Here is a 288,358-nt window from a genome sequence, read left to right on the forward strand (position 1 = left end):
ATTGAAAACAAAATTTAGTCCAAAGCATATACATACATAATTAAGAATTAAAAAAAAAATGTTTTGGAATTTTTTCGCGTTTACACGTACAGAGCCGTCAGCTATTTTAAATTTTTAGCCCCAAACACCTGGTATTAAAAGTTAAAGATATAGTTTTTAAATCCAAAACTATGTTTGAAAAAATTAAATTTCAATAAAATTTTTAATACAAAATTTTTTATTAAAGAAATTATTAAATCGCTCTACTAAACGGCATTATTTGTTTCAGTCGAAACTGTTTAACAGTCGCATACTTTTCAAGTTCGCTGCATTGAAATATTCAAATTCTGTACAGATTGCTTCAGTTGTTCATATCATCACTCGCTCCATTACACCGGTCAACACGATATTTGGGTCCGAATCTGCTTGCTTTCAGTTTCTCCTATACCAAAAATAAGGGACATTTTTTTTCTTTTTTAGTTTGCATTTTTTTAATAAAGTTTGTATTTGTAGAGTTTTTTCGTATTTCTTGTTTGTTCATATGGACTCTCTCATATCAAATGCCGAATTTAAAAGCACACTTTAAGAGCTAAAAATAAAATTGTGAGTATTTTTCAATGTTTAGATTCATAATTTGAGCATGAAACCAGTAACCCAAATAAAAAAAAAAAAAATTTTTTGTTGACTAGTGTAATCATTCATAATACGTAGGAATGTTTGGGTTTAGTGGTACACATTTTCCATAATTTTGCTGAAATTTCTGCGTCCTTTGCGCAAATTGCTGGTCGGCGGCGCGTTCTCAAAGGTGCTGTGTCTCAAATATAAATAAAACGCAAATAAATTGAAATAATAATTTTATTTTTAAATAAGAAAAAGTTGTCACAATAAAAAAAACCTACATATGTAGACTTACAACCGATTCGTGTGCTCATAAACTTAAGTAAAATAAAAATAAATTTTCGAAAAAAATAAACTTTCGAAAAATATAAATTTTTGAAACAAAAATTCTTGAAAAAATTTGAAATAAGTATTTAAACAAAATAAGAAGAACCAGAAAAAATTGCATGAATTCTTTGAAATTTTCGTAAAAAAGTCGAAAACGAATTTGTATATTGCTCGTGTACATATGTAGTATGCAGCTTTTTGATTTTTTGTATTTTTCAACTTAAACAATACTTAAATGATACTAACATTATTAAGTTTTCTTTTTCTTTTACTTTAATAAAAAAAGTGTAAATTGCACATATGGGCAGTGGCCACAGGACTTGGTCCCTTTTATAGTTTGGAAGATTATTTATTTTAGGTTGTGGTTTTGTTTTGCTTTTTTTTTTTTCAAAAATTACAATTACTGCTATTTTTGCATGCGGCAGTGACATTTGACGGTAAATAAAAAACTCGAGTGCAACAAAAAGGCAAATACATTCATTTCTTTTACGAACAGTTAAGAAAAAAATTCGAAGTATATTTCACAAATAAAAGAGTGACATACATATAACAACAACAACAACAGCACGAAAAAAGTTGTAAATTTCAGTAATACAAAATCTGCTTATTCTCATCCATTTTTGCTCTCGTCTACATAAATATCTGTGTCATTTTCTGCGTTGCTTTCTTAGCTATACTACTCTTCGCACAAAGCGTCCCCAAATCTCTGCTATTCTCCATCCATATCTTTAATATTTATTTCAAATTTCAGCTATCCTCCATCCATATCTTTAATATTTAGTTTAAAAATTCCAATATCACGATTTATCACATTTATCTTGCCAAAATTTTTTTTCAGTTATTGACCACATTTTCGACAAACTTTTTATTTCCTTATTGCTCGTTTCATCTATTTACCGTTAGGTCACTAATTTCCCCCTATAACACGTTTAACATATTTGTTTGACTCAACTTCAACTTCAAGTCAGCTTCAACTCAACTTCAACTTCAACTCAACTTCAAGTCAACTTCAACTCAACTCAACTGCAAGTTCAATTTCAACTTGTTTATACACAACTTGTTTTTCTTAAAAGTTATGCACACATCTGTCCAATAACTAATTTAATTTGTACTACTGCCATTTGAAACGATTCTTTGAAAAGCAGAAATGAAGTTATGCGCTCTATCTCGGTTTATGTGATAAGAATATATTTAGATCCGCAACTGATTGCAAATTTGTTTTTTTTTTGTACTCCAATTGGATATGTCTGTACTCTAATATCCAATATTTTTCGAGTAATTCGACAATCATCTCTAATCCATACTAAATTGTACTACTTAAGTGGTTACAAGGGTTTCATGGCTGCAAAAAAATCGTTTTTATTGTCTTATTGAGTGCTATAACATCTCTACAATTTTGTCCTAAGTGCTCAAGTTGATCCGAGTAATCGTTTTGGAGATACTGCCTTGAAAAGTTGCGCGCTGGAAGTCAGCTATCTAATCACTTAAAACTCTCTCTCGAAACTGTGCTGTCTTTAGTCATTGAAAACTCTCTCTCGAAACTGTGTTGTCTTTAGTCATTGAAAACGCTCTCTCGAAACTGTGTTGGTTTTCAAAGATGGTTGTCAAGAATTCTCGCAAACTATTCAACCGATTTTTATAAAATTTTAAAGGTTTTCGTAATGTAACCTTGTAGTCTCGAACGAAGAATTTTTTAATTACAACCTAAAAAAAATCGCGAAACTTTTACCAAAATTTGCATTTTTTTTGTAAAAATTTCTGTCAAAAATACAAATTTCACTTTTTTGGTTTTCCCACGTCCCATACCCGGCTAGTTTATGGTCTTAAGTAAAATAAATATTTTTTTTTTTACTTTTGATGTTTCTGTAAGAAGTTCAGCAGTCAACGCGGCCACTTTTCCGTGTGCGTCATAATGCCTGAGTTTTGCATATTTTCCTTTCAAATTTTCACAAAATCTTTCTAAAATATGCAACTTTGGAATAACAAAAATTTTGTATAAAATATTTAGTTTTTTAAATGAAAAAAAATATATAAAAATAGTTCGTTTCTGCGCGAGGAAACCCATGTAACGCCTTATCAGTGCAACCAAATGTGTTGATTTGAGAAAAATTCTCAACCCGCAGTTAAGCAGCAGGCATAATGAGAGTAATATGTATTTGTGATTGTTGTTGTTGTTGCTGTTATTGTTATTGTGCTCTATGTAGAAAATTTAGTAAACTCAAAAAAAACCAGTAAAAATCAAGAAAACATTTGTAGGCATAGTATTTGACGGACAGTAAAACTAGTGTTAATAATTTTCAACATTCATGACTTATGTATGTATATTACATAATAATATTACAGTATATTTATGTGTGTTGTCCATAATCATTACGAGTTTACTATAAAATAAGCAACAAAAACAAATTAATAGTATTCATATGCTTTAGCTAGACATACATGTACATACAATTTATATATATAATATTTATATAGATTTATACTTAAAATTGATCCTTGGATCATTTTCATCATTCTCCGCATCATTCTTTAATTTCACTAATCATTAATAACAATTTGAAAATATTACAACATTTTTGTAATCAACATATCTGTTCTTAAACATAAATATATATATATATATAATAATTATTCATAATTTTTGCATCATCATTGTGTATCTAAAATATACAGTTAATTTTAGCGAGCCTTACACACAATTACAATATAATTCACCATAACTACTATTAACATAAAAAAAGATCTAATAAATACAAATTCTTTACAGTATGCATCCTTGCTTTCCTTAAAAACTGCTCTACGCCGCGTATATTATTTAGATTGTGTGTGTGTGTGTGTGTGTAAGCAGAATTGCATTTCCGAAATTTGGCTGCGATTTCGAGCAGGTTTCTACTGTTTGTACATTCCTTGAAATCCATTTGAAAGTGATGTGATGCGTTCTGAAAATACCGAAAAAGGCGCTGAGTATATTGAGTCCAAAAAATTAAAAAAAATCGAAATAATTTCGAAACATATCTTGCTTTTGCGCAAAAATTCAAAAATTCTTATAACGCAGGTTCGTATATACATTAGGGTGTGTCAAAAACACGAAAATTTTTTTTTCGATAAATGGGTCTTAGACACCTCTACGAAAATCTCTCGAATCTAGAATGAGTTCTTCCCCTTAACATTTGAATAAAATTTTTTTATTCCCAAAAATGGAATTAAAACTAAATAAAATGTAAAACCATATATAGGATACAAACAAAACCAATTAAAAAAATCAAAAAAAAAATAAATAAAAGAACTAAATGAACTAAAAGCAATGAATTTCAAGCCGAAATACTGGAAAAAATTTATTTCAAATACGTGATTAAAATAAATTTAAATAAATTAAAAAATATAAGAAAATTAAAAAATTAAAATTTAAAAACAAATAGGGGATACAACAAAAAAAAATTAAAAAAGACAAAAAAAAAAAAAATAAATGAACTAAAAACAATAAATTTTAACCGAAATCCTGGAAAAAAATTTATTTCAAATAAGTGATTAAAAAAAATTAACTAAATTAAAAAATAAAATAAAATTAAAGAATTAAAATTTAAAACCAAATACGGGATAAAACAAAAAAAAAAAACAATTAAAAAATACAAAAAAAAATTTAAAAGAATTAAAAAAAAAAAAATTTAATACCAAATACTGAGAAAAAAGTTTATTTCAAATACGTGATCAATAAAAAAAATCAAATAATAAATTTTTAATCCCCAAAAATGGAATTAAAACTAAAAAAAATAAACCCAAATGCGGGATACAAAAAACAAAATAATAAAAAATCAAACAAAAAAATTATAATTTTTAATTCGTAATTTCAAATTAAAAAAAAAAATTAACAAAAATTAAAAAAAAAACAAAAACATAATAATCAAAAACTAAAAAAAAATTAAAGGCAGATACTGGAAAAAAATTCATTTCAAATACAAAAAAAAAAAACAAAAATAATTTTTAGTCCCAAATTCCCGATAAAAAAATTTAACAAGAAAAGAAAATAAATGAATAAAATAAAAAAAAAAACAAATACAAAAAAGTAATAAAAAAATAAATAAAAAATAACAAAAAATAATATTAGTGCCAAATATTGGAAAAAATTTAATTTAATCCCAATCGGAGAGCCTTCACATTGCAATTAAGAGCTCAAACTAGCAGAGATTTACGTAGAGTTGTCTAAGAACCCATTTTTCAGCATACCAAGCATAACAAAAAATATTCCTAGTTTTTGACCCACCCTAATACATACAAATTTAAGTGCGAATATGGCAACACTCACCTTTATGGAATGCACAGCGCTTAAAATGTTTTTCTACATGTTTTATGTTTATGCGTGCACATCCAATACTTTTACACTCCATTGCAATCGATTTCCACAATATCCTTTGGCACGTCCACGAATTGATACACCAGCCGCTGGCCATCTACTTTCGCCAGAATGCCGCGCTGGTAATAGTACCGTAATGCACGTCCCATTGTCTCGTAATTCATATCCGGTTTGTTTTTATGCATGCCCCATAGTCGCGATACCGCTTTTGAATCCACCAGCTTAAATACACCCTTCTCACGGTTGGTCCATTTAATAAAGCGTGGACAGTATTCGCGGTCCTGCAGTAGTTTGAGCAGGAATTCCCACAGATATGTTGTGGAACCTTCGCGGCTGCGTCGCTTTACACCCATTTCGATTTTGGGCTTTCGTGGTTTTTTCACTTTGCGCTGTGGAAAACCACCAAGCTCCAGCATGTACGAGAGATCATAGTTGACATTGGACGTTGTTGGCTGAATCACACTCGATTGATGCAGCACACCGCCAGTCGCGTTCGCTGGGCTATTCGCGAGCGTGGAATGCTGATGATGGTGTAGGTGTTGTTGGTGTGCGTGCAGGGAATGATGTGGCGTTAGACCGGGATTAGCGCGTGGCGGGGAGGGAGTTGTAAAGTAGGGTGACGTGGAGTATGCTGCTGAGTTTGCACTATTCAGGGCGCCGACTGCGCCGCTATTCGGGCCACTGCTGCTACTCACCGACGCATTATTGGATGGACTAGTGCTGCTCCCTAGTGGCATGTAATAACCATCGGGCACTAAAAAAAAAGAAAGACAATTTTTTTTATATAAGTAGATAGCATAGATAAATATTTTTAGCAGTAAATAAATAAGGAATGGTTAAGTTTGAATATAGCCGAGAGTTTTGTAAGCATCTCTCAATCTTGCAATATTTTGAGATCAATAATGTAGGAGGATGGAGTGATATGTATAAGTTCACACAAGTGAGGGAAGTTCTCTGAACGCCATTCACTTGGGATTGACCAGAAACGATTATTTTACATATGGCTCAAGCAACTTACGGCTTTCGGTTTTAGACCAAGTATCCCATGGGAAGCCAAGTCTGAAGCCGAGCTAAAGCGAAAAGGCGAAACAGCCCACCCCCCTTTTGATGACGACCACAGCAAACGTATTAAGGATTACGATTTAAGAACATGCACCTGGAATCACCCGTCCCTTAAGTGGGAAGGTCTCGCTGCCCGGCTGGTTGATGTCCTTGTAAGAGTAAAGATTGACATCACCGCCGTCCAAGAAGATTCGTGGTGGCAGAGAGGCTCCGTCGCCGCGTCCCAGCATTCATTGGTCTCCATTTAAATCAGGACGATGTGCCCAATTATGTCTTTTATGAGCGCTTAGAGCGCACCTATGAGAGCTACCCCCGACACGAAGTCAAAATCGTACTTGGCGACTTTAACGCCAAGGTGGGCAAAGAAAGTATCTTTGGTACAACGGTCGATGAATTCAGCCTCCACGATGAAACATCCCCAAATGAGCTGAAGCTGATTGATCTCGCAGGCCGGAAATATGGTTATCTGTAGTACAAGATTCCAGCATATGAAAATTCATTAAGCCACCTGGCTGTCTTCGGATCGAAAAGCCACCAGATAGATCGATCATGTTGTGATAGACGGAAGACCCCAGTGTTTTAGAGGTGCGTCAGCTCCGAGGTTCTAACAAGGTCAGGTTTTTTAGAGATCATAAAAATGTGTTCCTCAGCAGGTGCATTTTTAGTTTCTATTTTTATTTCATTTTCAAATTCTATTGATTATTTGTCGCAATCGGTCAGATCGGACACCTATATCACATATCTAACTAATATTTTAATATTTCAAAAACCAATTTAATTTTTTTTTTCGTACGCAGATGTTGTAATGGGCACTCAAACATATTTTAAGCATAATTCCGAAATTATTACATTCATTTATTTTGCTTAATATAATTTTTAAAACCGCTCCTATGAAAACTTAGAAGCGCACTCACATTCTGTCCGCTTTCTAACTTGAACGCAAACATCTCGTACCTACTGTAAGCGTTCCTGTAAACAACTGAATGCGAGCACAAATATCTGTGTGTAAGGTATAAACACGTTGGCGAATGTGTAGAATTCAAAGAGATATCTTATTTTTAGGGGGCTAGTCTGGCGTACTCAGTCTCCACTGTTGAACGTCATTTTTGCTCACACCGCTTTTCTCTCATGCTCATTGTTTTGGCGCTCACTTTGCAACACTTCGTCTTGCTACGGCGCTGAATGTTTGTAGTTGTGACCTTCAGATTTCGTGCAAAGGCAATGTGTCGATGACCACAAATTCATTCATACATACAAAAATATAAACAACAAACGACGAACTTAGCGAAATGCATATATAGCCAGTACGCATATGACAACATACATACATAACAAACTGACGCAAACGTTATACACATGTGTACGCACACGCATATGTATGTACTCGTACATATTTATGCATTTGATTTTGCGCGGCTATACGAAATACGGTTGGGAGGAGGGTTGTCGACGCGTCAGTGGGAATGCATGCAGCCAGCGCAGTTAGCGTCGACGCAAGCGCCAAACACGGCAGCGAATGTGGAAATATGCATGCATATCTACACACATACATATATGTAGTACATACACGCATTCGGCTATAAGCACAAGTATTTGCCTTAGTATGCAGCGACGTGCCTTTGTGTGTGACGAGGCTAAGAGTGAGAGTTTTTGCAATAACTGGAGAATAGCGGTTAACGTGCGGCACCACATTCGAAAGGGGGGATATATACATACATGTGTATATATGTACGTGCGTATGTGTGCATATTAGTGAGCGGTGAGTGAACATAGCTTTTGAGTTTGCTTAGGTGTGTGTGCCTTGCTAAATACTATGCAGGCGTTTGGGAAGCCACTCACATTGCATGGCGAAAATGGAAAATTCGTTCACTCACAATTTTTAATGCGAGTTGTGAAAAATTTTAAATAAATATCAATATATTCATATAAAGTTGCTTGCTTAACGGCGGCGCTGCCATTTACGCATGCGCTCACAGTATCAAATAAGCATTAAGCAACCCAAAGCTTTGTGGCTAAATTGCTCGGCAATTGTTTACTAGAAAATACCTACAATGTAAACTATATTCAATCGCGAACAGAGGACCTTATAGTATGGTATATATTGGAGTCTTTGTGATTTAGGAGAGAGCACAATAGACCTAAGGTTTCGGTGCATTCCTCGTCTATCTAATCTAATCCTTACAGTATTCATGGATCTCGTGACAGAAAGTTTTGAAAAACTTAGTAAGAATTAACCACAAAATTTGAGACTAAGCTAACCGACAAGAGAATTGTATTATACTTGGTTGGGGTGAGTCACCTACCGTATTAAATGGAAGCTTTTCTTTGGAATAAAAATCGATTTCAAATAATAATATTTATTATAGCCCACACAAGACTATTTCAACTTAGAACAGTCATCAAATATTAAACATTAAGGGGGTGTTCTGGTCTAGAAAAAAAATCGATTTTTTATCCAAAGTTTTCATCGATAAAAAATCGATTTTTTTCAAAGTTTTCGTCGATAAAAAATCTGTTTTTCAATTAAAAATTTTCCTCGATAAAAATCGATATTTTTTATTCAAAGTTCAAACTTTTCATCGATAAAAAATCGATTTCTTAATTAAAAATTTTATCGATAAAAAATCAATTTTTTAATTAAAAATTTTCCTCGATAAAAAAATCGATCTTTTTTATTCAAAGTTCAAACTTTTCATCGATAAAAAATTGATTTTCTAACTAAAAATTTTCCTCGATAAAAAATCGATCTTTTTTTATTCCAAGTTAAAACTGTTCCAGAATATTTCTACGAGAGGATTTGTCGAAATTCAAATTATTTTCGGAGATATGCATATGTAGGTATTTTTCTGATTCAAACTGGTTGGTCAGGAACTGAAACTTTAAACGCGTTTTTATGGAAACTGTCTTCACTTTTGTCAAAACGATACCCATGAGTACTCAGGTTCTACTGGACAGATGTTGAAATTTTGAGACATTTTGGAGACGTGTCTATGTGTGAAACTATCCATATCCGCAACTTTCAATTTTCACTATTTTTTTTAAATTTGAAACAGTCAAAAATGGTATAAAATTTTTTATTCAGGCAGCCTTGATTTCGTAAAAAAAATTGTCCAACTTTTCCGTTGAAACAAACATTGTGACATTATTATACTATATTAATATTTTTTATTTCAAAGGATTGAAATCGTGAGCAGGGTCACTTGGCAATTTTTTGAGACTTGATTTTGAAATTTGTATACTTTTTTTGCTTTTTAAATTTTTTGAGTATCTTTCTAATGTTAATAAAAATCTAATAAAAACTGGATAGAAAAATAAGTAATTACTCGTTTTTCACGAGACTCAAAAAATTAGCTGAAATTGGTGCTTCTTGACTAAAATATCACCTTAATTTTTAATTTTCTTCGAACTTCAATACTTTCAATACCTACATGTTCAGCTTAAGTGGTTTTTGTGTGCAAATAAAAGTTTTTTAAATTGTATACACTTACTTCCAACACTTCGATTCCATATGTTCCGTAAGGACGCTGAATTTTGATAGAGATTGGGATGTAGAAACGTGCCTGACGGTATATGCGATGCATGCGGGTGACAATGGGCCGGTATGCCAAGCCTCGCTTTTATCTCATCACTGCACGGCTGACCACCAGAGCTAGAACTGTCCACGTCAGAGACACCACTATCGGCAGGGCTTGGCGGAAAGGAACCTTCGAATGCAAATAATTTGAGATGAAATATTATTTTGTATACCATTAACGAGCATTAAAGTTTTGAATACAAACTAAGAGAGTAGTTAGCAAAAATATTTGGTTTGTTACGAAATTATAAATAACTGTGATAAGAGCTTGTTGCCTACCGGTTGTAGCTGATCCGTAGGTTCTATGATGTGAATTGTGTATCGAGCCACCACTCAGCAGATTGTGTAGCAATGGCCGGTGTGGTATGGCTAGTGGTTGGAGCTGGTTATTTGCACCTGACCCTGAGAGTGGGCCGCCATGCTGTGACAGACCATTAACAAGCTGTTGCTGTTGGGCTGTCTGCTGGAGGTGTGGTGGAGAAAGTACAACATTTTGTTCGGCTTTTATGTGTATAACACTTGGAGATCCCGCATATGTATTGCTCTGTGCTTGCTGATGCGTTGCTTGTTGCTGTTGCAGTTGCTGTTGTTGCTGCTGGTGATGATGATGTTGATGGTGTGTCAACAAAGGACCTGGACTTGTTGATTGCTTTATAACTGGAATTTCAGTATCTGCGAAGAGTAGAAAAAATAATAAATTATAAAATAAATTGCCAAAGTGTACCAATATACTAATTTTACTAGCGATTTTCCTAATAAATAAATAATAAATGAAACTGTGTGTTACATATGTATATACATACATTTATGTATGTATGTGTTTGCATGTAATCAAATTTTATTCACAACTGCTTTAATAGTAAAACCTATAAATATGTATGTATGTATATATGTGTGCAAAAGCAATTAGTTGACAAATCGGTTTCTCAGTTAACCGGTTTGATGGGGAAAAGCGTGTGCTCATAGGTGGCAGCAGGTTACTGGGTGGCAAGCGACTGGGCTGCGCCCACCTGCTGTGGTCACGGGAGTTTCCCGCTTTGAGAATTCGCTGAAGTTAGGTGGAAATATAAATTGCTGGTTTACACATCACGGAAATATGTAATAACATTATATCAGCAGTTCCATAGAACTCAAGAATTCCAACTATTTATAAGCGTCACGTGTGATCACACACATAACTACATACATATGTATGTTCGTTGGGGCGTATGTTATTTCCCAAGCTGCTTTTTTCATATTGGTACAGAATTTCCCGCCCTACAAAAAAGGCTTATATAATTTTAACTGCGTTTAACTTTTATAGGATTATTTTTATGAAAAATTTCACATTTTTTAAAGCGGAAAATTTCGTACTAGAATAAGCTTTTTCTAAAGTTATCGTTTATTTGCTTTTGAGATAATTTTGTTTTTTTGCAAAGGTTCAAAAATCAAAAAACTTATATTAAATATTGGGTAGTCGAAAAAGTCTTTTCGTATTTTGTCAATAGATGCCGTTGGAATCGTATATCTCCAGTGCTATCAATCACACTGTGTCATACCACATAGTGTTGGAAAGGTAAGATTTTATTAGTAAAAATATAAAAAAAAATAAGTTGAAGTTTGATTAGAAATGCGAAAAGACTTTTTCGACTACCTAATATACCGTAAAAATAAAGTAAAATGGCTTATTTACGTGGAATACTTTTCTTCCGTTTTTTTGAATATTAAGCCAAGTCAATTTTTTTGAAGATATCTCGTCAAATGAAAAAGTTTACCATACAAAATGATCGTTCAAGTTTGTATGACAGCTAAATGCTATACTAGTGCCAAGTGGTCAATTTACAACAATTTCTTCGAAATTTTTACCGCTACTTTGGACAAAAAATTTGAGCCGAATTTCCGAATTTTCCTTGTCAAATAAAAATTTTTCCATACAAGACCATTTAGACTGTGCTGCTTGTATGGCAGCTATATGTTTCGATCCGATGATCCGATCTGGTCCGGCGATTATACCGCTGTCTCGGACAATATTCCATGACAAATTTCGTGCAGATATCTTGTCAAATAAACAAATTTTCTATACAAGCACTTGATGCCGATTGCTTAGTTTGTATGATAGCTACTTACATATATAACGGGTGATTTTTTTGAGGTTAGGATTTTCATGCATTAGTATTTGACAGATCACGTGGGATTTCAGACATGGTGTCAAAGAGAAAGATGCTCAGTATGCTTTGACATTTCATCATGAATAGACTTACTAACGAGCAACGCTTGCAAATCATTGAATTTTATTACCAAAATCAGTGTTCGGTTCGAAATGTGTTTATCGACAAATTTTGTTCAGCGATGAGGCTCATTTCTGGTTGAATGGCTACGTAAATAAGAAAAATTGCCGCATTTGGGGTGAAGAGCAACCAGAAGCCGTTCAAGAACTGCCCATGCATCCCGAAAAATGCACTGTTTGGTGTGGTTTGTACGCTGGTGGAATCATTGGACCGTATTTTTTCAAAGATGCTGTTGGACGCAACGTTACGGTGAATGGCGATCGCTATCGTTCGATGCTAACAAACTTTTTGTTGCCAAAAATGGAAGAACTGAACTTGGTTGACATGTGGTTTCAACAAGATGGCGCTACATGCCACACAGCTCGCGATTCTATGGCCATTTTGAGGGAAAACTTCGGACAACAATTCATCTCAAGAAATGGACCCGTAAGTTGGCCACCAAGATCATGCGATTTAACGCCTTTAGACTATTTTTTGTGGGGCTACGTCAAGTCTAAAGTCTACAGAAATAAGCCAGCAACTATTCCAGCTTTGGAAGACAACATTTCCGAAGAAATTCGGGCTATTCCGGCCGAAATGCTCGAAAAAGTTGCCCAAAATTGGACTTTCCGAATGGACCACCTAAGACGCTGTCTCGGACAATATTCCATGACAAATGTCGTGCAGATATCTTGTCAAATAAACAAATTTTCCATACCAGCACTTGACTCCGATTGTTTAGTTTGTATGATAGCTCTTAAAAAATCACCCTTTACTATAGTGGTCCAATATTGACTTCTTCCGACAAATAAGCAGCTTTTGAGGAGGAAAGAACGTGAGCGAAATGTCAGATAGCTATTTTGGAAATTGAGGGAAATTGTAAATAGTCTGTATAGGCAGGCGGACGGACATACATAGATGGCTAAATCGACTCCGTTCATCATCCAGCTCATTTATAAATATATTTTACAGAGTCTCTCATATTTCCTATATTTCCTACGGGGAGTTATAAACTTCGTTACAAACTGGGTACATATAATAATAAAAAATCTATTATACTTGGTAAATAATGGACACCCTAACGCCTGTACATACTTATACTGGTTTCGCTGTATCTTGCATGTGACAAGGTGACAAAGGTAGCAACATTTGCAGCACTAAACAATTTGGCTACATATTGTTGGTGTATGTATCAAACTTTGCCCAATATGAAACCCATTTCCGTTTCCGTTCATAATTTATATCAAAGTGCAGTTAAATTTGGCCCAACCAGCTAGTGTCCGGTCAAGAAACTGCTAAGCCTCGTCATCGCCAACGCCATCGCTCATAATGAACATTTCAAAACTATGTGCGCTCGGCCAAGCTAAGAGGCGCGTCGGAGCGAACAGCAAACAAAAACAATGCGCGCGCCTTCGCTGCGACCAGCGAGTCCACAGTGACATTGACCCGGTTTGCTAGCAGCCAGCCAACAGCTCAGCAACTAGCCAAACAACTGTCAACTGGGACTAAATTAGTAATAATGAAAATATTTATTTTTCCCAAGTCAGTGCAAAGCAACAACAACAACAAACAAAACTGCACGCCAACAACAACGACACCCAAGCATATTTGTACACAGCATAGTGGCATGACGCGGACACCACTTTTTAAATTAATTGTAAATATGCAAGCGACGAAGAAAGCAAAAGCGAACTGCGAACAGCAAAATGAAAATGAAATCGAAATCGCAGCAAAAAGCAGAAAAAATATTAATAGAAAATGAGAAAATGCACAAGCAAAAGTGACGGCGGTGGTGCGGTGTGCGGTGTGCGGCATTGCATGCAATTTATCACGGCTGTGAAACGGGTTTCGTGAGCGTGGTCGTCGCTCGCCACTTTGCTTTCCCCAGTAGTGTCACAAAAACAAAAACAGAAAAAAAAACAAATACAAAAACCTCACAGCAAACACCATTGCACCAGCGGCAAAGCAATGACTGCCAGCAATTATCATCTCCACCAAAGCGTCGGTGCATTGAAGTGCAGCGAAGAAAATGAAAGTAAAAGTGTATTTTCACTATTTTCTATCGCCAGATGCTGTGATTTGGTATTAGTTGGACGCTTGAACACTTAAATGCTTGACTCTCTAACGCTGCCACTGCACTTCGCTGCGATGCATACTCGTACACTCTCAAATAGGCGCATATACGTTGGACTCAAACGAAACGTAGCGCCGCAAGTGATGCACAGTGGTACAGTGTCGCAAAGCACGACCCTAAATTTGCTTGCCAAGTGTTCGAATGAAAGACGGAAAATAGCTCTATAATGGTTTGAGAATATACATAGATACTCTTTCGAAGAAACATAGACTTTGCTCACACGAGGACTCTTTCCGTTGGCCAAACCAGTTTTCATAGGCTAGAGAATGACAGATAAAGATGAAGTTGCAATAACCATCGGTTTTAAATGAATATTGACATCAAGTATTAGAGAATGCGATATAAAAGAAAATGCAGACAATTTTCTGACTCAAAATTGTCGGACTCTTGTGACTTAAAGATTAAGCTCTCGCAAAGACTGGACTTTGAAGCAGTAAACTGGATGTTTAGATCTTACCGCTCTTCATACAACTTTGACAACTACCGGCCGATAAGATTTTTAGCTTTACCGCATGAATGTCTATTGGAAAATGTCTGGTAAGAAACCCCACGATGGCGGCAACATAAACTTTAAAAGCAAGTAGTTAAGTAGACAAGAGCGGATCGTTGACCAGCGCTTACTAATCATAAGCGAGTTCCATTGGTCCAGTTGTAGAACTCAAGTTGCAAAACAGCCAACTCGGTCCCATTTCGATATGATCGGGATTAAATGCCCTCATTCGATGTGATCCGGTCCAAAATTCCCCCCCTATCTGGCTTATCGGCTCTGCAGTTACCGCTGTGACCGGGACAAAAACGAGTCTGACCATATAATAGATTGAAGCTATTTATAGCGAGGAAAGACACTCCTTGACTAGCTTATCCCTCCAAAGAGCTGCGCACTTCATAGCAGTACTTATACTTACACCTGTATAGTTGCCTAAAGCTAAGATTTACGGAGAGCTTACAGATATCTCCCCATTCAGCTTTCCCTCCTAGTTTCAACCCATCCGTGAAGAAGCTAACTGCGCCAAATCTCTAACGATTCCTTCCCATTCATGTATCTCTTATCAGTATGTAAGCATAGAAAAATCCGCCTGAGACGCATTGATACAAGTTTTCAGGAATGTAGTTGAAGGAGGAGAATTCGGCTGGTTCTTCTTCGGACACCTTCATCAACCCAGCTTCCCTAAGCCTTAGAGCGCACTTCGCAGCATTGTTACTGTAGAGCACCGCAGATGCCAGTGAGAGCCGCTCAAGTTTCTTAATGACTATAGCCTCTTCGAGCGCCCTCCAGAAGACGCATACATCATGGCACTTTACACATCTAAATAGTTTCCTATATTTGCCTCTAAGTCACGAAGGTGTTATTTTTTTACATAAAAGTTCTAATTACTCCACTGTTGGAACGCTCGGTTCAGAGCGAATTCATGAAAGTGCAAGCGAACTTCGCACGGAGGAAATCGTTGAGTGTAGGCAGGCAGCTCTTCCTCCAACTGCAATAAACTTGTGAGGCAGCACTGCCAGCCGAGGCGGCGGCGTTTACATTCATGCAACTGGTTAAATAGTGAATACTCGCTGCAACAGCGATCAGCAGCTTTGAGTGCTGCGCCTATGGCGAGAGCGTGTGCCTACCGAAGTGCCTCCATCGCTTATTTGAATGACTGCGTTGCATCGCGTTTATATATACATACATACATACATACAAATGTAGGTGTGCAATTTCGCTGCACTGCAGTCGCACACATACACCCACCAACCTATTGCAATTGAGAGACGCAGCGCACCAACACTAGCCGACAAGTGCGTGGAAGCAATGTAATATATATATATGTATATTCATGCATTCATACATATGTCAATATATATTTTTATATTCATATTTTTGTATGTATATAAGTGGGTATGTCAATATATATTTTTATATTCATATTTTTGTATGTATATAAGTGGGTATGTGCATGAAATAGTTAATATGAAAATATGCGCGAGTGCAGCACACACTTCTGCATATAATCCATATACTTACATCGACTTACACAAATGTACTTATTCACATGTACACACCATACATATACACATGCATGCATGTAAATGCCCAGCAATGTGCATACGACGAACGTGTGGCCGCGAGAGAGGAAGAGAAATCAGGTCAAGGCTTGTCGGCATAGTAGTCGTCGTTCACAATTTATGCTTTGTTGGCTGCATTATTGCATGTTGTTATTTTGCTTTTTGCAATCGCTACGCTGCCGCCGCTGTGCGTTTACATACACTAGCTTTTATTGCTACTATTGTAGCTATTGTTGTTGTTATCGTTGTTGTACGCTTTATAGCAACGCTTTTTGTTTATGTATGTGTGTGTGTTTGGCATATGTAAGTTGCGCTGGGTTGCTTCATAGTTACGGTGTAGCCATTCTTTGACTTCTCTTGACTAACAAACACGCAAGAGCGTGCTATGCATTTGGCTGTGAGTGTTTGTTGCCGCCTCACTTGAGCTACAAAACTGCCATAAATCCGTAAACCATTGCTCTTTACGTTTTGGCGGTGCGGGTGGATTCGTATGTTTTGCAAACGTTATGTACATATGTAAGCATCTATTTATGTATAGAAATTTGTAGGCAATGCTTGATTGCAGTAACAATAACAATACACATTCGATAGCGCCTGCGGTTGTGAATACGGTAAAAGGCGTCACAGCCAATAGTTGGCAACTTCTCTAAAGTGAAACGACTAAAAGGTCAAAGAAATGAAAATGTCGCTTTTCTTTCTACCAGAAAATGCACCTTCTTATCAACACAAATTAAGTGCTTAAATAGAAATATACTTAATACTTATATATAGATATGTATGTAAATAAATTATAGAAGGGTTGATTTGCAGTGAGCTAACGGAAAAATCGGATATGCGGAAAATATTCCTGAGTCATTCTGAACAACTTTACCCAAAATAATATGGGTTTAAGACCGGTTTTAAAACAGCAAAGTTAAGGCGAAGTTTAGCTTTTTATAAAAAAATTTCTTCCTCAGTTTTTAGGATATTCAAATGAAATGTAATACATGGCAACATTTTGATATTCTATTGATTAATTGCCGGAATCGGACAGATCGTACAACTGCATATATCGATATCTTCTATATAACCGATTATTTCGACAGTAAGGCGGAGTGGCACGACGACCACGCTCGACCTACTACTGAGGGGCAGAACTATTCAGTGATACACTGACGGCTCGATATCACCGGAAGGCATTAGAATTGCGGGACCGCAAACTATCCACACCAATGGGACGTTTTTCGAGCATCTTTCACGCAGAAGTCAGTGCTCAGAAATCAATCTTCACCCCAACTATCGCAACCAGCGTATGGTTATATTTAGCGATTGTCAAGCGGCAAAATGCGATCTCAGCGTATGAGGTTAAATCGCTTTTGGTTAAGGAGTGTATAGAAAAGCTGAACCGCCTATCAGTGTGCAACTTGGTACACCTAATGTGAGTGCCGCGGCATAAAAAGGTAGCCGGCAATGAGCTGGCCGGCAAACTAGATCGCTCTGATCTACACAGGGCACTGCAGGCTCTGGAAGCACTTGTCCAACATGGGCATAGTCTTGCGCAAACTACTGTTCTGCGACATGGAAAAGGAAACTCCAGAACACCTGATTTTGGATTGCTCAGCAATTTGCAGAAACAGGCTCAAGGTCCTAGGTTACATCTACGAGGAAAGGGATAACATCACCTCAGTCGCATCCAATAGGCCCCAGGAATTTTTAAGGATGCTGAACCTTTGTGACCATATGTGATATAGGGGAGGGCACAATAGACCATAGGTCGCAGTGCAAAACCTATCTAACTTATTATTCAGATTTTTTTTTTTTTTTGGGTATACTACCTTTAATGAAGAAGATAAGAGGACGTGACCTTGCAGAACTGCTCTCTAACACAGACTTAACAAGGACAGTGACAATAAAGAAAATCGGACAATATGTATGTACATATATATATTTTGCAGAGATGTGAGATAGCAAGCGTTATTTGTGCATTATCTAATAAAGCTAGTGGGCTCTTTTTGGCATTTTCTGGAAAACTTTGCTGTAATGTATATTTGTATAATGTAAAATTAGGGGTTTCTCGATAATAATTAAACGAGGAAATAGAATTTTAAATAAAACAAGTGCGGTTCTTTTGGGATACAAGAAGATAAGTTTAGACCCGATTTCGTGAAATGAAAAATTCTTTGTACGAGTTAAAAATAAAAAACCCAGAAACTTGTTTATTTGAATTTTTCACATAAATTTTGAGGTTATGTGAAGAAGGTGTTCATACAAAAAATGTAGGTCTTTTCATTATCTACAACATCGTCATATAACTTTTTTGTATAGGTCTCGTAGTTTTACCTGAAATCGAGATAAATCATTTTTAACCCTCAAAATTCAAGAAAGCCCCTCCCTTTTCTCTACGCGACCTCAGATCGATCTCAAATTAGTTTTCTTTAATTTTTGTTATTTTATCTCTCTTTCTCTAATTGGTTCCAACATAATATAATTTTTTCACTATTTATCATTTTTAAAGTTTTTGCACTGACCTAATACATATAATTCGAGTTTTTGGCATCAAATTGTATTGCAAAAAAGTAGTCTCTTGGAATATACCAAAACTTTGCGCTCAAAATTTTTAATTAATTTATGCCGTTAGTTCGCGACATTCTCGATGTTTGATGACGTTCGTTAAGACGTTTAATTGTCATAGTTGTTTATTGCATGTGGCCGGATGAGCCCTTCAACAGACAGACAACAAATAATAAATGACATGAAGCAAGCGAAATGAGTCTTTCAAAATTTCGAGGTATACGTGCGCGTACACATTGTTGAAGCAAATAATCATAATACAAGAGACAAAACGACGACAGCTCATGGAGCATGCCATACACACATATTTACATACATACAAAGTAAATAGTAAACGGAGCGTTTACTTGTTGCGGAAATGCTTATTGCTCATACGTAGCGTACTAGCAGTTCGCCAATGGTAGCACTATAACCCACTTGGCTTGTACTGTGACCTTTAAATGTTTTCGCCAAATAGTTATTGAGGAGCGCAAAAATTCTCAGCGTTGCGGTGGCACACCCACTTTTTCGTGTACCTAACTGTTTAAGCCACGCTCTGTCTATTATTGCCAATATGGCCCATTTCGGTTACTACAAACCGAACTCTCCTACCTGTTTCGTGGCTTCCTTATCTGATGTTAATGGAGTGTCTTTGTTTTGTTATTTTGTTTATTATTGCTGTTGGCTGCTATTGCAAGTGTTGTTTTTGCAGACTTTGTTTTTTTTCTGTGTCTTGTATATTTTGCGGGCGTTTATTTTCGCGGCATGAGTTGCCGTTACCCCTAACTTGGGTCTTAAATTTTGTTGTGCTCAACGCGCTTGATTCGGTTACATCACATTTTGGATAGTAGGTCAATGAATAAAAACCAGCAACGGTAAAAGCAAAAAGCCAACGCCGAAACTTACAACAACCACAGCGGCGGAAGGTAGAGGAACGCAAAAAGAAAACTGTAAAACCTGAATAAGTATTCGCAATATTTTGCATGTGTATGTATAGTACATATAAACATTTTTGTTTCACTTGAAGCAATTACACGTGCGCAACCGACTGACTGGTTTATTTACAAGTAAATACAAGTTAAAGTTAAATACTTAAGTATACGCAGGGTCGCATGCACGTTCCGTCATACTGTTTCTCCGCAGTAGTCGAATATATCTGCATTACGAGCGCCTGGTGGGTTCAAAAGGAAATAAAATATTAATCGTATATTTCCGTGTTAGAGAAATTATCAGTCATTTAGCGGTTTTCTTTGAATTCTAGTTTAAGTTCGTCACTTATATCCATATATGAATCACAACTCATGCTCTGAACATATAACTGCTCATTTTGGATGTGTAAAGAAATTCCTAAATCGACAGCCACTTAACTGAAACAGTCTAATCAGACTGCTCATCAAGTCGCCGCGAGGAGACTCTTTGTAACTCTGTTAAACTCAAGTGAAATGAACCCAATTTAAAATCTGGAAAATAGTGATTAGGCTAGGTTAGTCTGGTAGACCAATAGGCCACACATATACCAGTTTTGATTCTCGCGATACCAGACGGAGTTCAGTTACTAGGTCATTCTTTGAGATGCCTGCATTTGACTTTGTGGCTTCACTATCGGTACCTTCTACAGTGTATCATACTATGGGGACCTCAGTTGCGTACAGCATAGTCTTGCAAATGCGGTACAAATGAACGATGATCTATTGTTTCAATGATGCCTTGTTTTAGACATATCCTGCAGTCTTTTCGATCAGTCAGCCTCATTCCTCGACCGTGCGACACCACCAGGCAGTGACCAGTTAGTATTCCGACCAGTCTACTACAGTCTCCTCAATCGCATGCCAATAGCAATTTATTGTACTTCCGATCTACCATTTTGTACATGACTTTTGCAGTTTTTCACTCGAGAAAAGAATGAAGTTTGGCCGTTTGTCTGCAATAAAACGCCGAATATTATCGTTAAAGGTGTTAATCGTCTCGGACTTATCTGCCGTGACAAGCGGCTTCACATAACCCCATAAAACTAGTTCCACAGTGTTAAATCGCTCAATCTTGGAGGTCACTTCAAAATTTTCCTTCAATAAGTTGGAACCAAAGCTCTTTCATATCAACATTCTCCAATTCAGACGCGAAAAAGTCATTAATCATGGCTCTATACAGTTCTCCATCGACTGTAATATATAATATTGAAGAAATATGGTCCCATGATACCCTTAAATACTACAAACAGTGACTTTTTGGAGTATGCAGCATCTAAACAATGGCTTGTGTATTATAATTATTCTCATTCAACGAAAAGTGAGCTTCAGCGCTGAATAAAATTTTATTGTGAAAATCGGAATCGATCCCGGTCATCTTGTTTTGAGCCCATTCACCTTACTTGTGACGCGCCTATGAGGTTTGTTCGGCTTCAACTCTTCCATGAGTTTGATTTTCAAAGTCTGCAAAATTGTTTCATAAAGTGGATGTGTACAGCTCCAATTGTTGTCTTCTTCGATACTCTGCTCCTCAGCAGCAATAGTGTCTTCTGAGCGTACTGGAGATGCGCATTATCCACTAAAGATCTATTGATTAAACCGATGTTTAGGAAGTGGCGCCGTCTTGTTCAAACCAAATGTTGCCGAGATCACGAGCTTCAATTGACCATTGACAGTTACGTTCTCACCCACATCATTTTTGAACAAATATGGACCGATGATTCCAATAGCCAATTAACCACAGCAGCTGCTCCTGAATCTCTTCAGGTTTCTCTTCGTTAAAAATGCGACAATTTTGATTTTTTACATGCCCACTGAGCCAGAAATTGGCCTCATCGCATCATCATCGCATCAACATTGAAAACGTCGGATCCTCTTGGAACTTTTCAAGAGTCTACATATGTATGTATATAGCAAAACGATTTCGCTTGGGAAGGTCTAGCGGTTCCAGTTCTTGCACAAGCTGTATTTTGTACGCTCCCATTTTTCTCATTCTTCATTGCAAATTCGAACAAACATCTCGATATATTATATTTAGTTCTATTTATAATCGGGGGTGTATATAATGTTCGTTTGTAGTTCTATTTCCGCATTATGGTCATATCCAATTATTTGGCACTAGGTTGTTTCATTATTTACATTCCCATGTGTGTTTGTGGATACTTTCTACCTTCGTGTATAAGATGTACGTATTGTATATGTACATATGTATATACATATGTCGCATATAATAACCTAAGTATGCAGTGTTTAATATATTTGGCTTTGTGCGCCTCAAAAATTGTTATTCCCGCTTATTGGTACTTAACTAAAAATAATTCACTCATAATATACACGAGTTCTGTGTTCAAAGCAGCAAAATACATACCAAATACACATATGTATGTACATATGTATATATGGAAAAATATTAAAATTTCTTCGCACAAACAAGGAACGAAAGGGAACACAACAAACAGGAACAGCAGCAAATTCAGAAGTCATGTATGAATGTGTGGGCGCACGTATGTTTGCATGTATGTACACACATGTTTATGCATGTGTTTAATAGACCGCAGGGTGGTGGGAGAGCAACTGCTGCATTGTTTGTATTCTGCCAGCTATTCCATCAATTAGCTGTTGAACCAAACGAATAGACAGACAATTTCGGCCATATTCTATTTGTGCGTGTGAATGTGCTTGTTGTCTGTTTGGTGGGAGTTCGGCTATGGCGTAAAACTGCCGTCATATTTGCTTTGGCTGAAATAAAGTTCCTGTTCTTTGAAGAGCCACTGACTTGCCATATAACATTGTATATGTGAGCACTGGCTTCCAATTGTCTTCATACGTACTCCCATATATGATACGCATACATACATACATACGGTATGTACGGTGGCTTTGTGTGACGAAAGAGCGCCACCGTCAATAAAATGAATTTTTTGTTGGATTCTTCGATAAGTCGTCGGTGTTGGCGGCGGCAGCGGAGCCAACGCAGCTTGGTTGGTGTTGCTGTTGCTTAATCGTTGCTTTGTTGTTCCGTTCGGTTGCCAGCGCGAGTGTGAATGCGCGTATTTTGGAAATTTAGTCTCAAGTTCAAGGTCTTTCGGATAATATAACGACATACATACAAATGTACATGTGTACAGGCATGTGGACGGAGAGTTTCTTTTTGCATTCTTTTTTTTTGGAATTTTTTGTTAATTATTGTTGTTATTGCCACTTTTTGATGATACCACGGCTGATTACGTTTTATTATATTCTGAATTGTAGATACATATGTACATACTTGTAGGTATATACTGTTGTGTGTTCGAAGAACTCTGAGAGGCGTTCACGGAGATTCGGAGAAATTTCACTCTCATTTATACGTTTTCTTTGCTCAACGCCTACTTGGTGAATAAGTCAAACCGTGTGCATTATAAGCTTATGTACATATGTATAAACAGTTTTTCGTGTCTTCCGGATAAATGTCTTCTTTAAATGATTCTTTGTCTACAAAAATGTTATTTATGTGTTCATACACAATTTTTTAATTTTTTATGTATAGTTGCTCTTAGAGTATGCAGCATTTAAGAAAAGAAAGTCTTACTGATATTTAATCATTCTCAAAGAGATATCTTCTGTACTTCTCAAATAGCGGTTACTATTTGTTATATGCATGTACATATGTATTAAATTGTTCCAAAAAAATGCTCAGGTTTTAATGGCGTTTAGCATTGCTTTTGTCAATATTTGTCAAAGCGATTTGCCAAATATTCCTGCTCAAAAAGTCGTGTTTGGTGATGAAACAGTTACAGGAGATAAAATCTTACTTCGTTAACCGGGTTTATTTCAGGTAAGCAACAATGTACATATGTATGTATATGCATAAATGTATATACATGTACATATACATATAAAGAAATAATTCTGTGCTTAACTAAACTAATTCGAGGTAATAATTTATAGAGAGCAAGAGCTTTTATTGAAATTAGAGATTAGGTCGCTGTAAGGCTCCCGCTAGAATTAGAAGCTCATACATGATGAGAGATTCTTTGACGCGTCTAAGCACCTATTCTTCTGAGCTTCAAGCGAAATAAAAATATTAATTTTTTTCTGACCCACCCTAATATGTTAACAAAATACTTGAAAATTTTACTTTATATGTAATTTTTTTTATTTTGCAATCTCGAAAATGTTAATGTAATAAATCTTATTAAAATAAGTTTTTATCGCAAATAACAGATTAATAAATATAGACAAAAAATTATGCCAAATATCGAAATGAAAATATTAGTACCGAAAACAAATTTTTAACTTGTTAAAAAACATTGTCTAATCCTATTTTAAATTTTAAATTTTAACTTGTCAAAAAAAAATGTTTAATCTCATTTTATTCTATTACAAAAAAAAATTAAATGTTTATTCCAAATACCGGATTGGATAAGAATAAAGAAAATAAATTTTTTAGAAAGTAAATTTTTTCGCAATTGCGTACTTACTGTTTTACCATTTGGACCACCTTTTGAATAATAATGCTCATCTTTAATAAAATATCAACAGAGTGGTTTAGCTCTTTTTCTCTAAGTTATATTTCTTTCTTTTTTATCCCTTTGCATACCAGATTTTAGTTAAATTAAAAATATTTTCTCATTTTCTAAACTAAAATGTTTGAGATTAAAAATTAGATTTTAATTTTTTGTACATAAATTTGGAACTAAAAATTGAAAATTTAATTTTTAATCCCAACATCTTAAATTAAAAGTTAAAAACTTAATTTTTAAATTTGAAAAACAAAATTTTTTACTTTGAAAATTGTTAAATTTGAAAATTTTTAAATTTGAAAATTTAATTTTATTACCAAAAATCTGAATTAAAAATGTAGAAAACGTTTTTTACTTGATAATTGGATTTATTATTTTTCGAAAAAAAACAGGAACGAAAATTCGAGTAAAAATTATTTTTAAAATTTTTAAAAAATGTTTTTCTTTTGTCTATTTTTGATTTTATTTTTCAGATTAAAAGCAGGCATGAACGTTCGAGTAAAAATTATTTTTTAAATTTTTAAAAAATGTTTTTCTATTGTCTATTTTTGATTTTATTTTTCAGATTAAAAGCAGGCATGAAAGTTCGAGTAAAAATTATTTTTTCAGTTTTTATTAAAATCAGATTAAAAGCAGAAACAGAAATTAAAAAAAAAAAATATTTTTTCAAAAATTTTATAAATAAACATATTCTAAAGAATTATTTTTATTTTGAAAAAAAAAATTTTAATTTTTTCATGAAAAATCTAATTAAAATTCAAAAATTTTGAATTAAAATATTTTCAAAGACGGCGGTGCATGTGTATGTACATATGTACATACTTCCTAATTGCAAACAAGTTTTATTTGAATATTTGATAACATCGCTTAAATGCGCCATAAATGCAGAACTTGGTAAACAAAAAGGGGTTTTATACAAAATTTATCAAACTGGTGAGATTTATGTATTTTCAAAAAAAAAATGTATATATAAACGTTTGGATGAATAACTGATTACAACCGATTTTGAAATGTTTAGAAACAAAGTTATAAAATTTCGGTAAGGGAAATTTAATTTTAGAAGTAATTTATTGAGAAGTCAAAATTTATCAAACAACGCTTTTGGTCATATTTAGTAGAATGAAAGTGATAAGACTCTAAGATATTTATCAATTTGTCTAAGCTAGTAACAAAGTCGGCCGTCACAAAATTATTGCCGTACCCGATGACTAACTATACTAAGAAGTAAATAATAACACTGAACTGCCAACTATTTAGTCTACAAGCACACTATTTCCCACTATCAAATAACTATATCAAACAACAAATAAATACATGTACATACATGTGTATATAAAAACACACATCATATCACAGAAGTAAAAGTGTATATAAAACTCCCAACCTACCTCAAGAAAATTTTTGTTATGTTTGAGCATTAGTCGGCTCGGCTTCTAAGTTGGCAGCGAGCTTTCTGTCTGACTAACCGACTTTGCTATACTCTAGTGAAAATATTACTCAGTACTTTTCCCCAACCATCTGCGTATTGTGAGTACCGGCAGTGCGGCACAGACAGTGACTACAACAAAATGCCGAAGTCGCGTCAGGAAGGCAGCGAGCCCACTCTAACCCAAAGTACCAATCGGCAAACTACCAGCTGGCACATAAACGCATTTATATAGTGCATGTATGTATGTGTGTGCAAAAACAGTGTGTTTGTCGTTGTTGCAATTGCTATTGTTGCGCTTGTAAAGTGTTTGTTGTTGACTGCTTGTAGGCCTTTTTCACTTTCTCACTTTGTGGGCGCACAAACACACACCAAACGATTACCCTGCAAAGTCTGCTGCCATTTGCTTTTGTTTTTCTCTTATTCTTTCGCGAACTTCATAAGCATACACACACACACACATAGAGGCACTTGTATGCGCAATCGCTGGGCCGCAGACTGATGGGCCGACTGGCTGGCAGGCTTTCAGAGAGTCTGTTGGCTGGTTGTCTTCTTAGCCTGCTTTTTGATTTGTTATATGGATCAAGTCCAGCATTTATAGCAGCGCTGTCGCTGCCAACGTCGGTGGCGTCGTAAACTGAAATGTGCTATTTGTTGCTGTTGTAGCTGTATAACTTTGTGTTGTTAGTGACGTTATACATATTCTGCAGATTATGGTAAATACTACGTATATAGGTTGTATCTGTGTGTGTGGGTCATTCGTGCATTAGTTGATACTTTCCGTGTGCGCATTTCCTTTCAGTTTCAGCGTAACTTTGTTTTGTGTATACACATACATACATACAAGCATAAGTATATGTGTACACTCACACAACGAACGCAGTTTTCTGCCTATAATATGCCCTGGCAAGTGGGACACAAACTTTTACTGCCTTCGTTTTGGCCAGAATGGAATACACTCCGAAATACACACACGTGACCGAGAGCATATCTCTCAATTTAAACTTCGGAAGGAAAATGCCGATGGAAATAATCACACGAGATTACATACATATGTACATACATGCATATATACATAGTTAAGCTTAATCATACGACTTAGGGATGCATTAGGATAGCCAAATTTTTACTCCTTGAACAGTGTATATTTGATCTAAAGCGAAGTTTTTTACACGCATAGGGAAACGCCGGAGATCCTACAAAAATAAATGTATAGGGTATGTGATATGAGATATCATTCTGAAATTTTGCACACTTCCTATGCTCCCAAAGAAGCTGCTTATTGCTGCCAATATCGGTACACTATAGCACGTAGCCGTCATACAAATCGAACCATAGGAATCTAGTTCTTGTATGGAAAACTTTTTTGTTTGAAGAGAGAGAGTTAACGAAATTTAGCATGGATTATTATCTAAAACAACGATATAAACTCCGAAGAAATGATTCAGAACGGACTACTATAGCATTTAGCTGTCATACAAATCCTATGATCCAAATCAGGTACTTGTATGGAAAACTTCTTTGTTTGAAGAGATATGTTAACAAAATTTGACATGGATTATTTCCTAAGACAAAGCTTTATTCATTGGAAAAATGTTTCAGATTTTACCATCATAGCGTATTGCTGCCATACAAACTGACCGAACAAAATCAAGTCTTGGTGCAAAAAATTTTTCGTTGTGATATCTTCATAAAACTTGCTGTACATTATTGTCTAAGGCAACGGTACAACTTCTGAAAAATTTGTTCAGATCGGCCTACTATAGCATATAGCTGCCATACAAATTAACTGACTGAAAGCAAGGTCTTGTATGGAAAACCTTTTTATTTGACACGACATTTGATACAGAGTAATTCTTAAGGCAACGGAAACCTGCCAACTGTTTTGAAACTATATTTGATGATTTCTACTGAGCTACTTCATAAAAAGAAAACCTCTTGTATTGTTTGTTAAACGATTTTACGCTCTTTTACCTCGAAATCGACAAAATGTGGTCGTTTAAGTAGTTATTGATACATGATCTCATTTCTTATTCTTGACCTGATTTCTTATTCCTGAATCGACAAAAATTCTTCACAAGTCCAAAGTCGATCTTTAGATATATTTTTTCAGATATGTTAAACAGAATATGCTCAACAAAATATGATTTCTGTGCGCTGCTAACTTCTTCCACGCCCACTCCTAAAGAACCATTATCAGACTTTACAAACTGCAAACTACAAACTTTTACGCTGAAATGTGCCAAAAAGTTATAGAATATAACCAAACGTATTTCATATAACTTATACATATACATATATAACTATATAAATCTGTATATATAGTCTGTTTTCTTGATGGCTTCTGCAGCAGCTAACCCACTGCCCAACCTTCTGACACTAGCATAAACATGACTTAAATGCAAACATATGTACGTACATATGTCTGTATATGCCCAAGAAGACTGGCAACATTTTGTTTACTACCTAAAATAATCGATAAAATTGTTGAGGTGGGTTAGGAAACTGTTACGCGTATGAAACGAGTCAACACATACCAACTAATTTATGTATGTATGTATGCTCATAAGCTTAACGTACGTTCGCATGTATATACACATATTTATATATAGAAATATATGTGCATATATGTATGTATATATGAATAACGGCCACGCTGCCATGGAGCAAGAGAGGCGCGCGCTGCTTTCGTTTAATGCGGCTCAGTTGCGAATGCCACCAAAAGTAAAACTGAACAGACATCTACATACATACTTATATGTTTGTATGCACACATACATACGTAAGTTATAGTCACAGACACACAAACACATGCCTGGCTAAATATTATCTGCATGCAAAAGTGTGAGTACGTGTGTGACTATTAAAAATGCGGCGGCAAGTCTTAGTTTCACAGCGGAAATTACGATATTTCAAACTACAATTTTGTCTGTCTATTTTTTTTTTTACTTTGTTTTATATTATATGCTTTTTCCTACAGTTCGTCGTTTTATTTTACACAAAAAGTACGAAATTGTTGCTGCTTAGTTGGTCGGCTAACTGGCTGATAGTCTGGATGTCGGTCTGCCCCTATATTTCGCTGTTGGGTACACGGTGATTCGTCGGTCGGTGGTTGGCAAATTCAGTGGTTTCGTCATATTTTCCTGCTTAGCTGGAAAATTTTCGATTCACTTATTTATTTATTTTCCCATTCATGCTTAAGTCACGGTGTCGAATGCATACAATGTTGGAAGTGCAGAAAAACTTTAAATTTAGCAACTATTGTACGATATACCTACATTTGTACATACGTTCATATGAACATGAGTATTTCGAAATCTTGAAAGCTTTAAAAATGTAGTAAGTTGAGTTAGGCATAGTGCCGTATCGAAATTAAAGAGGAAATTAGTAGAGGAAAATAAGGGGTTTATAAGGTGGGAGAGTGACTTGGTCTTTCAATAGGAAGTTGAGATCAGATGCGTTGATAACGATATAGCGCATGTGACGACACTATCACCTAGACAAATCTTTAAACCAATTAAAACCAGAGACAGTGTTGCAAATAATGCATTAAAAAATTATTTAATTAATATTTGAAAGAATATTTTATTATTTTGTAATCCCAAATAGAGGAAATTAAATTGTTTTTATATTTTGAAAACATTTAAAATTTAACTTTAAATACCGTATTAAAAAAAAATTAATTCCAAGCAATTAAGAATTAAATAAAAATGATTTTTTTAGAATTATAATTTGTTTCGGGTTTGCATACTTCATTTTGAACTATAACTTCCACATAGCCATCATCTTCAATACTCTGGAAAACTTACACACCCAACGATTTATATTTTATAACTTTTATATTCAGATTTTAGAAAAAAACATTTTTTCTATTAAAATAAAAATAAAATTTTCTATTAAAATTAAAAAATAAAATTTTAAATAAAAAATCGAAATTAAAATTTTTAATTTTTAATTCAAGAAAATCCCAAATTTTCTATTTTTATTTCCAGAATATCCCAGAAAATTTTGTTAAACTAAAATTGAAGTCGAAATTTTTATTTTTTTTTAAATTAAGTTAAACCAAAATTTTTTAACGAAATTAAAATTAAATTTTAACTTTTATATCAAGAAAACCCAAGAAAATTAAAATATTTAATTTTTAAAGTTTTTCAAAATTAAAATAAAATTTTTAAATTAAATTAAAATTTAAATCAAATTAAATAAATTATTAAAAAATTTGATTAAATTATATTTTTTTACAAGAAAAACCAAACAAATTAAGTTTTATTTTTTAAATTTTTTTAACTATATTAAAAACTTTTAATCTTTACTATTGAATTAAAAAAATTAAAATTTTTATTCCTAAACATCAAAATTAGATTTTTACTATTTATTCACAACTCCGGTATTAAAAACTGACAATTTAATTTTTAATTCAAGAAAATTACAGAAAATAGTATTTAATTTTTTTATTTTTTTTTTTATTTAATTAAAATTTAAATCAAAATTTTGAAAATTTTTAAATTATTTAAAATTAAATTTTAATTACAGAATGTACAAGAAAGTTTAAATTTTAATTTTTTAAGCTTTTTAAAATTAATTTTTTTTTAAATTAATCTAAAATTTAAATTAAAAGCAAATTACATTAAATTATATTTTCAGTTAAAGAAAATACAATTTAATTTTTAATTTACTACAATTCCAGAAAATTTAAATTATTATTATTTTTTTAATTTACTTAATATTTAAAACAAAATACTGAAATTTTTAAAATTAATTAAAATTAAATTTTAATTTTTAATTCAAGAAAGTGCAAGAAATTTAAAATTTTAATTTTTTAAGCTTTTTAAAATTAAATCAAAATTTTTTTAATTAAATAAAAATTTAAATTAAATTAAAAGCAAATTAGATTAAATTATATTTTTAGTTAGAGAAAATACAATTTTATTTTTAATTTAATACAATTGCAGAAAATTTAAATTAATTCTTTTTTAATTTAATTAATAATTAAATCAATATATTAAAATTTTTTTAAATTTTAATTTTTAATTCAAGAAAACTCTATTTTAATTTTTTAAGTACCTATTTTTAATTAAATTGAAATTAAAACTTTAAGTTTGAATTAAAATAAATCAAATTAAAAAATTAAAATTTAATTTTTTTTTTAATTTTCTTGGATTAAAAATATAATTTTAATTTTTTGTAATTAAATTAAAAATGAAATAAATTAATTAATTATTTTTAATTAAAACAAATTAAAATACTAAAAACTAATTTTTCTAAAAAATTGCAAATTAAGTTTAAAAACTCAAGTTTTGAATTAAACAATTCCTTATACTGACTTGAAGTTATTTATAACAATTAACAATAATATGGTTTCCTAATCAAAAATAAATATTTTTTAAACATTTATAATTTAGAAGTATGTTCGATATAGTTGACTGGTTGGAGTCAATTAAACTGACATTTCTTTAACAAATTTTCACGCCAGAAAACTTACTACGAATGTGTAAGGCTGTTGGAATTTAGTTTTTGGTATACTTGCCCTGACTACTACGATGCTTTACGTATGGCTACTGCTGTCAGTATAGTTATGTAGATGTGTAAATTATAACGTTTCACAACAAAAAATGCATATTTATAGCCCTAGACAATATTTGTGTTAAACTATCACCCTTAGTGCATAATTACAAGGCAAATTTTCTAACGACTTCATATTAAAGATTGCGAAGGTCACCCACCTCATCAGCTGTTTTAAACGATCCTTCTCTCTTCTGGTCAATAGTCAAGTCAAGATGCTTTTCATTGTGCATTTAACACTTATACCAAAAGGGTGTTTTATATTTTATATAAGCTTATTGAAATTAGATAGGGGCCTTTTGTAACCATCAAAACCTATTCTATTATCAATCATGAGGGTATTTTGTTAGTACGGGCATTTTGGCATTTCATTCAACAGGGTTGTTGAATATATGGTTTCCAAGCTTAATATTATATTCCTACCCATACATACATATACCTCGAAATCATATAAAAGTCCTTAAACCTATATTTGATGGGCACTTTTTCGCACTTACAGTATCGCTTCATTAAATTCTTCTTGTAAGCTGATCTTTGTTCGGCTTTAAGTTGAGCATGCTCGCCTTCCGTTACACCAGAACCCGAATCTTCCGATTCCGTTTCCGAGTACGTACGATCGCGATTGCGTAGCGTCGTTGCGTTCACCGATAAATCCAATGGACAATCAGTATCATCCTCTTCCTCCTCCTCACTATAATTATCCATGGAGGCTATGCCATCCTCTTCCGCCACGATATTCTCATCGTCATCCTCCTCCTGCATCGCATCTATTGCTTTTAAGCTTTTTCTACACTCAGGCGTATCACATGCACGCCTTGCCAAAGCTTCCTCATCACTTTGACACTTGCTTGTGATTACCGTGCGACGCACCTGCTGCCCCAACTCACCGAAAGTCTCACGTTCCTTAGCCGCTGGCGAACTACTATGACGGTTATGCTCGTATGCGGTTGACGTGCCCCCCGCACTTGTGTTGTTGGAATATTTATGTTGGCGCAAATGATTGTAAAGTACCGTAAATTTCTCGGGACAACTAAATAGCCGCCTATTGCTTTCGGTAGTAGATTCGACATTGCCAACTAATGGCGGCGAAGCCTGCGGACTGGATGCAGTGGAAACGTTGCTATCGTTGTTCTCATTGGTGGCAGGTGATGTTGATTCGGGCAGCGGACTTTCTTCCCTCATTTGCGTTGTTGCTGTTGTGGACTTATGTGATTCTATGGCACGTATTAAGATTTGGTCCCCGCTGCTGCTGTTGCTGGGCGAGCGCCAAGTTTGCTCATTGCGTACAAAGCTACCGACGACCTCCTTGTCCTGTTTCGATGCAGGTGGAATGCAGCAGTTTAATAATTTCTCATCATTCGAGCTGCTTCTTGTACTAGCGGTTAAGTTTGTGTTGGCGGTGTTGGTGGGCGATGCCAATGGGGAAACACTCTGTTGGGACAGCGCCACCGGTGAGGGTGAACGTGTCGGCGAAGACAATGCATTCGACGACGCTAGCGATGCTGACGATGATAGCGACGACACTGAGGAGGATACTGTGTGCGCGGATGGTGGTGGTGATGTTGGTATGGGCGATGAGGAACCAGCCGAGGATAATGCTGCCTGGCTGACGAGCGTGTGCGCTGCGTTGGCTGTGACCAGATGTTGCACCATAATCATTATGAAACTTGTATTCAAACAGCGCCTCACTAGCAGCGTATTTCGTTCACAATTCTTTAACTAAAATTTCGTTTTCTAATAGTTAGCGGTTTTCTTATTTTGCTGCTGTGTTGTTGTTTTCTGGTTTTCTAAACAATTTTTCCATTGAATGTGATGAATTCGTTGTGGTGTTGTTGCTTCCGCAGACAAAGCTCGCGCTTAAGCACCGTTCGGAAGTTATGTTGCTGCCTGCTAACTAATATATTTTTGGGGGGGAAAATACTGCACCCTGGCGCATATATTCTGATGTTGTGCTATTTTTTTATTTTTGACGTTAAGGTTTTTTTTAAATACTTAGCAGCGCTCACTTAACGTTAACGGTTTCCAATTGTTCTTCTATTTTTTTGTTTGTGTGTTTTTTAAGCATAATTTAAGACAATTTAACATCTTCACATGTTCGTTTATGAAATTTCATTGAATTATGTTACTTTAAAATTTGTGTTGCACTTGTGTGTGTCACTGTTGTTACTGCTTCTGCAAATTTTTGTACCTGAGCGTTGTCAACATTTACAATTTTTGAGGTATTTTGTTAGTTTTGTACATTTGGATAGGACGTATGATGCTGCAAAATTATGCTTGTTTACGTTTTAGAATTTTTAAGCAACGCCAAATTTCATTTTCGAGGTTAAATTATAGATACACGTCAATTTAGCATTTATTTAGTGGAATTGTCACATTTTAAAGCATATTATATGTACATATGTACAAAAATGTGTGTAACACTTAAGGTAAAAATTGTTGCATTCTTGCTCGATCGCTAATCCAATTTGCTTGCTTTTGCACGGCATGCATGTCTCGGTTGTTGCTGTTAATTGCACACTAGTCTACCAGCAGTTCCTTTTGTCCAGCTGGCGCCGTCTAATTGGCAAGGATGCACGCCACCAACTAGAGTACGCACACAATGATAGTAGCCGGAGTTCTTACGTGGTATTGAATTAACGCGAGAACTGAGCTAGAAACTTTATACTGAACTAAACGTTTCAGCTACACCTGAGCAACATGCTATAGGTCACTTTTATTTCCGCGACAGTGCATCCGGGCATTCATAGAATCCGCAACAAACAAACAAACGAGAAAGCACAGACACACGATTCTTTAATTTCAAACAAAACTCATTTTCATTTCACATATGCATGTACAAATACAACTAGTTTTAAAGACACATATAAGTATAGTATATATATGTATGTATTTATTGTATATCGCAAATAGCGAATATTGCAAATAGTTCAGTTCAGTTTAGTTTGCTTGACTTGGTTTGTTGAGATACCAACCATACGCGTATTGCAATTTTTCTGTTATTATTATTATGTCGAACGCAAACGTCGGTTATCTCTTACGGTATCAGCGAAACTGAAATTGTAGTTTAAACTCTAAGTCGATTACAGTCGAAGTAACAAAACGCTGTAGCTAGCGAGCAGCAAGCAAGCAACTGCTACGATTCACCGACGACGACAACGACAACGACAACGACAACGAAAACAGCAACAGAAAAGCAGCAATGGCAACGGCAACGACAACGACAACACACCAACAGCAACACAGCGCAAAGGAAACACTTCGTGTATACACAGTGGCACATATAGACGCAGTCGCATTTCAGTTAACAACAACAGCAACAACACACATGTGTTGGGGTTGATGACGACGATGACGCTGACGACGCCAACGACAGCGCCAGCAGCAACGACGAAGCTTTCCGATTTGCACGAGCATAAATATATACGCGTGTGCATACACACACATACACATGCTTGAATAACTAAAATATAGAAACATACTCGTGCATACCTATATTTATTGCTAACACGGTAAAGTCTAGACACACTCGTATTAGCGCGCTCCACCAGCCTCACAAGCAAGCATGCATTTTCGTAGCGTTCGTTGAGCGCCAGGCGAGAGCCATGCCGTCAATTGTGGTTTTCATGAGTGCGTATGTGTGTTGCAAGCAAACCCCGATCAGAATGCCCAACAAACGCTGAAGCAGCGGCATTCATACATACATACATACACAGATAAATGTGGGTTTGCATATTTTTGGCGAGAGCGGGGTAAGAGTTTGAATGTTGGAGAATTTGATGAGTAAATGGGGAGCACCGTAAACAAATTCGCATACAGTGGACATAGTCGCTGTAGAATGCGCAAAAATTATTAAACTTGGTAAATATATTAACAATCCAGCGGATTAACATTTGTGAACGCAATTAGGTGAAGAGGAACCCATATCCAAATGTCTTTCGAATGGAATATACGAATCGTATACTTCATAAAATTATATAACAACACTGAATCAGTCTACAATATGAACTGATTAATATTTGATAACAATTAATACTGGCACTCGATAGAAGAGACTATAGAAACATGAAATGTCTAGAGCAGGGATCAAGGAGCATCTTTTGCGCACTTGTCACGCAAGACTACGTTCTAAGCATCTGGGTTCCCCACGGTATGATACACTGGAGGAATTATCGATAGTGACGCCGTAAAGTCTGTTAAAATTCGCGCAGGCAGCCCAAAGAATGACTACTCTCTTTTGGATCTAGCTACTAAATTCCATCTGGTAAACGAATTTTTCAAATCCATCATGTACTTTCGGGGCTTATTAAATTCAAATAATAAAATGATATCTCTTTATAATATTATTGTGAGTAAAAATCGTTTTCACAGTCAACGCGTTATTCCTACTCTCAGTCTAGTTACCGACTATATGTCCAGTGTTACTCAATGAAAATCTCCTTTATGCTTCGAACGCAACTAGCATGCTCTCAGAAGCGATGTCGCCAAATTCATAGAAATCGGCACAATCTACCAGTGGAAGTGATAGAGGGTGTAGGCTGGGAAAAATATTGTTTTAATTACATTTGTAAAAAAATTCCGACGCTCGATTTGGAAATGTTGAATGTGTAATACTTGCTGATCCTGAAGTACGACGGTTCATGGAAGATACAGATTTTATCTAAATTATGACTGTTTCAGAAACTGAAGCTTGGTAAAGTTTAATGTTGATAGTGGAAATTTTTCTTGATAACCATAAAGCACCAATTTATAAAAAAATTTTGAAAAATATGGTGATAAACTTTAAGATTCTAAGGACATGCATAAGAGTATCAAAATAGACTATATCCGCAGTCAACTGAATAAATTTTCTGATAATTTCGAAAATTATAGTGAGAATTAGAATTAACGGTTTCTTTGGGAACTACAAAATCCATCTGGATGATCCAAGTCATTTGACTCACCTGGTTTAGATACTACGCCCTTCAGATGTCGCAAAAAGGTGGAAAAACATGGACAATCTCGACTATGGAATAAAGGTATTAAGGTTGATGGGATCTACGCATTATTGCAGATTATTGTTAGGCCTTAAAAATAGATTAGCAATTCGAAGACCAAAAAGGAAAATTCATAATAAGGTATTTTATTTAGTTATAACATGTATTTTCGACATTTACTACGATGGATCCTTACTTTTAAAAACATAAGCTTCACGGCTCTTATATCATTATTGTTTGACAAATGAACTTAGAATAAAACTGTGCATTTAGTTTGCTGCTTCTATTAATTGTACCACTGTTCAACAACGACAGCTGATATTGAGAATTTTAGAGAGAGTGAGACAGAGAGAGAGAGAAAACTCATAATTTCTTGTGAGAGAGAATTCGTATATTGAAAAAATAGGGGGGATCATACACACACACAATGTATAGAGATGTACACATGTGAGAGGAGGTAACCGCGAATTGGAGCTATGAAGAGTGCAGGGGGCAATACATCCGCTAAACATCAGAGTACAAGTGCAAATTTGTGTTGTACGCTGCGCTCTTGCCGTTCGTCGTCGTTGTTGCCTGCTGTTCCCTGTTTTTTATTGGTTTCAAAGCTTGAAATTTATTTGAATGCATGCCATATCTGTCACCGTCAGTCGTCGACGACGACGACGTTAGCCACACACATGCGCACACAAACGTCAAGCCAAATACTCACATATATGTATATTTAGAAAAACCGACAACATAAACGAAGTCGCAAGCGCACAGCGCAAGGCGGCAGTGGCACTAAAGCGACCCAGACCCACTGCGCTGAAGCCACTTTAAGTGACTTGTATATGAATATATGTACATATATACATAGCACATCCATATGCACCTCAGCGTTTGGTATTTTATATTTAAATGATTTTGCATTTGTGTGTAAACAAATGCGAATAAATATGCATGTACTTGTGGACTAACACTCACTTACATACATACATATATATATGTCTGTATAAAGAACTTTTGTGTATTTGTTGGTTCATTATTGCTGCCACTTCATCCGATTACATGCTAGATGGGTGTGTGAAGTGTACGCCACTCGAAAGGGTGGACAGCGGAGGTGCACATGCACTTTGGGCACAGGTTCAGCAGAACATGCAACAACCGGCTACATTTCAAGTAGAGGCGGAAGTTTGGTTTATGCACTCGGAAATATTGCGCCGATTCCACACCCAAAGGAAAACTATAGGAAATACTACGTGCATTGTGCTGCGTAAAGGACTGGAGTTGGGGATACAAGTTTGCATAAAATATAATTTTCCTAAGGATAACTGAGTTTGTATATATGTATAATTGGAAAACAGTGAAAAATTGCAATAATTTAGTATCACTATTTAGTTGTAAGAATTGGCAATAAGTTGAGATCCGCTGCTTTAAGGTGCTTGAGGTTGACAAGTTGGAGTGACACTCAGCCTTGTATACTAAAATATCCTTCGGCTTGTATGGTAGCTATATGGAATAGATCTGAACAATTTCTTCGGAGATTACACCCCCGCAATAATGGGCTGACACATCGAGAAGACTGCAGGAAATGTCTAGAGCAGGGCACCAGGGAAACAATGAAGCATCTCTTGTCCACTTGTTCCGCATTGGCTGGCAAGGCTAAGACTAAGCATCTGCGGTCCCCACAGTATAATACACTGGTGGAGGTATCGATAGTGAGGCCGCTGAGTCTGTTAAAATACGCGTCAAGTCCAGGTATCCTAAACGATGACTACTCCTTTGGGCTTAGAAAGTGAACTCCATCTCGTATCGCAAAGAACGAAACTGGTCTATGCTTATTGATCTACGAGATTAACTTAACCTAACAGAGTTGACTTGGACCATAATTTATGCAAGAGTTTATGAAGATATCTCGTCAAATAAAAAAGTTTTTCACTCAAGAACATACATATGATCGTTCAGTTTGTTGGAAAACTATATGCTATGGTGTTCGGCGGTTCTGACAAATAAGTAGTTACTTCGAGATAAAAGGATGTGCGCCCAAAATTAAAGCGATATGTTAAAACCTGAGGGACTTATATGCACTTATATGCAGACAGACGAGCAGTCGAAGGGAAATCGGCCTGAATCTGTATATACAAGTCTATAATAGGGCCTCCAATGTTTCCTTCTGGCTTTTACAAACTTCATGACAAGCCTAATATACAGAGTACCCAAAAGTAATAAAAGATTGCTGACGTTATTGTGTCGCATAATATCTCCTGACATTAGCAATTTAGTGCTGCAGTTGGTACACCTGGTATTTCCTCTCAATTTTAGTGTTCCTGTTCTCATTTTTGTTGCTCGCATGTCGTTGTCTAGCAGACGAAGCCCCAATAGGCTCGCGATGAGGGGCACAGTGGCAAAGTTATCCCGTAACATATCTACCTACTTAAGTCGCCCAATAATGTAAAACAACAACAATTTTAGGGCGCCTGAATTACACTACGTACTCGCCTTTCTCTTATTATTTGCATTTTACAGAGTACCCCTTTCATTACATACATATGTGTATATGTATGTATGTACTTTGATCAATTTATGTGTGTGAGGATGATGATGTTATTGCTGTAATTACCAGTTTCGCAGTGCTATACCATCTACACGGGCAAGTGCTGCTTGCTACGTTGATAGCCCGTGCATGTATGTATGTAGGTGTGTCTTTACGTCTAAGCTTCGCAGTCTCTGCTGTTGCTGCATCATTGCGCCAGCGCAGACCGACGACGGAGACGACAGAAGCATTGCGAAAATTTTCACTTTCCGTTAACGAGTGACTAGCGCCCGAGTAGAGATTAGTTTGCCTTTCAAACACGCAATGTTCTCTCTTCCTTACCCTCACTTTCGTTGCGGCCTCATCCACAAAGGTGCCTGCAGTTGGGCGCAAATATACATATATTTACAACCATATGTATAGTATAAGCATTTTTTCATTTGTGACTTGGTTGGCCATAGCGGTTCCAAAGCGAATTGGGTGTTCTCTCCACACTGTTGGAGCGATAAGGATATTTCCCGCTCGCCAGTGCAGTGATAAATATTATAGCAAATAATGCAATATATATGTACACACATACATATATACATGTATACTGGCGTGTAAAGGAAAGGGAAATGGCGATTGACTAGTTCAACTTCCTTTGTTGTAGTCGTGCAAATGCCGAAATGCGAAATATAGTAAAGCATAAAATAAAATGCAAAGAAAGTTGAACAGAACTAGGGTGACAGACAGATGACCATCAACGAACCAGCGACCCCGATAAACGGTATTGTTTGAGGAAGGGATGATCGTGTATGTTATGTACTGGGATATGGAAGCAAAAATATACAAAAAGAGGGGTAAGGGGAATTAAGATAATTTCAGGAATAAAAGTTTATTTTTCAACTGTACACGCCTTTAAAATAGTGTAAAAGTCATATTATCTATAGTAATTTCAAATTTTAGTTTCAAATTTTGTTGTCTGATAACGACGGATCCGACAATTAGCAACTTCTAGGGGAGAAAAGCTCGGGTGCAACATTTCAGGGTGTTAACTCAAAAACTGAGCTGCCTTATATATCGATAGAGGTCCCAACAGACATGGGTAAATCAACTAACTCTCGCGATTCTTTTTTTGGATTACAATCTTCGTGGAAAACTTAATATACATACACTATTCAGGGTATAAATATTGATCACATTCTTGCTAGATAAATATCAATATTCTTCATTCTATATATAGTATTCTTATTTGAATTTATTTGCAATATTTATAGGTTTGCTCCCCGATTTTAAGCATCAAAGCCTCCTATAAGCCGATTCCGCCAACTCAACATCCAATTCCGTCATCCTAATCCCAGTGTGATACTATTTCGTAGTACCTAACCATTTTTAAAATACTTGAATGTATCATATTCGTAAGCTTGCACAGGGTTGTAGCTTTCGATTTTCATGTTTACATGCAAACACAAGTTAGAATGGAAATCTAAGTGCATACATACTCGTATATTGCTCTGATGTAGAATTGTTTGTGTAAACGTTAGTTAACAGACAGACAGCTCCTACTCATTCCCCGATTCCTTTCCGGTTGAACGTCTTAACTTAACTTTATTGGCTTGGCTGCGCTCGACTTTGTTCGTTCGTACACATACGAACTCGTATTTACAAGTTTGTAGTAAACACACTTTTACACACACCTACATATGTATGTATGTATATAGTCGACGAATACGACAATTTTTTGACTCGTATTTTGGGTGTTTAGATTTGTGAAGAAATTATATAAGTGAGTCATGAACGAGACAACATTCAGCAGTGAATGACCTGTTACGATATAACACACGCGTAGTTCTCTTTCTATCGTGTCGGCAAATATTTATATGTAAATATATTTTTACGAAATATACTTGTCGACAGATGCAAAATAAAAAACAAAAAATAGAATGCAGCCAAAGTCATTAGAAAGAACTCAGTAAAGGTCAGACGATATTGACAACTGTACAATTTTTTGATATTCCCAACAATTTGCTGCTCGAAACTTTAGTTAAGTAAACAGTAGAGGGCTATTAACATTATATTAATATTATGCATATGTATGGAACATTTTAGAAGAAGTATGGAAGTGATTGAGAGTATCCGAATGGGAATTATCAAGACTATCAAATCTGAACAATGGCGAATGACGAGATTTGAGCGCACAGAGTGGTGGAGAGTTTCGCCTTATCTCTTGGTCAATAATTTCTGAAGGATATCACGTTCAAATAAAATAGATTCTCATACAAGAATTGATGATTTGATCTTTCAGTTTGTATGGCAGCTATATGCTATGAGATCACCGGTCTATAAAAATTCTTCAGATATTATAACGTTGTCTTGGCCAATCCATGCCAAATTTCTTGAAGATGTCTCTTCAATTACAAAAGTTTTCCATACAAGAGCCAGATCTTCATGGTTCAGTTTGTATGACAGCTGTATGCTATACTCGTAATAGTCCGATGTGTAGAAACTCTTTTCAAACTTTGTAGCGTTGTCTAGGTCTATAATCCACATCGAATTTAGTAAAGATATATCTTCAATTACAACAGTTTTCCATACAAGATATTGATCTTGATCGTAGGGTTTGTATGGCATCTATACGATATAGTGAACCGATGTCGTCGATTCCGATAAATGAGGATGTTCCAGGGAAGGAAAAGATTTATGCAAAAATTCAGAGTGATATCTTAAAAACTAAGGGACTAATTCGCGTATATACAGACCGATAGACAGATGGTCAAATCAACTCAGCTCGTCATGCTGATCATTTTTATGCAGTTTATAGTCTATACTATAGCGCCTACGACGTTACTTTCTTGGTGACAAACTTCATATACTCCATTCTGGGTATAAAAAACTTCAACCAAAACATTGCATTATTTGATTTTTCAGCAAAGGTTAATTTTTTGATGATTTTGCAGCTTTACAACAAGACAATGCCAATGTAACTTCACTTCACTATTCGCATATGCATTTACCAATGACATTGCCACTTGCAATTTGTAGAGCTTGGTAATTCGCAACCGTGTTTACCACAACAAACGCAAACAGTTGACCGCCATCCGGCACCGACACAAAATAAAAACAAAACAAAAAATTTGCTTGTGTAAACTGAAAGATAAACTGTAAAAAATACCCAACTATTTCCAAAATCGCTTCACCTCTCTATTCCAACTCAACTGGTACGTACATTTATATGTACATTGCGAACCTACTTGAATATTATAGACGTACGAGCATTTGTGCAAACTGTTTACTACCGTCTGCGTAGAAGACCTTTGAAATATGATTGTAAGCTGAAAGAAACCACAGCGAAATTGGAGAAAGCAAAATAAAAGCCATCAAAAAAAATGCAACAGTCAACAGTAATTTTATGTAAACTTATATAATTATGAGCAAGGACATGTTCGAAGGTATTCCAACAGCTGTAGCGACAAGTCTGTCGAAAATCTAACCAATCAAGGCAACTTTAACGTTTCGGATCAAAGCAATCTATGTGTATAGTTTCTTGGAAATGCGTGAAAAATCTAAAATCAGTTAATTCTCTAGAACAGCAAGCTGCGTAAACGGATATTCAGAAATTATGGTATAGACGGAGTTATTATGAAATTTTCCACAAGAGTCGAGTCTGGGTAACCGGAATGAACCCGTTTGTTTTTAATATGTCTATCGACTTGACAACATTTCTTAAAATTATTTGTTCAATGCTATCTATTACTACAACAATTACTTGCCTGAGATATGTGTTGATGTAATTGAGTGGACCGCGGTCATAAATATTTTTGTGGAACTTATAAAATGCCGGAATTTAAGGAAATGCTCGGCATAATCTTTCTTTCTCTCACTCTCATGCACTGGCGCCACACAGTACGACCAATACTGCTAGCTCCATCCCCACGGGAGTCGGGTTTACGTAAGCGGAACTGACCCGACCCAGATTTTAATCCGGCTAAGGACTGTCAACTCGGCAAAATTCCACCACTTCACAAATTCTGTTCTACAGTAATATAGTGTGGTGGACAGACATGCCGAGATCTACTTACTGGAAGCCCACGGAAAGGATTCAGCGGCGCGCTGCATTGTGCATAATGGAAGCTTTAAGGACTCTCCGAACGGCGATTTTTCATTTAGTGCTAAACCTGCTACCTTTACATATGAAGAAAGTTCAGACATGGTTGACTGGGTAAAAGACATGTGGCAGCCACACACTTTTCAATTGGGAAAGAAGATACGAAGTAAACTTTTTTATTTTGAGCTGACTAATCACTGAATTCCAAGCAGATATTTTTGCTATTGGGAATACCGCAGAGCAAGCCTTTAATGTAACAGAAGGCAACTCCAGAGTTAACATCTATTTGAGAGCCTAGCAGTTATCAAGGCTTTTACCTTGTCAGACAGAAGTTCCTTGGGAAGCAGGGCAGTGGTGAAGAGTGTGAACTTGAACAAGCGACTTTAATTTTACTCTTGACGAGTTTCCCAAGAGTCGTGTGCGGTTATCATCTGAAAATGATTTTTTTACGACTTTAAGAGAATGGCGTAGAAGGTCAAAACTCGATAGCGTGATTGATAAGGATGCAAAACTCTAAAATCCATGTGTAAGGCGGTAAATCAGAAATACACAAAGTTCCTACTCAGTCTTTATAGATGGTACTGTACGAACAAGATTGGAATTATCACTGGCCACAGTCTGGTACGGCTGATACGGCTGCATAGTGGGACTAATCGATCGAGGAGACTGCAGGTAATGTCAAAATCAAGGCAGCAGGGAAGCAATAGAATGCGTAAAGCATTTGGTGGCCACACGGTATGAGACATTGGAAGAGGCATCTTTGGTGAGGCCGCAGAACCTATTGAAATACGTGTCAAGTTCTGACGTCCTGAAAAAAGACTTCACATGAACTACGTAACAGCTCTACATTTTACAACGTTAAGGAGCAAAAATGTTCTAAGCGTTGCTCATTAGCCTACCAGACTAACCTAATCTAATATATGAAATGTTGATGGTGTCTCATGTATGGATTTTTGTTTCAATGCTCTTCCTAATACATGAAACAATTGTACATACGTACAGTTAAGTGAAGTGAGGAAAATCGAAACGCTGAAATCATTAAAGTCTCTTAGGGTTTCGCCAAAGCTAGTGAAAGAATGCCTTGATCCCTTAATGGATCATCCTTTTTCACAATAAACCTGCATAGTGATAACTTTGTTAGCTTAGAGTCGGATGAACTAGTCACAACAGAAACTACGGTACAATTAGACTCCGGTAAAGAGGGAATTTATATGTTTCTGGCTACTTGGAGATATTTATTCGACAAACATGTTATAAATTTTGCTGAATCGCGATGGAATCAATTTTTGACTTGCTCAACAGGCAAGCAAACGAGGCCAGTATGGAAAAGAGTCGCAACTACGACGAGGGTTTTTAGATGTTTCTAGTTTCGGTGGTTCTACAGATAAAAAATGAACTCATCAGAAGCTTGTAGTGGTTCGGAGAGGAGACTAAAAAGTGAGAAACTTTAGTTTCATTGGCATCGCAGCGGAGCCTTAAAGTCCTCGGTGCATCGTTAGGCAGCCACTGTACCTACATAATTTCAATCGACCTGAACAAAGTTCAAACAAAAAATTTTAGTTTTTACCCTATCTTAGTTTTTTAAAACAGAAATTCCATAAAAAATGCATTTTTATGCATTTTTGGAGTGCGAAATACGAGTTAGACGCTTTAATGGCCAAACTAGTTTCGGTTAGCGGCGAAGCTGCACAGGTCTGCTAGTTGTGAACTAAAGTTTCCCTCATGTTTGTAGCGGCATTTCTGTGTGCATCCGTGTGAGCCTGCCTCCAGCTGCATGTGCAAAGTCAATTCCAACACAAACCGAATACATTTATATCATATTTACATATACATATGTACATGCGAGTATACAAGCATGTATATGTACATAATGACTAGTTATTTTTATAGGTTAACTGTGACTTCAATTGGTTACTGCACTTGCACTTTCTATTTACATTATGGACTAGAAAACTTTCGTTTTTCTCTGCTGCTGCAGCAGCAACACCAAAAGCAACACCAAAAGCAACAGCAACAGCAACATTTTCATCGTTGTAACGTTGTGTTACTGCTATTGCAATTGTTGTTGTTGTTGTTGTTGCAGCTGTCGCCATTGGTGTTTTGCGATTCGAGTCCAATGCAACGAATATGAAAAAGGAAAGCAACAATGCCGCACAAGCAACGGCAACGGCAACGGCGGTAAGAGCACACACAATAAAAGTAAAATTGCATGAAAATTAGCTAAGATGATTGAGGCGACGAAAGAGGCGCTGAAGTGATAGCGATAGTGAATTTTTGCTTTTGCTGTGCTGCGCCGAGCTGTCGAGCTGCTGTGTAACAACTTTTCATTGCTGATTGTCGACGTTATTATCATTGTTGTTTATGTTGCTGCTGTTGCTCTTGTTGTTGTTGTTGGTAACAAGCTAACGTGGCATGATGGCATGATGGCATGAAAACTCACCGACTCATCGCCGCCCAGATATGGCAATGACGCTGCTGATGACTATGCCAACAGAGTGGCGTGTGCACTAAAAGTGTGTTTGGGCGGAGGGAGTATGGTGGTAGCATTGAAATTGTTACAACGTACAACAAAACTACAGCCAGACAGCAGAAATAACAACAACAACAACAGCACTAGCAACAGACAGTTAGCGCCAAAGTAGAATTGCAACCGGTTGCATCGCATCGCTTCATAATGAAAGTGAAGTGAATTTCGCGCACACGCTCGCATACCAAAGTGGAAATGGAAAACATAAACCTGCCAGCGAGTCATCAGCCAAATCGCCAGCAAGCCAGCTAGCTAGCTAGTTAGTTGTAAACAATAGCATTGCCAGCAACAAAATCTCCACAACTCAAATACTCCACATGAAATCGTAAAGTGTTTTGGTTTTTTGCTTTCAATATAAAAAGCGAAACTAAAAGTGATGCAAACATTTTTTTCGAGAAATTATTGGAAAATAGAAATGCAAAACTAACCAACAACAGCAATAGCAACAACCAACAAACAAGCGTGTGCGCTTTTAGCGGCCTGCTAGCCTAGTCGGCCGGATGATAGTTGGCGGCCGGGCAAATGTCTTCGGAAAGTTGCAATGAAACTGCACACAGACAACAATTGCAGCGCACAAACCAAATACATACATGTGCACTTATTGATAACTCAAATTGGCTTTTCATTTAATTTTACTAGACACACTCGAAATCAGGATGGTCTGCTGACCCGTTTTTGCATTTCTACACACAAGTATATTTGGGACTTATGGCACTTTGTATGCACGCTTAACGATCTTTGCATATACATTTCTATATATGTGACCTGGTCTACGAAAAAGGGGCTTAGGTGTCAAAAAATCAATTTTATTTAAAATTTCTATATAATATTATATATGTATATTATATTTTATATAAAATTGATTTTTTCACACCTAAGCCCCCTTTTCGTAGACCAGGTCACATATAATATAATTTTTATTCGTATTTGCTTTGATTACGTTTATAAGGTATATTGAAGTAGTTAAATAAGCAAGCAAGGTCTAAATTTTGAGTCTTTAGTCAGTTTTTTTTTATCGAAATTCTGAAAAATATCACGCATTGTTAAACGGTAATAATGCCAAGAACCAAAACTGTATACGAGATCACTTAGTTTTCATACAACTATACAATAATATATAGAAGGCGTCTTCAGTAACATCCAGTCTAAGGTCTTACTGAGCGCGTTCAAAGATTTAGGCAGCACTGAACCTCTTGGTAAGTTGATTAAACAGATGCTTCAGGGGAAGTCAATTATTTCAACATTGAGAGATACACTTTTAAGATATCACCTCTCTACCTCTCTGGGTCTTAACAATGAATACAATTTTGGTGGAACTAGAAAAGAAGAGGGTACATATCGTAGCCCACGCTGATGATGATGCGGTTTCGGTTAGACTCGCAAACCTTATGCACACAATATTAAACGACATAAATCTTTGGGCCATAACGTGCGGTTTAGATGCGGTCTAAACTTAAATGTTAACAAGAAAGAGCTGGTATTATTCACTAGAAAACTGAGATCTTCAGAAATTATTTCTTAATTTTTATTTGATACCAGGCTTACAATAGTGGATAGGGCAGGATACATGGGTTTAATTTAAGGCAGGAAACTTTCATAGAAACCAAACTTAGACGTTAGGGTAAAGAAAGTAGCTGCATCACTTTACACGTGTTAAAGAATGGTGAAGCCAAAATGGGGATTAACGACTCGGATAGCTCACTGACTCTATACAGCAGAGGTAAGACCGATTATTACTTACTTTATATTGGTGTAGTGGCCAATAATTGGAAAGAATACGAGGTGAGACGTATGGAAAGTATACAAAGAGCCGCCAGTATTTGCATCAGTGAAGCTCTTAAAACCAGTCAGCAACAAGTGTCATTCTATGAAACTTAAAAAGTTCGCGTTATTTCCCATTGCCATAAATTTTCGAAGTTCTATTGATGATAGGTTAATATATATATCTTCCCTTCCAGAGAAGAGGGTATTGGCTTTCCATTCCAGAGGGAAGATAGGCAAAGGCTTAGGGTTAAGGAAGAACATTCTATGATAGTTAAAAAGTTCGTGTTTTCCCCATTACCATAGATTTTCGAAGTCCTATAGAGGATAGGTCAATATTGCCTTCTGAGGTAAACAAGGACTTAGGGTTAAATGAGGGACATTCTATGCTACTTAAAAAATTCCCAGTTTTTCTCATTGCCATAGATTTTCAAAGTCCTGCAAAGGAGAGGGTATTCCCATATCCTTCCAGAGGTGAGGTAGACAAGGGCTAAGGGCTAAGCATCTATAAGGATGGTTTCAAATTAGATAACCGAGTGAGAGGTGGTGTCTTCCCTGCTTAACTACATACAAAAATCGTTTTCCGTCTACTAGATCACTCTAGTGCCTTCCAAGCGGAGATCAGCGGAGATCACAGCAATTAAAAAACCCTTCTTTTTCTGAGAAGGAGTGTATCACAAAAAGGAATATTTTTATTCATATGTACAGATAGCCAAGCTGCTTTTAAATCACTAACGTCTCTTAAGATTTCGTCAAAGATAGCGAAAGAATGCCTTGATGTGTGGATCTAACTCCTTAATTCAGGATACACCTGCAATGTGTTCTTGGGCGCAGCAAAATTCCTGGCAGCTGTGAAGATCAACTAATCAGAGCAGGCACCACCATACAGTTAGACACCGACAAAGATGGCTTCTGGTTACTTGTTAGATATTTAATTGATTTAAATATCTAGCTGAGTCTCGCTGGATTCAATTCTTAACTTGCTCAACAAACAGGCGAACGTAGCATGAATAGAATATGGGCCCCATATGTTATTATTAAAATTCATAAAGAATGATATGAGATTCCTAGTGGGAGTGGGACATGCCAGCAGACTAGGAACGACCATTGTAGTTAGAAGGTGTCAGGAGAAAAAAGAAGATGAGACTATAAAGCATCTACTATGAGAATGTAAAGCTTTTTATAAGAAAATAATAGTTAGTCATAGTTTTGTATCGGTCGAGGGGTTCATGGCGATGTTTTGGAGGTTATGCAGATAACATTTTTTGCACTGAAAAATTACATCTGAAGCACAGCGTGATTCTCAGGAGAGACAATACAGTGATCGGATTTAAGTTCCTATGGTTAGATAATTTTGAAATCAAATTGACTCTTTACTGTCGGAAAAATTGTGTGAGAATGTAAAAATTCAAGATACTTTTGGGTTCCCACGCCAAGAAATTTGACAAGAAACAATTTTGCAATTTTTGTAAACAAAAGTATTCATATTTATAAAATAAGTGTTTTGAGTTGTGAAAATAAAAAGGTTAGGATTAGGTACCCACTGAAAACCTATCAAAATATATTTTCTTGAATTTGCTCACATTTAATTTTTATCTTCTTACATTGAACATCAATAGCTAATTATATTAAAAAAATATATATAATATACATATATATATATATTTTTATATATATATAACAAACGACTTTTGTGTACTAATAATATAAGAAAGTAAGATTTTTGATGCTCATACCACATAACTCACTCATAAAAACTCTTAAAGAGAATATGTGAGGGACACGTCTGCGTATGAGTAACCTCTAGCCATACGGCTTATGCACAAATATAGCGACGAGTTTCCCCAAAAAACTTCACAGCGGCAAATGAAGACTGCAGACAAGCGGCAACTGAAGAAATTTGTATATTTTACTATACATTACTACATATATGTAGTTATTATATATTTGTGCATATGTGTATATATGTAGATACTTATCATAGTTGAAACTGCGTTTGGCAGTAAGCATCTTACTTGGCGTTTTAGCGTAGAGCAAAAACTTGCAGTAGCACGATATAAATGGAAAGCAATGAGAGGGAAAGTGCCCAACACGCGGACATCTTGCAAATGCAACCAAGCCAAGTAATAAAGCAAGCAGTCAAGCAGCTAACCAACCAAGTCCAAGCTGCTAACTACCATGGTTGGGGTTGGGTGTGGGGAGTCTCGCAGGAGAAACGTAGTAGAAATTCAACCAGTCAGGCGTTTCCACTGGCTGTTGTGTCTAAGCCATCGACTTTTTGCACACACACACACACACACACACACACTCAACCATGTATGTACATATGTAGATATTTACTATTAATTGTAAAATTGTAAAGTTTGTTGGCTGCATTTTCATTTTCAAGGCGCACAACACATACAAGTATGTGTGCGTGTGTGCATGTGTGATTATTAGAAATAGCAACAGAAATAGCAAAAGCAACAATGCAGGCAAAAATATACGCTGTTATGTGTGGTGTTATTGTTTTTGTAACTGTTGTTGTTGCTGGTGCAGTTGCTGTTGCCGATATTGTTTGTGGCAAGCATGCAGTGAAACTACAGCAAACGCGGAGAAGTGGCAAAGCTATAAAAATATAAAAATAATAATAATAGACACAGTGACACTGAATGTCATGCAGTGACGACAACAACGACAACAACGACAAGCATATGGTGATTTGTGTGTGCATAAACACTATTATTGCACACACACACATATACACACATATGTGTATGTAAGTGCATAATTGGAGAGAATACATATGCAGGCGGTTGAATGGACTGTCGAAGGGCGCGCGGGACGCACCAGTCGCCGCGCCGCACAGTGAGATCAATTAGTGATCTTACTAGTGAATTCGTAAAATGTGACAACAAATTGCAACAAATACAATAGCAACCATTATCACAACAGCAAAAACAATGCAAGCAATAAATGCAACAACAGGCATACGCACATACACCAACCCGAATAACAAACAACAAACAACAAGTTGCAACAACAACAACAACAGCAATGCATGAATGCATGGCAATGGCAGTGCTTTGGGGTATTGGCATTAGACGCGACCATAGCTCGTTGCCGCGCCAGCGCCAGCACCAGCCACACCGCCACCACCGCCGTCAACACCACTCGGAGCAGTCATCGGCGCTGCCGGCAGCAGCGACGACATTCAACTGATAGAGTCAAAGTTCTGAGAGAAGGCAACAGATAGCACGTCACTTGACTCAAATGGGGACATGGACAACATGCGCACCGTCTGCACCGCCGGTCCCGCTTCGTTAGGCGAACGTCGACAGTCACCCCAGCTGGTAGTCGCACAGGCGGGCAGTTGCTGTGGCAGCCACGTAAAACGCTTGCATTGCTCATGTACATACATATGTATGTGTGTGTGTGTGTGTGTGCGTGTGTTTGCTAATATGTAAGTGGGCTATCGGTGCATGCCAAAGCAGTCATCGAAACGACTAACGACTGCTCGTTTCGTACGGCCTTCCAAACCCACCACCCACCCCCCTACGCTCATATAGCAACACAACACAACAGCTAACCCCCCATACGTCGACACGTCCAGCCGTCCGTTCGTCCACACGTCGCTTCGGCTGACAGTATGTTGGTTCGTCCGCTTGTGCGTTCAGTTTTCTATGTTGACGGCGCCGCAGCCCCCGACCACCGCCATCACCACCCATGCAATGTTTGTGCATTCTAATGTTACACTCGATAGAAAAACATTTTTCAATTGCACATTTTCGTTCAGTTTGCAGCGCTTTTAGTTTTATTTTTCGGTTTCGCTGCTTGTTGTTGCTGTGTGTTTGTGCATTGACGTTTGCGCTTTTCGCATTCATTGTGCGTTCTTGCAGCTTGTTGTGTTGTTTTGCTGTTTTTTTTATTTGCTGCAGTTACGCAGCGGTCGGCAGCTCATATTGGCGCGCGTTGACGTGTTAAGGTGTGTTGTATGCCCGCATAATATGGTGCACACCACAGCGTTCCCCTTCAACCGGCAGCGCCAGCGCCATCGCCATCGTCAGGCCAATAAACGGTTTGCATGCTAAAATATCACAAATTGTCGACTTGCCTCGCATGGTCGGCATACAGGGTGACCATTCGTGTCGCCGTGTTCTGTTGTGTTGCAGTCGTAGCACTCGGAAGTTCGAATGAGATCAAGGCTGCAGAATTTTAAATAACAAATTCATTGCTGCATTTACGGTGCATTTGGCGTGCGTGTCGGCCGTTGGTGGCTGGTGGTGGAATTCACAGAGGGTATTTCTTTCAGGAAAATATTAGCGAATTAGCTGTTATGCTTTGTGTTTGGTGTGAAGGCAAGTTTAGAATGCTTTGCGATGTTAAATACATCCATCATTCGAGCAGTTTGGAACGATTGTCATATGTTTTGGGCACTGGCCGCTAAAGGGCGCTATAACTAGGTTTAAATTTCGTTTTAGGTGTACATGCCGTGTTCAAAAAGTAACGGTAATTTTAAAATTCAAAATTCTCTTAAATTCCCGTTAAAAAATGAATATAGTTTTTAAATTCAAAATTCTTTTAAATCTCCGTTAAAAAATAAAAGTAATTTTTAAATTAAAAATTTTATGAAATTCCCGCTAATTTTTGAACACTTATATATGTATCTAGCATACCAAAGAAGCAAAGGTAAAATAACTGTTCAAGAAAAATGTGACCTTTGCTAACAATAACAAATTATTTCTGAGTTTCAACAATGTATCTGACAGGTTGTCTACCGAAATTCGGATGTAGAACTCGAACTCTCCTGATAGAAAATAGGAAGTCGAGGAAAATTCTTTCCGAATTTCAATAATGTGTCTGATAGGGTGTGTACCGAAATTCGGTAAAAAGTTCCTAATAGAATCTGGCGTCAAGAATCCAAGTCGAGGAAAATTCTTTCCGAGTTTCAATAATGTATCTCACAGGTTGTCTACCGAAATTCGGTAAAAAGTTCCTAATAGAAACTAGCGCCAAGAATTCAAGTCGAGGAAAATTCTTTCCGAGTTTCAATAATGTATCTGACAGGTTGTGTACCGGAATTCGGTAAAAAGTTCCTAATAGAAACTAGCGTCAAGAATCCAAGTCGAGGAAAATTCTTTCCGAGTTACAATAATGAATCTGACAGGTTTTATACCGAAATTCGGTAAAAAGTTCCTTGTAGAAACTATCGTCAAGAATCAAAGCCGTGGAAGATTCTTTCCGAGTTTCAATAATGTATCTGACAGGTTGTGTACCGAAATTCGGTAAAAAGTTACTAACAGAAAATAGCGTCAAGAATCAAAGAAGAGGAAAATTGTTTCCGAGTTACAATAATGTATCGACAGTTGTTTACCGAATTTCGGTAAAAAGTTTTCAATAGCAATTAGCATTCACATAGTCGTTATCAGGGGCTCTGAATAGTTTTGGGTCGCTTTTGACAACTTTTGATAATAAGATGGCCTCCTTTAAGCACACTATTTCTTCAGAGTATTTATTATTCAAATATATTCATTGGATTTTTATTCGTATACCGGAAAGTGAAAAAAATCAGATGGAATTTAAAATGATGTTAAATGGAAAGTGGGTGTGGTTGTAGCCCGATGTCGCTCTATAACATAGGAATGTCATGATAAAGTGTTGTACCGAATTTGGTTGAAATAGGCAGAGTAGGTCCGGAGATATGTTATTTCACCTAAAGATGAAAATTGCTTCGCCCATCATCTGATTTTGACACCAGTTCTTATATGATAAAATATCCCGCACCATCTCGGCTGTAAATTTGGATTTTTCGCGTTTTAATAGTTTTTAACGAAATCGTTATATGGGAGTTAGATGGGATTAAGTATTATTGCTTTTATTCATTTCGATACTATTGGAAAAGGTAACAAAAAAATATATTCCAAAAAAATTTGCTTGATTTGGCTTTTGGTGCTGAGGGACAAGTAAACTAATTTGTCGAGATATCTCAATTTTTACTCAAGTTATCGCTTGCATGGACGAACAGATAGATGGACAGACGGAAATACAAATATTCACTCGGCTTTGAACTCGTCTCATCAACCTGATCATTTATATATATACATATATAACCAAATATGTAACTCAATTATTTTTAGCTGATACAAACAAGCTTTAAGTGAACAAAACTATGATACTCCGTAGCATATTGTTGCAATCAATACTTTCCCTAGCCCCCATTTTTCTAGTATACCTAAAGGCTTTCTAGCCAGTTGACTTTATACCGTATACGAGTATATCGAGCAATATAAGAATTATCGTAATAAAATTCAGAAAGCGTCCCTCTATAATAACAGCCTGCACTTGTACCTAAAATGTATAAAATGGAGTCAATACTTCCCCTAGCCCTCATATACCGAATATTAGTATTTTCCAACTTTCGGTTGACTTTACACCGCATATATTAGTCAATATGTAAGATATCTTAACAAAATTAAGTGAACTTATATATTCTTCTTCTTCTTTATTGTCGTAGACACCGTTACGCGGATATAACCGAGATTACAACAGCACGCCAGTCGTTCTTCCTTTTCGCTTTTTTCCGCCAATTGTAGATTTCCAAGTGGAGGATGGAGTCATGTCTAGAGGTTCACGCAAGTGAGGAAAGTTCTCTGAGCGCCATTCAGAAACGATGCTTTTCCACATGGCTCTAGCAGTCGACGACTTCCGGTCTTAGACCAACCATCCTCTGGGTAGCCAAAGAACATCCGTTTGAAGGTGAGCTAAAGTGAGAAGGCGAAACATCTCTCCACAGGTAAAGGAATCAATAGCCTCAGGTGAGAGAAAATGATAATATACAACATAGTTTAATGCCGAAAATGTGTGAAATCAATTCACGAATCGCCCCAGTTCCCATGTACAATAAAACTTAAAATGATTTTCATTAGTCTAACAGACTCAGTTCCCAATATTTCGAAAAAGGTTAGACGAAGTTTCGGGTACATTTTAGTAATGGAAAAAATTAATGCTGTCAATCCGCATATTCCCCTAGCCCCAATATACGCGATATGGTGATTTTGATCTATCTAACTTTAAAGCTTTTATGCCGCTCAATATGTGTGATATTTTAATGAAATTAAGTGCACAGTTTTTGTAAAATATAAGGTCATGTCTAGTCAATAATATAGTTTAGTGCTGAATAAGGAATTTGAGCAAAGCTTGGCCTAAACCTCATATCATACAATGGCTTCCGAATACTCGACTTTTCCGCATATGCTCAACATACTCAATTTAGCTACTTCATTGAAATGATTCCAGACATATCTGTGTTTCTTAGACATTGCGAGAGTATAAAATGTTCCGTTACACCCGCCCTTTCTTTCCTTACTATTTTCTTTATTGATTTTCGAATTTTGTCTACGCATAACTTAGTATCAATCACCACAACTTTCAGTCGTAAGTTGTCTAAAACCTGTGCTCACTCTAAAATCACTCAAATATCACTTATTATTTCTAATAAAGACATATGTACATCGGTTGTAAATAGTGACTGATTGCGATAAGCGAGTCTATCGTGCCAGTGCACTGTGTGCATTTAATTAGATGTCTACTAGAAACTTTCAGTTTCGATTGCTTATGTTGCGGTAGGTCGCCGCTTTATCAATTATTTGTTCGAGTGGCTTTACGAGTGTTCGAGAATACGCTAATATTTGCACACCCTGTGTCGCCGCGCCAACAACACATATTACTAATGAAGTGCAGCGCCAAATCAGTCGCACAAGCAGTGAAGCTCACACCAACAAACCGCTGCCGTCCGTCCGACCAAGCGTCCACCCAGTATTCACTTGCTTGCTCGCGCAAATTTAATGTTTTCTTAGGCATATTTTTGAATTGCGAGGAAGGAGAATAAATAATGAATTGCATTGCAATTGCAAAGAGCAACAACTCAAACCGAAACAACAGCAACAACAACAACCACCTCATCGACAGTCGCAGCAATCGCTGAATTGTTGAATCGAAAAAGCTTTTAGCAACAACAACGGTAGCAAAATTTCCTTTTCTAGGTCTAGGCCAGATGCACAATCACATTCTAAAAATTCTCTGCTTCGGTGTATGCATGCAGGCAGACATGTTGTAGATTTGCTCTTTACGCACATTTTTCTTCTGCATAATATACAATTCTCGTCTAATTCTTTTAGTTGTGAACTTCTATGCTTGACTAAAGTTAAAATGCTTTCATAAGAGAACGCTGAACTAATATTTGTCTTATATCTAATGGTTCTCCATATGTGGTAAAAAAACCTTCTTTTAAGAGAGACAAGTGATGATAAGCAACAGCAGCATCTTAATCCAGAAGGCAATTATTTCTCACAAGAATATCTTAGTTTTCTAAGGGTTACTTGTCTTTATGGCGTCTCCATTAAAAGTAAAAAGTGCTTCCTTAAATAAAAATCATTACTGCCACCTTTTAGAAGCTACATATTTGAAGTACCTAAGCGAACTCACTCAACAGGCTCAGGTGCGTCAGACCGTAGGCGGACGCTCTTAGACCATTATTAAGTTCATTGTGCTTCCGGGTGATAACCAATTAAACAACACAAGGGTTTTTTTCCAACACAGCTGTCCAATATTTTTTAAGTTGCGGCCTTCATCATCCTCAGCGCTTGCTCTGCATTCCACAGCATCCACTTTTTCCACCCTCTTCAGGGCAGGTGTATTATTATGACCCCTACAATGTCACTAAGTTCTCTTTTGCATAGAAGTAGGAGCCTTTTGGTTTATTCGCAATCAACTCCACCACAAAGTAACTTTGTGGTATGCTCTGTGTTACTTGTTTTCCAAGACCTGTGGTATTCCTCTAGCGTCCATTGCTTTAAACAACTCTCGAATGGTCTGAGAGAGCTAAGGGGGATTGTTATTTCAGTTGCCCCGGAGCAGAACAGCTCGTTTGCCTTTTCATTTGCATATATTCCTATACATAACTGGGTACCAAAATGATCTTAACCGAGGTACCTACTAAGAGTCTAGTTATTACCTGCTTGAATAATCCAACGCAGCAAGACTTTGTATTGGCGCTGGGGTTGCCACTTGACTATCTAATAGAGGATTTATAGAGTTGAGTTGTTAGAGCAGAACTTTCATCTATTATGCACATAATTTCGGCCTGTAAGACGCAGTTGTAGTCATTTAGTTTGAAGCTACCTTTTGTGTATGGATTACTACAGAAGAAGACCGCTTCTTTTTCCATTTCACCCTTTGATACGTCGCTGAAAAATTAGATATCGCCATTGGAACTGTCGATTATAGAACCATTGGTCCATTCTTCTCTAGTGGGGAATGAAAGCATTGTGTTTAATTCCTCATGAAGCTACTTTTCTTTGTCACATTGCCAATTTAATCTGAGTATATTAACAAGCGAGGCCGCAGTCGGTTCCTGACAGAAGTACATGACGTGCTGATTATTTATATGTATATTTTATAGGGCCTCCGACGTTTCCATTTGGGCGTAGTAAACTTAAGGGGTTACATGGGTTTACGGGTTTCGATTTTAATTGTCTTATTAAATTCTACAAGGTCTCAAGAATATTATCCTAAATTTTCATGTTGATCTGAGTAATAGTTTCGTAGATACAGCATTGAAAACTTGTGTGCTCGAGACTAGGATAAGTGGGCTATCTTTAAACGCGTTTTTCTCGAAACCCTATTTTGAAATCGGTTGGCATTTCTTGAGAACTACTCAATCAATCTTCATGAAATTTTGCACAGGTCTTTGAGATACAATTTTTAAAGTCTTGGATTTTTTTTCGATTATAACTGTTTCAAAAAAATTTCTCGGAATTTTCAACCAAATTTTAATTTTTTGGTAAAAATGTCTGCCAAAAATCCAATTTTCAGTTTTTTTTCCTTCGTCCAAGTACTAAGTTAAGGTTTTAACTAAAACACGTAATATTTTCTATTTAGGTGATCCTGTAAGGAGCTTTCCGAGGGGTCGCCGGAAATGGCGTCGCAATGGCCGAGTTTAAAATATTTTTTTTTTACAAAAATTTCAGAATTTATTTCTTAATGTATGTTTGTAATAATAAAAAATTCTAATAATATATTTAATTTTTTATATGAGAAACAATTAAAAAAAATCTTTTTACCCGAGGAAACCCATGGAACCACTTAATATACGCTGGTCAGTATATAAAAAATACACTGTATTTGGGACGTATGTAGGTAAGTTTACATCTAATTTCGTAAAAAAAAAATGTGTGCGAGATAAAAATCTAAAATCCAATAACTTGGAAATTTAAATTTTTCACAAAACATTTTTTCGTATAACTTTTTTTTTTAATAAGACTTGCAGTTGTGTGTGAAATGGGGATAAACCAATTTAACCCCTGAACATTCAACCACTACTATTTCTTTCCGAACATATTAACTAGAATCCACTCATTATTTTCCATATTATTCCAAATTATTGTGTTTGTATTCATCAAAATATTGTAAACTCCCGGTGAAAGGGAAAATTACCGAAATGATTTTCTTTCAAAAATATTTTATGCGAACTTTGAATAATATACATAATTAATTATTGATTTCCTTGTGCATAAGATTGTTATTATGTAGAATTTCACAAATCTTCCAAAACCCTCTATGTAGAAAGGAAGTCAAAGGAAATATTTTTTAGGAGCACAATAGTGAGATCATATACTAAACATATTCATATGTACATATGTACACACTTGTATGTTTGTAGTTTTGTAGTTGCATATATGTACTTATGCTTATGTTGGTGTACATTTCGATTGGTACAATAGTACCAAGCTATCAGCAGAGTAGTTAGGCTGCAGTATAAAACGCCGAACGGCTGGAGTCTAAATAGAACGATGAAAAGCTATTTGTTGAGCGGAGTCACCGCAGTCAAACTGCCCCATTGTCAACGCATGTTTTAGTGCAAACACTACACTTTAAATTCTACAACAACAACAGTGGAGCAACAATAATAGTAACAGTCACAAAACTTTTGATTGTAATCGCCTAACTTGATGCTGTCGCAGCTGTATGCGACTGCAGCAGTGTCGTCGCTCAGTCACTGCCATTAACAAGTCTCATCAACCCAGTCCGACCAAAACAAACGCAACGAATCGCAACGAAGCATGCGTCGCGCATCCACTCATTGCTGTGCAGTAAGCAGCGACGCCAACGACCATATGGCGAAAGGTGAGGAAAGGCACGAAAAGCAAAAGGAAAGAAGAAGTAAACCACGTACAAACATACATGCATACATACATACTACTAGTCACACATAACAACATACATATGAACAAATGTATGGCAATGCAGGCCGGCAGTTTGTATAAATGGGGGTCGGTGCTGGGCGGGGCGCAGCTTGTGTGTGCGGCTGGTTACCGATACCGCCGCTCGCGCCGCACCCGCTGCTTAGTCCACCAATCGGTGTTTGCTATATATCGTCACGCGAGTGCAGCGAACTAATTCAAGGCTGCGCATACCATACGAATTGTTGTTGCATTCGGTACATATGTATGCATGTGAATTATGTGCTGTATCTTGAGAGGCAATAGTCAACAACAATCCGCAATGCGCTAGTGTGCGTGTGCATTAGTTGATGGGGCTACCGGGTACAAACATACATACGACCATACATACAAGCTTACAGCCAAACATACATACAAATGTATTTGAAGCAATGTGAATGTGCATGAGCGCTTAATGGAGATTGCATGTGTGTGTATGTGTATGTAGTGGTACATATGTTTGCATGCACACTGAGTGGGGCTAACGGCGGCGAAAAGTCGCACAAATCGACGAACAGTCGCTGAGATCGCCGCCTGAGTGCACGTTGTTGCGTTAGAGATGAGGGCAGCGCGCTTTGGACACACTTCGCTTGCCGTGCAGATGTGTGCTTATGTCTATGTGTGTGTGTGTATTTGTATATGCGTTTATTCGAAGTTCATCGCGCATAGCCAAATCGCATTTCTCGCCGTCAAGCGATTTTCGCTCGCACACCGCTATGCATTTGCTCACTGTTGGCGGTTGGCGCTATCGCAATTCGCCATTCTCTTGGGTCTCTCTCTCCTCTTGACTTCAGCTGCGACACTCTAATGCCGTTTTAACGCGCCCAACCAGTCGGTCGGCACACGCTGCTGCGTCATGTGCTAGCTCTGGTGTTTGAATGGCTATTTCAGCCTGCAGATGCCGTATGCACTAAACGTGATTGCGTTAGGCCGCACACTTACTTCACTAGTGCTCACCATAGTTTTAGTTATTTACCCCCGTCTCGTTACAGTATCAGTGGGGCATTTGGCTTTTCGCAACTAAACAAATAATGTAATGGCTGGGGTTTTTTAAATCTTTGAGTAGGGCGTTGGGAATTTCATGATTCGGCTTGGATAATTCTATTACTTAGATTGATAGCTTTTAATTGCCTGCCTGCTTTATGTATGTATATACATATGTAAGTATCAATGATTACGTAAATATGTAATGACTAAGAAGATTCTGTCCCAGCTCAATTGATTGTTGGCATCGAATTAATTTAATATAGTAATTTTGTAGGCCGAATACTTCACCAGTCTTATGGCGGGTTCGGAGCACGTAGACATGATTTGATTAAAGTCAAAATTGTCTAATAGAACTAGTAAAATATTTTGCTATAAGCAAAACCTCATATGAATATTTGTATACACCCAAACCAGCTAACCTACAGGGTGGGCCATCTATATTTCGAAATTGGAAACGTCAAATACCATCCGGAAAGTGACGGATATTCAGTAAAAAGTCCAAAATTTACGAAATGGGTCGCTATTCACTAGAAGAAAACTGGGAAATATTGAAAATTTTTTTCCAAAGTGGTGAGTCCTCAACCAATTAAATTTTACCAAAAAAACATCTTTTCGGACGATGGTGGTTACGTTAACAAGCAGAATTGTCGCATTTGGGGCACAGAAAACCCGCACGTAATCTTCGAGAAGCCAATGCATCCAGCACGAATAACTGTATGGTGCGGATTTTGGTCTGGTGGAATCATCGGCCCAGTTTTCTTCGAAAATGAAGAAGGAACCGCCGTAACCATCAATGGTGAGCGATATCGCGCAATGTTAACCGAATTTTTCTTCAAGCAAATTGAAGAGGAAAACTTGGACAACATTTGGTTCCAGCAGTACGGCGCTACGTTCCATATAGCAAACGCTACACTTAATATTTTGCGCTTTATCTTCGAAACTCGCATAATCAGCAAAAGAGGTGATGGGAATTGGCCTCCCAGAAGTTGCGATTTAACTCCGTTGGACTATTTTCTGTGGAGAGCTGTTAACGATAAATGCTACGTCAACCATCCAGAAACAATTCAAGATCTAAAGTATGAGATTCAAGCTGCTGAAGCTGCCATAAAGCCTGAAACCATCGAGAAAGTACTCCAAAATTGGGTGGATCGGATAAGCTACTGTAAACTCAGCCGTGGTGGTCATTTGGCCGAAACTGTTTTCCACAAATAAATTTGATAAAACAACCTTTTAAATAAATGTTAGACCATTGAAAAATATTAAGCCGTTTTTTATTGACTTTTTAAATTTAAAATTTTATATGGCCCACCTGTTATATGGACCAAATTTGCTCAGAATGAATATTTTCGGCAATTCTTCCGACAATGTTGTGTGAATATGAGTGAAATTGGGTGCTAACCCTGCCTACTCCACATAATATAACGATTATATTGAAAACTATGAAATTGCGATACGTAAGAAACATAAAATTTTACAACTTAAGGGGTGGAGCCTGCTTTAGAGGATTAAAAAAATCGGTTTTTTTTTTACGATTTTTTTGGGAAGGAAAGAAATAATTGATTAAAGCAAAATTTCTGGGGTTTATAGCTATATATTTAAGCATTATTCACAAATTTTTTTGGATACAAATTCTTTGATATTCCACCTTTGGGAAGCAATTGCCCGATGCAACTCGCATGTGCATTTGTCGGACGGTGGGCACGATGCAGATCGCAATTTCTATCGGAAACGAAAAATTCAAAGAAATTCATATTTTTTAATAATTTATCTTCTAGTTAAACTAAAAAAATTCCAAAAAAAGTGTGCCCGCCAATTAAATCGCTCATTTATCTGCTAAACGCTCGGTCGCTATTTTCCTTTTAGCTGCGAAAATATTTCAAATTTTCATCTAACTATGAGGACGTATTCTTAGATTATTTTTAAAGAGATTTAGCAAAAAAAAAAATCGATAACCCCTTAAGGTTATATGGATTTACGGGTTTCAAAAATCGATTTTATTATCTTATTAAATTTTACAAGACCTCTAGAATATTGTCCTAAATTTTCAAGTTGATGACATAACAGTTTCGAAGATACAGCTTTGAGAACTTGTGTGCTCGAGGCTAGCTAGGCTAAGGGGCCGTCTTTAAACGCGTTTTTCTCGAAAAAAGTTTTTTTGAAGTCGGTTGGCAAGATTTATCGAGAATTACTCAACTGATCTTCATACAATTTTACACAGGACTTTGAGATATAATTCTTAAAGGCTTGGATGAAGGGTTGTTTTTTCAATTACAATTCTTTGAAAAAAAAAAAAATTGGGAATTTTCATTAAAATTTGATTTTTAGTAAAAATGTCTGCCAAAAATTCAAATTTCAGTTTTTTTCCTCCGTCCAAGTTCTAAGTTAAGATTTTAACAGAAACCCGTATTTTTACACTTGAGATGATTCTTTAGGAGGTATCCTGCCAACGCGGACGTATAGTTTTTCCGAGGGGTCACCGAAAGTGTGACGTCGCAATGGCCGGGTTCAAAATATTTTCTTCCAAAAATTTCAGAATTTCTTTGTTAATAGTTAATAGTAATAAAAAATCTAATAAAATATTTAATTTTTTTAAATGACAAAAAGATTGTAGAAAAATGGCTGTTTTTTACTCCAGGAAATCTATGTAACCCCTTAAATGATGTAGACGGCCTTATAGGCACCTTTGACAAAATTAGACAATAAGCGTGGTACCGCCCACATCTATTATAACTCACTAACGCCTCCACGGAATTCAATTATATTTGGTACATAGCATCAACCTCACTTTTGTATGTTATGTTTTGAAAATCGGCGGAATCGGACAATAAACACGCCTACTTCTCATATATGATATTATAATTTCAGCTGTTACTTTAATTTTCAAGCAAATAAATAAAGAGTCAATGACGTTATCGAAGTGAAACTTTACACAAAATATGACTTTGTGGTACTTTATTTCAGATCTTAAAATTTTTGAATATATGAACAACAAAAATATGACAAGGAAAAACTATATAATAGAAACCGCTCACATTAAAACTAAACTTGAGTTTTGGTTAGAAAATGGTTATGTTTTGGTTATCATACACTGATATTAAAACACAATTTATGTTTAGGCTATAAAATGGTTAAATATTGGTTATTACATCTGACAGCGATTTTTGGTTTTTTATTGATACGTTGATTTGCATTTTAGGTGACGATTAATGATTATCTTATTTGTTTGAAAATATGTTCTCGAGTATACTTGTGCCATGTGAAAGGTTAATGCATTAAGCCCAGGCCTTTCTCTGTCCCTATATACCCTATGTAGTGATTTTCGACTTTCCAGCGCACTTAAAACCGTTTAAATTGTCTTAAATGTGTGATATTTTGATGAAATAAAGTAGATACGTTTCTTTCCTACGGACATTTCTTTCTTTTCAAGATCTTCCCGAATATCCCAACAATGCTTTTGGGTGTCTAACTGAAGGATATTCCGTAATACAAACGGAGGATTAACATTGCTGATCGAAAAACAACTGGCGTTGGAAAAATATTGTTTACTAATTTCAAGATTTGACTTTCTACTTTCACTCAGGCCTCTACTATCACTCAGTAGAGGGGTTGCTTTTATCTTAGTTACAAGAACAAATCTGGTAATATTGGCAATAGAAGATGTATTTGGAAGTATTCACAAATCCAAAATACATATATAAAGCTGTAAATCTAAACTAAGCAGAGCATAGAGGTACGTTTAAATCCGTATGCTGTAATCGAAATTCATATTTTAAAGCCTTCAACTACAACTTTTACAATGAAAAAGTTCAACAACAATCAATTATTGTCGTCTGATAGCTCACAGCTTTGACGCAGAGTTTAGTTGTGTGTTGCGATCAGTTGGTCATTGGGCTAGGCATTATGCGAACATTCAAGGACATCCTGAATCTGTTGCCACAATTACGAACGAAACTCGTAAAGTTCTAATAAATTCAAGCAAAAATTCTAAAGCCAGCAATAATGCTGCGCACGCTTTCAAAATAAACATACTAAAAAGCCTATATTCGTACATAATGGAATTCAGAAATGTATCAGCATGTATGTATGTATGCTGCACGCATGAAAATGTTGCAGTGGTTAGAATCTTGCGTTCATTGCTTAGCTGCCATGCCACAGACACACACACGGCGGCTCGCACGCACATCCGTGGGCAGCAGCTATAGTTTTGTTTAACTATGCCACGATGAGAAGCGCGTGGCGCTCCCCTCTCTCTCTCTCTGTGACATTAGTGAGCACAGTGCATAAAATCAGTGAAAATAGACGCTTGTTTTTTGAATTTAAGGTACTCCGGGTTCAATTTTCAATTAGTTGAAAGGTTTTAACCAACTCTTCTTATTTATGTGATTTACTACTTTTGAATGAAGAATTTTTTGACGTGTCTACCAAATGACTCGCTTTTAATTTAATAATAATGAACATCCCTAATACATAAATATTGTATGTATTATTCAGTTCTAGGCGAACTTTTCGTATTAATCACAAAAGTGCGTAAAACAAAATATGCAAAATTTTACATAAAAGGGAGAATATCAGAACCAACTTTAATTTAACAGCGACTGAGTTGAAAAATATCGTCTGAAATATTATCTAGCGTATTTCATAATAATAGTTTTGATGAATCGTGTGTTTTAAATTTATAGAAAATTATTGTTTTTTTGCAAAAAAAAAAATAGTCATCCGTATAAAAACTTATGCCAGCGCTTCTTCCAATTGTCGAAACATTTTTCAAACTCGATTTATGGGATAGACTTTAGCTATCCTTATATCCGTGCTTTGTTTTTCCCCAAGTTTTAACCTTTACCATAACAGACATTTTCCCATTTTTCCAGCAATTTGTGGATGCCATTTCAAAAACATTGTGACGGCTTGGCGGCCAAAAAATAATCAAACAAATTTTTGATACCCTATTCTGTTATGAACCGTGTACGAATAAATGGTAGTTAAAAAAATTACGCTTTAAGCTATAAGGCTGTTTTCAAAATAGTCTTTATTGCCATGTCTAGTTGCAGATTCCAGACGTTTTTGGCAGTCGCTCCTTTCAATTTTATGAGTTCTAGTCGGTAGTATTCATCGTTAATAGTTTTTTGGCGTTTTAGAAGCTCATAATACATTTCTGCGCCGCTAATAATACCCTTCTCACCATAGGAGTATACAGAACATGACTTTGGTAAGGTACGGTGATATGGAGTCGCCTTGCCTAAAACTACATTTGGTATTGAAAGGTTCCATGAGGTCCTTTCGGATCCTTCAGCAAGAGCGTGTTAGTCATCAACTTCCACTGAAATATGATGACTGAACTAATGGAATTACGAATTTTACTAACAAAAATTAAACTTCAAAGGGTTTACCGCTTACCTATCGATTTTATTTTGTCTTTCAAATAATTTTTCCGTCAGTTTTTTCAAACTTTTTTTATTCAGATGGATGCAATTTCAGATTTTCTTTACAGACTTTAGGACTTTCATTATGATGACGAGTTCGCGCCGACATACCGAGTTGGTGCGGAAAGTAATAGGACTGATTTTCTTTCGCCGCGACTGTTTTTCGGAGCGTGCGCGCACCGATTGGACTCGGTAGAGAGCGTTCCTAGCTAAGGAACGAGCGGATGGCCAGTTGTCTCTGAGCCCCTGAGGAGTCAGGACAAACATTTTCGCGCGCCGTGTTTCTATGAGTGGTGCAAGCCGAGAATGCAGCGTTCGTTAGAGCAGAGGTACGCGATTAAATCCTGTGTGAAACTCGGTTAATCTGCCACAGAGACGTTTGATATGATAAAGCAGGCTTACCCAGATGTTACTTTAGCAAGAAGCGGTGTGTTTCGGTGGCACCAGGCTTTCTTGGAGAGCCGAAAAAAGGTCGCTGATGAAGACCATGCTGGGAGACCTGCGACTTCGACAAACACTGACAATGTGACTCGCGCTGCATCATCGCGGAGCCTATTTTGAAAGTGTTTAAGGAATTGTAACATTTCATTCAATAAATTTTTTAAATCGACTCAGACCTATTACTTTCCGAACAAACTCTGTTCACATGGCTCATCAGAAAAAATATGCAAAGCTTCAATAAACTTTTATCGACAGGCAGTTAGGACGATTGTCTCACGACGCACGTAGTAGCTTTTCGGGCCAATGTGTTACCACTGAAACTAAAGTCCCCTCAATCCATTGGCTCCTCTCTGAACCATTCCGTGCTTCTGATGAAGACGTCGTTAAGAAATCTTCGACTGATAATTGCGTTTATTTTTTTAGGAAAATATTGTACTTTAAGTTTTATTTTTTCTGGATAAAACTATTGAACAAAGAATTTGTCAAAAGTTTTTAATTTCTAACTCATTATCGTGTACGGAATCGTTGCGAATGTTGGAAAAGGCGTACGATGATTCAGTTTTGTCAAAAAAAAAAGCCTACACAGCCCTCAAAGACGGTCGAGAGATCGCTGAAGACATGCCTCGTTCTGGACGACCTTCAATCTCTTCAACTGATGAAAATATTAAACAAGTGAAGGCAATGGTGATTATTGACGAATAATTAAATATTTTTAAAAAATTTCTAAAAGTATCCGTTTTTTGCATCTCTGTGACCTATCTAACTTTTGAATATATTTTGTTGGGAAAGCAAGCTTATATTGTGTGAAAAAACAAAAATCTAAAACTTAATGCCATTTCGAAGTAACTACTTCGAATCAGACTAGACTGCTAACCTCCACACTTTAAAGACGCTAACTAGCAATCCTGTGTCTGCGTGTGGTGAACATCGCCAAGATGAAGCCAGCATCAGCACTGAAAATAGAACCTAATGTTGCGCCGACTGCACTTATCTAAAGCTCCGTTTGCGAATCTGAATGCAACATACGCAGAAACACACCGGCGTATGCACAACATACAGGTAGTCAAACACACACACAAGCATACATACGTACAAACATATGCACGCTTGCGTTCCTTGCCATACACCATGCGGGGTGCATGGGTGTTCGGGTGTTCGCCGAACTGAATTCAACTCAGTTTTGAGTTTAATAATAATCAAAACGCACTTATAAATTATGCGGTACACCTTGACACCAATCAGTGTTAGAGCCTAAGTTGCTTGTTGCTTGTAGCTTTTGTGTAAATGCATTTGACTGCATATATGTACATGTGCTGCTATATACATATGTCTACTTGTATCGTAGTTAAAAAGCAAAAACAAAAACTGCGAGTAAATGCATGCATTCAATAGTTTATCCATTAAATCAGCTAAGATTCTCAGACACCTATTCTTGTTTTGTTGTTTTTTGCTTGCTTTGCGGCTGTTTGACGCGGCTGAGTTTGAGCTCTGTGGGTGATGCACACACACACATTTCAGTTCTAGGTACGGATGCGACAAATGTTTTAGCTCCAAAATTCTGCTTTAAACGCGTTAGAATATAGAGAAAACATGCCAAATTGCCTAGTTTTGGAAATCCCAAGTATTTTAAAAGTTGCTTACTGCAGCCACACAACTGGTTGTTGAGATGGTAGGCATATCTGCACAATTTGAGAGTTGGGTAAAACCCAGGAAGTGTACAAAAACATCAATTTTAGTTTTCTATTAATTTTGCGCATTATTGTTGCAGCTTCGTCGAAATTGAATAAGTTATCTAGTTAGTATATAAGAGGGAAGCATGAAAAATAGTCGAAATTTGGTGCCTTCTTGGCGGATAATTACAGCAAACATATTATAAGAAAATCTGAATTGAATAAAACAAAAAAACAAGAAAAAACGTTAACTTCGGATGCACCGAAGCTAATATACCCTTCACAGGTGCAATTCTTTTAGTAACTATGTTTTCAGTTTATATGGAAGCTATATGCTGTAGTAATCCGATTTGAACAATTTTTTCGGAGAATATACATATTGTTACCTTAAGCAGAAATCCAAGTCAAATTTCGTGAAGATACCACATCAAATGCGAAAGTTTCCCATGCAAGCATTTGATTCCGATCATTCAGTTTGTATGGCAGCTATAAGCTATAGTTAACCGATCTGAACAATTTCTTTCGATATTACATTATTTCTGTAAACAATAACTCATACCGAATTTCGTGAATATATCTTTTCAAATGCAAAAGTTTTCTATACAAGAACTTGATTCCAATCGTTCAGTTTGTATTGCAGCTATATATTATAGTGGTCTGATATCGACAGTTCCGACAAATGAGCAGTTTCTTGAAGAGAAAATGGCGTTTGCAAAAATTCAAAACGATATCTTAAAAACTAAGGAAGGAGTTCGTATATACAGACAGATAGACAGACAGATGGACATGGCCAAATCGACTTAGCTCAACATACTGATCATTGATATATGTACTTAATGGGGTCTCCGACGCTTAATTCTGGGTCTTACAAACTTCCTGGCAAACTTAATATCCACTGTTCAGGGGAGAAAAAGCCATTATGCCCCTAACATGCATATAAACAAGTTTGCTTACAAGTATTTTATTGTGATTGGCCACTTTGTATACAGTTATATGCTCTAGTAGACCAATCTAAAATTTTTTTCAGAGTTCATACCCTTGGGAAATAATGTACACCAAGCTTTGTGATGATAGCTCGTCAAATAAAAAGTGTATCAAGTTGATCTGAGTAATAGTTTTGGAGATACAGCCTTTAGAACTTGTGTGCTCGAGGCTAGGTAGGTTGGTTATGTGTGTCGTCTTTAAAAATTTCAGAATTTCTTTATTAATAGCGTTTGTTAGTAACAACAAAAAGTTCTAATAAAATATTTCATTTTTTTATGAGAAAAAAATTGTTTGAAAAAGGGTGTTTTTTACTCGAAGATACATATGTATGTACTTATGTAACCCCTAAAACGATTAAACTCGTCACGCTGATAATTATATACATATATGTACTATATACATATATATAACAGAGTCTACGTTTCCTTTTGTGTGTTATAAACTTTGTGAAAAACTAATATATAAAGATTGAGTGGAAACCGATTCATCCTCCATAACAGCTGTTAACATTACTCATACGCCGTGGGTGTTAAGTAGCCCATTGCACTACTTCTGGTACGAATGTTTGTCCTACTTATACAATCAATTAGTTAATTAGACAAATTTTTTTTAAAAATGAGGAAAATGACTTGAAAGAAAACAAATCTAAACTAAAATGTTTCAGAGAATAAAAATAAGTAAATTTACAGCTGTGTTAAGTCAAAAGTTGGAACAAAAGTTGGAACATTCTCTGTTATATGGATATAAGAAAATATTTAGTATATAAATAATGTCAACTTGGTCAGTTTAAAAATCAAATTAATACCAAAACATTATTTTAGACATATGAGGAATACTGCAAATAACATGACTTGTGAATACCCTTTATATATAAAGTAAATGGGCGTTGAGTTTTAACCTTCCCAAGCTCCAATAACCCCAATACACAAGCGTTATGTTTTAAAATAATATGGAAGTTCTCAGCACATCACTTATGTATACAATACATGCTTGTTCATACAAATGCATCAAATATGAACATCACTTGCAAAAATTTCGAATATTTATTACAGGTTAGAAATGACTTTGATTAGAAGTAGCCAAGTGGCAAATAGTTACCAAGCACATCTTTCTATCTTACATGTATGTATGTATATCGACACCTAAAATGCTAAATAACGTAACATCACTACTCATAAGATCACAAGTGATGGAAAAACGTGATAATAGAAACAGCTTACGAGTATATTGAAGCATAATTTGAATTTTGGTTATAAAGCGGTTATATATCGGTTACATATTGGTTACATATTGGTTATATATCGGTTACATATTGGTTACATATTGGTTATATATCGGTTACATATTGGTTATATATCACAGCGGAAGCTAAATATATATTTTTTTGCTACATATACATATGTATGTAATATGATGTAGTAAATTGTAAGCAATAAAATCTCAATTTTAATTAATTTTTATGTTACTTTTTTTGCATTTTAGGTGAGGATATATTATTTTTTTTAAATATTATGAAAAACAATTTAAAAAGAAGAGGGACACAATGCGTGGGTATAAAACTTAGAAAGAAGAAAATTTCTGAAATAATTATTCACTTCCCATTCCAGCTTTATGATACATGCGAGACCCAGGAGCCGGCATGTTATGAAAGTTGAACCAAAAATTTGGTACCACGCAGCTCTAAGTGCAAACATATGTATATCTTAAGAACTTCTTAACCAATTTAAATCAAATTTGATATTTAACATTATTTTAATGTTAGCTTGTAAAAATGGGCGAAATCGAACAACAAACACATCCACTTTTCATATATAAAACACGATCTTTTAACGTTACAGAATATACGTAAATCAAGCACCAATAAACCAATATGGTCAAATAGTGACCATATACGAAATATGTAGGCCTCAGTGCTTATGGGTAATTTTTAACAGAAAATTACGGCAGAATACCGAGAGATATTATTGAAACTCAGAGAGAATCTTTCCCTATAATAGCGTGCTCTTGTTTCAAAAACGCTTAAAAGCTGATAAATACTTTTTCTAGCATCCATATACATACATACATACGTATATAATAAATTTAAAAAAAATAATTTCGAACTTCCAGTTGACTTTATGCCGTATACCTGTATACGAGTCAATATGAACCACTCAGGTCTTTGAGATACAATTCTTAAAGGCTTGGACGATGGATTTTTTTTTTCGATTACAACTATTTGAAAGAAAAAAAATTTCGACATTTTCACGTTTTTGTAAAAATGTCTGCCAAAAATCGAATTTCCAGTTTTTTTCCTTCGTTCAAGTTCTAAGTTAAGGTTTTAACTAAAATTTGTATTTATTTTTAACTTTAACTGATTCTGTAAGGAGTTATCTAACGCGGAAGGTCCTTTTTTCCGAGGTGTCACCGGAAATGACGTCGCAATGGCCGAGTTTAAAATCGTGTTTTTCAAAACTTTCAGAATTTTTTTTAATAGTGTATGTTTGTAACAACAAAAAATTCTAATAAAATATTCAATTTTTTATAAGAAAAAAATTGTTGAAAAAAGGCTCTTACCGATGGCTGTTTACATGTAACCTCTTAAGGTAATCAGTCCAAACCTTCCACTAGCCCCAACGTAAGCGATATAGCAAATCTCTACTTTCTGGATTATGTTAATACCCGAAGACTTTTATTCTAACAAATTGCAAGAGTTTGAAATTTTCCGTACATCCAAATTAGCTTTTCCTCACTTGTCTCTTCTTCGTTTATTTTTCGAATACTTCTAGTAGCAACTATTTTTTTTTAAAGCTACATATCTCAAATTTGCTTACTGGGAAAACTTTTCAGTTTTCATACTTAGCTGCAATGTGAGTAGCCACATCCGACATTTGGAAGCATTGCCAGGGGAAAGTAACGAAAGGCCTGTTGAAACCACAAGCGAAACTGATTTAACATAATCCAGAACATGATATGCATAGTAAAAATAGTCAAAGTTGTGATTAGTTTATATACATATGTAAGAGGGCCACAGCAAGTCATGGTTACCAAAACACCAATACATTCAAAGAATTTGTGCGGAAACTAACACCTTCACACTGTGGAATTCATAAGGCTTTTGTGTAGGAATGGGATGAACAATAAGAAGTGCACAAGAGTTTCGTTTAGGATTATCAATTTGGCCGTAAGACTCTCATAGAAACATGAACCGAAGTGCCTGGTTCCCCTAATGGGTAGTTAACCAGTTAATTAACCGCTATGCTTCTTGTAACAAGACGTACACAAGAGTTTCGTTTAGAATTATCAATTGGGTCTTAAGAAACTCATAAATACTTGAACGCAAATACCTGGTTCCCCTAATGGGTAGTTAACCAGTAATTTAACCGTTAGGTACCTAGTAATAATGCAAATTTGCTTTTGTATAAGAAAGGGGTGAACTGTAAGACGTACACAATAGTTTGGACTTATGAATTGGGCCTTAAAAAACTCATAGACACTTTAACCAAAAACCTGGTTCCACTAATGGGCAGTTAACCAGTTATTTAACCGTTAAGTTCCTTGTAATGTTGGTTACTATCAATTTTCTGAGCAAAACTTCAAATAAATTTCAGCACATAAATTTGTGACATAAATCGGGCTTCAAAACTGTCTTTCTTACAACTTCACCAATATAATCATATCTGCAAAACTTTCAGCAACAATTTGTTCATCTATTGCAATAGTACTACAAAAAAGTACATTTCCAGTAGAAACTTTGGCAAATCGGGACAATAGATAAATTTGAGTTTCAGTTCTTATTGCGTTAAAATGCATTGCATAGAACACTACGCAACATATGCACATACAATATAAATAAATAAATAAATGCATAATGTACATATGTACGTATGCATATGTGAGTATGCACAAACATTTGTATGCGAGCATTGATACGCTTTTTTTTTACAACTAAATATAATCAAATTGCCCTTGAAAATATCAACTTTCATAGAATAACATTGCACGAGAGCATTCGCATTCGCTAAATACGCCTTTTCGCCTATTCGCATTGCACAGTCGCTTGGCGACACTTACAACGACATACATACGTACGTACGCACGGATGAGGAGGTTATTAGCCGCTTTCAAGAACAGCCGTTAGAATTTACATTTTCGCATGCACACACATGTGTGTGTCCTTTGACGACTACTCACACATATAAAGCGGCATTTACAAGTCGACATATCTACATTAGTATATTATAATTTTAGTATTATTCGCGTACATCATAAATGTACATGCACACAAGCCAGTATATATGTACATTTGTATGAAATTTCCATCATATCTACATTCGAAACGCACTCCGTGCACTGTTTTGTTGTAGCAATAGTGGTTAGAAATATAGCAAAGTGAATACACTGACTTAGTTGATCGAATGTGTTAAATTATGTATGTATGTACATATGTATATAGTACATATATAACATATTAATTAAATATATTTATTTATATATTATATTTATATATTTTTTTATTAGTATAAATAGAGAAAAATAAGTTGAAGTTTGACTAGAAATACGAAAAGACTTTTTCGACTACCCAACATATGTAATGTTTTAAATACATATATAGTATGCACATTTGTAGAGAAGATTTGCTTATAATAAATTTTTGGTCCAACAAGTCCCACAACGGTTTTAAGATTTATTTTCAAGAGCCTTCCCCCAGAAATTTTCTCGAAATTTGCTGCTATCGCTGCTATCGAGGGCTGAATAGTACAAGCAAATCATTTTCTAAATTCGGATTTGGCCAAACCCGGAACAAAACGAAGAAAAGCCTTAAGTATAGGCTTTTTCAATAGGGAGCTAGAAAAGTAGACCCATAGGGACAACAAACGACGCCATTTTGTTCCCGCTCTTCTGACATTTCTCTTCAGTAAGGTTTGCCATTTCATCATGGAATGATATACGATCCAACAACGGATCGGAATTATTAAAATTTGCTACAGAATTCGGAGTCAATGGCGTCAACTTTAAGAGCGCTATGTCCAATTTATTATTCTCATAATCGTCCTGTCAGATCAACAATTGAGCGTCTAGTGGAAAAATTTGAATCCACAAGCACAGTACAAAATATTTCCGTGCCAGTGAGACAAAGAAGTGCTAGTGTCGAGAATATTGCTGCCGCTAACGCATCAATTGCGGAAGACCCAAAATCAGTCTCTCACACGTCGTTCTCAAGCGTTGGGCATCTCTATGACGTCGTTGTAGCGAATTTCGCGAAAAGATCTTGACTTACATCCTTACAAGATCAAATTGACGCAACAACTGAACCCGCTTGACTACCAGAATCGTCGTATATTCGTGAATTCGGCTGAGCAACAACTTGAAAATGAGCCGGATGTTCCTCAAAAAATCATCTTCAGCAATGAGACTCATTTCTGGCTGATTGGCTTCGTCAATAAGCAAAATATGCGTTATTGGTTAGGCACCAACCCACACGTACCCCACGAGTCACCATTGTAACCCGAAGAAATTACGGTTTGATGCGGTTTATGAGACGGCGGCGTTATTGGGCCGTACTTCTTCCGTGTTGATCAAGATCGGCATATTTAACCGAATATTTTTGGCCTGAATTGGATGATATGGATTTAAACAATATCTGGCTCCAGCAGGACGGTGCCACAAGCCACATAGTGAATGTCACAATCGATTTATTGAAAAACAAGTAAAGATGAACGTGTTATCTTACGGAATAGCCCAGTCAAATGGCCGCCTCGTACGATTTGACGCCATTACACTATTTCCTGTGGGCCAACAAGCTAGCGACGATTTATGAACTTCATACGAATATCGAACGTGAAATTGCAGCAGTATGGGCCGAAAAATTTAAAACCGTCTAAAATTGGGTTCAGCATCTGGACTTCGGCAAGCGTGCCCGTGGTGGCCATGTAAAATAAATCGAGTTCCATACATAATGTACTTTCACATGACTTTTGTAGCGCTCTTATTGGAAAACCCGTTATTTGTTGTTTGCAGTGAAAATTTTTAAGAACAATTCCTTTGAATTGGTAACAAAGAGAAAAAATTTTAAATGTTACTACAGCTAAATGCCTTGTGATCCGATCTCAACAATTTCTTCGGAGAAATTTCATGAAATTTTATTGTCAAATAAAAATTGTTCATATACAAGGCATTGTTTTGGATCAGTCAGCTGGGGGATTTTATCGTGGCTTTGATCCATAATTTATAAAAAATTATGTGACGCTATGGCAAGTTTAAAAGCTCTACGGAATAGGGTAACTGGATTGTTTGAAACTCGACTGAGTATAGTTGTCTACGCTAATTATAAATATACGAGACAATATTCTAAACAACTGATAACCCTTTGCAAAGCTACATATGTACATATATCTATAAATATATACCTACATGCTTACATATATGGGTAAAGTACAGAAGTCTATTAAACAAACAAGGATCATTTATTTTAAAATATTACCGCAGTAAAAACGAATGCCTTTAACTCAAACTCAAATCAATGCTCAATACAGAAAATCTTCCTTGTGTGCATACTATTAGGTTTGCTTTACAATTTACATATTATGAAGGCTCAAAGGTTCAGCAACATCAACCCTACTCCGACTAGGCCAAATTTGTCGGCCACCGCCCAGCTGGTGCCAATGTACGCCAGCATGCGCGGCGTTCGAAAAGCACAGACATCGATTTGTTAGCACAAGTACAATTTACACGTACAAACAGTTATACGACAGTCTGAGCACTTACACCCCAAACACATGTAAATGTGAAAGTCTGTGTATATGTATATCTAAGCACACACTTGCACGGCACTTGTGTGTGTTGTTTTTGTGTTTTGTTGACTCAAATACTAAATTTCAAGTTCAAGGTTAAGCGACGCCTTGCCTACGGAAAACTCCAAGGCAGTCGCCCAATGATTCCTCATTTTTATTTTACGCAGAAAATCCTATACTTAAACAACCGCCCGAAAATTCGAACAAAACGTAGCTCAGACAGACGTTTACACGCGCACATACTACATAACGGCATATAACAAACGGTGGTTATTTGTGGCAGCGCGGGGGTGGTATACGCACATCGGGTAAACGGCCCACAATAACGACAAACCGACAAGCGTCGTCGCGTCATCGCGTCATCGTCGTCGTGTCTAAGTATATAAAAAGGACACAATTTCATTTTTAGGTTCTGCCGTCTGACACACCCACACCAGGGTTGGCGGCACGCACACCAAATCATAAAAAGACACACCGACAGACACGCACACATTGAAAAAGACGTCGTAAATGTGGGTGATTAGGTAGGGTACCCCGTGCAAACCAACACACAGTTATGTATACGCAAAAAGGCAGGAGAACGACTGCGAAATCATAGGCGTATAGCAGAAGAGGGTCTGCTGGGTCTTGTAAAGTGGTTAGGCGCAAACCGAGACGCAGCCTCAGACGACACAGCTGCACTGCGCACCACCTACCAGGATGGCAGCTGAGGCAGCAGCCAAATCGCTGAACAAAATGCTGCCATGAAATTCATCATCACTGCCTGTTCGGCCCCCCCAAGAAGTCATACCCACTTCCCCGCCACGAAGCAGCTTGTTTCAGTGAACTCATTTCGGCAACAAACAACAGACAACAAGCAATTTTCGCTGCCAATCAAAAGAGCGCAGACGGCCCATTTTCACTAACGAACACGCACCCCACGATGGACCCACTTTTTATGTGTGATTCAAGCGAAAAAGTCTATGCAAGTAGAAGCGAGTGAAAGTGAAATGAGTGCGGAAAATAACATTTTATTCACAACTGGGTAATATAACGGTTGTTGTTTGTTGCTGCTCTCGAATTTTCGCTCATTTTGTTGCATTATACATTTGCGTTCGTTGGTGGCGAAAAGTTGCACACCCGTCTGGCGGTTCGGTCGAGACCATACACGGAAAGAGGCAATATCCTTTTGACCTTGAACGTTCATGCTCAAGCTGAGAATTTATTGACCTGACATTGTTAGCACTCGCAGACAAATATCCGAGTAGACATCAATAGAAAGCGACCGCCCAGCCCGCCGTCCACCGCGTCAGCCATCAAGCACAATTTTTTTTTTTGATTTTCAAGTCTATAAGGATGTTGGCAAAAGGTACGCATGAGCCACCAAAACCCACCAAAATAAAACGGACGTGCGTTGACTGCAAGACGCTAAACTAAGCACGTCTGCCACTGACGCGCATACATACATATGTAGGTATGTATGTACATATATTTATGTGCTGTGCTCCGCACGAATTTGTTGTCTGGTGTGTCTCGGTTTGTCGCTAGTCGTCACCGCCGTCTTATTTGTTCTTTGACGTGTCTGGATTGTTGCCTTCTCGGCGACAGTCAGTGTGGTTCGCAGTAGGCGCTGTGACGTCTGCTTCTTCTTCTTCAACGTCGGCCTCGTCATCCGCCATGTCTGTAACGCTTAGCGCATTTATATATAATGTGCCGTTCTCTGCAGTTTCAAGGTAGTGAGATCTTTTTCCGCTTGCTGACACACACCGCTGCTGCACACCAAAAACCATATCATGTCCCTAGGTCTGTCTTATGTACGTGCATATGTGCTAACTGCATTAAAATACTTTTGTTGTGTTGGGTTTCCAGGCTCGCTAAAATTGCTCTCATCTACAAATACACTTTCGTATATATATGTGGCATTTGCTTTAGGAAAAGGAAATGCCGAAAACGGTGTGGTAAAGTGGTACCCCAGACAGAGTTTCATGAACTTACGTCTGGCTATGGTTTAACAAACTCAGATTTTATTCAAGGTCAGCAGCGCGTATATATGCATGCATATACAAGCCTGAAACTAGGAATCGGTAAAAGCAGCGAAAATAGCAAAATAGTATAGCAGACTTCGGCAAATACCAAAAACAAACCTGTCACCAATTTTAACAGTTACAATTTTTTTTTTTTTGCGCTAGTTGAGTTATTATTTTTTAAGGTTTACTCATAACATTGTTCCAAACTCTGTGATTTACATTGAAATTTGACTTTTCTGCAGACATTTTCCTTCTTTACTACAATTTCAGCACAAACTATTATTATATGCCGTCACTTAGAATGCAAAACAACAAGTCATCAAAAATTCGAAATTCAGTTTTTTATCGCTTACGATTCACTACAACATTGTACATATGTGTAGTATAAAATTTATAGCTTCCGCTCAGATATAACCAATAGATAACCAATACATAACCAATAGATAACCAATATAAAACCTATACATAACCAATATATAACCATTTTGGAACCAAAATACACATTTTGATTCTATTAGCTTTATTAGTGTTAAAGTGCACTGTATGCTAATTTTTGCTGAAGCACGAGTGCGTATGAGTGATTTGTAGTCGAAAGTTTATTAAGCCCAACACAACTTGTTCTAATAAAAAAGCTTTGATTAGATCCGCAATAAATAGATGTTAGATTACAAAATACTAACTCAACTGAAGTAGAATAAACCTTACAACTATACTTTCTTACAATTGGTGAGGTTACGTCAGATGACTGATCAAAGATCCCACGTGAACTATACTATATGTAGTCCTTCGTTAGGCCATAGAAAAGAAGAACTCCTGTGTTCGAACTCATAAAGCAATAAATTAGCCAATACAACTTTACATAGACGTTTAATGCCTATTTCCGCCGCTGAAGGTAGCGGGACAGACAAGAGTGAAGTGTTGAGTTGTTACCACCTCGCCTTCTTCCATACAGTTTCTGCAGATGTCGTCAGGTAGGATTCCCAGCCTTGCTGAGTGGACGCAAACAAGGCAATGGCCTGTGAAAAGCCCCGAAAACAGGGACAGACTAGCCTTACTGAGGGCAAAAAGATCACTAGATCTCTTGCTATCGATCTTGGGCCAAAAGTCTTTTGTAACAGCGCATGTACCGATAGCTGTAGCTTCTGCGAGGCCTAACTATTCAGCACTGATCCGCTTCCATTCTATCGATAACGGCTTTAGAGTTCCTTCTCTTGCTAGCTTATCAGCATTACAGTTTCCTGCGATTCTGCTGTGACCTAGCACCTATATCAGTCTTTTCACAAGGACACTCAATGCTATTGATAGCGAGGTTCGACACGCTTTGACCAGCCACACTGTTAATGAGCACAAGGCTAGTATCGCCCTGCTAAGTGTAAGTATTAAGAACATGGTTACTTTTCTGAAGAAGGCTGCACTCCCAGGCAGTAAATCTACTACTATCTTATCTACTACATATATGAAAGAAACTACAACAGTAAGGAAGCTTGAATACTCTGTTCAGGGTATAAAAGGAAATTATACGAAGGATAACATCAGTTGACTGTGACCTGGGTGTGCTTCTCCAGACTGGATAAGAAATTGAAGCGCAACGAGGGCAAGACGAAATATCTCCTGTTATCAAACAAACAGTCGTCGTATCCACGACTTGACTCTCACGTCACTGTTGACAGTCATTACTTCGACGTCTTAGATAATTTTGTCTATCTTAGAACCAGCGTTAATACCAAAAACAATGGCAGCCTCAAAATATAACGCAGAATAACTCTTGCCAACAGGTGCTATATCAGACTGAGTAGAAAATTGAGAGATAAAGTCCTTTCTCGATGAACAAAGACCAAACTCGGCCATAACCCCTTGACTGCATCACAAAAAAAACCCACGTGTTAGGAAAGTTTTACTATCATGTTCGGTTTTAGCATTCCAACAGAAACAGCCCTCTAACATGACAGTCTTAAATTAAGCATTCCTGCGGTACTAAACGTACTATATGAAAGTTAAAACTTTTTTTAAAACTGACTAAAATCAGATCATCTTTATGGTTTTTTTTTTTTTTGACGAAGCGGTAACCGAATTGAGCTCTATGGTTTGGGCACGATTGAAACCAGAGCTTCTTGTTCACTAATTTCAGCTTTAGCCTTATTGCCGTCTAATCGTAATCGCTTTCAATCATTTTCAGAAACTCATTAAAAAGAATTCTTGCACTTACCATCGAATTCCGTCGTTTTCAGCGGCGCACTGTTGTTATTGTCTGTGTTGATGATGCTTTTGGCCAGTAACTTTTCAGCAAGCAACGGATTGGATGCAATTAAAAAGCGTCGCGCATTCGCCTCATGCGCATGCGTCACATTCTCATTGCTGCTGCTGCTGCTGCTGCTACTCACATAAGCATTACTGCCTCTTAGGTCCTCCCGGCGCCCAATATGCGCATTCGCTGTTGGTTTTTGACTTTGGCTTAACGGTTTCGCAGTGAGCGATTCGCAGTGTGAAGTTAACGCTAATAAAGTGGACTCGGCAGCACCCTCTATCGTTATGCCCACATCACCACCACCCGCCGAACCATTTGTATTAGCGCAAGCAGGGCTAAGTACACCATTGGCTACAACAGCTGAGGCCTCCAACGACGATACGAAGCTATCGGCCACTACTTGTTCGCCAATGCTGTTGTTGTTTTCCTCCTTCAATAGAATATTGCAAAGAAAGGAAGAAGTATTTTGAAATAAAAAAGAGGGATACGGGGTATGTGTAATTTGACACGTTAGACTAATTTCAAATTCAATTCAATAAAATTGCTATTTACTTTAACCTCAACTGTGGCCAGATCCGACAGTAAGCTCTCGATTTCGAAATTGCTTTCAGACAATTGGCGGAATAGTTCATCGGAAGACTCAGTGCAGAGCGGTTCAAGTGAGTTGAGCTCCGTGTTGCGTTCATCGAGTTGTGTTGATTCGTTGCCATTCTCATTGTTGTTGCCAGTGGCGGCTTCCTCCTAAGCGAAGTAAGAAAAAGAAAGCTCGTTAATTTTATCAATTGAACACTGTTATCTACAATCCAAATGTATAGTATATGTATAGCCTACTTTGAGGCGTAGTATACGCACTTGCATGCATGGAGCGATATCTAAGCCACCAACCATACGGCCATCATTATCCGGACACCAGAGTAGTGCGTCATCGATAAATGGCATCGCCGATAAGGCAGAGCCACTGCAAACTTCCGCCAGTGCCAGCGTGTGTTTGTGTGCCACGCTCGTGAAAAGTATTCTGTCAGTCGGTAAAAGAGCGCTGCGCTGCACAGTAATTTTTCTACCGATTCGGCTGGTAAGGCAGTGACGGTTCGTGTCTGCGATAAATTACTTTACGTTATTGCACTTTAAGGTTACTTTATTTTACTTTTATCTTTTCTCTCTGTGTTCACTAAAGCACTTAATTATTATATTAACAGTTCTTAGTTTATGTTTAACTAGTTTTTCTTTATTTTATTTTTTAATTTTTATTTGTTTTTCTTTTGTAGAAATTGGAGGCACTTTACTTACGACGGAATTTATATTATATATCAGGCTAATCACTAAATTACGTTCTTAATTTAATATTTTCTTTGTACAAATAGTCCGTAATTTCGCAGTGTATAATGTATAACTATTAAAAATTTTGGACGAATATAGTTTCCGATAAATTGTATACGGTGTATATATATGTTATAGTAAAAATCGAAAATATCTAATATCACGGCTTTGGAGTTTCTATAATTTTTGTTTTTGATTTTTTTCTTTTTTTGCAAATACTTAAATTTACCGAATGTTTATAAGAACAGGGCTTCCAAACAGTGATTGGTGATAGCGAAACGTCGGTTTGTCTGAAAAAGGAAATATTGAAGAAAAAATTAGTGTGATTGAATATAGGAGAATAAAACTTTGTAATAATGCTTGAAATGAAAATGGGATTGAAAGTTTTGTTACAAATTTGATACATAACATTCTTATGACGTCCTCTAAGGTAAGCTTGAAAATCTGCTTGAAATACCGCCTGATTCGTATTTATTATAAATTAAATTTTACGTCCATACATAGTCCATTTAAATGGATCACTGAATGTAAATGACAATTATTTTTTCCATTTTGATCAAGTTTAGTCGATAGATGGCGCCAGACGCGCATATTGGCAAGTGAAAGGGAAGTACACAATATTCCGCTAGATAGCGCTCTAGTACTGCTTGCAGTAACATTGTTTATACGATCTGTTCATACTGTAGATTTCAAATTCAAATTAACAACAAATTTGGTATGTATTAAATAAGTAGTAACTGCTTAGCGTAGATAATTTTTGAATATAAAACAACAAAATCGTAGATGGATGACACCCATTGGAGAAACGAGAGATAAAATAATTAAAATTAACGGAAAAATAATTTACGAGGGTTATGAGCTCGGGAAGAAGAAGGGAAAGCGGGTAATTGAGTGTTTAAGGGTAAAAAACGGTTTATCTCGGTTTTCGGCCAAACTACGAGTCAAACAGCTCCAACTACGAAATGAAATGTAGATGAAATTAAAAAGTAGCTTTGAATTGTTTATTGGGGATTTTTATACCTTGAACAGGGTATATTAAGTTTGTCACGAAGTTCGTAACACCCAGAAGGAAGCGTCGGAGACCCTATAAAGTATATATATAAATGATCAGTATGTTGAGCTGAGTCGATTTAGCCATGTTCGTCTGTCTGTATATATACGAACTAGTCCCTCAGTTTTTAAGATATCGTTTTGAAATTTTGCCAACGTCATTTTCTCTTCAAGAAGCTGCTCATTTGTCGGAACTGCCGATATCGGACCACTATAACATATAGCTGCCATACAAACTGAATCATCGGAATCAAGTTCTTGTATGGAAAACTTTCACATTTGACAGGATATATTCATGAAATTTGGTATGGAATAAGGCAACAATGTAATCTCTGAAGAAATTGTTCATATCGGATTACTACAGTATATATGTACATAGCTTCCATATAAACTGAACACTTAGTTACTAAAAGAAATGCACCTGTGAAGGGTATATTAGCTTTGGAGCAGCCGAAGTTAATGTTTTTTTTTGTTTTGCCTTTTTATGTCAACAGAAAGTATTTCAAATACATAAATCTTACTGACTTTTTAAAGAATGCTTTAATTTTATCGTGAGAAAAAATAATATCCAATATCTTCCGCAGAAAATTAGTTATTTTTTCGATTTTAAGTCGAAGTAAGGTTGGCTTATTAATATTTTAAATAAAAAATACGGTGTGTTTGGGACACCAAAAATGGAAAATGGATTTTTCCCATACATTTTAAGGTTATGCATACCTACATAATATATATACAAAAGTAGAAGATAATTTCTTTACCAATTATTGTGCTACTTAATATTTTGCTGTCAGACTTACAGCTTTGCTTGAATGAATGAATGAATGAATGGTAATGAGGAATGCACTGCGGCCTTTGGTCTATTGTGCCCTCTCCTTACTCACATTGACTCGTCTAAACCCAGCCCATTAATGAAGTCTAGTAGACTTCCTGGCGAGAGCGAGGCAATGCGATCCCTATCCGGAAAAAACACTCCAACTTACAATTTACAAAAATTCTTCGGCCAGTTACTTTACTTTGACGTTTCTGTATATTATAACAAGGGTTGATAGTAATAGGTGATAAACCACGACTGGCTACTCAGTTGCCTGTGTATACGGTTGCCTAGCAGCTACTATAAGTGTATTCACGGTAGTAACCAATACAGCACAGGGATGTAAATTTGATTCATAAGCAATCGGTTCTCAGTGCGGATAAATTACAAATCTCCATATTACTCATATACAAAAAATATAAATATTTTTGTTGAATTTTTAAGGCAAAAACTGAAATGTGTGGAAAAGAAAATTTTGCCTCGAAAGTTTTGCAAATGCCTCGAAATATTACAAACATCTTAACTTTATATGAATTACCAATGTGTTTAATATTGACTTCTGCCTGAACTGTATGCTGACCATATGGTAGACATGGAAGTTGCCGGAACTGGTCATAAGACTCCTTCGATAAATTTGGCATTGCATTAAATCTCAAGCTCATAAACCACTGGTGTTTAAATCTTGTATATCACGTACATACTGTAAGAATGACCTCTTGATGCTTTTAGTGAAAGAATTACAGCAAAAACTGCTTGGAGTTTAGAAGAGATCAGCTGATTGCCTTATATGCAATAAATATAATTTTTATCTTTACCCCAAGTATTATGGGCTAACGATTTGAGGATATCTTTGTGGCTCTCTATTTTTATATTCGTCCCACAATTTTGTGGCTGCTAACTGTTAGAATTTTGGTATCATCGACAAAAACGTGGGCCTGTCTGTACTCCTTTTCCTAGTTGGCGGATACCGATGACTGTGGAATTATTAATACAGAGTCTGAAGCTCATAGCAGAGAAATTTCAGATAAACAAGTATGTAGCTGTTATCATATCCTCATAGGCTATCCTCTCTGCCCATAACTTCAACGGAGGCGAGAATATATTTATGGCATTGGGAGGAAATGGCAAGTGAGGTTTTTACGTATGGCTCAAAGCTTAAGGGTTAGGGGTAGTCAGAATTTTCAAAAAATTATTTTTTTTTGCATTTTCGTTAAGTTTTTTTTATTTTCAAAAATTTCGATTTTTTAAGATCAATTAACTGTTAATTTTTTTTCAAAATTTAGAAAAAATTTCCTGAGGCCGCCATTTTGTTAATTTTTGAAAAAACTAAAAATCCTTCTATCAGGCCCAGGATTATCTATTTAAAAAACTATTTTTCTTTTTGTCCGATTGATTTTAGATTAATATCCAAGGACTTATGGTTGTCACCGCAAGTACCTTTTTTGGAACTGGGTCAACACAAACAACTATAACTTTGGAAGTTAATTATTTTTTTTTTTTTTGAAATTTTCGTGACTTCAAGTCAACATATTCTATAATAATGCCATCAAACAAAATAAAATCTCCTGACTAGAAGATATAAGGTCCCGGTGGCACCGCTGCCACAAATGGGAGACAACCATCTGCAACTGACACATGCAGTGAAATATAATAGCATCGAGTCTCTTCGTGATAATAGTGGACTGGGTGCCAAGCCACAGCGGAATCGCAGGCAATTGTAAAGCTAGCTCATCAGCAAGAAAACACAATAGAACCGTTATCAGTAGATTGCGTAAGGCCACCATCGGTAAATGCGCTGTCGCAAAATCCTTTTGACCCTACATCGATCGTTAGAGATCCAGTGATCTCTTTGCCCTCAGTAAAACTTGCCTCTGCCTTGTTGTGAGGGTTTTAACAGGACGTTGCACTATTGGCGTCAATGCTGTAAGGCTAGCAGTCTTATCAGACGCCATATGCAGAAGCTGTATGAAAAAAAGCGAGGTGGAAACAACACAACACTTCCTTCTTGACTGTCCCGCGTTTGGGAAATCAAGGCTTAAACACTTGGGTGCGCATACCTTCAAACATACCACCGAACTGGCGGGAATTAAAATTAAATGCCTTTGTAAATTTGTATTGGCTACTAAGCTAATTTATAAGTTCGAAGTTTATGGCTTCACAAGGGACTACATAAAGCAGTCCACCTGAGATTTTTCTAGATCAGCCATCTAACCCAACCTAACCTATAAGCAGATTGTGGTTAAGTAAATTTAAAAAAGTAAAACAACACAATCAGTAGACATAGTATATTGCTGAATTTTCTCATAACCGGGAAACTGTGAATGTGATTAAAGATTCGAGGAAGTTGTGTATCCAAATAATACCAGCAGGTTTTGGAAGAAGACTTATTAGGGCTAAAAACCGTCGAGTTACTGCTGACGGTATATTCGGAGCTTTTAGGTTTGATCTTGGTTGTTAGCTCACAATAACGTGCCCGTAGATTTGTTTAGTTCCTAATCAAAGCTTGTAAGAACTCATATAATTAATGCGTTTTCTTTTTAAGTTTTTTGGTAATTTAACTAATTTTTCGTCGAGATCTTAAATTGAAAGCGTACAAAATACAGATTGCGCAAGAACTGAAGCCGCTCGACTTTCTCAAACGACAACGCTTAGCTCTATGGGCTCTTGAGAAGTTTCAAGAAGATCCGACGTTTTGGAGCCAAATTTTGTTCAGCGATGAGACCCATTTCTGGCTCAATGGGTAAGAAAACAAGTAAAATTGTCACAATTTTAACGAAGAGCAACCTGAAAAGATTCAAGAGCTGTCATTTTATGCAGAAAATACAACGGTTTGGTGTGGTTTGTGTACCGGTGGAAACATTGATTCATATTTCTACAAAAATGATGCCAATGAGAATCATAGCATCAATGGCGACTGTTATCGTGCTATGATAACCAAGTATTTGATGTCTGAAATTAAAGTTCGTGATCTCAGCGACATTTGGTTTCAACAAGACGGCATCACTTCCTACACATTACATTAATCAATAGATTTATTGAAAGAACACTACTGTGTGTAGTAATTGCAGTGTAATTCCACGCTTTGGGCTGGTCTATTGGCCACCAAGCAAGACACTTAGACTTTTTTCTCTGTGTATATGTGTCTATGCGTGCAATCCCGCTTCGATTCGGGCCTTGGTGCAAAACATCACGCGTGTCATTCATCAGTTACCAGTCGAAATGCTCAAACGATTCATAGAAAATTGGACTCAACGGATGGACTATCTGAGACGTAGCCGTGGCCAACATTTGAAAGAGATAATCTTCAAAAAATAATTTCCAAAGAATGTTTTTTCGGATAATAATAAACATTCGCCCTTAAATTTGAAGTTTCTGTGTTTTTTTCTTTAAAAAAGTAGGGATCCTCGGAATAGATCGACCTTTTAGTTATGATTGTGAGACCCATTCACATTTGAAGAATGAATAACAAAGTTTGTAATTCATGGAAGAAAATGTCTGACACACTATGAAATATATGTAGGTATACTCGTATATGATGATCAACAGAGATGATTTTACCATGACCGTTTGTATATACGAGAACTTGTCCCTCAGTTTTTGAGATAAAGATTTGAAACTTTATACACATCATTTTCTCCCAAAAAGCTGTTCAATTGTCGGTGCCGCTGATATCGGATCACTAAAGTAAGTATATACTGCTGTGATCAAATTGAAAGGTGAATTTTAATTTATACTTCGCTTGGTTTTTGAACCGGTCAATTTTTGTTCTCTATAAGTTGGTAGTACTGTTAGTGATATCTATGCTAAATTTCACGTCAAAATATCCATTAGAATTTCATATAGGCGTCGTTTTGTGTCTAAAAGTGAATTCTTTGATATGTCTGAATTTATTGAACAAAGAAGTGCATACTGCACCATCTCATACTGCATTGGTTATTCGTGATCATTTCGCCACATTTTCAACTAACAACGTGCCGCAACCACCGCATTTGCCTGATTTACCTTCGTGTAATTTCTGTCTATTCAGCCAATTCACATGACCACTCCGAAGACACCGTTTTGACCCAATTGAGGATATAAAGGCTGAATTAAAAAAGGCTCTGATGGCCATCACGACGGAGGATTTTTCCAAGTGCTATGATGACTGGAAAATTCGTTAGCGTAAATGTATTGCAGCGGGAGGGGATTACTTTCAAAGAGTTGAAATGGACAAAATTCACCTTTCAATTTGATCACAGTAGTACACAGCTGCCACACTAGGAACGATCAGAATCAAGTTCTTGTAAGATATTTTCATAAAATTTACCACGGATTGCTGCCCAAGGCAAGGCTACAACATCCTAAAGCTACAATATCAGGCTACTATAGTACTTGTATACTAAATAGCTGCTATACGAACTAATCGGTCAAAATACGGTGCTTGTATGGAGTCTTTTGTATATGTGAAGCGGACTTCGGTATAACTGACGTTAATGTTCGTTTTGTTTAGAATACACTTTTCGTTAAAGGATCTCTGATAGGTGCATAAACAGATCTAACCAAATGAAATGTTTTTGCATACGAAAGTTGTTTGTGAGCATTTTAACATCAGTTGGGCAGCTTCCTTGTAAGGCATTAGAAAACAATGAAAACAATTGCCGTTTGTCCGCATGAACAACTTATACTTGTATTTACAACAATCATAATAATTGAAATTATTAAAATGCAAATGCGGGCATAATCATATTTCACAGTTAAGTAATTAGCTGCTGCGAGGGAACGAAACCACCAATATATGTAGGTACGTATGTGTGTGTGTATGTAAGCGTGTTTAGTCATTGCGCCTCGTAAATTCATAATTAAATTAATGCTTGGGAATTCTCAACGAAAGTGTTAATACGTGACGTTAGAGCACATATACATACATACATTCATGTGCGAATTTATGTACGTACATACATATGTGCTAGTATGTATGTATGTAACTATTATTAGTCAAAATAAAGGCAAATACAGTTATGCTCATGAAAAAATAAATCAAACTCATTTCTATAAAACCTAGTTAAAATCGCACCCTTCCTCGGTCCTCGGTGCGCACCCTCCCGGGCAAATTACGTGCGGGCTCGCTGGCGTCAACCTGTGCAGATGAACGTAGCAATGCAAAAAGTGCCAACAATAGCGTTAACCCAGCTTGATGAGAAGCGGTAATGATTGATTAGGATGCGAAGCTTTGTTTGCGAACTCGTGGAAATTACAAATAAATAACTGTGCATTCAAAAAGCAACAAAAATTATGCAGATATCTAGCAATGAGAAAACGAGAGAAATAAAAATAATCGAAAAAAAGTGGTATAAAGCAACAAAATGGAAAAAAAATTGAGTTGTGTCGACCAGTGTAATTCGAAGCCCCTTTCTTCCGGAATCTTAGAGTTCAATAACTCCGAAATGAAATTACAACTGCCCTGCATAGATTACATGCCATAAAACCGAGTAGCGCGCAATGCAGCGCGCTAACACAGACGAAAACACACAGCTGTATGTATGCATGTGTGTGTGTATGAACGATTGTTCACACCAACAAGCAATGAACAGCCTTGCCACTGCCGCAAAATGTTGCCGACAGCGAAGCGCAGCGTCGTTGAAAGAAAAACCTCAACTGCAACATCAAAAACCAGATAAACCGAGGAAAACACTTTACATAACATGTTATTGAACTATGGAAAATAAAAACAACCAGTTGCGATATGTTTATTATTGTTGTTGCTATTACTGGTGTGCTGCTGTTGTTGCTGCGGCTGCTGCTGCTGCTGCCGTCGCCGCTGCTATTTCTATTGCTAACTCCACTTAGTCGCTTAGTCGGCAACATACAATGCAAGTTAATGCGAGGCACTCCGGTCGTACGCTCCACGTACTCGTGTATGTGGAGGAAGCGAGTACGGGCCGAGAGGGGGGGTCATTGCAATAATGCAACGGAGCCATTGCACAGGCGAATGCGGCTGAGCCAAATTCATTATAAGTGAAAGTCGGTTTGTTGCTGCAGTTCGTTAACATTGAACTACGTGAGTTGGTGCGCTGAGCTGAGCTGAGCTCAGCCGAAACGAAGCGAGCCGAGAGTGAGTTGCCTGGCGAGTTGTTGTTGCTGCTGTTGTTGTTGTTGCTGTTGTAGGCTAGGCAATTGCACACCACTCAGCATGCATAGTCATAGCTAAATTGCATTAGGAACAACAGCGCTGCAACAATAACAATAAAGCGCAACAAAGAAAAGCAAAATGCAAAAGCAACATACACACACACGCACACATACACGCAACACATTCATACAGTGACAGCACATGGATATGCAAAAAGAAAGAGTGAACAACAAAAACGCCAAACAAATATTACTAGCATTAGAAATAACAACAACAGCAATAATACACGAACAGCAATGCCAATCGAACGAGCAAGCGTCGGCTGTGTTTATTTTTGCACATTGTGGCAAACTTGTTGTTGGCGATGTGCAACAATATGCAGCGCACCCGACGACCACGACGATGACGACAACAACGACGACTCGCTGGCGGTGGCAAACGCGAAGGCGAAGGTGATGGTGCTGGCGGCGGCGGCGGCGGTGGTGGTGGCGTGCATGAGGCCGACGATAGCGAAAAGCGAAATGTGCAACTACTTTCGGCGACCAGCTGCATATTGTATGAGCGATGAGCGTTGAGCCATGCGGGCTATGGCGGCGGGTGGGGCTGAGTGGTTTTTCTACACCCAAAGCGCATGCGCTGCAGTAATAATGGAACGACTGACTACCAGTGAAGCGTAGTAGTAGTTGTCTAGCAAGTATCTAATGCCACTGCCACCAGCGCAGCGCAAACCCATACATACAAACATATATATGTATGTATGATGCATACATGCAATATGCAGCACACATTGCGACACTAATCAGTTGCAGTTGAAAATGCAACAACACCAACATGTGCGCATAAAGCAATACCAGTCTTCTTCTCCATTGCATTGCAGTTTGTCTGCCAACGGGCTGCACACCGACAATGTGATAATGTTGCCAACATATTGTGAAATACTTATTACCTATTTTATACCACATTTATGGCGATTACACAATTTTTTTTTTGTTGTGGAAAAAGTTTTTGGAGTTAAATAATAATAACATAGAGAGGACGCTCAAATTGTTCACACCAACGTAAGTGCATTTGTTTGTGCGTATAAACCTACAAGCAGAGTCTGGGAGTAAAGTTTCAAACCTTATGATTATTTTCTTGCTAAGCGATCCACTGAATATTCAGAATATGCTGGTATATGTATGTGTTCTATTAAACTTGCACTCGCCGAACTAGCTTTCCTTAGAAGGCGATTTTTGTGCTTTTAATCACCCATTCTTCAAACATTTGTTGCTGGAGACAGTGAGCAACAAAAAGAAGCGTTCTTCGACTCCACCGATACTATAATACTGTTTACAGGTGAATTTGTTTATAACATAAAAAAATTTAAAAAAATCTTTATCTTGCTTTCTAGTCAAGACTATATTGAGCTATATGCTATAGCAGCCCGATCTGAACAAATTCTTCGGAGATTGTACTTTTCCCTTGAATAATAATTCCTGCAAAATCTCGTCAAGATATCTTGTCAAATACAAACGTTTTTCTTAGAAGGACTACTTTGATCGATCAGTTTGTATAGCAGCTATATGATATAGTAGTTCGATCTGAACAAATTCTCCGGAGATTGTACCTTTTGCTTGAAAAATAATTCTTGCCAAATTTCGTCAAGGTATCTCGTCAAATACAAAAGTTTTTCTTACAAGGAATGTTCTATGATGGATCAGTTTGTATGCAGCTATATGATATAGTAATTCGATCTGAGCAATTTCTTAGGAGATTGTACCGTTATCTTTGAAAACAATGTAAGCAAAATTTCGTGAAGATTTCTCTTAAAAGACAAAAGTTTTCCATACAAAGATTTGATTTGGAACGATCAGTTCGTAAAACTGCCATATGCTATAGGCCTCCGATAGAAAAGTTTGTTCGGAGATTATATCATTGTTTTGGGAAATTATACGCGCCAAGCTTTGTGAAGAAATCTCGTCAGTTCGTATGGACCACTGTCTGTAAACGGCAGTTCCTGCAAATGTACGGCTTATTTTCTTGCAGATAGGTTAGGTAAAGTTAGGTTATATTGCTGATAAGACGAGGGATCACACTTGGACTGTTATGTACCGTCCTTTGTAAGTCATAGGAAAAAACCTCTGTAGTTGGATAACTGGTAGCGGCCATGAATCTATCACAAAACTGCTTAGGTTATTTATTTCTATTTCTGATATGTCACCTGGATGTCCAAAGGTATGAATGTTTTGCTGGTCTGATCTGACCAAAGCGAAACATGCGAGGAGGAAGTAGCATCCCATAAGATGTTCTATCTCACTGCGTCAATACCGATCGTATAGTATTCAGTAAGAACTCTTTCAACTATTGGAAGGTAGAAAACCTTCAAAAACGGTCGAGAGATCGTTGAAGACAAGCCTCGTTCTGGACTACCTTCGAACTGTTCAACTAATGGGTGGGAATGAAATGCGTTTTTGCTCGACTCGTCCCGATAAAGCTGCTCTCTTTGGACACGCTTGATCGTGAAAATTCCGAACCCACATTCATGGGCAGCATTACAACTGCCGATGAGATGTGGGTTTATGAGTTTAACTTGCAAACTAATCAACCATCATCGGAAAGGAAGGAAAAAAACGAGCCGAAACCAAAAAAACCATGCCAAAACCGCTTAGAAACCAAAGGAATGCTCATTGTATTTTTCAATATTTGTGGTTTGGAGCATCATGAATTTATTCCGGTGGAACAGACGCTTAATAAGGAGGTCTATTTGATTGTATTGAGGTTTTTGCGTGAGAACATCCATGGAAAACGGACGGAATTCTAGAAAAAGAATTCACGGATTTTACTTGATGATAATGCACCATCGCATGCTGCCACGATTGTGACCGAATTTAAAGCAAAAAACACAATGAATACCATAGATAAATCGCCGCGTTCACCATATTTGGCTTCGTGTGATTATTTCTTGTTCCCCAAACTGAAATTGCCGCTGCTTGGAATCTGTTTTCAGTCGATTGTAGAGATAGAACCAAATTCGCTGAAGGAGCTGAAGGTCTTGCCAAAAAGTGCTTATGAAAAATATTTCGAGAACTGGTCCAATATCAATGGTTCCCACAAATGAGCACCTTCTTGGTGAGAAAATAACGGGTCCATATCTTGAAAACTGCGGGATTAGTTCGCGTATATACAGAAAGACATACATGGCTTAATCGAATCGTTTACATATGTATATTTTTATATAGTCGCCGACGTTTCCTTTTGGGAGTGAGAAACTTCATGACAAACTTAATGTACTCTGTTCAGGCTCCAAATACCAATAACTTAACTTGGCTATACACAAGAACAATTTCGATGCGGTTAAATATTTTATCAACGACATTTTCATCACGGTAAGGCTTATAACTAAAACTTTCTCTGGGAAACCCCGTTCAGAAAAGACTGATTTCGTCAAGGTTGGCAATAATATTTGTCACGAAGTTATGGCAGTGGCGACCGCGACTATGGTCACATTTCTAATTTGTTGTTTTTGCTTGTCGCTGTTTATGTTTGGCAGTTGGTTGCCAATTTGCCGGCGGGAACTAGTTTTCGTTTTGTTACTCAATCGTTGGACAAACATAACCAAGTATGTGCATAAGCACTTACTTAGGTTTATGTGTATGTATATATGTATGTATATACATATGTATGTGTTTTTGTGTGCTTTACCTACAAACTGTTGTAATACAGTTTAGTCATTTTGCTATTGGAAAATTCACAATTTCCAGTTTTGATGCATGTATTTTCTTTGAACCGATCTTTCTACTGCCGTACAATAAACTACAGCTCGGTTGGAAAAACGAATCTTGTCGAAGGAAAACTTGTCATAACAATGGTGAATAAGGAAAATGTGAAATGGCAGTGAATCGGGAAAAGCTAAGAGTGTGTTGTTGGCTGTTTGAATAGCGAAATCAAACATTTCCCTTTCAGCCGCAGTCAGGCCCATACAGAAGATACACACGAAAACTTGTCTACATACATACATAGGTATGTTTGTAGCGATAAAACATTGTAGAAAAGCGAACAGCAGAGTATGTTAAGAATAACTTCAGTGCTACTCTTCAAGGCTTTTCTCATAGATTTTCAGCAGCAGCAGCTTTGCATAAATTATTTAATATTATTTTATTAGCTACAAATTTTAGAATTTCATACCGTTTGTTTTAACATTTTGACACTCAAGGCGAGTTGCCACAGCAAATATTAATACTATAACAACTAAAGCAAAGGCAGACGCGTTTGAACCATAGCTTGCACTTGAAAATCCCCAATGCGCATGTCAATAGCGATGGCATTGCTACAAAAGGTTCATTTCGCCTTATCTTTGAACACAGTACTCGTACAGCCATTACATGAAAACATAGCAAGTGTTATGTAAGAGTAGGTGCGCGCCTCAATGTGAAGGCCTTAATACACAGTCGAACATAAGAACGACATAAGCAGTCAAATGCTAATGAAGGGTGCTTTTTTAGACGTCTGGTTTTCAAGCAGAAATAAAATGCATATAAATTAATGTTAGGGCCTAGATTTTAGCTTTCTTTTAAAGATAAGGGTTTGGCGTTAGATAGATAGCTTAAAAATTAAGGCTTTGCACTGAGACCTACGGTCTATTGTGCCCTCTCCTATATCACATATGGTCACAAAGGTCCAGCACTCTGAACAATTCCAGGAGCTTGCTGGGCTCGATTGAGGTGATGTGATCCCTCTCCATGTAGATGGACCCTAGGGCCTTGAAATAAAGTGCACTGGAGTTTCCTGTGCACAGGTCAGTTTGCGGAAGAGACTATGCCCATGTTGGACAAGTGCTTCTAGAGATTGCAATGCCCTGTATTGCTTTTGACATTATGTTTTAAAACGATTTCAAGTGACAACCGCGGTTGGCTATAATAAGTACCAGCCTAGAGGCCTAATTTTCGTCCACCTTTTGCAGTAATTAGGGTCGTATGTCAGTAACGCCGTGAATATTCTCATTGGTGACGTCAATTGTCTTGGGATTATCTGCATAAAAAAGTGGCATCAAATAACTTCAAAAATATTGTCAAGCGGTTTCAAATTCAACGATCTTGGAGGCCAAGAAACAGGCCCACGATGCAAGATAATGCGCTCGCCAAAATTTTCCTTCAATAAATTGATTATTTCGTTGGCTTTAAGGCATGTAGTGCCGTCTTGTTGGAACTAAAGATCGTTCAAGTCATTAATCATGACTCTATAGCATTCCCCAATGACTTCAACATTATGGCCAGCTTCATTACGACCTGGATGCTGTAAATCGCAGACGAGTAGCTTCAGACATGTTAGAACACTGCACTCCGGACTATTACCAGATGTCTCTTAATGTCTCCTGTCGGATATCTGCGCAGTGAGCATCGTATGCTCCCAGTTAAAGTTAAAGGGCATAATGAACTCCCCTCTAGGCTGTTTCTGCTGGGGCGTTTTCGTATAAATCATACCAGGAGTCACCTGCTTGAAGCGGAACCTCCTTCTTGGAGCATCTAGAGGTCCTTCTTCAACTACGTCGACGACATATGACAATACGACGACCAGACTTCGGACACAACTAACTTCAGTCATACGCTTACCGTCATTCACAGTGGTGCCATAAACACCTTCAGCGACTCTCTCTCAGTGAATGGCGTACTTGGAGTCAAACCACTACTCATTGCAGACGACTTGATTGAGTTGCCATAGGAATCGAGAGTGACCCTTGTACAGCTTCGTTCTGGGTACTGTAGAAAGTTAAACTTCTACATATCCAGAATCGACAACGATATATCAAATATATGTCCAGCATGCAACGAGTCCCCAGCTAACTCTATACTTCTGACACCCCTCTCCCTAGGTCTGGCACAGCGAAAGAGCACGTTTCCTGGGCTTACTGTCGAAGACAACTTATCTGAACCTTATCAGCCTAACGATGACGAGATAACCGTTGCAACAACAACACCGGCTTCATTTTTGAAAAAATTTGGACCTATGATTATTTCAAAACATAAAGCTCACCAAACAGTGACTTTTTGAGCTTTTAAAGGTTTCTCAACAATGTCTTGTAGATTATCATCACCCTAGTCCTCTCTCGACGAACAAAGTGCAAACTCTACTAGACAGTCATCATACCCGTCCGGCTATATAGCGCAAAAGCGTCGTTGATAATAACAGCATGAGTTGATGAGTCGTCATTAAGAGTTTTCGAGAGAAAGGTTCTGCGAAAGATTTATGGTACTGTGCGCATTGGCAAGGGCGAATACCTCAGTCGATGAACGATCAGCTGTACGAAATATACGACGACGATGACATAGTTCAGCGAATTAAGAGACAACAGCTACGCTGGCTAGGTCAGATCCGAATGGATGAAAACACTCCGTACCCGGAGTACTCGTCGGCGGTAGAGGAAGAAGAAAGGTCAGGTGGGGAAGGACCTGAAGGACCACTTGGAATCTTCAATTGGTTCCAAGAGCAAAAAGAACGGCTTGCGCGCTGTTGTAAGCTCGAGTATAACCGCGTAAGCAGTGTCTACGCCAAAAGTGTGCCTCATCCTGTGAAAATTGGGATCGGCGCACATTACGTTTTGGGCCCATTCACCAACGGTTGTTCCGGAGTAAGTCTATTTATTATAAAATGGCAAACCAAGCTGGGTGCAAATCAAGCAACAGCTGTCAAAGAGAGGAACTCTTTCAAAACCATACGTCTAAAAAAATACCCTTTACAAAGGCACATACACACATAATTCCATGACAGATTTTTGTTTTCGAAAATTTTTTTCTACCAGGTCACTCTCACTTCAGAACACAAAAGCTGTTGCTTTCAATCAATTTTAATTTACAGTCTGTCATGTAAGACCGTGGTCGAATTTACCGATAGTTAATGAAAGATTTCGCTCTAATTCCTTCGCGTGCCGTTAGAGGGAAGCTTTGTTCTTGATGCATTGTCAACAAAGGTTCAGTTAAACGCCATGAGTGCTAAGTACGCGTCGCGCTACGAGGCTGTGTTCCAAAGGTCTCAAAATGTCGCAATCAGCGGCTGCTAAATATATGAGAAAGTCGAAGGCATTTGTACAGAAGTGGATACAGCGATATATAGTGGCTAAAAATGTCGATGATTTACCAGAACGTGGTTCGATAGGAAAAGTGAACAAAAAAGATGAAAAAAGAATAGTGAATCTGTTTTCGCGGAATTCTGCTTTAACACTGCGGCAAGGACAAGCAAAATTAATGGCAAAAGGTTTAGATATATCCTACGAAACTATCCGAACCCTTCTTCATACTCATGATCTGAAATGGCGCAACACAATGAAGAAGCCTCTGTTGACTGAAAAACTTGTGACAAAGCGACTCGCTTGGGCGCATGAGAATATTGATAGAGATTTTGAAAATGTCAATTTTACTGGTGAATGTTTTATATGAGCACGTTCTGTCATCACGCGAGCATGGTCAACTTCTACCAATAGGCTTGTTCAGCGGACAGTAAAATATGGAATAAAGGTGCATCTTTGGAGCTGCTTCTCAAGGCAGGGATTCGGCACTTTGTACTTCTTCATGCCGAGAAAATGATAAAGATCTACAAAAAGGCTTTACTGCTATCTGCCAAACGATGGTTCGTCAGAAAAAATGAAGATTGGATTCTACAGGAGGACAGCCGTTGGCCGTCGCAGTCGCCAAACAAACAGAGTAGCTTCGTGGAAGACGCACATGCACTTTGAAGCAGTTGTCTTACAAAATTCGTTGGATCTGGAGATCCTTGCCACTAGAATACACCGTCAAATTAGTAGAAAGCATGCCTCGGATATATATAAATATCAAAGTTTCATAAAATAATTTTTTTTTAAATTAACACGACCACGCTCCTACTTGACATACTTACAGAAATTCTTATGAAAAGATATCGTTTGGAAAAATAATGCAAATTGTACTTACCTTATTAATTATTAAATATTAAATTTTTAACGCGCCGAAGATTGTTTTTGTTATTCGTTTCTCTGTAAAAAGGCAGTGTTGGATAACGATTTGTTAATTATTAATTTTTAATATTATTTTACAATGCTGTTCTATACATTATCAGTTAATCAGTCGTTTTTGAGTGCTTACACCATGTATATTTGATTAAAAAGAAACAAATTATTATTTAAAAGTTTTTGTGTGCTTTCCTACGCGCTTTTTCTGTTTTACGACTTCACAACTGCAAACTGTTCTTAACCGCCTGTACACATAGCTCATACCTTTCAAAACCGCGAAAGCACACTTTAAATTATCGACGAATACCGTTGGTTAATTTGGTGTTTTGTTAACAAATGATTTATTCCAAATAGTTATGGAATTGTAAGTTTTAGTTGTTTTTGTTGTTTATTTGGTTTCTTTTAATTTGAACACTGCTATATTGGCATTTTTATTTTGCATCGAATTCCATGAATATGTAAAGTCTTGCCATTAACATCCACAAATCCCACCTTAGTTCTTCGGGGACGCATTTATAGAAGTTTATATAACCCAGCATTGAAACGTGAGCTCATTGAAAACTGCAAAACACAACAAGAAAAACAAACAATATTTATTATTTGTGGAAATATTTATGATTTGTATAAAAAATATATATATATACCCTACATTGGTTCAAATTTTATAACATAAAAGGTATATAAAGATCCTTATCTTTATTTAAATAGATCACTTTCTATAGTAATTCGATTTGAAAAATTACTCCTGAGATTGTTGCGCTGACTTGGATATAAATCTGTGACAAATCTCGTGAAGATACCTTGGGCCCTATACTGTATTTCGATTCGTAAATGTATTATATTCGAAATTCGGATCTACCTTATAATTATGCGAAAGTTGTACCATCCTGAGCCAGAATAAATAAGTACAATTTTCGTTCGAATAGGCCCCCTTGTCAAATAAACAAGGTTTCCAAACAAGAACTTGATTTGAATCGTTCAGTTTAAATAAATTACTTCGGTGATTTTAGTATTTCCTTCTACAAATATCCCTGACGAATTGCTGGCACATATTTTGTCAAATAAAATAGTTTTCCGTACAAGAACTTGACAGTTTGTATGACAACTCTGTCTATGCTACAGTAGTTCGACATTGACGGCCGAAGAATAAGCAGCTTAACTGAGGGCGGAAAGAACTGTGCACAATTTCAGAGCGACATCTAAATAACTCTGGTCTCTCAATATATTATGGGGTCTTCGATTTTTGCTCGTCTTACACTTACATACTTCGTGGAAGACTTCGTATATCCTGTTGGGGTTTAAAAAATATATACGGTCATCGCTAGGCAAAATTCGTAAGTCATTTAATTTAAAACTCTTAATATGTCGGTTAAAAAGTAATGGAGTAACCCAAGATGATCTTCTCGCTATTCATACTATAAGCGGAACACTCATGCTATGGGCAGCTTTTAGCTCAATTGAAAACTCTTCTTTTGATTCGTTCAAGTTGGATAGATTCTCAAATGAATCCTTGAAAATAAACTTATACCATTTGAATAAGAGTTTCATGGTCCCACAACAACATCTATATCATACTTATCTAAGAAAACGCGTTCAAAGTTTTTTATGCCGATTAGATTAGGTTAGATAAGATAGCTTATCAAATATCACGCTAGGACTGTGTGTATGTACTCTTTTGTGAAGTCAAAGAAAAGAAGAAGTCCTGTGTTCGAACTTACAAATTAGCAAAAATGCTTACCACCAGCTCGGTGGAATTTTTCAGAGTATGTGCTTCCAAGTGCTTAAGTCTTGACGTTCCAAATGCAAGACTGTCAAGAAGGAAGTGTTGAGTTTTTTCCGTTTCAGCTTCTTCCATACAGGATACCCAGCCTTACTGCATGAACGCCAATAGCGCGATGGCCCGTTAAAAGCCCCAAAACTAGAGATAACCTACCCTTACTGAGTGCAAAGAAAAAATATCTTATAAACACGCTTATATTCAAGAAGCCAAAGAAAAGAAGAAGTCCGGTGTTCGAACTTACAAATTAACAAAAATGCTCAGTAGGCAGTAAAAATTTTCACAGGCGTGCCTCCAGCTCGGTGGGATGTTTGAGAGTATACGCTCGGTGGAATGTTTCAGAGTATGCGCTCCCAAGAGCTTAAGTCTTGACGTGTAAACATTTTAATGTCAAGGATGCACCACTCTCTTGCAGGTTAGTTGCCGAAAATGTCGATAAAACAATAGAAATCTTCTAGTCCCACCGTCATGTAAGCCGTTTAAATTATTTAAATAAGATAGCATACAAAAAGAAGAAGACAACGTCACTCACAGACAGTTGTGGTCAAGTCGTGATCAGATGGCGTGAATGGTGACCAAGCCAGACTTGTCGGGGATGTACATTTTGCTATGTATTTGATGGGATTGGCAGGTAATCATCTACTATGAGCTAGTTATCTACTGACAAACTCTTAATTCTGAGCTGGATCGTCTGAAAGAAGCAATCGCCTCGTGGCAGAGCTTTGGCCAGTAGGAGAGAAACTGTGTTCCATTGGCTAGAAGTGTCTTTTGAATCAGGGCGGCAGAGAAAGTTTTGCCAGCAGCAAGCAACTTCACTTCAACTGGGTGCCAGGCCACGGAGGCATCGAGGGAAATGAAATATTGGACGAGATTCCAAGACCAACATTAGGAAACCCATGCATTGTCTATACGACGATCTCGACAGAAGCATAATAAAGAAAATCAAAACCCGATAGAATGAGCTAGGACGATGCAAAACTGCAAAAGTCATGTGCAAAACGGTAGATGGGAAGTACACAAAATTCCTATTGGCTCTCAATAGAAGAGACTGTAGGAACATGATGAGAATAGTAACTGGTCACAGTCTGATGGCAACACACGCCCGCAAGATGAGGCTTACAGAAGGAAAAGACTGCAGGAAATGTCAGGGCACCAGGGAAATAATGGAGCATGTCTTGTGCACTTGTCGCATAATGGCAAGACTACGCTGAAAGCATGTGTGGTCCTCACGGTATGATACACTGGAGGAGGTATCGATAGTGAGGACGCAGAGTCTGTTAAAATTCGCTTCAAGCCTAGAGGATGACTACTCTTCTTGGACTTAACAACTGAACTCCATCTGGCATCGCAAAGGACCAAACTGGTATATGCGTGGCTTATTGGCCTAGCACATTAACCTAACCTTACCCTTCACAGGTACATTTCTTAAAGCATAAAGGGTATAAAAATATTGTTTCGAACATATAAATAAATTTTTGAGAGAAAAAGAACGTATGTAAAATTTTATATCGATATCTAAAAAATTAAGGAACTACTTCGCCTGTATACAGACAGACGGATAGACCGATGCACATGCCCTTAACCTCCTCGGTTCGTCAGGCTGATAATATATAAACATATTTTATAGGGTCTCCGACGTTTCTTCCCTGAGTATTACAAACTTTGTGGCAAACTTAATATACGCTCTTCAGGATATAAATGAAAGGCTTTTATATATTATATAAACATATCCGTTTTAGAGTTATGTTTTAATTGCGTTGTTTTTTAAAGAATGTAAGAAACATATACAAAATGCGATCTTCAAAGCGTTTTTTTATTATTTTCCTTGTTCATACATACATACATACATATATGTTCGTATGTACTTAAATGCTTTTCGCGAAACATTCTCAACAAAGGTGTTTACGAGTGGCGATCTCAAAGCTCACTCGGTACGAAGCGAAATTTTGCATGAACACACACACACATGTGTACATGCGAGTATGGATGACATTAGTAGTAGGTAGTTTTAGTACGAAAATGCGAAATATTGAATAGGCGCACATGCTTCGTACGAAAGCTTTTTCGATTTCATATGCGTATTTAAGTGCTTATTTATTTATAGGCGTATATGTACGTATGTACGTATGTATGTAAAAGCGAGTGTGTATAAACAATAAAACGGCAACTTATAGGTAAAAGCGAGTCATGCTTCATACATGATTTAGCAAAATGCGCGGTATAAGGTGCCGGGGCGCCTATATTATTATTATTTATGTATATAAAGATATATATTTATATGTATTATATACACAGATAAATAAGTATGTACATACAAACATATATGCATATTTATCTTCATTTATGCCTATGCATTTATTAATGCATGCATTGGTGCGTGCGCATGTGTCCCGCATTAGCCGAGCATGTTTGCGATGACCTTCCCACACTGTCATGGCTAAATAAAAAGCTCGGAATACATCATATACGAGTACTCAAAGCGCTTATGCATATATGGTGTTTGTACATAAGTGCGTATGCTCATATATTATACGGAGAATACCAACTTATGCAGGCCGCCAATATAGAAATTATGGCTCTATAGATGGAAACTGAGGAATTGAGAATACGCTAACCAATAAAAATCACATATTATGAATTACTATAACAGGTTTTGAAAAATAATAAAAAAAAATCATTTTATTCGGAAATTAAAAACCCCAAAACCTCAAACAACGATAACACTTTCGGCGAATTTGCTGAAGTCACATAAAATGATACTAAATTTGATGTAAATACCAAACCTATCTCGGTTCCACTCAAGCAATTATATACTTAAACGAAGTATAACCAATAAGGCCCCGACTGTCAAGATTTTATGCAATAATTAGATTACAAAAAATATAATATATTTTATAAGTATGTATTATATAGGTTGCCTTTTATATTTCGGGACTTAGCAACCCTAGTTGACTGAACACCTGGATCCCACATAATTTGTCACTCGCTCAAAAAGGCTCACGTCGACTGGTAGAGAGTTATGAGTAAAAAATAAGATAATGTTGCTTTGTGATAGGTGATGAATTGTCAAATGACTCCTTTTTATTACCATGTGTTAAAAATAAACTAAGAGGTCAACGTTTTTCGACACCTAAAGAAGCGATTGATGTATTCAGAAGGCATTTTTGGGAGGTGCCTTCAATCAGAGTGCCAAAAGTGCTTCGGAAATTGGTTAAAAAGCATGCAAAAGATCATGGAGAGACTTACGTCTGAACAACGTTTACAAATCGTTCAACTTTATTACGAAAATTCACGTTCTGTAAAGAATGTGTTTCGCGCGCTTCCCTCAACTTATGGTCAACATAATCGGCCTACTGAGCATACTATTCGCAACACCATCACCCATCTTGAGACCCAGCATTCATTATTGGGTAATATTCGACCGAAGAACGTGAAGAGTCGATTCGGCACCGTTCAAAGCAACTCGGACTGACGTATGGAACGACTTGGAGCATTTTACGTCGAGATCTTTAATTGAAAGCATACAGAAAAATTGAAAGCTTGTGCAAAAACTGAAGCCGTTCGACCTTCCCAAGCGACATCGTTTCACTGTATGGTCTTTTGAAAAGTTCAAAGAAGATCCGACGTTTTCGAGCCAAAATTTGTTCAGCGATGAGGTCAATTTCTGCCTCAATGGGTATGTAAACAAGCAAAATTGTCACAAATGAGACGAAGAGAAACCTGAAGAGATTCAAGACCTGTCATTTCATACAGAAAACAACAACGGCTTGGTGAGCTTTGTGAGCCGGTGGAATCATCGGTCCATATTTCTTCAATAATGATCGTAACTGTCAACGGTGACCTTTATAGCGCGATGATAATCGACTATTTGATGCCTGAAATTTAAGCTCGTGATCTCGACGACATCTGGTTTCAATAAGACGGTGCCACTTCCCACATATCGCATCAATAGATAAGAGAAACTTCGGAGAGCAGATAATATCACGTTTTGGGCCGGTCGATTGACTTTTTCCGGAAGGTATATGAAAAGTTTAAAGTCGAGTCATCGAAAATTGGACTCAACGGATGGACCATCTGTGATTTAGCCGCAGCCAACATTTGAAAGAGATAATATTCAAAAAATAAATGCCAAAGAATGCTTTTTCGAATGATAGTAAGCATTCCCCATTAAATTTGAAGTTTCTGTATTTTTTCTTTAACAAAGTGGGGAATCTCGGAACATCCTATCACTTTATCTATATAAAGATCTTAATGGAGAACAATTTGGAAAAAAATAATAAAATCGGTTCGATGATTCATATTTGTTTTTGTTATCTAAACTCGAACTATAAAAGGCAACCCTCGTATAAACAGTTTCTTAGCCATACACCTTTGAAAACGTATGAGAAAATACCTAAATACAAATACAACTACAAAGTGTTTACCTTTCAAATGCCTTTTGATGATTTCGGTTATATTATCCAGCAAGCGATTTGAGTAAAATAAAGTTATTACGTATGTCAAGTTGTGGAGTACGTATACATATGTACATACGTAATGTCATATTTACTTACTCGTACACGATTCACATGCGAAAAAATTCAACAATCACAAATCGTGCAAGTTTTATTTATCACATCTTTTTGGCCGCTAAGCACCTGCGCCAATGCCACAATGCCACTGCCACTGTCAGTGCCACTGCAACGCAGGTACATTCACACTGCAGTGCTGATGGTGGAGCCGAAGGGGCGTCAGCAGCAGAGCAGGATGACCGCCACCAAAACGAATCGGCCATTCAACTCAAACGGAGCTTGAGCTTTTATTTTTTTTTATATTTTGACAATTCGATTTGGAAAAATAAAAAAACAAAAATTCAAAACTGGTAATTACCACAAAAGCAGGACAGTTTTGTTAAACGGAAGTAATATTAACAGCAGCAAATTATTTTTGTACGACTACTCATAAACGTTTATAGATTATATTCATATTTTTTATGTTACTTATGGGTATACTTATATTGAAGTGTGGGCGAATAAATAAATAATATCTCACCGCTGTTTAATATATGTAGATACAAACTGAAATTTGTACATATGTATGTACATATATACATCATGTACGTTGACAGTATGATTGGCTGTACTATATTGTAAGGAGTCGGAGTAATTAGCATTGCAATTCTAATTTGCATGCTTTCTATCAATATTTTAGCCAAGTCGAGGGCTTTATAACATTGATGAATGAAAGCAAAAGTAATTTAAATATTATGCTTGAACTTGAAAAATTGGTTCAAAGCAGTACGCGGAAATTATATGTAAATAAAAAGCGAAATATTTACTGATTCATCAATATTTATATTCTCGCCTTTAAAGTAATTCCCACCAGATGTAATACACTGATGCCAACGATTTTTTCAGTCCTCGTTTTCATAAGCACTTTTTGGTATGGGCTTCAGTACCTTCAACGAATTTTGTTTTATCTCTTCGATCAACTGAAAACGGGTTCCACGGAGCGGCGATATCAGTTTGAGAAACAAGAAAAAATCACACAGAGCCAAATCTGGTGAATACGATAGTTCATCGATGGCATTCTTTGCGTCTTTGGACAAAAGAGACCTGTTAACGGTACTCTTTACGAAAAAAAAAAATTAGCTTTATCTGGACAAGTCGACCAACAACGCGTTCCATAGCCATAAAAATCATTCCAACGGTCTCGCGATAAACGTCGAGCTCTCTTGCCATCTCTCTAACACCTTTCTGACGATTTTCAAGCACCATATCTTTCACTTTTTTAATATTTTCATCAGTTGAAGATGTCGAAGGTCTCACAGAACGAGACATGACTTCAACCGTCTTTAAAGACTTCGTACCACGCGTAGGCTTGTGCTTTTGATAAAACTTAATCCTTCTCCAAGATTCACGACAATTCCGCACATGAAATTTGGTTAGAATACACAATTTGAGACGAGTTCTTCGTTCGATATTTTAACCGACCGACTAAAGTACCGACTTAAGCAGCTGCTTTAAGCAAACTGGTTGACAGACTGCTCTCATATTTGACATAGTATTTAAAGACGGTCTTCCAATGAAGCCAAATATATTTTATTGAAATATCATTTAACCGGGGAATGTAATTACAATTTGCGAGTACTTTTTTCACAATCTATAACCAGTCATTATGATATTGACAATTTTACTTTATGTCTGGGGTATAAATCTCATGCCTGAGTAATTGCTTTTCGACCATTTTCGTTAATTCGATCAATTACAATACATCAATCTTTAAATTCAAATGAGAAACATCTTTTAGAAAAAATATATGTATAATTGGCTGTTTTAAGGGGATATTCTATTCTAGAATTTTTAAAAATTCATTTTTTTTTTATTATTATTAGAGTTTAGACCCTTAAGAACATACCCTCCAAAGGATTTTTAAAAATTAAAATTATTTTAAGAGCTACAGTTACTTTAGTGACGCAGTACCTAGCCCGGTAGGTAGGTAGACTCACTTTTTAAACGCGTAACTACTTTTTTCCACACGGTACCGGCATTATCTCAAGTTCTATACAACCGATTTACTTGAAATTTTGTGTGAACCTTCTTTATATAATCCTTTATTCTTTGTTTTTAATATTTTATAAAAATTCAGGAATTTCAAAAAAAAAAAACGTAAAAAATGATTTTTATTTTCAGGCAGTCGCCATTTAAAAAAAAAAAATTCGTGTTCCCTGAGGTAGGGACTATAACAGCATCCTTACTGATTAAGAATTTCTTTTGATTTTTTTTCAGACCACCAGGAGAGTCAGGATCAATGTCACCAGGATGCGCCATTTTTTTACACCTGTCTCTCCCCCCCTCTAATTATTTTAATTTTTAATATTTTTTTGTAAAATTTTTTTTCTGTATTCTTAAGATATCAATAAAAACACCATAAAAAAATGGATAGTAAAAATATTTTTGGTTTTTTTTAAATAAAATTCAAAAAACTGCCCAAAATTTGATTTCTAGAGTAGAATACCCCCTTAAAGCAACAAACCTAGAATAAACAAAAAAATTTAGTTTCACTAGTCCAATTTTCCTCACAAAAACTTGAAATTGATCAGTCAGTATGTGTATGATATAGTAATCCAATCTAAACAATAAGTTCGCACCTGAAAGCCTTACTTTGGGCCATGGTACATGCCAAATTTCGTGAAAATATCATTTCGAATAAAAAACTTTTCTTGCAAAAATTTGTTTCGGTCGGTTAGATTGTATGACAGCTATATGTTATAAAGGTCCGATAGAGGTGATTCCGATAAGAATGTGTGCAAAAGGGTAAGAGATCTTACTAGCATCGTTGGAATATAGAAATGATCCTAAGAAATGTGGAAGCACGATTGGTTCCAAAATCACTCAATTTTTTTTGAAAAACAGCGTCGCGTTAACGTCCATGAACATCATGCTTTCCGACTACCAGGTTGTCATGAAACGTATTATTACAAGCGTTGAGTCTTGGATCTATGCTTACGACCCGGAAAGAGACAATCAAACGGCCGCATATCGTGGCAAAAGTGATCCGAAAACGATAAAACCTTGTCAAAGCAGGTCAAAACCAAATTATGTTGACAATTTTTTCGATTATCTAGGTGTCTTGCATTCCCAACTCCTTTCGACCGGCCAAACTGTGAACAAGGAACACTATTTGAGTGTTATTCGTCGTTTTCACGAAGCTATTCGTAAAAAGAGGTGGATATTGCGGGCCGACAACTTTTAGTTTTGCACCAATTAGTTTGCTGCATGATGCTTCCTGAGTTTTTTGCTAAATTTTCAAACAATACCGTGTCGCAACCATCATATTCGCCTGATCAGTCACACGTTTGTTCAGCAAATTCAAACGACCGCTCCGGGGAAACCATTTTGAGACACTTGAAGACATTAATGTGAATTGCTACGCACATTGAAGGCTGTTCCGGAAAATATGTTTAGTAACTGTTTCGAGGATTGAAAAAAATGTCGGCACAAGTGTATTGGGGTCAAACGGGATTACTTTGCGGGTACCGAGATAGATATTGAAGAATAAATTTAGAATTTAAAAATTATGAACAAAGTCTTACTATTTTTTGCTCATAACAGTAAACGATGTTTTAAATTCTACCGTTATAAGAACAGCGAATGTGGCTAACGGAAAATTTACATAAACTATGTGCTTATGCCTTCTCTCACATTCTATATTATCTAATTGCCATGCATAAATAATTTGAAGGTTTGAATTGTTCTTTTGAAGGTCATTCGGCAAGAATTTATTAGCTAAAAGTTTTCTTTTTTAAATTGTCCATAAGCGCTAATTAAGTAAGGCGCCAGAGTTTTAGTTTTAACTCAAATTATTTCTACAAAGAAGAACATCTAAAAATATTTTTGGTTTTTAAAGCAAAGGTCAGAAAGTTGTGTATGAAAATAAGCAAAACTAATTGTGGAGCTGTTGTACATAAAAAACGGTAGATAGAACACAAGTACATATGTATATGACAATAGTAGCTAAACTCTCTACTTATGTATCTTGAAAGGATTACATAAATACATAGCTATGTAAGAACGTCCGGGCAATATGAGAGAAATACAAACATATTAAATCAATCTTCCTTTGTTCTCAATAGCTTTAAAGTGCAATATTTAAATGTCTCACAACATGTTTGTGATCACTTGTGTATATATGTACATATATACATACGTAGTAAATATGTGTATATATGTAAGTTTGTGTATGTGTTTGCTAACGCACTAATCCTTTGTTCTTTTAAATAGTAATTGTTAACAATTTCATCACTTCTATTAAGCGGACGAACAAATAACAAAGATGCTGAAACATCTTTCATTCGAAAAAAAAAAATTATGTTAATTACATACACTACTCAACAAATCTGAAGAAAAAATGTGCGACTGATGTCCATCACGTGCATCTCCTTTTGTCATTGTAGTAAACGGTGGTGGTTGACACCCCTTGACAACAGCACAACAAATTCTACGTGTTAGGAAAATGGCTAAATCGACACAGCTGGTCATGCTGATCATTTACTTTATAGGGTCTCCGGCTTTTCCTTCTAGATGTTTAGGGTATAAAAATGATTAGGAAAAGCTCTACGTGCATCTGTCTAGTCATAATATGCGAATATATGTGCACGTTCTGTGAATTTTGTCAAATAACCGAGGGTTGGCTTTTATATTTTGGGATTCGAGAAAAAAAAACTAATTTTAATCATGGAAAATCCCGGTATTGTGTAACAAAATACAATAAATTTTGACAAAAAAAGTATTAGAAAATTTGTTAATAAGCGACAATTTCAGTTTGGGCAACAAGAAAAAATCACACGCAGTCAAATCTGGTAAATACGGTGGTTAATCGATAGTATTTATTGCGATTTTGGCTTCAAATTCGGTCACAATCGCATCTTTTTGAATAAAATTCATCTTTATCGGGACGAGTCGAGCAAGAACGCGTTTCATACCAAAAATATCCACCAAAATCATTCGAACGGACTCGCGATGAATGTCGAGCTCTCTTGCCAACGCTCTAACACCTTCCTGACGATTTTCAAGCACCATATCCTTCACTTTTTTAATATTTTCATCAGTTGAAGAGTTCGAAGGTCGTCCAGAACGAGACTTATCTTCAACGGTCTCTCGACCGTCTTTGAAGGCTTTGTACCACTCGTCGGTTTTTGATAAAACTAAATCATCGTAAGCCTTTTCAAAATTCGCAAGGATTCCGCACACGAAATTTGATTCGAAATACATAATTTTAGATAAATTCTTAGTTCGACATTTGCATCTATTGTAAAAATCTACCGAGGTGTACCGATTTGTAAAAAATAAACGCGCGAAAATGTTCGGTATTTACTTTCATTTTTTGGTCGAAAGAATATTTTAAGTTACTGTAACATCGCTGTTGTTGACTCGGCTATAATCGCGTAAGCGGTGTCTACGCCAGTAAAGAAGAAGAAGAAGAAGTAAACATCACAAATAGCGCTAGTCAAAATGTTGTAAGTATGTATGCCATCAAATATGTCAAACTTTACGACAAAATTGTGAGTTGCCAGATTGCAACACAAGTGTTTCCCGAAATATAAAAGGCTACCATTTAAAATATAGATCTGTTTATACCCTTTTATTCCATAAGAAATGTACCACTGAAGGTAGTTTCGGTGCAGCCGAAGTTACAGTTTTTTCTAATTTCCGCAGATTTTATATAACAAGTAATACCTGAATGAGATATAGGGCCCTGTATATATGTATATGTAACGGGTGATTTTTTTGAGGTTAGGATTTTCATGCATTTGACAGATCACGTGGATTTCAGACATGGTGTCAAAGAGAAAGATGCTCAGTATGCTTTGACATTTCATCATGAATAGACTTACTAACGAGCAACGCTTGCAAATCATTGAATTTTCTTACCAAAAAATCAGTGTTCGGTTCGAAATGTGTTTCGCGCTTTACGTCCGACAAATTTTTGTTCAGCGATGAGGCTCATTTCTCGTTGAATGGCTACGTAAATAAGCAAAATTGCCGCATTTGGGGTGAAGAGCAACCAGAAGCCGTTCAAGAACTGCCCATGCATCCCGAAAAATGCACTGTTTGTGTGGTTTGTACGCTGGTGGAATCATTGGACCGTATTTTTTCAAAGATGCTGTTGGACGCAACGTTACGGTGAATGGCGATCGCTATCGTTCGATGCTAACAAACTTTTTGTTGCCAAAAATGGAAGAACTGAACTTGGTTGACATGTGGTTTCAACAAGATGGCGCTACATGCCACACAGCTCGCGATTCTATGGCCATTTTGAGGGAAAACTTCGGACAACAATTCATCTCAAGAAATGGACCCGTAAGTTGGCCACCAAGATCATGCGATTTAACGCCTTTTAGACTATTTTTTGTGGGGCCTACGTCAAGTCTAAAGTCTACAGAAATAAGCCAGCAACTATTCCAGCTTTGGAAGACAACATTTCCGAAGAAATTCGGGCTATTCCGGCCGAAATGCTCGAAAAAGTTGCCCAAAATTGGACTTTCCGAATGGACCACCTAAGACGCAGCCGCGGTCAACATTTAAATGAAATTATCTTCAAAAAGTAAATGTCATTAACCAATCTAAGTTTGCAATTAACGAACCGATGAGATTTTGAAAATTTTATGCGTTTTTTTTTTAAAAAAAGTTATCAAGCTCTTAAAAAATCACCCTATATATATAACTGAATTTTGGAGGGGATTTTAAGGCTGGCACTTTTAGTATTATACATATTTATTTGTATTTGTGGCTTTATGCTCAAATAAATATGTACAGTATGTATACATACATACACATATATTATATATTATGTTTTAGTATGCTTGTACGCAGTTAGAATGTGTGGCTGTGCCCAAGTGTGTCTAACCGAAGCGCAGCTCGACCTCAAGGTCGTTTGGCCTAAAACGTTGCTAGACTGTTTAATAACATAACCAGAAGTGGCTAACATTGTTGATTGTGTAAAATGTTTCTAGAATTAATGTGAAAAGCATTTGCCATATTTGTGAAGCACAGAAATGATAAAACTTTAAAATAAACCAAATAATTTGCATAAGATGAAAAAATTATGAATCAAACAATATAAAAAAATTACATTTAAAATAGAAAATTAAAATTTTAATTAAAAAAATTAAGAAAAAATTAATTTTAAATAACTAATTTTAGTTAAAAAAATTAAATTTAAAAAATTAAAAAAATTAATTTTAATTAACAAAAAATAAATTTCAAATAAAAAAATTAAATTTAAAGTAAAAAAGTTAAATTGAATAAACTAACATGTTTTTAATAGAAAAATTTAAACTGAAATAAATAAAAATTAAATTTAAAATATTTAATTTGAAATAAATAAAAATTAAATTTTAAAAATAAAAAAAAACAGAATTAATTTTAATAAAGAAAAAAAATAAATTTAAAAATAAATAAAAAATAAAAAAATATTAAATTAACTAATATACCGAAATCAACGGTAAAAAAATAAATAAAAAATAAAAAAATATTAAATTAACTAATATACCGAAATCAACGGTAAAAATGAATAAAGTTATGAATTTTGATGAGCAAATTTGCAAAAATTAAACAAATACCAACGATAATTAGCAAAGAATGGAGATTATAAGCAGCGGCGTGCAAATATAAAAATAGAGTCCATATTGTTCGAATAGCTTACTGCATTTGTGGGCTTATATTAGAATTTATCTTATTTTATAAAAATATAAACACAAATAAATTTTCTAGACGCTGAGTTGTATTTATTCGTATACTACATTTTAGAGCATTTGTAGGAAGTTAAGAACTACATCTAATAAACTGTAAATTTCAAACAAAACAATAAGTATTATACGCAACCTTCAACAGTCTAATACATTAATATACGCTTACTTTGTTAGCCCACAATCTCCCCCCCTCCCCTGCCGCTATAGCACCTGCCTTAGGCGTGTAGAATTAGCAAGAGCCAATCTAAAGCATAAAAGCACTGCGTCCAATACTCAAGCAACAAATAACAGCGACTTAATTCAACGCAAGGTAGTTGTTATTGCTTTTTTGTGCAGTAGTCGCATTCACATTCGCATTTGCGGTCGCAGTCGTCGGCGCAGTCGCAGTCCGAGTCGCAGCCGCAGTCATAGTTAAATTCACATTCAGTCATATGCGTATCAGGAAGTAAACATTTCAAGGATTGACTCATTAAAAAGTCGAATGCGAATGTGAAAACAAAAACGTTTTCAACGACGACGGCCGGCAACAACAATGGCAAATGAATAACAAACGCGTCGTGGCAGTGACGGTGATGGCCACGACAATCGACAAATGGCTATGCCAACGTCGTATGCGGCAGCGAAACAATCGTGCGTTAGAATGCGAAGGGCCAGTAGGAAATTAAAATTAAATTATTTTTAAGTTGACAAGTATATTCAGGAAGCAGTATATAATGGAAAGCAAACTTAAATAAAATATTTTTAAATTTTTTTTGCCAATTTTTTCAGCTCTAATTTTCTAATATTTTTGTAAAATTTATGTATACAAAAAAATTGATACATATTAGAGCTGTTTGGTAACCTTTGAAATGTGTAAAAAAATTGATAGCAGGGTGACACCTCTTAGAAAAAGAGATAAAATAAGAAAAATGAAAGGAAAAATAATATACAGGCGATGAATCTGAGGTTGAGAAGAGAAATATAAGGGGCCTGGTAGATTTTTTATGTGAGTTGTTCCAGAAATACGACGACTTGGACATAGTTCAGCGAATTAAGAGACAACGGCTACGTTGAAAGTGAATACACTCCAGCTCTGAAAGTGCTCGAAGCAGTGGAAGGGGAAGACCTACCCTTCGTTGGAAAGACCTGGTGAAGAATGACCTGGCTATACTTGGAATCTCCAATTGACCCTAAACAGTGAAAAGGAAGAGCGACTGGCGCACTGTTGTTAACTCGGCTATAACCGCGTAAGTGGTTTCTATGATAATAAAGAAGAATGCAACTATAAGAAAGCAGCTTAACAATATTAACCGTTACTTTAAAAGTATTGGCTTAAGGAAAAGCTTTCGTTAAATAAACAACAGCTTTCAGTTTTTCTCAGTATTCCTTTAAAAAGAAATGGAAAGGTCAAGAAATATGTCCAGATTTATATAAAGTCAAAAATCTGTTCTTCTAATCTTACTGCTTTATATTAACAGTTATAATACAGTTATTCTATTAATGGAACTAGAAAAAACGTTACATTTCGGTTGCACCGAAGATATAATTTCCTTCACAGCACCTTTTTATAGCAAAAAAAGGCATAAAAAAATATTTTTCTTGATTGTGAGCGGTCTGTTTGTAACATGGCCATATGATATAGTTGTCCGATCTGAAAATTTTTTTCGGAGATTATAGAAATGTCTGGAATAATAATCTATATAAAGTCTCTTGAAGATACGTTGTGAAATAAAAAGTTTTTCTTACAAGAACTCGAGTTCGAACGATTAGTTTGTATGGCAGCAGTATGCTATAGTGGTCCGATATTGGTGGCTTCGACAAATGAGCAGCTTCATTGTGAGAAAAGTATGTGAGCAAAGTTTCAGAGCAATATTTCAAAAATTATTACAACCTGTTCCAGGTATAAAAACACAAATAATATTAGAAAAGACAAGGCGAATTTTTTATCCAAATAAAAAAAAGACTCCAATACGACTACGACTGTGTAAAACCATTATATTTCATATAAATACATATATTTTCATACTCATAAATAAATGATTTCGAAAATTTTGTTTCGTTTTTTTTCATGGTTTAGTAGCGGGCATTCCGGTTGGGTATTGCAATGCAGTTCAAGCTCAAGAAAATCAAAACAACAAGACGACGAATGATAATAGAAATTCGTTAGGTCTATATACTGCTGCTAGTTACAATTCAATTACACATTCGTCTTTTCCCCCGTCACCACCACACATATATATGTATGTATGTATTTATATATATGTGCGTTCAGTATCGCAAAAGCTCGCACTGCGTTGCTAACCTAGTGAGCTTGCGAATAAGTATATATACATGTGTAAATGTATATATTGTGCATTTACTTACATACATATATACATATTTATAAACACACATATACATATATGTACATACCAATATCTACATAAATATACTCAAAGAGGCGTAGTCGTGTTTTTCAAAACTTCGGCAAATATTTTACTAAACATTAATATGCACAAATGGGCGTACATAGGCATATATAATATATATAAACATATGCATGTACATATGTACATATATATGAAGCACATACATACATATATAACAATGTAAGCATGACTATATTGTTCTGTTCTATTCTAAATGTTATCTACGCATTGCACATGCATTTCAGATCAGTTCAGTCGATTTTTGTTATTCAGCTCCACTCAGTTTTAGTTCGTTTCAATTATCGCAACGTTCTATTGCATTTACATACATACATACATACATATATGTATGCAATTTCAATTCATTCTCGCCGACAACACATTCGTATATACCGCAAACTATTTTTGCGAAAAGCTGGCGCTGTTAGAATGCATACGAACGTGCGTGTGGACGCCAGCGTCGCCCCGAAGCCTTTTACGAACACCCCACCCCTCCTACTGACTGAATTTAACGTTGCGGCGAGGGGTGTTTTCCTACCCGCATACTTGAAAATAAGCGCAATGAAAATATTATTGAATTGTATAAATATCTTTCAATGAAACGTTTATTTGATGTTTTTAGTTTTTAAGGCGGTATTGTTGTTGTAGTGTGTTTGTGTATGCGCGCGTTGTAAACACTTAGAAATAACCTTTTTCATGGCATTTCCCTCTTCGCAATAGGAACTGCCGCTACCGCTTGCCAACCATCGAGCGACCGAGCGGCGATTGCTTCGCTGGGAGGCACGACAGCTAAGAGCTTTTGCATCGGGTCTACTAATGACCGCCGTGCAATACGCATGTGTGGTTCGTTTGTGCATTCGGGTACGTAATTTCTGTTAAATTATTGGCGATAACGTCTATGTGCTCACCTAACACTTGAATGCAAAGCTTCCGGTTATTGCTAGTATTTAGTTATTTCTCGTAACTCTCAAGGTCCTTTGATACTCGCACTTAGTAATAGTAAGTGTACAGAGCGGTTTGTTTAGTAAATTCTTTCATCATAATTGTAAAAAATGCATTTTTATTAGCCATACGAGTTTTGCGTTTAGTATGATTAATAGTTGTTGGTGGTGTTAGAGTCGAGTCCGTTAAAATCCGAAAAACACGTGTTGTTTTCTCCTTTTAGTCTGTTGCAATACTGTTTCCGGCTCTGCATCCATACTGAAGATTATGTATGATTACGCTAATTTTTTTTCTTTTAAGCCAAAGCATGTCAACTAAATGTCACAGTTAATATACTTCTACAATGAGCAAGTAATAGTAAGTTTTTTTTCATAATTTTAAAAATCTTAATTTATAGTATTTCTCAAAATCTATGTCGTCATCCTCAAAGTAAGCCACCAGACCACAGTACACTTGTGGTAACGTTTTTTTTCCTCGAAACAGGTTTTTAAGCCAATTTTCTGAATAGCCTTAAATGCGCGCAGCGATTCAGGTTTAATGTTTTCAATAGACTCGAAAACGATTTCTCCGGAGCGGTCGTTTGAGCCAGAATCGCCAGAAGTCAGGGTTTCACAGACGTTAACGCGACACTGTTTTGCGAAAAAAATTTCTGATTTTAGAACCAATCGAGCTTTCAATTTTCTTAGGCCCAAATGATCTTTCAAAATGGTTTTCACTGATCATTCCATTATTCCAACGATGCCAGTAAGATCTCTGACTGTTAATCGTTGATTCTCAAGCTCAAATTCCTTTATTTTATTGACGTGTTGATTATCAGTTGATGTACCGTACTTGACGGGGTTCGTCGTCAACGATCCTCTTTGAATAATTTGTATCAATCAAAAACATTTGCTCGCGACAAACAATTATCACCGAAGGCTTTTTCCAATCTTTCGAACGTTTCAGCAACAGAAATTTGATTCCGCTCACAAAGTTTAATGAAATTTCTTTTTTTGAATAATTTCACTTATCGTCATGATTATTTGGCACAGAAGTCACTGACAGTCATATCAACCTTGAAACCCGTAATAACTAGTAATGTAATCCTCCGTTTTCAATCGATTTTGATCGGTGAGCTTTGATCAGATATTGAATAATCCATGTCAAATTTCGTGAATATATGTAGTCAAAGAAAAAATCTTCTATACAAAGACTGAACTCACTTTGTATGACAGCTATGGGGTACAGAGGTATATTCTGAACGATTTCTTCGGACATTGTACCGTTGCCTAGGAAATGAAATACATAAGTATACACAGTTTCATGATGATCGGTTAGGTGGTTTCGTCGTGAATCGACTTAGAATTATCTTTTTTAATGAGTTATAAAATTCATTCAAGTAAAAAATTTATTCAAGTAGAAAAAAAAATCTTTAAATAATATTATTAATATATTTTAAACGTTTGGGTTTACCAAACAAATCACCAAAATCTATGAAACGACATATTTTTGTTGGAAGCGATACTTTCATTATTTCTATATGTATGATATTAAGAATAAATAGAAAACTTAAAGGTGGAGGTTTTCCGTTACAATTAAAAAGTCATACTTGAAGAGACTTTCTTGGAGGAAACGTAAGAACGTATTTTTCAGAGTACCAAGTACAAAAAGCCATTTTCCGTATCTAAAAAATCTGTACTACGATCCAACTTTCCGACAACATTGAGAATGTAGACATTCCATGTGGTGCTGGACATTTGCCATGATCACATAAATGAAAAAAATAAATTGCTATAGCTATAAACTTAACTTAGAACACATCTGAAACTTACATAATGGGCGTGACAAGGGTCAGATTGATTTGAAGCGAATTTGGTCAAGAATATTCTCACCATGTCCTCTTGATATCTTTTGAGTACAAGCGTAAACACTTTTCATGTCATCACCTCATTTAATATTTGCAATCGATAACTTAAGCATGAGCTAAAATATCGAAAGGTATATGCCCTTAGATTCTGGTCTGAAGGTGTTCGAAAGCGGCGCATTTCTTCTTGTACCTTCAATATACATTCATAGTTCGAGAATTTCAACTGGTAACTGGCGAATGCCACGCGTGATGTTTTGCTCCAAAGCCTGAATCGAAGCGAGATTGTCCACATAAACTTTAGACTTTACAAATTTTCACAGAAAAAAGGCTAACGGTGTGATATCACACGATCTTAGTGGCCAATCGACCGGCCCAAAACGTGAAATTATCTCCTCACCGAAGTGTTCTCTCAATAAATCCATTGTTTTATGCGATGTGTGGGAAGTGGCGCCGTTTTATCGCCGAAATCACGAAGTGCAATTTCAGGCTTACAATAGTCGGTTATCATGACGCGATAAAGGACGTCATTGACGGGTACGTTCTTACCGGCATCATTTTTTAAGAAATATGAACCGATGATTCCCCTGGCTTACAAACTACACCACATCGTTGTTTTTCTGGATGAAATGGCAGCTCTTGAGTCTCTTCAAGATGCTCTTCGTCCCAAATGCAGCGACAATTGGGCTTGGTTACATATCCATGGAGACAGAAATGGCCCTGATCGCTGAACAATATTTGGCACGAAAACGTCGAGCCCATAGAGCGAAGCGATGTAGCTTGAGAAGGTCGAGCGGCTTCAGTTCTTGACCAAGCTGAACAAAACATTTTCCATTTAAGATCTCGACGTAAAATGCGCTAAGTCGTTCCGAGTGGCTGCGAACTGCGTCGAATCGATTCTTCTATTCGGTTGAATATTATCTAGTTATTATCTATGGGTCTCAAGCATTGTTGATGGTGTTGCAAATAGTACACTTGGCAGGCCAATTATGTTGACCATAAGTTGAACGAAGCGCGCGAAACACATTCTTCACAAATTGTAATAAAGCTGAACGATTTCTAAACGTTGTTGAGGCATCAGTTTTTCCATGATGAAATCTCAAGCAATACTGAACAAAATTAACATGACGGCTTGACACGACTCAGGCGGGATCTGTCAAGAAAGGCCATTGAAAAAGTACCTTTAGTTAGACCACCTGCTAATTAAGCTCTTGGCTTTGTTTTGCAATATTATAAGAAGTTGTAATCCGATGTTGTATAAATACAGATATCAAAATCTATCGAGACTTTGCAGTAGTACGGATTGAGGTTAAAACGGACATTTGGCGATTACTGTTTCGTGGTATCTTGATTTCGGTGCCTGGTTGAATATCTACTTCTTCAGCGTGTTCCAAGATCAAATAAAAGTTTTGCTGTATTTCTTTAAAATTTTCGTCTGATAATCTTATTGCTTTTGCAAGATCTTCATCAGGTAATTGTGATTGCCGACTAAGTGTTGAAGTAGAAAGACTGAATTGCAGTTAAAAGCTGTGAAGCTGTAGTTGAAATCTCAAATTCTCAATTCTTCAAGTTTTACCGACTTCCTGTGCTTTATGTTAATTACAAATGGATGCAACTAGATGTAGCTTGAAAACGCATTCAGCATTCAGCCATTTTTGTTAAGCATACAGATTTAAGTTTTTGCTTCTGAATTGAACTTTCCGATTTCATTCTTCGATCAACTTCAACAACAATCAATATTAGAAATATGTTGGTAAGAAAATTTTTTCTGTACATCCCGCTCAGTAAGAAATTCTGGAACCGACACTATATTCAGCATAACTATTTCCGCCCCTAGTTGATTTTCCACCACAGACAAAGGTGAAAAAGTGTTAAAAGCTTTTAATGAGAACATTTTCTAAACATATTTTAATTGAATGCTAAAAATTAATTGAAGCCAATCAGATTCCAGAGCCCCTCAATATCCAATAAGATGATGATTTTTGAACCTTTATAGATATTAAAATACCACGGTCTTAATGAAATGCATGAAAAGTGAATGGGTTCTAAAAAGTAGTATTTTCGGTTAAAACTTTTGCCTAACCCCCGTGTACACTTTATAGCGTATCGATCAGTGGAGTAGCTATATCAATGTTATTAACGCAGAATGTTTCGATTAGCATCATGTGATGCGGCAGTAAGCGTGAGCGATAACGACAAGTAAGTAAGATTATTTCTATTAATATTCTAACTTGTAAAATACATATTTCGGACTTGAAGCAAAATTTAAAAATGAAAGTATCGATAAGTAGAGAAATCGGCTGTTCAAATTAGATTTACACTAAAAACACAGCTGGAAATATTACGCATGCCTTGCAATCTTGCTAATTCTTTAAGAACTTCGAGGAAAATAAGAAGAAGCACATACAGAAATGTTGTACTATACTTTATATATAAATATAAAAGCATGGAACTGTTTAATGAATCATCAAGTATATCAGTATTTCCTTATGTTTGTACATACATACTTATGTATCTGCATAGATCGATCCTTCAAATTAAGTATTCCATGGCGAGTTTCAATTTTAAGTAACCTAACTTCGATTCTCAACTCTATTTGGTCACATGCCCACACCCTTATCTATATGCATCCAAACATCTTATCTATATATACATATGTATATACCTATGTACATATAGGCAATTTGTGTCTTCCGCGCATCTGCAGCCACTTCTTGAGCAACTCCCGCATCGGTGCCTTACTACCGCAGCCACGCATTGGCTGCCATGTCTTTGCCTTTCCAAAATGCATCAAATCGCGTGGCATGGCAGGCAGCTCCAACAACTACAACAAAGCAACAAAACACAACACTGCACACCGAACACCCCAGGCGTCGCACATTTCCCGCTTGCATCGCTCACTCAACCAACCAACGAACCAACCAAGCAGCCAACCAACCGACAGTGAATGTGATTGTTGTTTGGGGCAATTGAACTTTCTTAAGAAATTGCGACATATACACTTTGAAAAGCTCTGGATTTACAAGCAAATGTACGCCAATGACCGAGTTCGGGTGAAAGACCTTCGATAACCATCATCATCATTATTATCATGGTAGTCATTGCACCAACTCACTCGCTCACTCACTAACATTCTCGCATCACACACACTCTCACTCCGTTCGTCATCAATTTATAACGAGCGCGCGCGGTTGCTCGCTCACCAAGCAACCAAATAACTCGCTCACACAACCCATCAGGCCAGACAAAATAACTAAACAGGCAAGTCAGCGCCTGGCAGGCGAATGTGGCATTGCTCACCGCGAATTGTTGGCCTGCCTGCCTGCCTGCCTGCCTGCCTGTTGTGTTGTCTGCCAGTTGTGCCGCGCTACATCCCAATCATCAGTAGCATTTCCGCCCGCCCGCTCTGCAACACCTTCTGTCGCTTGGTACGTTCGCAAATACAAAAGTAAGATTCAATGAACTAAATATAAATGAAGGCGCGTACGTCGTACCAGTCAACCGCATTGAGAGTAAGAGTACAACGTGCTGTTCGCGCATTCATCCATACAGCTCTGGCGTTCGTACTGTGGCACAAATTCCTGAAGTTGTGTGATCTATATACATATGTATGTATACATATATTTACAATGCGAGTACTTTGTGTGAGGACTTCATTTTACTTGGAACCTAAATTCTAAACTTCGCCTTCAAAATTGCTGGCTCGAGACCAGTTTTGGACCCATATTTTCTTAGACAATGTTGTTCAGAATAACCCATAGAACATTCCTCGTACATGCGTTTTTTCCATAAAAATCTGTACCTCCTGAAACTGAGTCGATAAGACTATAAAATAATTTTGACTTAAAAATTCGTCGTTTTACCAGATAGGAATCGCCGAAAGAGCTAAAGCTATCCCAAAAATCGTTTTGAGAAGGGTTTCGAAGAGTACAAGAAGCGTTTAAGTGCATTATATCGAAAGGGAACCATTTTGAAGATAACAACATTAATTTAGTTTATTTTCCGGTGACCCCTCGGAAAAAAGTTTCATCCACCTTGGCAGGATAACTCCTTACAGGATCATCCATAGTAAAAAAATACGTGTTTGAGTTAAAATCTTAACTTAGAACTTGAACAAAAGGAAAAAAAACTGAAATTTGGTTTTTTTTTTTCAGTAAAAAATTGAGCGAATTTTTTTTTCAAATAATCGTATTCAAAAAAATCCTTCGTCCAGGTCTTTAAGAATTTTATCTCGATAAATCTTGCCAATCGACTTCAAAAACACAGTTTCGAAAAAATGCGTTTGAAGATGGCGCATTTAACCTAGCTGGCATCGGTCGCACAAGTCCTCCGAAACTATTACTTGGATCAACTTGAAAGTTTAGGACAATATTCTAGAGATGTTGCAGAATTTAATGAGACAATAAAAAAAATGTTTTTTTTTTTTTAAACCCGTTAACCCATGTAACCCCTTAAATAGCTTCAAATACATAATGATTGAGGTATTTTGCAGAAAAAAACACTGTGCACTCGGTCTGCATGAGTGGCTATAGGCGAAGACACAAAAGAAAAGCAAACATTGCAAAGCACAAATATTAATCAAGTAGAAAAAAGCTCATATATTGGCAGCATCAACAACAAACAGCAGCAACATATTGTTGCTGACAGTACCGCGCATTATTTCACTGCGCGTTTGAGAGTTGGAGAACAGAGAACGTGCATACAAGCAATATCTTCACAACACTACACTGTAAACGAAAGCGAGAGAGTGCTCAAAACATAACTCACTGACGTTGCATAAATGCGTATTTTATATTGATAATCCAATGTTTACAAAATAAACTTTTTCTGTTAAACGTACTTTTTACATTGCTTATATGCATGGTTCTCTCGCTGCATTCCGCAGCACTCAAACAATAAGCTCTCTGCTAACAGAACTAACTCAACATTCTGACATTGCAGAAAGTATGCGCGCGCATTTGTATGTATGCATGCCTGCTCTGTTTTTGCTCTAATGACGTAGTTAGCACTCGTGGAGAGCACACGTACTCTATACTCTATATTATATGTATATTCTACCAACCGTCCAAAACAAGGCTAGAGTTTACGTTTTGTTTTTGTTGGTTATTCTTTGGTTTAGCTGGAATTTGTATTCTGTTATTGTTTGTTGACTTCTATATGATTGCTGTTGTTTTTTTTTGTTTTTGTTATTTCTATTGACGTTTATGTTTGTTCTTCGTCAGTTTAATATTGTTAGGAACTATCAAATATTATCTCAGATAAGAAGGTTAGTATCAAAACAATAGCAACTTATGGCCTCTAATGGAAATTGATACCTAACAGTTCTTGGTTTAAATGTTTATGTGGCACATGACGTATAAGTAACATTAAAACTCAAATATATGTATGTACATATTGTATGTATTTCATGTATAATATTCAAAACACGATAATTCAAAAACTTACTAAAAATTAGAATTAATTAACGCTAAAAAGAAGGTAACGTAGGAGACCTTATAAAGTAACAATATATGAAAGATCAGCGTGACGAGGCAAGTTGATTTAGCCATGGCCGTCTGTATATACCCAACCAGTCCCTCAGCTTTTGAGTTATCGCTCCGAAATTTTGCAAACGACTATTTCCCCCCAAAAAGCTGTTTATTTGTCGGAATGGCCGATTTCGGACCACTATAGCATTCTTGTATGGAAACTTTTTTATGTGACGAAAAATTTTCAGTAAATCTGGTATGGATTATTCCCCAAAGTAAGCTTACAATATCTGGAAAAAAATTCAGATCAGACCACTATAACTTATAGCTGCCATACAAACTAATCCATCAAGATCAAGTTATTGTAAGGAATATTTTGTATTTGTAAAGTGTATCATAGCTTCGGTGAAACCAAAGTTAGCGTATCTTCTTGTTATTTTTTTTTTATAAAAATTAAGGAAGGCAATAAATATGTAGTGCTCGTAATGCGATCTGAAAGACTTACATACATTTTTGCGAGTTATTTTCGAATAAATCTTCTCAAGACTCCTGACTTCTTTTAATTAAACTTCCTAGTGTGTTTAGAGTTATAGGTTAGGTTATACTGGTCGACTATCACGCCATACATAGACATAGATAGTTCTTAGTAATGTCATGTAGAGGTCAATTTTAATTTAATTTGAAGTTGAAGTATTCATCTCAAAGGACTTCAAAACTTTTGGTGAACTTTAAGAGCGACTTAATATCCAATTCTGACACCTCAACTATGCCCATGAACTGTAGAGCTCTTAGATATCTAAGACGAATTATAGATAAGGCTAGCCAAAAGCGTAGGAGGAGTACAGCGAAGTAGGAATGAGAGAGAGAGACTGCAGTTTCTGTGTGCATCGTCGTAGCTTATGCCAATCCGCCTCGCATGCGATATAAGTAGGTTGTGACCTGGCGTTAGGTCAACAGCCGTCCTGCAGTTCTTTCGAAACGATGTGAATAAAAAGCAGGCGTGAGTTTGACAATTCTGCATATACATAGGCATTCAATCTCACCCTGATCCGTCTATCAGCCCTTTCGGAAATTTTGTTCTGTACCGTGTGTAGTGACTTAAGTATTTCCTGTACTGTTTCGATAGCCGGTGGTTGTCACTTTTCACAATCTCTTCAGCAATTTCGTTTCACGGAATTAATGCAGTATTCCGGTGGCTTGAAAGGTCGCCTAAAATCCAACTTCGAATAATAGATTCCGGTGGCCACTTCAGTAGCCATTTTTGATCAGTCTGTATAGATGTTATAAGTTCCTCTGGTAAGTCGCATGCTCTTTCATTCTGCCATCCACCATCTTTTAATGTGATATGAAATCTTCTCTCCCAAATAAGGTGTCAATTCCCTGGGTCCTTGTGGAAAATTCACCTAACGTCGCCGAATTTGGAGTTAGTTTCTGCAGTGCGAAGGCTTTAGGTCAGGTTATAGGCCCCTTGTAGACTCTAGAATTTCTAATATGCATAGAAGATACCACAGGTCATTTCATGCTCTCCTCCACCTTGAGTTCCCACAACAATTTGATGTGTTTGGAATGCGTCTTCAGCGTACATCTTCGTGCATGCCATTAAGTTCATTTTACATATGTATCTATAGCTGCATATAATAATTGGAAATATAAGACTTTGAAATTAATCTATATTTTATTGTTATATAAAATCTTGCCACTCTTTCCAAAAAAAAAAACACAACAAAATGGGTATAAAAACAAAAAACCTTGCCTCAAACTCTTGACAAGCCATGAACTGCCTTTATCATCCTAAAAAAGAAGCCAGTCATTTACCTCTCCAAGTTATTCATCGATTTGCGGTTGTGCCCACCAATAATTAAAACAACAACAACAATGATTGACAACGATATCCCAAAGTGTAATCACCTAAAACGAGGCAGTCGTAAGGACAGTTGTTGAGGTAAGTGCACGCATCGTGTATCGCGTTGCCAGTTTAATGGCACCAACGCCGAAAACTTTTAGTTTTACACGGCCGTTCATGCGGAGGTTCAAGGACCTGCTTACGACAGCAAGCACCTACAACAATTGGTTATAAGCTAAACAATTATACAATAGCAACACCAACTACATATGTACATATGTACATATGCAGCAATGTCAATCGAATTTAGCACTCTTAATGCCAGCGAACTGGGCTTTTTCGGCTTCTTTATGAAGTTCGTACTGCCAAAAAATAAATATTTCATATTTTTATAACATAACACAACAACAACAACATGCGCATAAGTTTTGCGTATGCACTTAATGGCGCATATGAAAAAGTTAACCAAAATAGGCAAAGTAAAGCGACAGCGAGCGTTACCCGCCAAAAAAAGTCTTGAGGAAGCGCAGAAGTCTGCGAAAGGCAGCGAAACGACGCGTCAGCAGTGAGAAACTCAGCTCGTCAGCTCCTCGGCTACGCAAACGCAAGTCTATTCTATGCTACACTTTGCCGCCGATAATTCGTGCATCTCGCATGAGGCCGCACATAGAAGCGAACGGACAGACGCATCGTCGGTGAAGCCGAAATCGTAAATGGTGCTGAATTTGAAGCCGAAGCTAAAGCTTTTTCGAGGTCATAAAAGTTTTTGTGAGTTTAAATCAAGGTGAGTCACCTTGGCCTTATTTTGTTTTTCGGCTGTGCTGTTGTAGTGTGCGCGAGCAACCGACAACCAAAAATGAAATCGAAAGAGCAAAAGCAAACGCAAACACAAAAACAAAAGCAAAAGCAAACGTTTTGCACTTCGTCGCGCGGCGTAAAGCGTAAATGAGCTGCTGCTTATGCTGCTCGAACTACGAAGTTGAATAAAACTTGTGCGCGCTGGCTAGCTGCTTGTCTGGCTGGCATTGTGTAAGGTCATGTTTTCAAATAACTTAGATGAATGCTTTGACAGAGGGACGCAAGAGCGCAACAGCGCAACAGCGCAACGCTTTCGGTTGTGTTAGGTTGGCCGTTGGCGTGGCTATGACGCGTCGGCTATCGCATATAACTACCACAAAATTAGCAATTCAATAAAAGAACAGATAAATTTGGTTTCAAAAAAGGGGCGCACATGCTCCCAAATACTTAGGCGCATACAGTTGTGTGCTTATTGTTGAGAGTGAGTTTTAACTGTACTTACATATGTTACAGGTAGTATTAGTATTGTAGTAGTACAAGTAGGAGTTAGTTGAATCTAAAATTTATGAAATATAAGTACATAGAGTTGTATACAATAATTTATTCCACAACAATTTATGTCTAACTTTTAAATTTATTGATTGCTCTTCGGTGTGTGCCTCTTTTTATACCCTGAAGTCGCTCAGTTTTGGAGTTATCGATCTGAAATTTTACACACGTTCTTCTCTCATCAAGAAGCTGCTACTTTGTCGGCATTGCTGATATCGCACCACTATAGCATATAGTTGTCATACAAACTGAGTGATCAAAATCATGTGCTTTTATGGAAAACTTTTTTATTTAACAAGTTAACTGTACAAAATTTGGCATAAAGTAATACCCAAGGTACTACTCTAATATACGAAAAAATTTTTCAGATCGAACCACTATAGCATATAGTTGTCATACAAACTGAGCGATCAAAAGCAAGTGCTTGTATGGAAAACTTTTTTATTTAACAATATAACTTTACAAAATTTAGCATTTATTATTACCCAAGGCACCACTCTAATATCCCAAAAAAAAAAAAATTCAAATCAGATCACTATAACACATAGCTCTCATACAAACCAAACTATCAAAATCAAGTTCTTTTATTGAACATTTTTACTTGCGAAGGGTATTATAGCTTTGGTTCAGTCAAAGTTAACACTTTTTTCTTATTGTTTATTAAAACCATTCTCTAGCGTCTCATTGCCAATAGTTCGTGTTCTCTGCCGAGTCTTTGTCTATTTTTTTGTATTATTTTTTTTCTTCAGTTTACCTATCCGCCGAATACTTGTGCGCCTATTAATTTTTCTGCCAGCCTAATAAGAACTTACAAACGAGCTTTTCGTTGCCACAGCACGAACTTGAGCTCTTCTATTGCTAGCTAGCACGCGTTGTACTATACCCCAAATATACAGGCAGTTAGCCGAAAACAGGTAAAGACAAATTAAGCGCACAGCTCACAATTAAAGGTCAACCATTTCGCATCAATGCCAAAACCACTAATCTAATATTAGTTAGTTGTTATTTGTTGCTGTAACGCCAGTTACCGATGCTTAGCCAGCATGTGTTAAAATTGTGTATAATCGCATAAAATTTCTCGCATATTTATGCGCATGGGTCTAAATAATTATGCATATACATATGTATGTATGTATACTTGTGAACATGTTTCCCAACTAGTGAGAGTGAAACGCCTAAATCGTGTTAAGTTGAAATTACAAATCATTTCAATAACCAAAATCAGCTCAGATAAAATTTCACACATTGCAAATTCTTATTATTATTGGATTTTTGACCAACATAAACTGTTTCAAGTTAGAGAAATTCAAAATGTATGGAAATTATTGGATATATTGCATACATTTGGGGCTAGGGGAAGATCTTGACAGATTGTATTAGCTTTTGATCTTACTCAACTAGAACCTGTTTCAGGCGAATTTGTAAAGTTAACTTAGACAATGAGCGACACATTGGTCACATAGTGTGCTAGAATAACGAAAGTCATGAAATCGTGGACCAACCTCACGCATTCTCGAAAAATTAAGCTATAGTATAACCGATATTAAAAGTTTATTTAATTTTCTTAATATATACATATATTAACCGAAGTATACGACATAAAGTCCACTGAAAGTTCCAACAACTTTGTATTAGTTGTAAGGGGGTTAATGTAACTATTGACCCGATTTTACTCAGTTTCGACTCAAGCGCACACAATTGTCAGGATTAGGTTTTCTCTGAATTTTGGTAATATGCCTCAATGTATATTTTCGTTAAAAAATGAATTATATGGTAAGCCCTGAGGTGAAGCTGGAGACTTGAAATGCTATAGTCCGATATTTACTATTTTTGGGGCGTGAAATGGCCTATCTCAGAGACACTATTTGTTCAAGTATTAATTTCCATAACTGTATTGAATCAATACTATTGATGTTTAGTTTCTATTCTCTTAAGTTAAGATGTATTTGAAATTGAAATATTTTATATATGGAAAGAAGACGTGGTTTTTGTCCGATATCGATGTCATTTTCACAATGTACCATACGAAGGAAGCAGTAATTTCCAAAATGTAGCTAAAATTAGTCAATTAGTTCCTGAGGTATACGATTTCAACTAAAGAAAGACCTTCGTAGCAACTCGGGTGTAAAATTAAATGACTATGACAAAATGACGCCGCTATATGGGGAGTGAGCATGATTCCCATTTAATTTGACCCATTTTCATAGAAAAGCAAGGTGCCTCTTTTCACTGGTATAACTTGTAGCAAAAAAGGGGTTTATAGCTTAATTTTGAGCTTGGTTATCACCCTTAATGTGTTTTCGTTTAACACCATTTTATGGGCGTGGCAATGGTCTGTTTCCTTCCATCTTCAATACCAACCCTATTTGGGTGCCAAGCAATGCGTCATCAAATTTTTACTGTGTTATCGCTTGCTCGGGTAGATGGAAAGACAGAAAATTACACGAAAATCTCAGAATACTTATTAAACTGAAAAATTTGTTATATACATATATGCATATATCACTCCATATCTATCTCGATTAGGTTAGTTTGAATCATAGGGTTGATCCAAAATTGATGCCTCTAATTTGAACCGATATTTATCCTTTGTGTTACCCAAAAACTTGCTTAGGTGCGAGTTTTTTAAGCTCACCACAAATTTATTAAGCCGTTTATTAACAATCCTAGTCACTCTGCTAGGTTCTTCAAAGGTATGTCTACCTTCAAGCTCAAGCTTTTTACAAAGGCGGATAAAGTGAAATGATTTCACCTCGTCATCCTCCAAACAACTTTGAATAAGAGTGTTCGACAAAATAAATATTGGCACCGCGTGTGTACCTATTGGACAGCGTCCTGTTCGAATATTTACAATTGTGGCAAGATTGACTTTGCTAAGTACAAGTAGTTCGGAGAGCCGCAAATTCAGATTGTTGACCAGCGCCTTCCAAGTCCAATAAATGAATCACATCGGACAACCGACTTGCATCAATTCCGATGAAATTGGGGTGAGGGCATCCTAGCAAGCTCAACGGCTTTGCAGTTTCCAGTGAGTCCGCTGTGACTAGGACCCACACATGTCTAATATGGAAGAATCTATATCAATAAGTTTATGGTAATACAACTAACCGTTAGGTTAGGTTAACCTGGTAAGCCAATAAGCCACGCATAGACTAACTTTGGTCTTTCCCGATACCAGATGGAGTTCAGTTGCAAGGTCTAAGAGGAGTAGTCATCCTTTAGGATGCATGCTCTAAAAAAATAACCGTTGGATGCAAAAAATTATATTACTCTGAAGCAACGTTTAGCGAGAGTATAAAAAGTAAGATATATTTTAGTAAAAATTTTAGCATAAATTGTCTTGTTAACGCTACCCAGTTGTGCATAATGTGGTACGGTACTATTGAATACCAAAAAAAAAAACAACGTTAACTATATTACTCTTCACAAGTACAAAAGGTTCCTCGTGTTAATAAACTTGATTTTGACCGGTAAGTTTATATGACAGCTTTATTCTATATTGATCCGATTTGAACAATTTTTTTTTTGGAGATTGCAGCATTTCCTTAGGCAATAATTCATGCCAAATTTCTTGAAGATATCTCGCAAATAAATAAGTTTGTCATACAAGTCTTTGAATCCGATCGTCTAGTTTTCTAGTTTGTATAGAAGCTATGTATATACTATAGGGATCCGATCTCAACTATTTCTTTGAATATTATAGAAATGCTTTGAATAATAATCTGTGCCAAATTTCGGGTAGATAACTTGGTAACTAAAAAAATGTATGCACACAAGAACTGGATTTTGTTGGATCAGTTTGTATGGCAGCTAAATGCTATAGTTGTCCAATATCAAACATCACAAAAGAGCAGCTTTTTGGCGATGAAAGGACGTGTGCAAGATTTCAGATCAATATTTTATAAAGTGAGGAATTAGTTATCTTATATATAGGCAGACGGACGGTCAAGGTTAAATGGACTCAGCTCATTAAGTTGATCAATTATATATACATATGTATATGTACATATGTATATATTTTACAGGCATTTGACGTTTTCTGCTGACTGTTACAAACTTTGTGGCAAAGTTAATACACCCCGTTCAGGGTATAGGAATTACCAAAAAATAAGTATGTTTGGAAATATTGCTTAATTTTCAAATAATTACAACCTTAGATATTGTGTTCTTTAATATTTGCTTAAGAGTAGCTTAACAAGATTCAGAAACAACTGTGCCTATATACACATATGCACTGTGGCAATGCTGGGGTGATAACATAATGTTTAAATACCTGTATGTATGTACATATGTATTAGAGAATTTATGTGCAAGGTGAAATAAGAAGTGAGCATACATACATACATATGTTCGCATTATGATTTAAATAATGACAAAACTAAGCTCTATTAATATTGTCCTCTTTGTTGAGTTATTCATACAAAATAAGCAATATTTAAACTTCGTAAATACATATAGTATAGTACATATGTATGTACATATGTATTTATGTAAAATATATCCATATTTTTATCGGGACTTTTTTCATCTTGAGCATATGTGTCGCAACAAATGAACTCCATACTCCATAAATACTTCAATGCAGTATGCCTTTGCTCAATGTTGTTTTAGCTGAAACTTCATCCGAAAATACTGTTAGCTTTTCATATCGCACCAAGCCACTGATCTATTGAAAACCAGTGGGCTAGACTTTGCAATGATTCTTGAATACTCTTTGCCACAGATAAATTTCAACAATGTACGTTATGTTAAAAAAACAAGCACTCAGTTAATAAACTGTGCTGAAACAACATCTGTCTTCAAGTACATGCCACAAACACATACTTATGTACATAGACGCAAACCACCGTTAAACGCTTAGATCTGCTACAATTGCTTTGGCTCAACTCACGTCCAAACACGCTGCTACCAAATTATTATTTTGTTAAGCCACTCATACATTTTCTTTCGAGCTTGTCGAACGACCGCCCTGCCAGTGCCACCGACAGCAATATAACGTTTCTCATTGTTAGATTTGCATACAATATACATATGTACATGTACGAGTATAGATTTGTTATTACTATTCTTACTACATATTATTTTCATTTATGTTTTCAGCCCTGCATGCGTGTATGTGTGTGTGTGCAGCTATTTCTGTCTATTCTACAAATAAGCAACTACTACAATATGTTTAGTGCGAGCGAGTATTTCAGTTTTTCAAAGCGTGTTTACAAAACCTTGAGAAGTGAAACATAAGTTAACTGTATTTTCGTTGACATTGTGAAAAAGCACGTAACGATAAACAGTCTAGGCGCTCGAAAGAGTCAAGTCGAGTCTAGCTGGCTAGCACATTAGTAACGTATGCGCACACAGACACACAAGCGCGGCGTGTTTGCATAGAGAGAACACAGAAATTAAGATGACTGGAAAGAACGCGATTTGAACCAAAAACAGCGAGTTTTCAAAAAAGTACTGAATTAAAAAAAACTGAAGTTTCAGAAAAGTACTGAATTTTCAAAAAAGTACTGAATTAAAAAAAACTGAAGTTTCAGAAAAGTACTGAATTTTCAGAAAAGTACTGAATTTCCAAAAATAACGAGTTTTCAAACAAGTACTGAATTTTCAAAGAAGTACTAAATTTTCAAAAAAATGTTGAAATTTCAAAAAAGTGCTGAATTTTCAAAAAAGTACTGAATTTTCAAAAAAAAATACTGAATATTCAAAAAAGTACTGAATTTTTAAAAAAGTAACGAATTTCCAAAAAATTAACGAATTTTCAAACAAGTACTGAATTTCCAAAAAAGTAACAAATTTTCAAACAAGTATTGAATTTTCAAAAAAGTGTTGAAATTGAAAAAATGTGCTGTATTTTCAAAAAAGTAGTGAATATTCAAAAATGTATTGAATTTAAAAAAAAGTAACGAGTTTCCAAAAAATTAACGAATTTTCAAACAAGTACTGAATTTCCAAAAAAGTAACAAATTTTCAAAGAAGTACTAAATTTTCAAAAAAATGTTGAAATTTCAAAAAAGTGCTGAATTTTCAAAAAAGTACTGAATTTTCAAAAATGTATTGAATTTAAAAAAAAGTATTGAATTTTCAAAAATGTGTTGAATGTTCCAAAAAGCACTGAATTTTCAAAAAAGGACTGAATTTTCAAAAAAGGACTGAATTTAAAAAAAATTGTTGAATATTCAAAATAGTGTTGATTTTTCAAATAAGTACTGAATTTTCAAAAAAGTACTGAATTTTGAAAAAGGTGTTGAATGTTCAAAAAAATACTGAATTTTAAAAAATATTGTTGAATATTCAAAATAGTAATCAATTTTTGTATAAGTATTGTTTTTTCAATAATGTACTGAATTTTCCAAAATGTAATAAATTAAAAAAACCGGATTTTCAACAAAATATTGAATTTTCAAAAAGGTGTTGAATGCCCAAAAAACAACGAAATTTTCAACAAAGTACTGAATTTTCAAAAACGTACTGAATTAAAAAAAAAAATTTTTGAATTTTCAAAATAGTACTTAATTTTCAAAAAAGTACCAAAATTTCCAAAACAAAACCGGGTTTTAAGAAAAGTACCAAACTTAGAGAAAAACTATCAAACTAACGTTGCGTCATTCTAATCTGTCCAATACGACCGGAACAAACCTAGCTGCTATTAGTATAGTGTATACTCAGCACCCCTCTCAATTCACCTCTCCACCGTGCACCTTGTTATCGCCTGCTGAAACAGTATCTCTCGTAAACAATTCTCTATTTAAAGTTTGTATGCTATTTTTTTATGTTTTTTGTCATTTTATTACAGTAAAATCCAGTTCTGAAATTGTTGTTGCGGTTAATATCAGTTGTTATTAGTGTGTTGTTAGTGCCGCTAGTCTCGTTTGGTTGTTGTGTTCACTGCGTTTTGTTTGGCATACGAGGCGTAACAAGTGCACTAGTCAATGTCTAGGTCAGCGCATAGAACACACAAACACACACACTCATATATAGGCGCCCGCATTTACAGTCGCTCATGTTCGCACATAAATATGACAATGAGTATATGAAAATGCATAGAATTTTAGATTGCAAAGCTTAGGCGTGTGTGTGTGTGTGCATGTGAGCTTGGTTTTGCCTGGGTGTGTGTGTGTGTGTGCCAGCGCAAGTGACAGTTATGAAAGTGAACTAGTGAGTTCACTTTTTCATTTCTAATTCAATACAGTTAGCTAAGACCGAACGAAAATAAAGGGAAATTGTTTACGAATTCGGTAAAAACACTTCGGGCAGGGCCACCCTTTCAGGTGCATGTGTGTAAAGGTCAGATTGAGGGGTCACATGAGTTTCACGGCTGCATTAATTGTTATTTAATTCTATAGTATCTCTAGAATATTGTCCTAAACACTCAGGTTGATTCGAATACTATATGGATTAACAGCCTTGAAAAGTTGGGCACTCAAAGTCAGTTATTAAAATTTAAAATTTTGAACACCTTTTCCTCCAAACTGTGTTTTTAAAGTCGGTAGTCGTGACTCACCGATCTTAATGAAATTTTACAAAGGGTTTGGAGATATAATTTACAAGATCCTGTACGAGGGATGTTTTCAATTAAAAATATTAAAAAAAAACCATCAAATCGGAAAAAATTTGCATTTTTTTTGTAAAAATTTTGCCAAAAATAAAATTTTCAGGTTCTTCTTTCGTTCAATACCTAGTTTATGGTCTTAATGAAAACACATGAGTTTTTTTTTTTTTAATTTTGTTGAACCTGTAAGCAGCTTTTTCACAAGGGAAGGGAAATGTAGTCTTAATGATCGGTTTTTGAATATTTTTCCTTTGAAAATTTTACAACATCTTTATAAAATATGTATCTTTAGAATAATGCTGAGTTTGAATAAATATTTTATTTTTGATTTTTATTATGGAGAAATGTGATGAAAATAGTTCGAGCTCGAGGAAACCCAAGTAGTCCCTTAAAGCTTTCAATAGCGTTATCTATCCAAAATATTTATATTTCATAAGTTAGTCAGCACAGAAAATATCTGGTTGTGAACAGAATATATAAAGTTTGCTACGAAATTTGAAACACCCAGAAGTAAAAGCGGCGAGTTGAGTCGTCTGTCTGTCTGTATAAACGCTAACTACTCCTCTAAGTTTTGAGATATCGATTCAAAATTTTGTACACTTCAAGAAACTGCCCAATTTGTCGGAAAAGGCAATATCGGATCACTGTAGCAAATAGCAGCTATATGAACCGAACAATCGGAATCAAGTTTTTGTATGAAGAACTTTTTTCCTTTGACAAGATATCCTGACAAAATTTGGCATGGATTATGGTCTCTCCGAACATATTGTTCAGATCGGACCACTATAACATATAGCTACCTTGCAAGATCTTCATAAAAGATTTTTATCTTCATAAAAGGTATTTTTTTCTTATTAAAGACTTAACATTCCTTTATACGGTTTCAGATTTACAGATATTACTATGAGAAATACACCAGTGTGATGTAGCGTCGCTGCAGCCGTAGTTTAACGCTGTTTCTAGTTTTCGAATTGAAATTGTTGTTTTTGTCAATACTGGTAAAAACAAATGCGCAGCTTATTCAACATTTCTTCCAGTTGGCAACCCTTTGGGTAATGCACTAATTTTTAACACGATTCAGCATTAAAATATTTCAGCTTTTTTTGTTCGAATGGGCTTCAAGTGGGTCAATATATTAATGAAACAAAAAAGAAATGTGTGAAACCGAAACACAAAAAATTATATTGCATATTGGTTACTGCTGATTTTGGGGTCAGCAAACACTGCATATTATCGCTTTTTACATTCTATCACTATGCAGTACTTCAATGCATAAATAAAAAATTTAAACATAAATGTAAAGTTTCTTGTGATCAGGCAATCAAGTTTCTCGAGCATAAAAAGGCTTAACTCCGAAAAGTTTGTGATTACTGCAACTATTGCGCAATACTTAAAGGGTTTGAAAACATTTTTTACTCATTGTTGTAGTAGCGAGCCAACTGGGCGCTGAGCCGCGCTATATTTTATTTCTTGACATTGCCGCTCCTCCTGAAGCCTATATCGCATATTATGTTGCAGTCCAGCCAAGCGAGTCGCCGCCCACCACGCGACTTTATTCCAAAACTTATGTACATACAATATTTAACTCATGATCTTTCATATGAAATGTCCGAATCTAATAATTCAATAAGTTATATAAAGGTATCGAATAAGTCTTCAATATGAAGGAACTAATTTTAGTAAGGACTTATAATGTGGTTTTTAAGTTGCCGGACCACTGTAGCATATTTCAAACTGAAATCTTTGCTATTGTGAAAGCACCTGAGCTGGTCTTGAATGTACCTGCAGATAATTCCAGAGTCAACGTCTACGTAGACAGCCAAACAGCAATCAAGACAGTAACCTTGTATCGCATATCGGCCAGTAGGGTCTTGGGAAGCAGGGTGGTAGTGGAAAGTGTTGCCAGAAATAAGCAACTTCACTTCTACTGCCAGGCCACAAAGGCATCGAGGGCAGTAAAATAGTGGACGAGATTGCCAAGAAAGGTATATGGCTAACATCCGAAAACGTGATCAACATTGGGAACTCATGCATTATCTATACGATGACCCGATGGAACGAGTTACCTGGGTGCAAGACTGCAAAGTTATGTGCAAAACGATAGTTGGGAAGTACACAAAATTCCTATTGGCACTCGATAGAAGACAGTGTAGGAAGATGGTCGGTATACTAACTAATCACTGTCTGGTGGTAACAAGAAATGTTTAGAGCAGGCCACCAGGGAAACAATGGAGCAAGACTCCGCTGTAAGCATTTGAGGTTTCCCACGGTATGGTTCACAGGAGGAGCTATTAATAGTGAGGCCGCAGAGTCTGTTAAAATTCGCATCAAGCGCAGGCAGACTAAAGGATGACTAAGGACCGAAACTGTTGTATGCGTGGCTTATTGGCCTATTCATTTAACTGTTTATTGCCATTTCAGTAAGGATCCCGGACTTTTTTTTTTAATATAAGACAGCCTATATTCATCGAAGAACGCTGAAGGAATTTTTCTAATCCATTAAGTAGTTTCATAGCCTATTCAATTCAAACAAACTATCAAAAATTTGTTCTTTCTTCTTTATAATACTGGTATAGTTAATATAAGTATGGGCTTAAAGGATATACATATAATATAATATAACACATAACGAAAATTTCAATTCTCCGAAAATTTAAAATTTTTAACTTTTCGTGGACATGGGAATCATTTGATATGTATTAAGTGTACTCACCTTTTGAGAAAGTAAAGATTCACTCCTTTAGCTGAGCCATTATCCTCAGTAGATGCAAATATCAGCAAACAGCAAATAATAATTGCGAAGAGACGAAATAATTATTTTGTATTTTTTCTTGTTTTTTTAATTACATTACGTATTGGTTTTCTATACTTTCATTACATTATGTCATGTGCATTATTTATCCATTGCCCACTTGACAATAGTCAATGCGTGAATTCGTGTCTGATAACAACAACAGTAATGATAGCGGTCGAGCAGAGATCTCACAGGAGGAGAGGCCGTTCAAGCGGCGCAGCGTCGCGAAAACAGAGGCATATACGTACACGTATGTATGTATGTACTATATGTATGCAAGCGCAAATGTAAATACGTAACGTAGCGCGGTGTGACGAATGCAACGACAACAACAACAACAGTAACAACCAAAGTAATAATACGGCAGTGACAGTCGCTTCGGTTGCTTGCTGGTTGCTTGTAGCTGGTGTCTCCGGCACAGGCAGCGGCAGTGGCGGTGGCGGTGGCAGTGACGTAAGGAGACGCCGGAGGTCGTACTCGGCTACACTCTCACTCGCGCGGCGGCAACGTTTAAACAGCAGCACACTCTGTCGTTGACCCCGTGCGATGCGATGTGATGTGATGTGATGTATTGATATCGCATGCAATAGTAGGTTTATTGCCCTTGGGGTAGACGATATTCGTACGAGCCGAATTCATTCACGTTATACATATATGTACGTATGTATATGTATGTATGAACACACGCTATATATCGACTGATGATGCGTATATGAGTATGCCCGCGCAGTTATACACCTTTCTTGTTGTTTTTTTTTTTTTTTTATAGAAACCAATACATTTTAACAAACACTAACACAGTATTAATATTATTTGTTGACTCCTTATCGATTGATGTATAATTATTAATTTTTAGTTTAAGTTATTTGTAGTCACATTCATTATATGTATGTGTGTATGTACTCGTACATATATATTATTTTCATATTGTATAAAATTTATTGCGCGAATTTCCTCAAATTCTTTCAGTTCGCACATATTCCGAAATGCTGATTAATTTAGGCGCACGATGGTATTTTATTGTTGTTATTGTAGGTATTGTCTGCTTTGCATTAATGCTAAAATGAAATGAAATATACACGCATTCAAATATAAAGATCATACAAATGTACATATGTATGTACAATACACTTGTGCATATATGTATGTATGTATGTATATATCTCTATATATGTATGTATGTATGTTGTGGCTATAGATTATAAAAAGCTCGACTAGAGGTAAACGGCAAATGCATTCACGCTTCCTCTTGCAGTGGCCGTGGCATTCACAGAAAACTTAGCGACGACGACAATGACGGCAACGGCGGCAACGCTTTCGCGCACCGCTCAGGGACTCGTGCGCTCGCGTATAACTGCAACGACGTCGACGTTGATGGCCAACAAAAACAACGAAATATTTATACGTTTATTATAAGGCAAAAATCCATGTGTTACGCGCTGGCAATTGTTGTTGTTTTTGCTGTTTTGCTGTTATTTCATGTAGTTGATACTGATTAACAAGTAATAATGGCGGCGTTGATTATGATTACGTAGATGATGAAGTTGATCGTGCACAGCCCAACCAGCCAAGCAGCCGACTGACTCTGATCGAATAAAGTCTTTTAGCAGTGCTCACCGAATGCAATTGGCGCAGTTGCTGTTGTTGCAGCGGGTGTTTTGCTGGCAGCGGAGAGTTTGCTGCGCGCAGCTGGCAGACTGGCTGGATGGTGGGTGTCAGTGACACCTTCGCATAAGCAATAATATTGCCAAAAGTTCAAAATTCGACGTTACGAAGCCTTTTTGTTGTAATTGTTGGTAAAAAAAACAATAAATAAATAAATAAATACCGAAAATTTTCGCAAAATTTCACAACATTGAATTTTTGCTGCTTTTTAGCGGCTGAGCTTTTTAATGACTCAAACTTTATCTAATTGAATTATGGGAAAATTTTGTATAACTTTTTTTTAATAAATTGATTTTTTTAATATTTCCTATAATTTTGTTTATTTGTTTTATTGTATTTTATTAATTTTTGAAAATTATTCTATACATATTTTGTTTTTTATTTTTTTATTTTTTTATATATTTTAATATTTTTATAATTTTATAAATTCTATTAAAATATATGCTATTATATAATTTTATTTTTTATTTTTTTAATATTAAAAAATAAATTTTAATATTTTTCATAATTTGTTTTCCAATATATATTATATTATTTTTTCAAAACACAAAATATTTTGTATTATAATTTTATTTTTTTCTAATTATTTTATTATATTTTAACATTTTTATAATTTTTTTCTATATATATTTTAATATTTTTCATAATTTTTTTTCTATATATATTTTAATATTTTTTTATATTTTTTATATTTTTTTATATATTTTTTTATTTTTGTAATCATTTAATACTCTTTTTATCCAAAAAAATTTTGTGTCTTAATTTTGCTCTAAATTTGTTAAAAAAAGGAACGCTGAAACTTCACGTTGAAGTTGACTTCAAACAATCCACATTTGCAGCTTACAATAAAACACACTTCAATAATTCGACTTTACTTTCAATATACACACACGCACTACTTTCAATATTAGCGCTAACCTTTAATCCAATTTTTTTTTTTAATTTTTAAAATTTTTTTACCTTGTAAAAGTATGCGTTACAGGAAGGCACCACATTTGTCATTTGTGCAACAGAGCAAAAAAAAAATGTTATTTGTTTACATAGCCATACAACAGCATATGTATGTATGCATGTATGTATTTCATAATTTTCTAATTAGAACTTTATTGCTGACCCGTTATGAGCGTAACAGAAAGTATTTGATCACGAGCAGCGCAAAATAATATTCCAACACATCGCGGCTAACATCCAATGGTGACGACACCAATGCGCCATTGGGTCCAATAAATGGAGACGCGTTTAGTGGTAGGTCGCGGTACCGTCGTCGTAAAATTGAAATTGTATTTGCGCGCGATGTTTTTTTCTATCTGTTCAATTGCTACCGAAATAAGCAATTTAAAAAGCGAAACCGAAAAACAAAAAAAAAAAAACGAAAACGATGCGGAACAGGCGTACGAATAGGCGATGCGAAAAAGTAAAAATGTTTCGGAAAACTCGCAAATATCCGGCCGCTTAACACACACCCGCTGAACGAATTAATCCACGTTTATTTGCAACAACCGTCTTTTGTCGCAGTCATAATAAGACTAAACATCTCGCCGAGACCCAGTACAAATGGTCTGCGATTCGCGCGCTTCGCGAAACCCACAAGCAACGGCGGCAGTAACATGCCAATGCAATAGCAGTCACAGCAGTGGCTAACATCGTGAGCGAATCTACAGCCAATCAACTCAATGTTGCAGTTTGCACTTTGCGCTGTATGTGTTACATGTATGTATGTGTGCATGTACGTTTAACTTTTAGCAGAATGTCTATGCTTGCTCCCAGTGTGGCGATTTCTGCGAGCGTACCGGTGAGCGTGGTGCTCTTCGGCCGTGCCAGTCGAGTAGTAGACGTTGTCGTGTGCGCATACACAATCAAGCTTCAAGTTCATCCACTGAACTTCAAAGCTTTGCTGCCAAGCAACCATATCTATAGCGCTGTGCAGTTACTCGTTGGCGTACATCGTCATCGACGCCACCTTCAGGTTCAAAAACATTGGGGCTCGAGCTATGTATGTATGAGTATGTCTGTTTTCATTTATTACACGCTGCACTGAAATATACTTACATGTTTATTTTCACTCTCTCGCTCTCTTGTTCTCTATTTCTCTCTCTGTGTCTCTCTATCTCTCGTTTCATGTCGACGAGCTTATAAGTGAAATGCTCAAGTGAAACAGTAACAAAATTTTGAGTTCCGGAGCGCCTTTAGTTCCTCATATTATAAAAAAATATATGTGTACCTTTCCAATGTCAAAGCAAGAATAACAAATAGTTAAGTCCAATTTCGGGCGTTACTGCCCTTCTCAAAGAGAACGTTGATTGCGCTAAGTTACTTTAAATTTTAGATTTTGTTATGACAAAGGCTTGAACTCTCATATTAACGAACTCAATCAATAAAATGCGAGACTAGCTGATTGTGTGGATAGTTGACGGCCTGGCCAGTCAAACCCGGAAGTATAAAATCCGGGGTGTTTCGCCTGTCGCTTTGGGAGCACACGTCCATGTGGACATGGAGAAGTACTTGGACCTTATCCCTTACTTTCAACAGCTAAGGATGAACTATTGAAGAAAAGTGTGTTTGGTTCTACAAAACCATGTTGAAACCAGTAAAGTCTTATGATGCATTTGTTTGATAGAGGGCGCTATGTAAGGCCACACTCGCTAAATACCCCGAACGTGTTCTAAAAACTTACTCCGGTTGGTTTTTTCTCTAAGGACATACCTGCGGAGGATATGTGGGTGCATAGAGTCACTGGAGAAAAGTAGTGAGCGTTTTCACGGATATGTCTTGAAAAGGGAAGGATGGAAGGGGAGTCTTCAGTCGTGTTCGTTGGAAAAGCTGCTACCTTGACCTGCGAACCCATCATTAAAAGTTACGTTTATAACGCGAACCGTTTGCTCCATGATCGACGTCTGTTGCCGCTGTCATGTGGAACAGACGTCAAAGCAATACATAACAGAAATATTGTCTTATGTGACTGTTTTTGCTTCGCTACTAACCTTACCAACTTGCGAAGCCCTGTCGGTAGCTTCAGCATCCCTCTTAGGGCCATTGAACTTACTGTGCCTCCTCATCGCGACATGATAACAATCAGTGTCTTTCAAGCAGAGATGGCTGCTATCAACGTAGCCGGGGATTTACCATTCCGACGTCCAGGATTGTAATGATTATGGAATAATTGATAATAACATTACACATGTAATCTGAACACAAACTTAAGTTTGAAAGATTCAAATCCGGACTTCCACACTGCCAATCAGTTCAAGCTATGAAACCAGGAAAATAACTTTTAAGCCACTCCAGGATAGTTTTTGCCTTGTGGGCTGGAGCAGAATCATGCTGGAGGCTTCAATTCTCTCCATCGAAGAGATTAGTGCTTAAGTGCTTCACCACGGCTTCTAAAACATACTGCTGATACACTATATCCCCAGTTTTAACTCTGTTTCGCAGAAGTGAAGAAGTGTAACGCCTCTAGATGAGGCTACCCACTAAACCATTACAGCAGTGGAACCTCCTATATTCCTCATCGTGTGCATTGAAAACTTTTTAACATAATTATGACAAGACTAAGTAAATGAACAGCTTACGCGCTGTCCGTCTGTCTGTATACGGCAACTAGTTCCTCAGGTTTTCAGATATCGATCTGAAATTTTGCACATGTCCTTTTCTCCCCAAGAATAAACTGTTCGATGAAAATCAAATTCTTATATGGAATCTTTAGAGTTTGTGAAACAGCAACAGAGCAACCGTTTATTTTTATTTATTAACATAGCGTTTTTAATGTTACAATTTTTTACATAGGAGTTTTAGGTAACACAACGGACCGAAGTTTTAAGCTGTCCAACGTATATCGCTGGATAGACGATGGATCTCTTTATTTAGCCTAATCTACCCCCTCTTCCAGCAGGTGGCAAACCCGGCGGGCACGATGTACCTGCGGCACCTTCGGGAGGGGAAGACTCCCGAGGTGGTAGAGGTGGCCAGAAGCAGAGTCAGGGGAAGCAGTGAATCCCTTGCAAAGGAGCGTAGCAAGACCAAGTCTGCTCGCTCGCAAGGCAGCGGGACTCGTAGCCTAAGTTGGAAGGCTGGAAGGGTCCCGTCCTCTGCGCAAGAAGAGCCGTATGAGCTTGCTCTAGGTCTGGTTAAGAATCAGAACCTGGGCCTCAGTATCTCAGCCTGGCACGTTGTTAGCAGCAAGATCGAGGAAAGGGGCTGAAGACTAAACTTGTGCATAGACGACGAGTCGTACAAGTATGTCCGAGTAGCAAACTTCCTCTTATACTATAGGTATAGTGGTCCTGAAACTATACAAGCCTACAACGGCCACCGGGAGCTAGGAAGCGGATGAAATGCAAGTGAATGAGGGTGCTACTCAACCCACCGACAGTAAAGTGGAACAGGTTGCAACTGTTGCGGCTTCGGAAGTCCCCCACGAGAGGACTTGCGCTAAAGGAGGGGAGCTACCCTCCACGCAAGAACTTATCGAGAGGCTAGGAGACCCGATGGATGGCAGCACCCTCAGAGGCTGTGGATAGACTGGTAAGGTACTGCAGGAAACACAGGCTGCCCCTAATCATTGGACATGATGCGAACGCCCATCATATGGAATGAGGCAGTACGGACTGCAACGACGTGAGTCTCTTTTATAGTATAAAATAAGTAGTAACTTAGCTATAGAGAATGTGGGGTGTGAACTCACCTTCAGTACAATAAGCAGGAGAGAGATGCTTGACGTCACCTTGAGTAAGGAGCCCTCCTTATCGGATCATAGAATCAGGCCAGGCAACTCCCCGCAGACGTAACCCTCGGAAGGCAAACAGGGATACCTTATGGGATTTGCTGATTTTGAAAGAGTCCATCAAAACGCGAATCACTACAGCTGCCCCCTAAAAGCGACCACAGGCAGGCGCAGCTGTCCCTGGTGTCAAGAAAACTCTCAGGAAAAAGCTACGGAGGCTGTTTAACAAAGCGAAACTTATATAATAAGGAGATTAGATCTGTAAAACTTTAGGAGATTCTGTGAAAATGTCACCTCACACCAAAAGCCTGCTATGGAGTCCGTTGTGGACGACCTTTTAGCACTGCTAACCGACAATGCGACCCGCTGCCAAGGGTATGCGGACGACATTGTAATTATAGTCTCAGGAACCTTACACTTGTGAGCAGAGAGGTAGAGATAAGCAACATGATCAAATATCTTGATCTCATGCTAGATCCCACTCTGCTGTGGAAGCAGCATGTTGACCTGATCTTTGGTCAAGGCTACTAAAGCAATAATGGTATGCAATCGGATGGCTGGAAAATCCCGGGGCTGCAAGCCAAGGATGATTAGGTGGTTGTACACCAAGATTGTGCGGCCAATAATTACATACGGAGCCCCAAAAGCTCGCAGACTTCGGTAGGGCTCCAACTATCGAAGTTGCAACGACCACTTGTCCGACGGCAGCACTTGAAGTCTTGATTGAACTCACACCGCTTCATTTAGTGATCGGTCAAGTAGCCAAGTACACACATCTACAAATAACGGCAGAGGGGTGTGGCAAAGGTAAAGTAATCTCGTCCCATAGGATGAACGAGATATGTGGCACTATACCATTGGCCTTTTTCCAGGCAGAAGTCTTTACCATAAATCGGTACATAGAGATAAACCTTCATCGCAACTATCGCAATGAGCGGATAACGATACTTAGCGATTGTCAAGCGGCACTAAGAGCGATCCTCTCCTACGAGATCAAATCGCTACTGGTACAGGAGTCCAAAGAACGGCTGAACAGCCTAGTGGAACGTAACCAGGTGCACTTCATCTGGGTGCCCGGTCACAGAGGTATAGCCGGTAACAAACCTCGTCCGCTTTGATGCTTCCACCAACATAGTTGGACCCGAACCCTTCACTGGAGTGGGTCCCCATACCATAAAGGAGTTGCTCCGCAAGGAAGAAGAAGTAGCCAGAGAAAGGCATTGGCAACAAATACATTGCATGCGACATGCCAAGTTGCAAATGGGGGGTACAACCACAGCAGGTTTAAATTTGCAATTAACCTCCCTAGGGACAAACTCAGGCTACTGGTCGCATTTTACCCGGGCCACTGCAAGCTGAATAAGCATTTACATAACATGGGCCTATCCTCTTGCGTAAACTGCCGGTTCTGCGTTAGTGAGCCTGCTAATCGACTGCACAGCAATCTATAGACGCCGGATTAAGGTCCTTGGATCTATGTTTCCGAATAGGGATCGCATCGCCTCACTAGTACCCAGCAGAATATTGGACTATATCAATATGCTGGGGCTATGTGAGTCCTTGTGATTTAGGAGAGAGCACAATAGACCTCAAGCCTAATCTATAAGGAGTAGAGGCATGGACGTTGACATCTGATGAGTCGACGTTACGAGTTTTCGAGAGAAAGGTTCTCCGAAAGATTTATGATCCTTTGTGCGTTGGCCTCTGTGAATATCGCATTCGATGGAACGATGAGCTGTACGAGATATATACATTGGCATAGGTCAGCGTATGAAAAGACTGTGGCTACGCTGGCTAAATCCTGTCGTCCAAATGGATGAAAACACTCCAGCTCTGAAAGTATTCGACGTAGTACCCGACGGGGAAGCAGTGGAAGAGGAAGATCTGTACTACGTTGGAAAGACCAGGTGGAGAAACACATGGCTTCGATTGGAATCACCAATTAGCGCCACGTTGCTAACTACTATTTTTCCGATTGATTTTAGCTAAATCTCCAAGGCTTAGTGATGGTCACAGCTTTGGTTAAAACTGGATCAACACAAACAGGTCCCCCCGTTCATAACCCCATATGAATTCACTCAAAAAATTTGAAAACAAAAAAACCATTGACTGTTTTTTAACACACTATTTATTACATTAATATTATATGTATGTACGTACTTCAGAATTGTGGTCAATATAATTACAATGCTATTGTAAACAGATCTGGTATTTATATTTATTTTCGTACATTAGCTATGACATTTTTGTCTTGGGGAGGTGGATTAGATGAGTTATTGAGCAAAGCTGTGAGTGTTGCATGCGATGAGCTTAACGTGCTAGGCTTTGCAAGTGGATTTGCATCGCTGGAGCTGGTGGCTATATTGCTGCTGCCAACATTAGCATTATTTTTATTGTTTTTGTTGAGAAAAGTGTTAATCGGCGAAGCTGTGCTTACTGTGTTTGTTGAGCTCATTGCTTTAATACCAGTAGCACTGTTACCGCCACTATTGTTATTCTGTGCGGCAATACCTTGGAGCAGAGCATTTCGTAAGTGACTATTGCCTTGTGTGCCGGCACCAACCGAAAAGGAGTTCGTAATCAAACCTCGGCTCTTTATGTTTAAGTCCACAAAGAACAGCTTCATCTTTTGTATCATAAATTCGGGCACCGTAAACGTATTCATAATACTGATATCAATATTTGCTTTGGTCCGATATAGTTCATGAGTTTGTTTTAGTTTGCACACTTCTTCATATATTAAAAATAGAAAGCGTGAATTACGATTTTGTGCCGCTATAACATTTTGTGAACTTAACCAATCGCGATCTTCATTATCGGGCAAGTAGCGTATTAATTCTGGGTGTTTGCTGGCCAAACGTTCTTTTCCATCCGTGCCAAAACCAAAAGCTTGGTTAGCCTGTACATCTAACACAAATTTAGTTGTTACTGAGATATGTGCTGTATTCCAGAAAATTTGTCTACGCACAGGTGCAGGTGCAGCAGTTAATGAGCCCGGTGTCTGTATTTGCCTCTGTTGATTTGACGATGAGTTAAGAATCGTTTTTACATTTCCCGTACCCTCTGGTATATTAGAGACAGCACTTGGATTGACTGTCTGTAGCTGTTGTTGTGCGGCGACTGTTAGTAGTTTTTTGGCGGGTAATTCACTAAATTCCACATGTTTAGGTGGTGGACGTCTGACTGCGAAACGCAAACTGGTTGTCTCACCAACAGGATATTGTGGTGTAATATTTTTGGTACTAACAGAAACACAAGCAAGCGGCTGCTTTAAAGTGCGATATGGATTATATTGTGCTTTAGCGTTCTCCAGTAGTGCACAGGACATCTTTTGAAGCTAAAGAATATGATTTATAAATTGATAAAATATACACAACGTGAATGTTAGAAGTGCTTACAATCTCTTCAGATACTACGTTTTGTCCCAAATTCTCCTTTATGTTCTTAAATGCGGGTTTAAAGTATGTCTTCAAGTACCAAAATTTATTTAAGCATGTAGAAAAGATGAAATTGAATTTTGATTTTTAGAAAATTAGATATGTGCTAGGTACCTCCATATAATGTTTAATAATGACATCTATTTCATGGTCAAAAGATTGTTGCACACTAATGCGTAAGAGTTCGAGCGAGCGCATAGCTGATTCAGCAGTTGCTCCTGTGCCGCTAACTTGCACGGGACAGCTTAAACGTTGTCTCAATCGTTGAAGCATTGTTTCAGCCATATGAGGTGTGGTCACATATTTCTACAAATTAAGCACGAAACTATAATTGAATATTAATTTTGATGCGATTATTGAATTTCACTCACAGTGGAATCATTTGACAGGATGCTGGTCATATTTATAGTATTAACGTTATTAACGCTTGCCAGTGTTGGCGCGATTGATTGTTGTACTGCTTGTTGGGTTGCTTGGCTTTCTAATTTCATTGCTGGGGGACTCGCTACGCTTGTAACCATTGAGTGTGTAGTTTGATTGGAACAGTTGGAGTCATCCGAAGATGATTGCATGCCACCAGGTGACCTATTAGCCTCCGTTGAAGAAGCGGAAGACGATCCAGCATCGCTTAAAATTTTCCAACTGCGTTGAATTACCATGTCCGCTAATTTTTTATTGATCGTACCACTTTGGAACTTCAGATGTAACTTTTACATCACTGATGTGAATTTACCTCAATACTAACATGATATGAAGAAATATGAAAGTTCTGTATCGATATTTTACATCTTTTGCTCTGCTAACCAGGTAACTCTCACATTTATTTACATATACAAATTAAACAGCATATCCAGTGCGCAGTTGCAAACAAACAGCATTTCATCCCCAAAACAAAACAACTTTGTGTCGTAGTTATATATATGTAAATACAAAACAGTAAAAACAGTTTTAAATAAATTGCTATTGGAGCAATTCTTCTTCGCATACTTGAAGACGGTAGTATGGTTCACCGATTTCTAATTTACGTTCCTCATTAAGCACTTTAAATAACTCCGCATTGTCACCGTCATCCATATTTTCCTCATCATCAATTTCAATTGTATCAAGAGAGTTACTTTCTGTGGTATAAGAGCTCTTAGTTGAATGTTTATGTTTTAAACCTGCTAACTTGGCATCAAAGTCATCCATATAAATAATTGGATCGCTGTAGTCGATAGGTCGTTCGTAATTTTCGTTTACTTCAATTCCAAGTATATCGGGGACCATAAATGCAAACAGCCAACCGACTAAAGGTGTAGTACCGTAGGTGTAACTGGACTCTTTGTGATAAAACAACCAACCATCTAATTGAGGTATATTTTCTGACCAAAACGGATATCGTTGGAAAGCTTCTGAAATGTCAGCAACATTTTCAAAATCATAGCGCGGCAGGTATTTAAATGATTTCTTATTATATGAATTAGTAACACAAAGTTCAGGACACTCTTCGAATTTCGAACGTAACCAAAAGAAACGAAACTGTGCTTCACAATGAACCAACTCTTGATTGCCATACACCAGCGCATCCAATACATAAAATGTATCCTCACCAGCTGAATAAACGCAATCCAGTATTGTGCTCATTTTACTACCACGTGGACCACTGCCACCGGGTAATAAACTAGGAAAATACATACGCCGACGACCGGCTTTAGTATACATTTCAGTGCGTCCACTATATGTCACAACTAAACAACGTTGCCCTTTTGGACATGGTACCAAAATCCAATCATCTATATTCTCAGGACGCTCTCGTAACCATTCAGATAACTGTAGCGAATACTCTGTACCATCTGCATCTTGCAATGCTCTAGAGCTTTTTTTAATTGGAGCTGATTGTTTTCTTTCCTCGTTGTGTTCATCCGAAAAATCTATACCACGTTTTAAATCCTGTAATAGCAAACGATTCCGTTTCTGCTCTTCCAATAATTTTCTACGTCTTTCCTCTTGTAATTCGGTTATGACTTTCCCACTTTGCTTATATAAATTACGAAACATCTTTCTAATTTTTTACTTTTAAAACTATATTACAAATATTAAACAATAACAAACATTCAACTTAACTCTGACATTTTGACTTTAATTTCGAAAACACTGTTGCCAGCTCGAAGTTTGACACGCAACTAGATATTTTTTGTTGTTAAAAGAATTTTATCCGGTACATTTATTAATTTGACAAATTCATAATTTTATTCATTTGTCTAAATTTTATTTATATTAACAAAAACAAAGACGGAGCGTAATTGTAGCAATCTCTAATTCTATTCGAATTGTTTTCTATTTCGAAATGCTGAAACTATAAAATATTTTGTAAACCCAGATTTGGCAACACTTACTTCAAATTCGAAATGTCAAATTTAGCCGGTTAAGAGCAGAGTTGCACTTTTAAGTTTTTCAGTACAAGTTGTACCAGCAAGAAATTCCACTATAAGCTACCTATTGGTTAATTCAACGGTTAATTACCCTATCGCGCTACCACATATTCCTTTTAAGGTTTCTGAGCTTCTAAAAACCCTAACCGAAAGTCATATGTACGTGTAATATTAACATACTAGCTTTCTTAAGGGGTTGGCGAAAATCGAAAACCTATAAAGTGTCATAACTAAGCCGTCAATAAGGATATTAAAGTGAAATTTGGCACAAAGGATCGCATTAGGGAGGGTCATATTTGGACATAATTTTTTTGGAAAAGTGGGCGTGGCCCGCCCCCTACTAAGTTTTTTGTACATATCTCGGAAACTACTATAGCTATGTCAACCAAACTCTATAGAGTCGTTTCCTTAAGGCATTTACATATACAGTTCAAAAATGGAAGAAATCGGATAATAACCACGCCCACCTCCCATACAAAGGTTATGTTGAAAATCACTAAAAGTGCGTTAACCGACTAACAAAAAACGTCAGAAACACTAAATTTTCCGGAAGAAATGGCAGAAGGAAGCTGCACCCAGACTTTTTTTAAAAATTGAAAATGGGCGTGGCGTCGCCCACTTATGGACCAAAAACCATATCTCAGGAACTACTAGACCGATTTCAATGAAATTCGGTATATAATATTTTCCTAACACCCTGATGACATGTACGAAATATGGGTGAAATCGGTTCACAACCACGCCTTCTTCCAATATAACGCTATTTTGAATTCCATCTGATGCCTTCTCTGTATAATATATACATTAGGAACCAATGATGATAGCGGAATAAAACTTTACACAAATACGGTATTTGAGCTGAGGTATCCTTTGTGGAAAAATTGTCGTGATCGGACTATAACTTTTCAAGGTCCCTGATATCGAACACGAAGAACTCAGTGCCTAACCTAACCTAACCTAATTTTTCACCGAAAATATCGGTAAATCTCTCAGAATTTAATTCTAATTAATTTTACAGCAAAATAAAAAAATATGTAAATGACAGATAATGAAATCTCGATTATCACTTTATCATGCGAGAGTATAAAATGTTCGGTGACACCCGAACTTAGCCCTTCCTTACTTGTTTTTATTTATTTTCAATATTTTTTCGGTCCTATATTTGGGATAAGAAAGTTGCTATTTTGAAGGTAATTTATCAACAGCAAAATTAATCGCCACAGACTGCAAAAGATAACAGGTTTGGACCATACTATAAAATGGATAAAGCATCTCCCAACAAAGCTGCCGACGTTTTAGCGTGCCACTATCGATGTGCGCGGCCGGGTGTTTTCCTGCTGAACCATATTCCTCTCCTATACACCAAAGCTGACCGCTTCAGGGCAACTGAATCCTTCGGAATGTGCAATTGTTGAGAGTATAGGTTCAAAGTAAAAGCTTGCTGCCCCCTGCCAGCTAATAGTTGATGATTCCCTGCCAATCTCACTAAATATATAGCCAAACCGACAAGACAGCCAATTCTGGCTTTGCCACCGCTTATCCCATCTGTGAGCGACTCGACCACAACTGTTTGTGATTGACTTTAACTTAAGTGACCCCCACATTTTACAACCACTAACAATGCGCTTGCGAGCAGTGAGCGGTATAGTGAGCGGCATGACGGTCGGATAGGGCGATTTCAATTTATTCGATATTTTGGACAGTTTGATTTTCAGAGAGAGAAGAATCTTTGACATCAAAATTTCCGAAACGGAATTGACGAAACCAAAATAGCGCGTAATCGGTTCTTACAGTTTCAAGGCACGCATAAATATAAAATATGGCTTCCTTTCTCTCTTGTGAAGTCCATCTTTGACGCGTACCCAAACAATATTTAGTCAAGCAAACAGAAAAAAACGTGTCTGAAAATTAAGTAAGAAATCTTACCTAAACTACTTAAAGTCAGTTGGAAAGTCGGAAACCCCTATGACGTATGGATTTGGCGCTAAGGGAAGTATTGACATTTTTCAACTGCAGTAGTGTGTCAATATCCAAGGGTTGTTGGGACTGCGTTATCAGAATGGACCTGGATTTTTATCAGTTATGACGATATACGGCAACTAGGCGTGCTGATATACAGATTTCGTAATGGAAATTTAACATGTCAGAATAAAGTTATTCATCAAGCTAAAATTGGTTGTACCGGCTCCTGTAATGCTTTCCTAACCATTTAGCTTATGAGATATGTAAGTATATTAAATTTATTAGGTGCCACGCCCACTTTTTACAAGCCTTCAAACCATAGATGCTTTGTTTCTTATAACAAGTAGTCTGGGAAGTCATCAAATCATCTCGTTGTCTTGACCTATATTTCTCTACGTAGAACACCATTAATAATCATCAATTCCGGTATCCCCCACTGGGTTCTGCCATAGAATTCGTGTTAATGTTATATGAATTTTGAACTTCCAAATCCGTTGTGCAAGCTGCCAAAGCAGGGGGATTTCTCGATATATGATTATGGTTGGCTTACTGTGAGCTCCTCTGCTGACGTACCTACGGTATGAGCATAAAAACTCATGTGGTTAGGCATTTAAGCATAGATTGTTAGTACAAGGAGCGTTCCAAAGTAAATAGGAACAGGTTTTGAATCTAGCGCCCCTGCTGGCGCCAACTTTATGCCGACTAGTGTGTTAGAATCTGCTATCTTTATCGATTGTCCAGTAATGGTTGGTGATTTCATGACATTTCATCGATTGGAAGTGAAGTTATTGCGTTTTAAGTGTCAGTATGCTTGTGTTATCGGTGCGAAAATGGGCTTCGAACAAAGGACCAACATTAAATTTTGTTTTAAAATTGGTAAAACTTTTACCCAACCTTTCAATTGATGAAACAACTTTATGGCGATGATTGCCTATCCTGTAGAAGAATGCACGAATGGTTTCAACGTTTCCATAGTGGTCGTGAGGACATAAATGACGATCAACATGTGGGCCTATCAAAATCCGTGATCATCGGAAATTCCATCGAAACTGTGCGTGAATTCATCAAAAATCAGCCGAAATCATTATTGAAATTCATGGTAATGGAATTGAACAGCTCCTAAACATCGATTTACCGCATTTTGACCAAACATTTGGGCTAACGAAAGGTGTGTGCACGGTTTGTTCCGCACAAATTGACTGACGACCAAAAATTGCTCAGAATCCAACATTCGAAGGACGATTATTTGACCAAAATTTACATTATAACCATTAGCCATTCCCCGTATTCCCCTGATATGGCACCGTGCGACTTCTTCCTTTTCGGAAAAATGCATTTGTCCATGAAAGGAAAGCCTTATGCAGACGTAGAGGCCATTAAAAAGGCTTGCACCGGCATACTGGCGGCCATACCGGCCAACGAGCTAAAACACTCGTTCGACATGCTTTCGGACCATGCAAAAAACTGTATTGAAGCAGGAGGAGACTATTTTGAATAAAATACATTGATTTTGCCGAAAAACCATTTGCTCTGTTTTTTTTTAAGTTCTATTTGCTTTGGATCGCACCTTGTATGAATGATTATTGAATAGCGCCAAGATACCCGCTAAGTCGTTAAAGGGACCATAGGCACTCAGAATTTATGAAGGGTTTAGTGCAAGCCAAAACCTCTTCGATACGGGACTGTTTATTGGTTAGTTACAGCTAACCATTGTATCTAAAGAACTTTATTATTATCCGCAACCTGCGATCTGTACGGTACCCCTTATCTGCGAAGCACATTATAAATCAATCGATTAATATTTTGATATTTATTTTCTTCTGAATGCAATATTTGTAAGAAGCGAGAATAGTTTTTCTTATGAAAAGCCTTGAAATCCAACGCAGAAAAACTCTTGCCAACAAGTGCTATTGCGAACTAGAGTAGGCAATTGAGAAGTAAAGTCCTCTCTCGACGAACAAAGACCAAACTCTACACGTCACTCATCATCTCCGTCCTGCTAAATGGTGTAGCGGCATGAACGATTACTACATTTGATGAATCGACGTTACGAGCTTTCGAGAGAAAGGTTCTGCGTAAGATTTATGGTCCTTTGCGCATTGGCAACGGCCACTACCGGAGTCGACAGAACGATGAGCTGTATGGAATACGAATGGATGAAAATGGTCCAGCTCTGAAAGTATTCTACGCAGTTTCCGCCGGGGGAAGCAGATGAATAAGAAGACCTCCACTCCGTTGAAAAGATCGGGTGCAGGAGGACCTGACTGCATTTGGTATCTCAAATTGGCGCCAAATTGCGAAAATAAGAAACGACTGGCGCGCTGTTGTAAACTAGGCTATAACCGCGTAAGCGGTGTCTACGCCAATAAAGAAGAAGAGTATATATGGTCTTAAAGTTTTCTTTGATAGGCTTCGGAAAGGTGCGTTTGAATTTTCTATCCGCTCATGCATTCGTTCGCCTGTGTGTGTACCATATACGAAGTTGTATAGGTTGAAACATGATATAGGAGAGAGTTCAATGATAATAATTTACACATCTGTCGGGGTATGTGAATGCAAGTGGTGCATACTATTGATCGGACCACCGCGAGGTCATAGGTGGGTTGCAAAAAGGAAACAGAATCGCATAATCTTTAGGTCTCCTGATGCTTTCCGTCTGCTACCCACAGAAATATATGCACATGTTGAATGAATGGAAGCCACAATATATATATACATATATATATATGTATATATATGTATGTATGCATGTACATATGTATATAGGCATACAGATGTACAAATGTAAATATTTTATTTGTTGAAAGTAAAAACTGACAGTAAGAGAACTCGAACAGCCCACATTATAGACGCTTCGCAGTTCGTCTGCAATCCACTATAAGCCGAACGGGCAGCAATTACTACAAGACACACACGCTTCCATCCACAGAAAGGCCGTGCGGAGCACTCATGCGCCAGCCGAAACGAAGCCTCCACAGGCGTATGCGTGGAAGTGTGTCAAGAGACAGGCCAGCGAGATGGCAGATTGTTATACGTACTGTACTCTTTCGTAGAATTTACAGCGATTTCCATCACAACAACAATAAAAACTATTGCAAGCACAGCAGTGAAATGGGAAAACACCGACAAAACTGGATGTTAATGCGATCGTTGAAAAACTGTCCATACACGAAAATACGACTTGCGTGTATGTATGGGTGTGTAAGCGGTCTCATGTGTGTATGTGCTCTTGGATAGAAGTATTCTGCTGTGATATTTTGGAGCAATTGTCAGTTGGAGGACGAACGTTGAAGCTTTTGGTTCGCTGTCGAGTTTTTGCAAAATAAATATACCAAAGTTCCTTAGTAAACAGTGAAAATAAGCTGAAAAAATGAGTTCCGTGGTGAGTCCATTAAAGTGGTTATATTATTTGTCGTGTATTTGGATAGTGTTTGTGTGTCTGTGTGTATATTTAGTAAATAACAAAATTCTCATTCTGCATTACAGGACGAAGATCTGACACCTGAGCAAATTGCAGGTAAGTTGTTTTCTGCTAATCCGCCCAAACATTGTTAAGAGTCTTTATTTCATATTTTATAGTGCTCCAGAAAGCCTTCAACAGCTTTGACCACCAGAAAACCGGCAGCATCCCAACTGAAATGGTAGCGGATATTTTGCGTTTGATGGGACAACCCTTCGATAAGAAAATTTTAGAGGAACTTATTGAAGAAGTGGATGAAGATAGTAAGTAAAACTCCGGAATATTTGGAAAACTTGTTAAAACAAAAAAAAAACCTACAACTTCGGCTGCACCGAAGCTATAATACCCTCCCCAAATACAAAAGATTCCATACAAGAACTTGATTTTGATCCGTCAGTTTATATGGCAGCTATGTGTTATAGTAGTTCGATCTAAAAAATTAAATCCGAAGATTGTACCGTTACTTAAGCAATAATTTTTTCCAAATTTCGAAAAGATCTCTCATCGAATAAAAGAGTTTTCCCTACAAAAATTTAATTTTGAGCGGTCAGTTTGTATGGCAGCTATATGTTATAGTAGTTCGATCCGAAAAATTTCTTCAAAGATTGTACCGTTATCTTAAGCAATAATTCGTGTCAAGATTTCGTGAAGATATCTTGTCAAATAAAACAGTTTTCAATACAAAAACTTGATTTTGATCGATCAGTTTGTATGGCAGCCATGTGTTATAGTCCTCCGATCTGAAAAATTTCTTCGAAGGTGGTACCATTATCTTAAGAAATAATTCGTGTCAAGATTTCGTGAATATATCTCGTTGAATAAAAGAGTTTTCGCCACGAGGACACGACTTTTATCGAGCTTACTAGTGTTCTAACCTCACTCCAGGAACCCAATAGTGAGTTCAAGCTTAGAAAAAATTTCGCAAAGCCAATACACACATACACATTTATTTGCACTTATACATATTTTAGTCTCTAATGCGTATCTTTTTGCCTTCACTCTTCTCTCTAGAATCCGGCCGTTTGGAGTTTGAAGAGTTCGTGCAGTTGGCTGCCAAATTTATCGTCGAAGAAGATGCTGAAGCCATGCAAAAGGAGTTGCGCGAAGCCTTCCGCTTATACGATAAACAAGGCAATGGTTTCATTCCAACAACTTGCTTAAAAGAGATTCTTAAAGAGTTGGACGATCAATTGACCGAGGCTGAACTTGACATTATGATCGAGGAGATTGATTCGGATGGCTCTGGCACAGTGGACTTTGATGGTAAATTTTTAAATGTTTATCAGCAATACAGGTGCAATATTGGCATTCTTGTAGTTATATGTATGTACATGTGTGTTTGTTTTATTAACGGTAAATTGCTTTCATTAATAGGTATGTGTGTGGCGTTGTGGCACTTGTGGCTATAATTAGGTTTTTATGATCCAAATTTTTTATTGCCGCAGACATTCGATCGAAAGCTTCTGTCATAAGCAATAACAACAACGACTTTTGCGTCTATGGGTGCGAGGGCGTTAGCCGATTATTTATTTTCAAATGCGTTAATTAGCGTTGTTCGGCTAATTAAAAACAGTCGACATGTGGAAAAACAACAATTGAACAAAAGTTTTTTATGTGAATAATATGAAACGGTTTATAGTGTGAGAGATTTTAGTCAGATACAATATTATAGTTGTTGGCTGGTTATTTTGCAGCAGCTTTTCAAAAAGTTTAATTTTTGTGGGAGCGTTCGCTGGAAATTAGGGGGTGGCGTGCGTACATTTATACATACATACATATGTGTGTGTGTGTTGAAAATTTTCCTCCTATGCTGTGAATTTTTGGACATACATACATATGCTTATGTGTTTAAGCTAACATATACTACCTACACACATATTGATGAGCAAAGCAATGTTGGAAATGGGTCGCTTGTATATCATTTTCTCGACATAATTGTTTACATTCGATTTCGAAAAGAGTTTAAAGTTGTAAATAACGGTTGTAACAGAACACTTTAACTTTTCTATGATACCCTTAACAGAAAAATAGGTTTTTCATACCAGAACTTGATTTCTATCGTGTAGTTTGTATGACAGCTATCTGCTATAGTGGTCCGTTATCGACGATTCCGCCAAATAAGCAAGCTCTTAGTAAGAAAAGAACGACTATTAAGTCTTAGAGCGATATCTCAAAACCTGAGGGACTAATTCGCATATATATACATAGACAGACGGACCGACGAACAGACGGACTTGGCATAATCGACTGAGCTTGGGCAAAAAATAGTAAGACTTTGTTCATGTTTTAAAATTGTTAATTTATTCTTCAAAATCTATGACGTCCTCCATAACGGAATCTTCTTTAGCCCTGATACACTTGTGTCGACCTTTTTTCCAATCCTCGAAATAGTTTTTAAAGGCAATTTGCTTTCAATGCGCGTAGCGATTCATGTTTAATGTCTTCAATTGACTCAAAACGGTTACCCCGGAGCGGTCGCTTGAGTTTGCTGAATAGCCAGAAGTGACGCGGAGCTAAGTCAGGCGAATACGTTGGTTGCGGCACGATACTGGTTGAAAATTTTACGAAAAACTCACGAAGAATCTATGATATATGCCACGGTGAATTATTGTGGTGCAAAATCCAAAAGTTGTTGGCCCATAATTCTTGCCTTTTTTCACGAATAGCTTCGCGCAATGACGAGTAACATTCAAATAGTATTCCTTGTTTACAGTTTGGCCGCTCGGAAGGAATTCGGAGTGCACCACACTTCGATAACCTAAGAAAACTGTCAACATAACCTTAATTTTTGATCTTTTTTGACGTGGTGTTTTTGACTTCGGCTTTGTCACGAGCGATTCGGGCGATTGATCGTCTGTTTTCAGGTCGTAAGCATAAATCATTGCCAGTTTTATGACATCGTGATAGTCGGAAAACATTGTTTCACAGACGTTAACGCGAAGCTGTTTTTCGAAGAAATTAGTGGTTTTTGAACCATTCGTGCCTTCAATTTTTTTAGGTTCAAAAGATCTTTCAAAATGATTTTCATTGATTCTTCCGATATTCCAACGATGCCAGTAAGATCTCTGACTGTTTATCGTCCATTCTCAAGCATCAATCCATTTATTTTTTTGACGTGTTGATCATCAGTTAATGTTGCCGGTCCTGGACGTGGTCCGTCGTCAACGCGTTCTCGCCCCTTATTGAATAATTTGTGACAATCAGGAACACTTGCTTGCTCCAATATTCTGAGTTCGGCGCCATATATTTGATCCCGTACACTAAATTTAATGAATCTTCTTTGTTGCATAATTTCACGCATCGTAAAAATCTCCGAATGCAATTTATGTGGTTCAGAAAGACAAGCGTATACTAATGATTACTTGACAGTCATATCAACCCAGAAAAAATATATATGAAAAAAATGGCTTTTCGCGCGAAATTTGAAATAATAAGACTTACTATGATTTGCCCACAGTCTCCGAAGATTCCTTCTCGGTGTTACAAACTTCCTAGCAAACTTAATATATCCAGTTTAGGGTATAAAAATGTTGGGTAGGAATTTATGGTATCAATTTTCATTATTCGACGAAACCGTCAAGGGGTTGCAATCAAATTTGTTTCCTTATTAACTTATATCATAGGTCATAGAATCACTTAGTGGTATTGCCATGTTTTACTTCATATAAGCGATGTTCATATTCAAATTAACCCAAATCATTTGGGTATGAGGAAAAAGTCAAGCACAGAATCGGAAATATTTATATAACGGATACTTGAAAATTTTACATTATGTATATTATATGGGGGTAGAGGTAGTATTGACCCGTTTCTAGTAACAGAAAAAATATTCTATTTCGATTATAATAACAGGGCAAATATTCACTATGAATTACATTAATAAACTTCATATATAGACCGATAGTTTGGGTAACAAGTCAGCCATGCCTATGTGTGGACCACATAGTCCGTACCTGGGGGCTTGAGCAGATATTGTCCGATTTCAACTATTTTTAGACGCATTTTCACAATTAAATTTGGTTAAACTTGGTTGAGCAATCTAAGATATATTCTAAGATATTCTAAGATATATTAATTCACCTAAAGGTGGGCGGTGACATCGCCATTGTTTAAGCTTTATACCGATACCTTTGGAACCTTCAAGTATAGTATTAGGTTAGTGAGTTATCGTACTTATAGTAGTTTTTTAACTAACAACCGTTAGGTGAATAAAACTATATATTATATGAGCACCCTGTTTCGGGAGTTTAAAAGTTACTGCCAACATCGCTGAAGACAGTATAGAATTAGAATTTCAACTGATTGCTCTTATTTTATTTTTACAGAATTCATGGAAATGATGACCGGGGAATAGATCTAATCTACAGATCTAACATGCCTTCATACATACATCTGTACTTCCTTATATAAATATATGTAATGCTTTGTTTATATTTTAAGAATATATCTTGACCAGTAAAAAGTCGGGCCCTGATTCGTGACGGGTATTTACCGTGTCTTTGCATTATAAAATTTCATTAATGAGGTATGACATATATGTATGTATATATAAATATATATACAAGTATGTATACCAAAGATGTCTTTTTCATATACATATGTAAATGTATTCAATAATCGTTCTTTATAGCCATTATCAAAATTTTACACGCGTCCACAAATTGTATACATACTTACGCTTAACTCTGTTACCAAAAATATTGATCATAAAATAAAAAATTTAAATAAAAAAATAAAAAAAAACAAATAATGAATTGTATGAATTACAATGAATAATTATTATTTTATAGAAATGTTAAAATAGTACATAAAAAAGTAAGGTGGAGCTAAGTTCAGTTGTTATCGAACATCTTATACTCTCGCAATTTCCAATGATCAAAGGCGGGGAGACAAAGCTTTATATTACATAACAACAAACATTAACCTCGGAAACGAAGCTATAATAGCCTTCACAAAATAAAATATTCCTTACATGAGCTTGAGTTCGATAGCTAAGATGGTATGGTCTACCAAACTCAGCTATCGTCTTCCAAGCGGAAGTACTGATCCTAGAGATGACCTATGGAGTTCTGCTGAATAACCACGGGTGTATACAAAGTGCTGTCATTACACAGGTAGCCAGGTGGTACTGTTAGCCCTGTCACAGTCAAAGATAAACTTTAGCGTCAACAAATGTAGGAAGGCTTTAAGCTCACTAGCACGTCAACTTCATTTGCCGATAATTTGGGTTCCCGTTCAAAGGAACATTTTTGGCAACGAAAAAGCAGAGGAGTTGGCCAATTCAAGAGCCTCTCTAGTTGAGTCTGATGCGGTGAAAATACCATGTCTGCTGGGAATGGTAAAGAGGAAGCTAAATACGCAATTTGTACAAATAGCTCAAAACAGACGGAACTCCACACACCAAATGGAAAACAGCGAAATAGATTTGGAAAAAGTATGACAAGAAAATAACGAATGACTTCTTAAATAGGTTCAGAAAACGCATATTTAGACTCACAGTCACCATAATGGGGCATTGACCATTTGGAGAACACGCGCTAAAAATAGGAATGCTTTACGAGGTTTAACAATTAAGTAATGAGACTGATTATATTGCCGCGCTTGTGGTAAACCTGTGACCTTGAAATTCCCTTTTTCCGGCATCCCTCCCCTCTCCATTGATATACATATGTACCATCGCTCTAGCTTGTTTAGTTCGCCTGCTGCGTCAAGTTGAGTAGATGTGTGTTTGTAGTGCTCGTCACGAAAATGGAAAAACGAAATCAAGAGCAACGCGTCGCGATAAAATTTTGCGCCAGATTGGACGAAACAGCTTCGGAAACGTACGCTAAAATTGTAAGAGTGTATGGTGATAGTGCTCTTAGTCCGGAAACCAAACGCCAAAGCTCACAATGGTTGTCTCCGCGCGCCCCGTCCGAAAAAAACTCGCATGAGCAAGTCGAAGGTGAAAACGATGATTATTGCCTTTTTTGATAGCCATGGAATCGTCCACAAAGAATACGTTCCACTGGGGAAAACTGTGAATCAGGTCTACTATTACCAAGTACTCGAAAGATTGCGAAAACGAGTCAACCTTCATCATGACAACGCGCCGTGCCACACCGCCCTCAGCGTGTCCCAGTATTTGGCCTCTAAAGGGATCGCCGTGTTGCAAGAGCCACCTTATTCGCCCGACATGTCTTCCTGTGACTTTTTTTGTTTCCTAAAACAAAATCGGTGGTCAAGGGAACCCATTTGAGTTGATTACGGACATCCAGGCGGCCGTGACGAAGGTACCCGCGGACATCCAAGTCGAAGTGTTCCAAAAATGTTACCAAGCATGGAAAACGCGCTGGAAACGCTGTATAGCTGCCCAAGGGGACTACTTTGAAGGGGATGGCAGAGTTGTATGTAGAATAATTTTTAAATCTACGTTTTCTATGGAATTAGTCTCATTACTTAATTGTCATACCTCGTATAACAATTTTGTCGTAGCTGCAAATTCGAGAGAAGTAAGGAAACGATTCAACACTAGTGTATCAAAATGGCGCAGTTTAGCACTAATTGAGCCCGAAGCGGTGTTACCCTTAACCTTGTACCTACCTTGTATGGCTCTTTGTTATTACCTCAAATTGAAAATCTTTCTATACAAGCACTTGGTCCGGATCGTTCAGTTTGTATGGCAAGCTAAATGCTATAGTTGTCCTATATCGGTATTCTGACAAATGAGCAGCTTCTGGAGAGAAAAAAAAATCTCAGATTTATATCTCAATAGCTGAGGGATTACTGCTCCGAGGTCCACTCCTCACTCCAACAGCAAAGCGACGATATGTATGAGCGACGCATTGAGCTCGCAAAGGTTGCGCTTAAAAGGGTATCTATCCTCACTAGATACGAGGTGTGTTCAAAAAGTATCGCTAATTTTGAATTTTCGCGGGTTATGTTGGTACTCATGTCTCTCACTTATGCCTACAAGCTCGGCCATTTTGAATGTTCATTTAATTGTTGACAGCTGCTTTGCTTGCACGTGTTTTGGATCGACTTCGATTTTTACCTTTCAAAGAAATTGCACCACGATAACGCTCTGCTCACACATCGTTGCTTGTGCGCGACTTTTTGGCCAAAAACAACACACTAATGATGCCGCAGCCACCGTATTCCCCAGATCTGGCCCCTGTGACTTTTTCTTGTTCCCTAAACTGAAGAGGCCCATGAAAGGACGACGTTACGCTTCTCTTGACGAGATAAAGACGGCATCGAAGGAGGAGAAGATAAAAAAAATGATTTTTTGAAGTGCTTCGAAGATTGGAAAAACCGTTGGCACAAGTATATAATATCTCATGGGGATTACTTTGAAGGGGACAAATAGATATTCATGAATAAATAAATAAATTTTGAAAAAATTCGCGATACTTTTTGAACACACCTCGTACAGCTACAAGCTACTTGGGTGACAGACTCGCTTGGTAGCAAGAAGGGGTAACCTAACGTCGCTCACATCGGAATGGGCACGATTGGATACCTGTTGTCATCTTGCCTACTAACACTGGATGTAAGAACCTCGCCTCCGACAGGCTTCTGGCCTAGAGTAGAACGTAGGAGATATACTGAAGTAATTTCCCTTAGCAAAATTCATCTTGCCGCAATCAGGAGTTCTTAATGAACATTGTACAATAGGCTTAAAGCTAAGCTGAGGTTGAAGCATCCAGGCTTTTTCTCCTTCTTTGTTCAGCTTTTGCAAGACTGAGGTTGCAATATCTCTGCGGGCATACCTTCAGCAAACTGGAGACATAACTGAAACAAACATTAGCTGCTCAACAAATTTGTAAGCGGTCGGTACAAAGCGTTCCTTTGATAGAAGGTGGGTCTTTAAGTTCAATTTTGTAGCAATCCTGGGTACCACAATGGACTGGCTATAAGCCGTTCAAGTGAGATCCCTGTTAGGATCGACCATTCAATCTCTTCTACGAATTAACTAATATTTAAGGCCCTAAATTTCACATTAAACCCAAAATGGCCTACCGCCTAAATGAGAGCATGACTTTTGTACATACATACATATGTACATATGTACATTCTTAGTCATTTAATATTATGAAAATTGTTTCGAGGACTGGAAAAATCGTTGGCATAAGTGTATTGCATCTTGAAAGCGACAAAATAAGTATTGATGAATAATTAAATATTTTGCGTTTTATTTGCAATTTCCGGTATTTTTTTTTTGTCACAAACTATTCTTAGCTAAAATAACCCTAAATTAACAGATAACTCGATAAAGCTAAATTATATTTAAGGATTTTCCAATATTTCGAAGCATACATATACATACATGTGTATGTACATACATATGTCTATACTTATGTACAAATATATGATCATATCAATAACAATATTGGCTACACTGCGTGTCAAATCCCCCCGGTGTTCGCTTGTTCTATTGATAACGATAATAAACTAATATTATTTAGCATACCATAAGTAGTATGTCTCCATAGACTGCGCCGATGCTATGCTCACGATGGCAATCGTGTATGCGCAAGAGCAGTTCTTCGATGGCGACTTGGGCAAACTATTGGCATTATACAATTAAATCATCGAAGTCTTATCACGCGCCAAGCTTTGGCTCATTTGGAGTGTGAGCCGCTTCACAACACGCGCCGGAAAATATTTTGGTGTATGGCCGACAGACTTCGATATTTGTGTGTGTGCAAGCCAAAATACAGTAGTCGTTACATATCGACGTGCTCATGCTCTTATGTATGTATGTATGTATGGCGATATAGCGGATTCTAATGAGTCGTTGTATGCGCGCCGCTTCACGCCACCGCCGCCAACACTGCCGCCCGCACGCCGCTGCAATCAACACCACCACCACCTGTTGAGTGGTGAAGCTCTTAGACGTTTTATCGGCTAACATGCTCTTTCAGCTTGGCTAGCACACACACAGCACGCTCGATACGGTAATTTTGTTTTGCTGTAGAATTTGTATTCGCAATCGTGGCCAGAAGCTTTGCGGCCGCTCATTTCAAGTCGCTGCAGTCAGTTGTTTAACACATTTAGTGCCCGGTTGACATTCCGCGAGCATAGCTGTCGTGAGCTTATCAGAAAGGCAGGCAGGCGCTTTTTATACTCGGTCGGGAATTTTTGCGGTTCAATATACCTGTATTATTAGCGGCCACAATATAACGATTATAAATCAATTTATTTTCGCGTTTCAAATGATTTTTATTTGCTGTGGCTAAAAAGTGTTTATTATTCAGCTTTAAATACATACACACGCATATGTACATATGTATGTATGTGCCTGCTTCGTATACAGTACTAACGTTAACAAAAACAAAAGAATAATTAATAGCGTTAAAATAACCGTAAACAAAACAAAACATACAACAGTGAAAACCTCAGCGATCACCATGCCACAAAGGTACGCTCAAACAACACACATGTCTACAGTGTTTAAGTAAGGTATTAAGATATTATTAGTGATCTGGTATGTCCCCGGTGAGTCACAGTGTGATTTCAGGAAAGAGGTCTTTCCCAAGAAAAAATAATAAAAAAAAACTACCAAGCGAATCTCGTTTTACTTTGTATTGACACAGACGCTGATATCGACAAACATTCGCAAATATATATGAATATGTACATATATAAATAAATATATTATATACATCCTTACATATGTACATATACAAAATTACGCCACACACATATGTGCCATATACATACATACATATGTACGTACTTACTGTAGGCTTTAGGCTGATATGTTGAAATGGCTTGCTTTTATACCCTGAACAGAGTATATTGATTTGGCACTAAGTTTGTGATACCCAGAAGAAAAAATCGGAAACTTTATAAAGTTTATACATATGTAACGGGTTTTTCAAAATTCAGTTTCAAAAATGAAATTCTTGAGTCCTGTGAAGGTACATTCAATGCCATTATGTAATTTTTGCATGGCCACCACGGGCTCCCTTACAGCAGTCCAAATGCTGAAACCAATTTTCGACGGTTTTCAAGCATAACTCGACCGATACTGCTGCAATTTCATGTTCGATATTCGTACGAAGTTCATCAATCATCGCTGGCTTGTTGGTATAGACCATAAACTTGACGTAGTCCCACAGGAAATAGCCTAACGGCGTCAAATCGCACCACCAGGCAGCCAATTGACTGAGCCATTTCGTGAGATAACACGTTCATCAAACTAGGTTTTCAATAAAGCGATTGTGGCGTTCGCTGTGTGACTTGTGGCGCTGTCCTGTTGGAACCACATAATGTCCAAGTCCATATCATCAAATTCGGGCCAAAAATATTTGGTTATCATTGAGCGGTAGCAATACCCATTCACAGTAAATTGCCGGTCTTGATCATCACGGAAGAAGTACGGCACACTGACGTCGTCGAACCATAAACCGCACCAAAATTGTTATTTTTTCGGGATGAAATGGTGACTTATGGAGTACGTGTGGATTGCTGCCTGACCAATAATTCATATTTCGCTTATTGATGATGCCATTCCGCCAGAAATGAGCCTTATCGCTAAAGACTAAGTATCAATGAAAATCCGGATCATTTTCAAGTTGTTGCTCAGCCTAATTCGCGGACATACGACGATTCTGTTGGTCAAGCGGCTTCAGTTCTTGCGTCAATTTGATCTTGTAATGATGTAGGCTAAGATCTTTTCGCAAAATTCGCCACAACGACAGACAACAACAACGACACAGAGATGCCCAACGCTTGAGAACGACGTGTGAGAGATTGATTTTGGTCTTCCTCAATTGATGCGCTGGCGGCAGCAATATTCTCGACACTGCGGACACTTCTTTGTCTAACTTGCACGGTAACATTTTGCTGTGCTTATGAATTAAAATTTGTCCACTAGACGCTCAATTGTTGATCTGACGGAACGATTATAACGACCATAAATTGGACGTAGCGCTCTTAAAGTTAAGGCCACTGACTCCGGTAGTAAATTTTAAAAATTTTAACTCATTGTTGGATCGTATATATTTCCATGATGAACTGGCAAACCTTACAAAAAAGAAATGCCAAAAGAGCGGGGAAAATATGGCGCTGATTTCTGTCCCTATCGGTCTGCTTTTGTAACGTCCCTATGCAAAAACCCGTAATATAAATGATCAGCAGGACGGACTAAGTCGATTCCGCCTGTTTGTATATACGCGAATTTCGAGCATTCTTTTGAGATCTGAGAACAAGAAATAGTAGCTGGCGAATGCGGTGGATTCTTGGATTTTTGCCATCGTTTTCATTGACTTGTGATACGTTATGGTGAAAAAGCAGTTTCTTTTTCTTCACATACTGCCGTTTTTTGGCTGTTTCGTCTTGCAAATGATCCAATATCGCTATGTAATAGTCGCTATTAATGGTATTTCCTTTTTAAAGGCAGTCAATAAAAATGATTCCATGCTCATCCCAGACGCCAAAATTTTTCCAGCCGACTGTTGCGTTTCTTCACGCTTTGGAGTGGGTTCTTTCTGGGCAGCCCACTCCGATGACTGTCGGTTGAACTGCGGAGTGAAATGGTAGATCTATGTTTATTATATAACGATACAAAATCTCGGTTTAACTTCGCTTGAACACCTCCAAACACTGCTCCGAATTACCAACACGTCGTTGTCTTTGGTCAAAAATGAGCACGCGCGGTACACACTTTGTATAGAACTTTCTCATACCTAGATAATCGTGAATGATATGATGGTACACATTCAGTTGATATCTTTAGAGTGCCTGCTATCTCGAACAAGCTCACTTTACGGTCATCCAAAATTATTTTGTGGAATTTTTTAATTTTTTCGTTGGTAAAAACCTCTTTCGGGCGTGCACTGCGTTCATCGTCTTCGGTGCTGATGTCACCACATCTAAACTTAGACATACCAATACTTGATGGTTGATTTTCTGAGGGCAGTTTTCGGAAGCTCGTCATCAAGCCAAGTATTTGTTTCAACTGTATTTTTTCTCTTCAAAAAGCAATATTTTATCAACACGCGTGATTTCCTTTTTTGTAATTTTTTTTACTATAGAAAAAGTTGTTGCACTTAAGATGATATAATCCACAAAGTAATGATCCAACAGCTGTCAAATTTATACTGGCGTCTATTGAAGATTAGGGCTCTCTGAAAATTATATGGATTTAATTGCAGTATCGCCATCTGTGTGTCAAGTCGAGGTTTCTTCAATTGACTTGTTATAGAGTGTATCTTCAAGGCATTTGGCATGAATTATTGTCCAAGACTGCGGTATTTTCGCCAAAGAAATTATTTAGATCGGAATCCAGATCCATCAGACCAATCAAATTCCGGATTTTGTGCGGCAACTTTTTTTTTATTGCTGTAGGGTATTACAGCTTCGGTGCAACCGCAGTTAATATTTTCTTTTCGTTATTTACATGCAATTAACCGTTGGGAAAATTCAGTTTTACTAGATTATTTTTTACTTCATTCATACAAACTGGGGCATAATTATTTTACGATGGTCGTAGCTATCACACATGCATACACTTGCGCACCTGCCAATATGTGTGTATTTATTTATGGCTTTTTGTCACTAAACAATGTTAGCAAATATCTAATCCACGGCCGTCCTATCGCAACAACGATCATATGTTCTTTTTGTTTACCGTTTTGTTGTGTATTTGGTTGACTTTAAGTAGATGGTTTTTCTTAGCAAAAGTGTTGACAGTTCGGACAGAAAAGATTCCCTGATAGAAATGTTTGTGCTACGCAAACAACCAGCCATGCTACCGGATGGTTGACTGTGCAAATGTATATGTATAAGTATGTATGTAGGTATGTATGTACCAATACATGTTGGTATAATAATCGCATTTATAATTTTTGGTGTATAATAAATTATCCAAATTTAAACACAATCGATTATGGCAGCTCAATTTATTTATTTATAATTTTGCTCGGCATGACAAATGGTTATAAACATAAGTATGTACATACATACATACATACATACATACATATGTGCTAACTATGTACAACTTGATTAATATTATATATTTATATGTATGATATATCTACTATATGCATATGTCTGTGCACTTTCACAGCTTATCTCTTAGTGTCTGGTGTATTTCTGTATTTTGATGAGAAAATTTCGTTAATTAAAGTATTGAATTATCACTTGGAAGTTTACCGGTTTGTTTGTTCAAAAAGCATTTAGTGAAGGTGCGAATTATATTGTAACACAATTATATAATTCGAAAATATGGTGTCAAAAAGTTATAAATTAAGGCGGTTAATGTGTTTCATAGCCGAGTAAAATGCAGAGAGACACCATATAAAGTATAATGTAAGTGTGGCCTAAATATCTATGCACGTATATGGTAACACTTCGCGCTTATTCCGATTTCACTTCGCATTTGTGTTCCACTTCTGCCAAATGTAAGCAAATAAATTGTTTTCAATAAACAGAATTGTGATTTTTTTTTGTACTTGTGTCACATGTTTTCAGGTCAGCTTCAGAATTTGTCAAAATTTTGATACTCGCGCAACTTCTTACATAGAGTTCAATGGTTTTGTTTACACGGCGGTAGTCGGTAATACCATAAAAGCTTAAAATTGTATAAAATTATATGTGGTTTCACAGATCTTAACGTATTATGAGCGACTTGTTCGATTTTGAAGAATCAAATGACTAACCTAACCTATCCTGTATACGGGTATTTCTTTGGACGTGAGGTTTTCAATGAGCCAATACTTTTTAGGAGCTTGTCTTTTCGACAGCTTTTACTTGATTCATACTCAATTTGTGTTGACATTTCATAATGAGCAAATTTACTTCGAAAAAAATATCGCAATTTTGGGTCGAGGGGTTTTTTTTGAAGATGTTTTGGAAGTTGCACACAGAAAACTTTTTGTACTGATGAATTTCATTGGAAGCACGCGCTGGTTCGGCGAGGAGACAATAGAGTAAGGAGATTTTAAACCCGGTAGTTTCACATTGGGTCTCCTAAAGGCCTCGGTGCGTCGTCCGACAGAACATATGATCGTTACTACTCTACTTACCTACCTACTCGGGAAAAACGTTCGGTGAATCGAAACGGACCAGTATATTTGTCCAGCAACTGACTTTCAACTCGGCACCATTCTTCAAAATTACTTCAAGAATGTTTTCTGCCGCTGTAATAGCAACAACAACAGTCAATGCAGAGCGCTACGTATATAGAGTCTTGATTAATGACTTTCTCGTGCTTGGAAGATGTTGCTGTGGACGGCCTTTGGTTCCAACAGGGCGACACTCCAAGCCATACTACCAACAAAACAATCAAATTATGCCCACTTGCTTAGTTCGAAATCTAAATTTTATATCGAACAAACCTGCAGTCATGTTAACTTTATTAATTGTAACACTATTTTGAATATTGAATTTTGAACTTTTTATGTTCATGCCATTTGGGCTAGTATCCAGTGTTTGGTTTCGCCCGAATTTCGCCCTCTCTTACTTCTTTGTGTTACGACTCCACATCGTCATACGTAAGAACTTACAATGTACGTATGTATGTATGCACATGTATGTACATATGAGTGTACAATCAGTGAGCTTACTTTAATTGAGGCTAATAAGCTTGGCTTTGGCGCAGAAATTATGTGTATTTTAAAGTTTTGTTAAGCGGTAAAATGCTATTATCTTAACGCGGAAACCATAAGTCGTGCTTACACGTGCCTATCCACAGCATGCTCACCGTTTAAGACCTGGACAAAGTGTACATACATATGTACATTGGATAATATTATGAAGACTTGGTTTGTGCATTCGACTCACTATCTTCCGGCAATGAGAATTTTGTGCACTGTGAATATTTTATCAACTTTCTGCAATCATGTATCGCTATTGATCCAGAATCTTTAAACAGTGGAAGAAGTACTCTGAATAAGAAATAACGTTAACTTCCGCTACACCGAAGCTTTAATGATCGCTCAGTTTCAGCAATAATATGATACTGTAATCCGATAACGGCATTTCCGAAAATGAGCAACATCTTTATGAGAAAAGGATGGGTTCAGATCGATACTTCAAAAACTGAGACATATATCGTGTTAATACAGACAAGTCACGCTGATCATTTATATACCTCATCTATGAAAATATTAAGTCATACCCAAGAACCATTTCCAGTTATATTCCTTGTAACATAAGTTAGTTATTTTCCTTTGTACCGTTGTCTTATGAGTCTACTTTAATTCTAAATCAGTAAGAACTCAGCACGGATGTAACCGAATATTTTAAACTATCGCAATTTTCAACGCTCCAGCGTGAGAAAATACTTTCAGATATTGGCAAAACTTTAGAATAAAAAGTATTGCATAAGAATTGAACGTTCGTTTTTCAATGAACCATCTGGCTCTGAAATGATCATTTTAAATTTTGGCATTACTCAAGTAGCTTCCATGACAAGCTTCCCCGCGATTTTATAAAGACAACTTATTCACCGACTGACATATTTGGAATAAAGCCTTCTAAAGTAAAGGAAATCATTCTACAAGTATGTAGAATTGGGGATCTGTGGTAAATCGTAAACGGTACTATACGTTCACTTAATTTTGCTAAAATGACTTACATATTGATCGCTTTATACGATATAAAGCCAAGACTTACCGATCTAAACGGGGCTAGATCTCCGAAATAACAGCCTTTGGCCGGATAAAGTCGGGGTCAATTCCGGTGCGTTGTTGTGGGGATTGTGCAGTTTCATCACCTCTTTGCATGTCCTGCCAACCTTACCCATCTGACACCCTTTTCCCTTTGGTCCAACCCCGTGGAAACAGCACGTTTGCTGGGCCTACCGTTGGATAACGTCGACGACAACTTATATTTATAATGCTTGCCATCCTAATGGGGATTAGATACCCGTTACAACAAAAACATATAAAGCCAACTGAAAGTTTGAAATTCTTCGACATATTGTCTCCAGAAAAAAGTGTTCTTTTACTTTCCGTAAGATATCTCACAAGCTGATCGATATTTTCGGGGAAAAATCAATCATAGGCTATATGTTCATAGGTATTGAGGAGCTTGATTTAATTTTATGGTCCGATTTTGGCAAAACTTATGGTGAGGTGGCATATCTTAAAGACAGTATTTTTGGAAAATTTTATTTCGATTTACCATAAATTTCGATGCACCTAAGCCCATTGAAGGACTCACATCGTCTCACTCTGTTTTCTTTCCTTTGAACCAGCCGTGCTTCATCCCTACAAAAAATTTTATATTTACTTGTATGTGCAACCTATGAGATTGGTTCTTGTGTCAATCCTTTTGGATTTTAATATGGACACATAATCTATTCACGCCAATTTTGCCAGATTGTTAAAGAAGTTAGGAAATATTTCCAGTGAGAATCCGCTAAATATATAACATGTTTGTTGATTAAAGATCTACAAGTAGTCAGGGGAATATATATTTCTTCTTTTCCGGCGTCTAATTGTAGGGTGGTTCCAGCTTTGGCTAGTTCATCTGCTTCACAGTTACTAGGATATCACTATGTTCTGGGCCCCATGGCAGGTTTGATATATTTGTTAGCTCCTGAGTTATATAGTGTGAAGTTCCTGTGGTACATATACGAAATTTTGTGCGGATATCTCAAGTTTTACTCAAGTTAGCCGTGGGACGTTCTATTTCTTATCGTGAGTAAAGCCATAAAAATAATAAGAGAACCGTCAAACAACTTTCTCACATAAAAAGAATACACATAACAACATCAGACCAAGCTTTAAATAATTCCTAGTTCAAGAATAATTACCAGTGATAATGTCTGTCTTCATATGGGAGACACATATGTATGTACATATGTATATGTATATTGCTTTTTCACATATGTATGTATATATGTACATTAACAGATTCGCATTTGAAAAACTATTTAATTGATTACAATCTAATTGTTCGACGATTATCGTCGCTCGTCGTGTTTAAAATCTTTATCACGAATAGGGAAATATAATATTAATATTTGATTGTTATATAAAAAAAATAATAATTAAAATTAATTAAAGTTTGCCTTGTAACCTTAACTTTATCTTCATTCAATCTTCGCGTTCTATTATTTGAAGAGCGGTGGATTGGTTTCCTGGGGCCGCTTACAATCCCAAAAGAGTCTTGTAAAATGGTTTGTTTAACTCACAATTATGGTTGATGACGACAGTGATGTAAATATTTTCATTAAAATAGAATTTTTTACCCGGGGAACTTTGAGAGGTTCATATGCAATTTCTCTCCTAATACAAATATTTTGTATTACAGAAGAGAAGTTTTTTAAAAATAATTATGAATATATGTATGTATGTAAGTATATAAGTAGCTAAGCCAGTAAACAAAATGTGTGCCCAATAAAATTTTCCATAATTGTGATAGGTGCCTAGTCATATCATATTTTATCGGACTTCACGAAATCAACACATTAAACTTTTATATGAGAGATTCAAATTCACAAGGAAATTACAAATGTTTTAATAAAATAAAAAATATTAAGTAATTGGGACAGTACCTTTCAGTCCAGTTTCAAACGATGTCGCTTTTTGGTTTTATGTTCGGAACACAACCCTGGGTAAAGCATATTTCCGTACGTATGTATGTATGGAATGCATAAACCACGGATAAAATGACATTCGGATGCGCCGGAGCTAGAATATCCTTCACAAATAAGAAACATTTTTCATAAAACAATTAGGTTTTGATCGTAGAGTTTATATAGCAGCTAAATTCGTTCAATCTGAAAAGTTTATTCTAAGATTAATACATGCAAAATTTCGCGAAGATATTACAAATATTATTTTTACCAAAAAGTGTAAAATTGACACGTTTCCTCACAAAATTTCCTCTCATTTGATTATTTTATGAATTACGCACCATATTAATAGTGCACACAAATACTAAATACAATTTTTAAAACGTTTTCGTTAAAATGCTTGAATTTCGTAAATTGAATTTATAGATCTACAAATTGGAGTTTCACTCGAAATGGATTTACGAATCGAAAGCCGCAGCGCCATCTGCCGACTTTACCAGATTGTATGCTGCCAGCTGATAACGATTACAGCAACAAAGCGAAAAGCAGCTGGCTACGTCAAAAGATGGAAACCGAAAAGGAGGAAGCCCGAAATTTGGTAATTTAAATAAGTTAAATAAATCGAATGACTTTATAAATAAATAAATTTTCATTATGGACACGCTGTATTCATATTAATGAAACTGATTTGCTTCTATAATTTCAGCAGGTGGAATTTGAATGGGTGCTGCGCGAGGAGGTGCATGCGATATTAAAGCAATTAAAGAAGATATTGGTCGAGTGTGCTCATCGCTTTCCTGTGCCGCTGTATGCCAATGAGGGTAAAAAGACTGAAAAATACATAATGAAAGTAGCGCCAGAAAAACTTAGTGCCATTGTGACTCTTACGGGTGATAGCATTACTCATGCAGTAAATTTGCCATTATTACATATTTATGAATCATAATTAACATGTAATCTTTTTAAGGATATAAGCTTTAAGCTTGCGCGGCCACCGCATCATCAGCAGAAAACTTGTATTACCCAAGACACGCCATGGAAGTTGCAACAAGTGCAGGACGCAGCAAATCATCTACAGCAAGCAATTAACCACATTGATGATGTAGATGCTACTTACCATTTCAAGTGATTACTATTTGCTTGCTTACACAAATAATTTTTATTAAATTATCATGTTTTACTTTGTAGAACGTCTGATGAAGTTATGAATGTTGTAGGCAACATACTAGAGGCATTGCAACGTGCACGCACCAGTTTGGTGATACCCAAAAAGAAGCCTATCGCCGATCTGATTAAAAGTCGTAATATGGTCAGTTAAATTTCTTCAATGTGAGAATGAGTATTAAATTTTTATATTTTAGAAAGCGCTTGCTCCCAACTTATCCGAAGACTTAGCCGTCAGCTTTTATCTTCAAAGTCACAAATTGATTATGGCTGTTTATCAATTAATTACTGTACAGGGTACAATGCGCTTTGACTCATGCCAAGCGGAAACAACCGTGCAATGGTTGAACGACGTAATGCCAATGCTTTGCGCCGGTCTGAAGCTGTGCCAACAACTTAAAGATAAGGTAAGTTTTATGTAAACGATTGCTGTGGAACCGAAGATATAACCTTCTTAAATGAAAAAAAAAATTCATTTAATTTTGATCGTTCAGCCTGTATGACAGCTACATACGAGTATATGCTACAGAGGTCAAATCTGAACAAATTTTTTCGGATGTTGTACAGTTGTACAGTTGGTTTAGGCAATAATTCATGTCAACTTGTGTGAAGATATCTTGTTAAATAAGAAAGTTTGATCGTTCAGTTCGTATGTTGTAATGGTCCGTTATCGGCTTTGCCAACCGAGAGGTTCTATCAATGCCTCCATATACTAATTTATTTGATTAGAGAAGAAATTATTATTATTTTTACTGTAAAATTATCTACATAAATTAAATCTTTCAGATATCTGTGTTCTCGGTGTATAAGGATTTTACTGTTGAGTCCCGTCCACCATCGGCGCTTTCCTATTGACACTCACAAATGTTTAATTGAAAGTTTCAAATATGATAACAGACGAAATATGCAAAACATTGATAGGATTTAGCGTTTAATTTCAAAATTGCAAAAAATTTGTCAATGTATACTTAATGGTTTGTTATTTTCTGTTTGCACAAAAATGTACGAAAATGTTCGAATATTTTAAAGCATTTATTTTATGCAATTACGTACAATGGAATACAAAGAAGAAACAAGAAAGCACACACAAATCACTCAAAGTGCCTAAATGATATACGTACTTAAGTATGTAAGTCACCGTTATTTAAAGTGGCCTATAATAATATAGAAATATGTATTGGTCCTGGCAATGCTAGCTTAATTTAGTAATACTATTCAAATTTTATACATACATACATATATCCTTTAATTAAATTCTTGAATTTAGTTTAATTTATTTTAATTAGTTGATCATTTTTAGCCTAATCCTAAATTTAGTTTAGTGTTATATTACTATAAATACCGTGACAGTACTTACAATTTATTCGCTGCCTAAAGTTATGGTTTTCAAGAAAAAAATAAAATGCAAATGTATGTCACATAGCAAGCAATGAATATTCTGCTTAAAGAGCAGCAAAGAAGATGTGCAATAAAGTTGCCTTTATATTCTGCCTTAATTCTGCGTGAAATATGTATATTTCGTAGAAATAATTATTAAAATTATGTATTTGAGAGTACGGATGCGAATTGTAACTACTATTACAGTGAAAGTATTAAAATATACAATAAAAAAACCGCTTAAGAATAAAGTCTTAGCATTAGTTTTTATTAACGGGCGGTTGGTTAAAACTTAGCAGCGAGAGGTAATGTTTTTATATTTAATTGTATGCACTCTTTATTACACAGATATTGTTATAACATATATAATCACAAAAAAAAAAAATTAAGGAAAAACGTTGACTTCGGTTGCAGCGAAGTCCGAAGTACCGAATGCATTTCACAAATACAAAAGAAGCCATAAAATATTTTGATTTTGAACGTTCAGTTTGTATGGCAGCCACATGCTATATCGGTACGATCCGAACAGTCTCTTCGCATAATGTACCGTTGCCTTGAACAATAATCTCTGCCGAATTTGGTGAAGATATCTCGTCAAATAAAAAAGTTTTCCATATAAGGACATGATTTTGATCGTTCAGTTTGTATGGCAGCCACATGCTATATCGGTACGATCCGAATAGTTTCTTCGTATATTGTACCGTTATCTTTGACAGTAATCCGAGCCAAATTTTGTTAAGATATCTCGTCAAATAAAAAAGTTTTCCATATAAGGACATGATTTTAATCTGGTGAAGATATCTCGTCAAATAAAAAAGTTTTCCATATAAGGACATGATTTTGATCGTTCAGTTTGTATGGCAGCTCAATGTTATAGTGATCCGATATCGGTGGTTCCTACAAATAAGCAGGTTCTTGAAGAGAGAGGGACGTGTGCAACATTTCGGACCAATATCTCAAATACTGAGGGACAGAGAGACGGGGGCGGCTAATCATGCTGATCATTTATTTTATACATACATATGTCACCTGGTCTAGGAAAAGGGAGCTAACATGCGATTTTTTTGGATTCTATCACGTGAAAAAGTATCTCATCTTCCATCCGAATCAACTAAAAAGTGAAAATTGAGTTTTTGACACCTAAGCCCCCTTTCCGTAGACCAGGTCACATACATAAGTATATACATTCAGTGATTTTTTTGTACTTTATTTTATCCAACAAGGATGAATATAAATTCTTCCAATCTATATTCGAAATTTTTGTATGTGTGCTTGTTTCTCAGAGCCGACAAAATGTTCTTTGTTGCATTGTTTATTGCAGGTCGCATTGACCATTATCATCATCCAATAAGCGATAATAAACTAATAAGCGACTTTTAATGATTTTAAAGGCTAATGCAGAAATTTTTATATTTTGAAATGCCGTTTGTTTGCAATTTGGATTAGGGTAACTTTTATTATTATTATTATGAGAGTACTTAGCAATTGGGCGGTGCCAATAAAGAAGAAGAAGAAGACTTAGCAGTTTACGGAAGCGATACCACTGTATTGAAGCATTTATTACTTTGCGAGTGGTAATAAATGCTAGCTACTCACCTTCCTTTAATCAGACATACATATATGTAATTGACGAAGGCCAATATTTATTCAGTAACCTTGAACAAACAAACATACATACATATTTATCGATGTATGAGCACAAAAAGGTTGGCAAATATTGAAGTAAACAATAATTTAATTAATATTTTTAAATTTTATTTTAATTAATTTTTTGTTATACCGAAAATCATAATTAAAAATATTTTTAAATTGTTACTCTAAAATACCGGATTTAAAAATGATTAATTACAAATATCAAAATGAAAAATATGTAGTACCAAAAATCGTATTAAAACTAATTTTTAATCCTAACTACCGCTTTGAACAAAAAAAAAATCTCAATCTTGGAATTGAAAATTAAAAAAAAAAAATCAATAGAATTTATAACTTTTCTGCTTTGAGAACATTTTTTATGCATTTTCATTCCAGCTTTAATTTGAAAAATAATTTTTTATTTTATTAAAATAAATTTTTAGTCCCACATAACGCTTTGAAAAATAAAAATACTCTCAATACTGTAATAAAAAATTAAAAAAAAAATGCAATTTATAACTTTTTTATGCATTTTCATTCCAGCTTTTATATTGAAAACTATTTTTTTTTATTTGTTACCTCATTTTTTGAGTTCAAATAAAGTATTAATTATTGGATCAAAATAAAAATTTGAATTCCTAAAATAGGTTGAGGCCCAAAATCGGATTAAAAATATATTTTAAGCGCAAATACCGGAATAAAAACTTTAATTCCTAGCTTGTAATTAAATATTAAAAATATAATTTTTTTAATTATTGCCGTATTTGGCATTCTATTTAATTTCTTTCCATTCCAGAGGACATAAAACTTTGTTTTTTCTTTTTTTTATCTGTAGTTTTAAGTTTTTTGTTTGAATTGTAAGCCAAACAGGCAAAATTAAATTCCGTGCGCCTAAAAGTGTGCATTGCGTTATATGTGAAACGTAAATACTAAACCAAAAAGAGGAAAACCTATAACACCATCATTGCTATTTCAAAAACTTTAATAAAATGACCAACATACCACTTAAGGATCGTTTATTATCAAAAACGAAGAGTACACTCTCTTTCAACATATGGCAGCGGTGTGAAATTAAAAAAAAAAATGATTAGCTGTCAGACTATTTAGTTTGAGAGAGACATGAAGTAAAACGTTCCTTCATAAATGGTATAACGGTCCCTCTTAAATTTTTTGGTTCACACAATATCTTGATAAAATTGATCGATCAACACCCAGCCATGACTGATTTTAATGACCAACTACACGAACCTTGATATTGTAAATAATGCTTGGTATTGCTAAAAATGTAATAGGTATAGTCATGCTTCTGGGTTACAGTTATAGTCGTAGAGCTATAACCAATTCAAAATCTTGCGTCCTCGTCGCTAACCTTGGAAACGTGAGTAGCTCTTGTGTTAGACCGGGTGGAGCCTGTGGTTATGGTTAAAAGAGAGGAATCTTCATTGAAGCCAATCCGACATATTCGGCTTAAGGATTCGTTAAAGTCTAACTGCAGCGTCTGTGCACCAGAGATGCGGCTGCGAGTGGGCGTCTGTCTTCAAACAAATGGTGAAACCTGTCCAAATGGGTTGATGCTGAATGGGTTAATGCTGACCGACTTCGCAGGGGCCCGAAATATGGCTATCTGAAGTACTATTTTCCAGCATATGAAAATGCATCAAGTTACCTGGTTGGCTCCGGATCGAAAACTCGATCGGTAGTATTGTAGATGGTCGATATGTTTCCAGTGTCCTTGACGTGCGTACATTCCGAGGACCTAACATCGACTCGGACCACTATCTTGTTGTAGCGAAGCTACGCACCCGCTTCTGTACAGAAAAGTATGCCCGTCAACAAACTTAAAGAAGGTTCGACGTCGAGTGCAATGACAAAAGACAGCCGAACGAGTTTCTACTCGACTTGCATCCCTGCTTTCTAAAAGCACTCATCAACTCGGTATAAGGGAACTATGGGACGCCATTTCAAGCTCCTTACGTACAGCTGTAAGTGAAACCATTTGTTTTCTTAAAGGTCCAAAGAATAGCCAGCACGATGAGGACTGTCCTGTCGCGGTGGAGATAAAGCTGACAGTCTATCTCACAATTTTGCAATCGCCCACAAAACGAGCGGGTTGAGATAGGAACCGTTTTCACGACAGTCGGGTCTAAGTAATCGGAACGCACCCGGATTTTTATCCGGCCAAGGACTGTCAAGGACCGAAATTAGGAAGTAAGGTTTTTTTTCGCTACAATAACAACAGATATCGATGGCGTACGTCAATGATATTAATCCTGTCATTAAACAAACAGTCATTGTTGTGCAGGTTGTAGATGGTCGCGTGCTGGCTCTCATGTCACTGTTGACAGTCATAACTTTGAAGTCGTGGATAATTTCGTCTATCTCGGAACCAGCACTAACATCAACAACAATTTTAGCCTTTAAATCCTACACAGAGTCACTCATGCCAACTGGTCCTACTTTGGACTGAGTAAAGTCATCTCCCGACAAACAAAGACCAAACTCTATAAGTCACTTAACATCCCCGTTATGCTAAATGGTGTAGCGGCATGGACGATGACAATTTTTTTGACAGTTTTTGAGAAAAAGGTTCTGCCGAAGATTTATGATCCTTTGCGCATTGGGCACGGCATTCGATGGAACGATGAGCTGCACGAGTTATACCTCGACAATGACATAGTTCAGCGACAGTGGCTCCGCTAGCTAGGTCATATTGTCCGAATGGATGAAAACACTCTAGCCCCGAGAGTATTCGACGCAGTACCCGCCGTGGGAACCAGATGAAGAAGAACATAGAAAGAAATTAAATAATCCCAACTAGTAAGCTTTCGAGTTGAATAACCACAATCCGCTAGCTTAAGAAGAAACAGTCTTTTGTTTTTATGGCATTCATGCAAATACATTGTCATTCTGTCATTAACCCAAGGTTTAAAGTTACAACTGAGTACCTGTTTCTTAAGCACTATGCTACAAAGTTTACTTAGTTATCATTTTCTTAAGCTGATACAAAAATAACGGTTGTTCGTAACACTACAAAATATCGAATCGATTGTCGGTTGTTGCAATACTGTTAGAAAATAGTATGTCAATGTTAATTCATTACGACTTTGGAGCGCATTTGTCGCTCTTTCCTTCTCTCTGTTGAAGCAAGAGCAGCTTCAAACAGCTGGAAAACAAACCAGTGGAGTGTAGAAATTTGGATATGCTCACATGTAAAAAAATAGCCACACATACCACCATTAGGTAGACGACTCAAGCGCACTCTCGGCGATGCTAAGTCATTTAAATACCAAAACTATGGATTGAGCGCAACATTTATTATACAACGGTTCCGGGCCATGGCTATAACCTAGAACTGTTGCATAGCTGCAATGCAGTCGACGCTCAATCAGCTGGTTGGTCCATTCTCTGACTCCGACTGGAGAAACGCTACATTGTTGTTAGCTTAGCGCAGTCATTTTCAGTTGTAGACAAGCGTCCAAGCGGCTCGAACGTGCAAATTTAAACGAAGAAAAGTGAAGTTTAGCCAAAAGCTCTGCCGAATCATTCAACACTGTGCTAAAAGTGAATTGTGCTTTTAAATTTTGTATTTCAAGGTATGTAATTTTCAGGGGTACCCATAAAAGTAGTCTATTTCATGGATTAAAGCTGGCGTAAGATAAACTATTTCAATCTTTTCGCGCTGAAATAATGCCAAAGGGCAATGTTGAACGCTGCTTAATGGCTTGGTTACGTGAGGAAAACCGGTTTGGGAGACATAGTATAGACATACTACGTAAATGGTTTTGTTATGTATACAATGTTGCCGTTATCAAACCACAAACTAACGTGTGCGTGCGCATGTGCGCTGGCTCACTTTGTTTATGTTTGTGACCTTTTCGTTCTTTGGCCCTGGCCAAGTTTGTTAGTTAAATGATGAAACATATGGGTCGAGATTTATTGCCAAAAAGTCTTTCAGGCCATGGAGACTGTAACATAAACCTTAATTGAATGTAAAAATGTGTTAAAGTGAAACTAAACGAAATTCAAGTTTATAATGTTGAGACTTATTAGCACTGGCACGACTGAACATCAACTTGTCTAGGATGATCTACCGATCTCTTTTTCCGCTAATGCTAACATAAACTTTGCTCAATCGGCGAGTTTTATGAGTGAACGTTGGCCCTTACGAATGGAAAAATCTATTTGAACTAAAACATGAATCGAAGCGGGATTGTCCGCATACTTGTAGACTTTAGATTTTATATATTCCCACAGGAAAAAGTCTAACGATGTGAATCGACTGGTCAAAACGTGAAATTATCTGCTCACCAAAGTGTTCTCTCAATAAATCCATTGATTGATGCGATGTGTAGGAAGTGGCTCCAAATGTTGTCGAGATCAAGAGCTTCAATTTCAGGCTCTGCGTCCCAAATGCCTGACTTTTGCTTGTTTACATCCCCTTTGAGCCTGAAATGACTTTATTGCTGAACAAATTTTGGCTCAAAATCTTCTTGAAACTTTTCAAGAGCCCATAGAGCGAACCGATGTCGCTTGGGCAGGTCGAGCGGCTTCAATTCTTGCACTACTTGCTGTAGCTTATATGCTTTCAATTTAAGATCTCGACGTAAAATGCGCCAAGTCGTTTGAGTTGCTGCGAAGGGTGTCGAATCGACTTTCCACGGTCTTCATGTACACTCATTGCGTGCTGGACGTGATTTATTCGGTGGAATAGTATACAAGAAGAATGTTGGTCCTCACGATTGGTGATGGTCGATTTTCGATTAACTTTGACGTGATTTTATCGGCTTTGGCTCATATTTGCCACTATATTCCGCCGACTGATCGTCCGTTTCCGGGTTGTAAGCATGGATCCAAGACTCATCGCCAATAATAATATGTTTAAGAGACGCCGTAGATGACGAACCGATGACACTATTGCTTTTGTGGGGCAGAGTGTCGAAGAAGACCCAAATGAGTCCATCCGCCATCGCGTGCAAGAATCAGAAATATGTATCCAACTCGTGCACGAATTAAAACCGAATAACCATCCAGCGCGGCCAACTTTCGGTGAATGGGCTCAAAGCGAGGGACATCGCTTCGCTCTATGGGCTCTTAAAAAGTTCCAAGAAATCCAACATCTTCGAGCCAAATTTTGTTCAGCGATAAGGCTGAATCGATATCAGAACTTGGAGGAAAATATAACGTGTGTCAAACGCCAGAAATGCCAAAGAATGTTCCCATTAAATTTGAAGTTTCTGTGTTTTGTTCTTTAAAAAAGTATTCCACCCGGAACTGGATCACCCTTTAATGACCTTCTTCTTCTTCTTCTAAACTGTCGTAGACACCGCTAACGCGATGATAGACGAGTCAACAACAGCGCGCCAGTCGTTTCTTCTTTTCGCTACATGGTGCCAATTGGATATTCCAAGCGAAGGCAGGTTCTTTTCCACCTGGTCCTTCCAACGGAGTGGAGGTCTTCCTCTTCCGCTGCTTCTCCGGCGAGTACTGCGTTGAATACTTTCAGAGCAGGAATATTTTCATCCATTCGGATGACATGATCTCGGCAGCATACTCGCTGCCTCTTAATTCGCTGAACTATGACAATGTCCTCGCATAATTCGTACTGCTCATCGTTCCATCGAATACGATATACGCCGTGACCAACGCGCAAAGGACCATAAATCTTTCGCAGAACTTTTCTCTCGAAAACTCGCAACGTCGACTCATCGGTTGTTGTCATCGTCCAAGCCTCTGCACCATATAGCAGGACGGGAATTATGAGCGACTTATAGAGTTTGGCTTTTGTTCGTCGAGAGAGGACTTTACTTTTCAATTGCCTACTCAGTCCGAAGTAGCACCTGTTGGCAAGAGTAATCCTGCGTTGGATTTCCAGGCTGACATTGTTGGAGGTGTTAATGCTGGTTCCTAAATAGACGAAATTATCTACAACTTCAAAGTTATGACTGTCAACAGTGACGTGGGAGCCAAGTCGCGAGTGCGACGACTGTTTGTTTGATGACAGGAGATATTTCGTCTTACCCTCGTTCACTGCCAGACCCATTTGCTTTGCTTCCTTGCTCAGTCTGGAGAACAAGCCCTTTAATTACCTACTATGTAACTACATATTCAATGTATCGAAGTTAGACTCATCCATCGTTTGTTTTTAGCCTAAGTGGGAAATTTAATGAATTTATTTTTTCCATCATGCAGAAATCGTTACTATGACGTCAACGGGTGAGAACGCAGTGGAGGAAGTGGTTTTAGTCACTGGCGGCAGCGGCTTTATCGGGCAGCATTTGTTGAAATATCTATTGCGCGAGCAAAAAAGTTTGGGTATCAAAGAAGTTCGCTCTTTAGATATAGTGCCCTTTGAGAATAAAATTGGTACGACCTTAACTAAATCAACAACAACAACTTGCTTAGTAATTACATAAAATTTTACAGGCATTTTTCACATAGCGGCGTTGAAGACCTTTGTCGGCGACATTTGCGAGCCAAAGTCCAGCACTGTGCAGGATGCCTTCAGGAATGTAAACTGCGTTTTCCACTGTGCCGCCTTAGTCACCATTGAGTATCCGCCAAATTTCAAAGAGTTAGATCGTGTCAACGTGAATGGAACCAGCACAGTGGTAGACCTTTGTGTGCAGCATAATGTGAGAAGGCTAATATACACCAGCTGTGCATCGGTGTGTCTGGTGCCCTTTAAAGGCTACAGCACTTTCACCATTGTCATAAATCAAACTGAGTCAAAGGCCAATACGCCCACTTTTAATGCGCAGGAACCCGCGGATTTCGACAAGTCCTTCTTGATTCCCGGCTATTCATCGTCGAAATTGCGTGCTGAATCTATTGTGTTGAACTCGAATGGAGCACTGCTCAGTAATCAGCGAGGTAAGCCTTCATAACTAATATTTTTTTTATAAGTACTTATAACTATCGAAGTAATCTCGTAGATTATTTGGAAACTGTGGCCATTCGTCCGCCGCTCACTTATGGCGAAGGCGATGAGAAGTTTGTGCCCCGTGTTTTCGAGTATCTGTCTAGCCGTGGTTACAGTTATCCCCGCATTGCCGGCGCTGGTGGTAAACAACAGCTCGTCTATGCTGGTAAATCAAATAGTGTTATTTACAACAAAAATATTGTTTTTACTAAACCTCTCTTAATATTTTACCCACATAGGCAACGTGGCTTGGGGTCATTTGTGTGCCTACAAAACACTTAAGGCGACTCCAAAAGCCATTGCCGGTCTGCCGGTGTTCGTGACCGATGACACGCCCATCAATGATGTGACCAGATTCATACAGAAAATGGCTTTGTTAGGTGGAAAATTCAAGATCAATTTGACTTTATGGTATCTGCCGCATTTCCTTTTCTTTCTGCTCTCCTTCCTCACCGAACTGTTTGTGCAGTTACTCTATCCGGTAACGAAATACAAACTGTCATATTCGCTTCGTGCGATTGCGTCGTTCACAGCGTCGGTATTGATGTTCAATCGTCTGCGCGCTTCGATACATATGGATTATGTACCACTCGTTGAGCCGGAGGATGCTGCCCAAGAAAGTGCGCGCTGGTATGCGCAGTGGTGGGAAAAGCAGCGCTCGAAGAATAATGTAAAATCTAGCTAAACCCAATTACGAGCTTGCGTACACAAATCGGTTGTTCTATATGCAAGTAATGATGTACTCGTACATATGTAGATACATTTACTTTTATGTAAAATAGCAAAAAATGTTTATATCTTGCCCTAGATAAGCACGAATTATTAATTTGTATATTTTTAAAATAAGTTTTTTCAAAGGTATGGTTAATTAAAAACTGTTTTTACTGTTATCAAGCTTTACTACATTTTCTTCTAAATTTTGCCAAAGAATTTTACGTATTCAGTACTTTTGGGCACATAATTTTTATACTCTCGCAACAAAGTTGCTAAAGAGAGTATTATAGTTTTGTTCACATAACGGTTGTTTGTAAGTCCTAAAACTAAAAGAGTCAGATATAGGGTTATATATACCAAAGTGATCAGGGTGACGAGTAGAGTTGAAATCCGGATGTCTGTCTGTCCGTCCGTCCGTCTGTCCGTCCGTCTGTCCGTGCAAGCTGTAACTTGAGTAAAAATTGAGATATCGTGATGAAACTTGGTACACGTATTTCTTGGCTCCATAGGAAGGTTAAGTTCGAAGATGGGCAAAATCGGCCCACTGCCACGCCCACAAAATGGCGGAAACCGAAAACCTATAAAGTGTCATAACTAAGCCATAAATAAAGGTATTAAAATGAAATTTGGCACGAAGGATCGCATTAGGGAGGGGCATATTTGGACGTAATTTTTTTTGGAAAGTGGGCGTGGCCCCGCCCCCTACTAAGTTTTTTGTATATATCTCGGAAACTACTATAGCTATGTCAACCAAACTCTATAGGGTTGTTTCTTTCAGGCATTTCCATATACAGTTCAAAAATGGAAGAAATCGGATAATAACCACGCCCACCTCCCATACAAAGGTTATGTTGAAAGTCACTAAAAGTGCGTTAACCGACTAACAAAAAACCTTAGAAACACTGAATTTCACCGAAGAAATGGTAAAAGAAAGCTGCACTCAGGCTTCTTTTAGAAATTGAAAATGGGCGTGGCGTCGCCCACTTATGGACCAAAAACCATATCTCAGGAACTACTCGACCGATTTCAATGAAATTCGGTATATAATATTTTCTTAACACCCTGATGACATGTACGAAATATGGGTGAAATCGGTTCACAACCACGCCTTCTTCCAATATAACGCTATTTTGAATTCCATCTGATGCCTTCTCTGTATAATACAATATATACATTAGGAACCAAAATAAAAAAAATATGTAAATGACGGATAATGAAATCTCGATTATCACTTTATCATGCGAGAGTATAAAATGTTCGGTGACACCCGAACTTAGCCCTTCCTTACTTGTTTTAGAGTTGATTTTTGTTCGTCGAGCGCGGACCTTGCTTCTCAATTGCCTCCTCAGTTCGAAGTAGCACCTGTTGGCCAGAGTTATTCGTCGTTGGATTTCGCGACTCATATTGTTGTTGGTGCTTATACTGATTCCAAGATAGATGAAATTATCTACGACTTTGAAATTGTGACTGTCAACAAAGACGTGGAGCCAAGTTGCGAGTGCGACTACTGTTTGTTTAATGAAAGGAGGTATTTCGTCTTGCCGTTGTTCACTACCAGATCCATTTGCTTCGCTTCGTTATCCAGCCTGGAGGAAGCAGCTAACGCTACGGATGTTAAATCCAATGTCGTATTATTTTTTCCAGCAGCAGATTGAAGAACACGCGCGATAGGCAGTCGGCTTGTCTGAAACCTCGTTTGGTATCGAACGGCTCGGAGAGGTCCTTCTCGATCCTGACCTCAGCTTTTGATATAGCTCACCGTTAGTTTTTACAGTCGTATTAGTTTTGCGGGGATACCAATTTCATAGCGGCATAAAGGCGGCTCCTTTTCGTACTGTCAAAAGCACCTTTGAAATCGACGAAGAGGTGTTGTGTGTCGATCCTTCTTTCCCGGTTCTTTATAAGGTTTGGCGCTTGGCGAAAATCTTGTTGATGGTAGATTTTCCAGGTCGGAGGCCACACTGATAAGGTCCAATCAGTTTGCTAATGGTGGGCTTTAAACTTTCAAAGATACGCTCGAGAAAACCTTGTATTATATAGGTGCTTATCCCACAATAGTTGGCGTAGATTGTGGGGTCTCCATTTTTGTGGTTTGGGCAGAGCAAATTTAAATTCCAAACGTCGGGCATGCTTTCTGCCGACTATATTCTACAAAGAAGCCGATGGGTGCTCTTTATCAGTTCTTTGCCCCCGTATATGAATATTTCGGTCGGCAATCCGATCTGCTGTTCTTCAAACTGGTAATTGTTATTAAAACTTTTTCATGGTCGAGCTGATTTAGCAGACGATATAGATATTTACAATCGTGCCATTAGTCCACTTCATATAGGGATAGTACAATATTCCCAAATGAGTAAATAACTATATATATAAGCTCAACAACAATTAAGTAGGTACACGCTTGAATTTCATACTCAGCTAACCATCTCGCCATTAAGGTATGTCTAAATTCAAGATCACTTATAGCTCTTTACATTGGTCTTGAAGGAGAGGTAACTCTGAAACTGAGTGTCTGTCGCTAATATATATATAATACTCATTGACTGTAATTCTAGAAAATAATGTCCGCTATTAATGCGACTTCCGAAAATCCTGGAACACTACGGACGTCGCTGCGAGCCGACTAACTCAGAAGCTTTCAGACTCGGAATAAATGGATTAAAGTGAAGTCATATCTTCATCGTGGTTACTTAGTTGCCATACATAGTGAAAATTTAATAGACGGCGCTCGCAACCTCGCAACCTCGCAAGTGCTGATTGCTGATAAACTCCTACTGAGCTCGCGCGATTCGATCCAGCTCCCAAGTGCAAGAAGACAGGGGAACATATGCTCATTCCCTTCTTGCTGGGATTTTAGTTTGGGTGCCCTTTTTTAAAAGATCATCGACTTCACAGTTTTCAAAAATTCTGCTGTGTCCAGGCAACTAGGCGAGTTTAATATTGCAGTAATTTGATGCCACAGCATTGTCAGCAAACTCAAGGCGTGTTATTGAAGGGAATGCATACCTCCCTAAAATAAGCCACACTTCGTAGAAGTACATCTGTTGCTATCTCAATGGCATCCACTTCTTCTTGAAAGCCACTACAGTTATCTGGAAATATGAAACAAAAGTTGATTGTGAGTTCTTACAAAAGACCCTTTCTCTAACCTTACTCTTGAGCTTTCATCCATCGGTAAAAAAAACTTATTGCGCCGCTTCTCCAGCGACTCCGCTACACCTTCACATATCTGGGTGGAATGTGCGAGTCCTTTAATGGGTGCGGCTTCCCGGAAACTGATAGCGATTTTCGAAAAAATGAGTTTCCGGTTATGTCAACAGGTGCAATATGCAGGATTAAGTGGCATTATTGGTGTTATACTATTGTGCCCAGAAAATAAGGTGACATTTGAATTTAAATTGCGCGCGTCGAAGGATTTAGAGTTATTTTTTTTAGGTTTGTAGTACTGTCAGTCACATTTATGTCAAATTTCATGTCAAAATATCCATTAGTGTTTGAGATATGTGTCGTTTTGTGAGCTGCTAAAAGTGAGTTTTTCGTTTTTTGCGATGTCGAAATTTGTTGAGCAAAGAATTTGCATTAAATTTTGTTTACGGCATCAATTTTCAATTGAGGATGGTGCAGAAAGCCTTTGGTGATGAGGCTATGTCTAAAAAAAAAATGCTTTCAAGCGGTATAGTGAGTTCCAAGCCGGCCGTGAACGTGTTGAAGACGAAAAGCGTCCAGGGCGACCATCAAGTGCGTCAACCGACGAAGCTCACGTTCAACAATTCAATGATTTGGTGTTGAAAAACCGTCGATTAACAATTAGAGACCTTGCTGATGAAGTTGGCATAACGAAAGGCTCAGCCAATACCATTTTGAAGGATGTTTTGGGCCTCAAGCGCGTCAAATCTCGACTGGTACCGAAAACATTGAATTTTTTGGAAAAAAAGGCGTCGCTTTGAAGTGTGTGAAACGATGCTTTCCGACTACCAGGGTGTCATGAAATGCATTGCAACTGGCGATGAGACTTGGGTCTATGCTTACGACCCCGAAACAACCGATCAATCGAGCGAATATCGTGCCAAAAGAGAGCCGAGACCAAAAAAATCGCTCCAAAGCCGCTCAAAAATCAAGGTCATGTTGACTGTTTTCTTCGATTATCGTGGTGTTGTGCATTATGAATTCCTTCCAACCGGTCAAACAGTCAACAAGGAATATTATTTGAACGTTATGCGTCGTTTGCGTAACGCTATCCGCCTAAAAAGGCCGGAATTGTGGAAAGAAAATTCTTGGTTTTTACACCACGATAATGCACCATCCCATACTGCCCTCGTAATTCGTGATCATTTCGCCAAAAACTCAACCCATATCGTTCCGCAACCACCGTATTCACCTGATCTGGCGCCGTGCGACTTCTGGCTGTTCACCAAGCTCAAAAGACCGCTCCGGGGACACCGTTTTTATACGATAGAGGAGATTCAAGCCGCAGTGAAGACGGAACTGAAGGTCATTCCGGAAAGTGACTACAACCAGTGTTTCGAAGATTGGAAAATCCGTTGAAATAAGTGCATTTCATCGGGAGGGGATTACTTTGGGATGAAATTGATTTGGAAGAATAAATAAAGAATTTTCAAAACAAATACAGGGTCACCTTATTTTTTCGAGATTCTTTACTTTACTTTTTTAAAGGAAAAATACGGAAACATCAAATTTAATGAGGAATGTTTCTTTTCATTCGAAAGAACACTCTTTTCCATTTATTTTTATCAATATTATTCCTTTCTAATGTTGGCCACGGCTCCGTCCCAGATGGTCCATCCATTTCTATGACTCGTTCAGGCATTTCGACTGGTAACTGGCGAATGATATGCGTGATGATTTGGACCGATGTTTCCACTGGCCCACACACCACACCAAACCGTAGTTTTTTCTGAATGAACTGGTAGATCTTCAGTTTGCTCTTCGTTTCAAACGCGGCAATTTTAATTGTCATACACCTTGACTTAGAAATTAACAAAATTTGGTTCGAAAACTTGGATCTTCTTAGAACTTTTCAAGAGCCCATAAGCGAGGCGATGTCGCATGGGAAGGTTGAGCGGCTTCAGTTCTTGCACAAGCTGCATTTTGTATATTTTCAATTTAAAATCTCTACGTAAAATGTGCCATATCGTTCCATACGTCAGTGCAAGTTACTCGAACGGCGCCGAATCGGCTCTCTACGGTCTTCTCTTACACTCACAGCAACGGCTGCTACATATATTTTCTTCACTGCGTGCTGCACGTGGTCTATTCGGTAGAATATTAACCAATAACGAATGCTGCGTCTCAAGATGGGTGATGATGTTGCGAATAATACGCTCAGTAGGCCGATTATGTTGACAATAAGTTAAGCGAAGCTCGAGAAACAAATTCTTTACAGAACGCGAATTTTCGTAAAAAAGCTGAACGATTTGTAAACGTGGTGCAGGCGTAAGTCTCTCCATGATGAAATGCCAATAATACTGAACAAACATAACATGACAGCTTGACAAGACTCATGCGTGATCTATCAAAAATCATCAAGCGTGTTCTGTCAAAAAAAGGCTATTGAAAAAAGTATCTCTACTTGGATCATCCGTTAATACTCACTCCATTATTTCATTTGATTTTAAGAGAAAAACACAAACACAATTTTTTTGTCAAATTTATTTCCTTTGAACAATGTTCATAGTTTTATTGTGGTATTTTTATTGATTCTTGTATTAATTCAATCATTTCATTTATATATATATATATACTTCATAGAATTGTTAATTGCTTAAATCTAAAGTTCACTTTTAACTTTAATTTCGATTTTTGTGTATTTTTTTTGCTTTAAAATCACCATCATCCAATATATAGTAATAATAATATTATTTTCCTTAAATATATATTTTACTCTTACATACATTTAACTGTTTTGTTGCCTTCTCAACTTAACTGCTTCTTAACTTTCTGCTAAATATTCACTGTTAATGCTTATATGCACTGTGCCCGTTATGCCTTCAATTTGCCTTAATACAATTATATTATGCACTTAGCCCTCATAATGATCAACATTTTTCGCCGTTCTTACAAATTTCAGCATTAACAGTTTGGTTTTCGAATGCAAGCGTCTTCTTGTCTTCTTCTTCATTCTCATGAGTTGTTTTAGTAACAATTATTACAGCTTTTTTTCTTCGAACTTAACGTTCAAATTGTCTTTATACTAAATATATCAACATCTCAAATATTATATACTTATTTTTTGTTTTTGTTTTTGTTTTTTTTTTTTCTTGGTTTCTTCATTGATTTTTGTGGTGTCATGGTTGCTTTCTTGGCAAAATAATAAGAAAATTGTATGAAATAAAAAAGAAAATAAGTAAAATTTTCATGCCTTCGGACGCCTCAATTTTAATACTAACTTTATTTTTTTATAGCATAATTTCTGTTTACCAGTTAGTCCGTTATTTGCATAACTATTTTGATTTCCTTCAATTTCGTCCAGTTCAAAATTCTTGTGTTTGTTTGTTTGTAGTAGTGTTTGATTTTTAAAAAAATTCTTTTATTTTTTGTTTTTTTTTGTAATTTTAGTTACACACATACATTTGCATGTGGCTATACTCGAATTTCCATATATGTATGTATGTATGTACGTTTAAGTGTGGTAAATTTATACTAAGTTTTGGTTACTTATTATTTTACAAATTCGCTTGTTTATATTTCTTTGCTGTTGAACCTTTTTCGGCATATATTTTAATTACAAATTGTTTTACTTTTGAATTTTGTCTGCTGGTATACGCCACAATGGCCATTAATTGTTAAAAATGTTGGAAAATATTTGAAAATCATAGTTAAATACTCTTGTAACTCTTCAATTTACAAAGATTCTCAGCTGCATTGGCGTATATATATTTAAGTATAGTAATAAATATCTATTTAAGAAAATTAACAGCAATTATTTTCCTTGTATAGTTGTTGTTTTTATATGTAGTACTGAGTTAACAATGCGAATGCCAATATTTCATACATAGCTGCATATTTATTTACACAAGTCAAATTAGCAATAAAGTGTGAAGTAATGAAGAAGTTACGTAATTTCATGTCCGTCGTGTTCGTTTCGCGCTCATGCTCATTTGAGTTGCCCAATGAGTTCGCTTTTCTTAAGTCCAAAGACTTTGTCGTTAAAGGTAGTTCTCAGTATGTACTTGCCGTCGCAATACCAGTAGTTGTAAAAATAATTTAATTTGACATAAAAAAATAGAGTGGAAGTTACTCATTTCTAAGCAGGATGAAAGATACTCTCTTCTAGCGGAGCATATTGTATGCGAGCCGACAAAATTCAATCGTGATGAGCAGCTTGGTTAACCACAAAAAACTAAATATACTGAATGTCATCAGTATAAAGACGCGACTGATCTACACCGAGCAGCTGTTTGTAGGTTTACAGTTGCCAACACATAACATTTGTCGGGTCTTCGTAACACCAAGCGATCGTTGGAGAGTAGTGAATCGAACAGATCACTTTTATGCATGTAAACGAAAGTCTGGTATAATTAAGTAAAGGCATTAGCTGTCTTCGACTCGGCTTTAGCTATCTTCGACTCGCCTGTCGTAGCAGAGTAACGAATCGAACAAGTTATATCATTTGCTCAAACAGGTGTCACTTCTAATGCAACCCTGCGTTAAAATGTCTTCTGGCGCAAGCCAAATAGTGTTATGATTCCTTCTTAGTGCAGAAATTAATTGTTTCGCTTCAAAAAACTTTGCAGTAACACTCTCTACTGATTTGCTATAACTGACTGTCATAGATTTTGGGTCTTATGTTTTAAAAATACTACAAAAAAGGGAAAAATTTATTTGAATTTGCCATTTGAGTCATTCAGAATAGTAGGACAGAACGAAGCAAGCAAAACAAAACTTGCGAGCATTGAAGATAGCGGTTATATCACTTTAAGCGGGTATTTAGTCTAAGAATATAAACAATTTATTTTTCAAAAACAAAAAAAAAAAAAAATTAAAAAATAAAGAAATCTATTTTTTTAAAAAATAAATTACTTTTTTATATTTTGTAATTTATGTAAAAAAATGTATTTTTTCATAACTTGGAAAGTCTAAAGATTCAAGCACTTCCTTACAAGAGAGTTTTAAAAAATACAAATTATTTTCGAAGATATAGGTATTTTACTGACCCGGCATCCAAACTGTTTTGCTATAAGTCGTTGCGTAGAGATAAACCTCTAACGCAACTATCGCAATGAACGTAGAGTTATACTCTGCGACAGTTAGGTGGCACTAAAAGCGATCTCTGTAAAGCAGTTCAAACCACTGTTAGTGCAGGAGTGTATAGAACGACTGAACAGTCTATCAGATCTTAAACAAGTGCATCTTATGTGGGTACCCGTTCTCAAAGGTATCGCCGGGAATGAACTGACTAATGAGCTCGTCCGCTCCGCAGTATCCACCAACATGGTAGGACCCAACCTTTTCATTTCGGTTGGTTCCCAAATCATAAAGGAGCTGCTCCGCAAGGATGAAGGGGTAGGTAGGGTTGGGTATTGGCAACAACTCCAAGGCATGCGCTATGTCAAGTTGCTAATGGGTGGTTATAACCTTAAAAGGTTTAAATATGTAATCAACCACCCATAGACAAACTAAGGCTACTTGTCTCTTTCTATACTGGCTATTGTATGCACAAGCGGCACTTATATAACATAGACCTAGCTTCTTGCGCGAATTTCCTGTTCTGTGATATGGAGCCTGAAACTGCAGAACAGCTGCTAATTGACTGCACAGCAGGGCGCAGGATAAAGGCTCTTGGATTGATGTTTCTTAACTGGGTTCACATCGCCTCAATAACATCTAGCAGTATATTGGAATTTATGAAAATCCTGAGGTGAAGTGAGTTTTCGAGACTTAGAAGAGGGCATAATAGACCTTAGGTTCCTTTGCAATCTTCATTTATTTATCTAATCCAAACTGTTTCAGTCTTAGGCCAAACTTTAAACGAGTTTTTTTAGAAGCTGTTATTCTTGTTTTTACTGCATCGATTTACTTCAAAATTTTAGATAATCTTCTTTATAGACTTTTCCATGTCTGCAACTATCCATAGTTCCAAATTTCAATTTTTAATATTTTTAAAAAATTTGAAAACGTCAAAAATTGGGAGAGTAAAAATATTAATTGCCTTTTTACGACACTTTAAAAAGTACCTGTAAATCATGCCTTTAAAGCCAGGACCAAGAATACCACCTTAGTGAAGGATATCAGTTATTTTCAATGCTATGTTCGAATGTAAAATGAAAATTAAAATGTTTTCCTGTTTTATTTTTCAACTCTCTTGCACGAATTGTACTCTATAACTCTCTTGTTGCTTTTACATGTATTTTTTTTTTTTGACAAGCGAGCAGAAGTCAGCTCAAAAATGGTTAATCGAAGATTGCTCTTATAATATACTGAATATTAGCGCCGTTTTCGAAATAGTGAGCGCTTATCTAAATTCAAAGCAAATTTTATTTTTCGATATTCAACATTAATCCCAGAAACCAACTCTGATGAACCTTCTGCGAAATTAAAAGGAGTCCGATTACTCTCAGCTAAACAAATGCAAAATCAAATGAATTTAATAGGAAATATGTGACCGAGTTATGTGTTGGAAATCAATGCTAGAGCTTCGACTGTTCTAATACTTGGTTTCGCGTACACAAGTACATACTGAGCACCGTGCTGTTCCTTATACTAAGAACCGTACTTACGAACCCTTTACACTTAGCATTTGAAACTCAAGACTTCTTCATCCAATCGTTAACAAAATGTAAGTAAAATGTGTTAAATTAATGCTTACAGTGTCTGCTAATGATCAGCTACGCTTCGTGCTGTTCATCAATGTCAACAAAGTAGAGTGTCGTCGCTTAAACTTGCATAATTTCAACACTGCGAGTCTTGCAGTGGCAAACAAGGAGAAATTTACCTTTATTTCGTACAAATTTGACACGCCCATTCAACAATTTATGCATGTGTTTCGTAGTAATTAGCAAGTATTTTTTTAACTACCACCATTTCTTGGTGCTTGTAAATAAATACATTGCTTTTCATATATATATATATATATGTATATATATATAGAAGTATATATTTTGTTGTTCACTTAACTATTTGCTTTTCGCATTGAAGTTTTTCTCTTTACATTGATTATATATATATGTGTTTTTTTTTGTATATATATATATATAGTATAGTGTAAAATATTTATATATATATATATAAGATATTGTCAATATAGTGAAGGTGTTTGTTAGGAATTCCATCGCAGAAGAACGCGCAAAGAATTCGATATAGCAAAAACGTGTGAGTTTGAGTTCGTTTAAAAGTGTATATTTTTCACTGTGTATGTGTGTGAGAGTAAGTATGTGTGTGTGTGTTGACGCTATAAAATTATAAGTAGTTCATATTTGTTGCATGCAGTTGTTGCTGCATTACTATCAATACATATTATACAAATTGTCGTTGCTCGTAGGTAAATGAAGTGAAATTTGTGTCGCTGTGTCGCTCTGTGTTTGAGTGTGTGTGTGTGTGTTAAGGACAACAGTGAGGATGTGTGTTTGATGACTTCTGATCGCCCACAGGCTTCATGAATATGCTTTTCAGTAAGGCAAATGCTGAACATGCGAAAGAAAATTGCTGGTATGCGCCAAAGCTGTGGAACTTGTGCACTTTCATGTGAGTGTGTATGTATGTATGTATGTATATACATGCAAAATTGCACCTATACAAAAGTCTTAAGCTGCGACAGTCGCGTGTAAACAGAAAGCTACAAACAACAATTTTTTTTTTTTTGAAATAACATTTGGCTCTTTGAGCGACATGTACGTGTGCTTGGCAAAAGTGACTCGCAACGCTTTGATTAATTGGTGTCTAATTGCGAGCATTTGTTGCTAGCCGTAGTAATTCTTAAGCAAAAAACATTGCGTATGCATGCTTCATAAGTGTAACGCTACATACATATGTAGGTATTTATCTAATGTCGTAAAATACCGTTAAATGAAATGGTTTAAGATTTTTCTTCGGTCTGTCGGCTTTAGAAAAAGGAGAAATGATATGTGTGTATGTATACTTGTTACTTTTATTTTTTTTATGTATATATATATATTTTCTTCGTAATAATCAACTTTGTTCTCATATACGCACTGACGTTCTTGAGTAAAAAAGTGTACCATATAATTGCTAGGTGTGTTTGCTTTATCATTTTAATCATTTCTTTATAATATTATTATTAAGTATTTAGTATTTGGTATTTGGTATTTTAAATTGTCATTTCTTCATTTCTTCATGCAAGCAGCATTGGGTTGTGCCCTCATGTGTTCATTTTTAGCTCGTCTTTAATGTTCTACTTGCTGTTTTTGGCCTAAATTGACAAAAGTCCGGCTATGCCACGGGCTGCCGCGCCAACTTGTGGTGTTCCACATATACTACATGTATATATGTATGTATAAGTTGTGCGCCCGTCGCATGCCGCATTTGTGTGTTTCTTGAATTCAATATATAAAACTTCAAGTATTTAAAGCTTTGCGTTTTAACGCTTACAAAAACGCTGTGGCGTTGCGCCTTGCGTATTTTATTTATTTTTCTTTTACTTAATACATGTCAAATTTGTTCTAATGGAAAAGAGTTTAATAGCTCAAAAAAAGGAAAGAATTGCATGTATGCTTAAAAACTTAACAGAAACTATTTCACATACATACATATATGTGTATATGCATGTTATGTATATGTAACTTTTACTGCTTATTTGCTTTTTCCTACCTTAATATTTATATGTATTCGGTTTTTAATTGACTAAAATTGATTTTGTTCTAAAGGACGCGTTTTTCATATATCGATTCATTTGACTATTCGTGAATGCTCATTATTCATCGCATTTGTCATTTGTTTGTTTATTTTTTTCCCACAAAATTTTCAGTTAATGCGTTAATTATTTATATATATTTTTTAATTAAAATAATAATTAGTTGCAAGCAAATACAGTTTGGCAGCAGTTTAGAATTTTGCAAAAGTTTGTAGTGCGGCCGAACTTTTGACTGAACGCTTGGAATGCGCACAAAATGAATTGAAGGTGTGGTAGAAATTGCTTAATCGGAAAAAATTCGAAATGTCACTTAAAATGTAAAACAACGTATGGTCGAAAAATTCGAAATTGAGGTTTTTATTGCTTACGATTTACCATATCATATACTTATATGAATCATAAGATTTTCAGCTTGCGCTGTCGGATATAACCAATAAGTAACCAATATAAAACCAATATGTAACCAATATATAACCGATACATAACCAATATATAACCATTTTATAACCAAAACTAAATTTTTGTTTTAATACGAGTGTATGATAACCGTTTTATAATATGAGTGGTTTCTATTATATCGTGTTTCATTCGCCTGTGCACCTATGAAAAGTGATGTTACGTTATTTTGTATTTTAGGTGACGATAATATAATATATTTACTCTATTGATTTCATATTAACCGTCATGAGCAGCTCTATAAAAAAACGGCATCTAACCGAAACCACAAATTATTAAACTATAGCCTAAGCAGTTTATAATGAAAAAAATATAAAATAATATATATAAAATTATTTCGTAAAACCAGAGTTTCAATTAATGTATTAAAAACTTAAAAGCATTTGAATTAAAATTTTATATTTTATTTTTTAATCCCGTATTTGGGAAAAACGGAATTAAAATATTAGATAAAAAAAGAAAAAGTTATAAAAATAAAAAAAATCGAAATTAAATTGAGAAAAAAATTATTATAATAATTAAATTAGTGTTTGAATGAAATTTGTTTTTAATATTGTATTCGGAAAAATGATTATACCAAAAAATACTAAAATTAAAAGAAAATAGTTTAAATTATATAAAAAAATGTAAATAAAATAAGGTAAAGAAAATGGTATTAAAAATAAAATTTTCAAAAACAGGATTAAAACATAAGAAATAACAACTTTAAAAGAAATTACACAAGAATATTTGGAATAACCAGGTTTGCAATACGCATTAAAACAAAAAATTTTTTTCACACAACTGGTACGGAAAACAAAAACAATATTTAATTCCACATACCGGATTAAAAATGTAATTTTATTTGAATTAAAATTACATAAATAAAGGAAAAAATTATAAAATATAAGAAAAAATAAAACGAAAATTATATTAAGAAAAAAAACTAAAAAAATTTCAAATAACGTTTCATTTAATTCTTTGTAGAAGAATCATATTAAAAAAAGTTATAAATATAAATTACAAAAAAAAAAAATTAAAACGAAGTAAATTTAATTAAATTTAAAACAAATTGAATTAAAAAAATTTATCTAAAAAATACAACTAAAAAATTTCAAATTAGAAAAAAACAAAAAAAAATGGGACAAAAAACTAAAAATAAACACAAATACGGGATTAAAAAAAAAATTTATTCGATATAAAAAATTTAATTCCACATACTAGATTAAAAATTTATTTTTAATGGGTTTAAAATTACTTAAATACAAAATAACGAAAAAAATTAAAGAAAATTAATTGGGAAAAAAATAAATTAAAAAAAAGTGAGGTAAAAAAAATAAACTGAAAACTTTAAAAAATATGAAAAACTTCCCAAATTCGGGACTTAAAAACAAAAATAAAAATTGATTCACTCACCGGAAAAAAATTATTATTGAACTGATAAAACAAGAACATGTTTTTTTTTCAAAAACTTTAATAAAATAATTTTTTTTTTAAATCCGCTGTGTTGGATGAACAATATTTCTTTTTTTAATGTTGTTTTTTATTTTTGATTTTCAAAGCCAAGCACCAGAGAATCCATACTTAATCTGGTGTGTTGGATGAAACTACATATTTTTTCAGTACATTTTTTTTATTTTTAATAGTACTGTATTGCAAAAAAAAGTAGAAAAAAATAAATTAATTAAAAAAACATTTAAAAAAATATTTAGACTAAAAGAAAAGCTGCAAGTTAAATTAAAAACTGAAAAAAGACTGGCATTAGAAAGATTTGTTTGCACATACCCGATTGAAAAAAATATATACCTGATTAAATAGTTATTTTTTGTTTTTAAGGCTACAATAAATTTTTTAATGGGGTATTGTGGTCTAGGATTTAAAAAAAATCGATTTTTTTGCACACGAAAATATGACCTTGAAAAGATTTTTCAAAATTCGACTTATTTTCGGAGATACATTAGTGACATGGCGATTTTGTGACGTGGCGGCTGTGTTCACTACTTTTTTTGAGGCTTTCCAAAAATTTTAATTTGAAGTATTTTAAAAAAATTGAAAAAAAGAATTTGATCCGTATGCTTAAAATTAAATGTAAAATATCTAATTTTTTATCTCAACATCGGGTTTAAAAAAAGAAAATTGAACTTTTGAGCCCAAATTAATGAACTAAAAAATTAGCAACACTGCGTATACGCAACCATCAATTTCAAGCCAATAATGATGAGCTTGCTGAAACGTAAGTTCTTTAAATGATTTTTAAAAAGTTAAAATTTTTGAAGACAACCGAAGTTTTCGAAGAAAAAAGTTATTTTATATAATAATGAAAGTTAAACAAAAAAGTTGAAATTATTTAAGAAAACAGCGATTTTTTTTAGAAAACAATATTTTTTTTAAGAAATCAATGATATTTTTAAAGAAACAATTATTTTTTAAGAAAACAATGATTTTTTTTAAGAAAACAATGATTTAAAAAACGTTTTTTTTTGTAAAGAAAACAATGATTTGTTAAAGACGACAGAGGTTTTTTGTAAAGAACGATATTTTTTAAATAAAAAAGTGATTTTTTTTAAAGGAAACGATATTTTTTTAAGAAAACAGTAATTTTTTCTAAAGAAAACAGTAATTTTTTTGAAAGAAAACAATGATTTAAAAAACGTTTTTTTTTTGTAAAGAAAAAAAATGATTTGTTAAAGACGACAGAGGTTTTTCCTAAAGAATGATGTTTTTTAAATTCTAAGAAAACAGTAACTTTTTTGAATGAAAACAACAGTAATTTTTTCTAAAGAAAACAGTAATTTTTTTGAAAGAAAACAACAATTTTTATCTAATCTGAAAACGTAAATTTCGGCCACCATGAAAATGCCTTCTAACTTGGCACATATAGTTTGTTTTAAAACAAGGCTAGTTTCCAAATATTGAGAAATTTCCCTCTACTAACATTTAAAAACTCAATTTAGTTCGTTTTATGTTGAAATGCGTTACTTTTTGCGTGGTCAAATTTTCCTTGCATTGCTCAAAAGAAATTTTAGGGGTTATTTTCGAAGCGAGTAGCTGCTAAAATGCTGCGAACTAACTTTTGCAAGCGCTAAATTATTAACAATAACAGTCGACAAACCAGCTGCGCGCTGGCGTTCGAAACGAAAAGTTCAAAATATATAAAATTATTAAATTATTAACTATTTAGTACGTGTGTACTCGCTAAACAGTCATTCAACATTTTGACAGAGTGTAGGTTTTCACTTAGGGTACCGTTCTTATATGTAGTTAATTACCACTGTATTTGTTGTTGTTGTTGTTTGTTTTTTAGGTTAATACTTTTATGTATAATATAATATTTTAGCTTAGCACTAGTAGATAAATATTTGTTTTACATGTATATTTTGTATATATTATTAGACTATATATATTCACTTAAACATTGGTTACTTGTCACTTACCAATACATAGCTTTTCCACAATATTTTGCTTTATTTTATTTTACTTTAGTTTACTTCATTTTCGCCTTCTTTGTTGTTGTTTGTAATTATTGCTTTTAGAACATTTCTTAAAAATATATATATATATTTATGTATATCTATATTTGCATTGGTTTACATGGTATGTATGTATATTCATGTGTATGCATGTATTTTTTTTTGTTTTTGTTTTTATATGATTATTTTTGTGGTCTTATACACATACACATTTGGTGCATTTTCATCATTTTCATCTCATTTGCTGCATTTTCAAGTTCAATTTGTTGGAGCGTGTGTGGCTGCCACCACAACGCGCCAGTAAAATGTATAATTTACACACACATCTGTCTGCCTTGTCTTCTTCTTTTTTCTACTTCTTCTTGCTTATGCTTTATTGTGTAAAAGTTCATAATATTTTTTTTTTATAATTTTTATAATATTTTTATAATATTCCTTAGAGTGTGCTGCCAGCCTCAATAGCTGCTTGGCTGCTTAGCAAATAATTACGGGGTACGTATGCATGTTGCTTTGTATGTATATGTATATATGTTTGTATGTATGTATGCATTTGTGTATGTATAACTGTATGTGTTAATATTCCTTGTTATAAATATGCATGTGTCTTATGTATATATGTCTGTATGTATGCAAGTGTGTGAGCTGCCGCAGCAGCTCAGTTAATAAATAAATACTTATATGTTAAAAAAATTCTCATTATCTTTAAATATGCATTAATAGCTTGGTAAGAAGTTTTTCTGTATTATTAATATTTTAATTATTTTTGTATTTGTTTGTTTGTTTTTGTTTTTTTGTTTTTTTGTTGTTTTTCTTTAATTTAAAGTAACATCATTGGACAATTGTCATTTCAATTAATCATCACACACACGTCGTCGGACTGACCTTCGACTGAGCCACCTACAATTGCGTGGGCGCCAGTGGATCAATCATTAAGCCACTTTGGCTATTTAGCTAAAAAAAAATGCTTGTATGCCACAGTTGTTGCTAGCCTGTTTCCCTGTGCAACATTTAGCTTTTCCCTACACTTCTGCTAACTATTTATGCATCAGCGATTTCTAACTACGAGTAAGTGCTCTTAAGAGTCAATTTACAAATTATCTGGTACATACGATGCAGCGAGTGCCGTTAGCTGCTTTGCTTGCTCAAACTAGCAGCCGCTAAGCGCCGCTATAAGCGCAGCACCCCGGCAACTCTTCTATTTCCTCAACAATTATATTTTCCTCGCGCTTGCTCATACATCATATTTTTGCAATTTTGCTCTTAAATAATTCAAATTATTTGTATTTGTATTTGCATTTGGGTTTTTTGGTTTTGTTTTTGGTTTTTGTATTTTGCAGTTGCACTACCTCAATTTCATCCTATCTAAAAGCTACAAATTTCCTTAATTTTCATTTGTCTTTATAAACTTCAAGTGCTTTCGTCATGATATCGCCTTACGCCTGCATCTTGCACTATTTTGTGGTTCGCAACTCACATTTGCAAGCTTCGAGCGTCACTAAGTTTCGCCAAGCACCCGGTTATGGTCCGTGCTAGACTTGTGCAGTGCCGCGCCATTGCTTCAATGCATCGCATACATGTGCCTGTATGTACGTATGTATGTCTTCAATTTTATATATAATGTATACATATACTATATATTCATTTTATTTATTTTATATATATGTATAAGTTGTATACTATATATATGTATGTAAGTATATTTATTTGCTTTTGTGCAAACTTTTTATTGTGTGTTTTTTTTTATAAATGATTTCTTTTCTCCTCTCGTCCGTATGCAAATTATTTTCTAGTAATAACAATTTTTATCTTTCTTGCTTCCTTTCCCGCTGCTTGCTTGCAGTACGCACGCAATACGTCGTAGACAATCCCGGTTCTGCTACCGTTCGTCCGTATAACTTCGTGTTCTGTGTTTGGAATAGTTCGTCGTCATTGCGTTGAATTTGATTTTACGGCTTTCAGTTTCTACTTTTATTGCAATTTTTGTATGTGTTTGTGTGTGTACGATTTCTTGCTTTCTCTCTTTATGTATGTACATGTGTATGTATGTATGTATGTATTAGGGTGGGTCAAAAACAACGAATATTTTCTTCGTTTGGTACACTGAAAAATAGGCTCTTTGACAGCTCCACGAAAATATCTTCAAGTATGAGCTCTTAATTGTAACGGGAGGCTGCTCAGTCTAACAGTTTTCTATTTTTTCCTCATTAAAAGAGAGAAAAAATCATATTTTGCCAACAACTACGTGAAAAATACCGCGTTTCATAGATTTTGTAAGAAATTGAATGATCTGCAAAATGGTCTCTTACGACTGTTTCAGAAATTTTTGTTAATTTATCTGTCGCGTGTGAGCTTAACTTAAGGTAGTAGTCTGGTAACTTGAGTTCAAAAAATCGATTTTTTTTACTCAATTTGAAAGTACATTGTCTTGAAAGTATACTGTGCACATTTCAGACAGAAATTCGAAATATTTCGGGAGTTATAACGAGTTTCCTAGAAGGCCTCAAAACATTGTTTTTCATATAAAAGCCACCTCCAAAGAAGTCATGAAAATAGGCATAAGTTACTACCTTAAACGAAAAATTATGGAGAACAATTTTGTAGTGCAGTAAATTTTCTACGAAGCTGTGAGTTTTGAAGTTCAAAATTAATTTTTTTATTTTATCATGTTGACAAAAAATAATTAGTGAAAGCCCGAAAGCTTTTAAGCTTAACGCTAAACTTGAGAATATCACAAAAAATTAATAGTATGGAGAAAATTATTTGAAAATAGAGTCAAACAAATAGTTTTGCCAAAAATAATATGGGAAAGCCCGAAAGCTTTTAAGCTTCACGTTAAACTTGAAAAAATCACAAAAAAAAAACTTAACAGTGTATAGAAAAGTATTTGTCAAAAAAGTTAAACGAATCTTGTTGACAAGAAATAATTAGTGAAAGCCTGAAAGCTTTTAAGCTTAACGCCATATTTGAGAATATCACAAAGAAACTAATAGTATAGAGAATATTGTTTGAAAACGTAGCCAAACGAATCATGTTGACAAAAACTAATTTGTCACCGCTCGAAAGCTTTTAAGCTTCACGCCAAACTAGAGAATATCACAAAAGACTAAAGAGTATAAAGAAAATTGATTGAAAATGGAATTAAACGAATCATGTTGACAAAAAATAATTAGTGAAAGCTCGAAAGCTTTTAAGCTTAACGCCAAGCTTGAGAATATCACAAAAAAACTAAATAATATAAAGAAAATTGATTGAAAATGGAGCCAAACGAATAATGTTGACAAGAAATAATTAGTGAAAGCTCAAAAGCTTTCAAGCTTAACGCCACACTTGAGTATTGAATATTGAAATTGATTGAAAATGGAATTAAACGAATCATGTTGACAAAAAATAATTAGTTATAATAAAAAAAGAATGTTGCCTTAAAATAATCAAACCTCAACCATAATAACTTTTAAACGGTTAGGTTTATGACAAAGCCTGTCGAGACCATTTTGTAGAGCATTCAATTTCTTACACAATATATGAAACGTGGTATTTTTTCGTTGGTACTTTTGGTTAGTTATGAATTTTTCTTTCTTATACTAAGAAAAAGAAAATAGAAAACTGTAAGCCGTCGGCTCTTCCCGTTACAACGAAAAGCTCATACTTGGCGCGGCTTTCTTAGCAGTGCCTATCAAACAATCTTCAGTCCAAGCGAAAACAATATGCTTGATTTTTCACCCACCCTAATATGTGTGTAGTTTGTCAGTCGACTATCATTTCTGCAACGATTTATTTCAATTGCACGACACAATCGCTCGCACATCAATTTTGTTGTTGCGCATATTGGTTTATTGTTTATTTGCTATACTTGTACATATAAAGTGTAATGTAATTTTAAATATCCTTCTGTATTGTATATTTGTTTTAGTTAATGCTCATTTTTCGTTTTGCTTTTGCTTTTGCGGTTTTCTGTTTTTTCATTTTCATTTTCCTTGCTTTTTGTTTTTTATATTTTTATGTTTTTATATTTTTGTTTTTGTATTTTTTTTTTTGCATTTTAAATAATCCTCACATATGTATGTATGTATGTATATATTAGTTCATTAATTAATGTGTTTATTTAATATATTTAATTTTATTGTAAGTATGTATGTATGGAGTGCCGCACTATTAAAATTGGTGTTTTAAATTATTACCACTAGGTTTGTTCTTGTTTTTTTTCATTTTTACATATTTATGCATATATAAATATCTTGTTGTTGTAGGTAGTATAAAGCAAGTGTTTCGGCGCACTCAGTTTTCGCCCAACACTAGGATTTTATTGCATTTTTGCATTTTCTTCTTGTTGTTGTTGGTTTTGTTTTTTTGTATGTGTCGCCAATGACTCTCACCCAGCGCAATGGCGGTTTGTTGGTTGCGCTTTATTTCAATAAAGTTTCAATTATGGTAGTTATTGTTGCTTTAAAGTATTTGGTTAATTGGTCCATAATATGCCTGTTGTATGAGTATGTTTGTATGTACATATGTATTTATGTTGCTTGATGTATTGTATGTATGTATGTGTAGGTTTGTAAAATGGCCGCTCTTGTTAAAGAAGGAGGGAGCATTGCTTTGGCAACTTTCATAGGACTCACTGATTACATGCGCTTCAAAAACTTGAAAGCGTTCAGAAACAGAAAATTGAAAGAGTTCAGAAACAGAAAATTGAAAGAGTTCAGAAACAGAAACTTGAAATAATAGTAGGGTGTCTGACCATGTAGCAGTTTATGGCGCTTTGATATTGAATTTTTGTTGTTTTTTTGTTCGGCGCAGCGGTGTTTAAAATTATTATTATTTGTGTTATTAATATACATATGTAAGTAATTCTTGAAAGCTCGAAAGCTTTTAAGCTTAACTTCAAACTTGATAATATCATTAAAAAATAGTAAAATTTATAGAGAAAATTGGTTGAAAATGTTGTTAAACGAAGCATGTTGCCGAAAAATAATTACTAAAACCTTGAAAGCTTTTAAGCTTAACGCTAAACTTGAGAATATCACAAAAAAAAAACAATGGTATGGGGAAAATTGGTTGAAAATTGAGTCAAATGAATAGTGTTGTAAAAATATAATTAGTGTAAGCTCAAAAGCTTTTAAGCTTGACGCTTAACTTGAGAAAACCACAACAAAAAACTAAATAGTATAAGGAAAACTGATTGAAAATGCAATCAAACTAATCATGTTGATAAAAAATAATTAGATAAAGCTTGAAAGCTTTTAAGCTGAACTGTAAAATTGATAATATTACTAAAAAGGAGTAAAATTTATGGAGAAAATTGGTTGAAAATGGTGTTAAACGAAGCATGTTGCCGAAAAATAATTACTAAAACCTTGAAAGCTTTTAAGCTTAGCGCTAAACTTGAGAATATCACAAAAAAAACCATAGTATCAGGAAAATTGGTTGAAAATTAAGTCAAACGAATCGTGTTGACAGAATATAATTAGTGTAAGCTCAAAAGCTTTTAAGCTTGACGCTTAACTTAAGAAAATCACAACAAAAAACTAAATAGTTGTAATAAATAAAATTGGATGAGATGTATGTTGAGTCGATACGGAAAATCTCGTTTTAAAAAGCGACATGGATTACTGCAACAACAAAAATATTTATAGCATTTCATCAATATCCAATACTTAAGCCAATCACCAATTGCAATAGTATCGAGAAACTATTGCAGTTTACTTAAGCATAAGCTTACGAGCCACTGTTTTTCAAGTCATTTTTAACCAGTCATGCAACGTGAATCGGAGAATTCGGGCGTATTTAAAAAATTGCTCGCTTCAATTTGATGAGTTTTTAATGGTAGTTTTATTGGTTTTACTTGATTTGATAAGCTCATACTTACTTTGTCGCAATGGTTAAGCAGCTTTGCCCTAGATTTGGCCGGTTGGCCAGTTTTTGGATTCAGTTCTCATCACTTGGTACAATCCGTTGCATACGCGACTTTTTTTGTTGCATAGGCGGGACTTCCGAAGAGTTTATCTCATAAAATTTTATTCGGTTGGATTTGAAATTTTGGGAGAATATTTACAGCACATTGTGCCATTTAATCGGACACGAAAAACAAAACAGATTTTTTTATTGGAAATTTTCGAACCCACCTATGGTCTTAACATATTCTCAAATATCAACAATTTTTGTAGGAGGATGGAGTCATGTGTAGATGTTCACGTGAGTGCGGAAAATTCTCTGAGTGATATTCACTTGGGAGTGGCCAGAAACGATTATTTTATACATGTATGGCTTAAGCATCTCACGACTTCTGATCAATATTCTCTGGGTAGCCAAAGAACATCCGCTTGAAGGTGTGCTAAAGTGAGAAGGCGAATCGTCGTTCCCCAGGGTTGTGCGCTGATTTGGGACCCGCCACGTAAAAAACGCCACCTATGAAAAGGAAACAACAGCCTCGGATTGTATTAACACTTTGACATAGTTCAGCGAATTAAGAGACGATGGCTACGTTAGCTAGATCATGCCATCCCTATGTCGCGGAGTTTGGAAAGTTTTAATTTTAAAGATTTTTTAAAAAATAAAGGAGTTAAAAAAATTGGATCAATCCAATAGTAATATTTTTACTAAAGAAGATTTTTTATGTTTTCATTTTTTTACATCGCTACAAGGTTGGAATTATGTCAACCAGGAAGCACCGTTGGCCTGTAATTCGACAATTTTTTTCGTAATCCTTAAATTTCAATAAAAACTAAAAAAAAATTTGACGATTTTTTTGTAATTTTTTTTAAATTTTTTTACCTCAGTTTGAAAAATGTCTAAAATTTAGGCATCTAGACCAGAATAAGTGTTTAGAAAAATTTTTTCATTTTTTTAAATTTAAAATTATTTTTTTTTTGAAATTAGTTTGAAAAATTTCTAAATGCTCTCAAAAGGCTAAGCTTTCTGCTACCGATAAAATGCTTAAAAATGCCGGACAAGTTTGAAAATTGTTGCTAAAAGTCATTTCTTCAATAATATTTGTTCCGAAAATAAAATATGCAAAGAATTTTAGGATTGGTTTGAAAAGTGAAACGATCATGCATTGGATAGTTGTCGCTGCTATAGAAATATATAAAAAATAAGTTAACAAAAGCGCCAGGCAAATAATGCTTAATTAAACTAGTGTATTTGTTAACGTTCAGAACAGAATTTTTATAATTTTTTATTTTTTTTTTTAGTTGGCTTTTTTCCAAATATTAAATTTGTCTACAATTAATCGTTAGTATCAATCAACTATCGAAGGATGAAATTTGTTGTAAATGTTGGAGTTTTTGATTTTGCAGCTTTAGCAGACGCGACGCGCGAACGAAAACTTAGAATTGTTTTTGTTAAGCAAATGCGCAAATTTGGCCGTTGTGTGTACGTATGCATGTATATGTGTATGTATGCTACGACTTGCTTCATTACTCGACCATATACCATGTACAAATGTAATTGTTTTTGTTATTGCTGTTGCTATTTCAAGCTGCTGTAGTCAGTTAGTAATTTTGCACTGAAGCAAGCGTGTTTTATATTTTTTTTTTTCAAAATTTAAAACACAAATTTTGTATTGCAATTCAATTTAACAGCGAACTTAAAGTGATTTGGAGTTGTTGATTGCTTTTCATGCATACACACGCAGTAATTGTGCTTAGTGGTATGTGTGACTGTGTTTAGCTGCATATTCATAAATATAAAGATAAGCTTTACATACACATTAGATAAACTACATGTTTGTATGTATGTGTGTGCACATATGTGTATGTATATAAATAAATATTAATTTATTTCTGTATGCTTGCTTGCTCTCCACTTATTCATTTTTATAAACTTCATTTATTATTAATATTAGTATGTCTATTTGTATATATATGTATAAATGTATGTATGTATATGTATGCATGTATGTTTGTTTTTGGTGTATTGGTTATAGATTACTTTATTTTTTTTGTGTTGTGTGTTGATTTTTGGTAACTTTTCCACCTTTTCCTGTGTCTTCTAATCCAAGCTGGATCCCGTTAACGGTTGTTAGTTGTTTTAACTGTTAGCTGCGGTTTTCATATGTTGTTGTTGCTGTTGTTGCAGTTGTATTAAATGTTGCAATTCAACGCCAATGCTTTAATGGTAACCATTTGTAAAGGCCGCAGGAATCAGTGGTCCCTGTGAATAGACATACGAAAAGGAAGTACGCCGCAAATGCAGGAAGCGGCAAATGCCAGAGTAATAACGTAGTTGATAGACAGGATAGAAGAAAATAGAAAGAGAAAAATGAAAAGGTGTTGTTGTATAATTTATATATATATAAAGGAAATATCACATGATTTCAGACATTAAAATTTAAGAAAAAAAATCTTAGAAATTATAGTATTGGGACATTTTGTTTTCCAAAAATATTTCTAATTATAATAAGTAAAGAATATTTAGAGACCAGACCCTTTGAAAGCATAGAAAAAATCCTAGCAAGCTGAAACCCATTGCAAACGAAAGATACATTATTTTTACTTTCATTTTAGTTATTTCATCATACTTTTCCAATCGGTTTCAAACTATTATATTTTTATACACTTTTTACCATTTTCAAAGGCTAAAAGGTTAAAAAATTCGGAAGCAAGATTTTTTATATACATATGTCGCGATTGCACACACTGTGCAATGAGATGGACTGTCACGAAAGGGGCATAAGTTCCTCTTCTTTTGAAAGAGAGCAGGAGCTCTTGTTGACAATGTTATGTAGATACTTATATTTTATACATATAGATCTAATGGACATGAAAAGGGCAGGCAGACTATTGAGCCTTGCAAGTTCTGTCCGTGTTAGTTTGTAAAGGAGAGGAAGAAAGGAAAGACAAGAGCGGGGACACTATCTCGGCAGCCAAGTGCCCCATCCCAATACGGCAAAAACTGTCGAAATTGTCAACACTACACTGTCTTGTGCACATTCAGTAGAAATGTTAGACTTTTTGGGGTAAAAAGTTATTTATCTCAGAAATATTAAAAACTGTTGTGGTTAATGTCACCCAATTTACCACCAATTGGCATTGCAGTGGAAAGCTTGGCAGCGAAATCAGCTGCAAGACTGGCGGCATTATGTGAGTTTTCAACAAGAACCTTCGGACATAGCTCGATAAGCAAGAGCAGACCACGTACGCTCAGAATTTCTGTGGATGAGAAGGTTTCTAGGCAAACTGAAAAAGAGTGGATGGCACAGGGCACCCGACCCACCAGCAGAACTTTCAATATTTACACGGACGGATTCAAAATGGCTGATGGGTTGGGCGATGGGATTTATTGTGCTTAGCTAGATATCAGGTCACCCTTTAAGCTGCCGGAATACTGCAGTATTTTCCGAAATGAAGGATTCCACACGGACGGATCCAAAATAGCTGATGGGTTGGGCGATGGGATCTCTTGCGCGGAGCTAGATCTCAGGGGATCTTTCACGCTGCCGGAGTACTGTAGTATGTTTAAGCATGAAGGATTCTAGGCAACCAGAAAACTGCTAAGATAACTAGAAACACAACCAGGAGGCAATTAAAGCAATAATTTTGTCAACGCAATACTGGGAAGCAGTAGATATGGGACTGTCTAAAACCAGCTGCATATAATAGTCGATGAAATTGTCATCTGCTTGGCTTCTGACCCAGTTCAGGAATTACGCTAGTTGGTAAAATTGAGAGATAAATTTCCGAAAGGGCCAACAGAAGCACCATGAATGCTTTAAAGGCATGCAAGATCTCGAAGATCATGTTTATGCAGATAAAGGGAAAATTTACACGCTTTTTCTCAGACGGTCGCGTCAAGATTGTAGTACGTTTGTTGGCCTAGTTAATGGTCATATCTTACTGGCATTACTAGCGAGCCGTATACGTTTAACTACGAAGTGCAGAGAAGTAGTTATGAGATAGAGAGAAAGAAACACTGGAACATGTCTGCTCCTTTCGGCTTTATCTAGAAATCGCCTTAAATATCTAAAAGCTTCGCAGTTCAACGGACTAGATGAAATATCAAAATTAGATATCAAGTCTCATAAACTTAGATCGTATTAAAATCTTCATCTGCCATTACAAAAGACCGGTAGGTCTTTACATATTAAGTTCAAAAGCCCGAGTGTTAATCAGGCCGTCATATCAGGTATAAACTCATACCTATAAACCTAACATACTAAGTTAGGTTAGATTTGGTGGCAGATCCAGAGATCGCATTTGAACTACCATCTGCAGTACTTTGTGATGCCAAAAAATTGAACTCCTCTGCTTTATTCTATGTGGTCTATTCAAATTTGCTTAAACTTTTAATTTCTCTTCGCACCAGTTCGGTGGGATATCTGCAAGTTTGAGCTCCCAAGTGTTTCATCGCTCTTGTTTTCATCTTGTCTTCGCTCATTTAGCTTCTACACCTGGCCTGACGCGGCAATGGCCTGTCAGAATCCCCCAACTAAAGAGAAAATAGCCTTATTGAGAGCAAAGGGCTCACTGGATCTCTTAGAATCGGTCTTGAGCCAAAATGATCTTGCGACAGCGCATGATCCGACTTTGGTTTGAAAGTAGTTAGGATGTCTGAAACTGAAATTGATAGAGAGTTCCTCACAATGGTAGGGGTACCTACAACAATCTTCTCCCCAAGCTCTGTCCCATCCGTAAGGAAGCTCACTGACCTATTTCTACGCGCCCACAACTTCCTCGCAGGTGTGTTTCTTTTAAGATATGTCTCTTTAAATACGTTATTGGTATAAGAAATAAAAAAGATTTTCGATAAAATTCTTCGCTAAATCGTTATTTCAGCTTTAGACTCCGCCTACCTTGTGCAACTGCTTATATTTCTTTCTATGTTTTGTTGGTTAATCAGTCTTATTCATTTTATATGTTAGCCATCGCAAAGTTCAACGAATATATCTGTGCAAAGCAAAAGAAGAAAAAGAAAGATGTAGAGAAAAAGAGAAAGCAATAGATCTTTCATTTATTAATTGTGAAATATTTTGTATGACTGACCAACAAAATTTTATATGAAAATTATATAGTAACTATATTGAAAACGAACTAAATAATATACGATTTAAAGTTTTTACCCTGCTTAAGTCATTTCGTAAAGCATTCAATTAAAGATTGGATATTACTTACGTAAAAAAATGATCTGAATATTTTAGTGAGTTTTGTGTTACTTGAAGATAATGAAAAAAAATATCCAAGAATAAAATAGTAATCTTGAATTGTCGAAATTTGTACTTGAACTAGTTATATGTTTTAGAAATTATTGTGAATGCTTCGAAATTATTTGAAACGTAAAAACGCACTCGAATCGACAAACATGGACTGAAAAGTGGTTGCACAAGTTCGTAGTTATTTCCATGATTTCATAAAATAATAAGCAAAATTTATTAGAAAATGAAACTACTCGTTTCGCGGCATCAGTTTACTTAATGTTAGAGAAGTTAGAGCAAATCAAAGAATTTTTTTCAAATGTTCCTTTTTAAGTAAATATACTAATTTGACTTACCGGGCTATAGTTTAATGGTGCCCGACTCACAGCTATAGGAAATCCAGAAGGTTGTGGGCTTGTTGCCTGTACGTAGCCGACGTTGTCAGCGCCAGTTGAGCTGTACATGTCAATGGTGGGCCCAGGCGAGTTAGTCGAAGGGAAGCCTTGTCGCGTGGTCGCAGTGTGTGGCGAAGCGGAAGGTCCGAAGCTATGGGCTGCTGCAGCGGCAGCTTGATAGTTGTTCATCACTGCAAGAAATGTGTGTGAAGATGAGTAATGAGTAGTAAATAGTGGATACGATAAAAACATGTCTCTCTTAACACTGGAATGAGTTGGACATTTGTCTGTTTAAGGATACAAATATTTTCTAGCTACAATTATTTATCAATGTCAGAATGATAAGATAAAATGTTTGAATCAAGTCTGTGGCTTATAATAAATCTGTAACTTCTGTCTGTATGGAGGATGTAGTCATGTGTAGAAGTTCACGCAAGTGAGGAAAGTTCTCTGATCGCCATTCTCTTGGGAGTGACATGAAACGATTCATTTACATATGGCTCAAGCAGCTCACGACTTCCGGTCTTTAACCAAGTATCCTCTGGGTAGCCTAAAAGCATCTGTTTGAAGGTGAGCTCAAGTGAGAAGGCAAAACATCTCCTGCAAAGGGTTGTGCGCCGGGTTTGGGAGCCGCCACGTAAAAAAACACCCCCAATGAAAAATGACCAGCAGCATCGGAAGAGAAACCGCCCTTTTGATGACGACCATGGCAAACGTAATAAGGATTACAATTTAAGGCCATGTATCTTGAATGTTCGGTCAATTAATTGGTAAGGTGCCGCTACCTAGATGCTTGATGTCCTCCTAAGAGTAAAGGCTGACATCACCGTCGTCCCAGGAGTGCGATGGACGGGACAAGGACGGAAACGATTAGGTCTTTATGGCATTTACGGCAGTGACCAAATAAAGAAGTGCAAATTCAGTGGGGAATTCAAGATGGAAGAGAGACTCCGTCGCCGAGTTGGATGAACGTCTAGCCACAATTGATTTGCGCCAAAGTCTCGACTGAAGTGAAAGAAGATGTGACCAAAGATGTCTTCTATGAGTGCTCGTAATGTATGATCGACTTCGCCGGGATCCGAAACATGGTTGGCTATAGTATTAGATCTCAGCATAAGAAAATTTAGCAACTTGGCTGCCTACGGATAGAGAAGTTCGAAATCAGATGGATCATATTTTAATAGATGGACGCCATATCTCCAGTGTCATTAACGTGCGTACGCTCCGAAGATATAACATCGACTCGGATCATTACCTTATTGTAGCGAAGGTACGAACACGGGACAGCAAAGCACGCCCATCATCAAATGATCGAGGTTCGACAGCCGAACGATTTTCTACTTGAATTACACTTCTGCTCTCTGAGCGCATTCATCAGTTTAAGGGAACTGTGGCACGGCGTTTCTAGCTCCAAGCGAAACCATTGGTTGCGTAAAGGTTGGAAGGTCGGAACAGCTGGTACGATGAGGGCTGTCGTGTCACAGTAGAGAGGAAATAGACCGCAACGGTACAATCGACTACAATATGTGCGGGATATGATAGATACCTAGAGCTGAAGAGGGGAGCGAGACGCATTTGCAGACAAAAAAAATAGAGGCCGAAATGCGTGAGTATAAAGAGGTGACAAGCTGGCCGGAAGGGGTAATGCTCGAAAATTCTACGAAAAAATGCGGCGACTAACACAAAGTTTCAAGTCCGAAAAATCCTCTGGTATGTAGAACCCCTAGATGTGATCTAGCGACTGATGCTCACGCCAGACGGAAATTATGCAGGAAATACTTCTCCAGCTGCTGAATGGCAGTGACAGCATAACACCAGGAGATGGTGAACCCGATTCCCCAATCGAGGATGTTGGACGTTCCATTGGCCGGCCAAGAAGAAATTCGAATAGCAATTACAGTATTAAGAATAATAATAAGTGTTTTCGAGATCATAAGCCTATTGTTTCCCCTCCCTCAAATATAAAACGCTTTCAGTGTTGTATTTCTCAATAATAATCATCAATGGTATCTGTAATTGTGAAAACTTACCTGAAAGAGCCTGAGTGAGAAGAGGAGTGTTGTTGTTCGGCGTTAGTTGTCCATTAGTTAGATCCACTAAAGATTTCATACAGTATGAGAACGAGGCAAACATGCGATGAATAGAAGAAAAGACAAGAAGAAAGTTGAAAATACGATGCATTAGTTACGTTGGACAAATAACTTCGCTACCACTGAGCTATGAATTTGCAAAACTAGTTCAACAGTATATTCTTTAATATTTCTTGAGTATTTCGAAAAATTACAAACATACTTAAGAACGGGTATTGAATTGAATTTACGAATATATATGAGTAAGTATTTGTTTTAAGAACGAAATATAGTATGAACTAATCATTAGGAAAAAGTGTAAAGATGTAAGCAAACACATAACGTATAAAGTGGTTAGTAGTGGTTATGATGTTTACGAGTACTGGAACAGGTTCAACTACTTATGCATGTATTGGTTTAAAGTAAATAAAATCGACAAAATGCAAAAGTTAGAATTTTGTCGGTGGTAAATGTTAACCCATGAGTTTATGTAATATGAATTTAACCCCTAACACAAATACAAACACATACAAAATATATATGTACTACGTTAGTTAAACTAATTGGTTATATAGTGGTTAACACATAATTATGAAACCATTATTAGAACTTATAAAAGCATTGCAAATGTCACTATGTTGAAAAAAATGCTATTAGACACAGCTAAAAACCCTAGAAGATATTCGGATCCACATAATATGTTTATTCCAGTCATATAAGCCACCCTTGTTTGCCAATAGCTCGTAAATGAGGAAAACAATTTAAATGATGTTTCTAAATGTCTGATTATTCCAATTGGAGTTACAAACAGTGAGTTTTGGTTACACTCGCTTGGCCTGAATCTGAAATTTGCAATAAAAATAAATGTTATCTTTCAGCATTAGCTTTACTTTGCTGGAATCACATATTAGACTTCGGTGATATGAAGCGTGGAAAGCAAATGAAGAGGAAGACATCCACTCCGTCGGAAAGATCAAGTGGAGAAGAACCTTGCAAAACTTGGAAACTCCACAGTCGCTCCACAAAAAGGGACATGGGAATAAACGAAACATAAACAATAATTCATGCCAAATTGAAGTGAAGATATGTTGACAAATAGAAAATTTTCAAAAACTGCATTTTGATCGTTTAGTTTTTAAGGGAGTTATATGCTATAGTGGTGCGATTTCAACAATTTCTTCGGAATTTGCATAATTGTCTTAAAAAATGATTTCTGTAAATGTTTTTAAATATATTTTTCAAATGAAAAAGTTTTCATTACAATAATTTAAATCTATTGTGAGCCGATTTCGGTGGTTCCGACTAAAGAGGCGCCTCTTGAGGGAAAAAAGACGTGCGCAAATCATATCGATATCTCAAAAACAGGCGAAATAGTACGCGGACTGGCAGACAGACATACAGACGTGGCTAAATCAAATCAGCTCTTCATGATGATTTCTTAAAATGTTATATAAGATATTCGTCATTGATGTGATAAAAATTGGGGTGATAAAAATTTCGTTAAGAAATCGTCTCAGTTTAAAATTTTCGAAAAATTATTCTTTTTTTGCTTTATCATTATCATTTACATTATCGGATAGTATACACTGTAATAAACATTTTCTCCATTTTTGAAATCGAAATTGAAATTATTACATTCGCTACATTCTTGTAGAAAGGAAACATAGTTGGGAACCAAGCGACGCCAATCTTTAAACTCGTTTTTTTCAAAATCGTGTTTTTCAAAACAGTTTCCACTCTTAAAGGAAGAATTTTGAAGATGTCTACATAGTTCAATTTGGAGAGTTCATTCGCTATCGCCCAATGGAAGCTTTTTTCGAAAAATTTGATTTTGTTTTTGCGAAAAACTGTCGAAAAAAGGCCAAAATCGATACTTTTTGTTCAAACTGCCGCCATTTTGTAAAATTAAAAAAAAAAAACAACAAAAAACAAAAATTACTAGCGACTTTCCTACAGATTAATAATATTTTTGAAATTTTTATTTTAGATCAAAATTGCGGCCGCAATCGTGGACATCGTACAGTACCTTTTTTGCTACGTGTCATTTCAACAATTTATTTAACTATTATACACTCAATAAACAAATATCAAAAAAATATTTTTGTATTTGTGATGAATGTATTTATTTATATAAAAAACGGGACCGATTATTTCATTTCAAGATTAAAAAAAAGAAGAGCGAAAATCAGTGATTTTTCGGAGGGTTACACTGAGACGATCCCTTCATTAAAATTGTGACACATTTTAAAGCTATCCGCACGTATTTTATCAACTGAAGTCTCAAAGGAAGATAATATTTTAAAGATATCATTATGACGATACAAGAGCGCCAATCTATTACTTTGTGTTACTACAACTGAATGAACTCTATCCGACCATTCTATATAAATATTGAAATATTGGAATACAGATAAGTATATTGCTATTGTAGTTACGCGAAGTTGATGGCCGAGATTTTGTAGTACCTTTTTTCTGTAGAATTTGGAGAGGTCAATCGCGAATATATAAACTTTTAAATAAACCAAATTTCTATTAGATTAAAAGGTCTAATAATTATGCATAAATGAGGCTCTACATTATGCCAAACAAATCTAGCTTGCTGACCCTTAGACTCATGACGGAATAAAATATACTCTCAGCAGCATTCCTGCCAAGCATCAGAAGACATGATAGCGCAGAGTTGCACCAGAGCACATAAAACAATGAGAACATGCAGGTTCGGTAGCGAACATTTTTAACATTTCATTCGGGGAATTAACCTCACAACAGAGGAATGATGGTTTACGTTTACGAATGTAGTTTAGGACGCAATAAGTGGAAGTGGCTTTTCAACTTATGAATTTCTCGCCTCATTATATTATAGCATAAAGTTGAGATATAACCAATATATAACTAATTTATAACCAATATATAACTAATGTATAACCAATATATAACCAATATATAACCAAAACTCAAATTTCAATATGAGTGGTCTATTAAACTCTCTGTAAACTTATGAAAAGGGATGTTGTATTAGTTTGCATTTTAGGTGACGTTATAATCAATTTAACGTGATTAAAAAAAAACTAAATACACTGAACCTAAAATTATCTCCATAAGAATGAGGACCCCTTACTTTAAAGTAATTATGTGAACTGAGAATAATTATTTGCACTAAACTGCAAGTATTTCATACTACCGTTATATAATATTGAATTTTATGGCAATTTTCAGGCTGAAACCACGGCATTTAATCGATTTAAGATTTTTGCTAAAATAATTTGTTTTATTAGTTTGTAAATAATTAAATTTTATTGAACCGTAAAAATGCTGAAAGTTATTTGCTTGTTTACATAAGGCAGAGGAAATGACCAAACGAAAAACAATTGGAATTTTTCGCGACTAACCGATTATTCTAATTGAATTGCAAAAGTGTAACTGTGGCACACACATTTGCGCGTTTGTATGTGTTGAATACGCAATTAATATTAGTTGTAATGCAACGAATATTTAAATACATATATTATGAATGTACACTTATACGAATTCGGACGTATATGCCATCAGAACTTGTTACTACGCTGCAGTGAAATGGACTAGTTAGGTATTGCCAGTGTAACCAGTTACCACTGCAAGTGCGACTAAGTATAGACGTTTACTTTGTCATGCAAGTATGCTTTGTTTCTTGACAACTAAGAGCTGTCAAGGATCTAAATATATTTATAATAGATCAGTTCCTTACTAATTTGTTATAAGGTCTAATACACTACATCGTCAGCTAAAATGCAAAATAACCTAACATCACTTTTCATAAATTTGCAAGCGAAGGCAAATCGATATAATTGAAACAAAATTTGAGTTTTGGTTACAAAATGGTTATATATTGGTTATATTACTAGTTATGTATTGGTTATATATTGGTTACATATTAGTTATAGCTGAGTGGAAGCTGAAAATTTTATGCTGGATATATGTGGCATGATGTAGCGAAACGTAAAGCATAAAAAACTCGATTTCGTTCCTTTTGACGATACGTTGTTTTGCATTTTAGGTGACGATATACCAAAAACTACGACAGAAGCTAACGTTTTTAGTACGTTCATATACTTTTTCATAGAAAGAAATACTAAAAATAAAATTAATGAGAACAACAAGCCCAATAACGCTTGATATGAAATAACTCACTAAGTTTCTATTTTGCAATTAGTTGAGCTCAATACTTTTTCGGGTAGTTTACGGTAGTTTCGGGTAGTTCGCTATTCACTGGTTTGTAACTGGTTATTTCAATCTATTACCATTCACTGTAAGGCACATATGTCCATATATACCTGGCTTTATACTACTATATAAATACATTTTACATACATACATACATTCCTATATATATATATATATAGTATATGTATATACATTTATATATATACATACATTTAAGGTTATATGTGGAACTAAATCTGACTTTGGCTATGAAACGTGTGTATATAGTGTATATATGTAGAAATTTGTACATATATGTACATAAGGGTGACCGTTTTTTTTTCTAAATAAATTTTTTTTATGCAAAGGTCCGCTAAAGTTTCAGTTTTAGCCTTAAAAAAGCAGCCAACGCAAAAAAAGGTCTTCTATTTAAAGTATGACTAAATCACTTTACTTTCTCATGTATTTAACATGTAATTTTTCGTTTTAAACCAGTAGTGCGTGTCTTGAAAAAATACTATTTCAGTACAAAATTTTCTATGTCATAAAATTTTCTTAACAATTTTTTCCATAAAATCACTGCCTTAAAAGCTATACGCAGTTAAAATTATACATCAAATAGTCGGGGCCTTCATACAAGAGCTTTGATTACTGTGTTGCTCATACGACATGGTGTACTATATGCTGCCATATATTTGATGTTGCTCATACGCCATGGTGTACTATATGTTACAGTACATTTGACGCATAACTTTGACTGCATATAACTTTTAAAGCAATATGTTTTGAAAAAAATCATTCAAACAATTTTTGTAACGTGCAAAATTTTGTATTCGAAAATTCTCTCTTCCAAGTTGTAAATTTGTTTATAATAAATTTATTGCAAGAGTTAAAAAAAATCACATGTAAAACGTTTTTAATGGCAAACACTGAAAATGCAGGTGTCGAAAACAAATTAATTTCGATAAAAACGGAAACCCTAATATACATATGTATATACATATGCGTACACTAGTTTGGTTTTTATGCATATCATTAAAACTATTTACTACATAATTCCAGTCTATGGCGTTTTCATTAGTTACTTTACATAATTTCAGCTGAGTACAGTTTACAGAGCAATCAACAATCAACAGACAGTCATATGTTTGTGTGTGTGCGTGTGTTGTGTGTTTGCACACTAACTATGGCAATTGCATGTTTTATTTAAGTACAGTACAATGGATTTATATATAGTATGTATACGTCTATCTACCATATGTTAAGTACACAATACAACATTATTTTCATTAAAATACATTTCATATTAATTAAAAGATTGTGGTAAGCTAATCGATATATTTTCGATTTAACAAAAAAAATTAATTAATGGAGAGTACAAACGGTTTCTGGATACACTAACAACGGTAATTGGCTATAATTGCAAATTCCAAAAGTACAAACTATTTATTTAACTGCTCTAATCTAGTAATTGAGGACTACCTGACCTTATTGATATCTGCGGCGCAGCTGCTAGTTCGTTGATCGCCTCCATGCTCCATATTTTGTTCCTTTCCAGTAATTCACTCGTGGTAGTTGTCGTAGTATATGTGCAAGCTCGTGCAATGATACCTAAGTTCTTAAGTTAAATATATACGCTTTTACACTAACGTACATGTGATTTTAGTCGTCAAAAGGACCTTATGGAGCTCAGTTAAAAACAAACAAATAATAAAAAATAAAATACAGAATCAGAGTAAATGTTAACTTCGACTGTATCGCAGCTATAATATCCATCAGAGTTGCATATTTTATCGCACAAACGGGTTTATAAATATTTTTGTTCTAATTTTGACCGGTCAATTTATATGGCAGCTGTATGCTATAGTGAACCGATTTGAATGATTTTTTGACAGGTTATAGCGTTGCTTAGGATAATAATCTGTACCTAATATCGAGAAGATAGCTCTTCAAATGAAAAAGTTTTCCATACAAGATTTGGGTTCTATTGATCGGTTTATATGGCAGCTGTATGCTATAATGAACCGATCTGAATGATTTCTTGACAGATTATAGCGTTGTATTGGAAAATTACCTGTACCAAATTTCGAGAAGATAGCTCTTCAAATAAAAAAGTTTTTCATACAAGCCTGTGTTCAATTTATAGGTTTGTATGGCAGCTATAAGTTATAGGTGGCCGATCTGAATGATTTGCTAACAGATTGCAGCATTGTCTTGTATAACAATCTGAACCAAATTTCGAGGAGATAGCTCTTCAAATTAAAAAGATTTTCAAACAAGCCTTGAGTTCGATTGATCGGTTTGTATGGCAGCTGTATGCTATAGTAAACCGATCTGAATGATTTCTTGACAGATTATAGCGTTGCTTAGGATAATAATCTGTACCAAATTTCCAGAAGATAGCTCTTCAAATGAAAAAGTTTTTCCTACACGACCTGAGTTCGATTGATCGGTTTGTATGGCATCTATAAGTTATAGTTGTTCGATCTAAATGATATGTTGACAGATCTTAGCGTTGAATTCAATAATAATCTGTACCAAATTTCGAGAAGGTAGCTCTTCAAATGAAAAAGTTTTCCATACAGGACTTGATTTTAAACGGTCAGTTTGTATGGTAGCCATATGCTATAGTAGACCGAAATTGACGGTTTCGACAAATATGCAGCTTCTTTGTGATAAAAGGACGTCTGCAAAATTTGCAGTCGATATCTCAAAAACTGAGGGATATATTCGCATATATGTATACAGAGGGACATGGCTCAATAGGCTCAGCTCGTTACGCTGATCATTATAAATGCCAAGGTGTTTAAATATACACATGGTTTGTCCAAATATATAAGAAAATGGAAAAAGTCTATGGGAGTTGCATGCTTAAAATTATATATACTATGGTCAAGTACTGGATTTCGGCAGTATAAATACGGCACCCCATCCAGTAACACCACAAAAGCGGCATTAATCCCAAAACACGTCAGGAATAATGGTGTACTATTGTGTTGTGACCCTTAAGTAAAAATGCAACTGATATTGTTTGTTACTCACGCAAAAATAAAAACAGTACTTTTCTTAAATTTTTCTAATGCCAGTTAAATCCCAGTTAAAAAACCAGTTAAACAAACGGTTACTTTTTGTATACGGGTATATGTTTGCAAGCATTTATTGATTATTTTTCATTAGCGGATTTATGACTTAGAGCAAGCAAATAATATTGAGTTTCATTTTATTGGATCTCGTTCGTTTGCATTTGTCAATCCATCATATCATAAAATCACAGAATAAATATATATATTTATATGTATGTGTGCATGTAATTATGTCTGCATATAATATATATATGTATGTATGTATAATTTCAAGCAGTTTTGTGTGAGTTTCTTATAGATTTCATACAATCGATTTATATTTATATACGTAAACATTTGCAAGATTCTTCCCGTTCGACCACATACGGTCAATCGAGAGGTTTTTGTACGGTTAAGAATGGGCAATTTATTGTTGCATAAAGCAATTGAATGTACAATTAAGCGATTTATAATATATATATTATGCAAAGCCGTTGTTGTTCAACAAATTTCATTCAATTACTTTTTGGGATTTATTTGCTTACGTCTTAGCTAACTTATTTGTTGTTAGTTTGCTTTTGGGACTCCTTAAGCTTTTCTTCATATGTGTTTATGCTTGAAGCGATGAATATATGAATTTTATGTAAAACATTTTTGATTTTTGTTTTGTTTTTTTTTTTTATTTTGTTTTTTGATCACCTTAATTTATAAGAGTGTAGCGATATCTAAGTAACATTTTCTAGCAATCGTTAAGCAGCCAAACCTTGACGAGCATATATGTGTACGTACGAGTGAGTTAGCTAATCTTAAACGAAACTGCAGCGGACATTGCACTCAGCACATGAGAGTGTTGCTCTTTTGCTCAATGTTAGCAAAGGGCGATGTTAGTGGAGAGTGAGAGATATGTATGCAAGTTCAACAATACAATTCATGACAAGAATGATAGCAGGCAAATTTGCGCCAAGTAATGACGTCACTTCTCTGGTTTAGACTTTGACAGTTGTCACTGACAAGCACTAAAAAGACAAATTTTTGGAGGTGACGCCTTAATTTTTACATTTTTTTTTTGTTTCTATGATGCCTGCACTTATTTTATAACCTCATTCTATAGCTTATGACGTCATGATGGCGCAATCTTGTTTCTATCATTCTTGGTTTTTAACGCAAATAAATTTTTTAATGTATGTAATCCATTCTTCTATATACTTTTCATTAATATTAATTAATTTTAATTAATTAATTGTCTAAGCCGTGAAATACATACTCATCCCTTGCTCTTTTTATATTAATGTCTTTCATTTTTCAAAATCAACTTGCCGACTACCTGCCGCATTGTCTTCCTGTTGCCAGTTAAAGCCAACTTCTTTCACGCTACGCCAGTGTCTGGTATACAATCTGCGCTTAGATTTCTTTATAGCTAAAATTTTGTTAATTCTTCATGTAAAGCTTCTTAAATTTATGTAAGTGTATATGTATTATTTTTATTTTTTATTTTTAGCAGTTTATTTTTATATATTTTTCTTCATTTTGCATAGCTTTTAAAATTTTCATTTTGTGTTGCTCTTCAAGTTTCGCAGAAAAAATGGATGGATAATTTATTTGCTTATTTTTCGTTTTTGTTATTTGCTTAAAAAATTTTCTTTAACTAACAAATTCGCAGTAAGAATATAATTCATCCATGTAAAAATGTTGCGCCCTTTCGCCCTTAAAGATAGATTTTCTTAACACTTGTAGTTTTTTTACAGTTTTTTTTTGGGAGTTTTCATTCCATTATATATTTGTTTTAACTACGCGCGTAATATTTTAGAGTGTATATTAGGGTGGGTTAAAAAAAGAACATTTTTTTCACTTTGTACGCTGAATAATAGGTTCTTAGGCAACTCTGCCAAAATGTTTACGAGGAAGAGCGCTTAATTGCAACGGGAAGGTTCTACGCCTTAAAAATGACGCCTTTTTTTTCCTTTCAAGTGTGATCTCCTAATTGTAACGGGAGGGTCCTTCGGCTTAAAGTTGTGTACTTTTTTACTTATTTTCAGCTAGAAAACTTCAGAGTTTTCTGCAGAGTAGTAAATTTCCAACGAAACTGTGAATTTTTCATTTTAAAAGGATTTTTTTTCATTGAGTTAAAAAATTCATCAGAAAAAAATTTGTCTTGAAGAAGTCAAACTTCAACCGTCAATATCTTCTGAACTGTTAGGTTTACGAAAAAATCGTAAGAGACGATTTTGTAGAACACTAAATTCCCTACAAAATCTATGAAATGAGATATTTTTTCAATTAGTTGAAAGCGTGATATAAATTTTTCTAAGTGATGGTAAGAAAAAAATGGAAGTTTAGAAAAAAAAATAGAAACATAGAAAAAAATAGAAACATAGAAAAAATAGAAACATAGAAAAAATAAAAACAAAGAAAAAAAGATCATAGAAAAAATAGAAACATAGAAAAATAGAAACATAGAAAAAATAAAAACATAGAAAAAAGGAACATAGAAAAAACATTGAAAAAACATTGAAAAAAAAGAAACATAGAAAAATTAGAAACATAGAAAAAATTGAAACATAGAAAAAGATAGAAACATAAAAAAATTAGAGACGAGAAAAAATAAAAACATAGAAAAATAGAAACATAGAAACATAGAAAAAAAGAAACATAGAAAAAAAGAAACATGGAAAAATTAGAAACACAGAAAAAAACAGAAATGTAGAATAGAAACCGTTACAACTAAGAGCTCATATTTGGCGAAATCTTCAAAGGGTTGCTTAAGCACATATTTTTCAATATACCAAACACACAAAAATGTGATTTTTTTGACCCACCCTAATGTATATGTAAACTATATGCTTTTATTTTTCCATAAATATTATGAAATTAGCGAAGAACTGAGGAAAGACCTGCTAATATCAAAAAGTGTACACCTAAATACGAGTTTTACATACATATGTATGTATGATTGAAAATAATGAAAGCATAATGACACAGGATAAAGAAAATACCAAACGGCATAAATTAATGTGCAGACGAATAGCTAGATATTAATTAACGGTTTCACAAATGAAGCAGAAATTACGCTAAATAATTGACGGCATTTTATTCTTACAGAAAATGAAACAAAAAAGTAGTTTTTGGAAGACTTTGGTCGTAAGTATGGGACAACTACTGCTATATAAATAAGTATATATATGTATACTATGAAAAAAAAAGTCGAAAGGCTACGGGTTATAGCTATAACTATATTATATGCATGTAAGGGTACTATAGCTATGTTTATATATTGTGTGCTTATGAGGAAGGGTCTGTTAGTATAATACGTTTACATGTAACTTTATTTTATTGATATATAAATGAATTGCTCATTAAATGCTATATAATCGCTCACTACTAATACAACTACAGATGGTATATATAATATACTATATATGTAAATATTTATATTAATATTTTTATGTGTGTATGCTAAACAGTTGGCAATGTATTTAACGTCGTTGTTGCGGGACTAGTGTGTGAATCAAGGTTATGGGCTACATCGCACTTATATCGTATATACTTGTATATACGAGTATAAATATGTACATATGGCTAAATATTGCACGCATGTCCAGGCTGTATTAATTTGTGTTTTAAGTTTTTACGCTGAGTACGCTTTGTGAGGTGCTAAAGACGCTGTACTCTATTGAAGTGTGTCTGTAAATTTTTATTTTTGACTGTATATTAAGGTATATTCAATGCAAGTGTGTATGTGTACGACAATTTTCTAGCATTTGTTGCAAACTGAGCAGTTTTTGATGGTCGCAAAATTTAAATTAATTAAGTGCGTGTACAATATTTTCTTATATAATAGACTACAGTGTTTTAGAGTTGGCAACACTTTGCGGAATAATTTATAGACTGTATGTAGAATGTTCGATTTTTGTTAAGGAATTTTGTTAAATTTATGCTTTTTTTCATAGCTACAATGCTTTATTAGGCATACAGTACAATCAAGTGTAGATTGGCCATCTTTGATGTCTACAAACTAAAACTTTGGCTAATTAAGCTGCATATTGGTAGGAATTTTACTGAAAATTATCAATGAACAAGAATTTTAATTTTAAAGTTTTTGGATACATTAAGAGGGTATTCTTGCCCTTAAATAAAAAAAATCAGTTTGAAAAATAAAAAAAAAACGATTTTTTTTTTAAATTAATAATTTTTAACTTTTGAAGTATATCTCTACCTAAGGATTTTTTCAAAATTAATAAATAATAAAAAATATTTTTTTTCGGAGATAAAGCCACATGCCCGACATCCGAACTGGTGCTGCCGAAAATAAACCTTTAAACGCTTTTTTCTCGAAACAATATTTTTCGAAACGATACCCAGGATTGTTCAGGTTCTACGGAACCGGTTTAATTGAAATTTTTAGAAAGTTTTTATTTTTGAATAGATTTGTCTATGGCTGAAACTATAAAAGGAACCGGTTTACCTGAAATTTTTAGAGAGTCTTTCTTATAGACTTCTCTATACCCTTCACACATTCATTTTTTATAACATGAAATATATAAAAACTGTCTCTATCTCGATTTTTACCGATCAATTATATGACAGCTATATGCTATAGTTGTCCGATCTCAATAATTTCTTCAGAGATGAAATCAATGCTTTGGATAATAATCTATACCGCATTTCATGAAGATACCTTGACAAATAAAAAAGTTTTCTATACAACAACTTGAGTTTAACCGGTCAGTTTGTATGGCAGCTATACGATTTAGTGACCCGATCTTAACATTTTCTTTACATATCGTACCGTTGACTTGGAAAATACTTCGTGTAAAATTTCGAAAAAAAAACTTCTCAAATAAAAAAGTTTTCCATACAAGGACTTGAGTTTGATTCTTCAGTTTGTGTGACAGCTATATGATAAAGTGGTCCAATCTGAACAGTTCCTTTGGATATATGAGCGTTATCTTGGATAATAATCCATATCGATTTTCGTGAAGGTAGCTTATCAAATAAAAAATTTTTTCATACAAGGACTTGAGTTTGATTCTTCAGTTTGTATGACCGCTATATGTAATAGTGAACCAATCTCAGCAATTTCTTCGCATATTGTAGCGCTACCTTGGGCAATACTTCGTGTCAAATTTAGAAACAATACCTTTTCAAATAAAAATTTTTTTCATATAAGGACTTGAGTATGATCGCTCAGTTTGTGTGACAGCTATATGATATAGTGGTCCAATCTGAACCACTTCTTTTGATATTTTATCGATACGTTAGATAGTAAATAATCTATGTTGACTTGTCAAGTAAATAATTTTCAGAAGTTTTCAAGAACTTGAGTTCAACTGGCCAGTTCATATAGCAGCTATGTTCCATAGTAGTCCGATATCCAAAGTTATGACAAATTAGCAGCTTGTTAAGGAGAAAACGACATGTGCAAAATATCAGATCGATAGCTCAAAAATGGAGGGACTAGTTCGCGTGTATACAGACGGACTTGTTTAAGTCGACTCAACTGTTTTTATATATATATTCTAAAAGGTTCCAAACGTTTCCTTCGAGATATTACGATCTTCGTGCAAACCTTTTATTTTACTCTCTTTAGGGTAAGTATAATAAAAATCAAACTGTGAGTTCGTAAAAAATATAAAGAATTTATTTTTTAATGTATAACATTGATTTTCTAATTGTTTCAACGAGATTTGGTAGCATGCTGTAATCCAATGGGATCTAGCGAAAAAACGTATATCGAAAAGTACTAAGAAAAGATAATTTCATTTGATAAATCAAAATGCAACTTTGCTATCATATTCTCACTAAAATTTGCAAGAAAACTACGCTATATAAATTAATTCGATTAAAAATTTTTTACTTCAATCAAAGTTTCAAATCATTTCATCTTAACTTTTTATAAATGTTGCAACAAACAAATTGTAGTTATATGATAAAGGAACTAATAGGTATTCGAATATCAATAGTCAAATGAATTTCAGAATTTTTTATGTTAAATACTGTGTATATTGTATATTGTAGGTTATGTATGTATTTATGTGTGAACAGTTTTACTATGAGATCAATTCATTTGGTGTTATTAAAGTAAAACATTCTTAAATGACTATAGCTATAAAGCTGTCGACTTTAGTGATTATATAAATGACTGTTTACAACCGCAACTTCTAGAAGATCAAAGTTCTACTTCGGTAACTGCATTTTTAAATTTTATTACTAGCCTAAGACGACTTTTCGAGTGAAATAACGAACCAACAATCAATCACAAAAGCCAACAAACAAGCGAACGAACGAACGAACGAACAACGGCTACCAACGAGTATATTCCTACGACTATTATCAACTTGGTTTATGGGTTTACAAACGTACGAGTATATAAACTACTAGATACGGACTAACTGCTGAACAGCTACGAATAGTTACGTAAATTGTGGGCTTAAAATTTTCTACTACTTCGAGCATATACGAGTACGCTCTAAGGATGTATGTGTTTTTAAGACGGCGCTAAGCTAACGGTCGAGAGTTCGATTAGCATCGATTGGATAGAGCACTTGAATTTGTGCCTCGCTTGATTGGTAGGCTCAGACTTCTATTTTCGTTTTTTTTCGATCTGGTTGCGCGGATTGGATTGGTCTTAAGCTGGTATTTTCGGTTTGCTGGCTGGTGGCTGGTAGCGGTAACGTATGCTAGGCAAATTCCAGCATTTGACTAAGTATCAGCGTTTCGGGCTAGACGTCTGATTAAAAGTTAATATTTCCTAAAAATTGTGACTTAATTGCAGCTGTACGAGTTAGCGCCGTTGCCAAAGGCAGAGTTAAGGCCGCCTGATGTTGATAGCCTGCGGCAGGTTGCGTATTAACGGTGTTGCCGCTACCATTGCCGGGCCTACGACCACCAGTTTGGGCCGCAGTACTACAGGTACCAAAACTTCTACCGATTCCACATATTGTTAAGCCTATAACAAAGCGAAACAAAAAAGTACACAAGTCAAAAGTGTGTGCATGTGTGGCATTTGAAACCAAAATGTGAAAAAATTGTGTTATCTTAGTATAGTTTCATACAAATATATGTAGACTACCGAAAATAATAACAAAATTACTGCTGAAATAAAAAGAGATTTGTCGAAAAATGGAAAACTAAAAAGAATTGGTGAGTGTAGGGACATTGTAATGAAATCTATATCTATGGTAAATATATATTCTGACAATGTGTAGGACAACTCATTCCCGTGAACTTAATTAGCCTAGAAAAAGTTGGGAAGGAACATTTAATATTTTCGCAATTTTTGAAGCTCCATGGTGTTGGTAAAGCTTTGTACTATTAAAAAAGCAATGAAGACGAGGCATATTTTTAAATGTTGGCAAAAATTTATATTAAATACCGATAAATCCTGCACTAAAACTAGAATACTCTTCAAAAATATAAAATATTCCTTAGAATAACTTTGATCGGTCAGCTTGTATGGCATCTGCATTCTATGGTGGTGCGATCTCAACAATTTATTCACAGATTTCATCGTTGCCTTAGACCTAATCTAACCTTTTTCAAATTTTCTAAAGATATTTCGTCAAATAAGAAAGTTTTCCATACAAGAACTTAATTTTTAAGTTTCGTTATGTATGACAGCTATATGCTATGTAGTCCGATATCGGCGGTTCTGACAAATTAGCAGCGTATTGGGGAGACAAATTTCATAACAAAATAACCTCAAAAGCTGGTAGACTAGTTTGTGTATATACAGATGGACGAAGAGACGGACATGGCTACATCTCTAGGGAGTGGCCTGAAACGATTTTTTACATGTGGCTCAAGCAGCTCAAGACTTCCTGTTTTTGACCAACTATCCTAAGCCTAAGAACATCCGTTTGAAGGTGAGCTAAATTAAGAAGGCGAAACATCCCCTACAGGGTTGTGGGCTGGGTTTGGGACCCGCCGCATAAAAAAAAATACCATTGAAAAAGCATAAACAGCCTCTGAAGAGTGACTCCCCTTTTGATAACGATCATGACAAGCGAAATAAGGATTACGATTTAAGGGCATACACCTGGAATGTCCGGTCCCTTAATTGGGAAGGTGCCGCTGCGCAGCTGGTTGATGTCCTCATTAGAGTGAAGGCTGACTTCACCGCCGTCCAAGAAATGCGATGGACGGGACAAGGACTGAGACGAGTAGGTCCTTGTGGAATTTACTACAGTGGCCATATAAAGGAGCGCAAATTTGGTGTGTGATTCGTGGGTGGAGAGAAACTTCGTCGCCGAGTACTGTCATTCACCCCGGTGGATTAACGACTAACCATAATCCGCATCAAAGCGAAGTGCTTTAACACATCGCTGATCTGCGCCCAGCGCATCAGCTTCTTCGTAGAATATGGTAGAACGAAGCATGCCTGACGATTAGATTTTAAGACTGTTCTGCCCAATCCACAAAAAGCGGGATCCCATAATCAGCGTCAACTGCCGTGGGAAAAGCCTCCTCAACATCGTATATAAGGATATATCGAGGGTACTGTGTTGAACTTATAGGTGTGGCTTCAGACCCATGAAATCAGCAACTGACGACCACACCACAGTCTAATTCCGAACGAGAATACTGAGTGGACACGAAAGGTTTAGAACCGTAGTTCGCTAAAAACCACACTCGGTGGTAAGACATTGACAGCAGATTAGGTGTCAATAAGTTCTTGTAATAAAGCAACCTTAAAGTTTTTTTTTTCTCTTATACGAACTACTTAAATCGGTAGCTCCGTGAGAGAGATATGAGTTGGGAGTAGGTTAGGTTTAGCGCTTTAAAGTTCCGCACTCCGACTTTTGATGCTTCTCGCTACTACAAAATTATTATTTTTAAGAGCTACCCACTTCAGTGCGAAAAATAAAACATCATGGAGGTAATTATATCTTTTTATAAATCTGGTGGCACTGGCTTATTTATCAAGCTTATTATGGTAGTTCTTGTTGTTAACATAATATGGTGGATCCATCTTAAATCAATATATGAATACGGATTTAAATTACCCAAATAAAATAAAAAGTATTAAGAATAGTCCCTGCAATTACTGTTTCCCAATAGATTCCAATATCCACTTCCGTTATTTTTTAAAAACAAAGTTCTTTTCTTAATTTGCCATTAAAATGATTCTCTTTTTATATTTTTATTCCATTGTAAATCAACATTGCAATATTATCTTTAGGCCTTAATGAATTTAGATAAAAAATTGAATATTCGACGTCGACGTAAACTGGTATGTATGTATGTATATAAAAATAGATATACATATTTAGCGAGATATATTTTATAGTGTGAAGATTGTTTTACTTTTTTTTCGATTTATCTAGTACATACCTAGTTTATAACTAGTATATACATATTTATTTGTGTAACCATTAGCTTGGGCATTAACTTATTTTTCCAATTGAAAAAAAAAAAATCCTATAAATATAATCGTTTAAGCCGAGAGAGAGAGAGAGAAAAAAGCATTTTCCAATTGTACCAAATGACTCCGTGCTAATAGCTCCACTTCTTGCGGAAGTAAGTGTCTGTTATTTCAATTGTAACGGTATAACTGTTGTTAAGTGCGATAAGCGGCACATATACTTTGGTCTAGCGCTTTATGTTGTCGTTGTTGCCGTCGGCGTCGTCATCGTCATATAATCGCCGATGAGTATGCGGTTATCGGGCACCACCCCCATTACACCAGCTTTGCGACCGAAAGCGTACCATTGAGTGAGCAGATGCGTCACCAAGGATTGATAATGCAAGTGACCGTTCGGTAATGCGAGGTTGCAGAAGCGAAGCGCATTCGTTAAACGTATATAAAAATGAAATGAAAAGAAATAAAAAGAAAATTTCAATTAAAAACCAAATTAAAAATAAAATTAATAATTTTGAATAATACAAAAATGCTAAGAAATAAAAATAATGGTCCAAAGTGTAGGCGATCAATGCAAAATAATACGTTAGTTTAGTGGCAGTAAAAGGTCCATGAGTCGTGACAAATATTTACGAGTATTAGGAGTTGGTTCACACAGAAGTTTATATGAAATTATTTGTACGATTTAAGGCTGAAATTTTTTACTCGACGTCAAGCAAATTTTATTATTTATTTTTACAAAATTTATGTCCATCTCAGCATATGTATATGCCTTTGACTCAAGAGTTGCAGCTATAGAACTTTCAATGCTGGTCTAAATATGCATATAACGGTTTAATATGTGTATTTCTATTTTCATTTAAAAGTGCTTCTGATGATGCGATATTTTGTTATCATCAGTATATGTTAATCACAATGTTTGTGGAGACTATGGTTTCAGCAAATGAGAAATAACTTAACCTTCAGTGGTAGGGTTGATCTAAAATCGATAGTTCTCACTGAAACAGGTATTTGTTTTTTCTGTAGAGCATAAAAACTTAAAAGTGGATCATCACATCATATGTAGATCGACGAGCATCTCCGATAATTGTGACTAGTCCAGATATTTCGATCTCAGTCTGACAAACGCCGGGCAATATAGGAGTGAGTGACAAGAGAATTCATTCCTTCTACCCCCATACAGCTTTGCCAAAGAGCGTCTAACAAAATTACTAGCCTCACTGTTTTGATTTTGGTGAATATTTTGTGTATAAAACGCGTTCTTGTTTGACTCGTCCCGCACATGCTTGGTTGAGCGGCTCCCGATCCCACATTCATTTAGAGTATTATAACTGGCCATGAGACATGGGTTTATAAGTGTGACACGCAAACAAGTCAACAATCATCGGAATGGATGGAAAAAAATGAGTCGGAACCAAAAAAACCAGGCCAAAGCCGCTCAAAAATCAAGCGTGAGAACATCCATCGAAAACGACAGGAATTGTGGAAAAACAAGTCATGGATTTTACACCACCATAATGCACCAAAATTGCCAAAAGTGCAATGATTCACCATTAATCAAACAACATATTCACCAGATTTGGATATGGGTGATTTTTTCCCTCAAAAAGGAAATTGCCGCTCCGTGGAACCGGTTTTCAGATTAAAAAAAAAAATAAGAAAGAGATAAACCTCGAAAGGGAGTTGAAGGTCTTCAAAAAAAGTGCATATGAAAAGTGTTTCTAGAACTAGAAACATCGTTGGCAAAAGTGTATTATATATACATATTTCATAATGCAAATAAAATGAAAATACTTTTCTTACTGATTATAGGAGAGCGGTACAATAAGTACTTGGCATACCAAAGAAAAAAGAAAAAATTAAAAAAAAATTTTATTCATTTCTCAACTGCTCCAACTTCTTTGACGCTCTAAAAAAGTACGTTTTCTAGAGGTGTACAAAGTAGGGCTCTTTGTCGGCGATCACTTGACTCCAATTACTGTCCGAGAAAGACCTTTTCAAGCTACGAAACAAAACAAGTCCGACACAATTATGGAACGTACGGGACCTACCATGGTCATATTTTTCTCATCCAAAGGGCGTTGGACCCACTGACTGATACCGCACATCAACTCGTGGATAGACAGACGACATGTGGACCTAGGCTTTTATCTGACCAAAATACTTAGTGGACATGGGTGCTTTAGAAGTTACTTTTTCAGATTCCACAATGACATTAGTCCGAACTGTCCGACATGTACAGAGCATATAGAAGACTCTGAGCATGTATTATTTTATTGCCCTCGATTTTCAAATACAAGGGAAATACTAAAAACCACACTCGGTCGTAGTTTTACGATCGATAATTTAACGACACTAATGTGTTAGTCGACTGATAATTGGAAAGCTGTCAGCGTAGCGTCAGCATCCATAATGACAAAATTGAGACTTTTTGAACAAGCTAGGCGTCCGTCAGACCGCAAAATAGAGGAGCCTTAAATGTCCTGTCCCTCCCACGAAGTAATACCTAATCGGTCGTTCCGTGGGAGAGATATGAGTTGGGAGTAGGTTAGCTTTAGCGGATTAAAGTTCCGCACTCCGGCTTTCGATGCTTCCTCCTACTATAATAAAAGGCCATATTTCCGACCGATAAAACAGTTTTTCGATTAGGCGGAATTTTTTTCATCGCTTGATACTAAGCAATTATCGGATGACTTCGTATGGGTCATAGTTTTTAGTTTTTGTGTAACTAAACTCCTAAAAAGGCCTTGTGTTCTGTGATGAGTTCCGGTACTACTGTGGAGATATTTAAGCTTAGAACTGTGTATGTTAATAATTTAAAAAATATTCATTATTCCTGAATCGACACATTTTATTGGCAAAACTATTTTTCATTCAACTTTATTACGAAAATCACGTTCTGTAAAAAACATGATTCGCGTGCTTTGCTCTACTTATGGTCAACATAATTGGTCTACTGAGCACACTATTCGCAAAACCATTACTTATCGTGAGACCCAGCATTCATTAGTAGATAGTACTTGACCGAATAGATCACGTCCAGCACGCAGTGAAGAAAATAAAGCAGCCGTAGCGGAGAATGTACACTAAGACCGAAGAGAGGCGATTCGGTGCCGTTCGCACCAACTCGGGCTGACGTATGGAAAGGAGGCCTTAAATTGAAAGCGTATAAAACAAAGCTTGTGCAAGAACTGAAATCGCTTCTCAAGCGAAATCGCTTCGTTCTATGAGGTCTTGAAAAGTTTCAAGAAGATGCGACGTTGTCGAGCCAAGTAAAACTGTCGTATTTGGGACTAAGAGCAACCTAAGGAGATGGTTTGGTGTGATTTGTGGGTCGGTGGAAACATTGATCCATATTTCTTCTTCAAAAATTATGCCGCTGAAAACGTAACCGTCAATGGCGACCGTTATCGCGCCATGATAACTAACTATGTGATCCCTGAAATCGAAGCTCTTGATCTCAGCGATACTTGATTTCAGTAAGACGGCGCTATTTCCCACACATACAATCAATCAATGGATTTATTGAGAGAATGTTTCGGTGAGCAGATAATTTCACGTTTTGGGCCGGTCGATTGGCCAACAAGATCGTATGATATCACACGGTTAGACTTTTTCCTTTGGGGATATGTAAAGTCTAAAGTCTATGCGGACAATCGCGCCTCGATTCAGACCTTGGAGCAAAGCATTACGCTTGTTATTCGCCAATTACCAGTCGAAACGAACGAACGAGCCATCAATATTGGTTTTAATGGATGGATAATCTTAAACGTAACGCTGACAACAATTAAGGGATATAATCTTCAAAAACTAATGCCAAGGAATAACTCATGGAATGTTCATAAACATTCTTCAGTATATTTGAAGTTTCTCTGTTTTTTTGTAAAAAAGTAGGGAGCCTCGAAATGGATAACTCTATGTTAAGAATAGGGATACTTCTACGTAATTTATTGATTGACATATTCGACATAAAATATGCTATAATAATTTTTTAATCGGTTTTAAAGATTTTCTGCATTAAACTCGAGTATATCCAATATTATATGCTTTTATATGCTATAGCGATGCTATATCAGCAGTTTCGACAAATGACTAACTTCTTGTTGGTAGAGGAACATATTCGAAATATTGAATCGATAACTCAAAGACTGAAGAGTGGATTCACGTATATACAGATGGACATATTCGTAGACTGAGCATTTATGTCATATTTTATAGGTCTCCAACATCTCCTTTTAGATGTCAGAAAGTTCGTGGGAAACCTAATATGTTAAATACTGGCAAATAGCTAACAAATATAATATTTCGTAGAGTTCTAGGCACCATAGTACTAAAGTAGAGATACAAATAGTTCTGTAAACGCGAGGCTAGCCACCGACACCTGTGTGTATAATACATATATAGAGTCTGTATAGCCTTTCAACACAATAGTAGTTTTATCAGCCACTGCTTGGCCTTTATGCTTCTTCTGAAAGTGTTCAGCATTAAAATAAAAGGCACATTTCAAAATAAAATTAAACTCGAATAATAAATGTGGCACGAAAGAAGTTTTGGGAATTATATGCGCAAATATGCTCACATATTCACACATTCATATGCGCGGATGTAACTAGTTTCTGGCTGTGTATTTGAGGTTAGGGCAGGGAGTACAAGTTGAGAGTAAGGTAATAGTAAAGTTATCATTATGTATAGTACTCAAGTATGCCACATTTGTGTGCTTGTTAAAATATTGGTATGCGAATGCAGTAAGTGTATGTGTGTGTAACGTTCTTGTAGTAGTTGAAAGTTCGTATCATAAATGCTCGTGTGGCTGTGTATCTGTCTGTGTGTGTGTGTGTGCAGTTTTTGCGATTTTAAAGTCGTAAGCTTGTACTCACCAGCAGGGTAAGGCAAACCGAAGCTTGGATATCCCGAATAACCACGTCCAGCTGCATAGGCTGCATAGGCGGCTGCCGGAAATCCTGTTAAAATGAAGAACAAAATGAATTATGCAACATTGTTTGAGCGAAGGCAAGCAAATATGCGCTTATAAAATGTATAAGTTGAAGTTGAAATAAAGAATAAACACGACGAGTTGAAGACGAGATTATTTTGATTATTTTCTGTGTGTGTGTGTGTGTGTGTGTGTGGCATGTACTTGAAGCAGAGTAGAACAAGAGGCAATCAAAGTTTATGCAAGCAATTGAATTATCATCAAGATTTCCAGCAGATCTGCTCTCCTACACTTCTAAGATGTTTGTGGCTTTGTCGAGCACAAATTGCACAGAGCTGCGGTTGTTATGCACACATAAGCAGCAGCATTTACATATTCATAAGTATGTATTTGCATATTTAAGTTCGATTTGAAGTGAGTCTACGACAATGAAAAGCGCAACCAGCATGACATGTAGCCTGGGTATATATTTTGCATGCTGCTGATTGTGAGCGTTTTCTTCCGGCTTCCGTTTGCTGGAATATGGCATTTGCATTGCTTGGATTGTAAATAATTAACTGCATGGGAAATTAACAGTCCGGTTTTCATATGGCTCCGTATGCATGAATTCAATATGTTAAATAAGGCCTACGGTTTGTGCACACACACACTGCCCTTCATATGCGTGCCACACGTAGTTAACTGTTTATGAGTACATATATTTGTAAATGCAAAGCAAATTTAAATCAAAAGCCATCGGAAGACCAGCTGGAGACTTGAGAGCCATTTTGCTTTAATGAATGCTAGCTGGAGAATGGCTCCGGACATATTTATTAATTGTTTTCAAATATGCTTACGGAGACGCAAACGTCTGCAAATACTTTGCAAGGGCGGCGATTAAACTCCAATTACTTGGAGTCTGCAGTCAGCGGAAATTTAAATGCAGACTCTGGCTGAAGGCGTACTAATAAAGCTGATTTTGCAAAAAACCAAATCAATACATAAGAAGCATATTAACAAAAACCCCTACATATAGTACATAACGTTACCATCGACCACAACACGTGCGGAATGGGATAGATAACGATACTTGAAAAGGGAAGCAAGACGCATTTGCAGACAGAAAAAGAAAGAGGCTGAAATGCGTGATTACGAAGAGCTGGACAAGTTGACCGACAGGGGTAATGCTCGAAAATTCTATGAAAAGATGCAGCGACTAACAGAAGGTTTCAAAACCGTAGCATACTCTTGCAGAACTCACATAAGTTATATAGTGACTGATGTCTAGAGCATGCTGAAATTATGCAGGGAACACTTCCCCAGCCTGCTAAATAGCAGTGAAAGCATAACACTAGGAGATAGTGAACCCGATTTCCAGTTGACGATGGAGCGAACGTTCCATTGCCCGACCATAAAGAAGTTCGAATAGCTATTAATCGCCTGAAGAACAACACAGCGGCGGGGGCTGATGGATTGCTGGCCGAGCTATTCAAACACGGCAGAGAAGAACTGATAAGGAGCCTGGATCAGCTTTTTTGTAGAATATGGTCGGACAAAAGCGTGTTCAACAATTGGAATTTATGTGTGCGCTGCCCAATCCACAAGAAGGAAGACCCCACAATCTGCTCCAACTACCGTGGGAAAAGCATCCTCAACATCGCATATAAGGCTCTATCGAGCATACTGTGTGAAAGACTACTACGTAAAGCCAACAAACTATTACGGCCTTATTAGAGTGGTTTAGGCCTGGAAAGTCAACAAGTGACCATACCATATTGTCTTTACTACCGCTGTGTGCCATCTAGGCATGAGGCCAGCTGATAGGAATCATGTAGACTCTAGCTTCATTAATTTTCAATTTCAGTTTTCTATCTAAAATTGCTACTAGGTACTTGGAATGTTCCTTAATTGTTAACCCCATTGAGCCACGTGTGTGTACATGTCGGTATTTTGTACCGCCTTATAAAGAGTACCATGTCTGGCATGCCATGTCTATGATCCTTAAATATTGTCAATTATCAGATTGGTTGTTTCCTTTAAAATATTTTCAGAAGCTCATGAAGTGACCATAGCAGTAAAGATAGTAGAGACATACTTGTGGAACTCCTATTTGAGCTAAACTCAGCAATCTCGCTTCGTTTCATACCGAATTAATTATCCTGCAGCTAGGTACAATTTTTATCTATGCTATGATGGCTAGCTCTATCCGCGCTGCTTTTAGGCTTTTAACGATTGCAATGTTGGAGCCATTAATGAATACTCCATTTATGTCTAGAAATACGCCTAGAACATATTTCTTCTGTTGTAGAGCTCTTTCTATATTTAGGGTTAGTGGGTGCAGTGCAGTATTCGTGCAAATACACTCCGTATCGGAGTGTTGTGCTTACGATATGTCAGCCCATTGAAGCTTGCCTCTAATATAGGAGTCTACAATTTTTTCAATTGGATTCAGAGGGAATGATGTTAGACTTATTGGTCGATATTCTTTCGAAGATAGGAGAATTATTTTCTTGCCTTCGGTATGAATACGACCATCGCCTATTCTTTGTGAAGTTATGGTGCGATTTCCATACTTTTTGGCGTGATATGGCATACCACATAATGATATACCGGAAGTAGGCATGGATGTAATCCGATTCGCTCATTTTTTTCCAATATAACAAAATAATATGAAAATAATATTACTATACATATGTACCAAATTTGGTTCAAGCCTGTTAAGATATGATCTAAGGTATACGATTTCACCCAAGGGTGTACGGTTTCCTGTCCATTTTGGCATCGGCTTCTATGAGACCTTCATGTATTATATAGCATGTGGAATTTAATGCTTTTGAAGTATTCATTTTGTAGGTCATCGCATTATTAGTAGTTTTCAACAGAATCGTTTTACATATGTGGATTAAGCGTTATTGAGATTCGATTGCTCCCATTTTCGTACTACGAGAAGAGGTGCCGAAAATATTTGATTGATATAGCTTTAAATATGTATTAAACTTGTTAGGGGGCGCAGCCAAGCCCACTTTTTAAATTTTTTTGCACCTCTGATGCCCTACCGTAGTTCAATATACCGTATTGAGCTTCAGGTTATTTTGACTAGGTACTAAGGGCATATCGACATCGTAGATATTTTTGGGCTAGTGGTAGTTCGAGATAGAGTAGCGCACAGATAATTTATACAAACAACAAACATGAAAAATGTTTAATAGTCTTGAAATAATGAAAGCAAATTTTCGTTTTCTTACTTACCGTCGGGTAGTGTCCCCAGTCCCCACATGATGTTATCTGTTGTGAAGGAAGGAAATAGAAAAGAAAACACAGTTTATATTAAAAACCATACTAATTTACAGTTTCAGAATTTAAATATGAAAAACTCTAGTAGTCTTTCAAGTTTGAGAATTTGTAAAAAATATATATGTTTATAACGTTTATGTTGAGTATATAAGTTACACTGATGCTAAGACTAAGAAAAAGAAACTTCGCTTAATAAATACAGACACTATAACTATAATTTTTTGTTTTGAAATATTATGATGAAAACGCGCTACTACAAGTACATATATTGTTAACTAGTTATTAGATATGCTAATAATAAATATTGAATTCTTATATAATTATTACAAATTTGTTGCCTTTTTTATTGTATTTAAACGAGACAGTTTAAAATTTTGTTTCGTTTCAAAGGTAATATGAAATTTTGAAACAAATTAAATGCCAGCAAAAAGTCGAAAATTCCAATCAAAAGTTTGTATTGAAGTAGTTATATTTGGAGTATTGGTTTGTAGCGCGATTTTGTGGAAAAAAGACAATGTGATGATTTTTGCCAGAAGCCGGTTTGTTGGTGCCAGCTTTGGTGAAGAAGTATTAATATTCGGTTTTGGATTCCTTTATGGAAACTCAAATAAAAAACGTGTTTAGTGCGGCACCGTGTAAACGAAACACCGCTACTTTATGAATTTGTCAATTTTCAGTAGAAATAATTAATTACTATATTCATATTTGAGTAGTAGAAAATCTTTTACTCTGCATATGATCAGCGTGAGCCTCTAAAATGATGCACTAAGCACTTAGATCCATCTCTGAAAAAAATATTCTGGCAAGCTTGAACTAACATAATTTTGATTACTGGTTCTCATTAGTATTTCATAACAATAATATTGATAAAAGTCTCTTAGACTCACTTAAGTATAGTTTTAAAAAATGTTAGTGTTAGTGTTCAAAGTGTTAATCTGAATGCTATGGCTATTTAAATTTAATGTTAAATTAAGTCTATGCATACATTTAGTACATACGATCGGACAAGTACGAGTTCCAACTATAGCGTACACAGTAATATTTATTGTATTAATCGTAAAACTAGTTTGCTGTAGTAGTGCAAAGGCAAATGTTAGCGGCGCTGAAGTAATGATACTTTTTGGATAAAAAATATTTCAATTCACTTCGTCGAAGAATATTTTGAGAAAAAAAACAACAACAAAAAAATTTAATTCGGATGCGCTGAAGCTAGATGTATTCTTTACAAATACAAAAAATCCTTAATAAAAAGAAATGTGATCGTACAGTTTGTATGGCAGCTATATGTTATAGTGGTCCGATCTGAACAATTTCCACAGATATTGTACCGTTGCCTTAGGTAATAACCCAAGCCAAATTTCAGACGGATATCCTGTCAGATAAGAAAGTTTTTCATACAAGAACTTGATTCTGAACGTTCGGTTTGTATGGCAGCTATATGCTATGGTGATCGGATCTAATAAATTTCTTTGAATATTTTACCGTTGCTTTATATAATAACCTATGTAAAATTTCAGAAAGATAACTCGTCATTTAAAAAATTTTTTCATAGAAGAACTTGATTCTGGAGGTTCAGGTTGTATGGCAGCTATATGTTAAAGTGATCCGATCTGAAAATTTTTTTCGGACTTTGCACCATTACCTTAGATAATACTCCATGCCAAATTTCAGAAAGATAACTCGTGAGATAAAAAAATTTTCATACAAGAACTGGAATCTGAACGTTCAGTTTGTATGGCAGCTATATGTTAAAGTGATCTTATCTGAAAATTTTTTTCGAAATTTGCACCATTATCTTAGATAATAATCCTCGCCAAATTTCAGAAAGATATCTCGTCAGATAAGAAAGTTTTTCATACAAGAACTTGATTCTGAGCCTTCAGATTATATGGCTGCTATATGTTATAGTCGTACGAAAACGTCCGTTCTAACAAATAATCATGTTTTTGGTGAGAAAAGAACATATGCAAAATGTGAGTTCGATATCTCAGAAACTGAAGGACTAGTTACAAACTAGTTACAAATTTCCCGTCATACATATTTTATCCAGCTCAGGTTATAAGATAATCAAATTCCAAATATAACAAAATATAACATTTGCGAAACTACGACACTTCAACTTTTTCGCTAAAACTCAAAATCAACGCTTCTCACATTTGCCTCTGCACTCTACACATTTCATTACAGACTACATCGTGAAGCTAAATTAATAATTTTCTATGATAATCGTTGACTTAAAACTATGCCAGCTACGGTTTTCCATTTTGTTGTTCGTATCGCTAATCGCTCGTTGCTTTCGACGCAGTTACCGCTACTCGTACGCTTTGTGGTGCGTGCCTAGTGCACGCCCAGCGTCTGTGTTGTAATTAAATGCAAATAGACGGTATATAATTATATTAAAAATTGAAAAAAGTAAAGAAAAACTTATGCTAGTGACTAGATAAATGTTGCTAAACATGGAATTACACATTGATTATAATACGAATACGTTTACGATTCTTCTATGAAGTAATACATTTTCGTTTCGCATAGCTAATTAAATATTTTGTAAATATTCATTAATGATTCGAGAGAGTTACGAAGAGACGTGAGTGTTTCACAGTTAACACTAAATGTTTTTTTTTACGCTAAAACACACACACACATACACACGCGCACGCACACAACGAAAAGTGTGGCTAACCGATGCGCTCAATACGTGTCGCACATGCATTGGCGCTGCTGAGAGCGACGCCGGCGAAGTGCGATGTCACGTATACGCCCCGTAGCCAGCACGTTGTACGCTTGTGTGGCTGCTGCTTAAAAGAACACACTACTAATTGTGATGTAAAAAAAAAAAAAAATACTAAAAAATAGAAAAAAATATTTAAAATATATAAAAAATATAAAATAACGGTAAAGCTAAATGCATCTTATGATTAAGTGAAAAAACTAAATAAACATATGGAAAATATACATATATGCTGCGAGATATTATTAAAAAACACACGCTAAGTGAGGCTACAAACTATGAAGCAAAAACCGAAAAACGGCAACGGGTGAAAACGTATAGGAAATTGCGAAATAAAATTGCAAAATAAAATGCCAGCTATAAGTCTCATACTACAAGTGAATGTTAAACGACTAGTGTGCTTCGGACAATTCCTGTACGTGGAGATAGAGATAGTGACTGCTGCTCATTTAACTCTTCATGGCGCGCACGTGCCCTTGCTGTTGGGTGCCTTCCGTAGACTGCCGCGTACCAATGCCACTGCTGGCTGGCGTTCTCGAGCAAACGCCCCTTCAGCGTTGTTGTTGTTGTGCACCACTTAATGTGCGACCACGCTGCTACGTGTCCCTAGCAATGCCCACACACGTGCCGCCGTGCATTTCCGCTCTGCCTCGGCCGCTGCCTTCACTTATGCCTTTTCAGCGCGATTGCTTTTTAAGTTATCATTTGAGGACACACGGCTCTTTTAAATTATATAACGCAATTACAATTTAATTTGGCAAACAAAGTTAAGTGGATAAATGCATGGCGTGGCAGCGCATTTGTTCCCAATCATGTTCGTGCCCAATGCTACGAAGGCGCTGCTAATGAGGCATAACTGCTTTCATGTGCGGCCGCTTATAATCAACTGCCAACTGAAGAGCGCATTTCGTTGACCAGATCACCTTATTAGTACAACTATTTATAAGCACTTAGAAAAGAGACGAAAAGTAAATAAAATAATTGACGCATTTTACAAATGCGCCTTACAAACTACATACATACGTCTTGGCATTTTTGTCAAGACTTTAATAATGTTAGCACAGCTATTTAGAGGATTACATTGAATTGGAATTTTATATAAATTTGCTAAACAAAACTAAGTATAAATGCTGTAAAATTTAAGTAACTGCTGAGTTGTTGTTATCTATGTGAAAACATACCTAGCACGCATCACTTCCCGTCTACGTATTTGGTTGTGAGTTGCTTAAAGTTAATTGATTTATAAAATTAAGTTGTGTGTGTTGCTTACGCGGCTTGCTATCTAAGCCTTTGAGTTATTTTCGTAATTTTGTCCCGATTTTGCTTACTACGTACTTGGTAATGTATGTTGGCATCAATTCAAAATTTCATGTTAGCGACTGCGTTTGGCTATAGACTACAATTTACATATGTAAATTACCTCTACTCAGTGGTAATTAATTATTATAACTTAATTAAGTTTGGCGTACTTTCATTCATTTAAGTTGGCTGCTACTAAGCCCCTAATGCATGAATATTACAAACATTGGACAATACAAAGTTATCTTGTTTCTAGCTACATACTTTTTGTATGTGTGTGTGTAAAATAAATCTAGACCTAACAGTAACATTAGAACTGTTATGTAATTTTAGTATAAATTTACGGGTAAAACATTTAAGTTCACATATTTGTAATATCGACTATTTTTTGCTTTATTAATATGCCGATAATCTCTAGCTATTGTTGTTGGCTTTAGTTCTAAAACAATTTGTTGTCAAACGTGTTAACTGTTTTATCAACCCGTTATGCAAGCTTATGGTTAGATGAGTGATACACGACAGCTTGCTATGCCTAGTGATTTTGATCGTTTACCATACAAGAGCCTGACTTGAACGTTCAGTTTGTATGACCGCTATATGTTATAGTTGTCCGATCTGAACAGTTTTCTAGGATAATGTACCGCTAATTCAAAAGATTACGTGTGCTAAATTTCATGATGATATCTTGTCAAATATAAAAGTTTTCCATAGAAGAACGTGACTTTGACCGTACAGTTTGTATGACCGCTATATGCTATAGTTGTCCGATCTGAACAATTTTTTGAGAAAATGTACAATTAACTTAAAAAATTGTTCGTGCGAAATTTTGTGAAAATATCTCATCAAAAATACAAGTTTTCTGTACTAGAACTTAATTTTTATGGGCCATTTTGTATGAAAGCTATATGCTATAGTGATCGGATCTGTTAAAATTTTTCGAAGAATGTACTGCTATCTTAAGCAAGCATTCGTGGAAGGTTTTGTAGAAATATCTCTACAAATAAACATGTTTTCTGTACAAGAACTTAATTTTTATGGGTCAACTTGTATGAAAGCTATATGCTATAATAGTCCAATCTGAACATTTTCTTTGGATTATATACAGTTGTTTTAGAAGCTAAGCTGTGCTGAATTTCGCGAAGAAATCTCTTCAAATAAAAAAGTTTTCCATATAAGGACATGATTTTGATCGTTCAGTTTGTATGACAGCTATATGATATAGTGCTCCGATACTAATGGTTCCGACATATGTGTGGCTGCTTAGAAAGAAAGAGACGAGTGCATAATTTCAGAGTGATTCCCAAAAAACCAGTGTATTTTTTGTGCCCTTTGAGCCAATCACGACGATGAAATGGGTCTAAAGCTTTTAAAATGTAACTTGGTTGCTTTAAGGAAAGCGGGTTTACCATTCTAATTATGTACTTGTATTCCCTCCTTCATCAAATTTACCTCGCTAATTTTGTTTACGGCCTTACGTGTAAAACTATGTTCACAAGAGGACTATTTTTGCGCCCAAATTGTTTTTTGAAGGCGAGTTGACGGCAAGGAAAGACGAAAAAACCGTCTATAGACTTGCACAGCGGGAAGATGCAAACAGCTCCATTAACAATTTAAACAATTCAAATTTGTATGCGATTCCCTTTCACACATACTTGTACTAAGCCAGCGTCTATTTCGCACTTATTTACAACAAAAGCCAGAGATAACATTTCCATTTCCTAAGCCTAATAATTGTATTAATTAATGAGTAAGTAAAAACGTTGGACGCACATGTACATATATGAGATCGAAATTGTAAAATATTTAAGATTATAATTTAGCTAATATGTTTGCTTTTTGCCTGTTTCGTTAGCGAAACTGCCGATAAGTACGAGTATTGGCTATATATATATATATAACTATTCAATTTCATATGTTGTACAGAAGAGTAAGAGTCTTAATACTAATAAGAATACAGCGCTAGAGCTGCAAATCGATTTCGCGTTAAACCTAAGAATATTACAAGTACATTTCGGCTAAATGCTAGCGAATAATTATTTAAAAATATGTATATATGTAAGTATATATATATACTTAATTGTGTCTAAATATTGTGGCTGAAAGATATGTGTGTGTAAGTGATTATGTAATGTATGTATAGGTGTAATCCGATTATTGAAATGTACATATGTCTGCATGAGTTGCACAAAGGGAGCGAGCGCCATTGTCATATTTAGTGCCCAATGCGGCACTATTGACAGGTAAAGAAGCAACAAACTAGTTTGGAGGCAGGTCGCAGCCTGTATTAAAGGTCAGCGGAGTTATAGTAAAAGTTTTAGCGGAGTTTATTGTATATGATACGCTGCTTTAATCCATAATCAAGCTATATTAGTTTGTATAAATTTGGCACTGTTATGGGACTGATATATTTCTGCTATTTCTGACAGAAATCTAACATTTGGCAGCTCGATTCATAGCTGACTAGTTGCGCTTGAGATTCATACTAAAATAGTTTTTAAGTAGTTGATTTTGCTGCTGGGTAACTTTACTTTAATATAAATGAGCGCTTACGCATATATGAGTATTCCCATTCGCGCTTATACATATATATATTAGGGTGTCTATTATTTCACAAGTGTTTTTTTACTAAAGGTCCACTGTAGTCTTATTTTATTCACTAAGCAAATTTTTAACCTCAAAAAAGCTTTTTATTTTCTATTTAAACCGTGTCTTGATCATTTTCCTTTCACTTGTATATATAATGCGATTTTTTGTTAGTTTGCATTAAAGAAGTAATTCTGAAGCTTTGAAGAAAGCTATATTTAGTACAAAATTTTCCGCTCTACAAAAAAGTCTTGAAGCATTATTTCATAAAACCACAGCTTTAGTAGTTATACGCAGTCAAAGCTATACACCATAGGAACTGAGCCTTCATACAGTTGACTTATACTTTTTTCGTCACTCATACGGCATGGTGTACTATAGGAGTGCAGTACATGCGATGTGTTATGAAATCTGAAAAATCCTTCGCTCTCCAAATTAAGTCTGGAGATCTAATTTATAAGCTACACGCTGTCAAAGCTATACACCATAGGAACTGAGCATTCATACAGCTGGCACATACATTCTGCGTTGCTCATACGGCATGGAGTACTATATGAATGCAGTACCTTTGATGCATAACTTTAACTGCGTATAACTATTAAAGGCACGTTTTTACGAGAAAATAATGTAGGTAGCTTTTGTGGAGCAGAAAATTTTGTATGCGAGTATTAACTCTTCAAAAGTGAAGGGTTGTTTGTTGTGAAGATAAAAAGTTGATTGCAAAGGCCAAAAAATCTCATAGAAAGTAAATGGGAAAAGTAAAGTCATTCTGGTTGCTTTTAGATTGAAAATAAAGCGCTAGTTTAGAATAAATACTATTTTTAGGGCAAAAGCTGCAAATTTTAGGAAATATTAGAGAAATAAGGGACACCCTAATATTCATATATATAGCACGCAACACAAATATGCGCACTCATGTGTGGCTTCTTTTGACATGCTGTAAGTTGTCAAATTGACAGGACGCTGCCGTGTTATGCAACTTCAATGCGCCGCATTATTGCAATAAAGCCAAAAATTAATTTAATACCGTTAATTGTATACAATTAACGCAAAGTGTAAAATGTCATTCACTTGGGAAATTTCGCATTGCAATGGCATGTTGCGCACCAACATATGTACCGTATGTATGTATGGTAGGCGCACAACAACTATACAACCGCGAAAAGGCGCCTGGTATTGAAACACAAAACAATGCAAGCCAAAGGGAGTGTGTAGTACAGTTGCTGTACGTGCTTTACTGTGGCCGCGGCAGCTGGGTTATGACTGCCGTTGGTGGTCAGATGCCGAGCGTATTGGCGCCCGGCAGCTGATAAAGTGTGGCTGCGGTTGGCATTTCCAGGCCTTGCACCGAGAGCAGATCGCTTAGCGGGTAGCCGAGGGAGGCGGCAGCAGTCGCCGCTGGCGCTGGACGTACTTGCGTGGCTGTTGGCGGCGCTAAATGGCCTACCGCGGCTGGAGCGCGTAAGCCGCCAACAGCGGCAGCAGCCAAAAGGCGTTTATAGCCAACAATGGCGGCGGCATCGTACAGAGAAGCTGCTTGTGGATTGGTTGCAGCCGCAGCAGCGGCGTACTGCAGTAAAGTGGGTGCGGTCGCTGACGGTTGAACAGTTGCTGTGGCAGCTGAAAGTGGTATGAGTGTGTGTGTGGCGCCGGCGGTGGCTGCTGCAACCGCATTGGCTAACGTTTGTTGTTGCTGTGCAGCGGCTGCCGCCACCACAGCAGCTTGCTGTTGTTGCTGCTGTTGCTGTTGTTGTTGTTGTTGGTGTTGTTGTTGCTGCTGCTGATGGTGGTGATTGGCAGCGGCTGCAGCAGCGGCCGCAGCAGCCGCCGTAAAGTGTGTCGGTATGGAGTAGGGTGTGTAGCGTAACGAGGTGGTGGCTGTGGGCGCACCAGCGCCAGCGCCCACGCTTGAGCCGCCGAAAATGCCGGCATGCGGATGTGCCGGATGGTGATGATGATGGTGGTGGTGGTGAGCGCCTGAGCTGGTGGCAGCCGCAGCGCCGGCAATATTGTGGTGTGTCGCAGTGGCAAATGTACTACTGATTAGACCGCCACCGTTGGCATTACCGCCCCAAACTACCAACTCACCGTATGCAGAGCGACCGGCAGCGCGCGTCTTGGCCAAGTTGGCCGGCAGCATGACTTCTTTGGGTTGCGCCTTCTTGCATTCGACCTAAAAATAACCAAAATATGAAATATCAGAAAATCTTTTTTTCTATGAAAGTTGTTCGAGTTTGTGGATAGAGCGTAGAGAGTTGGAAACAAGTTGTTGTGGAAATGTGTGAGCACTCACCATTTTGTTGTTGATCTCATGGAAATGAATTTCACAAACTTTATCTACCACATCCTCACTCTGAAATGTAACGAAGCCAAAACCTGAAACAGAAACGGAAAGTGCACAAATTAATAAATTAAATTACTAAATATCAAGGCTACAAAGTTGTCGACAGTGCAGCAATAGCAGTTGGGCATTAAGTATGAAGAGGAATCAAAGCTATACGAGCGCAACGCGCATCTGTGTATTGAAAGCTACCGTTAAAGCGGCGGCTGCCTAGCATTCCTTTAGTCCGACAGCGCACGCAACTGTTGAAGCCTGCTGCTGCTGCTGCTCGGTTGCATGGTCGTTGGGAATTCACAATTCGACCAAAGTCGGTCGGCCGGAGCTTTTGTGGGCTGTGGTTTGTAAAATGTTGAGTTATCGCTAACGTCTTCTGTGGGCAATGTAGTGGATCTCAGTGCCAAGCCGAAAGTTTTGCCCGGCTTCAAGGCTCCGTTTGCGTCTTTTTCATTCAATCAACAACAAACCACAATCGCAGCAACTGAGCCATCAACTCTTGCACTTATGAATTCATCATGACGTAACGGGCGAATTCAGTGATTTTACCGGCCATAAACATTGAGCCGGAAACTTCAGTCGGAAGTGGCGTACATTGAAGTGAGTCTGCCTGGTTTATATGCATGCAAGTATTGGTGTATGAACATTTGTATGCCAAGATGCCTTTACAATTTATATATAAAAATATCGTTTGATTATAGTGCTCAAACAGAAACTGTGTTTGGCGCTTCAAATGATAAGTTCGATGTTATCGACGATTGTATTGAGTTTGTTGTTAGCACTCGCTGTTTCATGAGTTCAAAATTCGGTTTGAAAGTCTCAAGGATTTTAATTGTTAGGGGACGTCAGCTTGTATGTTTAAAATTTTTTCTGTTTATTTAGATGGATATTTGTAATCTCTTTACATCAGTATTGGAAGACTTTTTAATAACTCAGAGACATTGAGTACGAAAAAAAAAGCATTTCAAGAAAAAAACTCGTGGAGTGAAAACCTTTCTTCAACGATCAAAGCTTCTCATAAATGGGAATATAAGAACAAAGCCAAGCAGAGATTCGGAAATCATTACATATTTAGGAGATATGGAGGTAAGATTAAGACCAATTACATTCATATTTAATCGCCCTCTTAATATTATTTAAAATACCTTCCTGCCGTAAAGCTTCATATACAAGACTTAAACAGTAACGGTCTCAGTGCCTATTTAAGCCAGTCGAGATATTAAACTTATCTTCAGACTAGAAAAAAGACCTGCAAGCAGATCAAGAACTTCCACACGACGAGTCAGCGTATATGCTATGAATGACTATTTCCTTATTGAAGGGGAACTTAAAAGTGGGATGATTACCAAAAAAAATTTATAATAACAGTTACCTTCCTCCCGTAAATCGGTGCTTTTCGCTTTTATCAAAACTTCATCTACAAGGCTTAAACAGTAAGTGTCTTAGTTGCCTCTATAAGCCAGTTGAGATATTAAAATTAATTTCAGACTAGAGAAAGGACCAGCAAGCAGTTCCATTCAGAAGGATATATGCTTTGCCTAAGAGAGGAATTAAATATCCTTGTCAAAGGTAAGTAGATATATTTTTCACTATTTTTGAGGAAGCTTGAGAGCATAATAACTAAAAAATAATTTTCACTCAGTTAAATGAAGTAAGCCATTTCCTTCAGAAATAGTTAGAGCTTTAAGTGAAGTTTTCGGAAAGAACCCAGTATGAAAATTTTATAGCAGAATTATTAGAGTAAACCCTTCCCAGGGTTGTACGTTGGGTTCGGAATCCGCTACGTAAAAAAATACCTCAATGAAAAGAACAAATCTACGCCAGTAAAGAAGAAGAAGAAAAGAACAAAATAGCCGCGGATGGGAGATCTCCTTTTTGATGCAGACCACTGCAAACGTAATAAGAATTTCGATTTACGGGCATGCATCTGGAATGTCTGGTCCCCAATTGGAAAAATTCCGCTGTTCAGCTGCTTTATGTCCTCATGTGAGTGAAGAGTCCAGGAAGTACGATGGATGAGACAAGGATAGAGACAAGTAAGCCTTTGTGAAATTCGATGTGAAATTAATGGTGAGAAAGAGGACTCCGTCGCAGAGTGCTGTCATTCACCCAGGTGGATGAGCGTCTAGCCAGAATCTACATCAAAGCGAAGTTCTTCAACATATCACTGATTTGAGCCCACGCCCTGTCGAAAGAAAAGACGATGCGGAAAAGGATGTCTTATATATTTCATCACAGATACAATTGGAAAATCCTGGCTTGAGTTAACGAAAACCTTAAATATTTTAAATTTTATTTTAGATATTATTTTTATAATCCTAACAAATCGTCGCTTTAGAATATAGTCGTTTTGTTTACCTAACGATTGTACAAGATGCGGTTCCAAAGTAAACAGGACAGGAAAAAAAAACAGAGCAAATGATTTTTCGGCAAAATCAATTTATTTTTATTCAAAATAGTCTCCTCCTGCTTCAATATAGCGTCTTGCACGGTCCAAAATCATGTCGAATGAGTGTTTTAGCTCGTTGGCCGATATAGCCACCAATATGCCGTTGCCAGCCTTTTGAATGGTCTCTACGTCTACATAACGCTTTCCTTTTATGGGCAAATGCATTTTCTCGAAAAGGAAGAAGTCGCACGGTGCCATATCAGGTCCCGGGGAGTGGTTAATGGTTAAAATGTGATTTTTGGTCAAATAATCGATTCCAAGCGTCGATCGAATGTTGGAATCTAAGCAATTTTTGGCTGTCAGTGAATTTGTGCGGAAAACAAACGTGCACACACCTTTCGTAAGCCTAAATGTTCGGTCAAAATGCGATAAATCGATGTTTTGAAGGTATTGATTCCATTTACATGAATTTCAATGATGATTTCGGCTGATTTTTAAAGAATTCACGCACAGCTTCGACGGAATTTCCGGTGATGACACCACCAGGGGACAAAAAGTTCTGTTTACTTTGGAATGCATCTTGTATTAAAGCTCTACTGAGCTCGTATCTGACAATACTATACATCTTTGAAAGGTCTTGGCATAACCTACAAAACGACGTTGTGCATGATTTAGTTTAGATATTGCGTTCAAACAGTTATAGACGTGTAAACATAGAGTTCACTAACGCCAAAAATTCGCGCTATTTTAAAGTTTTCCTTCGTTAAAGGCAAATCCACTAGAGAAACGTTCCGTGAGATCAATGTGGGGTTAAAATGACACCTTTAATAAGCCAGCCGGCGGAAGAAATGTGACGACGAGTACCGATCAAAACATCGAGTTTGACCGGCATGTGACATCTCGTGACATCGCCCAGAAGATGGGAGTTGGTCACCGAACTATTTTAAACCATCTGCTGAAAGTTGGATACACAAAAAACCTTGATATTTGGTGCCGCATGATGTGACGCAAAAAAATCTTCTGGACAGAATCAATGCCTGCGATATGCTGCTGAAACGGAACGAACTCGACCATTTTTGAAGCGGATGGTGACTGGCGACGAAAAATGAATCACAAACGACAATATCAAAGCGAAAACGGTCGTGGTGAATCCTCCGAAAAGAGTGGCCAAGCCGATATTGATGGCCAGGAAGGTTTTGCTGTGTGTTTGTTGGATTTGAAGGGAATCATCCACTATCAGCTGCTCCCATAGGGCCCGAGGCTTAATTCTACAATGTACTGTATACACATGGACCGCGTGAAGCAGGCGATCGACTAGAAACGTTCAGAATTAGCCAACAGGAAGGGTGTAGTGTTCCACCAGGATAACACCAGACCCACAACATCGTGGTTGACTCGTCAGAAGCTACGGTTGGGAGGTTTTATCGCATCCACCATTTAGCCCGGACATAGCGCCAAGTGCTTACCACCTCTTCCTGTCCATGGCGAACGCTCTTGTTGGTGTAAAGTTGAACTCAAAAGAGGTTTGTGAAAAGTGGCTGTCCGAGTTCTTCTCAAATAAGGGGGGCTTCTACGTGGGGGTATTGTGAAGTTGCCGTCTAGATGGAAACAGATTATCGAACGAAACGGCGCCTATTTGAACTAAATTCGAACACTGTAACAGTTTTTATAAAGCATTGAATAAAGAGCTAAAAGGCAGAAGGGAGATATTTGACAACCTACGAGGTATGACAATTAAGTAATGAGACTGATTCCATAAAAACCGTATATTTCAAAATTATTCTACAACTCTGTCATCCCCTTCAAAGTAGTCCCCTTGGGCAGCTATACAGCGATTCTAGCGCGTTTTCCATGCTTCGTAACATTTCTGGAACGCTTCGACTGGGATGTCCGGGAAAACCCTTGTCACGGCCGTCTGGATGACAACCATTGTGAGTGGGCACGACTAAGAGCACTATCACCATACACTCTTACAATTTTTGCGTACGTTTCCGAAGCTGTTTCGCCGAATCTGGCGCAAAATTTTATCGCGACGCGTTGCTCTTGATTTCGTTTTTCTATTTTCGTGACGAGCACTACAAACACACGTGTACTCAACTTGAGGCAACAGGCGAACTAAACAAGCTAGAGCGTTGGTACATATATCAGTGGAGAGGGGAGGGATGCTGGAAAAGAAAAGTAGAATTTCAAGGTCACAGGTTTACTACAAGCGCGGCAATAAAATCAGTCTCAATACTTAATTGTCAAACCTCGTAATACAATATAAAGCTTTTCGAAGTTACGGGAGACTTTTGTTTTTATTGTGATCAAATTGAAAGGTGAATTTTGTCCATTTCACCTCCTTCAAAGTAATCCCCTCCCGATACACTTATGTATAAGAATTTTTTAGTCATCCTAGCACTTGGATCACGAAGAACCTGCTGCATTAGTATCAGATGATGGATTATCGCACTTTTTTGTTCAATAAATTCAGACACAGTAAAAATCGAAGAATTTATCGCAAATACTAATGAATATTTTGACTGGAAATTGAGCATAGATATCACTAATAGTACTATCAACTTACAAGAAAAAATGTACCGATCCGAAAAACACGCGAAGTATAAACAGAAAATTCACATTTTGAAAACTTACTTTAAAAAAATTACACTAAATTACATAATAATTTCGGTACATTTCTGATTTGCTCGCTTTCATTTCAACAAAAAAATGAACTTCAAGGCTCACCTTCGCTGATTGCATCTAACATGAAAGCAAATGTGGGTACAATTGATCGGTTTATCGATTGCATTTATATTCTTCGGAATTTGCACTTGTAAACAAAGTTTCGCCATATTTAATTGAGCCCGCATGCAGGTGTGATTCTTCCCGTGCGTGTAATTAACTAAGAATTTGCTATTTACGAGTGTTTGTGCCTTTTCTGATTTATTAACGTTGGCAAGTTGGAATATGCTTGGTGGGGGTGGGAGGAGTTGAAACGATTACTTAAGATTACTCCTTAGTGTGTCATTCAAAGTTTTACTTAAATTTACCGTTTTTATTTAACGATATCTCTTTAATTTTATTCAACTTTGTGTTTCGTTTTATTATACTCACGATATCCTTAATAAAAAACATCTTACAATTGTCATAAAATTCTGTTATTCTTTTTCAAAAAAACAGTATTCTTAATTTCAGAACTGTTTTTGTTTTAACTTTGACTTAAAAATTTCCTTGAAGATCCGACAAATGACATTTTAGGTTTCAAAGAAGCTCTAAAGCGACATCGTCTCTCTACATACAAAAATGTTTTCCTTTGCACTGCTCGAAAGACCGTTGCAGTCAGTAGGACTCTACCAACACTAACTACTTTTTCTATTTCTTCCTGGTGCTGATAAACTTGTATCTATGTACATACATGCATAACGTTTAGATAGAGCTGTCATTTAGGTAAATACTGTTGTTTGTAACCTTATACGCCAGCTGCTGCTCAAGGAAAGCACTTGTTATGCTAAAAGTCTGCAGCGCCGCATACTAGAGCACTGCCTTGACACACACATACACACACACGTTGCTAAATATGTTTGTTCAATCTGAGTTTCTTCGCAATTGGGCACAACTACATACATAAGTGGCTTGTGTTGCACAAAGAGCGATTTGCGTCTTCCACATAATACAACAGACCGTGCTTTCTGTGCTTTTATCTGTAAACAATTTTTTCCGCTTTTAGGGCGCGGCTAGCAAGTGGGGTGAAAAGTGCAGAGTTGCACTGATTTAGAACTTTGCTGCAGATAAGGCGGCTTGGAAGCGGCGTTAGGTGCGCGCTCACCACACTTGGCGCCACAAACTATTTACGACGCACTGTTTTGGTGGCGCTGTGGCTAGACAGCCAATAGCTTAGCAAAATATCAACTAACCGGCAAAGTAAGTTGCAGCGTCCAAGTGTATTTGCCTCAAGTTGTGGTTGGCAGCGAGTTTTTCTATTTTTTTTTTCATTTTATTTATTTTTGTTTTGATGCATGCTTACATTTGATGTCATATATAGGGTAGTCGAAAAAGTATTTTCGTATTTATAATTTTCTAATCAAACTTCAACTTATTTTTTTTTGTATTTATAATGAACTTTATTGAATGAAATATGTACCATTTTGGTCGACCACATTTTGCCGTTTTTCCGCTGGTGACATTATTCCATCATTGTAAAACTTTTCTGGTTTCTCAGCGAAAAACTGCGACAAGTAATTTTCATAGGCTTCTTTTGAAGTCAACTTTACTACATTAAGAGAGTTCTGCATTGATCAAAATAAATGATAGTCCGTTGCTGCAAGGTCAGTACTATATGGTCGATGCATTAAAACTTCCCAGCCAAGCTCTCCCAGTTTTTGGCGAGTAATCAAAGATGTGTGTGGTCTGGCGTTGTCCTGATGGAAGACGAAGCCCTTTCTGTTGATCAGTTCTGGCTGTTTTTATCGGTTGCTTGCTTCAATCTCATCAGTTGATGACAGTAAAATGTAGAATCAATCGTTCGATCAGGCTGAAGCAGCTCATAGTGGATTATGCCTTTCAAATCCCACCAAACACTCAGCATAACCTTTCGGGGCACCAATTCTGGCTTTGCGACCATTTGTTGCGCTTCACCACGCTTAGATCATGTGCCTTTTCCCACCTTATGGTTGTATTTGATCCATTCTTCGTCTTCTTTTACCATTCGCTTCAGCAATGGTTCCATTTCATTTCGTTTCAGCAAAGAATAGCAGTTGTTGATTCAGTCTGTTAAATTTTTCACAGACAATTCATGTAGTTCCCAAACATCGAGCTTGCTTTTGTAGCCAGCCTTTTTTAAATGATTCAAAAGCGTTTGATGACGAATGTTAAGTTCCTTAGCGATGTTATGGCTGCTTATCTGAGAGTCCTGATCAATATTTTCCATAAGTTCATAGATTTTTTCAATGATGGGTCGATCAAAGCGAGGTGCATCTTTCACATCGAAATTTCCAGAACGGAAGCGGGTGAGCCATTGTGGTGCTACACGAACTGATACATCATCGTCTCCGTAAACTTCACAAATTTCATTGGTGGCTTGTTTGGCAGTTTTTCCTTTTTTATACAAAAATTTCAAAATATAGCGAATTTCTTCATTATTTTCACTCATTTTAGAACAACTGAAATTTTTTTTCAACTTCCCCGATTTTAATTATTTTGATCAGTCTCATCTTTACAACACTGTACGGGTATGACACAGTGTGCTTGGCAGCACTGGCGATATATGCCTGCACAACATCTATGGACAAACTACGAAAAGACTTCTTCGACTACCCAATATAATATCCTCTTCAGGGTATAAAAAACATGAGTGCTCTTTCGGAGAGTACCATTAAATCTCGTTTAAGTAATTCATATTTTTGCAAAATGCAACATCTTACAGCTTTAATCCAGACGATGAGCGTTCCATGCTGAACAAATATTATGATGTTTTTCGTTTACTTTATGCCAAACTGGATCATTTAATGAGAATACGCCATCAGTTTGAGGCAATTACGTGCGAAACTGAAACGAGTACCCATTTGGCTGCCTCATTGAAACGTTGTCAATCCCTCTGGTCGCCGGTGCAGCTGTTAGAATATTCAATTTCATAGTCTCAGCGCAACGGCAACATCTTATTTTGGCAGTTCATAAATTTTAATCCTCTTCATTTTTACTTTCATTTCCGCTTCCGTTGCGTTTGTCAATACAGCAGTTTGCGACAGTTGCAACTATTTTCATTTCTCTTGCTATTTACCAGTGCGCCAAGGTAAGGTACAGCGCAGAGCAGTACCCAAAACTAAACCCTGCTGTTTTGCGTGTTAATCGCTTGAGCTGTGCTGTATGTATGTATTGAAAGCTTGAGGTGGCAATGAAACAATGCTATTCACATCTTCTGTGCATTATTGTTCCCCATTACTTTCCTTCATTCACAAATGCTGACAAAGGTGATATGTGTGCGTAAGAAACATTCAATGTAGCTGCTGCCGTGTCTGTAACTTTGGGCTGGCATAAAACAATTTCGTCGAATTCGACATGTCATTTCGCTTTTAAGTCAAACACGTTCATGTCAGTAACACCTGAACGCAGTTCGTCCTATTCTTTCTGCTCGCATTCTTACAAGCAACATTTGTCGTTGAAATAAAGGTTCAGTGTCGGTTCTGATGATTTCGTCCAATAAGTCCATCGTTTCCTTGTCAATACTCTTGAAATGTTGCAACATGCTTTCCGGACAAGCGGCAAATCGTTTGGAGGAGGTTGTGTAAAAAATACATGTCAATCTGTTAGCAACGTATAGAGTCACCGTTGACTGTGCGTTATAACAAGTGAAGTCGGTCAGGGATGTCAATGTGTTAACTGTGATTAAGCAGCGTGTCAAAGTCGTATATGAAATATTATAACGGGTGATCCAAGTAGAGTTACTTTTTTAATAGCATTTTCTTGATAGACCACGCTTGAGTCGTGTCAAGCTGTCATGTTATTGCTTTTGTTTTTTTTTCAAAAAGTAAGGAACCTCGAGATAGATTACCCATTAAAAGTTGGTTTTTTCGTGGGCTGTATGGCATATAGTGCCGTGTTGTGAGAACCAAAGGTCGTCCACACCTATATCCTCAAATTCAGACACGAAATTGTCATTAATCACGGATTCATTTTAGAAGAAATTATTACCTCTACCCATAGAGCACACAAAACAGTGGCTTTTTGGTGGTCTAATGGAGTCTTAGAAATGGCTTGTGGATTATCATCTCTCCAAATGCCAACATTTTTTTGTTAATGTACTTATTCAACTACAAATGAGCTTCATCGCCCGACCAAAATTTTCTTGTGAATATTGGCTTCGATTTCAATCTCGTTTTGGGTCCACTCATCGAACGTGTGATGCGCTGTGATCGTTCGGTTTCAATTCCTGCAAGAGTTGGTCTTTATAAGCCCGTAAACCAAGATCTTCCATAAAGTTTATGGGAACAGCTCCAACTGTTGCACGCGATTGTGGATGAACTCTTCGGGGCTTCTTCGAGCTTTTACTCCACAGCAACAATATGGACTTCGGTGCGCACTGTATGGAGTTTCTGAGAATGTACATGAACAACTTGAGTAAGTGTTACGTACCACAGCGAGCGGTGTTTGCTCGAGTTACCGACTCTGCTGGGCGATTATGTCGACTTAATATTGGACGTAGCGCGCGATGCGTCTTATAAACTGAACCATTAATTTGGTAATAAGTAAATTTGCACGATTTGCGTATGTTATTACGGAGAAGGTATGTCTAAATATCGTAAACCACCGTTATATATGTTTGACGTTTTCTTTCTGGCGTTCTTTTAGGGGTTCTGACATTTCCTTTCGAGTGTGACAGGATATAATAAACAACCGTTATATTTTTTGGGGGGGTCCGACTTTTCCCTCTGGATGTTACAGGATATAATAAACAACCGTTATATTTTTAAGGGTCTCCGACTTTCCTTCTGGGTGTTACTGAGTATAATAATCAACCGTTATATTTTTTAGTGTCTCCAACGTTGTCTTCTGGATATTACAGGATATAATAAACAATCTTTATATTTTTAGGGTCTCCGACGTTTTCGTTGGATGTTACAGGATATAATAAACAACCGTTATATTTTTAAGGGTCTCCGACTTTCCTTCTGGGTGTTTTTTTAGGGTCTCCGACATTTCCTTCGGAGTCTTACTGAGTATAATAATCAACTGTTATATTTTTAAGGGTCTTCAACGTCTTCTTCTGGATATTACAGGATATAATAAACAACCGTTATGTTTTTAAGGGTCTTCAACGTCTTCTTCTGGATATTACAGGATATAATAAACAACCGTTATGTTTTTAAGGGTCTCCGACTTTCCTTCTGGGTGTTTTTTTAGGGTCTCCGACATTTCCTTTGTTTGTTACTTTGAGTGTTACTGAGTATAATAATCAACTGTTATATTTTTAAGGGTCTTCAACGTTTTCTTCTGGATATTACAGGATATAATAAACAACCGTTATATTTTTTAGGGTCTCCAACATTTCCTTATGAATGTTACAGAGTATAATAAACAACCGTTATATTTTTAAGGGTCTCCGACATTTTCGTTGGGAGTTACAGGGTAGTCTCAAAGAAGTTTCAATTTGAATGTATGGAGATGAAAGGTTTAAGTTATGCTTATTATCGAGAAGTAAGGACAAGGAATCTTAATAACGCAACTGGAATATAACCACATTCAGTTAATATTAAATTTGTTGTTGTTTCGAGTCGTAACCGCTAAGTACTCGTAATATGTTACCTTTTGGTGTTTTGGAATGTATGTCATAAGCACATCCAAAGTTTGTGAATATTTTCCTTCGAAACTATCTTTGAAAATATTGTTCTCTGATTCTAATTCGAATAACTACACATTGGTTGTTGGTTAGACCTAATAATTGCTATATAATCTATCTGTACCTCATTAAAAATTAACTCAACTAATTACTCAGTTGTCAAAGTAGTAGAACATGTCTATTTTGGTCAGTTTTCAAAACGCTTAAACCTTAAACTTTTATTGAAGTCTTTTAATGGGATCTGTACATAGCCATGCATTCCATATTTTTCTATACGAATCTGAAAGGTATCAGCATTTCTTATTTTACTGTCATTATATACAAATGTTACCAACACCAACCAGTAGGCAACTTATCGATCGATGAAACTCAGTTGCCTCTAATAGCTTTATTTATGGGTGAAATACGAGCGCAAGAATACATGCTCATGACCTAATATGGAAATTCAAAGGCATTTTGTTGCAATAGCTACCTGGAAATATACACCATATTTCCGATTAATATGTATTAGCTGCATACATACAGACGTCAGGCAGATTGTACACCGTTTTGATTACGTCAGCGCACACATACGGCCACGAGTTTGCAGCAATTGTCTTTGTATTATTAATTTATTTGCTCCGTTTTCTTGGCAAAAAATTATGATAGTTAAAGGCCATATTCACCACTTCCTCGTGCAACGACACTCGCACTTATTCGCACGAATGCCAATCGTGTAATTATTTTGCTTTATAGTGTGCACCTGTAATTTGAAGACATCGCTGACGTTTCTTTATTAACTTTGTTAAAGGCACAAACCGATAAATAATTCCTCAAGCCGCCATAATTCTGCAAATTACTTTCATGCTGATGACTGCGTAGGCGAGTGCAACGACTAATTATACCCTGAACAGGTTGTAACACTTGAAGGAAACGTGGGAGGCTTTTCAAAAAATATATGTGATCCAACAGAGATACTTTTTGCATAGCCTTCGTTTGACAGATCATGCGTGTGCTGGCTCAAGCTGTCATGTTATTTTTGTTCAGTATTGTTTGGCATTTCAGCATGGAAAGACTTACGCTTGAATAACGTTTACAAATCGCAGCATTCATTATTGAATAAAATTCGACCCAGTATCCAGCACGCAGTGAAAAAAATGCAGCCGTAGCTGATAGTGTAAACGAAGACCGTGGAGAGTCGATTCGTTAAGATCTTAAAATCAAAGCATAGAATATACAGCTTGTGCAAGAACTGAGGCCGCTCAATCTTCCCAAGCGACAACGCTTCGAGACAAATTATGTTCAGCGATGAGGCCCATTTATGGCTCTATGGGTATGTAAACAACCAAAATTACCACACTTGAGACGAAGAGCAACCTGAAGAGAGTAGGAGCTGTCATTTCTTCCAGCAAAATCAACAGTTTTGTGGTTGGTAGGCCGGTGGAATCATCGGTCCATATTTCTTCAAAAATGATGCCGTTGAGAACGTAATCGTTAATGGCGACCGTTATCGGTTACATTCTAACGGCATGGTTTCAACGGCATCGTCACTTCCCACACATTGCATCAATCAATGTGTTTACTGAGTACACTCCGGTGAGTATATAATTTCACGCTTTGGGCCGGTCGATTATCCACCAAGATGGCGTTGTACCGTTTGTCTATTTCCTGTCGGGATATGTAAAGTCTAAAGTCCATGCGGACAATCCCGCTTCGATTCAGGTCTTGGGGTAAAAAAGCACGCATGTCAATCGCCAGTTACCAGTCGCACGAGTCATCGAAAAATGAACTCAACAGATAGATCATCTGAGACGCTGTCAACATTTGAAAGAGATAATCTTCAAGCAATAAATGCAGAAGAATGTTCATTCGATTGATAATAAACATTCCTCATGAAATTTGAAGTGTCTGTGTTTGTTCTTTAAAGAAGTGCGGAACCTCGATACGGATCACCATTTAGCTGCCTTTGATTGTGAAGGGTATGCAGCAGAAGTTACGTTTTTTAATTTTTTTTTTCAATCGTCTTAATCTATATACTTCTTGTCTTGTCCCCTGCAGCTGTTTATATTAAAATTCCGTTTTGAATATTAGCCTATAGCCTTATGTGTCTATAATTCAATTTCCATTAGATATACGACCCGTGGGTGAAAGCAAATGTACAGGATTTGTCCGGAAAGTAATAGGACTGATTTTCTTTCACCGCGACTGTACTTCGGAACGTGTGCACACCGACTGGATTCGGTACAGGGCATTCCCAGCTAACGAACGAGCGGCTGATCTCCGAGCACCTGGAAAGTCAGGACAAACGTTTTCACGGGAGTTGTGTCTGTGAGTGGTGCAAGCCGAAAATGCAGCGTTAAATTTTGTGTGAAACTCGGTAAATCTGCGACAGAGACGATTGATATGATTCCAGATGTTGCTTTAGCAAGAAGTGGTGTGTTTTTTAGGTGGCACCAGATTTTTTGGAAGGCCGGGAAGAAGTCGCTGATGAAGACTGTGGGCTGGGCAAATTCAAAGTGAAAACGATATTCATTGTCTTTTTGACATCAAAGGCATCGTCCACCATGAATTTTTTCCTCCATTTTGAGACGACAGAGGGATTATAAGCAGCATGCATCGACTCGCACTGGCAGCTCTGCATCGACGCAGTGGAGCCTATTTTGAAAGTTTTCAAAGAATAGTAACGATAGAAATCGACTCAGTCCACTTCCACTGTATTATCTAGCATGCAATAGAAAGGCTTACTGCTAACGTCTAGACCGAATATCGGTGTGGTCCAGTCTCTGTTCCTCAGTGCGTTCATGCATTCCATGTCCTAAAAATAATGTAAAAAATTTGAAAACATTTGATCGTAGTACTCAACGAGGTGGGCACAAACACGACGCGCTGCGAAGAAGGGCAGGGTTACTGGCAGACTCGTTAAGAAAAGCGAACCTACGTAAAGCCTTTGAAAAAGCGATCAATCAATCAATCGTCATAATGCACTAGTTCAGACGAAGTGAAAGAATCAACTTACTGGCATTTAAAATAAGGAAAATGTGGACATTAAGGAAACAAGGAACAAATGTCACCAACACGAAAGAGGAAATAAATATTGGTACCTTGGAACGTTGGTAAACTCGTTGAGAGCAAGGACGTCACGGTAGATGGATGACTATGTTGTAATGATTGATGACTTTGTTATAAAATAGGGGTCCAGTGGGAAGCATGACGAGGTGGATTACGACGATTCCTACAAAAGTCGAGATTAGTAACCAAAACCAGGTCGGCACTATGTCTCGAAATTACTTCAGGAATGTTTTCTGCCGCTACAACAACAACTATGAAGTGGATTATTATTCTACACAGATGCTATCCAAGCACGGAAATTATAGGAAGTATCTGAATATAATGGAGAAAGCTGAAGGGACGTCACTTATATACAACGACGCAATCGGCGATGATCCCTCGGTGGTCGGTCCCTTCAATGGAATAATGTGAGGAGTTACATAGAAAATGTTCTACGGTTAAGAAACTAGATGTTTTATACCGACATCTAGATGTTTTCTGATCAATATTAAAGTGTCTGGTCGACCAATACGATTTTTTTCCTTGTTTTTTTTTTTTTAAGAGGCGGTAAAGGACCGAAACTTTTAGAATAAAATCAATATAGTTACATATAAATAACATACAACGCACATTTTGCTTTCCTTTATCTTTAGCATTCCATGAATACTCCTACGAAATCTACAGTTAGGCTTGAGTCAATAAAACTAGTGAAAGAGAGAGAGAGAGAGAATAAAAGAGTTTGGCTCTCTTATTAACATTTTTTATAGTTTGGTCTGCAACCGACAATACTTTTCTAGCTGGTCGAGGAGCGAAAGTTGGAAGGTCTCAGTATAATCGGGAACATTGTAGTGCTTTACGCGGCAACTCTGCTAGAAGTGTAACCATTCTAGAGCACCTTTGCTTCTATTTACATTTGCAGTTTATTGATACACAGCTACACACATACATAGATACTGTTTTCTTTCTGTAATTGCAGTCTATCGATCGAAATGTGTCAGTAGTAAGACACAAAATGGCAGTAAGCCTAGAATGAGTAGTTAACGAGCAAGTGGGCAATTGCTAATAATCAAAGTGTATAAAAACGCTGAAAAGGAAACGGCGAGAAAGTGCGAGCACGAGAGAGTGTGAGAAGGCAACCGATTTACCTTAAGTATTTCATTCATAAATCATGAGATGGTGCCTCAGGCAATTCGCGCAACCTTGCGCCAGCCGCACAACCCTCACCGCTCCAAGTAACAGTTATAGCCGATTCATTCATTCGGCTTTTTAACGGCATAGCAATGCAGCGAACAATAACAACTATATGGACAGAAAAAAGAAACGCCTTTGAAGGCAGTAAATATTAAATTGAGCCGGAGATGGCTGCGTTCCGTGAAAAACGAGAAACTCGGCGGCGTGAGCGCAGAAAGCAGAAGGTGGAACATCGAAAATGCAAGCCTGTCGCTTCCTGTTTGCCCCTCCTGTGTGTAACGACAGCGCGCTGGTGTGAGCAGTAAAATAATATAGACTTGCACATCGACTTCAGAATGTGTGTGTGCGCGTGAGTGTGCTGTGTGCGGCGGTGTCAAGGACACTTAATATTAAAATTGAAAATTTTGTTTTCCGCTGCAATGAATCCCAGTGAACAGCGGCGCGCCGATTGGAACGGAAGACAGTTATGAGTTGCCGCTGAATGTTCGCAAAACGACTTGCACATTCCCATGCATAGACATACAAACACACCCATATATATAAATATACATATATATATATATAGTAAAAGATAGCAACTTCTCGTATTCATATACATATGTATATGGGCACACTCAATCCCATAACCCGTCGCCAGTCACATATAAATACGTGTACCTTTGTATGTCCTGCGGGAATTTTTACACATGTGCGAAACTGCTGACAATAACTGCAAACATTTGCAGCAGCAAGCAGTCGCACGGCAGCGTTGTTGACAAAAACTTTCACATGTGCCACAGCACAACAGCAATAAAGGTAACAAAAAAATGCAATAATAAAATGTGATCAAAATCACGGGCGGCTTTCTGTGTGTGTGTGCGAGAGAGAGCTGCCGGCTTTCTGGCAGTTTGCTGGTGTTTTCCAGCGTCAATTCAATTTATTCTACTAAAACTCGGTCGTTGCATGTACATATACATATGTGTATATATATGTATATATAGACATGTATGTATATAGACAAGTGAATTTGTACACGAAATCACTCAAATGACAGAATACCAGAGGAAACCGAAAATGGCAACTTTTAAATGATTTAATTTTTTTTTAACATGATCGTATGTGTGAATGGCTACCAAAATAACGAAAAAAAACAAGAAACTATTTTAACTCCTGCTGCACCGAATAAAAAAATAAAAACGTTTGCATACAAAGACTGGATTTTGATGGTATTTGTATGACAGCTATATGCTATAGTGAGCCGATATGAACAATTGCTTTGTATATTGTACAGTTATCGTAAACAATACTCCCTGCCGATTTTGGTGAAGATATCTTGCCAAATAATAAAGTTTTCCATATAAGCACACGATTTTGATCGTTCAGTTTGTATGGCAGCTATATGCTATAGTGAACCGATCTGAACAATTTCTTCGCAGATTAAATTGCTGTCTTAGAAAATAATCCATGCCAAATTTTGTGAAGATATCTCTTCAAACGGAAAAGCTTTCCATACAAGAACTTAATATGATCGTTCAGTTTGTAGGGCAGCTATCTGCTTCAGTAGTCCGATATCTGCGGTTCCGACAAATAAACAGCTTCTTGGGAAGTAAAGAACGTGTGCAAAATTTCAAAGCAATAGCTCATAAACTGAAGGACTGGCTGGTGTATATGGTATACAGACAGTCGGAACAGGTAGCAGATCGACTCAGCTCGTCACGCTGATCATTTAAATATCTATTTTATATAGTGTACCCAATGTTCACTTTTGGGTATTACAAACATCGTTGCGAACTTAATATACCCTGTTCAGAATATAAGAAGGCAGAAAATTGATTATTCGATAAACTGCAGAGTCAAAGAACTACGAAAGCTTTGTTGAAATAGAGATTTATTTCTCAACATAGTCCTCTTTCGACTCGATACACTCGACCCAGCGATTGTTCAACTTCGTTAAAATATCTGAAAAATGCGTTTACTGGAGGTCTTGTGCCCTTTCCTAAATTAAAACGACTCACTTATGTGATACCTATTAGGAAACATGGACCCCAGGGTCTTTATCATGGTGCGACAGACTGTTGTGCAGTCAATTAGCAGGTGTTCTGGAGTTTCAGGCTCCATGTCGTAGTACCGGAAATTCGCGCAATTAGCTAGGTTCATGCTATAGTGCTTTTTGAGCTTACAATGGCCAGTGTAGAAGGCGACAAGTAGCTTGAGTTTGTACCTGGGGATGTTGATTACGTATTTATACCTTTTAAGGCTTTAACCGCCCATTATCAACTTGGCATGGAACTTTCCTTAGAGTTCTAGTCAATAAATCCTTCCTTCTCACTCCCTTATCTTTACATAGCAGCTCCGTTATGGCATGGAAACCAACCACAATGAAAAGTTCGGGTCCTACCATGTGGATGCTGTTGAGCGAGCGAGCTCATCCACCAGTTCATTCTCGGCTATAGCTTTGTGACCGAGTAGCTGCATAAGGTGCACTTGGTTACGATCTGATAGACAGTTCAGTCGTTCTATACACTCCTGTACCAATAGCGATTTGATATAGTATGCAAAAATCACTTTTAGTGCCGCTTGACTGTCGCTGAGTATAAATATACGTTCATTGCGATAGTTGCGTTGGAGGTTTATCTCAACGCTCCAATTTGTAGCACAGACCTCTGCTTGGAATATGCTCGGGAAACTTCCTATAGGTATGGAGACTTTGGTGCAGGTCCTGCGACTTTTGCGCCAATTCCCTTCGACGTTTTTGAGCCGTCGATGTTCCATTTGACTGGACTATCGGCCGTCGGTATTCCATTTGACTGTACTATCCCTAAGCAGTGACTCGAGAGCGGAACCGTTCCACTCAGCCTTACTGCTTAGGGTAATCTTGGACTACTTAGTGCTTTTTGTAATGCTGTCTCTTGGGAGAAGAGCCAGTCACTTAAGTCCTTCATGTGCTGGGACCTTTACTTTATTTCTGTCTAACCTTTTTGCTGTCATTTGGAGCAGTGTATGTTTGTTATCCTTACTGATTACTAGGTGAAACGGTGTGAGATCCAGGATGATTTAAAGTGCCGTCGTCGGGCATGTACGCATGCCACCCGTCACGCCGATGCAGGCGAGTTGTTGCAGCTTCGATAGCTGAAGTCCTACCGAAGTCTGTGATGCTTTCGAGGCCCAAGCCACCGCTCCATATGTGCTAATCGGTTGCACGATCAGGGTGTAGGACCACCTGACAATCCTTGGCTTGCACTCCCACGATTTACCAGTTAGCCGATTGCACACAATAAGTGCTTTAGTAACTTTGGCCGTGTCAGGTCAACATGCTGTTTCCATCAAAGTGGAAACCAGCGTAAGACCGAGGTATTTACTAGTCATCTCTATCTGTGCACCCAAGGGTTAGGCTTCAGAGGCCAGGCAGAGACCTCTCTCTCGTAAACGGGACCTTGTCGTCCTCGAGAGGTTGATGCTCAGTACAATCCCTCCCCATCATTCCTTCTTTAGGCCAAGTAACTCACTCATTCCTCTTTTTTCGAATAAAATTTTGTGAAAAGTGACTTTTCAACGTTTTCATGAAAATAGAATAGTCGTACAGAGCTAAAACTTAACGAATACGATGGATGGGGCAGCAATTCATAACCTAGTTCGACCAATTAGGCCCTGCAGACAGTGGAGGTGTGAGCTGTTAATACATAGTAAAAGAGTGCTCATTTCTTTGGCAAATGGATTTTCAACCTCATAAATCGGCATAGTACAGCCATCTAACCATTTCACACTTCTCCAAGTAGCCAATGTAGATCACACCTTGCGAATCCCAGAATCCAATGACTTTTACGGCGATAAAGTGATCTTCACTTTATCTGGAGCAGGTACGCGGGAATGATTATTGTTATTTTCTCATGTACAATATTTCTTGCAAGATATTGGTCATAAGTTTTTTGGGTTGCTAAACATCTAAAATCTCTCGCACACCTTTAACCGACAGTCTGCCAATACGATATCGCGGACTTTGTCACGTTAACCTCCTTATATCACAGACACTTTATACGTTTTCGATTAACGCCATTTTGTGGGTTTGGCGGTAGTCCGATACTGTCCAAATATTTGGAACACTCAAACTGTATTTACAAACTTTCATTGTGGCAATGTTGGGAAAAAGCGGCCACATTTTGAGTAAACATATTCCCATGATGTCTAAAATACTTTGAAATGCTTTTCAGATCAGATTAATGATTATTTTTAATCTATTCACCAATAAAATACTTTACAGTTTGAGCTTTTTTAAAGTGGTTTTATCAAAATGACCGTAAAAGCTACCTCTCCAGAAACAAATTTATTTGTTCTTGTCTTACAAGCCACTTTAATTCAGTGTGTCATTCTCGATTATAAAAAGGAGTTCATTTATGTGTAGCTATCATTTCACTCAATATAAAAATAAAATATCCTCACGCACGATTTCAAATTCATGTTTCGTAATTCTCCTCCTCCTCTTCACTCTAGTAGTTAGATATTTCTCCACGTAGAAGGAGTATTTGTAATTTTAATTATTGCTTTATCTCGTTTGCATTCGATTTGTAGGCGAAGCAAACGATGTGAAACCATAAAAGCAGGCATAAAGGAGATCTTTTAGGTTTTATGAACGCTTTGGTAATTTATTTTCAGTATAATTTGATAACAGGCAAGCACAGAGATTACAAGCAGTGTATCGATTTAATTCGAAATAAATTGTGTGGAACAGAAAAACATTATTCTTGGGATTTGTTTATGAGCAGAAAGGGAAATGAAAGAGTGAGTGAGTGCAGTAAAAAAATAATAAAAATTTAACACTTTCGTTGAGAAAAAAATTTCTCAGAGTTTTTCTTTTAGTAAAGGGTTTGAAAAGAAAACTATGCCACTGGTTAAAATGTAAAAAAATAGTCCTTCCCACACCGCTAAACCACTGCAACAAATTTTTACAGGCTCACAGCGTTTTGGGAATTTATGAAAGCTTTGATCAAAGAAGACTTAAAAGTAATTACAACGACTGGCGTTTTCAGTTATCTTAGCAAAATCCTTACTGTATTATGTCATATGGACGATCTTTTAACCTAATCCAGCTTAACCCAATTGCGTTAGGTATACACCTTCGGTCAAATCTGACAAGCTCAGGTGGAAATATGTACTATTAGAGATACTAACTCATAATTAATCTTAGGGATCATCCCAGACAGGAAGCTCTTGTGGAAACCCAACATCGAGAAGAGAGCAAGGAAGACGTTGGTTGCCCTGTACTGCTACAGGCGACATATGTGAAAGGTGGGGTCACTCACCAATTACATTGCCTCTGTGAAACCATAGATAAGCCCATAATGTTCTATGGGATTTTTGCTTGGTGGATGGCATAGCAGAAAAATCAACGAATCAGTATTTGTGGCGCACTGCGGACCCCTCAACTTTCACACGAATGCCTATAGCACCGGTGGACAAAGCCGCAAGGTGTATGGCTGAATGACTCTGAAATCCTCGCTCACTTTGATTTTATTGTAAAATAGTCGAAGAAAACATGGGATAGTCGGAAAGAGATAGAGAGCTTTTTTAAGGAAAGTTCAAAACTTGCGTGGAAGGTTGGCGAAGGAGTATACCGTTAGGAACTTGCCATCAGCTCCAGTTTTAGGTTTTCTGACTACTGTTATTTTATGATTACACTAGTTTGAGGGCCTGGCCACTGCAGTATTGAAAGAAACTGTAATGCTGATGGGCTTGCTAGGACAGGTACTTCAGTCTTCAAAACTGCGGAATGGGAACGGCTAAAAGTAGGTTTTCGGGCCAGCAGCTGTGCAGTCGCAAGGTCCATCGGCTCAGTTCAGACGGCTTTATAGGAGCCGGTGTTAAAATTGGACCAAGAGAGTAGATGAAATCATTTATCTCGAGACCTACTCGACCGAATTCAACCGATTTCAACCAAATCCAATACATAGAAGTTTTCTAACATTTATTTGTCACAGTGCAAAATTAGGCGAAATCGAACTACAACCACGCCTGCTTTCCATATAAAAGAACTTTAAGTTCCATTTTATTCTTTCGCTTTTCAAGATACAAATCAAGATCCAACGGACTAAAACTTTGAGCGAATAGTGCCTCCGAGATCTGCCAACTGATGATCAAAAATTGTCCAATCGGAACACAACTGTGCAAGCCCCCAGATACCAACTATGAGGACCTCAGTTCCGGTTGTGAACTTTTTGCGAAAATATTGGTCTGTGAGATATATTATTGAAGTTTGCAAGAGTTGCAAGAGTATGAACGTAGCTCTTCCTTACTTGTTAAATTTGTATGTCAGCTATCGATGGTTCTGACAAATTAACTTCTTGGGGAAAAGAGAATGAGTGAAAATTTCAGTGCGATATCTCAAAAACTGCCTAGTTCCCGTATATAAATACAAGCAAACCGACGGACATGGCTAAATTAACTCAGCTCGTCCTGCCGGTGATTTAAATATATAATTTACGGGATCTTCGACGATTCCTTCTGGGTGTTAAAAGCTTTCCGGAACATTTATTATACTCCTTGCGAGGAATAAAAAGAAGAGTCCTTCTTACATTTCGTCTTCTCCTAAATACTCCTTCTACGAACTTCTTTTTCATGGGCACAACTTAAACAAAAGCGTCTTCTTCTCAAATCTACCAAAGCAACAGAAGCAAATCCCACAGTTAACAGTTTGCGGTTGCGAAAGAAAAATAATATAAAACAGCAACAATGTCGAAAAGTGCAGCTGCCATTGCCGTCAGCTTAAAATTTAAAAATTGCACACATCCCATAAATACATTCACACTATTTACATAAGCCAATGTGGCCATCATTAAAGCGCCTAGGAAGCAGCCCAGCTGGCACACTCCCAAGTTGAGATTTGCAATTATTTACACGTGGTCTAAAAAATTTAACAAACTCAGCACCTGACCGTGGTCACAAGCCCATCATTACGTACACCGGCTAACCCCGCTACCCTGCGCTAAGCACCAAGCGCCAGGCACTGGCCACCAGCGGCGCTACAAACTGTGCTAAAGAAAATTGTAAAGAGTGCAAATTAAAGTGGGCTTAAAAAGGTAACAGAGCGTGTAGAAAGTACACAGGCATGAAAAGAAAATGGTGTTTGCAGTGCGTGTGTTTGTGACTTCGCGGTGGCGTTGAATGGGACGGTGGTGGATTAAATTGCCTCATTCGTGCAGCTCACACTCGCATAAATTCGCATTTATCAAGCCAACTGCGGTGCGGTGCGGTGCGGTGCTTTAGATGCGGACGATGAATGGTCAAACATTTATATATAAATGGGCAAAGCAGCACTTGGATCTAGATATGTAGTCTGTGCGTTTTTTAAGGAACCTTTAAAGGTATTTTTTCCATGGATATTGTATTTAGTTTGATATTTGAAACTATTGCTAAAACACCTTGTTGATATCTAAAACAGTTTTGATACTTTGTCTCAAAAAATTCGAATGATTGACTTCATGGTAATGTTCAATTGTTGGGTTGTCTGCAAAATTTAACTGCTTCTTCTACCCGGTTATTGCCGAGTTTACAACAGCGCGCCAGTCGCTCTTAGTTTTCACTGTTTGGTACCAATTGAAGGTTCTAAGTATAGGAAGGTGCATCTCCATCTGGTTTTTTCAACGAAGTGGAGGTCTTTCTCTTCCTCTGCTTAACCCGGCAGGTACTGTTTTCTGTCTTTCGGACGACAAGACTTAGCCAGCGTAGTCATTTTCTCTTAATTCGCTGAACTATGTTAATGTCATCGTGTAACTCATACTGCTCATCGTTTCATCGAATGCGATATTCATCGTTGCCAAAGCGCAAAGAACCAAAAGTCTTCCGCAGAACCTTTATCTCGAAAACTCTTAACGTCGACTCATCAGATGTGGTCATCGTCCAAACCTCTGCACCATATAGCACGACGGCGATGATGAATGACTTGTAGAATTTGGTTTTTGTTCGTTGAGTGAGGATTTTGCTCAATTGGCTACTAGGTCCGAAGTAGCGCCTGTTGGCAAGGGTTATTTGCGTTAGAATCCGAAACTGATATTGTTGTTGGTGTTAATGCTGGTTCCAAGGTAGACGAAATTATCTACGACTTCGAAGTTATGACTGTAAACAGTGACATGGGAGCCAAGTCGCGAGTGCAACGCCTGTTTGTTTGATGACAGGAGATATTTCGTCTTGCCCTCGTTTACTACCAGAGCCATACACTTCAGTTCAGACATTGACATATTTGTCCTTTGTGCTACCAAAAACGTCCTTAAATTGCACTTCAATGATCGTCGAAGGGCCTTGAGCTCACCGTACATTGGTTAGGGTGGTCAATATCAATCTCAGTTACTTTGATAGGTTCTCCAAAGGTCTTCAGACTGACAAAAGTGAGAAGATGATTCTCCTTTGCCTTTCTCCATATATCTATGGAAAAGAGCGTCGGTCAGTCAAAATATATAATATTACCGCGTGTGTATCTATTGGACAGTGTCCAGTCAGAACACCTCCAATTGCAGGGAGATTGATTTTGCTAAGTGAAAGTTTGGAGGTTTTTTATGGTTCACTTTGGACCAGAAGATTCGAATGTCTACTATACAGGTCCAGCGCTACAATGCAAAGGGACATCAGAAAACCGACTCGATTCTACTTGGAAGAAATTGAAGCTCAATGGATATGCAGTGTCTGGCGATTCCGCTGTGACCGGGCACCCCTACAATAGACACTGTGGTTTCATAGAACAAGAGTACCAGTTTTGGTGGGAGGCCCCATCTTGTCTCAATTGCTACTAGGTCAATTGTATCTGGATTTAGGGCTAACCCATTTCTATCTGCCCACTTGGTTACCACATTTCGATATCTTTGGGTGTGACCGGGGTGGGGGTTTCCTTTCAGCAAAACATAAGCAACTACCCGGCCGCGTCGTTCCTCAAGTTCCTTCAAACGGGCTTTCATTATTAATATCCAGAGTAATGGAGAAAAGGTGCCACTCCGTCACTATAGTTCTGTCGAAGAAGACTAAAGATGGTATGCTTAAGATTGGTCCGGCCTCAAACTTTTAAAATCTCTAACAGCTGTTTCCAGTCGTACTTTGTTAAAGGCTCCATCGAAGTGAAGGAAAGTACCAACAGCAATATTACTAAATCATTGTTAAAAATACATCGGTTAGAAAGTAATTGTTCATCAGCATACAGGCGGTGCTGGCATTCATTCCTAGAGACGGTATTACTAAAAACAGGAACTTTCACAACTGTGAATTGAACGGTATGACTCACGTTAGAGGAGCATTTCTATATATAAAGAAAATTATATTTATACAACTTTAGTGATAGTTAAGCACTACTGCAGGTAATAACACCATTCGAGATTAAATCGTTAAAGCAATTACAAACTTTTGGACTTCTGCAAGCCATAACATCCGTAAAGGTTTAGACAGGTTACCAACCTACCTACAAAGATAAAAGACTACTGATAGCGATGTATATAGGTCACCACTGACTGAGGTATCATATAACGTGCGATTATAACATAATCATAATCAATAACATTTTTTGGACAGATCAGGCGTGAGTCGTGTCAAGCTGTCATATTACGAGTATGTCTGTTCACTACTGTTTTTACTTTCCGTCACGGAAAGACTTACGCCTGAACAACATTTACAAATCATTTAACTTTATTACGAAAAATCACGTCCTGAAGAGATTCAAGAGCTGCTATTTCACCCAGAAAAAAAAAGTTTGGTTTGGTTTGTGGGCTGGTGGAATCATCGGTCCATATTTCTTCTAAAATGATATCGGTGCGAATGTAAACATCAATGGCGACATCTATCTCACCAAGATAACCATTTGATACCTGAAATTGAAGCTCATGATCTCGGTGACATTTCGTTTCAATAAGATGGCACCATTTCCCAAACATCGCAACAATCAATGGTTTTATTGAGTGAACACTACGGTAAGCAAATAATTTCACATTTTGTCTAATGATTTGTTATCAAGATAGTGTGATATCACATCGTTATATTTTTCCTGTGGGAATATGTAAAGTGTAATGTCTATGCGGACAATCCCTTCGATTTAGGCGTTGCAGCAAAACATCACGTGTGTCATTCGCTAGTTATCAGTCATCATATTTAAAAATAATATTCAAATGGGTATTTGATCACAGGATTTTTCTACATTACGACCAAGAATCAGATCACTTCATATTCGAGTGCGTAGCTTGATCTGTACTTACCTCGGTGCCGATTGGTCTGCTTATCGAACATGAGCATAGCGTCCTCAATCTGCAATTAAAATAAGAAAAAAAAAACAATTAAGAAGATGAAATATACTCATCAATTATGCGGCAAACGATTAGCGATATTCTCTTTGAAATTTACTAATAAGAAATATAATTAAGATATGGCATGCGAAATTAAGTGCTAAGGAGCAGGAGTTTAGAACTTGGACGCGAAAAAAGGCGAATTTGTCATTAGTGATGTTCGTCGTCGCGAAGTTGAGTTTCATTAAGTTTTGTCACTTTACAGCAAGCCGTTATGTCTCAATTAAAATAAAATAAATGTTGCCCGAGCTGCTGCTCTGTGGATTCGTTGGTGGACCAACGGTTGGATGGGTTAGTTTATAAGCGTGTGTATATGTGTGAGTATGTGAACATCTCTTCGTGGGTGTTGATTGGTTCGGCGATTAAGTTGGTGCCGTTCCAATGTTGACCAGGGGAGCCGAAAACGTAAGCCCATCTGGTAGCTTGCGAAGCCACTGCCGGCTAGTGGATACTGTGCAAAGTTGGAATAGAGGGCGATAAGTTGCTCCTGAAGTGGTGGGCAATTATAAGCGAAAATTGCACAAAGTGTATTTTACAGGGTGTTCCTTTTGTTTGACTTCAACGCCTTTTGTTATTATCGGCTATTTAACTACATGAATGGAGACTTCAGTTTATGTGGTGCGTTGGGCGCATGTTGAACCTCAGTTTTTGAGATTTCATTAGTTACTTTTTCGAATCCGCTTTTAATTTGTATTAATCGATTATTTAGCAGAAAGTTAAAGCAGCCCAGTGGCTTCTACGGCTGCACCCTGTTTCCAAACATATAAGCTGAAACTCTGACCAATGTCATAGATTGGTCGTAGCAGATTCCCTTACATGCCGCTCATTTTGGTGCAAATGTTGGCTCACTTTTTGTTGCTGTTATATGAACACGCTTCGTGTTCGTTGTCAACAAGTTCAGCAGCTGCGAAAACTTTTCCCATTATTCCAAATAACTGATAATACCTCAACTTGGTAGGCAACAAAAGCAACAATAACCGCTCTCAGCTCTCATTGGGAAAGTATGGGCCATTGGATACAGTTTAAGCTACGAGTCGTGCCCGTTCGCTACTTCGCTACTGCTGTTCGATTCCATACTTCAGCGCAGCTGTCAGTTGTCTTCTTCTCTTTAATTAGTGATACGCTCTTTCCATTACAACCATTTCTAGTTTAAAAAGTGACTTACTAGTCCACTAGCACTCGTTATAGACTGAATAGGGTATGTTTAGTTTGACACGCACATTTTAGGACCCAGCAGGAAACGACGGTTACCTTATAAATTATATATGTATATATAACACAAACGATCAGCATGAAGAGCTGAGTCGATGAAGCCATATACGCGAACTAGTCCTTCAGTTTGTGATAGATTTTGATTGGAATCAAGAGCTTGTATGGAAAACTTTTTCATTTGACGAGCTATCTTCACAAAATTTGTCATGCACTATTGACCAAAGCAATGCTGTATTGTCCGAAGAAATATTTGTGATCTGATCACTATAGCATATAGCTGCCATACAAACTGATCGTTCTAGTTGAAGTCCCTGTATGGAAAACTTTTTTATTTGACGAGAGCTCTGCACAAAATTTGGTATATATTATTATCCAAAGCCATGGTACAAACTCCGAGGAAATTGTTCAGATCGCACTACTATAGCATATAGCTGCCATACAAAATGAATAGCCAAACTCAAGTCCCTGTATGGAAAACTTTTTTATTTGACGAGAGCTCTGCACAAAATTTGGTATATATTATTATCCAAGATAATGGTATAACCTCCGAAGAAATTGTTCAGATCGGACTACTATAACATATAGCTGCCATACAAACTGATCGATTAAACTCAAGTCCCTATATGGAAACTTTTTTATTTGATGAGATCTCTTCACGAAATTCGGTATATATTATTATCCAAAGCCATGGTACAAACTCCGAGGAAATTGTTCAGATCGCACTACTATAGCATATAGCTGCCATACAAAATGAATAGCCAAACTCAAGTTCCTATATGAAAAACTTTTATATTTGATGAGATCTCTGCTCAAAATTCGGTGTGGATTATTATCCAAGGTAAAGGTACAACCTCCGTAGAAATTGTTCAGATGGAATCACTATAACATATAGGTGCCATACAAACTGGCCGATTAAAATCAAAATAAAGATATTCCTATACTCTTAGCATATTTTCTTATTTTCTATATAAATATGCATGCATATATGTAGACGAATGTATTGTCTCTCTAATTTTTAGCACTGAGTGAATTTTCGCATCAGCATGAATAAATCGATTCTCGTCTAATTATCGAAAATTAATTGCTATATTTAATTCCAACTAAAACCATTTTACTTGCTTTCGTTTTTTTTAGCTTTATTAATTATATAACCACATAATATTATATTTAGTCGTCCAGTCGATATTTTGTCGCACGGGTCACTTCACCCGCTCACAGCGTTGGTCATGTAAGTACTTATATAAACTATTGGCAATGTGTACTTAAGCGCAGAAGAAAAGTTTTCGTAATTGCATGAAAATTGATTAGTGAATTAATCATATTGATGGCGAATATTTCTGCGCTGCAAACACTGAAATTCACTCAAAAACTTGGTCGCGAAACTGCTATATTGTTATTAAGTGGACAGCAGCTTGATGGCTGGTTAACTCCATGGTGGGTTCGATGGCAAATCGCCTGAATGGCGATAATGAAAAAGTTTTCAGCGACGAGTGAGTTAATACTGGTTTAACTAACGAAATGAACGAAATGAAGGGGCAACACTCACAACTTGTGTGTATTGAGTGATTTTAATGGAGTTTTGTATGTCATTAGAAAGTTTTAAAATCAGCTTGGTTTTCGGTATGAAACAACGGTTTGTTTGTATGTGTGTATCGAAGAGGGTTTTTCGCTCAAACGGTTTTTAGCAATGACTCAAACCTACTATGGAAAGAAAAAATAAGTTTTCAATGGCAGCTATATGCTATGGTAATCGAGTCTGAACAATTTATTTCGGATATTTTAGAAATGCCTTAGATAATAATCCATGCCAATTTTCGGGAAGGTAACTTGTCCAATAAAAAGCTTTTCCATACAAGAACTTTTTTATAATATGATAATTTTTACGACATCTATAACATATAGTCGTTTGTATTGATGGTTTCGACAAGTGAGCAGCTTCTTGGTGAGAAAAGTTACTCAATTTTAGATCGATATCTCAAGAACTGAGGGACTAGTTAACGTACATACAAACAGACACACGAACATGACTAGATCGACTCTGTCCGACATTATATTAATATACTTTTTTATATTTCCTTTTTTGGGTTACCAACTTCGTAGCAAACTTAATATGACTTGTTCAGGGCGTAAAAAATGATCACACACTGCATTCCATAAGGTGTTTCTTCGGTTAAAAAACCGTCTTTTTTCAATTTTTTTAAATTTAAAAATAAAATATTTTATTAAGGTTTTCTTATTGTTATAAACATACACTTTTAACAAAAAAGTTATGAAATTTTTGAAAAAAAAAATCTTTAAACTTGGCCATTGTGACGCCATTTCCGTGGATCCCTCAGAAAATTGATGCGCCCACCTTGGCAGAATAACTCCTTATAGGATTATCTAAAGTGAAAAAATACGTGTCTTAGCTAAAATCTCTACTTAGAACTTGAACGAAGGAAAAAAACCTAAAATTGGGGCTTTTTCAAAAAATTTAAAATTTCAGTGAAAATTCCGCGACATTTTTTTGTCATATAGTTGTAATCGAAAAAAATGCAGGTCTTTAAGAATTGTATCTCAATTTCTTGCGTAGAATTTCATTAAGATCGGTTGAGTATCTCACGAGAATTTTTACCAACCGATGTCGAAAGCACAATTGCGAGAAAAACGCATTTAAAGACGGCCCACTTAGCCTACTTAGCTAGCGTTCAGCACACAAGTTTTCGAGGCTGTATCTCCAAAACTATTACTCGGATAAAGTTAAAAATTTAGTAAAATATTTTAGAGGTGTTATAAAATTGTATTAGATAATAAAAAACCGATATTTTAAAACCCGTAAACCCTTGTAACCCCGTCACTAAACTTCAAGGACTAAACAGTTTTAGGACCAACAACGACGAAACTTTTTTAAACTACTTTATACTTCGACATATTATCAATCTCTAGGAAGGCATTTGTTGCAATGGTCCGCCAACATTTCGATACCAATTCTATTATGTTAAGCTTCGAGGCCTTCAAAATATAGTTTAGTTTCTGTCTTGACCTGATCTTTTGAGTTTCGGAAACTGTAAATAGTCGCTGTCAAATCTGTCAAACTATGGTGGTTAGGGGTTTGTTTAGCAGAACACTTTTTTATTATGTTTGTCAGAGGTATATTGTTCTTTGAAAGTCTTACAAATTACAGATTACAGATTTTTCTAATACGATAATTATATATCCGTTAAATATATCATCTGCAGTGCATACAAATCAAGTGAAATATTCAAATATACATATATAACATATACATACATATATACCAATGTGATAAACATATCTTATTTTGCCACCTGTGTTTTAGCGAAGCGAAACTTCTCCTTCGCTTTATGCGCACAAATGTTTCATTAATTTTTCTCTGCTGAAGTTGAGGAAGTACATTTTCTTCCGTACTTCGCGTGTTCTTTTGACTCTGATTAGATTATTCGCAGTGACAGCGAATTCACTCGACTGTGGACAGAATATGAAATTTTATTGTCGACCAACATCAACTGTCGCTCCGAATTTTTACGAGTATACGAGTATGTATGTATGTGCAGTGGAGAAAAGCGGTAGCAGCTGTTTCTGTCGACTACAAGTTCTTTACATTGTTGGTAGTGTTGTAGTCAACTTCATTCATAAACGAAACACTTATTAAAAAGATTTTTATATTGTGGACAAAAACGTGGGATGACAACTGCCGAAGAATTTTCAGTGCTTCTGATAGCGGTTATGCTGAGAATTACTTTAATGTCAGTAAGTGCTAGTCTTAAATATGCTACATGTACTTTAGATGTAGTCTATACAAATAGATGGAATAACCTAAAATAATTCTTTCATCATATTATTTATGTGCCAAGTTTTTACTCTAAGATTCCCAACTCTAACCAAACGCTATATTTATTAACTTTATTGAGGTCAATTCTATTTTCTAGATCAGTTGTTCTGTCGCTAATTCTATCTACCTTAAATAGGGCGTTTGTGAAAATCAAATATAGGGTGATTTTTTAAGAGCTTGATAACTTTTTTTAAAAAAAAACGCATAAAATTTGCAAAATCTCATCGGTTCTTTATTTGAAACGTTAGATTGGTTCATGACATTTACTTTTTGAAGATAATTTCATTTAAATGTTGACCGCGGCTGCGTCTTAGGTGGTCCATTCGGAAAGTCCAATTTTGGGCAACTTTTTCGAGCATTTCGGCCGGAATAGCCCAAATTTCTTCGGAAATGTTGTCTTCCAAAGCTGGAATAGTTGCTGGCTTATTTCTGTAGACTTTAGACTTGACGTAGCCCCACAAAAAATAGTCTAAAGGCGTTAAATCGCATGATCTTGGTGGCCAACTTACGGGTCCATTTCTTGAGATGAATTGTTGTCCGAAGTTTTCCCTCAAAATGGCCATAGAATCGCGAGCTGTGTGGCATGTAGCGCCATCTTGTTGAAACCACATGTCAACCAAGTTCAGTTCTTCCATTTTTGGCAACAAAAAGTTTGTTAGCATCGAACGATAGCGATCGCCATTCACCGTAACGTTGCGTCCAACAGCATCTTTGAAAAAATACGGTCCAATGATTCCACCAGCGTACAAACCACACCAAACAGTGCATTTTCGGGATGCATGGGCAGTTCTTGAACGGCTTCTGGTTGCTCTTCACCCCAAATGCGGCAATTTTGCTTATTTACGTAGCCATTCAACCAGAAATGAGCCTCATCGCTGAACAAAACACGCGCGCGAAACACATTTCGAACCGAACACTGATTTTGGTAATAAAATTCAATGATTTGCAAGCGTTGCTCGTTAGTAAGTCTATTCATGATGAAATGTCAAAGCATACTGAGCATCTTTCTCTTTGACACCATGTCTGAAATCCCACGTGATCTGTCAAATACTAATGCATGAAAATCCTAATCTCAAAAAAATCACCCTTTATAAAAGGAAAGTAAAAAAAAAATATTCACAATTGCTTTTAAGATATTTTTGACAACCATTCTGTCAATTTTCGAATTCTGCGTAGAAGTCGAAGTGCTACTTAGCTAATGCTTGTTCCATCAGCGAAAATAAATGATAATGGGAATGGATCGGGTGGGGTAGCAGCTCCCAGCCACGTACTTTGATTGTATCCTGAACCGATTTCGCTTTGTATGCAGGTTGTCAGGTCGCTTTTCGGTGAATGCAAAGTTGAAATTTATCACTTGTTGTCTCTAGCGATTAGTATTAACAGTTTCACCAGGTTTTAGAAGCTCATGATATACCACACCCTTCTAATGCCACGAAATACAGAGTCATTGCATTCTTACCGCATCAATCTGTTTTTGCGGACGGTGTTGATGGTTGTTCCGGATTAATCTATGATTTTTTTCATTTAGGATTCTTAAAATAAAACCATTTTTCATCGTCAGTGACAATTCGATGTAAAACTGATTATCTTTCGTGTCTTCGAAACCAAATTTCAATAGTGTTTTTTTTCGATTTTCCATTTGTCTTTCATTCAATTCATGTGACACCCGTTTTCCATACTTTTGGATCCTTTCCATAGCTTTTAACGGTCTGAAGTTGTTTGTTGTGCAACATTTAACATTGCTGTCATTGGTTCTGGACTCAAAGTATTATCTTCATCCTAGATTGCTTATAATTCGGGGTCTTCAAACTTTTTCGGTGGTCTTCCACGTTTTTCATTTTTCACATCAAAATCATTAACTCTGAAACGCTGAAACCATTACTATCCACGTTGCTTGTAACCTCAGAACGTTAATTAGACTTTTTAGGGGATACATGGATACATACAGTCTGTCAGGTAAGAGCGTAGTCGACTTTACCGACAGTTAATGAAAGATTTCGCTCTAATTCTTTCGCAAGCCGATAGGGGGAAGCTTTGTCCTTGACAAAAAAGGTTCAGTTGTCGTTGCTCTTTTGAAAGAGAATCACGTTAAATGCCATGAGTGGTAATTACGTGTCGCGCTATGAAGCTGTGTTCCTTTGCATCCACCCTAAAGTTCCCAAGATGTCGAAATCAGCGGCTGCTAAATATATGAGAAAGTCGAGGGCATTTGTACAGAAGTGGATACAGCGATATAAAGTGGCTAAAAATGTCGATGATTTACCAGAACGTGGTTCGATAGGAAAAGTGAACAAAAAGATGAAAAAAGGACAGAAAAAAGATGAATAGTGAATCTGTTTTCGCGGAATCCTGCTTTAACACTGCGGCAAAGACAAGCAAAATTAATGACAAAAGGTTTAGATATATCCTACGAAACTATCCGAACCCTTCTTCATACTCATGATCTGAAATGGCGCAACACAATGAAGAAGCCTCTGTTGACTGAAAAACTTGTGACAAAGCGACTCGCTTGGGCGCATGAGAATATTGATAGAGATTTTGAAAATGTCTTTTTAACTGATGAATGTTTTATATGTTCACGTTCTACCCTCACGCGAGCCTGGTCAACTTCTACCAATAGGCTTGTTCAGCGGACCGTAAAACATGGAATAAAGGTGCATCTTTGGGGCTGCTTCTCAAAGCAGGGATTCGGCACTTTGTACCTCTTTACTGACAACCTAAATGCCGAGAAAATGATAAAAATCTACAAAAAGGCTTTACTGCCATCTGCCAAACGATGGTTCATCACAAAAAATGGTGCACCATCCCATACTGCCCTCGTAATTCGTGATCATTTCGCCAAAAAATCAACCCATATCGTTCCGCAACCACCGTATTCACCTGATCTGGCGCCGTGCGACTTCTGGCTGTTTATCAAGCTCAAAAGACCGCTCCGGGGACACCGTTTTTATACGATAGAGGAGATTCAAGCCGCAATGAAGACGGACCCGGAAAATGGCTACAACCAGTGTTTCGAAGATTGGAAAATCCGTTGGCATAAGTGCATTGCATTGGGAGGGGATTACTTTCACCTTATTTTTTGGACACAGTAGTATATTAGTTATGGTATGTGGGGTGCCTTAATGAAAATAAAAGATTATTTTTTCTATGAATATCCGGCTAATACTACCTAAATCTGCCATAAAACTAATATACGAATTTTAAAGTTCTGGTTGGCTTTATCCCGTATATCTTTTGTTTGATGAACTTAACCCTTCCTTACTTGGTTTTACCCAATTTTATGCATTTTTAATGATGCCTCCAAATTCTTTCTTGTGTTTGATTTTACTGGATAACTTTTTAGGCGAGAGAGCAGAGCTCAAACAAAACTGATAAGTGGCGAATCGAAGATGGTTTTTATTTTTGTAAGTATGTATGGATGTATATATTTAAAATGCTTTGCATATTTCAGAATCTTAAGTGTGCGTTCAATTTAAAATGCGGACTCATTTCCTTTGTCCAGGACAAGGGTAGAAAGAAGCAGAACTAAAACGTACATATGTATGTATTCTAACGTTGCATTTGAATATATACGGATTTGATTGAGAATGCAGATAAACGAGTAGTAAACAATGAAGGAGAAAACCAAAGCAAGAAATTTCAAAAGCAACAACAATTATAAAGACGCTTTGATACTGCAACGGTACAGACGATAACAGCTGAGAAAATAACTACAGCGGAAGGAAACAAGTAACTACAAAGAGTGCAATAACAACAAAATTGCTGCACATTAGGTTACAAAAAAAAAAAAAATACACAAAACTACAACAACATACAAAACATGAGAAAATATTACGCAGAAAATTGCGCAATAATAACAAAAACAACGGCTTGTGCAAGAATGCTGTGAGATTTGTAACCCAAACCAAGCATTTGTATACTATAGCAGTGGGAATGCCTATTGTTATTGTAGTTAGTGCGCGGCTGACTGCTTGCTAGCTGCAACGGAAGTGTGCCACAAGTTGCACAGAAGTTGAAAATAATATCGCATTATTTTGCCTTCTTTCAACATTTTTATTTGCGGCGCACATTGAATCATAAGAAACGTTACAGACGCGCGACGACGGCGCGCCATCAACTGCTACTCACTCACCTACACCCACCCCGAGGGGAAGCTTGAGCCGGAAGGGAGCCCAAGACAAAGTTTTCCAGCGGCTAAGGGCGAGCGAGTTGCGACGACAGACGACAACTGCCGCTTGAGCGCATCAGCCATTCGACTGTGTAAATGAGATGCAACAATGATGCGGCAGCTGCGGCGCCGACCGCGCCAACAGCACAGTTGTCGCTGCCTGGCAGTGCATAAGAACGATGATGGCAACACAATTGTGGCATTTGTGGCACGCGTGCGGAATATGCCAAAGGAATGCGCTAACAATAAAGCATATAGTGCGGCTGGGCTTATAGACAAAGGGCAAAGCAAGCGCACGCGGCTGATGAGTAGTTGCAGTTCAGGGCTACGCCAGTGTCTGTGTGCGTGCGCCGTGGCAAACTCTGAAGAAAATATGGGAAAATCGCTCGATGATTATGTACAGCATGTGCGCAATAAGGCACAAAATAACAGCTCAGATATGGAAGGAAATGGCAGTAACATAATCATTAAAAACAGTTAAAACAATGGAATCTCATTCGGTTCGCTACAGTACGAAAACAAATCCATTTTTTGGGTAATCTTTCGGTGTGTGCTCAAACGCTTGCTGTACAAAATCTGGTAAGGACATGTTTACCTTAAAAAATATACAATAATTTCGTCACATAGAAGGAATAAAAGTGCCAAGTCCTCCTTTTTCATACAAGTATATACGGAACAGATAAAGGAAAGTCCACCATTTTTATTTCTGAGTAATACAAAGGGTGAACCATTTCGAGGTTCCCAAACACAGAAACTTCAAATTCATTTGGGAAGGTTTATTATCATTCGAAAAAATTTTCTTTGGCATTATTTTTTTTTTGAAGATTCTCTATTTTAAATGTGTTCCGCGGTTACGTCTCACATAGTCCATTCGTTGAGTCCAATTTTCAACAACTCATTCGAAGATTTCAACTGGTAACTGGCGAATGACACGCTTGATGTTTTGCTGCAAGGCCTGAATCGAAGCGGTATTGTCCGACTTGATTTTGACTTTAAATATCCCCACAGGAAAAAGTCTAACGGTTTGATACCATACCATCTTGGTGGCCAATCGACCTTCTCAAAACGTGAAATTATCTGCTCACCGAAGTGTTGTCGCAATAAACCCATTGATTCATGCGATATGTGGGAAGTGGGACCGTTTTGTTGAAACTAAATGTTGGCGAAATGGCGAGCTTCAATTTCAGTCATCAAGTAGTCGGTTATCACGGCCCGATAACGTTCTCACCGGCATAATTTTTTAAGTAATATAGACCAATGATTCCACTGGCGCACAAACCACTCCAAACAGTTGTCTTTTCTGGATGAAATGGCAGCTCTTGAATCTCTTGAGGTTGTTCTTTTTCCTGAATGCAGCAATTTTGCCTGTTTACACACCATTGAGCCAGAAATGAGCCTCATCGATGAACAAAATTTGGCTCGGAAACTCGGATCTTCTTGGAACTTTTCAAGAGCCCATAGGGTAAAGTGATGCCGCTAGGGAAGGTCCAGCGGCTTCAGTTCTTGCACAAGCTGTATTTGTATGCTTTCAATTTAAGTCGTTCCATATGTAAATTCGTGTTGCTTCGTACGGCGCCGGCGCCGGAATCGGCTCTCCACGGTCTTCGTGTACACTTTCAGCCACTGCGGCCATATTTTCTTCATTGGGTGATGAACGTAGTCTCTTCGGCCGAATTTGTACAATAATGAATGCTGTGTCTCAATATGACGAACAAAAATAACATGACACCTTGACTGGCTCGCGCGTGACCTGTCAAAAAACCGCTTTTGAAAAGTAGCTCCACTTAGAGCAAGCCTTGGAAAAGTTACAAGAGAGACTTTAACTTCGGTGGCAAAATTTTCATCTTTCAGTTCGTATGCCAGCTGTATGCTATAATGGTCCGATTAGAATAAATTATTCATTGATTATACCGTTGCCTTCGAAAATGTAGAGTGGCTTCTTTCTCGTGATCTAGGGGGCTTTCAGAAATGTGCGCTTGGAGTTGGGTAGTGCAAAGACATACCAAAAGGTTATTAGGGGCACCCTACAGGGTGAGTTACTTTCTCCACTGCTTTGGGTAGTTAACGACCGACTTAAGGAACTTGAGGAGCGAGTTTGTTGGGTGATAGTCTACGCTGACGATATTATGGTTAAAGGAAATTGTCTAAACACCATCTACGAGCTAACTGCAGGGTTTCTCAGTATGGCACCAAACTGGGCGAGTCGAAACGGCTTAGCTGTCAATCCAAGGAAAACTGGTATGGTTTTTTTTACTAGAGGATATAAGATCTCTAAGGTGTCTCCTCTTTTTTAGGGGTCTCCTCTCAACGTGTTGACAAGGGGAAATACTTAGGGCTACCATTGATAGAAATCTTTCTTGTAGGCCAAATATTGAGGAAAGAGTAAGGAATCCATCAGTTGCCTTATATTGCTGCAGAGAAGTTGAAGTTATTGGCAAAAGTAGTGTTTTGGCTCTACGAAACTGTAGTCAAGCCAATTATGTTCTACGGTGTATCCGTCTGCTGGTGGGCGCTCGAAAAGACTACATTTGATAAAAACTTGAACGTGTCCAAAGAGCTTTCATCGTCATCTCCGGTGCACTTCTACTAACAATAGCACTTAATGCCACCTGGGAACATTGTCAGTAGGTGTATTGCTGGGATGGTGTGTGTGCTCTAAGACTTAGGAAAGATGTTTATATGAAGGGATCCGAAGAAAAATTCGTCGAGATTCTCTATTCCTTCAATTGCAGTCTTGAAAAGTTGGATCACTGCGTCATAGAGGCAACTCTGGCGACTTTATCTCTCTTCACATACCGTCGGGGAGATGTGGATGGGGAGATGGGACGCTGGAGAAAAGATGCAGTGAACTTTTTTACGGAGGGGGAAAATTAGTATATGAAGGTTGGAGGGGAAGTTTTCTGTAGGGAACCCTATGTAAACCTTAGCTTTCGGTTACCGATGAAAGGACGCTGGTGAAGAGATGCAATGAGCTTTTTCACGGATGGGGAAAATTAAGTAGGAATATTGCGGGGGAGGTTTCTGTAGGAAACTTATGCTATTGGGTTCCCGTAATGTTTTTCAGAGAGTAATGGCTGCTGTTACGGTGTTACCCCCTCTTTCATGTAGGTGTGAGCGTTTACTCCGACAAATAGTCAAAGAGTGTCTGTCCTCGCTAAATATAGCACAAACCTATTTCATCCCCAAATTCGTTTGTGTGTCAGCAAAGCTGATGAGCTCGCCGGAGGGGGTCCATTGCCCCGCTCACATCGGCATTTTCTAACTGGACCTGCCTTCACATCTTTTGTTCTAGTACTTGGCTAATGGACCTCTCGTGCGTTTAGCAGACGCTGGTCGACGACCAATTTGTCGATCTGTAAGGAACTTATGATTCAGTATATAGATTTTTAGAGGCACACAAAGGACCGGCGTACTAAGCTGACCAAGTGAGAGCCTTCTTAGAATCGATTTCTTTCCTAACCTAAGCTCCGTTGTGAAGATACTTCAAATAAAAAAAAATCCATAGAAGAACATGATTTTTATAGTTCAGTTTGTATGGCAGTATATGTATGCTTTAGTATCCGATCACTAATGGTGCGTGGATAAGTTCATCGTCTCTCAACGATTTGTTGGAGAACTCGGTGTAGCGTCTTGCGGTAATTTACAGAATTTTTCAAGATTGAATCTATGGCAAGTGTCAAAATGCCTTATATGAGATCCGTTGAACTCGACCGCAAATATTACTGTTAAACTCTCTCAGAAGAGTGTCTCCCACGTGTTCGTGTACTTAACTTTCGCAACAGTGTGAGATAAGCCACGTATTTATCAGTTTATTGGCATCTTACAACATCGTAAAACAACATCAATTTACAGCCCAGCGGTATGCATCGGATGCCACCAACAAGTCACAAAATGCCATGCTACCATCAGTCATTAACAACAACAATAACAACAATAATAGTTGTCATCAAACATCAGCGCCAGCGACGTAACTTCGCTCATTTGATGAATCATTCGGATGCGATGCACAGTGAGTGCATAAAAGTCAGCAGGATATGTGGATTGCAATGCCCACACACACACACACATGTGTACCTTATGCAAGTAAAATATTGCACTTGCACATATGTGCGCGTATGTGTTATGGACGGAATGTGGCATGCCACTTTGACGAGAATGGCACGTCCATCACGGGATATTATGATGGCATCGCAGATGTTAATGGTGATGTAGACGACGATTATGGCGGGCATGCTGGTGGAATGCGAGTGGTGTTGGTATGTGCCTGACGCGAGTTTGGTTATACGACCTTTTAATGGTAATGGTAGAGTTGGCGCTTCGACCGTTTGGTGCATGAAAACCTTGTTGTACACTTCTGCAACATTTTTTTTTTGGTAAAAGCGTCGAAGAAACGCCAAAATTAGCCGGTAACAGCGTGAAAGACAAATGGCGGCTTTATAACTCAGCAAGCATTCAACAGTTTCGCGGATTGCGAACCTGAACGCAAATGTCTGTGGCTACGTATAACTCACACATTTGTATTTATTCTGTACCTTCACGCCTCATCGGTCTACTTGCTACGACATGGAGCACGTGGCATAGTAAAAAGAAAAGCACAAAGCGTGTTCGTGCTGAAATTGGCAGCATATGACGTCACGTGCAGTAATTTTGTCCTTTTGTAGCACTCGATCATGTTTCGGGATTGCCTTGTCTTCCATCATTATTATCTTCACTCGATTTTTCTATTTCCTGATTGTTGTCTCATTACGCTTTATGCATGTAAGTGCGTTAATGCTTACGCAATTTGTATACTTGCCTCATCTTATGTTTGCTTTTTCTGTGAATGCGTCGACATTCATCCCTAAATTGTGTATTTTTACCTCTCAGAGGGAACACAGTAAATTAACTGGAATTTTGCAAATTTTTTTCCACTTTCATAAAAAGTATTCATTCGTCCAAAAACTCATCAACTCAAAAATTGTATGTCTTGCCGACACATTGTAAAGTGTGTGTGTTTTAGACATGCGATTTTCAAGAACCACAGACAGTCCAATCAGGCTCTCATTAAGTATGACCCAATATTCCCTTTGGACATATACTCATAACAATATCGCCTCTCCACCAAAACTGTGCTTCATCGTTGAACAAAATTTTCTTGTGAAAACTGGTTTCGATGGCCAGATGGCATAAAATGACGCGCTTGATAACCGTTTGGCAGCCGTTCTGGCATAAGTTGGACTTTCTAAGCCCGCCAACCATGATCCCCTCACAAAATCTACCAAAAGTACATACGGATGGACTCAGTTGGGTCTTCTTTGATGTTCTGTTCTCTTGTAATTTGATCGACTTTGCAAGAGTTGCAAAAGTTTTTCCGGAGTAAAACTTTTCATTATAAAATGCCATGCAAGAAGTTCAGATCGGATTATTACAGTTTACATATGTACATAGTTGCCATACAAACTGATCGATCGGAATCACGTCCTACCATGGAAAATTTTTTTGTTAATAAATCTTTACGAAATTCGGCCTAGATTACTCTTCAAAGAAACTCTATAAACTCAATAAATTCAAAACATTGCATTTCCGCTAGTTATTTATAACAGACCGGAACATACATGTACATATACTTATATTCAAATAATGTATTTGGTTTAAATTTACTCTAAGAGTTCTAATCCTTCGTCTCATTTCTTTTATAGACTTCTACATGCATCTTCTTTCAGTTTATTGATGTACTTCAGTTGGTAGAAGCTTGATTCTCTCTCATACGTCTTCTTCATTATATATATGTATATAGTATAATGCGAAAGTAACATAAATTCGGCCAATAATCTAAGTCAAGGGATCAAGTAAACATAACTCTTGCCAAAAGTTACTGCATTGGCATCGGTAGGCAATTAAGAAGTACAAGGTGACGCAAAAATAACCTTCCAATGTTTTTTGGCTGTAATTTTTTTAAATAATGAAAACTTTTGATTCTGCTTGTGGATTACCTTTATTTGGTCTTTAAAATTTTTTTACATCAAGTCGAGAATATGATACGAGTATCATGTAAATGGCCGCCGCCACAGTTGACTGTCATTTGAGCCCTTTTTATGACATTTCACTTTGGCCAGAACGTCCGGCGATAGGTCCCCACATTCTTGACAGATATTGCTTTTAAGAGCTGACATAAAACCGCGACTTCAAAGAGCCCCACGAAAAGAAGTCTGGAGTCTGGTCTGGTGAGGCGATCTTGCTGGCCCGTGCAAATCGCCAAAACGGGAGATTAGGCGCCCGGAAAATGCATCCTTCAGCATATCGGTTGTGGCACGTGCAGTGTGTGCCGTTGCACCGTCCTGTTTGAACCACATGTTTTTCAATCCCAATTCATCAAGTTGCAGCAAAAAGAACTCGTTGATCAATGCTTTGTAGCGCTCACCACACACAGTGGCCGTTTGGCCCGCGACATCTTCGAAGAAAAAAGGGCCGATGCCTTCAGCAAAAACAGCACACCATACAGTGACTTTGGGCGGTAGTAATGGATCTTCGTGGGTTACACGCGGATCTTCAGTGCCCCAGAAGCGTAAATTTGGCTTATTTATGTACCCGCTAAGATGGAAATGGGCCTCATCACTCATGATTATTTTTGATGAAAAATCATCTACCTCTTGGTGGTGATTAAGGATGGATTCAGAGTATGTTAAACGCGATTAGCAGCTAACAGATGATGTTCCGTCTGGACCTTTTACGGAAATACCTTCAAATCGTGTGCTAAAATTCACTGTAAACACCGTCGACTGATACCCATTTGCGTGGCACGTCGTCTGGTCGATGTCGACGGCGCTTCCATGACATCCTCGGCAACAGCAGCAATATTCTCTGCAGAACGGCTACTCCGGGGTCTGCCACGCCTGGCAGCATCTCGTGTTGTGCCAGTCTCTTCGAGGCGAGCGGCTAAACGTCGCAGTGTTTCACCAGTAGGCGTCGGACGGCCAGGAAATCTGCGACGAAATTCACGTTGTGCCAAAGTCACCGACCGATTATTGGTCAAATAAATAGTTGGCGAAAGCACGTGGAAGTTTAGAGATAACTATGCTCTTCAAGATTTCGACATCCTTCCAGATGAGCGATTAATATCGAAGAAAATGGAACCACGTAATGTATGAGCTGTACGGTGACATGGATATGGTTAAGAGCATATAAATCCAAAGAATGCGGTCTTTAGCTAATGTCATTTACATTGAAGATGATGCTCCAGTGAAAAGATCCACCGATAGGTGGATAACGGAAGCGAAAACGCCAACGCATCTAATGGAAAAACTAAGTGCATAGCGATCTGTATGTTTTTAAGATGTACAACTGGCATGATCTCGCAAAGGACAGAGACAACTGGTAAAGTTTAGCTATCTTAGCCCAGACCAAATCACTGTTGTAGTGACAAAGAACGAGAAAAAAGTTAGTGAACGTGATTACCAATAATACTCATATTTATTTTTATCTAGTCTATTTGGTCTCTCATCCGAGGCTGTTTTGATCTTTTTATTGGGGTGTTTTTTTAAGTGTCTGGTCTCAAACCCAGCGCACAACGCTGGGGAAGAATGTTTTGCCTTCCCACTTGCGCTCGATTTTAAATGGATGTTTTTTGGCTACCCAGGTCTAAAGCCGGAAGTTGTGAGCTGCTTGAACCATATGTAAACGAATCCTCTTTGGTCTCAAAAGAATGGTGCTCAAAGAACATTCCTTAATTTCTACACGTGACTCTATCCTCGGTGAGTAGGCAATTGAGAAGCAAAGTCCTATTTCGACGAACAAAGACCAAATTTTAGAAGCCACTCTTCATCCTTGTCCTGCAATATGGCGGAGAGGCATGGATGTGATGGTAACATCTGATGAGTCCATGTTATGTTTTCGAGAAAGCTTCTGCGGAAGATTTATGGTACTTTGCGCGTAGTCGCAAAGTCGATGGAACGATGAGCTGTACGAGATAGGACGACATTGACATAGTTCAGCGAATTAAGAGACAGTGTCTACGCTGCCTAGGCCATGTTGTCCGAATGGATGAAAACACTCCAGCTTTGAGAGTATTCGACGTAGTATCTGCCAGAGGAAGCAGGGGAAGAGAAAGATCTCCACTTCGTTGGAAATACCAGATAGAGAAGGACCTGTCCACACTTGGAATCTCCAATTGGCGCCAAACAGCTAAAGGAAGAACGACTGAGGCGCTGTTGTAAGCTCGGCTATAACCGCAGAAGCGGTGTTTACACCAATAAAGAAGAAACAGAAGTCTATTTGGTTCTTCTGTCTGCTATAGTCAACAATCAAGTTTTAGTTTGTTCGAGCTTCTTAATCCAAAATCCAAATCGCTGCCAAATCGGCTCCGATTAGATTTCAGCAAACATTGAATTTTATATGGCTCGTACATTTTACAGCTTTCCTCTATAAATATTTTGGTGTATAAACTGTATAAATGTGTACACACTATAAATCTGATTGCTATTCCATGCGATATTCAAAAAATATATGTGTATGTATAGCATTATATAACAAAATCAACAACTGAGTGTTGCTGTTTTTGCAATAACGGCCCACAACAATAACGCGATGTATTAATTATCATATTAAAAATGTTGTCAGGCATTTTTGGCCTGGTTAAAAATAGCGAACACTGCAGATTTTGGGTTTTTACCGTTAATTGATGAGTTAAAAAGTGCTTTGCACAGCCGCCCAACACCTACACACGTTAAAGCCGTGGTGCAAGCTGGCACTTGAATCGATAAGCGAGTGGTGGGGTGGCACAGCAATGCTGCAGCATAAATTCAAACACACACCTCCATACATACATATTCAGCAGTAGCAGTGTGGCCACAGCGTGCAGCATGTAGCAAGCGCCGGTTTGCTTTGTCATTATTCGGCCGCAAACTTTTATTCTATTAGCCTTCATTAAACAGCCCGAGCGTAGGCGCCGGACATGAGGCGCGCTATGGGAAGCATAGTTTAACAGAAGACAGACAGACAGCCAGTGTGGTGGCTATCGACTGACAACGCGGCAAGTGGCTACCATTTATATTTTTAATGTGCATTCATTAATTTATTATCGTAATCCGCAATCATGGCAACTTCAAAAAGCCATCAACAACCAGCTGTAGCCAAAAAGCGCTACAACAACAATAATGACAACAACAGTAATAACAACAATTGTGTATATTAACAAGCATTGTCACATCTAGTGGTTGTTTAACGAAACGTAGCGTCGTTTGCACGAGTCCCGTATCCTCGGGACTACTAATGAGGCCAAAAACGAAGAACGGAAATCGAAAGCTTTTTAGAAGTTTGTTTCTGATATGAGTGGCGATTCCAATACCAATGGCAACACTGCGAGTGGATTTTCGGTAAAAATTACTTCACAACAACAGCTGGGGTCAGAGCAGAAGGTCAGCTTAGGTTAAACTAAGATAAGCGGTCGATTCAATCCTAACAGGGATCTCATTTGGACAGCTAAGAGCACCAGTCCGTTCTGTAATCTAAGCA

The 288,358-nt window shown here is 36.7% G+C and overlaps 7 protein-coding genes and 1 long non-coding RNA gene across 17 annotated transcripts in view; 3 read left to right on the top strand and 5 right to left on the bottom strand.

Moving 5' to 3' along the window:
- Positions 1-1,179: 1,179 nt before the first annotated feature.
- LOC105225270 (ecdysone-induced protein 74EF) lies at positions 1,180-169,632 on the bottom strand. 4 transcript variants are annotated; one of them, XM_049458799.1, is made up of 10 exons: positions 137,177-137,659; positions 134,317-135,455; positions 96,178-96,776; positions 79,824-80,578; positions 79,524-79,712; positions 78,933-79,401; positions 10,191-10,583; positions 9,826-10,041; positions 5,228-6,029; positions 1,180-3,863 (listed from the first exon to the last, which is right to left on the bottom strand). In XM_049458799.1, exons 4-9 carry the CDS (start codon positions 79,908-79,910, stop codon positions 5,299-5,301), a joined length of 2,085 nt encoding a protein of 694 aa, XP_049314756.1. In that variant the 5' UTR covers positions 79,911-80,578; positions 96,178-96,776; positions 134,317-135,455; positions 137,177-137,659; the 3' UTR covers positions 1,180-3,863; positions 5,228-5,298. The 4 variants fall into 4 exon arrangements, with proteins under 4 accessions (XP_049314756.1, XP_049314755.1, XP_049314757.1 ...); XM_049458798.1 differs by having other exon boundaries at positions 137,023-137,659; XM_049458800.1 differs by lacking the exons at positions 134,317-135,455; positions 137,177-137,659 and adding an exon at positions 169,550-169,632.
- LOC105225275 (uncharacterized) lies at positions 142,888-145,163 on the bottom strand. The gene is made up of 5 exons (XM_011203670.4): positions 145,024-145,163; positions 144,591-144,959; positions 144,334-144,525; positions 144,181-144,249; positions 142,888-144,119 (listed from the first exon to the last, which is right to left on the bottom strand). Exons 2-5 carry the CDS (start codon positions 144,876-144,878, stop codon positions 143,001-143,003), a joined length of 1,668 nt encoding a protein of 555 aa, XP_011201972.3. The 5' UTR covers positions 144,879-144,959; positions 145,024-145,163; the 3' UTR covers positions 142,888-143,000.
- On the bottom strand, positions 145,128-146,357 carry LOC105225274 (snurportin-1). Its single transcript, XM_011203669.4, has one exon. It carries the CDS (start codon positions 146,254-146,256, stop codon positions 145,180-145,182), a length of 1,077 nt encoding a protein of 358 aa, XP_011201971.2. The 5' UTR covers positions 146,257-146,357; the 3' UTR covers positions 145,128-145,179.
- On the top strand, positions 151,823-156,497 carry LOC105225272 (troponin C). Its single transcript, XM_049458802.1, has 5 exons — positions 151,823-151,974; positions 152,079-152,109; positions 152,172-152,315; positions 153,064-153,315; positions 156,378-156,497. The coding sequence occupies exons 1-5, from the start codon at positions 151,963-151,965 to the stop codon at positions 156,404-156,406; spliced, it is 468 nt and encodes a 155-aa protein (XP_049314759.1). The 5' UTR covers positions 151,823-151,962; the 3' UTR covers positions 156,407-156,497.
- Positions 161,024-172,119, top strand: LOC105225271 (protein rogdi). Its single transcript, XM_011203666.4, has 7 exons — positions 161,024-161,455; positions 169,997-170,168; positions 170,277-170,480; positions 170,538-170,695; positions 170,759-170,879; positions 170,932-171,141; positions 171,521-172,119. Exons 1-7 carry the CDS (start codon positions 161,322-161,324, stop codon positions 171,587-171,589), a joined length of 1,068 nt encoding a protein of 355 aa, XP_011201968.2. The 5' UTR covers positions 161,024-161,321; the 3' UTR covers positions 171,590-172,119.
- A 4,989-nt stretch (positions 172,120-177,108) lies between these two features.
- LOC105225278 (3 beta-hydroxysteroid dehydrogenase/Delta 5-->4-isomerase type 3) lies at positions 177,109-181,552 on the top strand. Its single transcript, XM_011203672.4, has 5 exons — positions 177,109-177,336; positions 179,933-180,106; positions 180,167-180,613; positions 180,676-180,828; positions 180,902-181,552. Exons 2-5 carry the CDS (start codon positions 179,944-179,946, stop codon positions 181,345-181,347), a joined length of 1,209 nt encoding a protein of 402 aa, XP_011201974.2. The 5' UTR covers positions 177,109-177,336; positions 179,933-179,943; the 3' UTR covers positions 181,348-181,552.
- Positions 181,553-197,345: 15,793 nt separating this feature from the next.
- Positions 197,346-199,993, bottom strand: LOC125778863 (uncharacterized). The gene is made up of 2 exons (XR_007423005.1): positions 199,676-199,993; positions 197,346-199,462 (listed from the first exon to the last, which is right to left on the bottom strand). It is a non-coding gene; the product is annotated as an uncharacterized LOC125778863 (long non-coding RNA).
- A 4,770-nt stretch (positions 199,994-204,763) lies between these two features.
- LOC105225304 (RNA-binding protein Musashi homolog Rbp6) overlaps positions 204,764-288,358 on the bottom strand; it is a 467,402-nt gene continuing 383,807 nt past the window's right edge. For 4 of the 7 annotated variants that reach the window (XM_049458420.1, XM_049458419.1, XM_049458421.1 and 1 more), the window contains 8 exons: positions 269,571-269,619; positions 244,409-244,491; positions 244,204-244,288; positions 235,458-235,493; positions 232,174-232,257; positions 210,659-210,724; positions 208,590-208,819; positions 204,764-205,256 (listed from right to left, as the gene is read on the bottom strand). In XM_049458420.1, the coding sequence (XP_049314377.1) occupies positions 205,215-205,256; positions 208,590-208,819; positions 210,659-210,724; positions 232,174-232,257; positions 235,458-235,493; positions 244,204-244,288; positions 244,409-244,491; positions 269,571-269,619 (675 nt within the window). In that variant the 3' untranslated portion in view covers positions 204,764-205,214. Of the gene's footprint in view, positions 205,257-207,894; positions 207,989-208,589; positions 208,820-210,658; positions 210,725-223,578; positions 224,885-227,033; positions 227,624-232,173; positions 232,258-235,457; positions 235,494-244,203; positions 244,289-244,408; positions 244,492-269,570; positions 269,620-288,358 lie in introns of those variants that run through there. The other 3 variants (XR_007423004.1, XM_049458422.1, XM_049458423.1) reach the window with 3 other exon arrangements.

Source organism: Bactrocera dorsalis, chromosome 5 (genome assembly GCF_023373825.1).
Source record: "Bactrocera dorsalis isolate Fly_Bdor chromosome 5, ASM2337382v1, whole genome shotgun sequence".
In the NCBI taxonomy this organism is placed as follows: Eukaryota; Metazoa; Arthropoda; class Insecta; order Diptera; family Tephritidae; genus Bactrocera; species Bactrocera dorsalis.

Bases quoted from the DNA above. Each gene is read 5' to 3' on its own strand.
- LOC105225271 (XM_011203666.4), top strand. From the start codon at position 161,322: ATGTATGTATGTGCCTGCTTCGTATACAGTACTAACGTTAACAAAAAC. The intron at 170,481-170,537 runs GTAAATTTGCCA...AATCTTTTTAAG, and splicing joins GTGATAGCATTACTCATGCA to GATATAAGCTTTAAGCTTGC. The intron at 170,880-170,931 runs GTCAGTTAAATT...TTTATATTTTAG, and splicing joins TGATTAAAAGTCGTAATATG to AAAGCGCTTGCTCCCAACTT.
- LOC105225275 (XM_011203670.4), bottom strand. From the start codon at position 144,878: ATGGTAATTCAACGCAGTTGGAAAATTTTAAGCGATGCTGGATCGTCT. The intron at 144,250-144,333 runs GTACCTAGCACA...TGGTACTTGAAG, and splicing joins TTATTAAACATTATATGGAG to ACATACTTTAAACCCGCATT. The intron at 144,120-144,180 runs GTAAGCACTTCT...CATATTCTTTAG, and splicing joins ACGTAGTATCTGAAGAGATT to CTTCAAAAGATGTCCTGTGC.
- LOC105225274 (XM_011203669.4), bottom strand. From the start codon at position 146,256: ATGTTTCGTAATTTATATAAGCAAAGTGGGAAAGTCATAACCGAATTA.
- LOC105225278 (XM_011203672.4), top strand. From the start codon at position 179,944: ATGACGTCAACGGGTGAGAACGCAGTGGAGGAAGTGGTTTTAGTCACT. The intron at 180,614-180,675 runs GTAAGCCTTCAT...GTAATCTCGTAG, and splicing joins ACTGCTCAGTAATCAGCGAG to ATTATTTGGAAACTGTGGCC. The intron at 180,829-180,901 runs GTAAATCAAATA...TTACCCACATAG, and splicing joins ACAACAGCTCGTCTATGCTG to GCAACGTGGCTTGGGGTCAT.
- LOC105225270 (XM_049458797.1), bottom strand. From the start codon at position 32,986: ATGATTATGGTGCAACATCTGGTCACAGCCAACGCAGCGCACACGCTC. The intron at 10,042-10,190 runs GTAGGCAACAAG...TTGCATTCGAAG, and splicing joins CTACGGATCAGCTACAACCG to GTTCCTTTCCGCCAAGCCCT. The intron at 6,030-9,825 runs GTAAGTGTATAC...CTTTTTTTTTAG, and splicing joins ATGGAATCGAAGTGTTGGAA to TGCCCGATGGTTATTACATG.
- LOC105225272 (XM_049458802.1), top strand. The intron at 152,316-153,063 runs GTAAGTAAAACT...TCTTCTCTCTAG, and splicing joins TGAAGAAGTGGATGAAGATA to AATCCGGCCGTTTGGAGTTT. The intron at 153,316-156,377 runs GTAAATTTTTAA...TTATTTTTACAG, and splicing joins TGGCACAGTGGACTTTGATG to AATTCATGGAAATGATGACC.